This window comes from Schistocerca gregaria, chromosome 5 (genome assembly GCF_023897955.1).
Source record: "Schistocerca gregaria isolate iqSchGreg1 chromosome 5, iqSchGreg1.2, whole genome shotgun sequence".
In the NCBI taxonomy this organism is placed as follows: Eukaryota; Metazoa; Arthropoda; class Insecta; order Orthoptera; family Acrididae; genus Schistocerca; species Schistocerca gregaria.
The window spans coordinates 344,694,678-344,983,035 of record NC_064924.1 but is presented as its reverse complement, the minus strand read 5'-3'; the positions used below and the strand labels follow the sequence as shown (position 1 = coordinate 344,983,035).

The following is a 288,358-nucleotide window of genomic DNA, read 5'->3' as shown; positions in this document are numbered from 1 at the left end:
AGGTTGTATACATGGAAGAATCCTGGAGATACTAAAAGGTATCAGATAGATTATATAATGGTAAGACAGAGATTTAGGAACCAGGTTTTATATTGTAAGACATTTCCAGGGGCAGATGTGGACTCTGACCACAATCTATTAGTTATGAACTGCAGATTAAAATTGAAGAAACTGCAAAAAGGTGGGAATTTAAAGAGATGGGACCTGGATAAACTGACTAAACCAGAGGTTGTGCGGATTTTCAGGAAGTGCATAAGGCAACAATTGACAGGAATGGGGGAAAGAAATACAGTATAAGAAGAATGGGCAGCTTTGAGGAACGAAATAGTGAAGGCAGCAGAGGATCAAGTAGGTAAAAAGACGAGGGCTAGTAGATATCCTTGGGTAACAGAAGAGATACTGTATTTAATTGATGAAAAGGAGAAAATACAAAAATGCAGTAAGTGAAGCAGGCAAGAGGGAATACAAACGTCTCAAAAATAAGATCGACAATAAGTGCAAAATGGCTAAGCAGGGATGGCTAGAGGACAAATGTAAGGATGTAGAGGCTTATCTCACTAGGGGTAAGATAGATACTGCCTACAGGACAATTAAAGAGACCTTTGGGGAAAAGAGAACCACTTGTATGAATATCAAGAGCTCAGATGGAAAACCAGTCCTAACCAAAGAAGTGAAAGCAGAAAGGTGGAAGGAGTATATAGAGGGTCTATACAAGGGCGATGTACTTGAGGACAATATTATAGAAATGGAAGAGAATGTAGATGAAGATGAAATGGGAGATTCGATACTGCGTGAAGAGTTTGACAGAGCACTGAAAGACCTGAGCCGAAACAAGGCCCCGGGAGTAGACAACATTCCATTAAAACTACTGACAGCCTTGGGAGAGCCAGTCCTGACAAAACTGCAGAGCAAGATGTATGAGACAAGCGAAGACTTCAAGAAGGATATAATAATTCCAATCCTAAAGAAAGCAGGTGCTGACAGATGTGAAAATTACCGAACTATCATTTTAATAAGTCACAGCTGCAAAATACTAACGCGAATTATTTAGAGACGAATGGAAAAACTGGTAGAAGCCGACCTTGGGGAAGATCTGTTTGGATTCCGTAGAAATATTGGAACACGTGAATCAATACTGACCTTACGACTTATCTTAGAAGAAAGATTAAGGAAAGGCAAACCTACATTTCTAACATTTGTAGACTTAGAGAAAGCTTTTGACAATTATGACTGGAATACTCTCTTTCAAATTCTAAAGGTGGCAGGGGTAAAATTCTGGGAGCGAAAAGCTATTTACAATTTGTACAGAAACCAGATGGCAGTTATAAGAGTCGAGGGGTATGAAAGGGGAGCAGTGGTTGGGAAGGGAGTGAGACAAGGTTGTAGCCTCTCCCCAATGTTATTCAATCTGTATATTGAGCAAACAGTAAAGGAAACAAAAGAAAATTTCGGAGTAGGTATTAAAATCCATGGAGAAGAAATAAAAACTTTGAGGTTCGCCGATGACATTGTAATTCTGTCAGAGACAGCAAAGGACTTGGAAGAGCAGTTGAATGGAATGGAAAGTGTCTTGTAAGGAGAATATAAGATGAACATTAACGAAAGCAAAACGAGGATAATGGTATGTAGTCGAATTAAGTCGGGTGATATTGAGGGACTTAGATTAGGAACTCACACTTAAAGTAGTAAAGGAGTATTGCTATCTGGGGAGCAAAATAAATGATGATGGTCGAAGTAGAGAAGATATAAAATGTAGACTGGCAATGGCAAGGAAAGAGTTTCTGAAGAAGAGAAATTTGTTAACATCGAGTATAGATTTAAGTATCAGGAAGTCGTTTCTGAAAGTATTTGTATGGTGTGTAGCCATGTATGAAAGTGAAACATGGACAATAAATAGTTTGGACAGGAAGAGAGTAGAAGCTTTCGAAATGTGGTGCTACAGAAGAATGCTGAAGATTAGATGGGTAGATCACATAACTAATGAGGAGGTTTTGAACAGAATTTGGGAGAAGAGGAGTTTGTGGCACAACTTGACGAGAAGAAGGGACTGGTTGGTAGGGCATGTTCTGAGGAATCAAGGGATCACAAATTTAGCATTGGAGGACAGCGTGGAGGGTAAAAATCGTAGAGGGAGACCAAGAGATGAATAGACTAAGCAGATTCAGAAGGATGTAGGTTGCAGTAGGTACTGGGAGATGAAGAAACTTGCACAGGATAGGGTAGCATGGAGAACTGCATCAAACCAGTCTCAGGACTGACGTCCACAAAAACAACATATTGCAGGTTTTGTCGTGAAACATGTGGGAAAGAAATTGAATTGGAGTTCTTGCGTGCATAGTTTATTTAGTGTAGAAGAAGTTCAGTTCTCTGATTTGTTAAGGAGGAAAAACAATGGTGGCTTGATTATTCTATCAGCAGGAGCAATTGCGGTTTGCAGAAAAGCTGAAAAAATAATACGGCTACGGGTTGTGAAATCAACTAATGTAATTCAGAAAAGCAATACACTCATTGAAATAATGTCACATGTTGTGCCAATAATAATGCAGCAGGACTTATTTACTGAACTGAAGGACCATCTGATGGAAAATGTTTTCCCAGAGAATCATTTGTACATTATTGTAAAATCAATTGTAAGGCAGTATATTACTGTTTGTTGTCACCATATTGCAAACACATGCAATGCAAAATTGCACAAAAAAGTTATTAGTCAGACACTGACAAAATCAATTTTATTTCAGAATCAGTGATGGGTGAAATATGATGTTTTTTAATTACTGTTTAAAATTGAAAATAGCGTTGTTGTATCATTTCAACTCTTGCATTTTACCACATGTGTATGAATAATCAAGACAGCTGTAAATATCTTTCTTATGTATGTGTACAAAATTTAATCCTGTGAACGTAATTATGCTAGTTAATGTCTGTAGTGTGGTCGTCCTTCCTCACACCTCTTACCTCCTCGTACTGAACATTGCATCAGTAGTATTCCATGGGGTGCAGAATGAAGTTGATGTACATGTCAGAGTAAGACAGTGAAAAGTCATTGCATCATTGTACTCAAGTGCTAATTCTATAACCAAAATAATAAATTTAAGATTTACTCAATAGATTTCAAGGAGTTGCCACATAGAAAGTTTTAACCTCCATTACATGACATTTAATGTGTTACTGAAAACATGGATAGCTGACTCTTCTTAATACATTTAGGTCTTTGCAGAGGCTCTTTTTGGTCCTAGTATTTTATTTCCAATATTTCACCATTTATTTAAAGTGAGAAATGTTGATAAGGTAGAGGGTATTAATGGATAGTTGTTAAAATACCAATAATAGATTGTTACAGGATGTTCTTGGAGTGACACTACATCTTGGTTGTGATAAACCAATATGTGATGCCTCTGGAGTTGTAGGTTAAATTGGAAAGTAACAATTTGTTTGCAAAGCAAATTAATGCAAATGTTAAATGTAGGTGACAGCAGATTGTTCTACAGCCTAACCTGATGTCTACATTTACACCTTATACTCTATCTAATAAACTTTCTGCTACAAAAATTGCAAGCTACATAGGGAAAAAGTTGCTGTGTTAGATTACAGACTTTGTTGCATGTGAAGTACTTATATTATATTTGCATATAAATTACTAAAAATGCTAACAGGGTTAATGTACTAAGTTGAACTGAAGGAAGAACTAGGCACATGATAGGTATTTAGATTTTTAATCAAATATATATTAAGTATGAATCAGAGGTAGGTCGAATAATTGCGTTTAGATACTTAACATGTATTGTCAGGTGGTGATTATACTTCGTAAATGGTCAAATATTTGATCAAATGTTGCAAACTCTAACCACTTTCAGAGGTGCTATCAGTGTTAAAAACTAATGTGCGAATGAAATTCCTACGGTATTTAAAATGATATGAGTTATTACAATTAATCATACCAAAATTCGGGTCTAGACAATACTGTGTTAAACAAAAGTAAGTGTGCAAAATGTACACAGTAGTCGGCAAACAGCAAACAGGTCCTGACAGGAAAATTACGTGAATTAAATAATAATCGTACTGTCTGCTACTTTAGAAGTTTCATGTAATTATCTAATGCAAATAACTCGATGTAAACTCGCTCCACCCTGTCAGGAAAGAGGCTTACATTCTTAAATTTCGAATCTCTATGCAGACGTATTTCGGAAATTAGGAAACTTCATTCATTTAAGTATACTATTAAAATAGACTCGAATACGCAGTATTTTTTTAACAAAAATATGTTTAATTTGTGCTTCAATTTTCTCTTGTTGCGTCTCATATACTTCAAATGACAACGCCAGTACTAGGATTCATCCCTGCAAATGGCAGCGATCAGCTGCTTCAATTGGGGGACAGTTGCCTCGCTTCTCCGCTACGGAGTACTGCAGGTAGCCTTGCTCGGCACCTTACCGCAGCCACTGGAACAGTTGTCTCCAGACACACAGTCTACAGACGACTGAACAGACATGGTTTATACCCACGGAGACCTCCAAGGTGTATTCCACTGAGCCCTGGTCACAGGAGAGCCGGTAAAACCTGATGTCAAGAACACAGTACAAAGTCATTGGAACAGTGGTCCCAGGTTATGTTCACGGACGAGACCAGGTATAATCTCAACAGTGATTCTAGCCGGGTTTTCATCTGGCATGAACCAGGAACCAGATACCAAAACCTTAATGTTCTAGAAACGGACCTGTATGGAGGTCGTGGTTTGATGCTGTGGGGTGGGATTATGATTGGTGCACGTACACCACCGCATGTATTTGACGTCATTTTACACCAGCATGTCAGCCTTTTCAGGGGTGCAGTGGGTCCCACCTTCCTCCTGATGGATGATAACGCCCGTCCCCACCAAGCTGCCATCGTGGAAGACACCTTGAAACACAAAATATCAGGCGAATGGAGTGGCCTGCATGTTGTCCAGACCTGAACCCCATCGAGCACGTCTTCGATGCTCTCGGTCGACGTATCGCTGCACGTCTTCAAACCCCTACGACACTTCATGAGCTCCGACAGGCGGTGGTGCAAGAATGGGAGGATATACCCCAGCAGCTGCTCGACCACCCGATCCAGAGTATGCCAACCCAATGTGCGGCCTGTGTGTGCATCCTGATCATATCGCATATTGATGTCGGGGTACATGCGCAGGAAACAGTGGCGTCTTGTAGCACATGTGTTTCGGGACGGTTTTCTCAACTTATCTCCAATACCGTGGACTTACAGATCTGTGTCGTGTGTGTTCTCTATGTGCCTGTGCTATTAGAACCAGTTTTGTGTAGTGCCACGTTGTGTGGCACCATATTCTGCAATTATTCTTAATTTATGAGCATGAGTGTAGATACAAAGAAGCTCTATTGTATTATACGATTGCAGGTCACTGGAAGCACTTATTTCCATAAGGTATCTAGGAGCATGCGTCCGCAGCAACATGGAATGGGACGAAAATATAACATTAAATGCGGGTAAAGCAAATGCCAGACAGTTTGTTGGAAGAATGTTCAGGAAAAGTAGTCCTTCAAGGGAAGTAGTTTACAAAATAGTCGTTCAACCAATATTCAAATATTGTTCTTCAGTTTGGGACCCGTACGAGGTAGTATTGCTAGAAGAAATAAAGAAGATTCGAAGCAGTGCAACACGAAACCATATGCGATTGGAACAGAAAAATAGGGAAGTGACAGCGGTACAACAGCACCCTCCGCCGCACACCGTAATATGGCTTGTGGAGTACAGGTGTAGGAGTGTGTAGAGAGGCTCAGCAAATAAATGATTTCATGTGAAACTCGAGCTGCTCATATCATGAAGTCCGCAGAAGAAGAACGCTGAGACATCCAACAACAACGTGGCACGCATTCATTTTCCATTTGGGCGGAAATCGCCTAAACTCGGTACTATATCGAAAACAGTTTCGGCGTCTAATCACAGTGTTCAGCATATTCCACCTATAACTCACTTGTCCCACAGCCAATTCATTAATACCAATCTCCACAACAACAACCATATTCTTATTTAAACTCCTTTACATTATCTCAAGCACTTCATCAACATACACATTCCACAATCACCGTAAGGTGCGTGGCTGAAGGTACCCTGAACCACTACTAGTTGTTTCCTGTCTCGTTCAACAACTGTCTATATCGCTCTGTATGAGCCCTAATTTCTCGAATCTTATCTTCGTGGTCCTTATGAGAAACGTATGTTGGCGGCAGTAGGATCGTTCTGTAGTTAACTTCAAATGCACGTCCTCTATATTTTATCAGTAGTGTTCCCTCTACGGATTCCCATTTGAGTTTCCGAAGCCTCTCCGTACCACCTGCGTGTTTTTCGAACCTAACGGTAAGGAATATAGCTGCCCGCTTCTGAATTGCTTCGATGCCATTCTTTAATATGACCTGCTGCGGATCCCAAACACACAAGCATTATTAAAAAAAGGTTCGCACCAGCGTCCTATATGCGGCTTGTTTGTTTTTTATTAGGACGCAAAAACAACTAGGGCCAGACACGCTCACGTCGGAATCTTAGAACACTAATATGAAAAAGGAGTTAAAAGCGACTACATGTTAAGCCCAGTCGATGGAAAGAAAAAGAGCTAAGAACAAGAACTTCCACTTGGAGAAAGAATCGTAGAGTCAGGGGAGGTCCCGAATTGAAGATTAAATGTCCTTCGCCGACGGATAAAAAGGCAAACGCGGTAGACAGCCCGCGCGTCGTTTGCTAAAATGGCCGATAACTCAGACGGCAAACGAACATTAGAACGTAAGTAGTTAAAAGAGAGCATTTGGTCAGGAACTGGCGAACCATCAAAGATTGACGACAATGAGCACAAAGTGGTGGAGGATAGCCACCAAACAAACGGCGATGGCTAAAACGACAGTCTCCAATACTCAACCCAGCTAAAATGGTCTCCTCACGGCGAGAGGGGCCAGAGGACGTCGGCCAAGTAGCTGGGAGAGGTTTGATTTCCAGGAATTTTTTCCCATGAAGGAAAGAGACCAGTGGTGATGCAAAGTGACACCATCTGCTGACAGACGGCAACACAGAGATCATCGGAAGGGCCGCGCGGGATTAGCCGAGCGGTCTAAGGTGCTGCAGTCATGGACTGTGCGGCTGGTCCCGGCGGAGGTTCGAGTCCTCCCTCGGGCATGGGTGTGTGTGTTTGTCCTTAGGATAATTTAGGTTAAGTAGTGTGTAAGATTAGGGACTGATGACCTTAGCAGTTAAGTCCCATAAGATTTGACACTCATTTGAACATTTCATCTGAAGAATGGAAGAACTAGCGGGCCGAGATAGGAGGACTGCAGCCTTGGCAGCAGCGTCAGCAGTCTCTTTTGCCATCACACCGACGTGACCAGGGACTCACATAGAGACTCTCAAGAGCACAGTGAATTGGAGCAGATGACAACTGAAAAGCTTGTCACGCCGGATGTACTGCGTGGCATGAAACAGGCTGAATAGCTATGTTGTAAATACTGAGCAGTGTTCCGAAGCAGATACAGAAAATCGTCGGTGGCAATGACGAAGGCACACTCGACAGCACGGTCAGTCCGAAAGCCATCAGTGTACACAAAGTTACTATCGCTAAGTTCCGTGCGAAGGTCGAGAAACTTACAGCGATAGATCTGGAGTAGTTTCCTTAAGAAGCGAATGAAATCCAAGGTGAACGCGGACCACCGCACAAAGGGTGGTGAAGGATTCACATCAATTTGACAAGTGACAGGTAGTGGGAAGAAGGAGGCAGAGGATGAGCGGCAGGGCATGGAAAACAAACGAAGTGTATATCCGCTGAGGAGAACATCACGCCGCAATGACAGCAGTAGTTCGGCAGCTTCTGCGTAGAGACTCTCAACCGAGCTAGTGTAAGAAACGCCAGTGACAAAACAGATTCCACGATGAAGTATCGTATTTAGGGGGCATTAGATGGACGGGTATGCAGATGCATGAAGGGAACACTCTTAGTCTAGTTTCGAACGGACAAGGCATCGGCACAAACGGAGGAGGCTGGTCCGATACGCTCCCCAGGAAGTACATCTTAGGACACTAAGGACGCTGAGGAGCCGGGTGTAGCGGGCGGCCAGGTAAGATTTGTGGGAGGACCAAGAAAGTTTTCTGTGAAGCATGAGATCCAGAAATTTCGTAGTTTCAGCGAATGTAAGAGCAACAGGCTCAAGATATAAAGGCTGTGGAGGAAACCCATTCCACCGCCATAAATTCATACAAACGATTTTGTCATAGAAAAACCGAAAGCTATTGTCAATGCTTCAGGAGTAAAGACGATCAAGACATCGCTGAAGACGCCGCTCAAGGAGACAATTCCATGGGGAAATGCAATAGATCGCAAAATTGTCGACGAAAAGGGAGCCAGAGATGTCAGATAGGAGACAAGCCATAATAGGGGTCATGGCTACAGCAAAAACGACGACACTCAGGACGGAGCCCTGTGGCACCCCGTTTTCTTACATGAAGTGTGCGACAATGAAGAATCCACACATATCTTGAAAACGCTGTCTTTTAAAAATTCCTTGAGTAAACGGGGCAGGCGGCCTCGGAAGCGCCCCCTTGTAGAGTGCACAGAGGATGCTACTTCCAAACAAAAAAATCACGCCCACAGCAGGGTATTTCCATACAAAACCTTTCGTGACATGGGTTGACAAAGTGACGAGATGATCAATTGCTCTAAATCCACATTGCGGGACTGGGGCCATCATACCAGCCGCACATGAATCATAAGTTTCATCACCATGCAAACACAGCTAGAAGAAAGATGTGTCCTTACCGGGCTTAGATATGGGTGTGTCAGTGGCTTCATACCAGTATCTGGGAAAGGTGCCATCTGCCCAGATGCGATTGTAATACGAAGAAGGTAATGCTTGCCCTCAAGAGAAAGATGCTGCGACATCTAAATGTGAACCTCGTTCAGTCCTGGGGCGGAAAATTGTGATGGAGGTAGAGCACAATCTAGCTCCTTCATAGCAAAGGAGGCACTGTAGTATTCACGATTATGTGAAGAGAAGGGTATCATCTGAACCTAGTCCACTCGTTTCTGATGGAAGAAGGCAGCAGGTGATAGTCGGTGGAGCTCCAGATCTCCACAAAATAGCGGCCTAAGTTGTTGGAGACAGCAATGGGGTCCACAATCCGTTACGTTCAGGCCAGAAATTAGGAAATGGGCCTTCATTCCTGAGAGCCGTCGGAGGTTGGCCCACGCGATGGAAGAGGGAATGGAACTGTTAAAAGAACTAGTAAATTTTATTTATTTATTTTTAAATTATTTATTTATTGTTCCGTGGGACCAAATCAAGGAGAAGTCTCCATGGTCATGGAACGAGTCAATACATGAAATTATAACACGATATTAGAAACAGATAGAATGAAATATAAAAAAACATATTCAGGTGACAAGTGGTAAGTTTAAATATAGAAAATCAACAATGTAACACTGGAATTTGCTTAATTTTTTAGCTCTTCCAGGAGCTCCTCGACAGAACAGAAGGAGTGAGCCATGAGGAAACTCTTCAGTTTAGACTTAAAAGAGTTTGGGCTACTGCTAAGATTTTTGAGTTCTTGTGGTAGCTTATTGAAAATGGATGCAGCAGAATACTGCACTCCTTTCTGCACAAGAGTCAAGGAAGTGCATTCCACATGTAGATTGGATTTCTGCCTAGTATTAACTGAGTGAAAGCTGCTAAGTCTAGGGAATAGGCTAATATTGCTAACAACAAACGACATTAAAGAAAATATATACTGTGAGGGCAATGTCAGAATTCCCAGACTATTGAATAGGGGTCGACAAGAGGTTCTCGAACTTACACTACATATAGTTCGAACAGCCCGTTTTTGAGCCAAAAATACCATTTTTGAATCAGAAGAATTACCCCAAAAAATAATACCATACGACATAAGCGTATGAAAATATGCGAAGTAGACTACTTTTCGTGTTGAAGTGTCGCTTATTTCAGATACTGTTCTAATGGTAAATAAAGCAGCATTTAGTTTCTGAACAAGATCCTGAACATGGGCTTTCCACAACAGCTTACTATCTATCCGAACGCCTAGGAACTTGAACTGTTCCGTCTCGCTTATAATACGCCCATTCTGTCCGATCAAAATATCGGTTCTTGTTGAAATGTGAGTTAGAAACTGTAAAAACTGAGTCTTACTGTGATTTAGCATCAAATTATTTTCCACATGCCACGAACTTATTTCATGAACTACATTATTTGATACTGTTTCAATATTACACACAAGATCCTTCACTACCAAACTGGTGTCATCAGCAAACAGAAATATTTTTGAATCACCTGTAATACTAGAAGGCATATCATTTATATAAATAAGAAACAACAGTGGACCCAGCACCGACCCTTGGGGAACACCCCACTTAACAGTGCCCCATTGGGACTGAACATCACTACCACTCTCAATATTGCGGAGAATTACCTTCTGCTTTCTGTTCTTAAAGTAAGAAGCGAACCAATTGTAAGCTACTCCCCTTACTCCATAATGTTCCAACTTCTGCAGTAATATTTTGTGGTCAACACAGTCAAAAGCCTTCGTTAAATCAAAGAAAACACCTAGCGTTCGCAACCTTTTATTTAATCCGTCCAAAACCTCACAGAGAAAAGAGAATGTAGCATTTTCAGTTGTTAAATTATTTCTAAAACCAAACTGAACATCTGACAGCAAATTATGTGAATTTAAGTGCTCCAGTAACCTTGTATATACAACCTTCTCGATAATTTTAGCAAACACCGATGGCATAGAAATAGGTCTAAAATTGTCAATATTATGCCTGTCTCCCTTTTTATAAAGTGTCTTCACTACCGAGTACTTTAATCGGTCAGGAAACCGACCACTCCTAAAGGAAAAGTTACAAAAAATGGTGCAAATGGCTCTGAGCACTATGGGACTCAACTGCTGTGGTCATCAGTCCCCTAGAACGTAGAACTACTTAAACCTAACTAACCTAAGGACATCACACACATCCATGCCCAAGGCAGGATTTGAAACTGCGACCGTAGCAGTCGCACAAAAGTTACAGATATGGCTAACATCCATACAACAATACTTCAGTATTCTGCTAGATACCCCTTCATATCCATGAGAGTTCTTGGTCTTTAGTGATTTAATTATTAACTCAATCTCCCTCTTGTCAGTATCATGGAGGAGTATTTCAGGTAACAGTCTCGGAACACTTTTTTCTAAGAGAGCTATATGATTCCCTGTTGGGACTAGGTTTCCATTTAGTTCACCTGCTATATTCAGAAAGTGATAATTAAATACTGTACATATATGCGACTTATCAGTAACACGGACATTCCCACTACGCACTGATTCTATATCGTCGACCTGTCTCTGCAGACCAGCCACTTCCTTTACGACTGACAATATGGTTTTAATTTTATCCTGAGACGTAGCTATTCTATCTGCATACCACATACTTTTTGCCTTCCTAATAACAGTTTTAAGCACCTTACAATACTGTTTGTAATGGGCTGCTGCATTTAGATTCTGACTATTTCTAACGTTTTGATATAATTGCCACTTTGTTCTACAAGATATTCTTATCCCTATAGTCAGCCACCCAGGCTGCCTGTTTGTGCTAGTACCCTGTTTTGAACGTTCTAACGGAAAGCAACTTTCAAAGACCGCGAGAAAAGTCTTGAGAAAAGCATTATATTTATCGTCTACTGTATCAGCGCTGTGAACATCTTGCCACTCTTGTTCCTTGATAAGGTTTACAAAGGCCTCTGCAGCAACTGGATCAGCTTTCCTAAACAGCTGATGACTATATTTAACACTTGTTGCAGCACAAAAATCTTTTAGAGTTAAAATTTGTGCATCATGATCTGAAAGGCCATTCACCTTTTTGCTAACAGAATGCCCTTCTAGTAATGAATAATGAACAAAAATGTTGTCTATGGTTGTTCTACTGTTCCCTTTCACTCTCGTTGGAAAGAATACGGTTTGCATAAGATTATATGAATTAAGGAGGTCTACCAGCATCCTCTTCCTTGCACAATCACTTATACAATTAATACTGAAGTCACCACATATAACTAACTTTTTGTATTTCCTATAAAGTGAACCAAGAACCTCCTCTAGCTTTAGCAAAAATGTTGTGAAATCAGAGTCTGGGGATCTATAAATAACAACAGTTAGAAGTTTAGATCCATTACATTTAACCACACCTGCACAACATTCAAACACCTTCTCAGTGCAGTACTTTGAAACATCAGTTGACTCAAATGGGATGCCGTTTTTCACATACATGGCTACTCCCCCACACCGCAAAGAGTTCCTAGAAAAGCTGCCAGCCAACCTGTATCCTGGTAAAGGAAGCCTCTGAATTATCTCCTTATTTAAGAAGTGTTCAGATATACCAATAATTTCAGAGTCAACATCTATAAGCAATTCACTAACTTTATCTCTAATACCTTGTATATTTTGATGAAATATACAAATTCCCTCATTACTCGGATACCTAAGCTTTGTCAAAAGTGGTTCGTTTGTTAGAGAGACTTCCCTTAAGCAGGAATACCTATCAGCTGACTTCAATCTAAAAAAAGGTGCAGCTCTAACTCCCACTACTGCAGAAATTTTGCCATGAGTGATCCCACCAACCCCACCTATGCTGTCACCTATAAGCTTTGCTAACCTCCCCTTCCCATACCTGTTGAGGTGCAGGCCATGTCTAGTGAAACCCGTCCTGCTGATAGACTCCACCGACTCCACTGAAATGTGACCCATGCTTTCTGTCATCATCGCACCCCCAAGTCTCATGTTATTACGCCTGACGGCTGTATTAAGATTAGGCCGATCGTGACGCTGAAACAGTTCCCATACTGTTGCCAGTCTGAGTGGCTATCTTTTCCAGGTCACCATCTATGTCATACTCCCCATCCCTATCAATACTATTATCAGCCCCACCCACTATCACTACTTGATCCTCTTTAGTAAAATCCCTACATAACCCCCTATTTTAATAGTCACCTGAGCCAACCCTGCATTAGGCTTCACAATGCTGGTGACCTGGTACTCACTCCCCAGCACTTCCTGCAACTGCTGGCCTACACCTCTGCCATGAGAACTACCTACCAGCAGAACCTTCTTCTTCCTCTTCGACTTTGCAACTGTTCTAGCCACTGTAACTACTGAGGTCTGCTGCATACTTCCTACATCTACAGCTACTAGAGATTCCTCTCCACTAGACTCTGACAGTTGGTCATATCTATTGTAAACATCAATAGTAAAACTATCTGAAAATCTTCTTCTCCTAGCAGATCTCTTGCCGACAGCCAGCTCCCATTCCCCAACTCTCTTCTCCCTCCTCATCCTATCTAGCTCCTCCTGTGCGTTTCTAAACTGCACCTGAAGGGCACAGATCTTACGCTCCTGCTCCTCTATTAACTTACTCTTGCTACATAACCTGCAGTTCCAGGAAAGGATCTCACCAGAATGCCCACTGGCTTCCCCACTGCATTCCCCCCAGTGAAAATACTTCGAACAAGTCTCACACCGCAATCCACTACTCACGAACCTACGGCAAAGCCCACACTTCTCACTCATGGTAAAATTTTACTTTTTCTAAGTTCCGCTACTACAATAAGAAGATGTTAAAAAACTGGCTACAATAATCACAAACTTACTCTACAAGGGAAGTAACTACTATTATTAACAGTATTAATAAACAACAAATGTGAATATAACAAAAGACTAATGCAGAAAGAGAATCAAACGTCTAATTCCACAGTAAGGAAGCTGAAAACAGTTCCCAAAAGGTTCTTCTGAAATTATTTCACCAGAAAACACAAAAAACACCGGTTGAAGACTACTAAAGTTCCTAAATAAACCACTATACACAAACAATTAATTAGTACTTAGCTTTCGATGCGCCGCTACAGCTGCAACTGGTCAGCGCGGAATGTAAACACAGGTAAGAGGTTACGTTGCTCGATACGAAACACTCACAAATATCAGGTCACAACACAAGAAAGGCAGAGGTGAATGAAGAATTCACTAATAAATCACTTATATAGTAAATATTATCACAAAAACCGTTAAAATATGTATCTGAAACCTAAAAATATATAAAAAAACTTGGAGAGTGATATCACACGCAGTCACTCGCTTATGACGTCACACCAAAGATCCTTGTCCTATCTTTTTTTTCTATCCAGAAGATTGCGATGACATCGCGCACGTAACTGTTTATAATTAATACAATTCGCCATTATACGATGACTGTTAAAAACGCGGGGTATACCTCTCCAAGCACGAATTGCGTCGTGGCACGCCTCAGGCCACCAAGGAACTGGGTCGTGGAGCGGTAATGATGAAGTTCGAGGAATGGAACATTCTGCGGCGGTAAGGATAACCTTTGTAAAGTATTCTGCTTAGTCATAACAACTGGAGAAATGTTGTTCGTCGAAGGTCGTCAGGAAGGAGTGAAGCCTCCAGTCGGCCTTAGAAAGTTGCCAGTTGGGGTTAAATGCAAATGGGATAGGAGTCAGTAAGTGGATAGCACACAGTAAATGATCGCTCAAGTATACCTCAGAAAGGCCAAACCACTCGAGACGACGGACAAGCTGGGCAGTGCAGAACAAGAGGTCCAAATGGGAATATGTGTGTGTGGAGTTTGAAAGGAACGTGGGTGCTCCAGTGTTAAGGTAGATGCGGTTGAGTTTTTTGAGAAGGTCAGCCAAGAGGGCACCTCTCGGGCAGGTTCTGGAAGAGCCTCAAAGGGGATGGTGAGCATTAAAGTGACCAGGCTGCAAAAACGGGTGAGGGAGTTGACCAATAAACCCTGGTGACACTGAATGACGGAGAGATGTAGCCGTTACAAAGTGAAAAGGTGAAGCGCGGTGCAACACCGAAAATGCAGAAAAATTCCTTCTGCACCATCCAACATTTTTGACGTTTAACATCCGTTGATAACTTGCACTGTGTCCGCCTGCTTAGCTGAGTGGTAACGTGCTTTCCTCCTATGCAGTGGGCCCGGGTTCGATTCCCGGCCGGGTTAAAGATTTTCTCCGCCCATGGACTGGCAGTCTGCTTCCGACCGGTGAGCGGCGAGGACGTCTTGTTTACGTCCCGTCCGCAGAGTCGCGAGCGCGCGTAGTTTGTTTACTTCCTCGCCGCAGCTAATACTCGCGTCCGTTAACACTGAGTCGCCATGGCTCATTCGTACAGAAAAGCTACCATCAAGATCACCTTCCAGCCCGACTACGCACGACCACGAGCCTTTGAAGTCGAACGATTCATCCGTCACGAAGTTCAAATACCAACACAGCACATCATCGGTATCCACCTATCCATCACAAGTAGCGTCGTTTGCGTCAAGATGGTCGATGACGAGTTATGTCACGCAGTTGTGAACAGATGCGCGAATACTCTCAAGTTCAAACACTCCGATGGTCACATCGGAGAGGTTACTGTTGACCATGCTGGACTAGGATTACGCACACTAAGAGTCTTCGAACTCCCTTTCGAAGTACCTCCGGACGTTGTTACCTCAGCTTTCCGCCCTTATGGGACGGTAATTAGTCACGTGGCCGAAAAATGGAACACCTTCGAGACGTACCAGGTCCTCAACGGTGTCCGTCAAGTGAAAATTGAATTAAAGAAACATGTGCCGTCCTACTTAGTCATAGGTGGCTGTCGAGCAGTAGTAATGTACGACGGAAAACCTCGTACTTGTTCTGGTTGCGGCCAGGAGGGTCATGTGCGCTCGGCGTGTATTCAACGTCGGGTTACACAACTTCCATTGCACGGCACGACACCACCTATTACGCTCACGGCCCTCCCCCTCAATTACGCAGAGGTGACACGATCGACTGTCATGACAGACGACAACCCCTAGGAAGACAGGAAGCGTTAGAATGCGCGCCTGTCGCCGGTCCTGGATTGACCAACACCATTACGGTGTCTGCCGAGGTTGCAAAACGCCGCCCATCGACTCCACATGAAGATTCGGACGAGAGAATGGAACTCGACGCTAGGGTTGTACCAACCTCTGCCTTTCTACCTGAGGCGGATGCTATACGGGAACCACAAGCTCTTTCGGACATAGAAACCCACGTCCGCAAACAAAGGTCAGCGAGAAAACATAAAAAGCGACGTCGCACACCCTCAGACGATTGCCTCCAGCGGACGTCTTCTCCAGTTGACGACCGGACGGCCGACGAAACGACGAGGAAAATGGATGACACGAGATCGCCCTCACCGGTCACTTTGTCTGATTTTGACAAACCCGATGCCGCTCTCTCAGGCAAACGGGTCGCCAACACATTACCCGCCGTTGGTACACAACCGGAAACAACTGCGGATTCACCCTTAGTCACTCAGCCCACAAGTGTTCTACCGCAGCCACCGTTAACTTACGGACCTTGGGCGGATGACATTGAAGACGATTCTACGGCCGCTGTGGTGGATGAGGAGAGGGGTCTCTCCTTCCACAACTCGGCCCCTCCCGAGTAGCAACAGATGACAGCGCGGACGCGGCCAGCAGATCACAGGCCCCACCTTTTATGGCGACACTGACGGCGGCCCCCACCGCAGGAGACGATCTACAGACTTATTTCTTAACGACCATCAACATTAACACCATTCGGACACGTACGAAGTTGTCGCTGCTCCAAGACATGCTCAGTGCAGCAGACGTTGACATTGTCTTTCTCCAAGAAGTCTTCGTCGCAGATTTCCCGGGGATGTATGGTTATACGACTCATGTGTTCCACGCCTCGCCAACTAACAGTGGAGTCGCAATTCTCCTCAGAGAGGGCCTCGAGGCGGACGAAGTCCGATATCTCCCCGACGGTAGAGGAATGGCCGTAACGGTGCAAGGCGTCCGCTTTATCAATGTGTACGCCCCTTCCGGAACGAATCGCCGTCGTGACCGATCGCTCTTCTTCGCAGAAGGAATAGCACCCCTTTTTCAGGGCAGGCACGATGACTTCATATTAGGGGGCGATTTCAATTGCACCCAAGCACCTAAAGATCAGCTGCCACGCCACTCACCGTGCCCCGAACTTGGGACACTCATCGACGATCTCCAGCTGGTAGATACATGGGAACATGTTCGAGGAAATGGACCTGGATACACCCATTTCACGAGTCACTCGTCTAGTCGCATCGATAGGATTTACGTCTCCCGTTCTCTCGCGGCAACGGTGAGTGACGCGGAGGTGTGGCCAGTAGCCTTTTCTGATCACGAGGCCTATATATGTGCCGTCACCCTTCGTCGCCAACGGGTGTGACGTAGCCGACATCCCTGGAAATTAAACCTTGCTCATCTCGCTTCTCCGGATTGTCGACGCGCCATCGAAGACACGTGGAGTTTGTGCGTCCGCCGCCTCCCAAAGTATCCTACGTCGATTAGTTGGTGGTTACCCTGCGCCAAGCCGGCCCTACGACGAACCTTTATTACGTATGGTCGTGAGACTGCTGCTTGGAGGCGGCAGACCCTTGATTTTTTTTTCACCGTCCTTCGCGAATGCGCCTCCTTGCCACCCACACCGGAACGACAGTTGACAGTTCAGCGTGCGAAAGCACAGATAGTAGCCCATATGCGCCGCCACCTCGAAGTGCGATCGTCCAAGCGCGAACACAAGACAGACTCGCAACAGAACGACCCACCATGTACCACGTCATCCGAGAACGTACACTGCGAAGACGGGCGCTGATACATGCCGTCACCACTGAGGACGGCCTTCGTCACACCACACAACGCGATATTGCTGCAGCCTTCTTCGACCATTACGCACGACTTTATTCTGCTCAATATTCCGACCCAACGACGGTGACAGCAGTCTCACAACTGGTTTACGGCGTTGTCCCACAGGATTTACAAACTGAATTATTGAACGACATTACGGAAGACGAAGTTATCGACGCCATCGGTAAAGGAGCGGCGAATAAATCTCCTGGCCCGGACGGGCTCCCTGTGGAGTTTTATAGAACTTTCCATTATTTACTGGCTCCCAAGTTAACAGACATCTGTCGGAAACTTATGTCCCCCGCGGTGCCGCTCCCTGCGACCTTCGTAGGAGGAATAATTATACAGGTTCACAAACCTAAAGGTGGGGCTCGAATACAAGATTACCGCCCGCTAACACTCGTCAATTGCGACATGAAGATATTCACCAGACTGTTAGCAAACCGTCTACGACCGACCCTACCTTACGTCATCTCGCCAGATCGGACTTCCCTAGGGGGTATCAACAACATCCACACAGCACTGTGTCGATACCGTGACTTAATAGCCCTAGCCAGGGCACGCCGCATCCCGGGAGCGCTGGCATCACTAGATTTCAGCCAAGCTTTCGATCGAGTGGATCACGCGTACCTAACGTCCGTTCTCCAGGATATGCAGTACCCACAGCAATTCACAGACGTCGTGACGCGCCTCCTCCGAGGGGCGACTTCCAAAGTACTCGTTAACGGGCGTCTCTCGTCGTCCCTCGCGATTTACCGCTCCGTGCGTCAAGGCTGCCCCTTGTCGACGTTACTATATGCTCTGGCACTGGAACCGCTCCTCTGTGGCCTCCGTCAACGCCTCACCGGTCTTACCCTACGTGACGTCACATTTCGCTGTACAGCATATGCAGACGACCTGGTCCTCGTGTTCCGCAATCGCGACGATGTCACCAGAGCAGTAGAATGGATTACCACGTACGGTGTGGCTTTCAGCAGCTGTCTCAACGTCGCCAAATCTGTCGCCATGGCCATAGGAGACGGGTTGAGCCCAGCGTGTGTCGAACCCCTACAGCTTCGTGGCACTATCAAATGTCTCGGAATAGAGTTCCACAACGACACACGGCGCACTGCGCCTCTTAACTACCGCCGCTTATTACAACAAATTCGGGTCCAGATCTTCAACCTTCGTCTGCGGACCCTGGACATTCTCCAAAGGACACACTTCGTCAATGTTTACCTCGCTCGCGCGTGTTCTTCCAGTACTGTTACTGATGGCTCCACGTCTATTAGCGGCATTCGGAGCCTACGTCAGTACAGGCATGCTCTTCAAAGTCAGTTATGAGTCACTGACCCTTCCCCCAGAAAGGGGAGGTCTTGGTCTAGTCCATGTCCACGACAGAGCTGTGGCCCTGTATGTCAGCTCACACATCAAGCTGTGGCGCCACCACCCGGAAAGTTTGACAGATTTGCTGTTGGAGTCCTTAGCTCCGCCCTCCCTTATGCCCCCACTGATGACGCAAGACATACCCCCACCCTTCTATTACTTCGGGAACTTTTACATTGAACACAGCTATGTCCGTATCGCAGTAGCAACGACGAAACAGGCGTCGGCGCGGGATATATATCATGTCCTACAGCAGAGGCGCCCACCAAACATCGTGGAGACCAAAAGCCCTCAGATTAATTGGAAGGTGGTGTGGAAGACGATTCGCGCGGTTACACTGGACACAGCCGTCCGATCCACATGGTATATCATAGTCAATGATAAACAGATCACTCGATCACGCCTCCACAAGATAAACATGGCGGAATCGCCTCTCTGCGTAGACTGCGGGATACCAGACACGGACGAACACCGTCTCACATGTGACGCGGCAGAAGACGTATGGCGCTTGGTGCGACAAATTTTGTCGTATTTTCTACGAGTGACTCCGGAACACACTACACCTCAGTTTCTACTATTTCCGGATCAACAGTATTTCCCGCGTGCCAAGACCAACGCTGTTACGCTGTTACGTGGATCCGTGCGCATGCGGTACACTACTTATTTCACGATGGACCTAAAGATGTATTCGACTTTTGGAACTACCTACAAGAACGTCATTGCAAGATCGTACGGAACCCAAAATACAGACAGTATTTTTCTAATTACTTAGGGAGTGCCCTACGCGACCCTCCACGCAGCTGGATCATCAACAGGTAGGAGAAGACACCCATTGAATGAGCTGACAAGACTAAGTTCGATTCTCGGTGGAATAACATGATATACGTGAAGACGTACCTGGATGATGAAGCGTAAGGAGAGTAGCGACACACCCTTCTACACCCTGTATGAAGCACTCTTTTTTTCGTTTTCCCCATATACATTACCTCGGTGTAGGAACGTGCCGAGATTTTTTTTTTTAACTGAGTGCACGATGCGGTGCTAGATACATTTATTTTTGTTGTGGTATAAAGTAAAACCACATTAACTTTGTATTAAAAAACAGTAAATAAAAATAAATAAATAAATAATGATTCCCACAAAAGATTTCTCCTTCCCATCCCTGAGTCCTTGATTCCTTGACGGACGAGGGGTACACTGTGACCAGGCCTCAGGTTACGACCCCTGATCACTCTGCCTTCCCCGCCTTCCCCCACCTTAAAAAAAAAAGAACAGTTCCCCACAAAAAAGTGAGTAGTTTAATAATAAAAAGAAAAAACCAATAAAAAATCAAAAAAACAAAAAAAGAGCTCGGACTCTTACGCCAGAGGTCTCGGGTTCGATTCCTCCTCTGGCACTTTTTTTCTTTCTTCTGTTTCATTTTCTTTTGTTATTCCACCAGTTATTCAGAAAGTTTCCCAAACCTACATTATCTTTAACAAATTAGTTACAACAAAAAAAGTGGTAACGTGCTTTCCTCCTATGCAGTGGGCCCGGGTTCGATTCCCGGCCGGGTTGAAGATTTTCTCCACCCATGGACTGAGCGTTGTGTTTTCATCGTCATCGACGCTCAAGTCACGCAGTGTGGCGTCACATGAAATAAGACTTGCAACGCGGCGGCCGAACTTCCCCAGACGGGTCTCCCGGTCAACAGTGCCATACGATCATTTCATTTTTTACTTGCACTGTACTTTTGATTCTGAAGCTGTAAGCTGTATTACAGAAACTATATTTAATACGTAATCACTGTACTAGTGTATTTATTTTTGACGGTGTATAATTGATTACAATTATAACGAAAATATTGAAAATTGCTGGGTAATAGCCAAGGGAACTTTATTTAATATATCGATAGCAACGACGAAATGGCAGTAGCTGTGCCGTTGTTTATCTTTGAGTATGGAGAGTCTCTGTCACGAGCAGAGAGGAGCAAAGCAGCTTGTCATGCAACAGTGCGGAAGTGTTTGTTGGGCGCTCCCGCCGCCGCGGTGTGCAGCTATGCTCGCGCCAATGTAGGCGCGCCTGATTTGTTAACCCAGGAGTATTGCCTGTACGGTAGGAGTGGACAGGCGGTGGAAGATGCAATTCTAACTGTTGCCTGTCCCATAATTATTCGTGGCTTTGGAGATGACTCGGGGTTCTTATCGAACAGCAGCAACACCGGCAGCTCAGCATTGTTGTCGGCTGCATTCTTCGACGTCCGTACAGCTGCAACATCGTAAGACTGTTAACTGACAGATACAGAAATGTAGGAGTTTTCCCAATTGACTTTTTTCACTAAATATTAATAACTTGAATAATAACTAGAAATAGTTAAAACTTGTATGGCACCTGTATTGTCATTGTCCTCAGACATTATTACCGAGCAGAAGCCCTTTCCTTTCAATGCAATCATCGAATGTCGTAAGAAGATGAAAATTGATTAAATATTTACTGCCAGTTTTGTGTGTTTGCTAATGACCAGTTTCAGTCCAAGTTTTCTGCCTCAGTCACTGTTCATTCTTGTATTGAAAGACAGAGGCTACTTAAAGTAAAATAAAATTTCACTAGCAAAACTAATAACTAAGGATACACCACAAACTAAGAGTGCACGATTTAGGGAGTGACTTCTGCTGGCTTGGTATGTATTTTATTGTTGTTATTTTAAAAGTAGAATCAGATGCTCATTTGCTTAAAGTAAATTCAATTCAGTCTTCCACCAATCTAACGTAAATTGCTTGTCTTATTCTAAATTTAACATTACGTTACGCTGAGATTACTGAAAGTCATTTTCTTTTACATAATAAAAAATTAAACCAGCCATTTATTTAACCAGTGATTTCATTTAACGTTACTTTCAAAATTTAGTATTCCATAATAAGTAATTGCAATCTCAATGTTTTCTGATTCATTTATATTCGCGTGAATTGTTGTGTTGTGGAAAAGTGTGACAACCTTCTGTTGTCTCGCCAGTGATTATTGCTTAAATTTCTTTGACATTACCTTTCTTAACATTCTGGAGATTCAGTGCCCTAGCAGCCTAGCAACCGTTTTATTATCTCCTTTTTTAGCCAATCAGTGTTTTCTTTGTGTTAGATTTTAAAAGTAAATATTACGTGGTACCCTTTTCCCCCTGTGCGGTTCGTGTGCGATTGCACCATATTTTACCCATTTCAAAATTATCATCTACATTTACCTTCAATTTAGAATAGATTCTTCCTTCAAAAGAGTCTACGTACACTCTCCTGCAACTAATCGGTGTTTTTACTTCGGTAACGATAGCCTCACTCACTATAAAATTTCATTACGCCCATCCGATCACGGTCAGTTATATCGCAACACAGTAGGCCGATTAGAAAGGGGGAGGTTACAGAGGGAGGAAAATGCTGACTGCAACGGCTTGCAGCTTGGTGGTTAAATGAGGCAATGATGTAGGGACAATAAAATTCCTGAAATGGACAGACCTTCCCACATTCCCGACATGAGCTCGATGACGTAGAACGTCGACTTCACTTGCGTCCGCCATCACTACTTTCTCTGGTTTCGGCTCTTGAGAAGGTAGCGGCTGTCATTACTCCAGACATTCAGACACTTTTTTAATGCGTCCCCAGCAGAGTTCAAGGCACTATAAAGGTTAAGGGTGTACACTTCCCTTATTAAACGCCATTACTAAGTGTCCGGATACTTTCGATCAGATAGCTGAAATAAAAACAAATTGTTGTGCGATAAATTAGCTTATTACGGGAAATGAGACTTGATTAGACTTTTTATCCTTCAAATGATAGAGTGTAGGATGTGCTGCTTATCCTTTTGCATTGTCCAGAAGAAGAACGATGTTACGTTTTCTGTTCTTTTTCTTTAATTTATCTATGATTTGCGCAAACACTTTCTTGTATACCATCCAACACTAACTGTTCTTCATTCCTCTGAAGCAGCGGTCCTGAGATGTCCAATGTAACCAAGGAAAGAGGTTATCATTTTCTTGGAAGTACTTCGCGATGAACCACTGTTGTTTGTTTCCGTTCACCTTGGAACACCCAAACAGTCCACTGTTGCTTGATTTTCGACTCGGACGAATGTACAGACATGTTTCGTCTCCAGGTACAATAGTGTACATAGATTTTACATTCTTCAGTCAAATGTTTTTGGTCTGTACTTACCCCAACTGACACGATTTTATCCTTTCTACTGCTGAATGCTCGAGCAAAATCGAATGCCAGTATCTCGCGATAAGTCGCATGCCAGTACCCTTCAGTCAGTTTGTGCCCACAGATTTGACATTTCCTGGAACAACGGTCATCCGAACCTCACGAAATTCCTCGCTGCTGGAAGCACGACCATGGCGAAATTCAGCAAATCTACTGTAAACACTCATTTCTGACTGAGTACCAAAAGATGAACGAACTGAAGAGCAACGTACCCGTTCGTACTCATGTAAGGGGCGATCAAAAAAGATTTCATTCGAAGCCGTACAGTCCAGTATTGGTATGCCAATCAGACAAAATCGCCGTGAGCATTGAGGCAAACATGCCACCGACGCACCAGGTTAAGAAATCCGTTTGGTAAAACTCCACGTCCTGCTGCGTGGACAAGTCCATAAAGGCCTACTGCACATTGTTGTCCGGCAGGAATCGTCGACCCTTCAACGGGTTTTTTAAGGGACCGAAGGCATGATAACCGCTTCGGAGAGAGATCAGGATTATAGAACGCGAGTTGGACTGGCTCGCACTTGAGTTGACGCGACTTCTGCGTTACGGCATTTGCGACGTGGGGATTCGTGTTATCATGAATATGGGCATCATTCCACAACGATGGTTTCCGACAGGCATGCTGTCCCATTCGCTTTCTCGGATGGTCGTCTACCGGTGTTCGCACGGCAGCCAAAAAAAGATGTTCTTCCTGTTTGGTGATAACGTCACCATAGTTCTCGTTTCCGTATCTACCGCACGCACCTCAGAAGGAAACGAATGCCACACTAATCCCATGCATACTGTCAATGCTTACATACCGCCATCGGAGTCGCGCTACGTTGCATATACGCTGCAGCAAGGTCCTCAAATAGAATCTTTTTCATCGCTCCTGATACACTTCCTATCATCAGAAACATAACATTACTGTAGACTCATACACGGTCCAGTCACACTAAAGTGGCCACTGCCTATGTCGATGTCATCATTCAATAACCACACACGGAAGGCAAATGGAACATTGGCATTGGAGAGTACTTAATAAGCATGTCGGGAAAACATGGAAAACAGTGCAGTCGTTGTAATGCAGAAACAGAACGATTTATCTGACGTCCAAACGTGCGTGGTCATTTTCTTTTGGAACAAGGGCGGAAGCATTTCCGAAACGGCTAATTTTGCGAACTGTTAGAGTTCCGCTGTGGTTAAAGTATACGAGGCATGGCAAAATGCCGCTAGCCAATTCCGGCACCGAAGCAACTGTGGCGCACCATGTGCCACAGATGACACAGCTGAACGACAGCTACAGAGATGTGTACAGGCGGATAGGAGTGCAACTGTTGAACATCTGACCGCCCAGTTGAACCAAGGGGTCACCAAGGTGTCTCCTCAACAACTGTTCAGCGAACAGTGCTGTGTATGGTACTCCGTAGCAGGCGCCTGGTTCATGCACCCATGCTCATTTCTGTTTATTGGTGAAGAATGTTAGAATTGGCCATTACCGCAAATGGACGTCCACTGAGAGGTGACAGGTGGTCTTTTCGGATGAATCAGGTTTTTTGCCCCACCAGACAGATGGCCGTTGGCATGTAGGGCATTAAACGTCTGAAAGCAAACTTCCTGTAATCAGGAGGGAACGTTATAGTCTGGGAAATGTTTTTGTGGCATTCCCTGATTCATTTCATCATTCTGGTGGGTACAGTTGATCACAATTACGTATCTGTCCTTGGGGACCATGTTCACCCTTACATGGAGTATGTTTTTTCCTCGGCACGATGGCATCTACCAGCAGGACATTGCAACGTGTCATTACTCCCCTGGCTACCAGACTACCCGGATTTAAACCCAATTGAGAATCTGTGGGACCATCTCGATCGGGTTGTTGGCGCCATGGGTTTTCCATCGAGAAACCAAGCGCAGCTGGCCACGATATTGGAGTCGCCATGGTTCCAAATCCGTGTCGGTATCTTCCCAAACCTCAGTGACCGTCGTCCTGCACGTTTAGCAGCGGTCTACGCTGAAGAAGGTGAGTAGTCAGGCTTTTGACAAGTGCTCACATTAATGTTACTGGACAATTTACTAAAAGTTGATCTACTGTTCCAACAAAACCGCATATAACAGACGATAGATTCTCAAGTCTTTCAAGCAGCACAGCGACAAACAGTAACCGATGGTGAGCAGACGTTATAGGAGGTGATCTGTGTCGTCGTGTCTATCCGTGCAGCCAAAAAAAGATGTGAAAAGATGTGACTGATATCCTCCTGTTCACCACAGTCGCAGAGGGGGGATGCAGCCAGACCAGTATGATGTAGAAGCTTCCCGTAATAGCCGCGTATGTATACCGTTCGTGAGCCTTCTGGACCATCGATTTTCCTCGTGCCAGCAGTCAGGATTTAGCCCCGGGTTCACTTCGTCGCAATCTCTGTCACTGTATTTCGGTGTGTCTTTCCACTTTGTTGTTCACTTCTGTCTGACAGTTGATTTAATAGCGTTTAAGAGATCTGTCACTGGTAATTCCACGTGTCCTCTCGCTCTGTCACAGACGGCTGCTTTGGCTAGCTTGCCAACTGTTTCATTCAGACATTCTTCTGTACATAAGTCTTTACGAAAATATTAATAAATCATTCAACAGAAAACTGTAACTGAAATTTCCTCTTTTCCACGACATAGTTTCTTTAAATGCTCTCTCCAGACAAACTACGCTGCCAGTTTATGAGATTCCCCTGTTTAAATAATAACAAATGAAACAAAAAATTTTAAGACTGTAGCAATTTTCAATCTAAATAGTGACATTTAGCGATCGTTTCTGATAATAATAATAATAAGCAGTTCTTGAAGTGCTTACACACACAGACAGTCAGCTTCTTTTTTATATTTCAAAGCCCAGGGAAGTTGGGTGATGAAGATTCACAGTGGGCTGCTTTCATATAGGACACGTTGGTATTATTGACTGTTTTTCGAATTGATTCGAGTCAACAGCCAGTTCAGAGGCTAAGGAGCCAGACATTACAGATACTAGACGACTTATGAATGTACTGATACAAACTCCTCCTTTGGCCTCCTTGGGTCGCTGTCTGGTGAAGATGAGTTTGCACGTTAGTTTCTTCTCGGGTGTGGGTGAGGCTACACACGTGTTGTAAGAGTGTGTTAGCACTAGAGAAATAAAACTAAACCTCAGAATGAACATCGAGATTCTGAAGATGACGACAAAAGCTAAGCTTCATATCTGATGATTATCAGAATTTACTTATGGTACCATGTATTGATACCACCCCACGAGAGAGTCACAGCAACGGAACAGCAGGTTTCCATGTGACGATGATAGTGATCGCGTGGAATCTGGTGGACTCAATTGCGGGCGTTCTCCGAGCCACACCTCCAACAGCTCCTAGAGAGTCTATATAGAGGGAGAGAGAGGCCAATGGTGATAAGAGTAGCTGGCTGGCTGAGAGCCGAGGACGCCATGTTTTTACCAAAGACGCTGACTTGGTACGAGTATAAATAGATACTGTGTATGATTCTGTACTATTGGTTCTCTTCAACGCTACGAACGTCAATTCCATTGTACAATAATGTACAGGTTGTAATACGGTAGGTATTGAAGGACTTTTGCACGTTCCCTGTCGATTCTATTTACGTAAATTACCTAACAGTCACTCTGTTGCTCGGATCTATGACGATACTTTTAGAACTTCAGAGCAATTTTAGAGGTAAAATTTTTATTTAAAGTGATTTACTGAGCGTCACTGATAATATGAATCACAAAACCATCAATGACAGTCAAGAGGAATGCCTGGCTGCTCCGCTGTTGGGTGCAAAAACCGAAGTGAAGATGGATGTAGGATGCTCGTTGTAATCCGAAAGTCGTGAGTTTGAATCCTGCTCAATCCAGGTTTTCTTTAAACGTCATTTTCTAGACTTTTAATGGTTCTTGAGTGACACGATGTGTTTTAACATGTATACGGAACCATAAGTCTACATACTTCTGACTGGCGACTCGCACTTGGCTCTGTAGTCTTGGCTATTCACATTCCTGTAAATTATAATTACTGTGTGGATATTCAGTTACCTATTTTAAATTAGTTTCTGCTGTTTCAGTAGAGTACCTAAGTATTGATATTTTTCCAATATTCTGTGGTACAGAGTTCCTAAAAGTGTGTACAGAATGCGTGTTTTGCCAGCATAAGAAGATGTTATAAGATCGACACAAACTTAAAATGCATTATGTTGGGGCGGAAAGAGACAAAAGTATACCAATTTCAGCGATGAATACCCGCACGGAAAAAATCTGAAATAGCATCATGTACTCTGAGATATATTAAATGAAACTTCTTTTTCTTATTAATCAGTTGTCAATGTTTATACAGCATCGTAAAATACAGCTGTTGAAATGCCGCAGACATACACACTGCTTCACGATACTTCCATATGCTCACAAATTTATTAGGCCTATATAAACATAGACAAATGGCATTTGTTTTAATCATGTACCGAGTATTAGCTGGAAGATCTGCTTTGGTCTCATGAGTCTTGCACATGCCTTAATTTTCTCTTGAAGTGACTAGCTTTCTGCTTGCGTTGCTAGCTAATTGCGCATCCCGCGCGCAATCTGGTAAAAACATGCCGGCCACTGGCCGATTGGCCACTCTCTCCCTATGTAGGCTCTCTAGCCTCTCAGCCCACTTGTGCTCGGAGCCATTGCGTTTCAGGATGCTTCGCAGACGCTGCCTAGTCGCGGCTCCGTCATAATTTTGGAAATTTTTGGTAAGTTCATATGGGACCAAACTGCAGAGGTCATCGGTCCCTAAGCTTAGACACTACTTAATCTAACTTACGCTAAGGACAACACACACACCCACGCCAGAGAGAGGACTCGAACCTCCAACGTGGGGAACCGCGCGAACCGTGGCAAGGCGTCATAGACCCCGCGACTACCCCGCGTGGCCCCATCATCATCATCATTCATCATTTTTTTCTTTCTGGACGTTGTGCTAGCTGGACTCTGTTTCTTGCTGCATTAATTGTAATGAGTCTTGATTCGTTTTGAGAAATATAAGTTAAGTGAAACTTCTGTTTGCTGTGTTACTTTGTTTGCTAATTATTTCTGCTCCTTTCCACACAGTTGCTACACCACTCCGTAGCCTATCTCTCCTTAGCGTTGTGTACAAAGTCGTACACAATATTATCCACAAAGACAGCCCTGCTTAAATGTTTTCTGAATATCTTCGGGTCAAACAACAAGTAAAAAAGGCATATCCCCTTTCCACTGCCTCTTTGCCAAATAACATTGTCTTTTTTCTTACTTACTACAGCATTTGATTGCCACAGTACATCAGTGGTCAGCATGTGTGACTGCCTTGCTGTAGACTTGGATTCAATTCCTGGTTGGTTGATTTGGGGGAGGGGGACCAAACAGCGACGACATCAGCCTCATCAGTTTAGGGAAGGAAGGCCGCTGTGCCCTTTCAAAAGAACCCCCCCGCCATTTTTGCGAAGCAATTTACGGAAATCATGGAGAAACTAAATCACCATGGCTGGAAGAGGGTTTGAACCGTCGTCCTCCCGAATGCGAATTCGGTGTGCTAACGACTGCGTTTAACTCCTGTTACTGCCAAGGATTGTTCCTTTGTGGAAGGACTCAGACGGGGAGGACTCGGTACCATTGAGGCTACGTGATTGGCAAGTAGCGGCAATAATGTCCTGGAAGCTGATAACGACCAGGAGATCGTTGTGGTGGCCCCACGACTCACATGCTTCGTCCGGAGGACACCATTAGCACATGACGACATGGGGGCCCTTCGGCACTAACTGCTTCTTCGACACCGGGATGCGGATCTGGTACCGTAGCAGCTGTTGCTGTGTTCTAAATTGCCCATATATTTGCGACTTTTGATGAGTTGAGTTAACATACCGTTAAATTGGATCGTACAGACTTCCAATTAGTCGTTACCCACATACTTCATGCGCCCGTAGCAGCAACCGCACATACCCAGTGTTTTAAACAAATGTGTCACATATTCCTGCAGGAGGTACAATTGGTCAACACCACGAAGAAAAGTAGCTGTTATACGTCCCGAAATCAATACCTCTTGAGATATGAGCCCATCTGTCCTGTTATTCCCATATGTCTGTTACGTAAAAGTGGGCACTGTAGGCATCTATATCTGCATTTACATCTACATGATTACTCTGCAGTTCACAGTTAAGTGCGTGTCAGAGGGCTCATCGAACCATCTTTAAGCTACTTCTCTACCGTTCCACTCTCGAATAGCGCACAAGAAATTTGTGGTAAGGTCTTATGGGACCAAACTCCTGAGGTCATCGGTCCCTAAGCTTACACACTACTTAATCTAAATTAAACTAACTTACGCTAACGACAATACGCACACCCATGCCCGAGGGAGGACTCGAACCTCCGGCGGGGGAGCCGCGCGAACCGTGCAAGGCGCCCCGGACCGATCGGCTACCCCGCGCGGACACAAATCTTTCCGTGTGAGCTCTGATTTCTCTTATTTTATTACGGTGATCATTTCTCTCTGTGTAGATGGGCGAAAATTGGTCACTGAAATTTCATCAGAAGGTGCTGTTGCAGCGAAAGAAGCCTTTGCTTTCATGATTGCCACCCCAATTTGCGTATCATGTCCGTGGTACTCTCTCCCAGCCGGCCGCGGTGGTCTAGAGGTTCTAGGCGCGCAGTCCAGAACCGCGCGACAGCTACGATCGCACGTTCGAATCCTGCCTCGGGCATGGATGTTTGTGATGTCCTTAGGTTAGTTAGGTTTAAGTAGTTCTAAGTTATAGGAGACTGATGACCGCACGTGTTAAGTCCCATAGTGCTCAGAGCCATTTGAACCATTTGTGAACTCTCTCCCAAACATCCTTCAACCTTCCTTCACAGTAAATCACGCACTCTTTCAAAGACATCTGGCTCCATGTGGACTCGGTCGCATGTACTGTCACACACTTCCGTAATACCTGCACGTTGTCCAAGTGTTTGGCCACATATTATGCCTTTAAATGTTCCTATAGCCATAAATCCAACGGATTCAAGTGCGGTGAACAGGGAGGCGGCGCTAGCCGACCTCGACAAATCCAGCGCCTATGAAACGTTGCGGTACGGTACTGTCGCAAACAAAATGGGATGGTGTCCTGTCGTGCATAAAACACAGCGGAAATAAATTAGCCTGTGGTTGCAAGGAATGTGGGGTTGGTCGTTCCGAAATCGATAGTACAACAGAAAAATTGAAAGCCATCCTTGCAGCCAGAGGCTAATTTATTTGTGATTTCAACACAGTCGTTGTCTTTCAGCGAGAGTAGCGTTCTCCAATAGCGCTGGTAATTCACCGCATGGAAATCGTTTACGCACAGCCCCTGTTAGTGTGTTTGGTAAAATGTATGGCCCTATGAATGCGCCACCAACTACTTCTGCCCACACACCTGAAGTGAGTCTTATGTCTCACCTCTGTGATTGCTCAAGGATTTGCCCCTTCCCACACTAGTGTACTGGGTGATTTACTACACCGTCAGCCGGCCTCTAGGCGCTTCAGACCAGAACCGCGCTGCTCTTACGGTCGCACTTTCGAATCCTGCCTCGGGCATGGATGTGTGTGATTTCCTTAGGTTAGTTAGGTTTAAGTAGTTCAAAGTTCTAGGGGACTGATGACCTCAGATGTTAAGTCCCATAGTGCTTAGAGCCACTTTTTTACTACACCGTCTGTTGAGAATTCTAACTCATGTGTAAATAAAATGCAGGCTGTCAACTACGAATCTTCAACGGACTCTATCTCAACAGTTAGTGGTTTCCAGTTTTGATCAATACTTCCTGCTGTCAGAATATGTTACACTTTTTTCTAAACAGCCTATACAAACCCTATCTAGTGACGTGAGGCTCACTGAATTTCTGGGAAAGCTTCGTACGCTACAAACAATAGTGTAATAAAAAGCAGAACTGCTGATAGCGAAGGGGGGTATTACAAAAGATTGTTAGCAATAATAAGAAAACCGCTCCAATGAAAGTGATTGATGAGATTAGTGAGTGACAACCGGCACGGTCACAAAAACACTGTTACGGAAATAGCATATAATCTTGGTAAAGTTAATATTGTCAAATCTCTTGGAACAACTGAGCAAAACCAGCTGTGTGCGTAAAATTACTAAAATGAGATAATGTTATCCCAAGTTCCTATACGATACTAACTACCCATTGAGATACGTTTCAGGCTCTTAAAAAAGCTGTAATAGTGTTAAATTTATACGTTATTGAAGTGCCTGTATTGTTCAGAGTTACAATGGAGTCAGCACGGTAGCTCATCGTGTTCGGTCAGAGAGATGGCTAATAATATTTAAAAAATGAGTGATGCAATTACAGTAAAATTCAAGAGGTGTCATATGACGTCCACCCAAAACCAACGACGAGAACAATGTCGAACATAACGAGTGACAAAATAAAAATGGTAAGGTGACTGCTCGCGATAAGCGGGAAATAAAGATTCGAGTCCCGGTCCGGCACAGATTTCCATTGTCCTCATTCCATTAAACAGCTGAAGGTTGTCCATATTCGCAACTGCGAATACGCTTCATGTCTTTCAAATTTAAACTCAAAAACGGCAAATGGTTGCAGAAGCTGTCACATGCATATCACGTACAGATGCAATGCTTGCTAAATTCACAGGCCAATATTTACATTTACAAAACCTGCTGTGAACTAACATTGTTGTTCTATTGGTGGAGCTGCAAAACCTGCTATTATCCTTTCCATAGAAACAGCATTGCACTTCTCTTTGTCAAAGAAAATAATGGTAAAATGCTTATTTCTCTTGTAGATTCTTAAGCTGGCTGTACTGCACAGTGTGGAGATTCAGCTGTGAAATTCTGTTGCAGTTGTTTCACGCGCCAATTTCTCTAAGTTCATTGATATGGATGCAGCCTACAAGGTGAGGTCACGTTCCTATGGAATGACAGTTGTTTAAAATAGATGAAGATAATATATCAAGAGAAAATATGGTTGACAGGAATGCATTATTTATTGCAGAGGCTGAATCACGAAGATTCAAGAAGAAGAAGAGATGTCGAAGGACATGACAAAGAAACGTAGCTAAAATTTCAAGGTATGTTTGTCAGTATTTTATTGTAATTAAATTTCATTCTATTACCTACTACTGTGCAGCCAAACGCGAAAGAGAATACGCATCCAAAAAAATTCAGGTCTATACTTAACTTTCTTGGATGTCAGCTGTCGTACAAGGACGTCAGTTTTTAATGTTTTTGTATGACATGATATTATTAGGAGCAGCAGGTTTACTTTCCTCTAAGTGCAATATTCATTGTAGGGTTAAATTTCGGTTGTTGGCGTCGTTCTCTTATTGTTTGCTAGTTCCTATAATTTCCGACAGCGACAAAAGAGTTTACGGGTATGTCAACTTGTACACATAAGCTGGGTACATTTCAAGGAATTTTCTTTGCAACATGTAAGAACGATTCACCATGCACTCCATCAGCATGCAAACAAAGAATGGCAGAATAATTTCATCTTTCAATGCGTTTCTGTTTCATCTCCAAAGAGACGTTATACACCCCACCTAACTCAAATCGACGTCAAATGAACACAAGTTTTTCTTTGCCCGAAAAACGAGAAAATGTGAAGAATGTAAGAGGCTGTAGGGCAGCATTTCTTGACAACCTAAGAATAAGTACGGATCGGGTGAATAGATTACGTCAAACGTTTCTTGCGCTAGCTAGAAAGCCACCTGAGACTCGAGGCGGTGCCAGAAGATCACAGAAATACGAACAGAAGCGAGAGGCTGTGAAAAATCACTTATGGCCATTCAAAATTCCGAAAAAAACATTATTGTCGCGTTGGCAACGGCCTTGCGGCAGTGGATACACCAGTTTCCGTCAAATGACTGAAGATAAGCACTCTCGGACGTGGACGGCACTTCAACGGGTGACCATCCGGGCCGCCATGCGCTGTTGCCATTTTCTCGAGGTGCACTCAGCCTCTCGATGCCAATCGACCGAATAGTAACGGCTCTGGTCACAGAAAACCATCATAACGACTGGGAGAGTGGTGCGCTGACCACACGTCCCTCCTATCCGCATCCTCAGTTGAGGATGACACGGCGGTCGGATGGTCCCATGGGCCACTTCTGGCCTGGAGACGGAGTGCTATTATTGTCGTGTTAAAGATACGCGTCGACAATACTTAAGTAGTTACAGCAGTAATTTAAAAAATGTGATCTATGTACAATGGGTAATAGCCTGGTGAAGATCTTCATGTAGACTATTACAGAGCCATATTAAATGGGAATTTCAATATAGGATTTGGTATCCCTTGTGTTGACAAAGGCTGGATGTGTTGTCTTCTCGCGAACAGGATATCAGCTGAGAAGAGTAAGCTTGAGCGAAAAAAAGGTAATTCCAGCAGATCTTCATGTAGAATATGACTACTATAGATCCACATTCAATGCAAATTTCAGTATGCTGTTCGGTATCCCCTGTGTTGACAAAGGCTCGACGTGTTGTCTTCTCGAGAACAGGATATCAGCTGAGGAGAGTAAGCGCGAGCGAAAAAATGGAAATTCCACCTTAACACTCACAAGAAACGAGCTGACGTTTTCTATGAAAAGTTATCTCAAGAGAACGACAATGAACTGACTCTCAGTTATGACTGTCAAAGGAACGTTGTGTTACCGAAAATACCTGACAGGTTGCATATTATGCAACACAACTCTATCTTTACAACTTTGCAACGTCTGAAGATTCCTCTAAATCTTCTCAAAGCAAAGCCAACATGTTGTCTCACAAATTGTCTGAAAATGAATTAAGGAAAGGCTCTAAACAGAAGGCATCTGCTCTTCACCACCTCTCGATGACCAAGGATCTGAAAACTGTCACCGCAGTCAGATTATTCTCTGATGGCTGTGGTGGCGAAAATTAGAATACAACAGTGATTGGAACGTTATTATATTGGTTTCTTCTTGAAGGGCATAATGATATTGAAAAATAAATTGAAATAATGTTCCCTACAGTAGATCATTCACTTATCCTGCCACATCATGTTTTTCGACATCTGGAGAGAAAGATGAGCATTCGAAGTGTCATTGCAATACTAGAAGAATGCCTATAAAAGCTATACACGTTTCCAGTTCTGTTATCATATCTTCTCTATTACTTGTAATATAAATTAGTCGATCTTCCTTTTGTAAATTCATCCTGTTTTTCATCACTGTCAGTTATTTTTACGTATGCTGTTATTATTTTTACATACTGCTTAAATGCCGAGCTGAGGGGACATAAAAGTTTTGTAATATTTGTGGTTTCCTTTCTTGAACAAAGATATTAATTCTTCTGTTTTAAAGTTTCGTTCTCTTTCTTGTACTTACGGTTTCTTACCGATAGTTGAATGAAACTTTCTTATTCACATGCTTAGAGTTGGTACTTAGCAATTCGCCATTTTAAGAAGCCGCACTATCTCTATTTATGGGTGGGGCCCGTAAATTACGGGCTTTAACAAACCTTATAGTCCTGAAATCATAGCACTGCACAGCGGAATCTCTTTGTGCACCTCTGTCACATCTCAGAGACTAGTGCTATAGTGACAAACTTACCTGAAATGCTGAAAGAAAGAACAGTTATGTACCTGGTGAGTGTAGCGTGCATGCAACTAGTTCAGTCTGTCACAAAAGGCGAAATTATCACCACGGAAAGGATAGGTCGTGGATTACGGAATTATTAAGCGGAGGGTGTATGAAATGAATAACAACAACTTCTGATAAATCTACACTGTCTTGCAAAAAAAGTAGACCCAGAAGAGACGGTCGAATGTCAATGTAGATTCGTACAGGCACGCACCGACGGCAAGATTGGATTTTAAATGTTGCAGTTGCAGTACTCTGTAGCTGGTAGAACTGCCACCAGGGAGCATTATAACTGTCCCTGTTTAGTGTTGCTGTCAGGCCTGGTAGGATACAAAAAAACCTGATCACTGTCAAGCACATATAGATACTGTGTACTCGTGTGAAACTACATTGTCAGCACCTGGGAAAGTTTGAAAGAGACCTCATTGCTCTTTCTCTTTGACCGCCTGGTTTGCAGAATCCAGATTTTTTGGGCAGTCGGATGCTGCACAGGATGGGCGCGTCAGGGCAGGCATACTAGTCATCAAAATTCCGTTCGAGCACATCTGACCACCACACGAGGGGATCGCCTTGTTGTCTATGAAGCACATCGTAATCCTTTCACATCTGGGCCTGCCATTGGAGGACACATAATGGACTTCCTGTCAGGTGAATGTAGGATTATATTAACGGTACCATAAAACAGTATAAATAAAGTAGTACTCGTTATGAATAGGAAGACAGATCGGATAGTGCTTACTGTGAACAGTTCAGTCATAAGATTTTTGTCGTCAGAATCAAAAGTAAACCAGCCCTAACAACTGTTGCACTGGGGTACCTGCCGACTACACAAGAAGAAGATGAAGAGACAGGGAGAGTGTATGACGGTACTGAACATGTGATTCAGAACGTAAAGGAAGATCATAATCAAATAAACATGGGGAAGGAAACGAAGAGCGAGTTATGAGATAGTATGGCTAGAGGACACATGTATGCTCTACCATCTGTTGAGCAAGATGTATGAGACAGGCGAAACCCCGCCAGACCACCAGAAGAATGTAATAATTCCAATCCCGAAGAAAGCAGGTGTTGACAGATGTGAAAAATACCGAAATATCACTTTAATAAGTCACGGCTGCAACATTCTAACACGAATTCTGTACAGAAGAATAGAAAAACGAGTAGAAGCCGACCTCGGGGAAGATCAGTTTTGATACCGTAGAAATGTAGGAACACGTGAGGCAATACCGACCCTACGACTTATCTTACAACATAGATTAAGGATAGGCAAAACTACGTTTATAGCATTTGAAGACTTAGAGAAAGCGTTTGACAATGTTGACTGAAATACTCTCTCTCAAATTTTAAAGGTGACAGGGCTAAAATACAGGGAGCGAAAGGCTATTTACAATTTGTACAGAAACCAGATGGCAGTTATAAGAGTCGAGGGGCATGAAAGGGAAGCAGTGGTTGAGAAGGGAGTGAGACAGAGTTGTAGCCTATCCCCGATGTTATTCAATCTGTGTATTGAGCAAGCAATAAAGGAAACAAAAGAAAAATATGGTGTAGGAATTAAAATCCATGGAGAAGAAATAAAAGCTGTGACGTTTGCCGATGGCATTGTAATTCTGTCAGAAACAGCGAAGGACCTGGAAGAACAGTTGAACGAAATGGACAGTGTCTTGAAAGGGTGGTATAAGATGAACATTAACAAAAGCAAAGCGAGGATAATGGAACGTAGTCGAATTAAATCAGGTGAGGCTGAGGGAATTAGATTAGGAAATGAGACACTTAAAGTAGTAGATGAGATTTGCTATATGGAGAGCAAAATAATGGATGATGGTCGAAGTAGAGAGGATATGCAATGTAGACAGGCAATGGCAAGGAAAGCGTTCCTGAAGAAGAGAAATTTATTAACATCGAGTATAGATTTAGATGTCAGGAAGTCGTTTCTGAAAGTATTTGTATTAGGACATAGGGAATCACTTCTGTGGTACTAGAAAAGAGCAGTAGAGGATTACAAATGTGAGGGAAGTCATAGATTGGAATACGTCCAACAGGTAAGTGAAGACGTAGGGTGAAAGTGCTACTCTGAGACGAAGAGATTGACAGAGAGGAATTCGTCGCGGGCCGCACGATACCAGACAGGAAACTCAGAAAAAAGAGAGGTGACTTCCAGTTGTAAAATAATGGAAGAAAATGGATAGTGAGGGAAAGTTAAGGAACGGAACATCTCGAGTCACCGTTTCGTCGACTACGCCATCGTTAGAGATGGAGAACAAGATTGGTCTGGAAAAGTATGGGGAAGGGTTTTACTCGTTGCTTTTTAAAAAGAACCATACCACTACTAACTGAAGTACTTTAGAGAATACGTAGCACTTCATGTTCAGACAGGGAATTGAGCCCCTCTCCTCGCGAAAGAAACCCCATTATATTATCCACCGAGCCCCTCGTTTTGTATCTTCTGAGCTGTACTACTCAACTCTCTGTAGTCTGCAACAGACTTACAAATTGCTCTTACAGCATTTCGACTAAAATATATTATTTTATGAAACTATGAAACTCACTGAAGGTGAAGACTTGTATCAAGACAATCTTTTTTCTATGATGAAAAGCTCCAGGGGTTTCATCAGCAGTGTACACCAGGAAAGGCTATGTTTACATAATCCCTCTCCACGTTTCAAGGCTGCTCTCTAATTCTTTCGCCAGCCATAATTTTGATATGACAGACAAGTTGCCGATTTTCATCAAAGTAAAAAAAAAATTGTAAAACCTTAAAGCCTTTCTTGATTTTCAACAAAATTGTGTTACTTATTTGCTACATGGAACCGAAAGAGGTTTTATGTGAACGGAAGATACGACATACAAAATGTTAAGTTATTCTTAAGACAAATTTCACAGTCATAATTAAAGCAATTGCTGAAAGTCTACACTCTCAATTAATTATGTGTTATATAGATTATATTCACGATAAAAGCTCAGATGTAGAACATATGGTTTACTTAAGCGAAATTTAAATAACACACACACACACGTGCGCGCGGATATATCGGTACACCTGCGACAGCATGCGATATCAATACGCTTAAGAAAAAAAATAGCCACGGACTTTTACGGTGCTCATACCTCGTGTTCTATTGATGATAGAAAGCTAGGGCCAAGTGTTTTGGATATCTTGGGCTAGGGACCGTTTGTATACCCAACAGAAGGATCGTCTTCCTGTAAATATCTTACTGTACAGGGTCAGTTTTTTAATATTACATGCTTAGGCAAATAGAGCAAATCGCTTGGTTCTTTTTGCATTAGATTCGGCGTAGGGTACGCCTTACGGTTCGCCTTAAGGGTATTATGGAGGCACCATTTAGTTCATGGACAGTTCCTGAGAAAATCCGAAAAAAGCGGCTCTCACATTTTTTCGCCGTCAGCAGAGTAAATCTAAATAACTAACAGCAACAAATTACTCAGATTTTAGCTGTATATTCTCTAGGCATTTATCCAGAAGTGCCATCTTCCCACTTTCAAAAATCTTTATCCTTTATCGAGCTGTGCACAGCAAATGGCTATAATTTTTACGGTATATTCCTAAGATCCCGATCACAGCCTTGAAAATTTTCTTGAACTCTTTATTCGTTTCCGAGATACAGAGGTTCAAAATTACGCTATTTGTACACGTAAAATACGCACGTGAAATACGGTTTGAAGAGAAAACGTATTTTATAAAGTGACACTGCAAGGAGAAATATGCTGTAAAGTGTCCACTTTATCGTCAGAAGGGTTATGAGAACACCACTATAGTACTGAAGTACATGCAAAGTTTTTGTGCATGTACATAAAATCCGGTCTGAGGCGGAAAAATCTCAGCACAAAAAAGAGAGCGTTTTTCCGCTGGTTCCCTTCTTTCTCCTTCTACAACAGAGCATGTCATTCATATAAAAAGAACTTTATGGGTCGTAAAATTATCATGGTTTACTTAAGCGCGATTGAAATAACGCAAAACTAATATCTCAGCACAAAAAAGTCCGCCTCCAGTAGCTGAGTGGTCAGCGCGACAGAATGTCAATCCTAAGGGCCCGGGTTCGATTCCCAGCTGGGTCGGAGATTTTCTCCGCCCAGGGACTGGGTGCTGTGTTGTCCTAATCATCATCATTTCATCCCCATCGACGCGCAAGTCGCCGAAGTGGCGTCAAATCGAAAAACTTGCACCCGGCGAACGGTCTACCCTACGGGAGGTCCTAGTCACACGACATCTCTCTAGCACAAAAAAGGCGAATATGATTCTGTTTCCCACTTATTCACGCATTTTCATTCTGAGAGTGAAGGAGACAGTAGTAGTGAGAAAGAGACGGAAAAGTAGTAAATACGGGACAATAGTAGACAGTGGTTGTAGGATAGAAAAACGAAGGAGACAATGGCAGTGTGAGAGAAAGAGGTGGACGTAGAGGCAGTGGAACATAGTTGATAATGACGGAACAGTTCTATGAAAAGGGTGAAGGAGACAATGCCATCTAGAAAGGAATAAAGAGAATGTGAAAGTGGAAATGGCTGAGAGCCAGTGGTAATGATAGAGAGAGTCGATTACAATGACAACTAGGAAGAGAGAGACAGCAGCACTGGGAAGGAATGAATGAGACTGAAGCAGTAAGAGAGAGCTATAAGAAGACAATGGCAATGAGGGAAGACAGTATTAGTAGGACTGAACGAAGGAGACTGTGGCTGTGTGACAGGAGACAGCGACAGTTAGAGAGATAGAAAGAGAGAACGACAATCAGTTGGGCTGGATGAGTGAGTGAAAATGGACAAGTGCGAGTGGCCGGGTGTGAACTTCTGGCAGCGATGGACTAGTGGGTGCGAGCAAGTTTCAGTTATCCTAGCTTGTGGGAGTGGGGGGTGAATTGCAAATTAAAAAAGCTCGAATAGGTTCGCATAAAGAAATTTTTGGGATAATTTTCAAAAGTGCTGAGGCAACTGGTAACCCGCTTTTCAGGCAAAGTCTTCTAAATAGGAGCATATTCGCCTTCTTTGTGCTACGATAGGAGCATTTTTTACACTGGTACAGTGGGCGACTTACATTTTTTCTGTATAAATGACTAATCATTGCCGGCCGCTGTGACCGAGCCGTTCTAGCCGCTTCAGTCGGGAACTGCGTTGTTGCTGCGGTCGCAGGTTCGAATACTGCCTCGGGCATGGATGTGTGTGATGTCCTTAGGTTAGTTAGTTTTAAGTAGTTCTACGTCTAGGGGACTGATGACCTCAGATGTTAAGTCCCACAGTGCTTAGAGCCGTTTGAACCATTTTTTGGCTAATCATTTCAGTTCAAGAAGTCCTCTATGGTATAGAAGGAGTTTCTCTGTAGAAACCTTTATGATCTACATTTGAATACCTTTATGCTATCTGTGAGACATTTTATTTCACTGGGTAGATTGTCAAAGTGTTTTATAGCTGTATGTTTCACTCTTTTCAGTGCCACAGTTAGGTTCATTAAAGGGTCATGCAGATCATTTTTCCTTCCTATATTGCACGTGTAAATATCTCAGTTACTCTCACACTCAGACAGATTGTTGATAAGAAATTTAATAAGTGAATAAATCTACTGTAAGGCTGTGGTTAATATTCCCAGCTGCTTGAAGAGAAGCACGTAAGACGTATGTGTGTGAACCCCACGCACAATTCTAATTACTTTCCTTTGTGCAAGGTACGCTTTTTGCCTAAGTGTGGGGTTACTCCACAATATTTTCCCAAATGATATCAGTGTTTAAAAAGATGTTAACTTACTGACTTCTGTATTCTCAAAACTAGGCGCGCAGTCCGGAACCGTGCGACTGCTACGGTCGCAGGTTCGAATCCTGCCTCGGGCATGGATGTGTGTGATGTCCTTAGGTTAGTTAGGTTTAAGTAGTTCTAAGTACTAGGGGACTGATGACCACAGCAGTTGAGTCCCATAGTGCTCAGAGCCATTTTTTTATTCTCAAAAGTGGCAATTATTCATATGGGAAAAGCAGCCCAACAAAACATTTCAATAGGCCTACCGTATGGTATTTCCATTTCGTCATCAGTTCTACACTCACTAACTCAACTTTCTACCTTGCTTCTTATTTCTTGCTGGCATGCTACGTTAATAGGAGTTGGAATATGTCTGACAGTACAGAATTGGATCAGCTGGTTTTTTTTCGATTTAAAGTTAGCCCTTTCGTGCAAATCCGGTGAACAACTTTTCCAAAAACATTATTTACTATTTTCTCTGATTATGCTTATTTGCTTGATTTTGCAGTTCAGTTCACTCGCGATTTTGAGTTCGTAGAATTGTCCACAGTCGGTATCTATACTGAAGTAAGAGTACAGCCTCCAGAGCGTATAACATGCAACGCAACCTGGCAGATGGAAGGCGCTATCGACTGCGAGAATCCGCACGGCGTCCGAGGTGATTCATCAGCACATCCTGTCCAGATAACGACCACCACGCCACCGCCCGCCTCATCTCACTCATTGATCAGCTGCCACTTCCGCTGGCGGAGAGAATCGCTTACTTCATTCGTTCTACACTCGAAACTGTGGCGATTCATGTATTACCTCGACGTACTGTCTAGAGCTGTAAAACTACATATTGCAGAGCTATGGAAGGAAAAATATTTTCATCACGGCATATTAATGTCAATGTACTGCAAGATATTAGTCATACATGCGTTTAAGCAAAAGTTTTGGGTACTTCTAGAAGCGGGAAAACAACGTACTCGACGCACAGATTATCGTTACACGTCATATATTTCACTGTTAACACAATGTTGCAGTATGTTAAAAAAAATGACCGAGCGAGGTGGTGCAATGGACTGGACACACATCCGGAAGTACGACGGGTCAAACCCGCGTGCGTCTATCCTGATTTAGGTTACCCTTGATTTCCCGACATCGCTTCAGGCAAATGCTGGGATGGTTCATTTCAAAGGGAGCGGCCGATCACTTTTCCCAACCTCCTCTAATCCGGGCTTCAGTTCCGTCTCTAATGACCTCGTTGTCGACGGGACGTTAAACACTAATCTCCTCCTTAAAAAATTGCTCGTATCAAAAGTCAGACCGTGCTGCATTGGTTACCTTGTAGAATGGTCGCACCGTGCTCTACTCTTCCACAGTGATAGTCGTCGCCTCATACCTTAGCTTTGAGGGAACTTCAGTCATTATATGCAGTTGTGATATGGACACGGCCAAGATCAACGAATTAGTACATGTTATTTGATTGCTGTTAACCACAGAACTTCAGATCGGACATCATTTAAGTTAACTACTCAAGTGGTTCCTGTAATAAATTGTATTTTTAGCACATGCGTGTTTTGTGTTGTAGTGAGAGGAAACCGGCCACCCACCTATCATACCACCCTCTCCTCATCCAGCCAGGAGTCACAAAACATTACATAACGGCACAGCCACAACAGTATCAACAGTTGGTCTAGTTGTACCCCATCGGGTGGCCTATCTGGTGCGGCACATACAGGCCACAGGCAGGTCGTAGTCATGAACTTTTAATTACCATTTTCAAACAACTTACGGGGATTCAGCCAGGTAATATTTACAGGGACCGCCGATATTTCGGCGGGTGTGCACCCCGCTATTTTCAAGGCACAAACTGCAACGGACAGGTGATTACAGGCAAATTTAAAACCTCGGTTCTTGAAGAAATTCCGAAAAGATTAACACACACACACACACACACACACACACACACACACACACACACACACATTGAACCCTAGGGCCACCAAAGATGACCAAAGTCAAAGGTATCGATAGTGAAAGACTACGAACTAGCAAGTGAGGTAACACTGACTCTGTCTCACTGTTTTTTTTCTGTTTTTTTTTTTTTGACAATGGAGAGAGCAGGATTCCAAGCAGAGTTTAAACAAAAACCTCCGTTCCTGTTTACAAGGTTGTTCGCTAATTTAATTTCAACAGCCTCCATAATAACACTGTCCCAATAGCTGGACGTGCATGTCAATATTTCGGTACTGTTATATAACATGGGCTGACCAGTATCCACACAATGCTCGGCAATAGCAGATCTACTTGGCTGCTGAATCATGTGTGCCGCTTATGCTCAGTTCATCGGTCTCTCACGGTCCTGATAGTCTGACCAATATATGCCATGCCACAGCTACAAGGAATGCGATGTACACCCACCTTACGCAAACCAAGATCATGCTTAAAAGAACCCAAAAGCGCTCTAATTTTAGCTGGAGGTTGGAAAACACATTTCACATCATATTTCCGTAAAATACGACCGATCTTGTTGGAAGTGCTGTCAGGAGAATGTAGGAGGTGAGGCGAAATTGGTAGCACACATAAGTAGTGTGAATGTGTCCTGTGCATGATGAGCCGGAGTGTTGTCGTGGAGCAAAAACACCGCTTCGAACACTTTTCCGTTACCCTTCGTCTTGACAGGCTCCCGTAAACTCGTCAGGAGATTTTGGTAGTTTGCCCCTTATGAGAGCAATCGGTAAGCACCACGCCATGGCAGTCCCAAAAAAAACAGTCAGCATCATCTTCCTCCATGGTGGTTGGGTCTCACCTTTCTCGTTGGTGGCGAATCTTCATATTTCTGTGCTTGTTTTTCTCCTTAGTGTTTGACATAGCTACAACATTTCCGCTGCTTCCTTGGTTTGGCAGGCCTTATGGATGTGTGTGAGCAGTCGCGAAACTCAGAAGGCGGCGACCTTTGTCATGTTCAAAATGCCGTACGAGATATCTCAATTACTTCTGACATTTTCCGCTATCGCTTCGATTGTGATCGCTTCGGTCATCGACCAGGATGGCCTCCACTGCACTAGCGATTGCCGGTCCTTCACAGACAGGTGATCTGCCTCTTCATTCTTCGCCATTCAGACTTGTTTGATCAGACTGGAATCATCTGCCCCACTTAAGCACTGGGTCATACGACTGTGCATTGTTGAGCACAGCTGTATCATTTCAGGATGGATTGTTCAAATTAAAACCGAATTACCAGGCGATACTCCACGTTGACAATGGGCTGCGCCGTTATACTAATGTACCGGCGTGGTGCGGTACTATGGTGTGCTGATTTCAGTGTGTAACAGGACAGCATACAAGTACAAGTACCCACAAGCAAATGTAGACTGAATTACGTAACTATTATTTTTTCGAGATGTTCATTAAAGTCTTATGACAGCCACTCGTACTTTGTGAAATAGCGAGATTGTTGTTGGCACACAGGTGAGAGGTTAGCTAGATTGTCTCGTAAAACTGTGTTCCACCTCAATAATCTAATTTATCTCAAGTGCATATCCCCATACCCTTTCACTTTGCATATATCGATTGATTAATTTTAACGTTTCCTTCTCATTCATGGTTCCTCAGACGTATATTAATTTTACAGGATTGTAATTCAGAAGAGATTATAGGGAACTGAAGATATTCGTCAAGAGTAAAAATAAGTACACCGTTTCCTCGGGATCGAGTGATGTAATCGGAAGCTTATTACACACGCGTATAGCTCTCCATCACCTTCAGTATCAATCAGAATGAATCTGAACTACGATGATTAATGGCTTTGTGGCATATATTATGTAACACAAAAAGTACGCTGAGGCTTTTATTTGACGTGTATAATTCGTCTCCGGGAAGAAAATATATCCCTTTTTGTCACCAGACCTCTAAACTGTGCTCACATAGTCTCATTGTTTAAAGTGTATGTTCCAGAAGTAGAGGAAGTCCAGATTGGGATACCAGGCTGTCAGAAATATCAGTTTTCCATCAAAATTCATTAACATACAGATTCAGCACTTCGGAACAAGTTTATCTCTGTGAAGTTTGGAAAGTAGAAGACGAGGTACCGGCAGAATTGAAGCTGTGAAGAAGCGTCTCTAGACTTGCCCGCGAAAGGCAAAGGTCCCGAGTTCGAATCTCGGTCCGGGACACAATTTTAATCTGCCACAAAGTTTCAGGTTTACTGATATTAATTCATTACTACGATTTCACCTATTGATTTCATTCGTTTCATTTTGGCGAATTTAGCTGTTCTCCATTGGTCAACATTTACGTCGTCCTTGACGGGGAAGGAGACAGTGAAGTGTCATCGCCTTCACATTCCGATTACGAATTGAACACGAGGAATGTTTTTAGTAATAGTGGCAAACACGAACTTGCAGACAAAGGAAGTATAAGTTACTATCGCATGAAATTAATGTGATTAAAGTTATCATTTCAGAAACCAATACCATTAAAGTAGAAACAGTTTAGTATTCAAAAATGGCTCTGAGCACTATGGGACTTAACATCTACGGTCATCAGTCCCCTAGAACTTAGAATTACTTAAATCTAACTAACCTAAGGACATCACACAACACCCAGCCATCACGAGGCAGAGGAAATCCCTGATCCCGCCGGGAAACGAATCCGGGAAACGAGAACGCTACCGCACGACCACGAGGTGCGGGCAGTTTAGTATTATATAAATGCATGGTGTCTGTTTTTCCAGACGTGTACGGGAGACACAACGCATTAATATAATAGATTCGCGTCGAGGGGCAGTGAATGCATAGCCTTCAGTGCGGACGCACTTTTACATTCGACCTCCAGCGGAAATCTAAAATTAGCGAGCATGGAGAACATGGACGAGGACAGCGGATAGGTGTCGTTAAGTGGGAATGTGGGTCAGCCAGGCAACGTGCCGTGAATGTCAGCGCATTTGCGATAAACACTCTGTCTAGGTGGCGCAGTGGTTAACGCAATTGCCTAGTAAGCAGGAGCGGCTTGAATCTCGGTCTGGCAAGCATTTTCACTCCCCGCCGCTGATTCCGCATAAAGTCCCGAATTCCTTTCCTTTCCTTACCTTTCTCCCCCCCCCCCCTCTCCAACTCCAATTTACAAAACAGTTTAGTATTCTGGTTGAGGAGTTAAAAAGTAGAACTACATGCAGATTAACTGTTGTGCTGTGGCCTTCCTCAAGTAAACTGATTAATCACCCATTCGTAATTAGCAGACACCTCTAATGATCTCCAGTTACGTATTTAGCGTAGCTTGTAACAATTTTATGCCAGTTTAACAGAGCGAGAGCTTTGACTGGAGATAGCAGCGACAGTAATCCCGTTTATCTTGATGTATGGTGTGGATTTCGAGTGTAATTTGTGGCAGCGTCCGCGACTGGTGATGAAGCGCGGCCTCGATAATATTATCTTCTGTGCAAACAAACCGCCACAATGACCGGGGCGGTCGAACTCCGCCCGTCGCCGGACGCATAAAACTATGACTGCAGAGCAGGAAGCTTTTTGCGGTTTTGTGATGACCGGATATCGAATAGTGCCAGGTCAAGGAAGACAGTTCGAGGGTAATGTGGCGTTAAAATCGACTACTTCAGTTTACAATATTTCATATTTGTCGATTTCGCTCTTTTTCAGTAAGTCAATGAGAAATAGCAGAACGAATCGAAACATAGTTACTTCCTCACTTGTCACTAAAAAACTACCATTGGTTTGTTTAACTACCCCATCCTCTTACATACATCGACGTGACAAAAGTCATGGGATACCGCTATACAAATATACAGATGGCTGTAATATCGCGTATGCAAGGTATAAAATGGCAATACATTGGCGGAGCTGTCATATGTACTAGGGTGATTGAGTAAGATGGTTTCCAACGTGATTATGGCCCACGACGGGAATTAACAGACTTTGAACGCAGGATGGTAGTTGGAGCTACAAGTATCGGACATTCTGTTTTGGAAATCATTAGGGAGTTCAGTATTCCGAGATGCACAGTGTCAAGAGTGTGCCGAGAATACCAAATTTCAAAGACATTACCTCTCACCAAGGGCAACGCAGTTGCGTCGGCCTTCAATTAACGACCGAGAGCAGCGGCGTTTGTGTAGAGTTGTCAGTGCTAACGGACAAGCAGTACTGCGTGAAATATCAGTAGAAATCGATGTGGAGCGTGCGACGAACGTATCCGTTAGGACAGTGCGGCGAAATTTGGCGTTAATGGGCTGTGGCAGCAGACGACCTACGCGAGTGCCATTGCTAAGGACACGACAGAGCCTACAGCGCCTCGCCTGGGCTCGTGATCATGTCGTTTGACCCCTGGACGACTGGAAAACGTGGCCTCGTCCGATGACTTCCGATTTCAGTTGATAAGGTCAGTGGATTGCGTTCGAGTGTAGCGCAGGCCCTGTTACGCTACGGACCCAGAATGTCAACAAGGCATTGTGCCAGCTGGTGGTGTCTCCATAGTGGTGAGAGCTGTGTTTACACGGAACGGACTGGGTCATCTGGTCTACCTGAACCGATCGTTGACAGGAAATGGTTATGTTCGGTTACATGGAGACCATTTGCGGCCATTAGTGAACTTCACGTTCCCAAACAACGATGACATGTCACTGGGCCACAATTGTTCGCTTTTGATTTGAAGAACGCTGTGGACAATTAGAGTGAATGATCTGGCCACACAGATACCCCGACATGAATCCCATAGAACTTTTACGGTACATAATCGAGAGCTCATTTCGTGCTCAGCACCATGCATCGGCAACACTTTCTCAATATTGGACGGCTATAGAGGCAGCATGACTCAATATTTCTTCAGGGTACTTTCAGCGACTCGTTGAGTCCATGCCACGTCGAGCTGGTGCACTACGTCGGGCAAAAGCAGATTTGTCACCTTAGTGTACAGTGATACGCAAAAGTTAAGGAGTAACCAGAAAGAAACATAACGTATTGGCTACTCGCTCGAAATGAATTACAAAAAAATGGTTGAAATGGCTCTGAGCACTACGGGACTTAACATCTGAGGTCATTAGTCCCCTAGACTTATAACTATTTAAACCTAACTAACCTAAGGACATCACACATCCATGCCCGATAAAGGATTCGAAACAGCGGCCGTAGCAGCAGCGCGGTTCCGGACTAAAGCGCATAGAACTTTTTTTTTTATCGTTGGGTTTGGCCGTTGCGGACGTCACATGACATCCGTTGAAGTTCATTTGTTGATCCTTCCATTAAGTTTTTTATTGCAGAGACCAACCAGCTCTCTGACCGAACACGCTGAGCTACCGTGCCGGCGACGGCGTCATGTCAGCTTGACTACAGCACTAAGAGGAGCTTACCCAGCAAAACAAGGCATCTGAAGGAGCGCGAAAAGACAGCGCGTGCCAATCAGCGAGCACTTACAGTGAACTGTGGTGGTGTTGTTCTTTACAAAAGGGGCCGGAAAAAACATATGGTTGACTTAACAAGGGAAGAACATGGGGAAATTGGCAGAAGGACGAAGTTGAAGAGCGAAGCCCAGGAGTTTGGTACTGCACACGGACTGAATTGCTTCACGTGCATGGAGAGCGTTCCCAACCATGGCGATGCTGCCTGAAGGAGAAGAGTCTGTCAGCCACGGACTACTACAGCAGCAAATGAGTCCTACATTGTGCAGTAGGCTAGAAGGGACCCACGTCAAACAGCCGGTACAAATGCAACACACAGCGGCTTCGTGCGGTTGATCTCTTTGCCCGTCGGGCAGGATGTTGTTTTCCGTTTACACCCACACAGCTGCGGCGCCATGTGGGATGGTGGCGAAAGTATAGGGACTGGACCAGCGGGGAGTAGGAGCATGTGCTCTTCTCGGGCGAGATCACATTCAGAGTAGTGATTGTGAACGTATTCTCTGTGGAGAGAAGTGGGAACACGTAACGCACCCAGGAACATTGTCGAACATGATCTTTCTGGTGGCTCATATGTTGTGGTGTGGAGAGACATAATGTTGCATGGGCGTACTAGCCTTTAAATTTCTGAGTGCGGTACAACAGTGATTCTGTTTCGAATTGATTCGATAAGTCCTTATTAGGTATCCAGGGGTATGTGGCACCAGATCCATAGGCGCAGGTCACGCAGTTCGCATAAATCACGGGCCGGTAGTTTGTTTGCTCAGTGCTGGTGCCCAGTGTGTGCCAGGTGCGTTTCACAGTGTTCGGATCAGGCGAGATTGGTGGTCAACACTTCAACGTGAGTTCACTATCATGTTCCCAAGATCACTGTATCACGAATCTCGCCTTATGACAAAGACAGTTATTCTGTTGGAAGTTGCCTTGGCCATCGAGGAAGACATCAAGTATGAAGGCATGCAGGTATGCAGGTGGTCCGCAGTAATGTTCACGTGGTCCACACCTGTCACGTTGCCTTAGATTACTACCAAAGGTTCCGAGGAAGCCCGTGCGAATACCCCCTCGCCCCACGGCATAAGACTGCCCTCTCCAGCCACTGTCCGTGGCGCGGCGCATGTTTCGAGGAGCCGTTCGCCTGGGTGACGGCGCATATGGTGTTACAAGAAACGTGATCCATCCGATCAGGCGACACCTTGCCATTGATCCACAGTGCAATCTCCATGATCCCGTCCCTACTTCAGTTAGAATGGACATGTCTCTTCGATCAACATAGGAACACGTAGAAATCGTTTGCTACGGACCCTATGTTCAAAATTGTGGGCTGAATGATGTGCTCCCAAACACTTGTGCCTGGGCTGTTATTATACTGTCTCGTCATGGCGAAAAGGACGAGAAAAGGAGGAACAAGTCATTTCGAGGATAACAGACATTGGGAAAGTGGAAGGAACATCAGACGAGATAAAACGAATTGAAATGCTAATAGACAACGCGCGGCTACAAGAAGTAACGGATGCGTTAGGTGAACTCCTAAGACAAGCCGCCAACCCCAGAGCCAAAAGAAGGCCGAAAAAAATGGTTCAATACAGAGTGTTACAGTCCAAGAAACGACGTACTAACAAGCCCACACCAACTAAAACGGTGCGCAGAAAGTCCTACACTCCTCAGGACTTACGCCGACAAACGATATATCTATAAGAAAACTATAAAGGAAAATAAGAGAACATTCTGGGAAAGAGAAGAAAGAATCTGCTGGTGGAAGCCACAAGAGACCCTTGTATTGCACTACGTTCCATAAAACGAGCCGAAACGTGTTACATCAATGTAAAGATTGGGAGATGCACTTCGACGAAATACTGAACAAGGAAGGACTAAAAGGCAGACCTCAGCGCAAGTAGGAGACAAACATCTATGGAATGGGGCCCTTTGGCTACAGAAGTGGTCAAAGATGCAATTAACAGCACAAGAACAAAAAAAGAAGAAGAAGCTGCAGGGCCTGACAGACTGTATAGCAAATATTTAAAAGACACAGCCCAAATACTATCACCAGCGTGGACAAAACTCTACAAGTGCATAGAAACAACCTCAATTCCATAACTGTGGAGACAATCAATAACAAAAATGCTATATAAAGGGAAATAAAACCCCAAGGACCCCAGTAATAGAGAGGTATATCACTTGAAAACTTTCAAAATACAAAAATAATAATGGAAGGACTTAAGGAAACAATCGACGAACACCTTTCCGAAAGCCAAATGGGATTCAAGAAAGGAAGATCAATTCTGACCGCAACAATACTTCTACTAAAGAGCGTATGGGATGCTCTTGAAGAGAGAGAAAAGTTTTAATGAATTAAGGATGTGTCGACCTATTTATAGTGCACAAAATATTGTTTTGTTTTAACAATATTGCTTTGTTTTAACAATATTTTGTGTACTTACAAAAAGGGGGACCCATCGTTAATCCATTATTTTTTTCCGCAAGCTCGAGAATTGAGCTGAGGACTGTAATACGATAGTGAAAAGTTCTGTGTAGTATTTATAGACTTCACAAAAGCCGTTGACTTCATAAAGAGGTAACGAGTGACAAACAAAGTAGAGAAAACACTAAGTGAAAACAACGAATCATAAGCGCAATACTGTGATGGGACGAATTAAAGGATCTCAGACAACTTCTCCCTAACAAAGCCGATACTCCAGTCAAACAGAGTACTTCAGGGAGACCCACTAAGTCCTCCGTCATTTATCCTTGCAGCGAAAGAAATTGTACGAATAACCGAAAGGGCGAGTGTAATCTCATACATATATGCAGATGATATTGTTATAGGCTCAGGGACCTTTAGAAAACTACAAGAAACAACAAATGACATGAAAGATTGGTGCGTCAAATACGGCTTCGAAATAAATGTAGCAACAACAGAAATGATGGCGCTCAGAAATAGAGGAAGAGCACCTGCTTCGGCTGGTATCGTCATACATGACACAAAACTGAAAATCATACCAGACTTCAAATGCCTAGGCGTCACGATGCAAATAAGTGCTAAATGTTTCACAAGCAGTAACGGCTATACATAAAATATAATACATTAGATTCCTCAGCCTATAGACAGCGATGGCACTATTCGGAACCAAAGTTTTGGCAATGCTGACGCACAGCGTAGAAATAATTGGACTACATCTCATCTCACAATGAAAACCTAACGACACTATAAAGCGTAAAGGTGACCTGTATAAAGAAAGCGATAGGAGTGTACAAAACAGCACGATCCAGACTGGAATACCTGCTGGTGAAGGAACCCTTCCTCATTGAAAACCTAGGGGCAAACCTGATGCTACGCAGCACCAGCGCTTCGGAAGGTCTACTAAATACATTGAAGGAAAAAAAGGAGGACATACCTCCAGAGTGTTACAGCACAGGCGCCATGATTGACCATACATGGACAAAGGAAAACTTCGAACGGGTATATGACCACCACCTTATTTGCAACAACACATATCATGAACAAAACGCAACGTGTGAGTGTAAACTGTGTTATCGAATATGCGAACGTTACTATACAGAACTCTGTACCAAAAAGACAAAGTCAATAAGTGACTATGAAACCCATAATATGTAAAATTTCTAATTTCGAGTATTTTTATAATTGTATTTCGAACTCGTATGGCTATATGGATGCAATAAATGTATTATAACCATGTCGTCAGATACACCATATGCCTCCGCCTATCCTGCGTAACAAGAGCACCCTATGACCTCTGCATTTGGTGATGCGACGTGGACGCCCAACAACTTGTCGACTACTTGTCGGTCTACCGCCCTTCAAACACTTCCCATTGATGCTCACAACAGTAGCACATAAAAAGACGACCAGCTTCGCCGCTTCCGAAATGCTTGTATCCAGGCGCCGGGGCATAACAGTCTGCACGTTTGTCAATGTTACTTATGTCAGTGGAAATCATTTGCGGCCAGTAGTCTCGTCAGAACGATTCCCCAAGTAGTCTCTGCTCCTGTCCTATACGTCCTTTGCCGCGACAGGTAATTTAACGCCTCCAGACGGCGCTTAGCCTCGCTGTGGGTTGTGGTCATTATGTTTTGACTCACCAATGTATGACAACAGTAAACATATTTATCTTCAGTTTGCATATAAAATTTGTTTTTGCCAACAGCTAGACTTTTTATGTTATTCCAAGTGATCAAGAAAACGTTTAATGCAATAATTGCGAACATTACTTGTTTTTTCACATTATGCCGGACTTTTTATCGATTTTCGTTAGCGAATATAGGTATATACAAGAAAAACAACAATAGGATACGAGACTGCTCACGCTTCTATGGAAGTATTTGTCTATTGGCTAAATGTACGTATGATTTTTAACTTACTAACAAACGTGATTCAAGGGTAAGCTACAATACAAGTTGTGGTATCGATAGCTACGATGACACGGCGTAGGTACAAGTTCTTAGGTTGGCACTACCACACAGACACCGACGACAGCGCCCTCTAGCCGGCGCTGTGCACCTCTACGAGCTCCGCTCCAGATTATGCCCATTTGATCAAGAGCAGTCGACCAAGCAACTTAGATTCTACTTCATAGGGGGCTAGCCATTACAGACTTTGCTTTCGTTACGTCAGTTATTTCAATGATAGTTTGTCCAACTACTAGTAGCTGTTAGCGTTGATACCTGTACGGCTTCACACCTACGTGCTCATCTCAGCCACAGTTAAGCAACCATTATGGAAACATAATTTTGACTATAGTACACTTGTAAAATCTAGAAGCAGTACCGAAGTACTTCACCTTTCCCTGCTCCTACTCACTTCCTACATTCGGCCTACCGTTCAGTTTATAGGAGCAAACCCACGCGCCGCCTTCCAGGCGGGATACAAAACAAGTACAACCAGAACTTAATGACATCTGAACGTATTATCCCTAATTGTTGTGCCCACTATGCATTTTGAAATGTCATACCGAGCGAACTTCAGCGTTTATTGGGGTTCAACAATTGTTGCGGGTTATGAGTACGGCACTCTTAACAGGAATGGAATCCGACAGAAGTTGCTAAATTATTTTTTCCTTAAATCACTACTACTCATACGATACGCAGCATAAATGCCACGTTTTTTTCTGTCGATTCTTCTGTTATATCTAGTACGTATGCAGAATTACATACTAGAGGAATGTTATTTTTCACAATTTTTTACATTGTTGTTCTTGGTAAATTCTACAGACGTAGATTTGCAGCTTGTTCCCCTCTGCTGCTGAATAAACTGTTTGGCCAGATATTACGATAGCACGCATACCACTGCCGTGTTTCAGCATTGTGAGACAGAAATTGCATCTTAATCCCAGTCAGATAAATATGATCTGGCATCATGTAAGCAGACTATAAGATAGCGGCATTCCTTGAAATAAACAGTAATAAAATAATTTATGAATTGCCCCGGTGATGTCGCAATATCGCATCCGTGTCGCACCCTTAGAAGGGGAAACTGAACTTGCTCAAATCCATTTTCGTCTACGTTAAACATAACAGATGAGTAGAATGTAAAATACTTCTACTCAGTCATGAGAATACAAAGCGTATTATACTCTGGTGTTTTATTTATCATATTGGAGTACCATACTGACCAACAAACTTCGTCATCGTCATAATTAAACATTTCAGAGGACCATAATCTACAAAATTCCAAATAGTTAAGATTATAAACGTTTTAGAAGCATACCTTCAAAGTAACCTCACGATCTTGCATCAGTCTGGGTCAATCACAGTAAATTAGTTTGTTAATTCTCGTACTGAGGACAAGATCACTCGAAATGACAGAGCAGTCAACAGAGGCTATTGCTTAGACCGATCTATGAATATTGTCGTGCAGTAGAGGTGTTTATTTCAAATTCCATAAATTATCGAGTTAGAATTGAATACAAAATTACCAGGCCTTCTGAACTGAGTAAATTTAAAATTTCCCTGTTTCGGTAAGCAGGGAGGTCGTTGACTCCAAGCCTGGGTGCCTCAGATCATGCTTGTGTGGATTCCAAACTGTTTCGTTGCTGACAGGACATTCATGTAAGTCGATTCCATGGCAGCGCTAGCAACGGTAAGTTAGGTTAGCAATTTGGTGCACTGATGACCCGGGAAACTTTACTGCCTGTGGAACGGCAAATGGTGACTCTGTGACTTCCAAGCCTCATTGCAGATTCTGGACACGGCCTGGTCCTGTACTCACCAGGAGGTAGATCAGTTCCCTAACGTTGCGTGGTTTCAATTTTTATTGAAATTACCTAGTCTCGTTGGCATGTACATCGAACTTCCGTAATCTACTCAGGATAGCACAAAAGTCTTATAATAAGGGAGCAGATGCACTTTATCTGCTTCCCAAGATCTGTGACACACACGCCTTCGAAACGCTTACGTGTAGTAACCAAGACAGGTTTTAATCAAATATGAGACGCAGATATTTCATCGAATTTTTAAGGTGGAGAACAGTATTATGTTTTCGCAAGCCAGATAAATTAAAAATTCGACGAGAAAGACTAAAATCAACATCCATCCTCCTACCTGCAGAAAATCTGAAACCAGACTCGTCCAGTCTTCAAACTGTGAGTTGAGACTTGCGAGTTTCTGTTGCAGTACTGGAGGTAGATGTAAAAATTACAAATCGTCTCAGTTATAACAATCACTCCATTAAACTCCTTACCGTGGACGTTATAACACTAGCTGCTGCCTGAAGAAAAAAAAATCATCAGATCTCTTACATAAAAGTAAGACAGACTGATTTGTTAGGTTTGGAGACCGTTCCTTAAGTCATCTGCTTTAAATGATAATAAAAACTGAGTCTTTATAGTCCATGTGGATATCTCCATCTTAAGGAAAACAAACGGTACGCACAGAAATATGCCTTAGACCATGGCCTAATACCCGAAAATCTGAATACCGGTCGTGGAAGTCTCCATTGTACGATTTCCCTTATATGAGTTCCATGGTCCGCCCAGTAGACTGGAAACATCCAGCTGGCTCTTTACAATGTGTCTCACTACACCAGAGAAATCCTCGGAATAACAGATTCAGCGAAGTATAAATCAGAAACACAAACTAAAATCAGACACGTTATTTTCCTTGGAATCAAATCGGTTAATTCCCGCTATAATTAACTTTTCTAGATGTGTTTCTTCGACCTGTACTCCCTACAGTCCAATATTTGCTCTCAGTTTTGAAACAAAATTACTTTCTTCGTTAGTCAGTGTAACTTCGGTACTGAAAGTCGAAGCCCTATTACCACAACAAAAATGTTGTATAAATGGCGCTTGGAGCAAAAAACAGTGCTAACACGTTATGCTAATGGGTCTATTTTCGTTCTGTTTCCTACCAAATAATATGTTTATGCACGGTGAAGACCAGAGGAAAGTTGCAAGTTAATCTTCTAACCATGAAGCATAGTAGAGCTTACTATGAAATTGTTTTAAGCAGCCATATTCGTTCAATGGCGCCAGCAATGTCGACAGTAGCAGCTTCAACGTCCAAGATGATAACCCTCCCCCTGCCCCTTTCACAACAGACAGCTAGAAATTCCCTAAATTGGTCTGATGGGCAAGATGACGAAATAACGCATGTTCCTAACATCCTAAATAGCAGATTTGGAAATTATACAGCTATTGCGATGTGTGTTCGTATTCTTCTCCAGTACCACCCAAGGAAATGGAACAAATTCTTTGCCTAAGATATTTCGAAAATCAAGCTGAGCAATATTCGGAATTTACATGCAGCGATCACCTGGAAGACCCCAGGCAGATTTTGAATAACCTTTATATGCATTTATTGTCCAGCTTGCATTCGTTGTAATCAGCAATGCTGACCATGACTGAATCATCAGACAACTGGAAAAGGAACAAAGCAAGTTGAAGTGGTTTGTGAATTTAAAGTGGATAAAAGCTTCATGTACAGAATGTGGTATCCCTTCCAAAATGGTTTAGTAATCAATAGGCCTAGATCCATTAAAATGGTGAATATACATTATTGATAGTAGTGGAATAAAGGGATATGGGAGCATTTTGTTTGAGCAGGTTGCATACACTCAGGGGCAGGCATACATTCAGAAGCAAACTATCCCCCTCCCTCTTCCACTTAACCTGTTGATATGCTAGTTGATTTATGACCCCCTAGGGATAAATCATCCTTCTGAGAAGCCCTCCTCCACCACTCTCAATGTCCTTCTCCCTCCTTCACCCATCTGGAAAAAGAGGTGCCTGTCCTGGGATGCTGTTTTTTGTCACCCCCTTTCTCAGTTTAGTTTGGAGCCATTTTTCTCCATCTGGGAAATTGCACAGCTTTCATCCCTTACCACTGCTCCTCTCCCTCTGCTCCCATCTCTACCTCCTCCATCTGGAAATTGGTGGTAAACTCTCAGTCTGTGCTGAGCTATTGGGGGGAAGGATCTCATGACATAAAATTCAAATCAATGTCAATTACATTGCAGAGGATATCCTGCTTACTTATAAAATTCTATATGTATATTCTTTATTTAATCACTTTGAGGGAGACAAGGCTCCTCCCCCCCTCCCCCCAGTTATTAAATGGTGAGAAAAAGACTCAGTCTTTGCTGAGCTGCTGGAGAGGAAGGATGTAAGGTGCTGTCTTGGGAACAGTCTTAATTTATTTATATGTGTATTATCCTGCTAAAATTTTCCTAAAGTTTGGTGGGAAACTAAAGTGACAGTTACCCTACAGCCTTCCTGTTTGAAATTCAAATAAACACAACTGCCTGAAACTCACAGGATGACAGATAAAAGCACTCGTGAAAAAACGGGTCTCATGACATGAAATTGGTGGTGAATTTGAGGATGTATTCTTTATTTATTTAATCACTAACTAAATTAGTTAATTAAATTGCTGGGAAACATGTTCAACTGACGAAATGCGGGTGTTGGAAAGAGAAGAGTTTAATAAGTATATTACCTGTAGGCTTATAGCTGAGGGCCTTCTGCTACGGTCGCAGGACTGGATAGCCTAGAACCACTTGGTCACAGCGGCCGGCTATATATTTCATATTCCAATTATCCGTCTGTCTGTCTGAATACCAGAAGTTCTAGGTATTATATTTATGAGATATTCTGTCGGTACTTGCAGGAACATAGTCATACTGAAAACTTGAATATACTATAATACTACACTATAATATACTATACTATAATACTATATTATAGTCAATTACTACGAACTCTAATCTTTCTGACGCCAAATAGTGATTCCAGTCGCAAATTGAGATGATAGTCAACAGGCAAGAAATCTGAGCAGTAGGTGTGTGGAAAATTTTCGTACGAAATTCAGGACATGTATAGGAACAGTCGAAGGTAAAGTTCTTGTATAGAATGAGACCCCGTCATCTGCTGTCTAAGGCAGATCGCGAGTCATATGACTCCTTCGCTTCCTCTCGCCTCTTTCATGGACAGTGTGACGCAGTATAGCCAACGCAGTATAGTCAACACTCTCGCGCCGGTAGCTCAGCGTCAGCATCTGCCCTCTGCCAGTAGGCCAGTAGTCAGCTGCCCAAATAGCAGCCTGCGCTGTTTAACCTACTCTCCCCGATAACGATGCTGTTCTTATCTGCCTGCTTCAGCGCCCGTAGATAATAGCAGCGGTCGGCAGACCGCAGATTACATTTTCCACAGGAAAGAAGATGCAAGGACCTCGTTCCAGTATTCCACAGTCGCAGAGTCTTCTGTTAAACTTTATCTTCAAAACACGAAATAACGCAGTTGTTACAGTAACAGGAATCAATACACACAAATACTAATAACAGTGATCATCCCACTCAGCTTCTGGATGAATCCTTGGTGGGTCACCTCGCCCTGTAACGAAGCTGAATACGTCAGGTGATCGCGCAACCTTCGCGAAATCTTGCTAAGCACTACGTGTTTAACTTTCCGCTGATTGTACGCTATCTGATCAAAACTATCTGGATACCTATTAGTGGACATTAATATGTGATATGTCCACCTTGGCCTTCAGTACAGCTTGAACTCTACCGGTTACACTTTAAGTGTGGTACCTGAATGTATGGCAGCTCATTCTTCCATTGGATTCAGGTCCGGACTCAAGGCTGGACACACCGAGCGAGGTGGCGCAGTGGTTAGCACACTGGACTCGCATTCGGGAGGACGACGGTTCAATCCCGTCTCCGGCCATCCTGGTTTAGGTTTTCCGTGATTGCCCTAAATCGTTTCAGGCAAATGGCGGGATGGTTCCTTTGAAAGGGCACGGCCGATTTCCTTCCCAATCCTTCCCTAACCCGAGCTTGCGCTCCGTCTCTAATGACCTCGTTGTCGACGGGACGTTAAACCCTAACCACCACCACCACCACCACCACCACCACCAATCAAGGCTGGACAGTCCATTTTAGGAATATTATTGTCCACAAATCCTGGCCTCACACACGCTGCTGCATCACAGGCAGCTTGGGGTTATCAGGTTCAGTGAACAGTGCTGTGTTGTATCTGAGTCCAGTCCTTAAAAATAACTTCAATAAAATTGAAATGACACTCACGTCTCCCAAAGAAGTAGCATCCACCATAAAATCCTTAAAGTCAAAGTATTCTAGTGGGTATGATATCATATCATCGAAGTTAATCAAAGAGTGCTCATGCGAGTTGAGTTCTGTCTTAATTTATTTGTGTAATCAATATCTTATCGGCGAAAGATTTCCTGATGGGCTAAATACGCTGAAATTAAGACTCTTTACAAGAACGGGGACTAAGAGATACCATCAAACTATCGACCAATTTCAATTTTGCCGGCTTCATCAAAAATATTTGAAAAGTTTGTGTTCAAGCGTCTTCTTAAGCATCTGACTGCAAATAATATATTGTCCATATCACAGTTTGGGCTTCTTAAGGATTCTGATATAGAGAAAGCTATTTACATGTACACTGAGAATGTACTTAATTCATTAGATAACAAATTAGAGGCCACTGGAGCTCTCTGTGACCTGTCAATGTCTTTGAATGTATGAATCACAACAGTATCTTAAGTAAATTAGAATTTTATGGTGTCAGGTGTCACCGACAGTGCTGCGAAACGGTTTGATTTTATCTAACAGGAAACAAAGGGTGTCTTTGCGAAATACCTGTGCACTAAGCGGTCATTCGTCATCTGATAGGGAATTAATTAGATATGGTGTTCCTCAATGATCCATCTTGGGCCCGTTGCTTTTTCTTATGTACATTAATGAACTGTCGTCTGTTATACTGCCAGATACTAAGCTTGTTTCTTTTGCAAATGATACAAACACTGCAGTAAGCAGCAAGTCAAGTACATATTTAGTAATGGCTGCTAATCAAATTTTCACAAACATTAATAAAGGGTTTAAAGCTAATTCACTGTCATTAAACTTTGAAAAGATCCACTATATGCACTTCAGAACATGTAAGGGATTTCCCTCCAGTATGTGTATAACATATGAATACACGCAGACTGAAGAAGCTCACAGTGTTAATTTCTGGGATTGGAACTGGATAATAAATACTGTTGGGAAGGGCTTACCACAGAACTGCTAAATAAGTCTGTATTTCCAGTGAGAATGATGTCAGATGTAGGAGATAAAAATATAAAAAAGCTTGCTTACATTGCTTACTTTCATTCTGGGATCATATTTGGGGTAACTCATCAAACTGAGCAAAAGTTTTTAGCTTGCAAAACCGTGTAGTGAGGTGCAGTTGTGGTGTAAATTCAAAAACAGCATTTGGTCACAACAGTCAAGATTAGGTGTTTTGAGTATGATAAATTTATTAAAGATGCATAACTATGTTTCATTCTGACTGTGTATTAATTCTGTAAATATTAACAGTTCCAGTTTACTGTAATGTATTCACCTATTTTGACACTCTCCTGGCAAATGATCAGGGTAGTGAGTATTATATTCAAATGTTTTATGTTATACTTCATGACGTGTTCCACACTCACGAGAATCATGTCATTTTTGGGACTAGAACGAAAATTGAATCTAATTTGATCTACAGGGTGCATTTCCACGCTGATACAAACAGTTAACGTCTAAGAACTCTTCTTCTAATGTACAAAGTACAAAATCCCATTAAAAGTGTTCACATCCTTTCGCATTTAGCGTTTTCTTAAGCATAATAAGGTGACCACAACCTAACCACGAGAAACACCGCTATACCAGAACACCTCCTCCGAAATTCGCTGTTGGCACTCCACATGACGACAAGCAACATTCTGAGCGCCAAATTCGAGCCGCACATCACCCTAAATCGCCCTTTTCCAATCATCACTTGTCCAGTGTCGGCGCTCCTTACAACACCCCAAGTCTCGCTTGTCACTGACTACACAACTGTGTGGCTTATGGGGAGCAATTCCACCATTTTATCCAATTCTTTTCAACTCAGCCGCGCGGGATTAGCCGAGCGGTCTAGGGTGCTGCAGTCTTGGACTGTGGGGCTCGTCCCGGCGGAGGTTCGAGTCCTCCCTCGGGCATGGGTACGTGTGCGTGTCCTTAGAATAATTTAGGTTATGTAGTGTATAAGCTTAGGGACTGATGACCTTAGCAGTTAAGTCCCATAAGATTTCACACAGACACACATTTTTCAACTCACAGCGCGTAGTCATTGTACTAAATGGAATGCTGGAAGCACTTCGGAATCGCGATTGATAGTTTTCGCTGATTTCATGTAGTTTTTTACAATCACCATCTGCAATAGTGCTTCACATTTGCTGTGAGTCAGTACACAAGGTCTGTCTAGCGTCGGTTTAGCTGTAGTCGTTCCTTCGTGTTTCCACTTCACAATCACAACACCTATAGTCGACTTGGGCAATTTTACAAGGATTAAAATGTTCCTGATGGACTTGTTAGTCACGTGACATACAGTGACAGGTCCTCGCTCGAGGTCAGTGAGCTCTCCTGACCGAAACATTCTGCTGTCATTGCTTCACTGCTGAGAACCAAATGCACTCATGCTCATAAATTAAGGATAATGCCGATATATGGTGAAAAAACACTCTGGCGGGCGGTTTGCAGGCTTAAATCACCTCGGGGTATGACCATGCGGTGCATTTGACCTGCTGCCGTCGCACGGTGGCGCTGGCAGCAGTCCACATACACAGAGGTGTGTTGGTGCATGTCAGAGTATGGTGCAACGTGTAAGTGTGCAGATGTTTTCAGACGTGCTAATGGTGACTGTGTGTTGAAAATGACTCATAGAACACATATTGATGACGTTATGAGGGTTAGAATACTAGGGCGACTGGAAGCTAGTCAAACACAGCAGGTCGTAGCATGGGCCCTCTGTGTGCCACGAAGTGTCATCTCAAGATTATGGCAATGATTCCAGCAGACAGGAACGTGTTCAGGTGCTACAGTACAGACACACAGTCTACAGACCACTGAAGAGATATGGTTTATTCGCTCGGAGATCTGCAAGGTGCATTCCACTGACCCCTGGTCACAGGATAGCCCGTAAAGCCTAGTGTCAAGAACACAGTACATGGTCATTGTAACAGTGGTCCCAGGTTATGTACACGGGCGAGTCCAGGTATAGTCTGAACTGTGATTCTCGATGGGTTTTCATCTGGTGTGAACCAGGAACCAGATACCAACCCCTTAATGTCCTTGAAAGAGACCTGTATGGAGGTCGTGGTCTGACGGTGTGGGGTGGGATTATGATTGGCGCACATACACCCCTGCATGTCTTTGACAGAGGATCTGTAACAGGTCAGGTGTATCAGGACGTCATTTTGCACCAGTATGTCCGCCTTTTCAGGGGTGCAGTGGGTCCCACCTTCCTCCTGATGGATAATAACGCCCGGCCCCACCGAGCTGCCTTCATGGAGGAGTACCCTGAAACAGAAGATATCAGGCGAAAGGAGTGTCCTGCATGTTGTCCAGACCTGAACCCCATCGAGCACGTCGTCGATGCTCTCGGTCGACGTATCGCTGCACGACTTTAAACCCCTAGGACACTTCAGGCGCTCAGACAGGCACTGGTGCAAGTATGGGAGGCTATAGCCTAGCAGCTACTAGACCATCTGACCCAGAGTATGCCAACCCTATGTGCGGCCTCTGTACGTTTGCGTGGTGATCATATCCCACATTGATGATGGAGTACATGCGCATGAAACAGTAGCGTTTTGTAGCACATGTGTTGCGGGACGGTTTTCTCAACTTATCACCAATACCGTCGACTTACAGATCTGTGTCGTGTGTCTTCCCTATGTGCCTGTACTATTAGCGCCAGTTTTGTGTAGTGCCACGTTGTGTGTCACCACATTCTGCAATTATCTTTAATTTATGAGCATGAGTGTACTTCCCTTCATGTTGTATGCCGGTGAGTCAGTTTCTCTTGACATCCAGGGTCAATTAGGCATTATAGGGGTGATGGGATACTTCTGATCAGATAACGTGTAATGGGGTGGCCACTAATCTTAATTTGGGAGAAGCAAACTTACAGAACTAATTCGTAGGGAGACGCGTCCTTTAAAAGTTAATTGTCAACATTAACTTGGAATCTTTTCTATTTCAATAATGATTTCATTTATTTTTTAAAACTAACATCATTGACAAAAATACATTAAACATAAAGAAATGAGAAGTCACTTTTGTGATGTGACGCTGTGTATTTAAGTTACGCCGCAGAAGAATAAACAATATGCAGGGGTTTCAAAGATTTCAGTAGGTAGTGGATAGCGTGCAACAATAAAACTGAGCCAAGTAGCCAAAACAGATTATTTTCCAATTCAGTACCCACGACTTAGCAAAGAATGCTATTCATAATGTTTCTAACAAAAATGTTGTTGACCAGAAAAGAATCGGCAGCATTAACAAAAGGATAACTGGAGGTTTACTAACAAGTCTCAACCTCTAATTAATACAGTAAAGCGTTCTTGTGAATAACTTATACTAGAAACGTGATTACAATAAACCAGAAATCAGTTTTTACTTGAATGGTGGGAGTAATTTAAATGAAAATTCTAAGTCTAAGTAGACAGTGTTTATTGTTAGTTAAAATAAAAGTTCTGATGTCGTTCATGCAGTTGTTCCTATTCGTAGTTTCTAAGATTCACTCCCAGGCAAGCCACTGTTTTTCTTTGTGAGCCCTTTTCGATATGAGAAACATTAGCGTCGCTGTTGTATCTAGCTAGTTAGATCCGGTTTCAGCAGTTTCCGGCCTGGGCATGATAGTGGTCGACACTGAAAAACGCATCAACCATCTAAGAACATTACGTTCGCGCACATTCGCTCGTGAGATTCTGTGGTAACTTCACTCTTCATATATATATGAGGTCTGACAATAAAGTAATGAGACTGATGTGGAAAAAAAATTGCTTACCGTTTTAGTCAAGTTTAGTGTTGTCTCCTTCAAAGTAGTTCCCTTCTGATTGCACACAATTTTTCCAGCGCTTCTGCCATTGTTGGTAATATTTCTGGAACTCATCTCCTGTAATATCCTCCAACACCCTCGTCACAGCTTTTTGGACATCTTGTGTTGTTTGAAAATCGTGTCCCTTGACCGCCGTTTTGACTCTTGGAAATAGAAGGAAAACGAACGGAGCGATATCTGGTGAATAAGGTGGCTGTGGCAGTATTGAAATTTGTTTTGAGGTTAAAAATTGCTCTACTGACAGAGCAGTACGGGATGGCGCATTATCGTGATGCAGAAACGAATTATCAGCAATGTTGACACGTACACGAAGAACTCTTTTACGAAGTCTTTCTAAAATTGCTTTGTAGTAATATTGGTTAACTGTTTGTCCAGGAGACACCCACTCTTTATGAAGAATTCTCTTGGAATCAAAGAAGCACACAAGCATGCATTTCACTTTTGACTTTGACATGCGAGCTTTTTTTGGTCAGGGTGATCCCTTTGAGCACCATTGCGAACTTTGGCGTTTTGTCTCTGAATCGTACTGAAAAAAAAACTATCATCACCAGTGACAACACGGCTCAACAATTCTGGATTAATTTCCGCTTGCTCTAACAGATCGGCTGCCACATTTTTCCGCGTTTCTCGCTATTGTGGTATAAGATTTTGAGGACCATTTTTGCACAAATCTTTCTCATACCAAGATCTTCAGTTATTATTACACGAACCGTTTCTCGATTGATGTTCAGTTCTTCTGGAATCATTTTCACGGATAATCTTCGATCAGATCATATGGATTCCACGCACCCTGGCCAAGTTGACATCCGTCCGTGAGGTTGATGGTCGTCCACTGCGGTCTTCATCTTCAACATTCGTTCTACCTTCACTAAACATTTTATGCCAACGAAAAACTTGATCACTTGACATAAACTCCTCTCCAAAAGCCCTCTGAAGCTTACCGTAAGTTGTCGTCGCGTTTTCACCCAATTTAAGACAAAAAGAAATGGCATACCACTGCGCAATATTATGCGGTTCCATTTCCGTGATGAGAGACACATACATGTGTCAACGTATTACAGCACAACTCACTACTGAACATTGCATCGATGTGCCACTTGGACTACAAGCAGTTTATAGACCAAGGTCAAAGATATTGTGCCTACACAAGCCAGCAGGGTTGCCACATCTTGCAAAGAAACTTAGTCTCATTACTTTATTGTCGCACCTCGTATATATATATATATATATATATATATATATATATATATATATATATATATATTAAACTTCTGCAGTAACGTCCCTCTTCATAAACCATTCTTCGTATATATATATATATATATATATATATATATATATATATATATATATATATATATATAGCGCGGCGACCTCTGATGCACCACAGACTGCCTGCATAGCGACCACCGTCCCATGACGCGACAGTCAAGAGAGGCTCGGCGGCCGCGATTTGCCCGACAACAACGTTGGACACAGACTGATTCTGCGTACAGCATCATGATGGACGTATTCGTGTGTGTGTAGGTTCCGAAAGTTGCCAGATTACATTCACCTGAATAGGTCAGGCGTGCACTACAAGCCGGAAGCGGCTACAAGGGTAGCGGAGTACGTGTGGAATGCACATGGGTTTTTTTTAGGTTAGAGAATTCCCTCCCTAGGTCCGACAAGACGCCTCCTGAGACGCGGCAAGGTAGGAGTAGGCAAAATGCAACAGGGAACAACAATATTAATGTGCTAATAGTAAACTGCAGGAGCGTCTATAGAAAGGTCCCAGAACTGCTCTCATTAATAAACGGTCACAACGCCCATATGGTACTAGGGACAGAAAGTTGGCTGAAACCAGACGTAAACAGTAATGAAATACTAAACTCAGATTGGAATGTATACCGCAGAGACAGGCTGGACAGTGAAGGGGGAGGCGTGTTTATAGCGATAAGAATTGTAATAGTATCGAAGGAAATTGACGGAGATCCGAAATGTGAAATGATTTGGGTGAAGGTCACGGTGAAAGCAGGTTCAGACATGGTAATTGGAGCCTCTATAGGCCCCCGGGCTCAGCAGCTGTTGTGGCTGAGCACCTGAAGGATAATTTGGAAAATATTTCGAGTAGATTTCCCCACCATGTTATAGTTCTGGGTGGAGATTTTAATTTGCCGGATATAGACTGGGAGACTCAAACGTTCATAACGCGTGGCAGGGACAAAGAATCCAGTGAAATATTTTTAAGTGCTTTATCTGAAAACTACCTTGAGGAGTTAAACAGAAAACCGACTCGTGATAACATATTAGACCTTCTGGTGACAAACAGACCCGAACTATTTGAAACAGTTAATGCAGAACAGGGAATCAGCGATCATAAAGCGGTTACTGCATCGATGATTTCAGCCGTAAACAGAAATATTAAAAAAGGTAGGAAGATTTTTCTGTTTAGCAAAAGTGACAAAAAGCAGATTACAGAGTACCTGACGGCTCAACACAAAAGTTTTGTCTCAAATACAGATAGTGTTGAGGATCAGTGGACAAAATTCAAAACAATATGCGTTAGATGAGTGTGTGCCAAGCAAGATCGTAAGAGATGGAAAAGAGCCACCGTGGTACAACAACCGTGTGTTGAAAACTGCTGCGGAAGCAAAGGGAACTTCACAGCAAACATAAACATAGCCAAAGACTTGCAGACAAACAAAAATTACGCGAAGCGAAATGTAGTGTGAGGAGGGCTATCCGAGAGGCGTTCAATGAATTCCAAAGTAAAGTTCTATGTACTGACTTGGCAGAAAATCCTAAGAAATTTTGGTCTTATGTCAAAGCGGAAGGTGGATCAAAACAAAATGTCCAGACACTCTGTGACCAAAATGGTACTGAATCAGAGGATGGCAAACTAAAGGCCGATATACTAAATGTATTTTTCCAGAGTTGTTTCACAGAGGAAGACTGCACTGTAGTTCCTTCTCTAGATTGTCGCACAGATGACAAAATGGTAGATATCGAAATAGACGACAGAGGGATAGAGAAACAATTACGATCGCTCAAAAGAGGAAAGGCCGCTGGACCTGATGGGATACCAGTTCGATTTTACACAGAGTACGCGAAGGAACTTGCCCCCTTCTTGCAGCGGTGTACCGTAGGTCTCTAGAAGAGAGTAGCGTTCCAAAGGATTGGAAAAGGGCACAGGGCATCCCCGTTTTCAAGAAGGGACGTCGAACGGATGTGCAGAACTATAGACCTATATCTCTAACGTCGATCAGTTGTAGAATTTTGGAACACGTATTATGTTAGAGTATAATGACTTTTCTGGAGACTAGAAATCTACTCTGTAGGAATCAGCATAGGTTTCGAAAAAGACGGTCGTGTGAAACCCAGCTCGCGCTATTCGTCCACGAGACTCAGAGGGCCTTAGACACAGGTTCACAGGTAGATGCCGTGTTTCTTGACTTCCACAAGGCGTTTGACACAGTTCCCCACAGTCGTTTAATGAACAAAGTAAGAGCATACGGACTACCAGATCAATTGTGTGATTGGATTGAGGAGTTCCTAGATAACAGAACGCAGCATGTCATTCTCAATGGAGAGAAGTCTTCCGAAGTAAGAGTGATTTCAGGTGTGCCGCAGGGGAGTGTCATAGGACCGTTGCTATTCACAATATACATAAATGACCTGGTGGATGGCATCGGAAGTTCACTGAGGCTTTTTGCAGATAATGCTGTGGTGTCTCGAGAGGTTGTAACAATGGAAAATTGTACTGAAATGCAGGAGGATCTGCAGCGAATTGACGCATGGTGCAGGGAATGGCAATTGAATCTCAATGTAGGCAAGTGTAATGTGCTGTGAATACATAGAAAGATAGGTACCTTATCATTTAGCTACAAAATAGCAGGTCATATCTGGGAGTACGAATTAGGAGTGATTTAAAATGGAATGATCATATAAAGTTGATCGTCGGTAAAGCAGATACCAGACAGATTCATTGGAAGAATCCTAAGGAAATGCAGTCCGAAAACAAAGGAAGTAGGTTACAGTACGCTTGTTCGCCCACTGCTTGAATACTGCTCAGCAGTGTGGGATCCGTACCAGATAGGGTTGATAGAAGAGATAGAGAAGATCCAATGGAGAGCAGCGCGCTTCGTTACAGGATCATTTAATAATCGCGAAAGCGTTACGGAGATGATAGATAAACTCCAGTGGAAGGCTCTGCAGAAGAGACGCTCGGTAGCTCGGTACGGGCTTTTGTTAAAGTTTCGAGAACATACCTTCACCGAAGAGTCAAGCAGTATATTGCTGCCTCCTAAGTATATATTGCGAAGAGACCATGAGGATAAAATCAGAGAGATTAGAGCCCACAAAGAAGCACACCGACAATCCTTCTTTTACGAACAATACGAGACTGGAATACAAGGGAGAACCGATAGAGGTACTCAGGGTACCCTCCGCCACACACCGTCAGGTGGCTTGCGGAGTATGGATGTAGATGTAGATGTAGATGTCATACGAGTCCAGCACCTGGCGTGGTGTTATGGAGTGTTATTAGTTACAAAACACGAGCACCTCTGATTCACACTGCCGGCAAGTTGAACAGAAGCAGTTACACTTCTGACGTGTGACTTCGCCCTGTCTTCTAGGTCCCCGTAACGTTATTTTCAACGTTCCCCATGTGACGTAACTCCTATGGCGAATAGCCTTCTGCAGTACCAGAGATTCGGTATCATTAGACCGCGTGACAAACGCCGCGTACCGAGCGGTTTACCTCTCACAAGTGAAAGAAGAATGCTTTGCTGCTATCAACTCTGTACGCTGGATCATGTGTAACAAAGCATCTGCAACTAGTAAACAATAGTAACAGTTTGAAAAATTACGTTGTGCCAAGAGCTGGAATTAAATTTCATTCATCTTAAAATAATGACGTCTCTCATTCTGCTCCTGCTCGGAAATGGAGATTGTTCCTCATTTAATTAGTATTTTATTTCTATGATAATTGCGCCGGTCGTTGTGGCCGTGCGGTTCTAGGCGCTTCCGTCCGGAACCACGCGACTCCTACGGTGGCAGGGTCGAGTCCTGCCTCGGGCATGGATATGTGTGATGTTCTTACGTTAGTTAGATTTAAGTAGTTCTAAGTTCCAGGGTACTGATGGCCTCAGATGTTAAGTCCCATAGTGCTCAGAGCCATTTGAACAATTGTGATAATTTACTCAAATGTCAAGCCAGGGGGGGTACATTATACTCCGTACGGCCATTGTATGAGGTACGAGTGAGGACCCGGTTGTACAGTGGTAAGCAACACTAAAGGACAAAAGCAACTTTCGCATGATGAGCCACTGCCAAGTAACATAGCTCTCTGAAACTTGGACCATACGTAGAAACAACTGCTACGGTGTAGTACAGAAGGTAACTGAGAGAATGAGTCGAACAGAAACGACACTTTTATTGAAAGATAAGAATTATACTGAAGTCACCGCGTTTCATTATGGTCCCCCTGGCCTTTACAAAATACTGGATATGGTTCTTAATAGGGTGTGATAACCACGGACGGTAATTCATGCACTGTAACGTGCTCGCATGCTGTCCACAGGGTTGATAAAGAGTTCTTGTGCTAGGGTATTCCGTTCCTCCAGCGGTTGACAACCGCTAAATGGTCGAATGTGCATTTCAGTGGGGTACAATACACCTCCACAACGCATCCTATACCTGCTCGATGCGATTTAAGTCGGAGAAACTGGCAGGCCTGTCCAATCGCCGAATATCCTCGCGTTTCAAGAGCTGTTCTGCTTGGGCATTTCGATGCGCCGGCACATTGTCATCTACAAAATTGATTTGAGGGCCGAATGCACCGGTATGGCGTTCATTGTCACAATAACGTTGATCGATGAGTGTGCCGTGTTCAAAGAGCTCAAGGTCAGTACTCCCATTCAGCGTTATGCCTCTCCACACTATAACACCGGACCACCAAAATGATCACGTTCAACGATGTTCCTGGGTGTTTTACGTGATCCCACCTGCCATAGGAAGATACATAATCCACCTAGAAACACGCCAGTGTATTAGAATTTCTTTCCTGCCGGCAATGGAGCTGTAATGAAGGGTTCTTCGTCACTCTGACCTAACTAACGTCTAGCCTCTGTACCACAGTTTGAACGTACCTAAAGTCGTTTGTTCGGAAGTGTCAGTTAGGTCATAGTGCTTGTTTTCTTTGGGGGGGGGGCGGGGGGGGGGGGGGGGGGGGGACGAATGCTGCTACATTTGCTTGGCGACCCAGCAGATGGTTGGCCTTCCGATATTTGTCATTGTAGCATAGAAGCTAAGGATGTTGCAATGGCACATAGCTCCAAGGCACTGTGTTATTTTTAATTTTAAACGTAAAACCCACTTCGTTAATTTCAGTTTCTGAATTTTTTCGTTAAGGAATATTTGGCAATCGAGGATTCCAGCAGCGTAACCTGCCGAACAGTTTCCGCAAATTGCAGTAACGAATGTATGAACCCTGGTTTGTGAATTGCTTCTCCCACTTGTCTGGGGCTTCTGTAGTTGTTTTAGTATAGCTTCATTGCTCACGTTAGACTTGACATCTAGGGCCGCACTTTGAGCTGCAGAAAGTCTGCCGTAACATAATTCGACAAAACTGGTAAGTCAAACATTATTATAAACGCTACTGTTTTGTCCACCACATCATTCGCTCTTTTTATAATACAGCCCACCTCCGCAACGTTTTCTCCAGGTCATTTCTTCAAAAAAAAAAAAAAAAGTTCAAATGTGTGTGAAATCTTATGGAACTTAACTGCTAAGGTCATCTGTCCCTAAGCTTACACCCTACTTAATCTAAATTATCCTAAGGACAAACACACACACCCATGCCCGCGGGAGGACTCGAACTTCCGCCGGTACCAGCCCCACAGTCCATGACTGCAGCGCCCTTGACCGCTCGGCTAATCCCGCACGGCATCATTTCTTCCACAATTTAGTAACATACGTGGACATAATGTCACGAAGTGACAACACTTTTACCTAGATTAAGCATGTCGTCCGTTGGGAAGATAACTTTAAACTCGTTCAGCTTCTTGAATGTAATATGACAGGATGTAGAGGTTTCGACGAGAGTATCTTTACAGACTATTAAGACACTTCCGCTTTTTGCTACTGCTTCTAACCCTTTTTGAACATTAAAGGAGAACAACTTCTCAAACGTCTCCTCCTCTCATGCCACTACTAAAACTCATTTTGTAACGAATCTTCTCTCTTGATATTAACATCTGTGTCGTTCTTTTGTTTGCCTGCATGACAACTCAGGCGAGCTCTCTTTGTTCGGCGGTTTGAAGTTTTAAATTTATGTTGTTAAGGTCCATACTTTGTTCCTATGGGCAACTTGGAAAGTAAAAGTCGGGCTAGACAGAGCCACACACTACCTGGACTCGCCTAAACCAACCAGGTGTGGCAGGAGTTTGCTTTACCTCAAAAGCCATCCACACCATCAGCGTCCAGTGCATCTTAAGAATGAAGGTTGCTCTCGTCCTCACTACCCACTCGATTAAGCTCTCTTTTTTCACCGAGACATGGTAAGTTTCATCCATCGCTGAAACGTGTAAAGAGTTTATGGTACTGGAGGACTGCTGGTGGTGAGCACGCCCCAGCTCAGGAATCTCTGTCTCCAAACCTGCGTTCAGTCAGGACTGCCAGAGTTCTGTAAGTCCTTGCCGTGTAGAACGACTCAGGGGGTACGTCTCACCATGCCTAGGAGCTTAACGAAATCGAGGTATCCGGGCCATGGCCCCGCGGCACCGCCCTTGGCGGCCGAAGTAAAAGAAAAAAAGCTAGGAATAAATGGAAAGCAAAGAAATGAAAAAATTAGTATATTATTATTGATTTAAGCCCACTATGGAGCGCTTATGACTAATTCTTCCTCGATGCTCTCTTCTGTTTCCTAATACCGCTTGAGCCCTGCTGATAATTTCTCCGCCAGCCGCGTTGGTCTAGCGGTTCTAGGCGCGCAGTCCGGAACCGCGCGACTGCTACGGTCGCAGGTTCGAATCCTGCCTCGGGCATGGATGTGTGTGATGTCCTTAGGTTAGTTAAGTTTAAGTAGTTCTAAGTTCTAGGGGACTGATGATCACAGATGTTAAGTTCCATAGTGCTCAGAGCCATTTGAACCATTTGATAATTTCTCCTTCCTCTCCTGTGAAAGGGGCGTCCGACGTTTAGGGACTCAAGGTGGTGGGGTCAAAGACTCTACCATAGCACAAAACTTGGAACGATCTTCTACCTCAAGGTCATAGATTCCAGCCGAATCCAAGACCTTTGGTACTTCATTAAGCCACAGGCTTCCAGTCTTGTAGCTTTTAACCAATGAGAAGATCTTCTCGGTAAGCCTATTGTTGTTCATTCGTTGTAGGTGACCAGAGAACTTGAGCCTCCTACGTAGCATAATAGTGTTGGCTGATTCTAACTGTTGATACAGCTCAGAATTACACTTCAGTCGGTGGGTTCCATCTGGGAGCAATCTCGGGCCATTAATTTTTCTGAGAATGCGTGTTTCGGCTTTCTCCAGGTCATCCATCGTGTCTTTTCTGTTCATCAAGACGGTCTCTGCGGTATACAGAAACTGTGGTCTGACAGCAGTTCTGCAATGACAGACCTTAGCATTATTCGAAATGCACTTCTTGTTATACAGATTGTGGGACAGATGGTATGCTGCGCTGAGTCTGTTAGGCCTTTCTAAGATGGAGGTGCCATCTCTATCATTGGGGTGGACCCATTCAACAAGATAACGAAAACGATTGACCCTCCCAATCGCTCCATGTGTAGTCGTCAAAGAGGAGTTACTAGAGTGCCGGTTCTTAAAGTATTTTGTCCTATCACACGATATTTGGAACCCTGAATTCACCGCTATCTCATGCAGGGCTTGGACAACAATGAAAGCATCTTTAGAGTTGTGCGTTAAGATTGCAGTGTCATCTGCGAAAGCCAGGGACCTTATCTGTATTCTCCGGGTCCCGGCTCCAATGGTAATTAGTAATTAGTATAATTATGTTTAAAAAGTCAAAGTTGGTTTTGGAAATCCTTCAAAGGAGCAACCCTTTTACCTCCGTTACCCAGGTCAAAGATCAATCTGCACTAGGACTCGGACATCAGCTAATTAGATCCATATATAAAAGGGTCTAGACATAACAAAATATTACGGCCAAGGCTACGACGCAGTGGTCGTCGAACTTTCTTGGTCAAGAGCCAACACTGACATCTCTAGTCGCATAAGAACCGATCTTATTACTGATTGGTAACCAACATAAATTAGTATGCTATGAGCCCCCAACTGACTAGCTTCAGTAAGATCGCCATAAGTTGGCTGCCAGCCCCCATGTCGGCACCGTCTGGAACACTCTGTGGCGACTGTTCTCTGTTTCAGAATGTTATTACACTCAGAGATTCCAAAGTTGTGACACTGCAATTGCCTAACGAATTGTTGTTATGTTTTATGAACAGATGATTGATAGATTAATAACAGTAATTATACTGATATTTAAATGCTTTGTGAAATATGCACATGATCACAAATGTTTACTAAGTGTTTTTAATGTTGCTTTTCTTCTACTCACTGCGTTGTATTACAAAAGCTTTAATTTCATATTCCTTGCTACAAATACCTAGGCCTACCGCTTTTTAAGACGACCATCTCTATAATAATATAGCACTCCGTCGTCAGGCCACAAGTGGCCCATCGGGACCATCCGACCGCCGTGTCATCCACAGATGAGGATGCGGGTAGGACGGGCGTGTGGTCAGCACACTGCTCTCCCGGTCGTTACGATGGTTTTCTTTGACCGGAGCCGCAGCTATTCGGTCGAGTAGCTCCTCAATTGGCATCACGAGGCTGAGTGCACACCGAAAAATGGGAATAGCACATGGCGGCCTGGACAGTCACCCATCCAGGTGCCGGCCACGCCCAACAGCGCTTAACTTCGATGATCTGACGCGAACCGGTGTATCCACTGCGGCCGTTGCCACCACCTCTATAACGTGCATTCACACTTCCATGCTACTTGTGCTCGAAAGGCATACCATAGCAGTTGATCGGTGCGAGGCAAACGGGGTCAAGAGTTATCAGCAAAGGAAGATAAGCAATAAAACGTCCCCACTCCAACAGTGCAGTGGCAGAGCCCCTTATCCTTCTGGCCCTGAGGCAAGGGACCGAATTCACGAACGTCACTTCGAATTAATCACAGCTTAAAATATTACTATCTCTGTAAATATTTTTACTCGTTACCTATTGTCGGCAGGAAAATTACTCTCTTAAACAGCTCTTAATGTCAGCTGACGTTTTTCTGTTCTGCTGTTAGCTGCTAGATGCGTGTTACTAAAAAATACGGCCGAGAACAGCGAGCCGCACGAATACTTTGCAAGTAGGCTGTTTAGTTTTCTATATTGGTAACGCCACGTAGCACTCTGTATAAAAATCACTGGCTGTGCTGTGTGCAGTCTGTGGCTGGTTGTCATTGTTGTAATATATGCTATTGTAGTCTTGGGCAGTTGGCTCTTAACAGCGCGTAACGTTGCGCAGTTGGACGTGAGCCGCCAGCAGTGGAGGATGTGGGGAGAGAGATGGCGGAGTTTTGAGAGCGGATGATCTGGACGTATGTCCATCAGAGACACTAAATTTGTAAGACTGGATGTCATGAACTGATATATATATATAATGACTTTTGAACACTATTTGTTCTTTATCAAAAGCTTCATTTGCTAACTATGCCTATCAGTAGTTAGTGCCTTCAGTAGTTGGAATCTTTTATTTAGCTGGCAGTATTGGCGCCTGCTGTATTGCAGTAGTTTGAGCAACGAAGATTTTTGTGAGGTAAGTGATTCATGAAAGGTATAGGTTATTGTTAGTCAGGGCCATTCTTTTGTAGGGATTATTGAAAGTCAGATTGCGTTGCGCTAAAAATATTGTGTGTCAGTTCGAGCACAGTCATCAATAATTTTTCCAAGGGGACGTTTCAACTTCATAACGGGCCGCATGCGGCCCACAGTCTGGATTTTGTTGACTACTGCTATGAGAGAATTGAGGACTTCGGAACGTATTTGCTAAGTCCAGATACAATAATATTCTGTAGCAAAGGAGTTGTCCTTAAAAATTAACACATGTAGCTTAAATGCTCTTAAATACCAGGCTACATATAGGATTAGCAAATAACGTAGAATAAGCATCGAGGGGCGAGGGAGACGTCATTAGAGATGCAGCATAAGCTCGAGCTGGGGAAATCGACATTCACTTTAAGCGATTTAGAGACTGTCAGTGAATAGTTTACAGTTCCAACCACTACCTTTCCAAAACAAGTTTAATACATTTCAACTCCTGTTTTATGAGTGTTTGTCGACTTACGCATTTTTGTTAAACACGACAATTGAATTTTCGATAGCAGAAAATACTGACTTGGTGGCGTTTGAAATACTGCTTGAAATCCCTTAGCAAATCGCTCGTATGTGACCGACTGCTTGCGATAATTGTTCGCGACATTGCTAGAGATACTGTTCATCGCCCATGTGTTGAATGCTTCATGAGCTCGTCGTCGACGTTAACTCCTTGTTGGGTCATGTCAGGGGATACGCAATGGCCTGAGAGGTCTCGTAGAAATGACTCTCACCTATAAATTATGTATCACTGAAATGAAGCACAGCATGAAGGAATGACGACTATAGCGTCAGGCCTATGGAGCGCAGTGTGAGTTGTCGCCGAAGTTGGCAGAGAGAGGAGCCAACATAGTCGTTGCTCTGATTCCAACAACATCTACCGATTCAGTATTGCGGAGACGAGAAGCCAAAAAAATGTTGGCATGGTCTACTGCATTGATGGTAAACCTATGATTTAGGGGAAAATTTGCTTTCCTGTAAAAATGTTGCTTAGTTCATCAAATACGTCTACAATGTGCTAGACATTCTTATAAAATGTATTTTTTCTTACGATACGTGCGTGGAAATGTTGTTTCGAGACAACATGGTGCTTTACTCAACTAGTCCAACATTACCTACACGAGCGAATACAAAAAGCATTTGGCGCAGCCACTTTGTAGGGTTAAGTGTAGTTCACAGTTTTCCGATTTTCCTATAACTACAAGACTTATCAAATTCTTGTTTCTCTAACACAAAATGCCTCAGTCGAACCACGATAAAACTACTGAGTGAATAGTTTGCAAAAGCGAATTACCTGAATATAACTGCTGTGTCGAAGATCTCCGTATCCAATACACATAAGTGCTTGCTAGAATTTATGTCTGCGTCCGCAGAAAGGTGCAATCGATTTGACACCTGTGTTCAGATTGGCAAGAACAGGCTGGAATCAAATGTTCGTCGATGGTTTACCTTCCAACAGCTATCGATGCTCCGTACTCTTCCTGTACTTCACTGTTTTGGAAGATTTTGCTGAGTGAAGTCAGAAACGTTTATGTTGTCCTCCATTCGACTCGTCTCTGACTGTTGCTAAGCAGTGGCGTGGGTCGGTGGAGATACCCTTTATTGTTGTGAACAGCGTTAGTCACGATTTCTGTTGTTTAAGAAGAGATGCGGAAAACAGAACAGTTAAGGAAAGTATCCAGTGATAATATCAGAGGCCTAATTGGGCACGGTGTTTGCGGCAAGGCCCAGGAGAACGTGGGCTTGGCGGCCAACAGACCAAGAAAAGTATAGTTCTGCTTTCCAAAAATTAGTGAAATTCTGGAAACTGTTTTATCCACTCACTTAGGCGTCTGATATGAATAATCTAAGTTTGCTCCCGATTTCCCAGCGGAAATTCAGCCGTGCTGAAAAGAAACAATCAAAAATTTTTCTGTTTTCTTTTTCAAATGCTTCCGAACCTAAGTGTTTAATTGAAAGAGCCATGGTTATAAAAAATTAGAGCATTAAATTATGCGTGGATTGCGCATCAGAACTTAGCTATACGATTAAATATGTTCATTGAAATCCAAAGAACAAAACGCAAGTGGCCATTTTTAGAGATTTTAAGCACTTGAAAGTGTCTGAACTTACAGCTGACGCCTATGATATCTCTTGGCGGCGAACGGCAGGAAATAACTTTGACTTAAATTATACGGCCATCCTGATTTAGGTTTTCCGTGATTTCCCTAAATCGTTTCAGGCAAATGCCGGGATGGTTCCTTTGAAAGGGCACGGCCGATTTGCTTCCCAATCCTTCCCTAACCCGAGCTTGCGCTCCGTCCCTAATGACCTCGTTGTCGACGGGACGTTAAACACTAACCACCACCACCACTGAAATTATATAAAGTATCAATTTCACTGAGAGATTCAATAATTTATGCGATAAACACGCTCCGATGAAATCTATATTCATATGGAGAAAACTTGCTCCATGGCTCTCCGATCAACCCGAAAATCATATGAGTATCAGAGACGCAGCACATAGGAAATATAGGTGGCAGCCTAACTCCTAGAATCACCTCACTTCCAGGCTACTACGTAACTGTTGTGTACATAGTTCCGCGTAATCAGCGCGTACACAACTTTCCCACTAGAGCACGCCCCGCTAAGCACAACAGCGCAGGCACTGCGCTCGTCCGTCTCCGCACTACGAGATGGCGCTGTCTTAGAGACGGACCAAATTCTGCTTCCGCCGATCCGCGTATTAATATGTTAACGCAGCGAATGAGATTGCTTCTATCGTAGAACCTTTTCTCCTCGCAGATCACACTCGCGCAGTGATACCTGAATGCGCGAGGTATTATAACGAGTGCGCAGACCTCTGATTAGTCAGTCTGTACCAGTCTGTATTAGTCTGCATTTGTCTGCATTAGTCTGTACCAGTCTATAGTCAAGTTTCAGTCTGCGCCTAATAAGATTATCATGTTCCTGTACATAGCCATGAAGATAAATGAATAGACACTTTGTCAAGTATCAGAGATATGTGAGAATAAGATTAACGCACCAAGACCAAAGGAACTTCAGATTGTCGATTGTAAATAGCATCCAGAACCAAGTGAAGTTATTTTATGCTTGTTATTATTTTAATAAATGTGTGTGAAAATTAATCAAGTTCTGTTTAAAGTTGGCCAGCGTCAATCTGCTACTCTAAGCGTGCAAGTGGCATTTCTATCGTCTGACCTAACAGCAAAAGATAAACACGCCACGATAAGACCACAAGACATATTGCTGACACTCGCCTACTTCGTTAAAGCGACAAGTCAAATAATCTGATGGTGTGTGTACCGAAGGTCTTCCGGTACGCACGCCACAGTAACCATGTCAGCCAGTCAGTGAACAAGCAACACTCAGGTACTGAGGACTTTCACAGGCCTTCCGTCTTGCGGGAAAATCTACGATAGAAACAGGCAAATCTCAACGTACAGCTGAACCTCTCGTTCCTAAATGAGTATTTCGCCATCCCTACATCTCTGCTTGACCAACGCACAAACGACGCAAACCATCGAATCCCTTGAAGTATCTGTGGTCGGTACAAACGAAAAATTTTTTTCTGCAGCCGGTAACCATTAACAGAGTCAGGAAGTCAATTACGCGATTTCGTTCTGCTGGTGCGGGAGACCACAAAATTGCAATAAAAGTGATATCTTCCCTCGTTGATTCGTTACTGCCTATAATAACGTATGTTTTTAACTATTCTCTGACCTCCAGCGTCTTCCCAAAGGCCTGGAAGAAAGGGACTCATTAATCCTCTACAAAAAAAAAGGAATCTGCCAGAGAACTTTCTGATTTCACAGGTCCCTTTGCATTCTGCAGCACTATCTAAGGCTTTAGAAAAATGGAAATGAACGTGAGGCGTCAGTGGCCGGAAGTTTCCAGGCTGGAAGTTCGGCTGCCAAGTGCAAGTCTTATTGAGTGCGACGCCACATTGAGCGACTTGTGCGTCGACGATGGGGATAAAATGATGATGAGGACAGCACAAAACCCAGTCCCTGAGGGGAGGAAATTTCCCACCCCAACCAGGAATCGAACCCGGGCCCCCGTGCATGGCATTCCAACGCGCTGAGCAGTCAGCTAATGGGGCGGACTAAGGCTTTAGAATACATAGTTCACGATCAGCTTATTTATTACCAGTACGCCTACTCTTATAAGAGTGACTGATGAACTGAAACGAGCTATGGACAAACAAAAGGCGATTATTATGTGCTTTGGGGTTCCAGCAAAGCTTTCAGCAGTGTTGACTTTGCTAAACTCAAAAGTCAAAACTTTTCTTCAATTGCTGTAAAATGGTTCCACTCATACCTTACATACAGCCAACAGTGTGTAAAGATCGGGTCCGCAGCTTGTGGTCGTGCGGTAGCGTTCTCGCTTCCAACGCCCGAGATCCTGGGTTCGATTCCCGGCGGAGTCAGGGAATCTTCTCTGCCTCGTGATGACTGGGTGTTGTGTGATGTCCTTAGGTTAGTTAGGTTTAAGTAGTTCTAAGTTCTAGGGGACTGATGACCATAGATGTTAAGTCCCATAGTGCTCAAAGCCATTTGAACCCATTTTTTGTAATGATCGGAACAAAGAAATCATAGTGGAATAATGTAGTATCAGGGGCCATGGAGATCAGTATTGGGCCCACTACCTTTGCCATTATATGTTACTGATGTGTCGACTATTATTTCCAAATGGAAATATTATTCATTCGCTGATGACCTTCAGTTATATCTAAGTGCAAGCCCACAAATCCGCACACAGCCATCCAGAACATAAATGCTGACTTACTTGCTTCATCAGAATGGGCGGAGAAACGTAACCCATCTAAAACTCAATCTTAGTTGCTCGCAAAAGACTTATCACTCCTCAGTTCAGAGAATCTCTTCCACCCTTAATCCTAATTAGTACAGTAATCGCCTTTTTCTTCTTCTGCAAAGAATTAGGTGATAATTCTGGACCATCGCCAAGAGTGGACTGAACACACAAGCGCAGTCTGTAAGGAGGCGTCAGCATCACTTCATTCATTACAGAAATATAAAAAAGTATTTCCTCTCGAGGTTAAAAATAAGTTCGCAGAGTCACCTGTACTCCCCATTCTTGATGACGTGGTCCTAGTCTCCAAGGACTCTCGTATGAGAGCTCACGCCGGTTAGAACTAGTAATGAATGTTTATGTGCCGATAAGAGTAGAGATTGTCGTACCCTGTGTTTGTTGTATTGTTTTTTCAATCACTGTATTTCTTCCTAATTTATCTTCAACCCTTAGACTTCTATCCAAACAACACAGCATAAATACTCGTTCCTAACGAAGCAAAACCCTCTCTGTACCACTATACAACACTCACACATTCTCTAAATCATTCTCTGTATCAAGAACCCGACTTCGGAGCAATCTTCCTCAGAATATTAGAGAAATTAAAAAAAAGTATTTCAAACATCAACTGGTTGCTCTTCTTCCAGCTCTCTCTCGTCAACCCTCCATTCCCCTCCACTTATCTACAGAGTTCTGTATTGAAATTCTTTCCTTTGCTAGCAACCATTGTCAAATGGTTCAAATGGCTCTGAGCACTATTGGAATTAAATTCTGAGGTCATCATTTCTCTAGAACTTAGAACTAGTTAAATCTAACTAACCTAAGGACATCACACACATCCATGTGCGAGGCAAGATTCGAACCTGCAACCATAGCGGTTGCGTGGTTCCAGACTGTAGCGCCTAGAACCACTCGGCCATCCCCGCCAGCCAACCATTGTCGCTTTCATTTCAATCCTCTGCTCTTTCATTGTTCCTTCCACTCCTTCTAACACCAAACAAGTCATCATAAGTACTAAATCAATCTATCAATATCATTTTTCATGCTACCATTATTTTATTATTATTATTATTATTATTATTATTATTACGATGTGCATTCAAGTTCTAAGGCCTCCGATTTTTTTTTTCTAATTAACTACTCATCCTAAATCGATGAAACTGGCGTTACTTCTCGACGTAATCGCCCTGCAGACGTACACATTTTTCACAACGCTGACACCATGATTCCATGGCAGCGGCGAAGGCTTCTTTAGGAGTCTGTTTTGACCACTGGAAAATCGCTGAGGCAATTTCAGCACGGCTGGTGAATGTGCGGCCATGGAGAGTGTCATTCATTGTTGGAAAAAGCCAAAAGTCTCTACGAACCAGATCAGGTGAGTAGGGAGCATGAGGAATCACTTCAAAGTTGTTATCACGAAGAAACTGATGCGTAACGTTAGCTCGATGTGCGGGTGCGTTGTCTTGGTGAAACAGCTCACGCGCAGCCCTTCCCGGACGTTTTTGTTGCAGTGCAGGAAGGAATTTGTTCTTCAAAACATTTTCGTAGGGTGCACCTGTTACCGTAGTGCCCTTTGGAACGCAATGGGTAAGGATTACGCCCTCACTGTCCCAGAACATGGACATCATCATTTTTTCAGCACTGGCGGTTACCCGAAATTTTTTTTGTGCCGGTGAATCTGTGTGCTTCCATTGAGCTGACTGGCGCTTTGTTTCTGGAGTGAAAAATGGCATCCACGCCTCATCCATTGTCACAACCGAGGAAAAGAAAGTCCCATGCATGCTGTCGTTGCGCGTCAACATTGCTTGGCAACATGCCACACGGGCAACCATGTGGTCGTCCGTCAGCATTCGTGGCACCCACCTGGATGACACTTTTCGCATTTTCAGGTCGTCATGCAGGATTGTGTGCACAGAACCCACAGAAATGCCAACTCTGGAGGCGATCTGTTCAACAGTCATTCGGTGATCCCCCAAAACAATTCTCTCCACTTTCTCGATCATGTCGTCAGACCGGCTTGTGCGAGCCCGAGGTTGTTTCGGTCTGTTGTCACACGATGTTCTGCCTTCATTAAACTGTCGCACCCACGAACGCACTTTCGACAGATCCATAACTCCATCACCACATGTCTCCTTCAATTGTCGATGAATTTCAATTGGTTTCACACCACGCAAATTCAGAAAACGAATGATTGCACGCTGTTCAAATAAGGAAAACATCGCCATTTTAAGTATTTAAAACAGTTCTCATTCTCGCCGCTGGCGGTAAAATTCCATCTGCCGTGTGGTGCTGCCATCTCTGGGACGTATTGACAATGAACGCGACCTCATTTTAAAACAATGCGCATGTTGCTATCTCTTTTCAGTCCGGAGAAAAAAAATCGGAGGCCTTAGAATTTGAATGCATCTCGTATTGCAAATTATTCCTTTGGTCAATAATGCGAACTATTGTTACTGAGTTTATATAACAAGTAATTAATACCTTTCATAATTCCTCCATTTTCTACAATTATTTATTTATTGCTTACTTAGTCTGACCAGTAATAGAACAAGGGCGAAAACTGGAAGAAACCATTCATGAAAGCAGAAAGCTGGTGTTGGTCATTAACCATGTGATTTACATGTAACTGGATAAATGCGATATTTACTTACAAGCTAGGCTTTTTTGTCACTTACATAGATATTTTCAAAACGCAGATTAACGCTCTACAACTTTTCTACTATCAATTTTTGCGTCAAGTTTGCCAATTCTCAGATGATGTACGTTTTATAGCGACGAAACGAGTGTTTTTCGTACAGTGTGAAAAATTTCCATTTTATGACGTAACTTCTCTGTAGGAAAATTTAATCATACAGAAAGTTTTGAAACTCAGTCGATGCAAAATTCAATCTTCTACATTTTTGGTAACCTTAGGTTTTTCGATTAAATGCTTAGTTTCGGAGGGACTTAAAAAAAAAGAAAAAGTCTGAAATTTTTGTTGTTTTTCTTTCATCAGGGCTGTCGCTGCACTCAGATATCGGGGCAAATACAGATTATTCGTATCAGACGCCTGCTTGAGTGATTAAGACGGTCTCTGGAATTCCATTAATTTTTGGAAGGCAACACCCTTTTTGGAGCTAAGAAAAGATAAGAAATACGATAGCTAAAAGGGGAGAGGGAAAGCGGAAAAATTAGTAAAAAGCATCAGTCAAGCCAAGTCTTTCGCTGTGTTAAGTGGCTCAAAGAGTGTTCTGGGAATCATTCTGAGGTTAAGATCTGAGAATCATTTACCTCTTTTACCCTGGTCAAGCATCAACCTCGAACATCCGTTAACTGAATCTATAGAGGGAAAGTATTTTGGCCGATAGTGTGGAAAAAAGATCTGAGTCATAATTTGTATCTAGTCCTTAAAGTCGTTTCAGAGGCTGAAGGGCTAATCGAAAAGCAGCTCTGCATTTCCAAATAGTTGAGTACATCTACAGATATTACTGTCTTCGGCATGCTTCAGTGGTGAGAAACGATATACAGGCGTCGTTTTGTTGAGGTGAGGGTGGGGAGAGCATGCACGAGGCATGCAAGAGGAAGAAAGGTCTTCAAATTAAAGTTGTCCCGACGTTTTCTGAAACACCGCGAACGAAGTAAGTATTCCTTCTTCAGCGATTTAAAATCTATAAAATACCTGAAGCGGCAAACCAATCAAAGCAAGTACGGTTTTCAATTCGTGTAATTAACTATAGGAAAGCTTTGTGCAAGTGAATGTCGCATTTGGTCAACGTTGACAACAAACCAAATGCCAGAAAGGATTTCTCATCTGTGTTTGGCCCGTTTTGAAACGAACCTAAATAACTTTGTGTACCAGTAATCTAAGTAATGGGATGGCGGCCATACGCCTTGTATTAAAAAAAAAAAAAGTTATGTGTGCGCAATACGGATCTGCTCCGGAAATTTTTCGTGAAATGTCGGAATAAAATAATAACACGTTTTACGCATTAATCTGTGATTTAATTATTGATCTCTTTAATACAGTAGTTACACAGAGTTTTTAAGGGTTACAGGACAAATAAATTACAGATTTTGACTGTCAATGGCCTCAATACGTCCGCGATGCTGCTACCGTAGCAGGTTCGAATCCTGCCTTGGCATGGATGTGTGTGCTGTCCTTAGGTTAGCTAGGTTTAAGTAGTTCTAAGTCTATGGGACTGATGACATCAGATGTTAAGTCCCATAGTGCACAGAGCCATTTGAACCATTATTTGAACGCGACGATTTGTCTTTATATGAGCGTTAAGGAAGCATCCGAAAAATTTTCGGAACGAGGTTAAAAACAATGAATTTCCGACACTACCTCTTGTTTGGCGAAGAGCAATAGCAAACATTTTCTTAACAATTAAGTTCATTTCAGACAAATATTCGTATATTTTTTGCGAGTGTTTAACACTAAGAAACTTTATTATTCCCATAACAGGGCTACCGCATTTGAATAAATTCAAGAAAAGAGTTTTATCTGCGGAATTTGGGGCTAATCTATCCAAAGGTATTCAATTTTCCACAAAGAAAAGTGTAAGTGTCTGTACGTCGCCAAGCTGTTGTAGATGAGTCAGCGAAGTGTAAAACCGTCCGCACACGCAGCGACTGAAAAAAAAAAAAAAAAAAAAAAAACGCAACGGGCAGGCGATCTATATCGGAAACTAGTTGCCAGCTAGCTGATAACACAGTTCCGCACACGGAGCAACTCTGAAACGAGAACCTGCAGTTGCCGTGTGCGAGCATAGAGGAGAACGAGTATTTTTTGTCGCACCCTCTTTTGGTTACACTTTGCATGTCGAGCACAGATTCGAGATCAGAGTGAGATTGGTTCCTACGTAGTAAGAAAACAAAGAAAATTCTGAATTCATCTGTACATTCAAAGAAATACAACCTGCTGGTTGTTCGAAATTCGTAGCCTTTTATAAACCGAATTAACTGCACTATAGTAATTTGGCGCAGTGGATTTCTTCCTCCATAACATATCGTGACCTTTATTTTGAAAACCCAAATATTTTGAGATCAGCTTCTATTTAGATATAACAAGGGTAGTTTTTAACATAGTTTCGATAATGGAGCCGATTTGCGATCGCCGTCTTTTCGAGCGATTTGGACAGAATGGTGACTTTAAAGAGCGACTCGCATAATGTTCTCTTCCAACCTGAGCAGACTATATTTGGTGTGGAACACGAAAGTGACACGTGTCTTGCCCTCGACAGATACAATGGTGAACGTGTGCAAGAATATCGGGCAGCACATTTCCACCTCCATGGTGATTTCGGTGTCGAGGCAAATCTTACCACACATAAAAAAGACAGCATTCTGACAACTAAACTAATTTACGACTGTACAACAACACTTCGTGTGTTTTTATCGTTCCATCCGCATCGGGAATGATCCAGACAAATCAGTTCGTAATCCGCTGCAGGGCCCATCCGGCTGCGTTTCCCGCCCGTAATGCTCACGGTTCATGGGATTTCGTTCGTCAGCGACCTCAGATCAACCGTTCCAGCACATCCCCAACAGGGCATCTGTGGAGCGCATATATGGCCGGATTCTCGTCTTAAACTACCGATTTCACCATAATCGAATTCGTACTACACAGCTCTGGAATCGCTAATGGTACTTCCACGTTTGTGCCCCTGCTAAGCAACGTAGGGGATTGTGTTCACATAATTACTGACGCCATCCAAGCAATCCCAGACGAAGGCAAATTCGACACTGCAAAGGCAGCGCTGCTCCACCGACTCGCCTAGCGCCAGAGCAACAGGTACGACAAGTAATTTATGAGGGAAGATAGTCCCAACTGTCAATCGATCAACCTAATTAACACGCCAGACACCACGCTTTAGACGCTTGATTAGTTAAATTACCGCCTGACATACAATCGGCGACGATTTGGCATGAATACAGTACGAAGGAGAACAGATTATTTCTGACATAAACTTTTCGCAGTCCGTAGCAATGACAACACACAGACATGATGTTCAACAATGGCACGACACGAGGAAACGCCATGAACCGAACAGCCACATACACAGACGAGGGTGACGTTGCGAACGGGCTCCCGGGAGCGGCGGCTTTCGGCCAGCTACGACTGCCACACCCATGACCGGCAATAATATGAGTACCTCGCAGCAGCGATGTGGCGCGGTAGTGGCTGTGATTGTTTCACTTGTGTTTCAGAGAACGGTCAAGGAACTATTTCACGCCGCGCAACCACCAAAAAGATCCGGATAGAAACGCACAGTAGTGCCGCCTACCGTTTCAAACTAGTTCTACTCCTTCTACAAGTGACGGTGGTAGACTGAATGTGTTAGAAAACGCAGCAAACCAAAGCTGCGTGATAGACATTGGCTCAGAAGGGAGTACCGTTCCCGAGGAACAGCTTCAAGCGGAACGTACGATGTCTATCATCCAACTGCGTGCCACAAACGTCACTCAAATCAAACTGTTTGGAACGGTCACACACGCTGGGGGCCTTGGTTTGCACGAGAAATTTACACGACAGTTTGTGGTAGCAGATATTTGCGAACCAATCGTAGGCGCGGATTTTCTCCGCCAATTTCATCTCTTCCCTAATCGAACACAAGGAGTCCGCAGGCAAAGCAGCGGGGGAGAGTCGGTACCTGGCACAACTGGCGGTCCGCCAGCACATTTACATGCAGCGTTGGAGGGGACCATTCAGTACAACACGCATCAAACCTTACGTATGACATCCGCCTACAACTATCTGGCGACCGTCGAAAAAAGGAGAGGCTCAGGCTTCACAAAGAGAGTTTAGAAGTAAAAGAGTGGGAACGTTAGTTACATAGGGAAGTAATCCTGTCTAAGACAGTTGCAGCGGGATTATCATCACCGTCTGCAGATTCCCGGCGCGAACGAGACAGCACCCGCCGGCATAGTGTACAACTCCACGCCAGGCCAACCGCCTCCCCGCATCGTCTCAAATCCATGTGGATTCTACGGGGTACATCTGGCGCAGAAGACGCTAGCGCTGCCCAGACAGAAGACAACATACGGGCGAGGGAGGTGACAGGGCTCCTGCCCCTCCACCTAAGGATTCTAGAAACCCACCGGTTAAAAGCGATAGCGATACCGGCATCTTAGTTCTGAATAATCGGTATTTATTTGTTCTCGATTATAATAGATGTTTTAATTTTTTATCGCTGTGAAATATTGCGTTAGTATATAAAATAGAAAAATCGATAAGTGCTATTTTAATAACTATGCCGACGGAAACGAGCAACAAACACATGGCATAAGAATTGGTACAGCATCGTTGAGTCAATAATGTACTTGTTATGATATGGCGTGGCCTATTAGATGGTACGCGTGCACATGCAGCGTGCAAGACTTGCCCCTCCTCGTGTATACGGTAGCTTCTCACTGTTTGCCGCCAGACATCAGTCGTATTGCAGAGTAGCGCCATTCCTAGTCTGGAAGTATTTTACGAAGTGCGGTATCGATGAAGTATAATGCTCCATTTGCTTTTAAAGTTTAAAAACGGGAGTAGGCACTACAAACTTGCAAAATAATGTAAGGAGAAAAGTTAAAACTTAACAGTTCACTCCTAGTTTACAATAAAAACAGAAAGCAGCTGTTCTGCTGCCTGTGTCTACATAACATACCTTTATCCACTTGTAGCCCTTGAAAATGGACAAATTAACACGAAAAACAGAGTTCTTTAGCCTCGGTTTTCATCTGTTAGAAAATACTATTCGTAATGTTCAAATAGTGGTATGATCCCCTATTTCAACACGATTTTTGAGTAGAGTTCCAAAAATTATAATCAGCAGAATACTGCTGACTTTTTTTTTTTATTGTGGCAGTCAACCACTTATCACTATTTGAAGAAAGAGCGATGTGGATGGACTAAGTTTTCTTTTATTTGCCTGTTTAATATTTTGAGTGTATGTATCTTGAAACTAACGGTGTGATAATTTTTCAATCTTGTTCGACTTCTGCGTTTATTGCAGGAAATAATAGGAATAAAAAACCGAAAATGGGCTATTTTAGAAACCAATAATTGTGACCGTTTTAACAGTCCTGTTAGATTGACGAAAAAAAAGAAAAGCAATATAACGGAAAGCCAGCTGCTTGAGCGATAGAGAGTATACAGTAGCCGCCAATTTCCTTTCGACACAGGTGTAACTCATTCATATGCATTGGGCTCCTTTTTAATCCCTGCAGCTACTTGGCGTGCATTTGTCCCATTTATAAATCTATTAATAATTGAATTGCAATGACAGTAGATGCTTTGCAGGTGCTCTATTTAAAGCAGTGATATTTGTTTTCCTTTACTTCTATTCTTTTTTTGTGACAATGATTACTGTAACTTCCAAGAATTGTTGGCGATTTTTTGCTTCAAATGCACTTACACATTTAGTCACTTATAGTGTGTGTTTCATGATCTCTGCCTTACATTCAAGACTTGAAACAATATCTTGGTAAGTTTCTCTTTTACTTTGGACCATTTGTTCAGAAAATGAGTGCAGTGAATCACTGAAAGTTTTTATTTTTATTCCACGGGACCTAGTCGTCCCAGTGTAGCACAATGGTAGCTTGTGTGCGTTTCAGTTATCTTGTTGTACTGTGAAATCATTAATATGACGTAAACAAACTGTGTGGAATGTATTTTAACTTAAGTTGAAGTGTATTATGTACCTTTTTATTTAAATGAGCGAAAAAACATTTTCTTTTAGGTCATATCCTCCAGAGAAAAAGAATTTTTCATCACTGATAAAAGTGTTATGCAGGTCTTGGAGGCTTGCAGTACAGGTGACAAACATAATCTGTTATTAGATGAGAAGATGAGGAAAATGGGAGTAAGCGTATTATTACAGAAAATCCTGAAAAAGAAGTGTGTAGTTCACCTAGCGCAAGAAGACAGAGAAAGAGTTGAGGTATCGAAATGCCTTCCAGGCTTACCAGAATTTAAGCGGACCTGAACTTTTCAGCAAGGACAGTTCAGTGATGATGCGAATCATGAATTTTGAAAAATGCTTTATCAGTGAAAACTGTTAGATACGAAAGCCATTTGACGATATTTCTTCGATAATGGGCCTAAAATCCTTGTTGTATGATATATTAATTCTTGAAAGCATTCGGTATGCAGAACAAACTTGGGCACAAATGAAGATGAAATGAAGGGATTTCTTGGTATAAAACGATAATGGACTACCATATTTTACATACATTTGGGAGCTGCTGGGCAACTGAACCTGATTTAAGTGTTTCTTATGTAGCTCAGATTATGATACTACAGAAATCTGAAGACATTCGAAACTACTTACATTTCTTTTTAAACAATGCAGATCAAAAAATAGAGAAATACCTTGCATACAAAGTGGTACCTGTTATTAACCATTTGAACAAAACCTTGCAGGATTTCCTGAGTGCAACTAGGGTTCAGTTTATGGATGAGCACATGATCAGGTCCAAAGCTCATGATGTTAAGCGACAGCACATAAAAACAATCTAATGAAATGGTGTGTCAGAACGTGGTGCAGGTGTGATCTATTTGGGTTTGATTTGCACACTGAAGTAGGACTTGTTAAGACAGTAGTTCTTCAACTAACAAAATCTATGTCTGGACTGGGATACGCATAGATAATTTTTTAAACTCTCTAGCTTTGCAGTATTACCTTGGTTCCGAAAATATCACATCCTGTGGAGAAGTCATTCCCTCCAAACAAGGAAATGAAAATATTGGTACATACAGTTTTAGTAGCAATGGACTAACAATCCTCAAATATATGGGTAACAAGCCAGTTTATTGACAGACTAATTTCATTTCCCCCATACTACGTACAAATGTGCAGAGGTGTCAGTCTGATTATTCCGAGGAGATAGTGTCCAGTGTCGCTGTATGATAGTACCCCAGTCGAAGCAAGGGATGGATCTCAAGGATCACAAGAAAGTGAGTTATGAGACTGACAGAAAGGCAAAAGTTAAGTATTATCTTAGTATTGACTTTGATCTTATTGACGTTGGTGTGAGCAATGAGTAAGTAACATATTCAAAACTGGCAGCGGAAGGAATTTATCGACAGCTGTCAAATTTGGAAAAAGGTTACAAATGCGTTATAATCCACAGAGACAGAGCACTGAATGATAAAATCACTGAATGATAAAATCGGATGTGATGAAAAGATTTGTCCGTTGTGCATCAAAGCATGTTGAAAATCACACTTACAGTACCTGTGAGCAGTGTGGTGTTAATTTACGCTTTACTTCAAGCAAAAAACTGTTTTACAGAATTTTACATCAAATAGGCAACAGATACACAGCCTTTGTAGTAAGTACTTCAGTATATAATGTCTCATGTGTTCTACACTTGTCCGTTAAGGTACATAGGGACAAATATATTCCAGTACTTTTTTTAGAAGTACAAACAAAAATGTTTGAAACAGTTAAGTGATTTTGTTTACAAACATTCCAATTAACACAGATGCATTAACTTTCAGTCAATAGCTCTTTAATTCACTTATGTACATGCAAGGGTTAATAGCACAAGCCAATTGGACGCATTGTCACCAAGACGTCGGTCGATGTTATCGGGCGACCTCTGTAGACGGCGTCTGACGACAGTTGTCTGTGCCACTGTGAACGCAGTCTTAGTCCTTTAATAACGTTCTAGATGGGTCGCATGGTTAAAATGACTGTACAGCCGAAACTACGTAGTAGTGAACAATATAAAACAAAAGATTGATGTAATGCGAACAATAACATCCAGTGCGGCAAACTGATACTCAGAAACTTTTTCCGTATACGACAGTGGGTACCCATACGAAATCAAGAACAAAATTCCTGGAAGGTTCATCGCAACAACGAGGTGATGCAGTAAATGTTTCCGTTTTCGCATTGAATCATGCAGTGTGGTCTCAGCGTTTGGCTCCCTGTGCACAACGAAGAGCGAATTCAGCGAAGTACAGCCTTGAATTATGAGCCTATATCTGAATAGTTTGAACAAGAAGAGAATAGAAGCTTTCGAAATGTGGTGTTATAGAAGAATGCTGAAGATTAGATTGGTAGATCACATAACTGATGAGGACGTACTGAATAGAATTAGGGAGAAGAGAAATTTGTGGCACACCTTGACTAGAAGAAGGGATCGGTTGGTAGGACATGTTCTGAGGCATCAAGGGATCACCAATTTAGTATTGGAGGGCAGCGTGGAGGGTCAAAATCGTAGAGGGGGACCAAGAGATGAATACACTAAGCAGATTCAGAAGGATGCAGGTTGCAGTAGGTACTGTGAGATGAAGAAACTTGCACAGGATAGAGTAGCATGGAGAGCTGCATCAAACCAGTCTGGACTGAAAACCACAACAACAACAACATCTGAACAGCCTTGCATACAGCGCTGACTCCTACCGACAAGGGCAACAACTAAAACAAAAAACAAAGTAGAGCAGAAAGTCAAATGACTTAGTCGATAACATAAACAGAGTAAAATGACTGCGGAGTTTCTCAAAGCTCTAGCCAGAGAATACAAAAAAGTGAAACTTCTAAGAATAACACCATGCGTATGGATTGCTGATTATCTCTCTGAGCCATATTCCTGGCTCTTTCATAGTCTATTGTTTTGCTCGGGTTTAACGAAAGTTAACGCGCAGGGCGGGAATCTTCCGTTTCGACAATTCTGCACTGTCTCTAGCTAAAACTGAAAATTTTTTGAACCTCCGGTAGTGTACAAATACATTATAAACAACCTTCGAAACCAAACGAAGGAAACGTAAGTATTTACTCTTCTGGCAAAAAATGGTTTACTGCTTACTTAGCAAACTACATTACTAGTACATAAAAAATACTTCGGTATATTAACAGTCATTTCCTCTGCCGCAGTACAAAATTTTTTACCCTTGACAGCAAAATCTGTAGTCTTTCGAGCCACAGAATTTTGTACCAGCGTAATAACGAATTGTCTGCACAGGGAGGTTAAGTGGAGATTGATCACTCAGATTTGTGTCGTTAAACGAGTAATACGGGGCACAATCATTAGCCTGCCAAAAATAGAATTTGAAACAATAACAGACAATGTATGGTCGTTCCACTACGAAGAAATACTACAAGTTTCAACAGATCGACCACGATCCACAGTTTTGTTGATCGTTGCGTTCTTTTGTTGGTATTCGTTTACTATGTAGCGGCCGCGTACAATTTCCGTTACCACCTGCCAAAACACCCTGTTTTTCTACTAATAGATTGCACACCACGTAAGGCAGAGCGAGTGTTTGTCTTTACGGCGGCACATGCAATATTCTGCCCTTGAATTACAAGAATGTAGGCCCCATTAATAGATTTTTGGCATGCGAGACAGCTAAGTGGTGGAATAGTAAAGGAGAAAAATTGGGAACTGTTCAGTGTGTTCTCTTAATTATTTACGCTGATAGCCTTTAGTAAGTGGCCATACCATTAATGTTCCACAGAAAACAAAATTTAACTGTAGCAAGCCCAGATGCATTCCCTCTACTAAGCAACTTTAGTCGCATATTGACTCCACCAATACTTATCTCTGTACCTGTTCTTTTGGTATCAATTTGGAAATTGTGAAGAGACACTATAGAATGATTATTAGAAAACAGCTTAGAACAGAAATTAGTATTTTGGCTTAAAAGATAAAGCTGTCATCAACCTGAAGTTTGAACAGCACAGTACCTTACTATACATGCTCTTATGGAAGTTCTGTCGTTGCCTTCTGCTACTGATTTGCCCAGCCAGTTATTTTGGGGGGGGGGGGGGCGGTGAATCGGAGGGGTATAGTTTTGTGTATTAGCTGAACCATGATGTGAGTGAGTATTTTTCACAATAACAAACATTGCTAGAGGTGAAAGAAATGATAAGGGAAAGGTACAAATGCTAGTACTGACTGGGTATCAAATCACAGATCTTTGGATCTGCACTCTGTTACTCTCCTACTCTGCTGCACTTTTGGTCTTTATTTTAGCTTGCTCTTTACTTCGGTTGTGTCCCAGAATTATTAATGTGACTGGATAATCTTGATCTACTGATTGATTTATGTTGGGCCATTTTTATAAGCCTGTGACACAGAGTGGTTCCATTGTTACAGATGTAACATTTGTGCAATTGAAAGTGAAGCATTGTTATGTGCGTAACATGTGTAGTTTCCACTGAAGTTTTAACATTAAAATATAAAGCAGATCGACCTGAATAATACACTTTATACAGCAAAGGTTTTATGATGCGAGCTGTACTGATCTGCCAAAAAACAAAGGAACAGGAAGTGTTTCAGATGTAACAACACTTTCACTTTTCATGAAATGACCCAGTATTAACATGTAAACCCAAAAGCTACTTTTTTTATTTTTTTATTGATAGACCACAATTTTTAGTAAGCTAGCTGTGCTTATATGCCATTTAAAAAAAAAAAAAAGAAGTGGTATTACCAATGTACTCTGAAAATCGAAGATAATGCACATGTATTTCAAAGTCTTGTAATATCTGTGAGATTCTTGAAAAGAAAGAGAAATTCGTAATATTTACATATAATATAAGGGACAGCATTTATGAAAATATATCAGACATTAAATACACATTTCCTACTAATATGAAATAAGCAATTAAATGTTACAGATGTAATGTTGTGTGTTACAGGTGTGACACATCCGTTTACCCAAAATTATATGCCTAATAATTTAAAGTCGTGGCGTAGTGACATATTTATGAGTAAACTAAGAACATTCAGATAAAAGAGAACAGATTTAACTTAGAATGTTTGAGTTCAGATCAGTAAAAGTTCACCTTTCCTGAGAATCTAGGGTAGGCTCTTGTAAATTACACACCACTTAAGAAATGCCAAATGCACTAATATCACCCTTTTCTAACCACGCAGTTCTATTCCCTACCCTGTTAAAGAATTTTTTTAAAAAAGTTTCTTCACATTCTTTGTTAGCACCTTGGTCAAAAAATTTATGTGAATGTCCTTGTTCAAATTCTATTGTAGACAGTGAAAAGTTTTCATCATTGGAAATGGCAATGAAAGAATTTGTGGGTGTTTCTTCTTGAACGCTCCTGGTCTGTCATATATTTAAACTGGAACTGGGTACCATATTCTTCAGACAGCACTTCTATTTAAACGTGTATATTTCTCAATGGTGCTGAGATTGTGGGCTTTAGTGTTTGGAAGATATCAGATATGACCCCAAAAAATGCTACTTTAACTGGTCAGCATGGGTTCCCCCCCCCCCCCCCCCCCCCTATTCTACTTGAATTTCTGTTGAATGAAATTTATCATATTTATAACTTTTGCATATAGTACAATATATGTGTAATCAATGAGAAGAGTTTGTCTAGCTTTCATACACTTGTCACACATGATGCTTCAACATTATTCTAACATCATCAACAGCTCTTTAATAAATAAATAAATAAAAAATAAAAAAGTCAATTTAACTCAAGACCACAATCTTATTTGCAGAAAGTTGTATTGGCTAATATGCAGTGCTGTTGGAAATGTTGAGTAGCTCCGCTAGAGAATATTTCTGCTACTTTGAGATCAGAAAATTTAATTTTTAGGTTCTGAAGTATCAACTGATTAAAAACATGAACAGCTAGATTGTCATGTTGCAGATAATCAAATATAATAGCATATTATTATTATTACCATATTCATCAATTACAATACCAAAAATTGTACCACATATTTAACCAAAAATACTGTTGCAATTATTTACACTATATTTATCATTCAGTGGCCCAGACGACAACATGAAAGTCGGAAGACTCAATCCAGTGGCGCACCTAGTCGGATGCTTATTTATACTACCAGGAAAATGTCTTGTAGGACACCCATTTACTGTGTGTCTCAGTGTTTAAATATTGCCATAGCCACCTATACTGTAGGTACAAAAGCTCCACTTCTAAATGTTGTATTTGTAAATACCTTCTCCACTCCTGAATTTATTAAACTGTACCTACAACTCCCTGGGATGATGAAATTCTGGAACTTTAACTGTTGGGTTGTTCACAGTTGTGGGTTTTTGTGGCTTGCCACTCACATTTCCATTCAGTGTCTCAGATGAACCCACACAATGGAGAGTATTTGAACTACTTCATGCAATGGTCTTCTGATTTTGAGGCACTTCCTAGGCAGCAGAAGTAAATCTTCATGAAGTGGAGTTGATTCATGTTTAGAAACTTACTGGCGAAGGTTGTAGAGAGCCACCCTATGATGAAGGTGAGCTGGACAGATAAGTGATAAAGTGGTAGCAGGCATGTCAATATAGATCTGAATGTGACATTAGTGATCCTTGTAGCTCCAATCGAATGAACATCAGCTTCCTTCACATGAGTGTTGCGGACCCAAACTGGTGCATAATATTTCACTGCAGAGTATGCCAATGCAAGAAATACTCCACAGAAGAGTGATGTATTTGCTTCCCAAATGCCACATGTCAGCTTCCTCCCAGTTTCACTCATGTCTGTGCCTTTCTAGCTGTGTTTGAAGTGTGTTTATGGTATGTCACTGATCTCTCTAATGTGACACCAAGGTATTTTGGTCAAAACATGGGCTGGTCTTTGCTGATGCTACAAGGTTAGAAAGGTGGAAGAGTCATACTTCTCTTTTAGTAACATTAGGTCTAAGTTGCCATGTCATAATATGGTAAGGACAGTTCTGACAGAATGGAAATAATTCAGGAGTGAAAGAGACAACTTACCAAATAACAATAGCAGTGAGTCATTGACAGACACACACAACAAAATGAAAACTTTAGTAGCTTTCTGACAAATGTTTTAACAAGCTGGATTATCCATATATACATACACCACCCACCACATACAAGCTACCAAAGTTTTCACGCACCTAATCCAATGACTGAATGCTTCTACTAATTGCCATGTCTTGAAATATTCATGAAATTCAGAGAGGTTGTTTGTCAGGCATTCTTCACATTCAGGAAGAGCTGTTATGAAATTGCAAGGCCATCTGTGTACAGGGATTTCTGCCAGGTCAAGTTTGGCAAGTCTGCTGTGTAGGAAATTAATAATGCTGGAGCTAGAATAGAGCCTTGAGGCAAGCCATCACTGAGTACATGCAGCTGCACTTCTTTTGACTTAGGAGTACTTTTAACTGAAAGCCCATCTGCACCTGTAGATTTTACTTGTTTCATACTTATTAGGGTTGTCGTAGTTGAGATCAGTAAGTGTGTAAGCTACTGCTGTGTAAATGACGATTTGTTCATTACTCTAGTGTGTGCTTTGCACCTCATTCTGATGATCAGTAGTAAAACTCCTCAATCTGGAGAACACGAGTGCTATCTGAAAGATTTTGAGATTTTGTCATTTCAAAGAAAGAACTTTGCTTATTTTGATGTAATTGTGGATAAGAAACTTTGGTGATTTATTTTCCAACATTCTGAAAACACCATCTGTAGCATCTTGGTGTACCACTTTAACTACTCTTCCTGTTTCGTCATTATTCCATTGATACAAGCTTGTAAATTCACCTGAGAAAGGAAGCAGAGAGCAGAGGAATTCTTCATGCTTTTGTAAATTTCCATATTCAAGGTATGCAGCAAATGCACAATGTTTTTCCATGTGTCACATTTAATAGTTTTACAAACTGTCTGTTTTTACTTGGAAAACTCTTGATACTCTCGACTATGCTGAAGCATAGAAGATTGATGTTATGAAGATACATGCAGATACAATCATTTACCAGAATGTTGGCAGAAAGAAGTACATGCACTCTAAGAGCTACAAAGGATGAGATATGTATAATGTCCTCCTGATCATACAAAATTTATGTCAGATATAATAAATGTGTAGTTTTGCACTGCATCACTTCACACACTGTGAATGCCTGCTGGCAACTGCTAGACCAAGAAATGCTGCTATGCCCTTTGCACTAAGTCCGGACTGTTCAGGAAACTAACTCCAGGGCCGTAAAAATGTAAATATGTCTCGTGCGTGTCTTAATGTCCTCCCGTCTGTCCACCTGAAAAGATGAGTCTGCATCCACCCCCCACCACCCCCCCCCCTCCCGTGTTAAGTGAGGTGTTGAACTCAGGGGAATGACGATGACGAGATGTTGCTATTATGCACTGTAGATCTTGATGTATGATATTCTTGTAAAAGCATTACATCATGATCATGTGCTGTAATAGGACAAGGTGTTCAATTTATCCCCTTTCATTATTAACCAATACTCTGAGCCCTCCAAATAATCTTTAGTTGTGTTATGTTTTTCATCTCTTTGGACAATTTATTGTACTGTTTTATTCCCACACAAAAATGCTCTTGCATTTTTTGTTTGCTTTTTCCTAGGTATATAGCACTCTGAACTGACATCTGTTTCCTGATTATGTATATAACTATTAGTCAAATACTTACTAATATTTCCCTCATATCGACAAGAGATTGTCAGATGTACTCACTTGGTGCAGCAGAGAAACAGTTCTTTACAATATGCCCAACTAGTACTTCTAGTTATTATTCATGCAGCCCTTTTCTGCATTCTAAAAATTTTTATTTTTTGTAGCTGCTTGGAACTAGGCCTATAAGAGTGAAACATGTTGATGAAATTCTTTATTCAATATACACTCCTGGAGATTGAAATAAGAACACCGAGAATTCATTGTCCCAGGAAGGGGAAACTTTATTGACACATTCCTGGGGTCAGAGACATCACATGATCACACTGACAGAACCACAGGCACATAGACACAGGCAACAGAGCATGCACAATGTCGGCACTAGTACAGTGTATATCCACATTTCGCAGCAATGCAGGCTGCTATTCTCCCATGGAGATGATCGTAGAGATGCTGGATGTAGTCCTGTGGAACGGCTTGCCATGCCATTTCCACCTGGCGCCTCAGTTGGACCAGCGTTCATGCTGGACATGCAGACCGCGTGAGACGACGCTTCATCCAGTCCCAAACATGCTCAATCGGGGACAGATCCGCAGATCTTGCTGGCCAGGGTAGTTGACTTACACCTTCTAGAGCACGTTGGGTGGCACGGGATACATGCAGACGTGCATTGTCCTGTTGGAACAGCAAGTTCCCTTGCCGGTCTAGGAATGGTAGAATGATGGGTTCGATGATGGTTTGGATGTACCGTGCACTATTCAGTGTCCCCTCGACGATCACCAGAGGTGTACGGCCAGTGTAGGAGATCGCTCTCCACACCATGATGCCGGGTGTTGGCCCCGTGTGCCTCGGTCGTATGCAGTCCTGATTGTGGCACACACCTGCACGGCGCCAAACACGCATACGACCATCATTGTCACCAAGGCAGAAGCGACTCTCATCGCCGAAGACGACACGTCTCCATTCGTCCCTCCATTCACGCCTGGCGCGACACCACTGGAGGCGGGCTGCACGATGTTGGGGCGTGAGCGGAAGACGGCCTAACGGTGTGCGGGACCGTAGCCCAGCTTCATGGAGACGGTTGCGAATGGTCCTCGCCGATACCCCAGGAGCAACAGTGTCCCTAATTTGCTCGGAAGTGGCGGTGCGATCCCCTACGGCACTGCGTAGGATCCTACGGTCTTGGCGTGCATCCATGCGTCGCTGCGGTCCGGTCCCAGTTCGACGGGCACGTGCACCTTCCGCCGGCCACTGGCGACAACATCGATGTACTGTGGAGACCTCACACCCCACGTGTTGAGCAGTTCGGCGGTACGTCCACCTGGCCTCCCGCATGCCCACTATACGCCCTCGCTCAAAGTCCGTCAATTGCACATACAGTTCACGTCCACGCTGTCACGGCATGCTACCAGTGTTAAAGACTGTGATGGAGCTCCATATGCGACGGCAAACTGGCTGACACTGACAGCGGCGGTGCACAAATTCTGTGCAGCTAGCGCCATTCGACTGCCAACACCGCGGTTTCTGGTGTGTCCGCTGTGCCGTGCGTGTGATCATTGCTTGTACAGCCCTCTCGCAGTGTCCGGAGCAAGTATGGTGGGTCTGACACACTGGTGTCAATGTGTTCTTTTTTCCATTTCCAGAAGTGTATCTGTGTTCATTCCATGTTAAGTGACAGTCAGTATTCATCCCCAAAAACTTTAAGTTTGTTAGGAGGGCAACTGGTTTATCATCTATCCTTAATGTGACAGAGTTGTTTCTGCCTTTTTGTGTTGAAGTACCTGCTGTTTGTTTTAATGATGTGCATTGTTAATACATAACATACTGCCCATCTTTAATAGGACTTACGGTTTTATCAGTACTTTAAAGTTGCTCACTTCAGCAAAGAGATCTTTTTCTCCCATGTCCTACGCCATGTAGAAAGTCATTGATGTAAATTAAGAGCAGAATGGACCCAATACGCTATCCTGAGGGACACCTGTGTTGTATGTTTCTTGTCTGATGATTGTTTTCCTAAGTATGTATCACCAGTGAATGTATGAACCATCTTCACCTTTTGCATCCTGTTTTCCAGGTAAGACTGGCACCCCCAGGAGGGTCACCACTCTGGTGAGTTCGAGCTTGGATACTACGTGTTCGCAGCACCTCTTCCCTTTCCATGCTGCATGTCTATCCTTCTGCTACCTTTTTTCCCCTCCTTTGGGTACTTTGTCGGGGATATTCCTTGAGAATGTGTTCTGAGGTTTTAATAGCCTAACATCAGAACAGTCCCTCATCTATCATTTCTTTTCTTCTTTCGTCTCCATCTCATACCCTTGCCATTTGAGGTTCCTCTACATTTCGTCTTACTACCTGTGCACTCCTGAAGGCATAACAGGTGACTGGGTAATGTGTGATTCCCAGACCTGGGTTGACAAATAGGCTCCTCATGTACCCCCTGGTACAGGCCAGGCCCAGAGAGGGGTAACTGTCTGAGCTGTGACCGTCCCAAATTGCTGATTGGCCACTCTGTCAGAAGTTTGGGAGGTGTGAACAGTCACCTAAGGTGGGCGAGCCCCCTCCAAGGGGCCTCCAGTTGGAAGGTGCATGCCATTGGAGACACTGACAATTATGGGGGATTTTTTTCGCAATGAGCCACTCACCTTCATCTCAGTGTCTGTCTACTAAACATAAATGGAATGAGGCTAAGGATTCAAAAAATTTCCTAGTCGCACCTCAGTTCTTCATGGTATCATGTACTGAAGATGGTCAGCCCTTTGCTATGGTTAATCTATTGATTATTCAGAAAGCTGCTGATGCAGTTGCTGGCCCTGTGAAACCTTGTTCTCGTCTATTTAATGGGACTTGCTTTTCAGCCCCAGCAGCTGTATACAGCTTCTGTGCTCCATGGCTATCCTGTTTATGTTAGGCCCATCAAACACTGAATTCTTTGCGTGGTGTTATTTACACTCAGCTGCTTGATGTTTGGACTGAGGGAGAAATCGAAACTTATATCTCTGATCAGGGTGTCACTGCAGTGCATTGGGTAATGAAAAAGATTTGTGCCACTTTAGCTTCTATGTGCACTCTTGTACTCCCTTTTGTTTGAGTAGTGCTTCCATTGAAGATCAAAGCCATCTATGAAGTTATCACAGTCCTATCATACATTGCAAACCCAATGCATTGCTGCCAGTGTCAGCATTACAGCCACACTCACATGTTGTGTAAAAACACCGACAAATGTGCTTGTGGTAGGGATGCTCACAATTGCCTGTCTCCCTCTCCCTGCTGTATCAATTGTAATGGAGACCATGACGCCACATCCCGAGAATGTCCTATGCATCTCAGTGAATGGGGTGTCCAGGAAATCTGAATGAAGGAAAAGTACTGTACCCTGCTGCTCGCAAATTGTTGGACAGTCGAAAGCCCTGTGTTTTACCATCTGGCACTTACAGTACTATCAGTGCTATGCTTCACTCCATGAAGGACATGGTCATGCAGACACGCTACCTCAACTTCAGCACTTCAGTTATCAAATCGCCCAGTATCATGCTAGCATCTCTGTCTCCTCTTATAACTGTGCACCTAGCCACAAAATCTTCACCTCTGGCAGTGAAGTCTCATGCTTCTCAACCGGCAGGTTGTAAAGGACAAAAGGAACACTCACGCAAGACTTCTTACGTCACTCCAGCCAATAAACATCTGAGTCTTCATCTCCCAGTCGCAAAGGTTCTAAAAAGTCAAGCAAAGACCAACAGTCTTCTCCTTCGCCGACTCAAAGATCCTCATTAACGGTGTCACTGCGCAACAGCGTCACCTGGTTAACCTCCATCTCGCGGGTGCGCATCACCAACCATTTTTGTGCTCTGGAGTCTGCAGGCCGACCAGAGAGAATGCTGATGACTCTGTCAGTGTCAAGGAACAGGATCCTCCAGCCTCTGCGCCATGTAGAAGTGAGTCTTTGAAGGCTGGCACTCAGCAGTTGCCGAGGTGTAACCCTTCATTTTGTCTCCTCCTCCTGTTTCCCCCTCCCCCCCCATGACTCTCCTCAAATAGATTGTTCAGGGCCTTGTAACCAACTGCTCTCGAAATCACAGCATCCACTTGTTTTCTGCCTCCAAGAAACAAAATTGCGTCCTCACAACTGCTTTGATCTGTCGCATTTCTTTCCAGTCTGCTTTGACCTTCCCCCTGATATGGCACTCCATCTCATGGGGAGTCATTCTGCTTATCCGGGTGACATTCATAGTCAAACTATCTCACTGAATACCCATCTGCAAACTGTCATAGTCTCCATTTTCCTTCCTCGCTTTACCTTTTCTCTTTGTAATGTCTATTTCCCTACGTAACTTGGCGTCACCATTGGTAGGCTTCCTCTAGAATGTTGGTGAACTCCCTCACCACTTTTTGCTGCCCACTGACTTGAATGTAAGCCATCCCCTTTGGGGCTCTTCCAGAACCTGTCCGAGAGGTGCCCTCATGGCTGACCTTCTCCATCAACTCAACTTCATCTGCTTCAACTCTGATGCCCCCACATTTCCTACAGACTCCATGTGGACATCTCTTTCTGTGCTGCCGAGCTTGCCCGTTGTCTCGAGTGGTCCATTCTCTCTGACATGTACTTGAGCAACCACTTCACGTGTGCTCTCTTTTTGCTGACTCCTACCCCATCTGGCAGCTTTCTTAGGCTGACTGGAGGCTTTTCTCCTCCCTGGCAACCTTCGACAAACATTTCCCCAATTGTGATGAACAGGTAGAATACCTTACACATGTTACTCTTACTGCTGCAGAACATTCCATTCCTTGCACTTCATTTTTACTGCGCTGTGTCCCAGTTCCTTGCTGGATTGAGGTGTGCCGTGACACAATTCACATGCAGAGATGTGCTCTCTGTGTTTTTCAGTATCACCTTGTGATGGTGAACTGAATTCATGAGGCCTATAAACAGTTGCACGGTGTCATTGTATTATTCGGGATAGCAAAAAAGCTAGCTGAATTTCATTCACTAGTTCTTCTAACAGTTCCACTTCCTCTTCTGTTGTGTGGGCCAACCTCTGATAGCTCTCTGGGCCCAAGGTCCATTCTCCAGTTTCCAGCCTGACCATAGCAGATGATGTTACTGTGGACACCATTGCTATCTCCAACACCTTAGGCTGCTATTTTGCAGAGATTTTGAGCTCCATCCACTATAACCCTGCCTTCCTTCATCAAACATGGGTGGAGGAGCCTTGGGTGATACCCTTCTCCTCTCAGAATCATGAGTGATAAAATGCCAATTTTACTCTGAGGGAGTTAGATACTTCATCCTGATCTTCCACCGCAGGGCCAGCCGATGTTCACATTCAGACGCTGCAGCACCTTTCTCTTGTGGGCAAGCACTTTCTCCTTCATAAGTACAATCGCATCTGGCCAGAAGGCACATTTCCCAGACATTGCTGTGAAGCCACTGTCATACCCATACCTAAGCGTGGTAAGGACAAACACCTTCCTTCTAGCTACTGCCCAATTTCTCTCATCAGCTGTGCTTGCAGGGTGATGGAACATACAATTCATGTCAGGCTGGTATGGTGGCTTGAGTCTCGCAATTTACTAACCCTTGCACAATGTGGATTTTGAGCACGCTGTTCTGCAGTTGCCCATCTTGTCACTTTGTCAACCCATGTTGTAAACAGTTTTCTGTGGAAATACCAGACTTTGGTCCTGTTTTTTGATTTGGAGAAAGTATACCACACCTGCTGGTGGGCTGATGTTTTCCATACTCTCTACACATGGAGCTTCCAAGGCTGGCTGCCTCATTTCCTTCAGGAATTTTTAAGACAAAGTTTTCAACATACATGTGGGTTGTGCCTCATCAGACACCTTTATCCAGGGAAACAGGGTGCGTCAGGGCTCCATCCTGAGCATCATTCTCTTTGCTGTAGCATTCAAATGTATTACTTCCTGTCTCCTGCCAGACATCTGTGGCTCTGCTTTTGTAGACAATTTTGTGATCTATTGCAGTTCTCTGTGGACTTGTCTCCTTGAACGGCGTCTTCAGCAATGTCTCGATCATCTTTACTCATGGAGTATCAACAATGGCTTTCACTTTTCCACTGACTAAGCTGTTTTTATGAATTTCTTGTGGTGCAGTGGGTTTCTTCCACCATCCTTGCATCTTGGGCCTCTTTCTCTTCTGTTCACTGAAACTACAAAATTTCTGGGACTCGTGCTTGATAGGAACCTTCCTTGGTTCTCCTATGTCTTACATGGCTGCTCACTATACATAGTCCTTCAGTGTCCTACATGTCATAAGCGTTACTTCCTGGGGAGTGGATTGGACCATCCTCCTCCTCCATTTGTACTGATGCCTTGTCTGTTCGAAAATAGACTATGGGTGTTTTGTTTATGCATCTGTACGCCCATCCACCTTACACTATCTGAATTCAATCCACCATCATGGAATACTTTAGGCCACTGGTGCCCTTTAGACTAGCCTGGTTGAAAGTCTCTATGTAGAAGGTGCCAAGCTACCGCTGACATACCAGCATAATGTTCTACACAGCAGAAACACGTGCTGTTTGTCTGCCACGCCTGGCCACCCATCATATGCTTCCTTCTTCAAAGACTCCTTTGACAACCAGTATGGGGTGTGTCCCTCTTGTCTCTTCCCTTCTGGAGTTCGCTTTCATCTATTGCTTCTGCAGCTTAACTTGATGCTACCTGCCCCTTCCTGATGGGTGTGAACCCTTCACCAGCTTGGCTTTGCTCAGCGACCTGTGTTCATCTTGGACTTCATTTGCCTCCTACTCCAGATTTGATCTATCACCGTAAATTTCTTGAGCTTTGCTCTGAATTTAGCGATAGTACCTTTGTATACAGGGATGGCTTTCAGACTGACCGTTATGCTGGTTGAGCCTTCGTCATTGGCACCAGTGATTTTTGGTATTGGCTTCTGGAACACTGCTCAGTATTTACAGCAGAGCTCTTTGCCCTGTATCAGGCTATGCAGTACATTTGGCGACACAGGCTTTTCAATTGTGTCACTTGCTCCGACTTTCTCAGCGCCCTTCAGAGCCTCTGTGTGCTGTACGCAATCCATCCCTTAGTGCAACAGTCATGAGGAGGTCATTTTAGCTAGGTTGCATATTGGGCACTGTCTTTTTAGCTGTCACCATTTGTTAAGTGGTGATCCCCAACCACTTTGTGCTCATTGTCATCAACTTTTGATGGTTCTCCATTTCCTGACTGAACACCCATTTTTTAACCACTTACATTCTAATGAGTGTCTGCCGGCCAAGTTATCTGCCATTTTAGCAAATGACACACTGGCTGTTAACTGCATTTTACATTTTATCAGTCATAGTAATATGGTGAAAGACATTTTGTTTGGAACATCTCTTGCCTGTATGGTATATTTTGTAGATCTTTCTCCAAGAAGAAACCCTTATTCTTAGCTCTCTTTCCTTCCATCGATTGGGCTTAACATTTAGTTGTTTTTGCATCCTAAAACAAAATAAAACAACAAATAAAACAGGTAAAACTGTACCCACTTGTTTGCTACTTATTGTGGTGCTTCCTGCTTGTTTAGTGGTGTTTTATGGTCAGCAGTGTCAAATGCCTTGTTCAAGTTCGAGAACATGCCTGCAACACAGTCATCTTTGCCAAGAGCTTCAAGAACCACTTTTGTGAACGACCAGTTTTGTATTTCATTCACTTCGGAAACCAAGCTGTGCTTTATTAAAAAGGTGGTATTTATTCCTGTAACTAATTAGTCTGCTTAGTCCTGTAACTCATTAGTCTACCTTTCATGATTGATTCAGTTATTTTTAAGAATGCAAGACAGTAGTACTTTCCACATTAACTTACTTTAGTACAGGGACAGTAGTTGCATGTTTCAGGTACTGTAGATACCTGAACTAAAGGAATTGTTTATTATGTCTGTTGATGGGGTTTAATGGGGTCTGTATGCTCTCTATGTAAAGCATCAGAACAGAGGCTTGAATATCATCTGTGTCTGCTAACTTCTAATTTTTTAATTTCTGTATTGTCTTCCTCACTCCAAGTTCTGTTGTGCGACACATCATTGTACTTGCTGTGTGTCATTGTGGGTGCTGCAAGTGTTTTAGTGAGGTTTTGTTGCAACTTCTTCACAATGTAAGGGGAATAGTTATTTACAAAATTTTTCAGTTACTGAAGATTTCCTGTTAATCCATGTGAACTTTGATTTGTATGGTGTGATAATTATGTCTGCCTCTTTCAGTTTCATGTTTTATGACATCCCATCCTACTTTACTTTTATTTTCAGCATTGTATATTATTTTGTTGTTGAATGAATATTTTGGATCAAGCAGCATACTCCTGTATCTCTTTCTTTATAATCTTGACAGTAATCTAGGAACTGTGGATTAGTGCAGTGTTTTTGTAAAGACTTGAGAAAGTTAAGCATCTATTAAGATTCTTTTTCTCCTTAGCTGCTGCTGCTGTTGAAGTGTCAACTTTTTGAAGTGTCTCCTCAAAAATGAATTTAAACAATTTGCAAGATTTAGAGAACTTAGCATTTACATTGTTTTCCATATACTCTTAACTCCAGGTTTAATTTACCAATACTCTAGAAAAAGTATGTTCTTTATGTTTGGAAATCATCCATTTTTAGGCCTTGTTATTTGGATTGTACCAAGCCTGTCTTTAGCTTTATTATCTGGCAACAATGATCAGAAAAACAGAGATCTATTATAAATGCTTTATAATTTTCCCTGTTGATATCTGTAACTACATGGTTTAAGAATGATGGTGAACATTTTGATTCCCTAGTAACACTGTCTACCATTTACACAACACTAGAAGTGCTCAAAATCTTTAAGACGTTACTGTTGATTTCATCTTCAATACCAGCATTAATTTTCATATTTCCACATACACTCCTGGAAATGGAAAAAAGAACACATTGACACCGGTGTGTCAGACCCACCATACTTGCTCCGGACACTGCGAGAGGTCTGTACAAGCAATGATCACACGCACGGCACAGCGGGCACACCAGGAACCGCGGTGTTGGCAGTCGAATGGCGCTAGCTGCGCAGCATTTGTGCACCGCCGCCGTCAGTGTCAGCCAGTTTGCCGTGGCATACGGAGCTCCATCGCAGTCTTGAACACTGGTAGAATGCCGCGACAGCGTGGACGTGAACCGTATGTGCAGTTGACGGACTTTGAGCGAGGTCGTATAGTGGGCATGCGGGAGGCCGGGTGGACGTACTGCCGAATTGCTCAACACGTGGGGCGTGAGGTCTCCACAGTACATCGATGTTGTCGCCAGTGGTCGGCGGAAGGTGCACGTGCCCATCGACCTGGGACCGGACCGCAGCGACGCACGCCAAGACCGTAGGATCCCATGCAGTGCCGTAGGGGACAGCACCGCCACTTCCGAGCAAATTAGGGACACTGTTGCTCCTGGGGTATCGGCGAGGACCATTCACAACCATCTCCATAAAGCTGGGCTACGGTCCCGCACACCGTTAGGCCGTCTTCCGCTCACGCCCCAACATCGTGCAGCCCGCCTCCAGTGGTGTCGCGACAGGCGTGAATGGAGGGACGAATGGAGACGTGTCGTCTTCAGCGATGAGAGTCGCTTCTGCCTTGGTGCCAATGATGGTCGTATGCGTGTTTGGCGCCGTGCAGATGAGCGCCACAATCAGGACTGCATACGACCGAGGCACACAGGGCCAACACCCGGCATCATGGTGTGGGGAGCGATCTCCTACACTGGCCGTACACCTCTGGTGATCGTCGAGGGGACACTGAATAGTGCACGGTACATCCAAACCATCATCAAACCCATCATTCTACCATTCCTAGACTGGCAAGGGAACTTGCTGTTCCAACAGGACAATGCACGTCCGCATGTATCCCGTGCCACCCAACGTGCTCTAGAAGGTGTAAGTCAACTACCCTGGCCAGCAAGATCTCTGGATCTGTCCCCCATTGAGCAGGTTTGGGACTGGATGAAGCGTCGTCTCACGTGGTCTGCACGTCCAGCACGAACGCTGGTCCAACTGAGGCGCCAGGTGGAAATGGCATGGCAAGCTGTTCCACAGGACTACATCCAACATCTCTACGATCGTCTCCATGGGAGAATAGCAGCCTGCATTGCTGCGAAAGGTGGATATACACTGTACTAGTGCCGACATTGTGGATGCTCTGTTGCCTGTGTCTATGTGCCTGTGGTTCTGTCAGTGTGATCATGTGATGTATCTGACCCCAGGAATGTGTCAATAAAGTTTCCCTTTCCTGGGACAATGAATTCACGGTATTATTATTTCAATTTCCAGGAGTGTATAATTTTGGGGCATGAGATGCTTTCCAAAACTTCAGTTAATTTGTTGATCAAGTGCCCACATTACCACTAGGTGAGTGGTACACATACAGAATGATTAACATCTATGGATGTTTAGATTTGTTAGTTCAACAACTGGCAATTCAAAATGTTTATTTACACTAATCATAATCAAGTCTTCTCTGGCTGTAAAATGTGTGCCACCTCTAATATAACTTTTAAGGTAGTTGCACAGTAGCAGTTTGCATATTTATATGATGATAGAATTGTTGCCACACTTGTGCTCTGTACCACAGTGCTATTCAAAGATTGTAAATTTATTTAAATAGATTTCATATTTTGATGAAGGATAGATAATTCAGAGAAAATTTATGTTATGTTTGTGCACATTATATATTTCATGTATTCATTGAAGAAATCTCTAAACTGGTTGAGATATTTTTAAGGGAGAGTAGTCCCCACCAGTACCAGTGCAGTGTGCACTTGTTTAGTAGTCACCAGTGCCATCTCCAGCTCTGCATCAATTCACCATACAGCACTGCTAAGATACGACGATTCATGATGCTGGAACAACTGAGCCATGCTTACATTGGCGTTATCAGTTAGGGAAGCTGTGTTATGTAGGTCACCAACTGTGCAGTGATGGCTCATTAGACCTCACTGTGACCACAGTGACAGCTTGATGACAATTCAGTGTGTCATTTCCATGACCACAACTTCTGGCCGGCCGGTGTTTCTAGGCGCTTCTAAAGTTTTCTGTTGTTCGCTGAAAAGTAAAGGGTATACACTGCAATATAGCTTGAGACTAAACGAACACGGTTTGTTGCCTTGTTTTATTGTTATTATTATTATTAATGTTTTTGCACCTCCTTTGTAATATACTGCTGTCTGTGTTCTTGTAATCTGTTATCCACTGACGTGCGACCGCTACGGTCGCAGGTTCGAATCCTGCCTCGGGCATGGATGTGTGTGGTGTCCTTAGGTTAGTTAGGTTTAAGTAGTTCTAAGTTCTAGGGGACTGATGACTTCAGCTGTTCAGTCCCATGGTGCTCAGAGCCATTTGGACCATTTTTTGTAACTTTTGTACAAGATACAGTACTTTTAGTTCTGATGATGACTCATTAGAATTAAAATCATTTAACTGCAATGTATCTACCTCATGTGCTCAAGATATCTGCGAATAAAAAAGCTGAGCTGCAGCATTAGCTACCTATCTATCCCTATCTTAAATGGCATGTATACAGCTTGTAGGTACCCTAAAACTCTATGGAGTTTGTGGTGGCATAAATCTTTCCTATTTTTCTTGAGAGTGATGCCTGGTTGGTGCTAGCAGCTCAGGTAGCTAGTAGTCAGTTTCCTGTTGCATTTGAAAAGCAGAAATATTTTCATATCTTTCTTGATATGCCTTTCATCACCAGTGACCAATGATGATTTTGGATTCCTTCCTCTAAATCCATTGTCTCTGTAGCTGAGTGGTCAGCTTGGGTGACTGCCAGGCGAAGGACCCAGTTAGATTTCCGGTAAGGGGAGGGATTTTACTTTGGTGGGAGGGCTTGTACAGGGTGCACTCAGCCCCATGAGGCCAACTGAGGGGCTACTCGACCAACTAGTGGTGGTTCCGAGACCAAGAAACCTGACAGAGACTGAGAGAGTGGTTTGCTGATCACGTGCCCCTTCATACCACATTCAGTGTCGCCATTGGCAGAGGAAGACACAACACAGCGGTCGGTCAGGCCCAGTTTCCCAGTTTAAGGTCAGAACGTGGAACTTTGCTTTGCCTCTAAATCCACATAACAGAAGATCAGGTTTCTTTACTGGATAGAAAATTAAAACATTACCACATTTTTTAAAGAATTTAGTGGATTTTGGAGGCTAGTCACTGTAACAGCTGGCTGCCTGTTACCTGGTCTTCATTCCAAATTTTCCTCGATCTTAACATCTTCCCTTTCAGGAACTAATATTTCCAAAAGCTACAAATAATTTTTTCACATTTAATTCTGTCTGTTAGCAGTATTGGAATTCCACCTCCTGTAGCCCAGCCATTCTGACTCATTGGAACTTTGCAATTTTCTCAAGTAAATTTTCCTTTTTATACAACTATATCAAAATGATGCAGCTATACATTTTGCAAGCTGCCAAACACAGTACATATTTTAGTTTTACTAAAAACATCCTCGCATATTGCCTTCAGTAGTGTAAATTTAAATACTCTGATGTCACCACAGAACACTCTCTGTTCAATAATTTTAATCTTTGGTCCCATTTTCTTTCAGTGTTAAGCTTAAAAGAAGCTGAGCTTCATGCTCTTTGTAGCCTATATTTATTATGTTACAAAGTCTTATAAAAATTTGGTGAAAAACAATTTTGCTTTCAGTAGTAATTCTTGTTGAAGAGAAGAATTTGGTATAAATCCAAAACCATTGACTATACCTCACGCATCAATTCTATGATTTGATAATTTAATGAAATTTGTGTTTTAAACCCACAGTTACCACTATCTTTCGCCTCTCACCTTGCTGCAGATGTGTACGCTGCACCAGCTGCCCATGTAGTCAGGTGCCCATGTAGTCCAGCTGCGCTGGCACACCACAGATGTTACTCGATGCACTGAGCTAAGGCTCACTAGCTGAGGATGCGGGGATTAACACCAGAGTTTCCATCGTTAGACTCCAGCACAAGTCTACAACACCAGCCCCACATGCCAACTCAAAACTAGTGGCAGCAACATCAGTGATGTCCATGCTTGTCTATATCTAGGTCAATGTGAGCCATCCAGCCTCAGTCTATGCTGTATTGTCCATTGTTACTTTCTTGCCTCCCTCAAGATTTCAACGTTGTTACACTACGGACCATATATCGTCTCTGTGGGGCGTGTATCATATCCAGGCAGTTTCATGTAGTTGTACATTGTGCCATTGTGTGTTTTAACCTACCAAATAAACATATTCAGAAACTAGTGTTTGTTTGTGTTCTGTGCCGCAACACAACTGGCGACTGTGGACTGCAATTGTGTGTGTTCCATCGCTTGAACTCTGAGAACTCACATGGAAATTTCAGCACTTGACTGATGCTTTAGGACTGTGAACTTTTCCGTGTACTAAGGACTTTGTGTGCTGAACAGCCTCTGGCGTTTCCTTCTTTCCAGTCACCATGGCTGAACCACCTCTTGCCGCTGTTATGGAACAGCTGATGGCTCACCATGTGGAAAGTCAAAAGTGTATGGAGGACCTCTTGGCTGGAGCACTGCTGCAGCCAATGGTCAATCCTTCACCATTCCCACCTTACAAGGAAATATCGGAAGACTGGGACTCATATGAACAAAGGCTGCCACAGCATCTTTATGTGTTTAAGGTAAATGACGATGGTACCGCTAAATCCATTTTGTTTTCATGGATTCCACCATAAACTTATTGGTTGTTGTGCAAGCTGGCTTCCCTGACGTAACCCAGTAAACTGACTCAATGAAATTTGTTCCTTGTCAAGTGCTCACTGTCAAAGACACTGTCATGTGATTTCTGCTTGCCACAAGTTTTACCAATGTTGTAAGCAACGGAGTCAGTCCTATCAAGCTGAACTCAAAGGGCTCAGTCATCATTGCCATTTTTTACATCCATGATCAGAGAATTATATGCAGAAGATGTGATCAGAGACACGATCATCCATGAAGCATCCGATAAAGAATTTCAGTAAAAAGCTTCACAGTTTAGTGACCCGTAACTAGACTGGTGTTGCGTTTCGCATAGTCTTATGAAGTCACACTAGTTTGAGGACCCTCTGTTAGACTGGGTGTTGCATTTAGCGTAGTCTTATGAAGTCAAACAAATGGCAGGTTGCCACTTTGCTGTAATAAACAGTGAACCTAGGCACGTGGATGACACCATGGCAGCACACAGAAACAGCACATGCAGTCCTCTACAATCTTACTTTTCCTGCTCAGACTATTTTCAGAAGCATGCTAGAGCAAACTGTCTGTTCCAATGAGCAGATTGCACTAATTGGGCAGCCATTCCTGATTACAAGATTCAAAGGATGTTACTTTTATACATTCTGCACTATCCACTCATAGAGGTTCCTCTGATAGTCTGCTCAATTTGCTGTGGGCAGCTGACAAAACATAGAACTTTCAAGTTGATATGAGTGCAGGCGTCAGTCTCCATCAGTTTGATGGTTGGTAACAAGCAATGAATTCCACTGAAAGATCAATTTACTATGGGAGCCATTTTCAAAAATATAACCAAGGACATAACTTTCTAAGTCATAAACAGTGCTCGCTTTTTTGCTTTCCAGGACTAGATCAAGAACAAATTAGACAGGTTGCAGGTATAGGATGTGATAGAACTTACATCATTGTGTCAGTGGGCTACTCCCGTGGTTGTCATCAAGAAACCACCTGACAAACTCAGATTCTGCACAAAGTCACTGTGAATGCTCAAGCTGATGTGGTCACATACCCCATCCCAAAAGCTGAGCAAATTTGTTGGAGTTTTTCCATGAACACACTTTTTCAGCAGTTCAGGTGCTGACAAGTCTCTGAAAATAGGTTTTACCACCTCCATTACTGCATCAGGCAGACCATGTTTATGAGTGTACTCTTCACCAGTTAGCAATCCCTTGTTGTACTTACACCAGTTGTTTTCTCCTTTGGGAAACAAGTGATGATGTAGACTTTCATTGCTGAGCCCAAACAGCCTTCTTCATTTCATCAACACTGTGTGTGTTTAGCCTTATAGCCTTTCCTTGATAATTCTGTATTTTGTCAATTACACTGTCAGTTGGACCTTCCTTTCTCATCCAACCTTTTACCATCACTGAGCTTTTGTCCAATACACTCAAATTTCTGCACTACAATATCATCACCATAGGCCTTCAGTTCTTGAATATGCGTGAAACTTTTAGAATCACCATCACCAAGGTAATTCACACATCCCCCTTTATTACATGCAACAGAACACTGAAATATACTAGCAACACCAGCCACTTCCATTCGTCCACTACTACCACTGTATGCAATTATTTTCATGTGTACCTTTACTTTTTTTATGGACACATACAATATTTAGTTATTACTGCTACATCTAAAACTTTCACTACATACATACTGGTGGCAGATATACACCATGAAGAGATGTGTGACCCCATTTACGCCAGGTACTATCGAATGCTGCAGTCACATCTCTGTTACCACTGTTTTCTGTTACTGCCTCCTCCACAACTTTCTTCATAGATTCTATACAGACATCTACTTTAGACCCTATAAATCTACACTCCTGGAAATTGAAATAAGAACACCGTGAATTCATTGTCCCAGGAAGGGGAAACTTTATTGACACATTCCTGGGGTCAGATACATCACATGATCACACTGACAGAACCACAGGCACATAGACACAGGCAACAGAGCATGCACAATGTCGGCACTAGTACAGTGTATATCCACCTTTCGCAGCAATGCAGGCTGCTATTCTCCCATGGAGATGATCGTAGAGATGCTGGATGTAGTCCTGTGGAACGGCTTGCCATGCCAATTCCACCTGGTGCCTCAGTTGGACCAGCGTTCGTGCTGGACGTGCAGACCGCGTGAGACGACGCTTCATCCAGTCCCAAACATGCTCAATGGGGGACAGATCCAGAGATCTTGCTGGCCAGGGTAGTTGACTTACACCTTCTAGAGCACGTTGGGTGGCACAGGATACATGCGGACGTGCGTTGTCCTGTTGGAACAGCAAGTTCCCTTGCCGGTCTAGGAATGGTAGAACGATGGTTTCGATAACGGTTTGGATGTACCGTGCACTATTCAGTGTCCCCTCGACGATCACCAGAGGTGTACGGCCAGTGTAGGAGATCGCTCCCCACACCATGATGCCGGGTGTTGGCCCTGTTTGCCTCGGTCGTATGCAGTCCTGATTGTGGCACACACCTGCACGGCGCCAAACACGCATACGACCATCATTGGCACCAAGGCAGAAGCGACTCTCATCGCTGAAGACGACACGTCTCCATTCGTCCCTCCATTCACGCCTGTCGCGACACCACTGGAGGCGGGCTGCACGATGTTGGGGCGTGAGCGGAAGACGGCCTAACGGTGTGCGGGACTGTAGCCCAGCTTCATGGAGACGGTTGCGAATGGTCCTCGCCGATACCCCAGGAGCAACAGTGTCCCTAATTTGCTCGGAAGTGGCGGTGCGGTCCCCTACGGCACTGCGTAGGATCCTACGGTCTTGGCGTGCATCCGTGCGTCGCTGCGGTCCGGTCCCAGGTCGACGGGCACGTGCACCTTCCGCCGACCACTGGCGACAACATCGATGTACTGTGGAGACCTCATGCCCCACGTGTTGAGCAATTCGGCGGTACATCCACCCGGCCTCCCGCATGCCCACTATACGCCCTCGCTCAAAGTCCGTCAACTTCACATACGGTTCACGTCCATGCTTTCGCGGCATGCTACCAGTGTTAAAGACTGCGACGGAGTTCCATATGCCAAGGCAAACTGGCTGACACTGACGGCGGCGGTGCACAAATGCTGCGCAGCTAGCGCCATTCGACGGCCAACACCGCGGTTCCTGGTGTGTCCGCTGTGCCGTGCGTGTGATCATTGCTTGTACAGCCCTCTTGCAGTGTCCAGAGCAAGTATGGTGGGTCTGACACACCGGTGTCAATGTGTTCTTTTTTCCATTTCCAGGAGTGTATTATAGTTTGGTTGGGGTTTTTAGAAGATTTATCATGCCACAGAAAACTGCACTTGCAGTAGCACCTTTACCAACTGCACACAATGCATAAACAAATCTTATGTTGTGTCCATAGATTTTGCTGTCATATTCTTCATTTGGAGTTACTCCAACACTATTCCAAAAGGTGATCATGTATGAATGCTTACCACACTTCAGTTCCATTTCACAGATAAGTCCTATGTAATTTTTTATAGATTGTTTCAGATCATCTTCACTACACTCAACACATCTTACACAGTTTTCAAAAATTCCATTGAGAACTGACGTATCGTATATTTCATTCACATCCATTTTGCCCATAAAGTATTCAAATTTTCATTAACTGAACCAGGCTTTCTCTGTGAAGTACTTTCTTTCTCACTTTCACTGCAATGGGCAGGGGTACCAGCAATGTTAGGTTCACATGGTTATCGTCTTTATTGTTTATGGTAATAACACCTATCTTTGGCTTCCCAACAATTCTCCTTTTATTAAATGCCTTAAGAGGATTTCTAGTCACTATAGCAGAGACTTCAATGAACAGAATTCACTAAGAATATTTTCAAGATTACACAGGAGTAAATAAACATGAAACACACAAAAATAGTGTGACCAATATATATCAAACTATCATAAGTTTGCCACAACACTTATTTTGTAATATATATTTTCTCTCACATCACTAAAATGTACAATATGAGTGTGTATATTCATGAGTACAACATTTGACAGTAGTGGGTCACACCCACGCAGAACGTATTTCAAAAATATTTTAAAAATAGTTGCAGGCTTCTGAACCAAATATATTATGTATCAACTGAATGGGGAAAGTCTGTAGATTTTTAGAATGCAAAGAAGTAAAAATAGAATATTTCATTATTTTGAACCTTCCCAGAGCCCCCTTAAAGTTCTACCAGTTTCATACGCATTTGAAGTGTGGGAAGAATGACTGCTTAAATGTCCCTGTGCATGCTGTAATTAGTCTAATGTTCTCTTGTGGGTTTTCTGGCTGTAGTGACTGATCGCGCACAGAAAACTCCAACCAGTTACGATCAAGCACTTTTATTAAGTTCGTGTAATTACACAAAACACAAGTAAAACACTACAGAAATTCACAGCATGCACATTGCAATCAAAGTCCACAAAACTTACCCAAAGAACAATGTCCCCCCAAAGACAATTTACTGTGCACTTCGTAGGTGGCAGTTACTCACAGTATCAGAATGGGCTGAAATGGAACGCCTTTTCTTGCTATTTGACGGGAAGGACAAAGGGACGTTCCGCTCAGTTACATGGGCTCAGGACTACATTCCCGATCTCTGTTTCATTACCACTAACAACAAAGGATTACCCTTGCAGACCTGTACTGGTGAAAATTGGACTCAAAATCCCAGTTGTGAAGTCCATACCAAAGCCACGATGGAACTTCCAAAAAGCCAAATGGGAAAAATTCTCTGAAGAGGTTGATCATATTATTCAGTTTATTCCACCTAAAGTTAGGCACTACAACCGCTTTGTTAGACTAATTCATTCCGTTGCCAGAAAACATATTCCAAGAGGCTACAGAGAGAACTACATTCCTGGCTGGAGCCCCAGATGTCAAGAATTGTATGACAAATTTAAAACGACTTGAGACGCCACGGTAGCAGATGAATTGATTTCGGCCCTAGATTCAGCTAGGCAAAAGAAATGGATGGAACTAACTGAAAACATGTCTTTCCAACACTCGAGTAAGAAAGCTTGGAATTTATTAAGAAAGCTTGGCAGTGTCATAAAAGTTAATATCTTATCAGACAAAATAAATCCTAACAAAATAGCAGCTAGGATTGTTAATATAACAAGAACACCAAGCAACAGCAACAAACAGAAAGCCAAAGAAATAAAACATGAGCTAAAGTCTAAAATGTCTCAAGCACAGCCTTCCGAATTTGCACAGAAAATCTCTGCAGCCAAAGTTGTTTCAGCCCTAGATACTCTGAAATCTGGTAAAGCGGCTGGTTGTGATGGTATATACCCGGAGTTCCTTAAACATGCTGGCCAAGGTGCAGTGCAGTGGCTAATTGCACTGTTTAATGAAATTCTCGCAACAGGAAGACTGCCAAATCTTTTTGAGAAAACTAAAATAATTGCCATCCTGAAACTGTCAAAATCTGGTAACAATCCTAAAGACTATAGACCCATTGCACTTCTAAGTGTCTGCTATAAACTGCTGGAGAGAGTACTCTATAATAGAATTGCACCAACTATCCTGAAACACATTTCTGTAGAACAGGCTGGCTTCAGACGAGACCGCAGTTGTAGTGACCAAGTGCTAGCGTTGGCAGCATACACAGAGAAGGGCTTCGAAGACCTGATGAAAACAATGGCCGTGTTTATTGGCCTAACATCAGCATATGATACATTGTAGCAGAAGGGCACGCTTCTTAAGTTCTTAAGAATAATTCCATGTAAAAGAATTGCACAACTACTCAATAACATGCTGTCCAACAGGAAATTCCCAGTTCACCTAAAAGGTCAAGTAAGCAAGGTATACAATTTAAATGACGGACTACCACAAGGATCAGTACTGCCCCCCCTACTTTTCAATTTATATGTCGCTGATTTTCCAGAAACAAAAGCAAGAACATTTATCTATGCTGATGACGTAGCCTTGGTGACGCATGCTAACGATTTTACAACTTCAGAAATGACTCTCACTCAGGATCTGCAAATTCTAGATGAATTTTTTAATGGATGGTGACTCAAAGTAAACAGAAATAAAACTGAATCCTCCACCTTCCATCTGAGTAATAGGCATGCTCGCTATAAACCGCAAATTTCCTTTAGAAATCAGTTGCTGTTATGTAACCCATTCCCAAAATATCTTGGTGTGACCTTGGATCGTTCGCTAACATATAGAAAACACCTAACTGAAACAGCTTTAAAAATGAGAACCAGAAACAATATATTACACAAACTCTCCGGAACAAGCTGGGGAGCTAAGGCATCAGTACTCAAAACGACTGCCCTCTCACTTGTATACTCTGTTGGGAAATATTGCAGCCCAGTATGGCTGAACAGCGCTCGTACAGCCATGGTAGACACACAGCTGAATGTAGCCATGAGAAGCATATCTGGGACAATAAAATCCACACCCACAGAATGACTACCTGTTCTGTCTAATATTGCACCACCGAAGTTACGACGTAAAGCAGCGTTGAAAAGGGAATTGGAGAAATGCTCCAAGAATCCCGAGTTACCGCTACACCAGGACTGTGATTCCACTCAAAGGCAACGTCTTAAGTCCAGAAAACCCTCCTGGAGACTTGGAAAAAGGCTTACTTCTGAAGGATTACAACCAGAAACAGCATGACGGGAAGAATGGTTCGCAGCCAATCCCGATTCTGCAGATCTCATTGCTGATCCTACACAAGTCCCTCCTGGATTCCACTTACCTAGGAGGTCGTGGACCACCCTAAATCGCATACGCACCAAACATGGAAGATGCCAGGACTTGAAGCATAAGTGGGGAATCGCAGAAAGTGCCAAGTGCGACTGCAGACACCAACGACAAACAATGCACCACATAGTCACAGAGTGTCCCCTACGGAAATATGCTCGAACTCTGACCAGCATACATGAGGTCTCTGAGGAAGCAATCTCCTGGCTGGATACTTTACATATTAACCTATAGTTCTTATTACAACTTGAAGCTCTGTTTGTCAATATTACTGTTTATAAAAACCACATTTTCTCTTTTACATATAACTCATCCTAGTGTTTTTATCCATATGTATATTATTGATTTATTGATCTAATCTAAGACTTTTATTACCATAAATGAATGTAACTATTTTATTTGCAGTATATGCATATTGTATTACCAGTAACATCATTGCTGTTCAATTCAAGTAATGTATCCGTGATGCCAAACAAAATAATAAAAACTCACAGTTGATGGTCGCCACAGAGCCCCCCACTCCCACCCCCGGGAGTGCGGAGCACTACGGAAAGGACATGGGCGTCTTCCTGTGTAGTGGTGTTGTGGGGTGCTCTCTGGTTGATAGAGGCGTGTGCGGAGAGCCTATGCTGTCTGTGCAGGGTGGGTTAGCACTGGTATGGTCCGCCATCCAATGGGGGGCGACGGACTGGTTTACCTGCACACATGAACTACACTGGCACGGATAGATGTCGGTGTTGCAGTACAGGCGGAGAGGGGGATGCGAATATTGAGCATCCCATTGGTGCTGAACGTTGCAGCTATGCCAGCTGTATCCACCCCATTTGGGATGGGGACTGTGTGCAGGATGGTGAGATGTGACTTGGGGGTGGACTCGCGTGAAGTGTCCCCTATGGTTGGGCCTGGGGTTGTGGATTGTCACACACAGTTCCAGAGTGAAACAAGGGTAGAGTATCGTCACATGCAACAACTGAGCTGCCCACAGGTGTAGGCTCTGTGCACATAAAATCATGGTGGAGCACAGGGGAGTGGGTGGTCTATGTGAGATCAGAGTTGTCACCTGACGGAGGAACACTTGACTCGAGGTGGTGTGGTACAGATTCCTCGATTACCCAGGCTGGTTTCATGCGCTGAAGGTAAACTGTCTGCCAATCAAGAATTGTCCATGTGAGCCACTACTCGATGCGGACCAGAGTAAGGTAGCTGTAATGCCAGTTTGACTGTGTCATCCCGTAACATAACAAACTCTCAAAACTCCAGTGTCAAATGCAGAAAGACCCGAGGATGGGTGTGTGATCATGGAGGGGGTGTGCGGATCGTAGCTGTGTGTCCGGACATGCTCAACTATAGTGGCAAGGTTGGACAGGTCGACAATTGCTTCATCGTTGACGAACTCTGCGGGGAGAACTAGGGTCTCGCCATACAGGATCTCCGCAAGTGAAGCCTGGAGGTCTGTCTTGTAAGCCATGCATATTCCTATAACCCAGGGAAGGGCGTCAGACCACTCACCACCATGGCACATGAGGGCCACTTTCAGAGTCCTGTGCCACTGCTAGACCACTCCGTTGCCTTGTGGGTGGTAAGCCGTAGTGCGGAATCTATTCAGCCCACAAAGTACAGAGAGTTTGTTAAACAGCAGGGATTCAAACTGCCTCCCCTGGTTGGTGGCGATGGAAGTAGGGCAGCCAAATCAAGATATCCATGAGGATACAAATACGCGTGCTACGGAGTCTGCTGTGATGTCCTGGATGGGTATTGCCACCACCCAACGTGTAATGCAGTCAATGAGAGACAAGATATACCTGAAATCATCTGATATTGGTAACGGTCCAATGAGGTCGAGGTGAACATGTTGGAAGTGGCTTTTCGGAATGTCGAATTTACCTAGACAGGGTTGTGTGTGCCTGCCGACTTTGCTGCACTGGCACTGTAAACAAGCACGAGCCCAAGTACGACAATCCCTCTTCACACCTGGCCACACAAAGCATTCTGTAACAAGGCACATAGTAGCCTTAGCACCAGGATGTGAAAGATTATGTAATACTTGGTGATGCAGCGCAGGGGAAGCAATAGGCCGGGCAGTGCCCATGGATGTATCGCCCCACAGTGGCCACACCGAGCCCGGTAGGTTGCGGGAAACCATCTGGAGGGAAGTATCTGGGTCCTGTCGGAGGTTGTGCAATTCTGTATCATTGTCCTGTAAGCGGACCAATTCATCAAAATTAATGGGGGATGAAATTGCAGTGATACATGGCAGGTAATCGGCCACCACATTTTCTGAACTTTGGATGTAATGGATGTCTGTTGTGTATTGGCATATTAAGTCCATCTGCCGAAACATACGTGGGAGAAGGTCAACAACGGGGTTATGGATAGCCTCTGTTGAGGGGGCGATGGTCTGTGAAAATTTTTATGTTCCTTCCTTTGATGTCTGTGCAGAAATATTTCACAGCTTCATAAACCGGAAGCAATTCTTTGTCAAATGCTGACCATTTACGTTGAGCTGTAGGTAGTTTTTTGGAAAAGAAATGGAGTGGTTGTGTCATGTCATCTACATGCTGTTGGAGGACTGCACTGATTGCAAAATCACTTGCATCTGCTGTAATAGAGATGCAGGCATCTGTTAAAGGGTGGGCGAGAGTAACACCACATGCTAATGTTCACTTAAGGTCTTCAAAAGCTCTCACCATGTTGCCAGACCATTGTACTTGGCGATTACCCGAAGTTTGTTTCCCGGCCAATGCGTCAGTCGACGGGGCTTGAATTGCTGCCGCCATAGGCAGATTACAATGGCAGAAATTGATAGTTCCTAAAAACTTGCATAAAGACACTGGGAGAGGTAGATCGCGAATGCAGTCAACTCGCTCCTGAGGGGGACGTATACCTTCTGAGGAGACAGTGTATCCCAGAAAAGTGACAGCGGTGCAGCGGAGTGACGACTTGTCATTACTTATCTCGACGCTGTTATGTGTCAATAAGTTCTGTATCATGGCCAGGTGGAGTTCGTGTTCTCCGTCAGAGGAAGAAAAAATGAGTATGTTGTCGAGGTATGCATAACAATATGTGCTGTTAAACAAAAATGAGGCTATAAAACGTTGCCAAGTTTGGACCGTGTTTTTGAGGCCATAAGGCTTGTAACAAAATTTGTAGAGGCCAAAAGGTGTGGTCAAAGCTGTCTTTGGTATGTCACTCAGTTTCATGAGTATCGTTCAATTTGCCAAGCTGTAGTTCAAAACACTGAAGACGTGTGCTCCGCTAAGTACTTGCTCGAAGTCTTGTATATGAGGTATCGGATAATTGTGTAATACGGTCCGCGTGTTGAGGCACAATAGTCGCCACAGGGGCACACTGTGCCGTCCTTTTTGGGAATTAAATGTATGAGCAAAGACCAGTTACTGTCCGACAGACAAACAATACCTACCCGCAGAAGTTGTTCTACTGTGGCCTTAGCGAGGCATAGTTTATGTGGCCGCAGTAGGTGCGCTTTATGACACACTGGTGGCCTGTCTATTGTGACAATTTTGTGTGTCATTCCATTCGTGATAGCATTTATCTAGTCTGGTGAACTCGCTTGGAACCATCACGAATGGGAATCGGTAGCACGTGAGAGTCATTAATCTGATGTGCCAGGGAAGCTGTCCGTGTTGGCAGTGACAAAGTTCCATGAGGTGCGTCTCCAGTGTCGGGGGGCATTGTATGAGGCATTGTGCTTTGACGAGGGCTTGCGTAGTCAACAATATTGTGTGGTTCAGTTCGGCATTGCGAGTGCGGAGATCGTTGACTGCAGAGGAGAGCTGTGTCGAAAAATGGTACAAATGGCTCTGAGCATATGGGATTCAACTTCTGAGGTCATCAGTCCCCTAGAATTTAGAACTACTTAAACCTAACTAACCTAAGGACATCACGCATGTCCATGCCCGAGGCAGGATTCGAACCTGCGAATGTAGCAGCAGCGTGGTTCCAGACTGTAGCGCCTAGAACCGCTCGGCCACCACGCCCGGCAGAGCTGTGTCGAAATCGACAGTAAGCTGATGGGGAGGGGGGGGTCCGAGGCGGTCACTGAACACACAATATGAGTGGATGAGGTGTGCAGCTGACAGGAGGTCTGTAGACAGTCCAAAATGGAAAAGGATTTCAGTGCCTAAAACTGAGTCTTCTATGTCAGCCATGTAGAAGGACCAAATGAACTGTTTGCCAGGTATGTGTTCATTAGGTAACTCAGCCAAATCATTGACATGAAGTAGCGATTTATTTGTTGCTCGAAGGAATAATTTGGCTGGTGTTGTGTCCTTTACGGTAAATGTGGGAGGTATGACACTAATGTCTGTTCCGGCATTGAAGAGAAAATACCGGTGCGATCGATGAGAAAATACCAGTGCAAACCTAAATCCAAGGCTTACAGACATCCTCGTGAGGTGGGGGATCTGCAGAATGCAACGTCTGTGGGCGCCCTTGCATGCATCCACGAGTCGTGGTGCCTACTGCAGCTTGCATGCGACATTTGGAAATGCGTAGGGTGGGCGGCAGTTGCGAGCGGCATCCCTGTAAGTGGAGTAGAACCAGCATCTGTGTGGGTCAGCTGTACTTGTCCTGCCAGCCAAAGCATCAGGTGGGGGGAAGGCTAGCCCGGTGGGCAGATGCTAGCCCGGTTGGGGTGGGGAGAGGCTGCTGCCGGCACGCTTGCGATTCCTGGTCTTGGCAACTAAATGGATACTGTTCCGTGTGCTGTCCGCAATACACACGTGCCCAGCCTCTACCACCTGATGGTGGAAGTATACTCACAGAATTACCAATCTCAGCAGTATTAGGCACTGTGCTGCACGGAGGGAGGTGGCGGTGCCGAATAATGGCGTATGCCTGGTCTGCCAGCTGTAGTTTATCCTCGAATGATGCAAATGTAATTGTTGTTCTTGTGGCAGTTTCACCAACCACAATGCCCAGTTTGGCAAGCTCTAGGTACTGACCTGTGCATGCAAGCATCGCCACAGCTGCAAGGGGCTTCTGTCACCTAAAGTCTGATCATAAGTAATGTTGTGAATCATGTCGGCTGGCGTCCGATGAGTAGTGCACGGGCAGAGGGATATTAGCTGCTCTCAGGTGGATTCAGCAACAAGTCACGGATGAAATCAGGGTAGTCTTGCAGGTGGTTCGCTAAACACACAAAATGAGTGCTGTTGTCCACAATACAGTGTATGTCCAACATGTTGTCCACCAAGGTTGTCCACTGGGTTGTCCGGTTGCAATGGAAGCAGCTTCGGAAAATGACCAGGGACCAGTGCTTGTGGGGGTGTAGGAAAGGCACGAATCGTACAGGGATTCTGCACAGTGTACGCTGATGTGAACTGTGCCTCAGTGATGGGCGATGTGTTTTGCTGGACATCTGTAAGCTGTGCAGGTGAGACGTGATATCTAGTCTTTGTAGGCAGGAAATCTATACTGCCACACAAAGAGCATGGCACGGCAGGCGCAGAAGGATCAACGGCCGATGCAGATGAAATCTTGAGCAGAGACGCAAAATCGTGATTGAGTGCTGAGTGATAAGGCGGAACCATGGAAGGTGTGTCACCTGAGGTGTGCGTGGGGCAGTAGGATGGGTAGGCATATACATGGCCTGGCGCAGTTGACGCGAGTGTCCCTTCGACAAGCACAGAGGGGGACACATTAAATGGCGGACCGCTCTGAGGAGGAGGCGGCCGTACGTGTGGACCCAAAACTGGACAGCCACGTGGTCCATGTCGTGCAGTATAAACTTGGGCAACGGGTTTCTGAGATCTTGTGCTGTAGGAGCCTTCTGTCGAGCATAGAATGCCGCAGAAGGTGTCTGCGCTGATGTATACAGCGCCCAGTGTGGTGTGCCGGTGGGTCGTCTGGCCAGTCGAAGCAAACAACGGAGATATGAAAATTCCCAGTGTATTAGTAGCACAACAGTCGAATGTCCATTCTGCAGTTGCAGCATCCTGCACTGCCGGAAAAACTGGAGGATGTGACATTGTCTATAGGCGCAAAACCAGTGGTACACACCGAGTGGATGCAACATATTTTTGCGACTCAGGGTCACCAATTGGATTTTCTGGCTGTAGCAACTGACCACGCACAGAAAACTCCAACCAATTATGATCAGGCACTTTTATTAAGTTCTTGTAATTACACAAAACACAAGAAAAACACTACAGAAATTCACAGCACGCACATTGCAACCAAAGTCCACAAGACCAACCCAAAGAATAACGAGTCCCCAAAGACCGTTTACTCTGCACTTCGTAGGTGGCAGTTACTCATGGCCAATGCTCACCACTCTCTTCATGGTCCCTGTGGGAGAAATACATAGGGTGATGAAGGATATCTCTATATTCTTCCATTAATACCAGTTTTTGAAATTTTGTACATATCTTCAAGAGAGTCCCAATTCAGGGTTTTCAACATTTTGATGGTGCTCTGCGAGTCAAACAAACTTGTGACAATTCATGCCACCCTTCTTTGTTTATGTTTAATATGCCCTCTTAGTCCTATGTAGTATGGGTCACAAACTCTTGAACAGTATCCTAAGAGAGGATGCACAAGTGATTTGTAAGCAATCTCCTTCGTAGATGGAGTGCATTTTCCCAACATCTTGCCAGTGAACCAAAATCGTGTCATTTGTCTCACCTACCACTGAGCCAATGTTATCATTCCATTTTGTATCCCTATGAATTTTTATGCAGTTATCTGTATGAACTGACTGACTCTTATAGTGAATAATTGATATTGTGGTCACAGGATACTGCATTTTTTCATTTTGTGAAGTGCATAATTTTATGTTTCTGTTCATTTAATGCAAGTTAACATTCTGTGCACCACTTTGACATCTTATCAAGATCTGATTGATTATTTCTGCAGCTTTTTCAGGCAGTACTTCATTGCAAATAACTGAATCATCTGCAAAAGTCTGATATTATTCTTAATTTCATCTGAAAAGTGATTAGTACACAAGATGAGCAACAGGGGTTCAAACACACTTCCGTGGGGTGCACTGTAAATTACTTCTTTTTCTGTCGATGATTCTTTGCCTGAGATAACATGCAGAGTCCTGTTTATCAAGAAATCCTCAACAGAGTCACAAATTTTATTTAATACCCCATATAATTATACTTTGGTTAATAAATGCTGGTGTGGTACTGTATCAAATACTTTTTGGAAGTAAAGAAATATTGCATCTACCCGATTTCCTTGATCCATGGCTTTCAGGTGGAAAGTACAAGCTAGGTTTCACATGATAAGTGTTTTCAGAATCCATGCTGGTTGCCATGGAGCAGGTAATTTTGTTCTAGATACACCTTTATGTTTGAGCTCAGGATATGTTCTAGGATTCTACAACAGATGGACATCAGTGAGACTGGACAGTGGTTTTGTGGATCACGTACATTGCCCTTGTTGTAAACAGGTGTGACCTACACTTTTTCCCACCACTTTGCACAGTTTTTTGTTCAAGAGGGATATTGAATATTATTGTTAAACTGGGAGCTAACTCAGCTGAAAATTCTGTACATAATCTGACGAGGATCCCATCATGAACTGGAGCTTTGATTGATTTCAGCAATTTTAGCTTTTTCTCAACACGATTGACTCATCTTTGTAGTGTGGCCACATGTAAACTAGGGCAGTAAATTTGAAATTTCCTTTGCGAAGCATTTCTGCTTTTGCTTTTCCAACTTTAATTTCAGCTCGTGTCTCATCCACAAGTGTCTGGACATTGGCTTTGGTACCACAGAGAGCCGTTACATATGAACATAATTTGTTTGGATAAGTTTCTTTCAGCAAGTTTCTGCTAGGGTAGCAGTTGAAGCCTTCACGCACTGACAGCCAAATATATTCCGTTCAGTATCTCACTGTTTCATACCTATTATGCAAAAATAGCTGTTTCTTCACACTTTCTTTACACTGATTGTTCTGCCATTATGAACTGTACATATGTCTTCAGAGTATGATCACCTGTTCTTTTAAATTTGAGCTTCAGTTCTCCTAGATACTTTTTTGCTGATGTAAATACTTTGTGTTTCTCTGGGAGATGTGAGACAATGAACTATCTAGGTAACTTGTGACTTGTTTTAGCTGTACTTTGTATTTTTGTAATCAACTGCCTCATGTAACTGAAACCAGTTTGAATATGGACATTTTCTTTAAGAGGTTAGGTCAAATATATTTCCATCATTAGTGGGCTTCTACACTCTGTGAAGTATCTTGTCAGTAGAATCAGTGAAAGAAGGTCTCTGATAAACACAGTGTCGTGGCGTGTTTGCTTTATGCGTCTATCTCAACGAACCGCGTAACATGGTTTTGTATAAATATCTATGACAATGCCTCAGCATTTTTGCAGCTCTGTAGATGACTATTGTTTTCATTTGCAGCTATTTGCATTTCACAGATGAAGGCTGGCAATAATGTTACCATCTGAAATCTTATTTCACCAACTTTGCTATAACTAGGTTTTAGAGAAGGCATCTAGTAGCATTTCACAGGATGTCTTGTCACACTCACCACCTACAAGAGTGTAATTATCACAGTTGATTGTTTCTAATAGTGTCCATATGATTGGGAAACATTCATACTAGTGAACTGAGATTGTCTTTGAGGTTTTTAGTTACATCTGATGTAGACATAGAACTGTGTTTTAGTTAGGGACAGGGAGCTATTGTGAATTGTTCTTAATGTATATCAATAACTTTCCATGTCAAAGTAAAAGATGTCAAAAGATTCTCTTTGCTGATGAAGCAACATTACAGTCTCTGGTACAACACCAGAACTCCTGCTTGAGAAGGCAAATAAAACCATCACGGATTTTTACTATTGGCTGATGTCTACTAAAATAACGCTGAAAATAAAGAAAACTAATAGCATAAATTTCATCTTCAACAGGGAAAACAATTCACGTTAAACATAAATAATAAAGCTGCAGACTGTTTAGCAAATGCAAAGTTTTCAAGGAAGAGTAGTGACTGTCAGTCATCAAGGAATAAGCACATGTAGATACTAGCAGAGAGTATGTCATCAGTGTACTATGCCGTCAGAGTCTTCCCATCAGCATGTCACAGGCAGTGCCTGTGGTGACATACTGATCCTGTGTGTACACACACTTCTTAGCTGTGAGATTCTTTTCTGGCGATCAAATGCACATAACATACACTCAATTTTCAAACTGCAGAAAAGGGCGATAAGAATAGTAACTAAAAGGAGTAGTGAGGCTCATTGTAAGGAGATAGTTTAAAAATTGGGTACACTTACTCCATTAAGTGTCATCATCTGCCAACAGCTTTTAAATAAGATGGCAGACATTGTGAAACCATCATGGCAGACATTTCACAGTTGTATAGAATATAATAGTAGCTAGATGAATCATGATACCTCAAAAAGAAACATGTACATTACTATTATTTGCACGACAATTCTGATGTTGTAATGAGATTTTCAATACCTTTATTAGTTTAGAGTTAAATATCTGATGGTAAACTATACAAGTAACACCCAAAAACGAATTTCCAAAATCTAAACAGTTTTTCCGATTTCATCGATCTACATGTCTTTAGAAAGCTATAAGTGTAAGCCTAAATTTGTATGAGTTACAGGCTTGTAACTTGAATAGTACATGAGTTATTGGAGGACAAAGTGGCCGATTACTGTCGATTGCGTGAGACCATAAGTACTTCACAGTTACACGAAAAAAATTGTAGCATCATGCTTATAAATATATTTATTCATCTCTGCCTTTGTTTATATCTGATATATACTATTCATGAATAAATTGGTTAAATATTTACTGTGTTTTAGAAAGCACAGAGACATTAGACTACTATCCTATCTTTTGTTCTATTCCTTTGATATATGTTTATTTAATTTGTTTATGTATCTAATAATGTGTGTTAGAACGTGTTTATGGTCCAGTCATAGGAATATTTATTTAATTTCAAGTATTTAAATGTAAATCCAGTATTTTGTATATATGTTTTATTATGTTGTCAGTGTGCATTGGCTTGAAGACAGGGTGGGAGCGCTCTAGCCAATCACAGCGATCGTTGCAAAAATGACATGTAGAGAGACTGTATGGAAGTGGGGAGGAGCATTGTTTCCAGAGAGGACGAGGCAGTTTGGGGGCAGTATGGGAGTACGGCACAGGACACGGGTCTGCTGGATGTATCGGCGCGACAGACACTCGGTTGCGGCAGAGCCTTGGAGAGTGTGGAGCAGTTTGTGCCCAGCCACAGCAGATAGAAATACTTTGGAGTGCTGACTTGTGAGATTTCCGTGGCTTCTACAGTGAAGACATAATGTGCATTTAGAAGTGAATATCTTGTGAGCTGTGTTGTTGTTCAGAACTACTTATGTGCTGTAGGAATCTATTGTTTCCCTGTTATTCAACTTATATTTTGTTTAACTGTTGGACCGTCAACACCAAGAAGTGTTTTGCAGAAGTATACCGCATTCTCAAAAGTACTTCTACTATTGTACTCATCATTCCAAGTTGTTAACATAGTACCTGCAGATTTTATTTAATTGCAGTCTTTCATTGATAAATTTATATGTTACTTTCATAGTTTGCAATTGCCGAGTTATAGAAACCATCGACCATTTAATTCATGTGTGTGTATTCTTATTGTATACTGTAGACTCAGCAGTATTTGGCCTGCAATGCAGCAACTACGTATCCCTGCACCTAGACAACGAAACCAGCCAAAACTTTTAAAATTTCAACTCTGAGTCAGAGGGTACGTAGTTGGGGGCCTCACCATCATTTCATTTCACATTTAATTATTTGATAGCCCGCAACTGTGTGCATGCTACCATTGTTAACATTTATAGAAAATGTTTGAAGGATGGTGACAAGGTGTGGACATCTACACCTTATTAAAGAATGTTGATGTCATAATCTTGCCCACTCTGTAAAGCAGAAAGACTAACAGATCTGATAACAGACTATAATGCTGGTGCACACACAAGTGTTTCCAGGCACATTACTGACCATGGGATTCCACAGCAGGCTGTCAAGCAATGGGAACAACTGCTCAAAACATGCAATGCGCTACAGTCACAAGTCATGGTGGCGATATTATGTCATGGCAGACATACACATTGGCATTCATAGGAAACTCTTGGTATCACAAAGTATGGATGGGATGGGAAAAGTGAATCTCTTGTAGACTATTTTGATTGAGAAACAACTGCAAAATAGATTACTGGATATTAAACTAATGCACAGTGTTTCCATGGAAAATTAGTAGGGTTCCAAAACAGTACTTCTGAGGGCAGATACATAAATGGTTGAGGAGGAATGGAAACACCTGAGAGAAAATCATGTTACCTGCTTTCAGTAGGACAGGCTGTCCAGGGTTGTTGGCCTTTTGAGTATTGGGGAGTGTATGAAACTGGCTCGCTGGGACATGCAAAACTGTATGCTTGCACAATGTGGTGCATGTGTGCGATCTGAGGCTTGGTCTGTCTCGACACTACTAGTATATTTTGCGTTTCAGTGCTTCCCAGGGAGGTACTGCATATTTTCTGTGGAACAACATTACAACACAATGCAGAAAGAATTTAAAGATTTAGTTGACAATTAAAGAGCAGAAAATTACAACGATTGACATATGATTTGTATGAGATTCCAAATGAAATAGCAAGATTACTGTTACCAATCACTGTTTATTTATATCTACTGTGCCTTTCAAAGTGACGGGATTTGTTGTTACATACATCAAGAAGCACTTTGTGCTAAATTTGCAGGCATGGAGCATGTGACAAAATTGGTGGTACAAACTGTCCACAGTAAGTCGTCGATGATGAAGTCCCATACTCCTTGACAGAGCATAGGGGACGATGCCGGAGTCCCGCACTGCTGTACTGGGCAAGGTCCTAGTGGAGGTGGTTTGCCATTGCCTTCCTCTGACCATAACGGGGATGATTGATTATGATGGAGATAACACCCAGTCATCTTGAGGCAGGTGAAAATCCCTGACCCCGCCGGGAACATGGGATCCTGTAGTCGGGAAGCGAGAATGCTGCTGCGAGACCACGAGCTGTGCACAAAGACCACGAGCTGCAGACAGTAAGATGTTGGAAGTTGAGAAATGACTTATTTCTCTTTTGATGGGGTTGCATTTATAAATGAATCACTTTGTGGAAGGGCAGATTCTGATTACAAAAAATAAAAATAAAAACTGTCCATCTCCTTAAGCTCACTGGAATTAAAGGATGCATATATTTTGAAGAATTCATTGTGGCATTGAAAGAATTAGAAGAATAGTTCTTCAAACGTTTTGAAGAGATGTTACACATCTGTTTTTGAGCTCTTTTGACACTGTCTGCTGATTCAGTTGAAATCTTCCCTATGTATGTGTACATGGAACTAATTGATCTGCTGTGTAATTGCTGATTGACAGACAAATTCTTTTAGATTAAAACTCTCTAGGAGTTTTATGTCTTTTTTCCCCTCAGGAAGAGTTTCCTCATCTCCATAGTGAGATTGCAAACATAATACAATATTTTGATCAATGTATATGCAAGGAAAGCTTTTTTTTTAACTTATGAAACAAAATAAGTCACAATTACATCACAACCTGAGTGATGAAAATTTGCAAAGTTGTCTGCATCTGTTGTCTACTGACTGTTTGTACTACATAAAAATTTTATTATACATTCATTGTGTCAGAAACAAATAAACAATACTGAAAACTTGTTTTGTTTGTAATTTATGTTGTTGAGAATTATGAAGCCAAGCTGCATGCAAGCCATTCCTTGTGCAACTGCGTTTCCGTCCAAACACAGCTTGTTCGCACTTTCCTTCTCTTCTCCCTTCTGCTGTTTAGACAGCCCCTTCCACTGTTCAGACAGTGTTGTGTGGTAGTGGGAAACTAGATGACAGGCCTACAAGCGCTTGCAAGAGCTCTGCTTGCAAGCAGAATTCTTGACTGTCCATGATGTAGAGGGTATGTGTGTTGGGTGTTGTTGGGGTGAGGAGGGAGATGGGCTCAGAGGAGAGGTTGTGGGATGGGCCTAATGATTTCAGTAGGGTTTGGAGGCTATAAACTTGACCATGTTTAGAAACACAGCTTAATTAACCTTAACTGTTATGATTAATAAAAACAAACTCAGCTGTGTTATTACACATTTATTGTCTTATGGCCAGTTTTGTTCTTAAAACATCTTCAGTTTGCTGACTTATGCACAACTCTGCACCTTGAAGATGTTCTAGCAAGGGAATGGTCCCGGCTGACATGTTGAAACATACCCTGAAATTTTTCATCCAGGAAGAATACATAGAAAGAATTGCACTGTCAAAATTTTAGCTGCTAAGGCACACTGAAAGTATTAAAAACCTTTAAATGTTAATCATTTTTGCCACATGAAGAACCGTATAACAGCATTTTGTATAGTGCTTCCTGCATGGTGCACGAGTGGGTGAATAAGGAGATGCAGCTATGACATGAGCATGTAGTGCCACCTAGTGTGAAGTCCAAAGTGTACACCCATGAATTTTAAACACCTAAACCATGTCAAAAACGTCTCAAATAATTCATTTTATGAATAACTCACAGTTCATATCGACAACTAAACTCTTGCATATGTAACTGTTACACAGGCCACTCACAGATGATTTGTTGACATTAAATATTTTATAACAACTTCTGTAGCATAGTTCCTATAGTAATTTTTTAATAACGTATATTTTGTTAACAATGAAACAGCTCCTTGTTTATTCCCTATAGTCGTCACAAAAATACGGAGTTTATGTTGGATGACAAAAGCAAACGTTTTCCTTACTTCAGGCACAACTGATAAAAGAAAAAAAAAATAGTGCAGTTAGGCACTTCACAGGAATTACTAATTTTATTTAGACAGAACTGGAATGGAATAAGAAATAGCCATTGCCATTGTACTGCACATTTTGCTGTGTACCAGGTATACTTTGTCAAATTCATAAAATGTGGTGATGCAAACTGACAATGCAAAAATGACAATACTGCTCTGCTGATAAACCTGAACTAACAAAGAGCTATCAAATATTATGTTGTCCAATAATTTCCTGGGGGGAAAAAAAGAGAGAGAGAGAGAGAGAGAGAGAGAGAGAGAGAGAAGGCTTTACTAAATCACAGTATTAGTTTCTGATGGAATCTGCATTACATTAAAAGTCCTTTCTTCACCCTCCTAAAGACAGAGGTGGTGTTATATCTTAGCTAAGAGTTCAACAGAAGCAGTGAGTAATTTTCTGCAAATGGTAAGAAGACGTTTCGGATGTAACAGTGAAAATTTTTCAGATTTTGCTATGTAAATTACACAACTTTCGCAAATAAACTCCTTTTTTTAAAATTTTGGTCCTTATTTGCCTTTGATGTTCTTGAAAGCAGAGATTAAGTTGCAAAACAGTAACCCACAGGCATTGTTATATATGAATATGCTATTGCATTCATCGACTGCACAAACGACTGTCTTTTTTCTTTCCCCTCAAATTGATAAAGTGTGGGTTGTACAGAACCTCACTGGACAGCTGTATATGCAGCTTTAAGGGGATAACAAGAAGCTTTGTCTTCAAGTCACCTATGAATTGCTCTATAGTACTACTTATTAATGACATCTCATCTACATGTTTACTTGATATAAACTTTGTAATTTTGTGACTTTGTTTTATGTATATAATTTCCTGAATCTGTTTAAACAGGGAAGAAGCCTCGAAACCTATAATGTTCAACTCACTTGCAATTGAGTATGTCCAGTCTCATAGGTCTCCCTTGGTAAGGGTGTACTGACTCTCATGTGCAGTTCTAAATCTTCCGAATAGTTTTTCATCCAAATTTTTGTGACTTTCATTTTGGCACATATTTCGTACTTTGTGTAATTCTTTCTTCTGTTAATACAATTCAGATTTTACAAAATGAACGCACACAGCTTAAGTGATTACTCTTCTCCTTCCTTTAACAAAAAAATTTACAGCCATTCATTTCTCACTGCAAGCTATTACTGTACTTGTTTTCTTTGGGCTTGGAATGTAGCGGTACTCTGTTTTTGTTGTGGACTTTGATTAGCACAAGAATCATCATTTGAATCACAGTTCATGGAATTATTTGAGTTGCTTCCTGTTGCTTCTAATTTTGCCATAATTTCTAATGAAATGTCAATATCATTGTGATGAATGTCCAAGAAATCCATACATATTAGGTGTGTGATAAAAGTAATGAGATTGATTTTTTCATCTACCAAAGTTTTTATAGTGTCTTTTCCCACTTTTGGAAGCAGTGCTGAAAGGCTTCAACTGGAAGGGTCTTTAGCATGTTGGTCACATTCTTTTGAATGTTCTCCAGAGTCCCAAAATGACACCCTTTTAATAATTGTTCCATTTCGGGAAAAGAAAAAAGTCATGAGGTCTCAGATCAGGTGAATAGGGGGATGGTGGAACAACAGGAATGCCTATTGTGATAAAAAATTCCATGATGGAAATGGTAGTGAGACAAGCGGCACTTTGTTCATCCTTTTCCTGAAACTTTCATGGACATATTTGTAAAACACTTTACTGACAATTTGTTCTTGAGGAACAAATTCTTTATGCATGATATATGTACTGTCAAAAAAGTAAATCAGCACCGTTTGCAACTTTTGATTTGCTCTTGCAAGCATTTTTCAATCGAGGAGATGTCTCAGTGTGCCACTCCTCACTTTGATGCTTTGTCCCAAGATCATACTAAAAAATTCATGATTCATCACCTGTGATCATATGACTGAACCATTCATGATCATTGGAAATTCTTTCAAGAAGCTCAACACACTTTTTTTATTGTCCTTCTCCTCAGTTGAGTTGTGAGGTTTTTCAGCACCATTTTGGCACAAACCTTTCGCATGTGCAAGTCTTTGGTCAAAATTTGATGTACAGATCTCCCATCATCCTTACTGCTAGATGTCGATGTGATCTCACAAGAGAGCACGCACACTTTTGATGTTTTTGTTGGTTTTTTGAAGTTGAAAGTCTCCCTGAGTGAGGTTCATCTTCAACAGGGTCTTGGCCTGTGCCATGGATGTGTGTTTTTGCAGTGCCAGGTTTGAGAGGATGAAGGTCGTTATGAAAAGAGGTGTGGGATCCAAAAAAGGGAATCTGTGTAGTTAGGCCATTAGGCAGCATTTAAGGGCCAGTATGTGGAGTTGTGTTTTTTGCTAATAAAATAAATACTTTTCTGAACTGATTGTGGTAGAGGGAGCGGGGCTTCATTTGAGCTGGACTGGTGCTAGGAAAATCTGAAACAATGCAGGAAAGGGATGAATTGGATGACTTAGTAGGCTGTAAAGAGAAGTGGATAACAAACCATGACTTTGGGAGGTGAAAAGATCAGGAAAGTTGTGGTGAGAGCAAGGGGACATTTTTGTGATGTGACGATATTTGCTGCGTAAGTTATCATCACAAGTGGAAAGGAAAAAGGAAAGAAGCTACAAAAAATCCATAACCCCAAAAAATCCAAAACATTTAATTAATCTTACTGCTAAAAATTGTTAAGCTTGCAGCCAAACACTTCACTCAATCCTACAAAAGTTTCAGTCCTATTCAAAGGGCTCACTTCAGCCCCACACCCTAGTTTAACCTTGTTAAAGACCTGCTCCCCTTTTCATAATCCTTACAGCAGAAAAACTTCTTTGCTACCAATCCCTCCAACCAAAGCCATTTAATGCCAACATTATACCTTGCCTTTCCCAGTTGATACCACCATCTAACAGATCCTGATCTTATCAACCTCCCTGCAGACAAAGACTCTACCACAATCGTGATAAATTGCAGTGACTACCTGTCTGAGTCTTTCACCTACATGCTCTGTCATAATAATCCCAGCCCAGAATTCCAACATAACCTCCAAGAATGTAATGATTAATGAAAACCACCACAGCTGTATTATTACAACTTTATTATGTACAACTGGTTTTGTACTTAGCGTGGGACTGGTTGTAATGCAATAAATGTGTAATAATGTAGCTGAAGTGGTTTTCATTAATCATTACAATCAGTGTCAATTCACTGAGAGTGCTCAGTGATCAAGATTCTAATCTGCAATCACTGCTGAAATCCTTAGGCTGTCCCCAAACCTCCACTGAGTCAATATGCCTCCTCACCCCAATGACACCCCGCACTCTGCCCCATTGTAACTAGTTATTGTGATCATACTTGAAAGAATTTTCACAGTTGCTTACCAACACCTTCAACTAACTGCCTGAAGCCTAGCCTTTCACATCACTTTCTTCAGCAATTCTTCCACCATCCTCACTCCTTTACCACCTGTATCCCTGTTCATCACTGTTGATGCCACGTACCTACCCATACATCACTCCTCATGCCAATGCCCTTTGTGCTTCGAAAATTACCTCTTTTAACATCCTTCAGAGTTCAAACTCACTACCTCACTCCACATCCAACTTGCCACTACATCTCTACACACCGCTGTTTCACCATTGAGGGAAGGTATATAAACAAATCTGTGGCACAGGCACCCACGTGGCACTTTTTTATGCCAACATTTTTATGAGCCATCTAGAGGAAACCATACTTGCAACCAAAACCCCTTGTATGGTTCAAGTTCATTGATGGTATATTCATGATCTGGACTTGGGGCCTATCCTCACTCCTACAAAATTTCAAAACCTTCTCTCCAATCTGCTTTGCCTGGTCCTCCTGAACACAATGTGCCATCTTTCTGGATGTTGACCTCCACCACTCTCGTGGCTCCATCCAACATATGTCCATACTAAGTCCAGTAACCACCGACAAGACCTGCATTTCGAAAGTCGTCACTACTTCTGCACCAAAATAGCACTCCCATACAGCCTGCCCACTTGCAGATGGTGTATCTACGGTGACTAATAGTGTGCACAGAAGCTTATGTAGGTCAGAGATAATGTCAGTTAAAATTTTTATGAAGAATTTATGGTGTTCAGAAACAATAGATTAAATGCAGTTGATAATGGTGTTTTAGTTACTTTGTAAAAGTAATTTTACAAAGTCCTTTTTTCAGATGAAACAGTTGCTGAAAGGTCAAAAAAAACATATCATTTCAAATAGATACACCAATCATACAAGCAAGGAAAGTCAAGTTTGGAATATCAACAATATTATATGCTTATACAACCATACGTTTATGCTTATGTAATCTTATAGTAACAGTATTTTCTTTGTGGCTGTCTGCAACTCAACATATAATCTTTAAGGTGAGTAGTAATGTACCTTTTTCGTAATATTGTTGATCTCCCATTCAATCTACCCTCAATATGTTGGGGAAAATACGTATTCAGTGCTGGTGGTAGGCACGAAACATCATACAAAATTGTACTAAAAGCTTTCTCTGAAAATTATTTTAAGTGATTAGTTCAGGAGCCCACTCAAAGTGTAAAAGGTTGCAAAATGTACTTGATCCCTTAGCAACAAATAATCCTGAGACAGTTGGGAGCGTCCTAATCAATACAGGGTTTAGTGTTCACAAAGTCATTGTAGTAAGACTGAATACCATAACACCCAAACCCACCAATAATAAGTGTAAAATATATCAATTTAAAAAAATCACATAAAAATTCCCTTGACATCTTCCTAAGAGACATTTTCCATTCCTTCTCAACAGATGTGGCTTAAATTCAGAGAAACAGTATTGACAGCAACTGAGAGATTTATACCGCATAAATTAATAACAGACATAACTGAGCACCATGTAATGCAAAATGAGTCAGAACACTGTTGCTGAAGTAATGAAAAAAGCACGCCAAATGTAAAGAATGCAACATCCCAGGATTGGTGAAGTTTTGCAGAAGCTTGAAATTTAGCATAGATTTCAGTGCAACATGTATTTAATAGTTTCCACAATGGAACTCTGTGGCAGAAAATCCAGAGATTCTACCTTTGGTAAAGTACATCCAGCAAGGCACAATCAACACCTCCACTGTGTGCTAGTGATGGTAATGTTACTGATGATTGTGCCACTTAAGTAGAGTTACTAAATACTATTTTCCAAATTTACTTCCCCAAAGAAGATGAAGTGAATATTCCACAATTCAAATCAATATCTGCTGCCAACAAGAGTAACTTAGAAGTAGATATCCCCACAGGGGAATGGTCCAACAAGAAATGTCAAAACCTACCTCGAAATTTTTTACACAGGAAGAAGACAACAAAAGAAATGTGCTGCCAAAATTTTAGCTGCTGAGAGGTTCTGCAAGTATTTTGTAAAAAAATGGTGAAGTTACACACTTTTGATGCATGAAGAACAGCTTACAACAGCAGTCTGTACAGCCCATAACAGCAGTCTGTACAGCCCTGCTCGCCTAGCACGTGACTTGGCGAATAACTCACGCAGCGCCGCATAGTGGAATTATCCAGAGTTCACAGACATCAATTCTAAGCACCTACAACCTGGTTTACAATGGAGGGAATATGTGCAAATGAGCATTGCAGAACATTCACTACCATTAACTTGTATATGGGTAGAACCGTTTATACTAGAGGCAACAGAAGAGAACACGAGGTAGCGACCATTGCCTATGAACGCTGTGTTATTAGTTTTTGGAGCTAATATTTGGCATACAGAATACAGCTCTATCTTGTTAGAGCCACAGTTTGAAACTTTGCTATTCAGTGAGGATATTTTGCATGGCGAGCACATTGTTCTTGACAGAGTATGCAAAATGGTGCAGGGAAGGAAGAATTGAAGTGTATCAATTTGTACAGAAGCATGACATGCGTGGAGATCATGCACTTTACATAGAATTGCATCTCCACCTCTCCTTAGCACTGGTCCAAAATTTTCCTTGTATGTCAGCTGCCATTTTTCCCTGGCTTCTCACCACCATTGACGGAAAATTTATAAGCAGAACACTAATTACCGACATCGAGCATCATCTCAAGGGGGGACACAGCTAGCATTATTTCCACTGTGTGTGCAAGGTCAAATGGTCATATTCTTTTTTTTTTTTCTGTAAAACAAAAATGGTCTAGTGGCAAAGCATGTGCTTCATGATACAGAGAGCATGGGATCAAATCCCATTCAGACCCAAACTTTTTCACTATGATTTTTAACCGAGCATTAACTTCTCACATTGTTGGAAAAATGTGGTTCGGATTCCATGTTAAACTGCAGGTCTCCATTTTCCAATTAGGCAACTGGGGAAGGTTAGGGACATGTAAATAGCTGCAGTGGCGTCCAGATGAAAGACCTGCAAGAGGCCTACCCATGCAAGATGCCTACTGGGTACACCAGACAGAATTCTCTTTTGCTCGTACTTTATTGTTCTGGTGAAAACCTGGCTTAAACTATACAAACAGTTTTTTGAGTATTTTGAATAACTTCATATTGACAGTTCAGTTCTTGCACATGTAATTCTGATAAAAGTGGCTAGCAGAGAAAATAAAATCATGGCAGTGTTTGATGTCACAGATGACTTCCATCAATGAAGACTTCTAATTTGTTGAAATAAAATGTGTCTTGCAGTACTACATTTTATGACAATTCCTGCAGGCCATTCCATATAATAATGTTTGAATGTTATACATTTGACTATCAGTGAAACAATTCTTTGTTTATTCCCTGTAGTCATCACAAAAAATGCTAAGCGTCTATTGAATGACAAAAACATTCTTCTTGCATGAGGGAAAGGAAAAATTGATGCAGTCAGGCACTTCGCAGTAACCATTAGTTTTATTTAGACTGAACTGTGATGGAGACAGAAATTGTCCCAGCCGTTGGTCAGCATACCAGGCGTACTTGATCAAATTCGTAAAGCGTGGTGAAACAAACTAGTAATGCACAAATGACCAGAGCTTAAGAATACTGTCCTGCTGATAAAACTGAAATGAGAGAGAAGTATCACAAATTTTGTTGTCTGATAATTTCCTGAAAAATGCTTTCCATTGTTGAAAAAGTTCTTTATCAAGAGGTTGAATCGCACTAGTAGAATACTTACAGGTGAAATCCACAATACCTCTACAGATTTTTCATCATCCTCCACAAAAACAGAGCAGTCATTATGTTCAGACCATGAATCCGACAAAAGCAGCAATGAATTCGTTTCTGCAGCTGGTAGGAATATGTTTCGAACGAGTTGTTGAAAATTATTCTTTCCCATTTTTCCAGAGTTTGATACGTCGATTTTATCATATATGAATGTGTCATTGCATTCATTGATTGGGCTACAGACACAGTCTCTCTCTCTCTTTTTTTCCCCCCACCCCATATTGAGTGCGGTGTGCACGCAGTTCTTTCACGAAACCTGACTGATCAGCATTATAAACAGCAGTTGCAGGTAACAGCAAGTTTCATCTTTACGTCAGCTATGAATTTCTCTATAGAATTGTCTATCACTGGCAACTGCTCTACACATTTCCGTGACAAACTTGGTAATTTTGTGACTTCCTATTCTGTACGATTTCTTGAACCTATGTAGTCAGGTTGACAAAGCCTGGAAAGTATCAATGTTCATGTTAGATGCAATTCAGAGGGCCCAGACACGTAGATCTCCATCGGTAACAGTGAATAGCCCCTCACAAGCAGTTCTAAATCTTTCAAACAATTTTTCATTCAGATGGTTTCGGGTTTCCATTTGGCGCACATTTTTTAATTCACGTAATTCATTCTTCCATTTGTACAGTTCAAACTCCGATTTTTTGAAACGAAAATGCCTTTGCACACTGTGTAACTGCAAGTGTTTTTCTCTCTTCTTCGTTTAACCAACATTTCACTACCTTTTCTTTGTCACTGAAAGCTATTGCAGTACATGTTTTTTTGGAAGGTTCTTCAGAACTGGTACTGGCACAAATGACATGGCCTGAACCACGATTCATGGAATCGTCACAGTTACTTCCTATTTCTTCTAACGTATCCACAATTCCAAATGAAATGTCGATATTATTCAAATGAATGTCAAGGAAATCAACTAACAAAAGACACATATGTGTGTCCTCAGGAGAAGTAGGTTATTTCACTGGAAACCACATTCTTCATATTTCATCAGTGCTAAATTGAGAATGTAAATTGGATTTCACATTACTGTGAAACTGGAAGAAAGAAAAGGTACTATTACAAGGCATGCCTTATGAAAGTACAATAAATATTAATTCCGCATCATATGTATTGTCAATACTTACAATACTGCAAAAAGCAACTGATGATTTGTTATAGATGTTACTTGAGTGGCTAATTCATGAGAATAACAACTGTGTACTGTAGTGTCAGAGAAACTACCTACGAATGGTAACCCAAAATGTCCTTCACAAATTACAATCAGACTGTGTTGTGTTTCCTGTTTACAAATGTACCGCCGACCTTGGCTTTGTGTGAGCTTAGCTGTGCATGTGCAGTTGCTATACTGCCAGTAGGGGTGTATGTTTCTACCTATTGCCAGTTTTCAGCATTTTTAAAAAATACTTGCTGTGCCTTTTAGCAGCTAAAATTTTGACAGTGCATTTCTTTCGTTGTCTTTTTCCTCTGTAAAAAATTTCAGGGTAGGTTTCGATATGCCTTATTGGACCATTCCCTTGTCAGTGTAGCTAAGCAACTAAAACGCTTGATAAAGGCAAATATTCTTGACAAGATTGTGTACCAATTCAATTCCTATCAGAGTATGCTGATAACTCCATACTTTGCAATCAAATACAACTGCTCACTTGCCGAAAGATCTGTACTTCAAGACTTGAAAGTTGAACAGATCACTTTAATACTCAGAAAGGAACTGGAGGTAATCATCTGAATTACAGGCTGTAAGATTTGCTGTAAGTATTTAAAACATATAATATGTATGAACATTATGAATTACCTTGATAAAAATGACTTATTGACACATTGTCAGTACAGATTCAGAAAATATTGCTCTTTCCAAAACAACTAACTTTTTATTCTCATGCAGTAATGAGTGATATTGACAGAGGATGTCCAGAACATTTTGGTACTATTCCTCGAAAGCAGCTTCTAATCAAATTGCATACCTGTGGAGTATCATCTTAGTGTGTGGCATTACTAACCTGTAATCCTGTTTGTCCACCTCATCCTCCCACCTCCTATTTCTTCTAGCCCCACTCTATGCAAATATCTTCCTCCCCCTTCCTCGACAACATCCCATTCAACCTGGTTGCCCATGGATGGCATATCTGCTGTGATAGGAGTTTACATGCATAGCATACTGAAGGGCTCACAAAGGTTTCTGACATGAAAGGCACTGTCCCTAAAAATCTAGTCTACAAATGGATTTCCTTTGCCATATCCTCTTACACTCCTGATCCTCACACAAACTGAAAGAATTAGCTGGAGTGCCCCAATCGGCCTAGTTGGAGCCACTGTATGATGTCTTTGTCTACCTGTCATCTTGCCTGGAAGTGGGGACATCCAACTCATGATCTGTTCCACCACACCTAAAGTGGTATTCTGTTGTCCACCCAATTTACACAAAATCCTTACCAATCCCTGTGCCATTCTCAATCTTAACCTCTTGCCTTATGGAAAACCCAGGTGCAAGACCTGCCCGATTCACCCATCCAGCATATCCTGCTATGGGCCAGTCAAAGGATTATCCTACACCATCAGTTCCCAGCACTGTGCAAGCAACAATGCCATATACAAACTCTGCTGAAATTTCTGCACACCATTTTATGTGGGCATGACCATCAACCAGCTGTCCTCATGGAAGAATGGCCACCACCAACCCACGACCAAGAACAGAATTGATCACCCAGTGGCAGAGTATGCTACTGAGCACAACAAGCTTTACTTTAATGGCTGCTTCACAATCCAAGGCAGCCCTCCCTTCGGCACCAGCTTTCCTCAACTACACAAATGTGAGTTATCCTTGCAACTCATCCCTTGCGCCTGTAATCCTCCTGGCCTCAGTCTCTGCTAACCATTGCATCACAACCTCTATCCGACAGTCTTCCTCCCAATCCACTCTTCCATGTCATAGTCTAGTCACCCTGTGCCTTACACCCTCACTGGCTCAGGTGTTGCATTCCTGTCTGCACACTTGTTGCCTGCCTCCGAGCCACCAGCTACGTACCCCCCCCCCCCCCCCCCCACCCCCGCCCTCTCTCCCCACCTTTATTTCTATCTACCCCCTGCTGAATCCCAGCATTGTGTGTTCAGCCAGCACAAAGTAACAGCCGTGCGCACTCAAGCTCATTGAAGGATTCACCAGAAACCTAGCAAGTTTTCAATTTTTTTGTATGCCTGTTGACAACTCGATACTTTTACTATTCATTGAGTGGCTTCCTTTACTCTTAAAGTATTAACATTCTGCCAGAATATTCCTCACAATATTTGTAAAGTTCATTTTGCAGTTCTTGTAACTCTTGATACTTATTTAGCCTATGTTACAGATGAAGAACCATCTGGCAAAGGATCTAAAAGTTACATACAACGTAAAAATTATAGCAAGTAAATACTGGACCTTTCAAGCCAAGTGCTCCATATCTAGTGGCATAAGGTGGTAAAGACTTGCAATTTGTATGTACTTTTATATTTTGGCAGGAACTTTTTTCAAGATTTTGTTAATGTTAGATACAAATTTATTCACATATCAGTATTAGTCTTTTAATACTTCACAAGCTTGGTGAATACGGTGCACAATGCAGGTTACATGGTGTAAGGTACACAACACAGCCCTGGGACTGAAAAATGTAAGATACTTGATCTGTAATCACTAGCCATAGTCGATCAGTTTTAACCCATCAGACAACAATACATAACACACATTGTTGAAACTTTTCATTGTGATGGCAATATCCATCTTCTTCAGGAAACAAGTTAACAAAAGCATGGTTTAACTTGTTCGCCATTTGCAGGTGCCACTAAACTCTTCAATATGTACCTGTCCTGCCTGCCTGTGGTTTCCTATAGAATAAAATAACATTCAATACGTTTACATGCGACATATCTTCCGAAACACAAAAACTGAATTTCAGACACCATATTTCGTTGTTGTATTTACATGCTAAGGTCGAAGTGGATTTGCTAGCCCAGTTAAATGTGACGCCTGGAAAACAATTGTTAGTTTGTGAACACAATTGCTATTTCTCTTCCATTATCCAGTGTGTAAACGGCTCCAGTCTAATATTCCTCACTTATCCTTCATTGTACAAAAAGCCAGTCCATCCATATTAACCAAAAATGTTTAAAAACAAGACAAAACCAAAAAGCCTAAGCATGTTTCAAAACCGGGTGATTCATTGTGGAATTGGAAAACTGGCAACCAAAAGCAGATTTCCTGAATCAATTATGAAGTGTTTACATGACCACCCAGAAGCAGTATTGGAAAATTGGTTTACAAAATCCAGTTTTGGGAGCCCCATGTAAATGGGTTGACTGAATCATTAGCTGTTACTTTTCAAACAATGGAAATCCAGAATTGAATAACAACGATATGAAAAGGATAGAGGAGGTGTTGAGTTGCAGACAGAATAAAAAGATGGATTAACTTTTAGGTTGGTTTCAGACAAAAAAAGTCCTTTTTCAGAAAACACACACACACACACACACACACACACACACACACACACACACACACACACACAGAGAGAGAGAGAGAGAGAGAGAGAGAGAGAGAGAGGGGGGGGGGGGGGGGGGGGGGGAGACAGCAGAGGCACATGGTTACTGCCTGTAGCTACTCGGGGCCAAGAAGCTGTAGAAAGTAGCTGGCGTGTGTGTTTTCTGCTTCTGAAAAAGGACCTTTTTTGTATGAAACCTAAAAGTTTAGCAGTCTTTTCATTGTGTGTTTCTGTGAATAATAATAGTAATAACAAATAAATAAATAATAATTTCTACTTTTTTAACTTGCCAAAAATCTGCAGTCTCACTTTACTGTACCCATACTGCAGTTCCTCACACTTTCCACAGGCTGCGGAATGTAGTTTCATTGATTGTGACAAATGTTAAAAATGCTGCATTTTACAATGTATCTGTTACTCGAAATACTGTCAGCACTAAACTGTTTAACAATGTCATAAACCCTTCCAGTACTCACTTTAGATTTCAAGTGGTTATGAGACAATCACTTTTTATTACTGCAGAAGCACCCTTTATTCCTGCAGCGACCACTGTTAGAACTGACATAGTTAAGCAGTTTGCCTTGTCAGGGATTTTTGTAATTCTCTCAAATAATAGAGAAGAGCGTATTTTGTTATTTCATTTCCCTTTCTTTTGTGACTGAAATACAGCCAATTTTATTAGTGTTCCATCAATTTTTCTTGCATACCATATCCTTTTTTAATTACACTGCCTTACAAGAAAAAAATGAAGCACCCAGAAGGGGAGGGGGAAACAGAATGAAACTGAACAGGTTGAAAGGATATGTAATGTTATGTCAGATATCACAAAATCGGTCAAATTTACAAAGAACTTGGCAGTATGAGTCCACTTATCAGTATAACATTGCACCCTCTGCAGCCTAGAGACATGCACTGATTTGCTTGCTCTCTCGAGTAAGCTATCAAACGGCAATTCTAACTGACCTCAAATTTTAATTGACCCCCAATATCATGGATACTGGCACTGGGATGGAGTCGATGTCTAAGTGGGTCCCACATGTTTTATTGGCAACAGATCTGGGGATCTAGATGACCATGGGAGTACCTCAACACCACGTAGAAGTTCACAGAGATATGTGCCATGTGTGATTGAGCACTGTCCTGTAGAAAAATGGCATTGAGATACTGTCACATGAGAGGTAACAAATGAGGATGCAGGATGTCTGTGACATACTGGTGTGCTGTCAGAGTCCCTTCAGTCACTACCATCTGACACACAAAGTTATACATAGGTCTGGTCTGCGCCGTACTCACAACTTATTGTCATCCAGGTTAGTGCAAAGTCATAATCCACTGCTGAACACAATGCATTATCATTCATCAGTTTCCTGGTCATGACACTGGGGAATCTGGCTGCTGCTAGTCTCTCAACAATGGTGCATGATGACACAGAATGTTGCAGTCAGTCCTTACTTGTTCATGATGGCAAGCACACACGTGATGGGGTTATGATGTGCTTGGTGCACAGTAAGGCACTCCTCCCTTGTGTGTTCAGATGTTGTCAATTGGAACCTGAATATACCTGCCCTCACATTTACATGCGTTCCTACATGGGGTCGCTGTCACATTCAAATGCCCCACACATCTTAATACTGCACGATTTGACAAGCCAATCATATGGAGACACACCGCGAGACCCCTTTCAAACTGTGTCAGGTGCTCGTAGTACTGTCTCATACGAGTACACTGCATCTTCACGATATTCACAGTGATCACTCAATGTCTGATACAGTTCACAATCCTTATAAACTCTACGAGGCATAGTAACAAAACTAAACACAGAGAACACTAATGTACTTTGGTGGCCATTCTATCTGTCATAGAGAGCAGTAATTCTAATCAATTACAGACCCGCCGATGGTGTGTGTGTTAAAAGTTAGATTGACATCCAACCATGCCTTCTGGGAGCTTCACTTTTGTGCAATGCTACACTGCATCTGTATTATACAGGGGTTGGACAAAAATATGGAAACACCAAAAACACAACATATTGGCATGACTAATATGGTGTAGGAAACCTGTTGGCATTCCAAACAACTCAGCCACACCGGCGGCACGAACAGCGCCAGATGTTGAGCGATCAAGGACACGGACATGCCTCATATTTAAACAGGGGAAAGTTCACTCTCCCAAAGTGGGATTTCACAGCCCACTGAAACTATGCAATATCCTTGTCCATGTAGAGAGTACTTGCCTGCGAAAGACAAAGGTCCCGAGTTTGAGTCTCGGTCCGGCACACAGTTTTAATCGGCCACGAAGTTTCATATCAGCGCACACTCCGCTGCAGAGTGAAATTCTCATTCTCGTTTTAAATATACTGCCTGACAAAAAAGTCTAGGTCCTGGAAGATATGGCCAGAAGTCAGTGTAACTCAGTACACGTACGCACTGTTGGTTGGTATGTTAATGATGAGAGATGCAATTCTCTGTGACAGGTAGAACGGACACCAGAGTGTCAGTGCTTAATGTTGTTACACGGTCTCGTAGGGTGATGAGGAGCACGAACAGCTCAAATGGTTCAAATAGTTCTGAGCACTATGGGACTAATGTCTGAGGTCATCAGTACCTTAGAACTCAGAACTACTTAAACCTAACTAACCTAAGGACATCACACACATCCATGCCCAAGGCACGATTCCTGCGACCGTAGCGGTCGCGCCGTTCCAGGCTGAAGCGCCTAGAATCACTCAGCCACACTTTTATTTTAAGAAAAGGTAAAATTAGCAGTTGTAGATTATGTGTATAAGAGTATTACTGCCTGCCTGGAAATGAATGGGTGAATGAACTTTTATGAAATCAGTTCCTCAGTTTTAATCACAGTCTTTGGTGATGTTTTAGTATTAATGCTGAAAACTGCCCTAAATTATCATTATCATAATTGTTGTCACCATCACCATTGGTCTTCTACCAAACTGTCTCGCCAATAAAACTTATTTCTACAATCCTCCTTTCATATTGCTGTTGACAAAAAGCGCTGTCAATACCTATGCCGAGTATGACTACTTTATCATCATCAGTTTGTAACATTTTTTGTAGTTGCCAAAACAAAATTCACTATTCTCTTCCATTCAGCATTTCTTGCATTACAACCCCAACCATCAAGCACTCTTTTCAATAGTCCATTTTCAGCTTTACTGATATGCCCCATCGGGTTATCTTCCAGAACTGCTCTTTCCTCGTCTGGTATACTGAAGAATTCCTGCTAAAGGTTGTTTAGACACACTGTACAAATGTCAAAATTAAAGAGATCTACCTCTACATCTACATCCATACTCTGCAAGCCACATGACGGTGTATGGCGCAGGGTACTTTGAGTACCTCTATACTACTAACATTAACAATGTGTGTTATCTTATAGAACATAAGCCCTAAGACCTACATAAGTAACATTTCAGAATAGTAAATTATGCTCTCTACAGGTTGAAACTAGCATTAACAGTGTTTATACAGTTAGAAAGCATATAAAACATAGTACCAAGAACTGTATATGAATTTCAGTTGATTTTAGGCAGTCAATTTTAATTTATGTGTTTTCCTTTTTACTACAAAATTTTGATTTAACTTTTTTTAAAATTTCAGCTTTGAATTTCCTGCATAAAATGAAAATCACGGCATGCAGAATACACATACAACAGGAAAAGTGAATGCAAATGGCAAGCTGGGATATATAGTTGCACGTTCACAGTCTTCTCCAGAAGTGACAACTTTAAATGGATTAAAAAACTTTGTGACTGAAAGACACTCATTCACTGGAGCTCTAGAAGAGCTACGAATAAGTAATACAATGAAAGAACAGCCAGAAAGCAGGGAAATGCCAGCTGTAAGCCCTATTACAACTCAAGTGCGGTGTCCATGTGGCTGCTACCTGAAGCCAGCTGTTGGTGTAAATATACGAACACGAGAGAAGAGCACAATGCAGCTGCATGTTGTGGGATCAGAAATTCTCAACTATCAGGGTCGTATCTACTCACCTGAAGACATAGCACCAATCTGGAAAAAAGATTGTCGTACTTGGCTTTGGAAGTCATCAACAAAAGTTGAGAGATAGCATTCCAAAAGTTCTTCAGTATGCCTCAGTCCTGGAAGCAAGACTTTTATCCCATATGTAATTAATCAACACCTTTGTACAAAGTGGCTAAAAAATTTAACAGTATATAACTTTTCATGAGTATTATAAAACAACACATACTTCTTTTCAATGTATACTATATGAAGCAAATATACACTTTCTTAAATAACTTATCTACGTGAAATAAGTACAACAGTTAAATATGTTATATGACTTTCTTCATTTAATGAAAACATCAACAATGCAACACTTTTTTAACTTCTTTGAGGCAATTTTAAACAGTGCAGAAGAAATGGCTCCATAAAAAGATTATAAACATGGAAATATATCTGTCGATATCAGCCACCAATTTCTACTGCCTCTTCTTTTTCTTGTGGAATGACTCCAGTTGAGGATTCACCACACTCAAATCGTGTGAAATCTAACAATGATATTCCACTATCTCCAAGGACTTGGTTGACAGTTACTGATGGGTCCAAGAGGTATTCTTGGAATATCATGCAGTGCTCATCATCAGGATTATCAGCTGGTGTATCCTCACCAACTTCACCAATTTTTTCAGGATTCATGCCTGAAAAGAAGATATATGTATGTATAGAACTTCTGTTGTTGTGCCTATATTCAGAATACTTTACAGTAAACAGGAAAAGCAACAACCATGTAATTCTGACATGTGACAAAGGAATTTCTGACAGTTCACAGAATTTAACATCTTCATTACTGCAATCTATTTGGCTGCTTTAGACACATCCATCATTATTCGTATTTGTGTTTAATGTTACATAGATACAAAAATAGCAAGCGGCACCATGATTCAAGAGTTTGTGTTAAATTGTATGCCCACTTATAACTGTCTGGAGAAATTGGTGTAAGTGTTGGAGGAAGGCAAACGCATTTACATAACAGTCGGTGAGAACAGGTGGTGAGCTACCTTTTACCTGACTACACCACCAATTATCTGACAAGACTAGCTATGTATTTAAATGCATGCACTGCATGTGAAAAAAGCCATCGGAACGATAAACTGCTTCCCACTGTGTGCTGTTGTAATATTATTTTATTGTAGATTACTTCACCTCAAAATATTTTATCTGAAATTACCTACAGAGTGTATTTTTTCTCGAAACTGTGGAAATATATCATAAAAATTATTTAATTCTCACATTGGAGGTTGAACAAAATTACTAGACTGTAATTCAGCTTTCACTGTCACTTCCACACACTCATACATCCACTCCATATCACCAAGCCTATCTTTGCACTCTTTTTCATACTACACAGTTGTTTTCCACTATTGCTGTTGCTCAACATATCCTTTTACTCCAGTTTTTATTATTTTTTCTCACCACTAGATGCATCCCATTTACTCTGCTTACTGCGGTTTATTAGTATTATCCCATTCTGTTACTCCAAATCTATTATCATTATCATTAATGAATGTACTACTATTACTCCCTTCTGAAGGTGGGTGCCTTTTAGCCTGAGCTCTGAGTGCATATCCCCCTCCCCCCTACTTCTAATCTTTCCAGTAATTTCATACTATTATTTACATTATATTATCAATAAGTGCTAGCTAATTGTATGATATATAACGAACTAAAATTATAGCTCTAGATTCTGCAAATACTTAATCACATACCTGGGGTGACAGGTTGTGTCCACGAGGGACAGAAGTCAAAGTTTGTCAGATAGTTTTATTAACTTTACTTAAGATTAGTGTTAAGAGGGTGTGCTGTATTCAGGGGCAAGTTTTTCTAAATAAATATTTTGTTTCAAGGCATTCAAATTAACATGCCATCTAAGTTTGATCAACATGTATGGGAAATAATGACAAATCACTTGCTGTCTATACCACACAAAAAGGTTTTACAGCCAAAGTAAATCTAACTATATATTCGAACATGTGGTTTTGCAGCGAGGTGTACTGATAAAATTTCCTTGAGCTTCCAGCCCTGTCAAGTTATTTAAAATCCACGAGGAATGCTTTATTAAAAAGGTTCCATCAATGAGTGTCCTGGAATGTTACATTATGTTGGTTTACATACATTGACTATAGATTTAAACCAGTACATGCATAAATTTCAATGTAAAATAAAAGTGGAATTACAGTTCAAAGCATGGCTCAGCTTACAATGTGAATAAAAGCAGTACAGTTAAGATAGTCATTCATGTTGCCTTGTTAATAAAAGGTAAAATGAATCTGACTGATCAAATACATTCATTTGCAGCACACAAAAGGCAATTTAATTATACAAATCAATTATCAGTACTAAGCATATTTTGCAATCGGCCTCTTCTCACAACGTTTTTCATCCAGTTTGCCCAGAAAATTTCCTTAGCATTTGCCAATTATTTATCTAATCAAGAATAGTAATGCCTACCCTATATGCCAATGAGAATTGACTTTGCTGTTTTAGTGTGAAGCCACCATCTTCTATCAACTACTTTACTTGCTATTTCTTTCACGGTGTAAAGTGGTGATCCCATAATCTCACCCATAGTAACAAACTGACATACATAAACTGTAATATCTTTTTTAAATGGTCAAATGTTGTTCAAAAATTCATTTACTCATTTGCTTTTGGTCATCATTCAACAAAGGGGCAGAAATCCCTCTTGCACATAGTTAATTCTTTGTGTAAAATGTACTGCATTATTCAAATAAGTTACAGGAATGCAGAAAGGTGATGTCATTGACTATTGCCACTATTTCGACAGAAACATACCCTGCCATTTTCAAGGCATAACAACAGCAGTTAAGAACTGTGCAACGGAATTTAAAATCTCAGTTTGCAGAGAAACTCTAGAAGGATATCTCTCTCTCTCTCTCTCTCTCTCTCTCTCTCTCTCTCTCTCTCTCTCTCTCTCTCTCTAACACACACACACACACACGCACGCACACACACACACACACACACACACACACACACACACACACACACACACACAGAGTAAACACTAGTGCCATCACAAACCAAAAACGATTGACACCAGAAGTTACCAATAGTGAATTTAATAATCAATGGATGAGGTAGCATTAATTCTGTTCCTCCGTTTTTTGACAAGGGAGGGAGGGAGAGGGGGAGGGGAAGAGACAAGACACACACACACACACACACACACACACACACACACACACACACACACACACACACACACACACACAGAGACAGAGAGAGAGAGAGAGAGAGAGAGAGAGAGAGAGAGAGAGAGAGAGAGAGAACATAGGATTCCATGCAGAATTTAAACAAAAACCACCATCTCTATTTATAAGGTTACTTGTTAATTTAATTTCAACTGCTTCCTTAATAACAGTATACCAATAGCCAGAAGTGCATGCCACAATCTCCTCCGTGTTTTTATCTTCCATACGAAGACCAGTACAGAGACAATGAGTTTTTAATATGATGCTCGCACTAACCTACTAAAGGGATCAACAGAGTAGCACGATATGTCAGAGTACCAATGTTATTCACAATCAAACGGAGAGAAACCTCTTCCTTGTGGACTTTCGAAAGTTCATATAACTTAGGAGGAACAGCACAATAAGAATTAAAACTCTTGATAGTCTCCTACAACATAGAGGTTGTATCTTTCTTTCTTCCCCCCCCCCCCCCCCCCCCAGGATGATTAATCTTTTTCTCAACATTTTTTGGGGGGTTAGCACCAACACTGTGATGTGCTGAATCAGACTAAACAATGCATTTTTTGAATGCAATCCTGCTCGTCTAAAACAATGGTAGCACTGTCCTTGCACACAGGTAAAGTAACAATATTCATATCAACTCCAACTCCAGCTGCTGTGATACTACTTTTTGGTGGACGTGCCCCAGTCAACATACGACATGCCTCCCTCCTAGCCTCCTCTACAAGACCAGGAGGTGACAAATGCTGTGGCATCAGTGCAAAATTTAAACCTTTGCCTAGAATGGGTAAAGCTGTGTTGTGAAATCTTTCTCAGTGAGATTTATCACAGAACATGTGTTGACTTCCACTTACTTTTTATTCAGGGACCAGAACTATGAGCACACAGACGGAGTTGCGATGGGAAGCCTGTTATCACCTATTATTGCCAATTTGTTTATGGAAGACTTTGAGGAACATACCTTGGAGTCAGCAGCTTTGAAACCTGCATGTTTTTTCAGATATGTAGATGATACTTTTGTTGTTTGGCCTCATGGCAGTGAGAATATAAATGATGATTAAGAATACCTGAAATCAATCCACCCGAATATTTGTCTCATGATGGAGCTGGAAAAGGATGACTGTTTTCCCTTCCTTGATGCGTTGGTGAGGAGGAAGGTTGACAGTATGTTGGGATACACCATTTATAGGTAGCCTGCTCACAGTGACTTGCATCTGCAGGCTGATATTTGTTACTGTTCAGCTCAAAGTGAATACGGTATTTTGTATCTTTGTTCACAGGGCTCATGTCATCTTGGACCCTGAGAGCTTGTCACGTAAGTTAGCCCATTTCGAAATCACCTTTCATCAGGTCAGACGTGTGCTGCACTAATGATCAACTGGGCACCAGGTGAGTGATGAAATGCCAAGGTGGCACCAAAGTCTATGGCATTTTTGCTTTAGGCATGGAGCATTTCAATCAGGATTAGTTGTATTTTGTAAAAATATTATGGGAAATGTGTTTTTAGACCATCAACTAGTATCAGTGTCCTTTTAGGTTCAGTAAAGGGTGATCTTTGTTTGCACAAGGGTGTTGTCTACCATATTCCTTGCAGTTGTGTCACATCGTATATTTGTGAGAGCATCAGGCCTGGCCAACTGGTGTAATGAGTATAAACATCACACACATTTACAACAGCTGAACAAATCAACCATTGCAGAACACTGTCTTGACACAAGTCATCCTATGGAATATAACAATACAGAGATTATGGTATGCATCTCTAGCTATTGGGGAGCTATTGGGATAGTGTTGTTATGTAAGCATTTGAAATGAAATTGGCAAGTAGTTGTCAATGACAATGTCACCCGGCAGCACTTGTAAGTTATTACATCAATACACCAGGAGAAACTCACGTCTAACATGTACTGCATTCAAACAATGGAAAATCCAGGATGGAATGTAACAATATTAGAGAAGGAAAGTTGCTACTCACCATACAGCGGAGATGCTGAGTCGCGATAGGCACAACAATAGCCAAAAGCTATAATTGTGTGAATCTTTTTGCTGTGCCTATAACGACTCAGCATCTCCACTATATGTACTGCATTCTTTCTTTTTTCATATACCTATGGCATCAGCTGTTTTATATATTTCTATAACTGATAATTGTTCAGTACTGTATTATGTTCTTTCTTGAGGTTTTCATCTGTGATTATACTTCTGGGATGTCTTTCATAAGGATTCTGTTCAAGAGAAATATGACCATTATCAATTTACATGAAATGTATTTGCAGCTGCAAATATGGACAACCATCAGCTGAACAACATAGGCACTACAATATGGTATGATGAATTATATGCTCATTTATTAACTACTGAAAATACGGTAGTGGAATCCTTATAAATATTCACCAATTTGGATGAAAGTTAACGATAAATTGCTCAAATAAAGAATTTTGTGTGACATGGCATTCTAGCTGCGCTATTTGAATAAAATAAACACAACTACTTCAAAAAGTCACACAAACAAAACTATTTTTCTGTAGTTCAAGTTGACACAGTAAACTATGTTGCTGCACAAAATGTAACAAAACAAAAAATAATTTGCTAATATTAATAGAAACTATATGCCAGGGTAATAAATTCTCTCATTGTTCTCTTATTAAAAATAAAAAGTTTCTGGCCTTACCAACTATATGCTGACATAATTGCCTCCCAATATGCTCTTTGGGTAGCCCCTCCAATGAAGGTGGTGAATTTTGTTTGAATGCTAAGATAGCACCATATCTGCCTAAGAGAATTCTTGTATCCAGTGGTGGAGCTGGGTGTGCATATCCTGCCAGTTTCACATCTGTCCCGACATGGAAACAAACAGCTCTACGAAGAGCCAAGTTTTCTCCAACAGTGCCAATCAAAAGAGCTAAGTGATCTGCTAAGGTCTTGCCATCATTTACTGGTAAAGTTTTTAGTCGCTCATTGTCCAGACACATCTAAAAGCCAAAATACAAAATGATTAATTATTTACCATTTCTGACTGAAATACAAACTACAAAAAATGTTACACACTGATGATGATAAAGTAGTCATAGCATAGGTATTGACAGTGCTTTTTGTCAACAGCAATATGAAAGGAGGATTGTAGAAATAAAAGTTTTATTGGCGACACAGTTTGGTAGAAGACCAATGGTGGTGGTACAACAATTATGATAATGATAATTTAGGGTAGTTTTCAGCATTAATACTAAAACATCCCCAAAGACTGTGATTAAAACTGAGGAACTGATTTCATAAAAGTTCATTCATCCATTCATTCCCAGGCAGGCAGTAATAATCTTATACACATAATCTACAACTGCTAATTTTACCTTTTCTTAAAATAAACTATTGAAAACGCCAATGCAGTAATTGAAGAAGCTAAACTGAAAAGTCAGAATATTGTTGGCAGGCTACTTGTATAAAAAATTACTTGTACAAAAAATGGTTGAACGAAACCACCCTGCAAAAACACTAAAATCTTCAACCTAGAAATACAGGTAGAAGGTCAGATGGAACACATGTATCATGTGGGCATGTCAGATCACATGGTTTACTGGATTCCTGTCTCTTGCAATAATCTGACACGTACTCAGATAAAATATTACTAACTGCGTTATAATTGTTCCAATTCCGAACCACAATATTACACATATGGTAACTAATTTTTACTTGCGATGATCATCTTCAAGACCTAAAACATGATGATGACAGAGGCATCTTTGCACACAACAGAGTGCGCCAAACTTATAAAGTAAGGCCACCAGAAAACAATTCATTCATAAACGACACATTATCATACCTCAGTACAACCAATTTTTCAATTACAACATACCAATACATGTAAATAGGGTACAGTAAGAAAATGATAAGGAAAAAAAGCTTCGTATTTTATATAAACAGTCATTCTGACTCTGTGCAACAGATGTTGTACACTGAGTTGTAGCAATGACTTGACATACCTACATTAAGGTGTCACAGGTGTTGCTACTGCATACCCAGTTGATGTATATGAATTGTGCAGTTACAAAACAGATTGTAAAACCATAACATTAAATTACTGCCTCCATAGCGCAGCAGTAGCATTACCACCTACCACGCACGGGGGCCCGGTTTCGATACTTGGCAGGGGACTGGGTGTTGTGTGTCATTCATCATCATTTTCATCATTCACATGCAAGTCGCATCAACTAAAAAGACTTGCAATACATCGGCCAAACCCCGATGGGGATATCCCTGCCAATAAATGCCATGTGATCATTTCATTACATTATTTAAAACAGTTAGTGAAATAAAACCAGGTTCAAGAAACAGTTTTGACACAATATGAAAATAATATTAAAGAAAGACCTATCTAGTGCCTCATAGAGGTAAATATGAAAAGTGAAGCTAATGCCACTTCTTTAGACACATGTATACACATAAAGTTAATACCTGTCATTATAAACCTGTGACATGAATAGTAGGTTAAGTCCCACATTATGGCCTCCTTACATGGGCCAACCTGGCATCATTGTATTCAGTGTGGAGGGACATGTGGTCATAACACTGCTCTCTCAGTCTTTGTTGACCTTTGACCCCCAACCAATCAGTTGAATAGGCCCTCAGTTGGCCTCACAAGGCTGAGTGCATCCCATACCACCACAAAAAAATCTCTGGCAGTAGCGGTAATTGAAACTTGGTTTCCTGCATGGAAGTCAACTGCACTGACCATTCAGCTGTAGAGACTGACTGTGACATAAATATTTTTTTTATAATTTTTGAAAACTTTTTAAATACATTTTGAGTCATAAGTATGAAAAGTGTATAATAAAGATGTCAAAGTTATACGAAAAACATTCCTAGACTTGAAACTTCCTGGCAGATTAAAACTGTGTGCCGGACCGAGACTCGAACTCGGGACCTTTGCCTTTCGTGGGCAAGTGCTCTACCATGTGAGCAAAGGTCCCGAGTTCGAGTCTCGGTCCAGCACACAGTTTTAATCTGCCAGGAAGTTTCATATCACCACACACTCTGTGCAAAGTGAAAATCTCATTCTGGAAACATCTCCCACGCTGTGGTTACGCCATGTCTCTGCAATATCTTTTCTTTCAGGAGTGCTAGTTCTGCAAGGTTCGCAGGAGAGTTTCTGTTAAGTTTGGAAGGTAAGAGACAAGATACTGGCAGAAGTAAGGCTGTGAGGGCGGGGTGTGAGTCATGCTTGGGTAGAGCACTTGCCCTCGAAAGGCAAGGGTCCCGAGTCGAGTCTCGGTCCGGCACACAATTATAATCTGCCAGGAAGTTTCAAGTCTAGGAATGTTTTTCATATAGCTTTAACATCTTTATTATACAGTGGAAACCCCCAATCAGCAATTGTGGCAATAGAATTTTCTAATATAGATTTTTCTTCTACCATTAGTACATTTTTATTTCCTACCATAATTGATTCATTTTCCTTTACGTTGATTTCACTTTAATATACCTAGTCTCTTGATGGCACCTGTATCACCTTTATTATCTCTTGACAATTTTTAATTAACTAGACCACTTATTCCAGTGTTTCTTTATCCACATCTAGGTACCATGGAGGCCTTTGGTAAGTTCTAACTATTGAAGTTCAGTTTTTAATTTAGTTACGGCTTTGCTTTGTCTATTCAAACTGACAGTTTATTCTTCAACTAAAGCAATAGCTTATTGTGTGCATTCTTCACAATTAAAACAAAACACCAATCTCAACTTAAAACTTATGCAATGTACAGAAGAAGACTTGGAACAACAGAGACGGTCCAAGACTAACTATGAATTTAAATTCATTGTTGTCCCAGTCTTAATTTCTAAACAATGATTACAAATTAAACTTTCGTTTCCCAAATATTTGGGCAAGTACATGTGGATTAATGGAAATTCTGTGATAATATTTGAATGGGTGGGTGGGTTGGGGTCAATGTAATCCATGAGGGGAAAAAGTCAGGGGTCAATGTTATCCCTTTTTAAAGAAATGTAAATTTTTAATTGTTAACATTGTTTGTACTGTTAACAAGGTAAGACAACTTCATCAAAATGTGTGAGCAACCTGATGATGATAGCATTAACGACTTCTTCTGGGCCAAAAAAGTTTTTTTTTCTTTTTCAGTTCAATTCAATTTTATAAGCACGTATGTAGGGCTCGCTAACAAAAAGTTTTTGAACTACAATATTTTTAAATTTTATTTTAAAGTGTGTGAACTCAAATCAAAAACTTTCATAATATGATAATTTTTATTTTCAAGCATATTTATATAAATGTATCTAGAAATGAAAAGAAAAGGGTGAAACTGCCCCTGGGATCAATGTTGCCCCTGGGTGTCAGAATTATCCTAGTTGACAGTACTATTTTGCACATACACAGTTGGCACTGTTAGCTAAAATTATTGCATCAAGCGTTTAAATTTGTGATTATGAAGTATAACTAAATGTGGATTTAATGACGTAAAAACATTAATGAATGTCTTTCTTTCATCCTGTTTGTTGTGTTCCATGCAATGAAATCTTCCATATTGTGTGGAATGTGGCAGAACAAATTGGCATTTCCAGAACCATCACACTCAGTGACTAACATTTTGTCTTATGTTCTCTACAAAAGTGCTACAGCATTTTTTCAGTTTCCCAATATGTTGTTAATTATTATGATGGGGTTATTTTTGTGTGATTATTGAATATTATTATCAATCTCATCATTATAATTTAGTGTGCAATAACCAGTCAGTAAGGTGACAATCAGTCCCAATTACAGTTAATTATGAATAGCAGACAAATTATTGGAAGAAATCAGGATTTAATATATGCTGCTCCTCTGGAGTATATTACAATTCTGATGCAGAAGTAGTGACAACACTTTCAAAATTTCTATCTTAGGACTGTTTATCATGACATTAATAAGGGAACTGTTTTTTATAACATAAACTTTACATACATATTAAGTAATTTTTAGCAAAGATCAGGTACTGAGTTCTATCTGTTAGAAGGGCTTGAATCCAGTCTGATACTCTGTAAGCCCATATTTTGCTTACCAAATGACAGTTCAGAACTTTTAACAGTTTGGAACTGTACCAATGTCATTTGGAACTCAGCTAACACAATATCAAACAGGTCGCCTCTGTCTGTGAGATTTCACGCACAAACAGATGAGCTAATTTTATGGAATCCATGTGGATTTTTATAAAGGAGGTTTGTATTCTGCACACTTTTATCCAACTACTTGGTTCTTGCTTCTATGGAGAGCCAGGAAGCACAAAAGAATGCAAAGAGCCACTCGATATGACCATGAGAGTCTGACTGAAGATAATATAAGAAGAACTTTCAAGATCGCACTAACAAACCATTTTGAGGCTTTGAATGATGAGGAAGGAGATACTGTGGTAGATCAGAACTGGAAGGCGATTGCAGAGAACATTAAAGAAACAGCCCAAGAAGTAATCCCAAAGTGAACTAGGGGAAAAAGAGTGTGGTTCAATGAGGAGTGTGAGGGAGCTATCAGGGAGAGACAACGGGCCAAACTACTGTGGATACAAAGCAATAGGCAAGAAGAAGAAAAATCGAAGTTTCAAGAAACACGACGGCAGACCCAAGCCACATTGAGGAAAGCAAAGAGAAAATATGTAAAAAGTATCATGGAGGAAGCTGAACAAGACTTTCATGGAAATAGGTATAAAGAACTTTATAGAAAAGTGAAAAGTTTTAAAGGAGGGGCATACCATCAACACAGATTCATAAAAGATGCCAATGGAAGAATGTTAACAGAAGATTAAAAAATTGGAAGATGGATGTAATACTTCAGAGAATTATTAAACTCTGATGAACCATCCAAACTACTTGAGTTTGATGAACCAGTAACAGTAGACCCAGAATATCCTCCACCCACCATTGAAGAGATAAGGAACCAGATTAAAAACATTAAGAATGGTAAAAGTCCAGGTGAGGACGGTATTCCTGCTGAACTTCTCAAGGCTGGAGACGAAATCCTCTGTTTCAAAATCCACAAGCTAATCGAGCAAATTTGGGTAAAACATGAATACCAGAGGAATGGAAGGTAGCTGTGATATGCCCCATATATAAAAAAAAAGACAAATCCGTATGTGACAACTACAGGGGCATAGCACTACTCAACACCTGTTATAAGATCTTCTCCAACTGCCTATTAGAATGAATAAAACCTCTAGCAACAGACATAATTGGAGAATACCAAGGAGGTTTCCAGGCAGGGCGATCAACCACGGACCAGATTTTTGTCCTAAAACAGGTCTGTGAAAAAATGTACGAATACGGACGAGAGATACATCTCCTGTTTGTAGACTCCAAGAAGGCTTACGACAGTATAAATAGACCTAGCCTGATTAGAACTATGACAGAATTTGGTATACCAAAGAAGTTGGTCAAACTGGTAGAGGTATGCCTAAATGACACAAAACTTAAGGTTAAGTTAGGCAATCAAATGACAGAAAGCTTCCAAGTTGTAACAGGATTACGCCAATGAGATGGGCTATCACCTGTCCTCTCCAACCTGGCACTTGAGAAGGTAATGCGGGATTTCAATAAAGAAAACATCAAGGGCATTCAAATTGGTAATGAACACATTACATATCTGGCCTATGCAGACGACATTGCACTATAAGCATGCACACAAGAGGATCTGAAGAGAAGTATCCAGACCTTGGAGTTATTGGCAGCTAGGATCGGTCTACAAATTAGCTCTGAAAAGACAGAGTATATGACCATAGGAAGAAAGATCCAGAACTCTCAAGTTTTAATTGTGAAAAACACCAGGTATAAACATGTGAAAGAGTTCAAATACCTTGGATCATTTTTTACAGAAGTAACATCAACTGAAGCAGAGATAAAAGCACGACCGCAGGTGGGAAACAGATACTATCACTCTCCAGACCCTATATTAAAATGTAGAAGTGTCTCTCAACAGCTAAAGCTACGGTTGTATAAGACATTAATAATGCCAGTAGTACTTTATGGTTCTCAAACCTGGAGCACTCGAAAACAAGACCTTAAGCGACTGCTAACATTTGAAAGGAAAGTCCTCAGGAAAATATTTGGACCAGTCAGGGATCAGACTACTGGAGAATGGAGAAGACGCCATAACACTGAATTAGAAGAGCTGTACAAGGAGCCTAACATCTTGGGAGTGATGAGAAGCAAAAGACTGCAAATGGGCTGGACATGTTGTTAGAATGGAGGCAACAAGATGGCCCAAAATCACAATGGACTGGATCCCGTCAGGCAGCAGACCAGTGGGAAGACCTAGAAAGAGGTGGATCCATGGAGTGAGAGAAGACCTGTTGCAGCTGGGAGTCACGGAAAACTGGAGATAGATAGCAGAAGACAGAGACGGATGGAGAGCTCTAACTGTGGTGGCGCGCGGTCCTCTGGGCCTGATCGTCGTGAATGAATGAATGAAAGACTTGGTTCTTGCTTAAGTGACCTACAATAAACTGCCACTACCAGGAGAGCAAGGTCTTTTGCATAATCTGTACTCTCACTCAGGTGCTTTATCTGGTCAATGTTGAATGACTTTAGTCTATTTTCTACCCTAAAATCCAACCACTTACATCAATACTTAGACATGTGTGCAAGGATTGAAAGGAAGAACCACACAGAATTCCAATTTATGGAATCTTCCACATTATGGAAGACCAAATTCAATATTTCTGCTCTCCCAGTGCCATATTCCATTTCTGTGCCAATAGGATCACTAAGCAGATAATTTCAATCTGTTAATAATTTATGAACCAATGGGCCCGCAGAGTCAAAGATATCTCAGAGACATTATGTAATAAAATCCAGATTGCTAGTAGTTGAATGTTTTGATTGTGATGGATCCATTTCAGCTATATTATCTTCTTCAGACTATTACATGATATTTTTTGTTTTATCATAATGTTGGTTAATCACATTTTCTGATATACAAATTTGGTACTTACATCCATATATCATCAGTGGTCACCGTCACTTTGTATTGTAATATAAATGTAGATTTAGGAGTCTTATACTACAAGCTGTTTTGTAGTTTGCTGCAGTTGTTGATCGACCTTTCTTGTATTTTTATAATTTTACATTTTATTGTTAGATTTGACAGATTGACAGTTCACCAAAGATGCTACATTGTTACAGTTTCTATGGTGTATTGAATTATCATTTCGTGCTGTACGTATGATCTTTCATACAAAATTTTATTGAATTCCTTACCAAAGATAATGGATAAACACGAACAACTACTCACAGACACATCAATTACAACTGTTATGGATACAGCCCACAATGGTAATGTCAATACACTGAACCATATAGCGTCTTCGACAACTATGATACAAATTAGAAGAATGGATGAACAAAAACAGTATCAAACCACAAACCAGCTTACAGCATAACAGTCTTCAATCTACATTATGTTGTAATACAATACAGAGTGACAGTGAACTCTAACGGTATATGGACACAAGTAAGAAATTTGTGTATCTGAAAATGTGATTAACCAACATTATGATAAAATAAAAAACTGATTCATAGCTTTCACAGATGGTCTGAAGTTGGCAAACTAGCCAAAATGGATCCATCACAATAAAGACATTAAAATACTATATCAACAATCCAAATTCTATCACATAATTTCAATCTGCTTACTGACTTTACATAGGACCAAAATTTCTTGGGATTCTTAGTCACATTTCTGAGAAAAAATTTAGTATCTAATTCTCTGTGCATGTCTCACATTGTTCTCCTTATGATCATTTTGACTTCATGCAGTATGTGTTAGTCAATTAGACTTTGACTTCACTTGAATCCATGAAGAAGTTTGTTTTCTAAATTTCTAATATGACAATAATTGTGGGTCTTTCCCATCCCTCATAACCTCACTTAGCACATTTTGGTCTACGGCATATTGCACACTTAACAGCAGAAAAAAAAAGAGGCTGAAAACTGGACCATTTGGCAACAGCAGCAGAAAAAAACAGACCACTGCATGACATCAGACTGAGGAAGTGGATCACTGATCCAAGAAATGAAAGATACTTGATGCACTCTTTGTATTCACCTACACTCCTTTCACTAAGGATGGCTTACTTGACTGGCTGGCAGAGGGTGTTCCAGATCTTGTGTCGGCTGCAACACAGATTTTGGAGCCAATTTAATTTTCAAATCCCAGTGACAGCACCAAGATACCAACATATATGAGACACAGAGGGTATAAAACTTTTAGTGCACTTACAAGGCCTCAGTATCTGCCATTCAAGCTTCACTATTCAGAAATAGTGAAAATAAAAGACCAATTTTACCTGCTTCTTTCTTTTGTTCTAAAATCTTGCTGCTTGAAATAACAACTCCCCCCCCCCCCCCCCCCCTCCTTTTTTTTAATGCTGTAAAATATTTTCCATTAGTGCAATGACTAGTTGTGGTGAAGGGGACTATTCTTAACATCAGTTTCTCATGGTGTAATGGTTGGAAATGTGGGCTGGTAACCTGAAGGTGCACAGTTCAAATCTAAATGCTTCCATTTATTTTTTATAGTTTCAAAGAGCAAATTTACTAGAAAGAAAAGGATGGCAAAATTTCATACATTGTTTACCCAAATTACTGAGTGAGAGTAACAAAACTGGCATCCTTGCATATCGGCTATGGTGTAATTCAAATAGTTTTCCTCAAGTACTTAAATTTGCAAAAGATATGGTGTCTTACGTAACAAAACATAACTGGATCACCTACTCACTAGAATATATTAACTGTAATCTATGAAGTCGGTTACAACTTTCTTGAAGTAAATTATGGCCACAAATCAAAGATTTATAGGGGAGTTTGAACGCAGACGTTTACATCTGGAGTTATGAAATAAGCACAATTAATGGGATTTTAGTTCACTGTAGTATGTTAAATACTAACCAAACATCATGGAAAAAGGATAAAAGCAGGAAAAATGGTGATTTGCTGTATCTTCCTGTCACTAGTCTAATTAAGCAAAATGCTGCATTACAATGTACTATTTTACATCTATAAATGTTATTCGTCACATGTGCCCAACTATTTCCATTCCAGTATCTAAAATGCTTCTGCAGAACCCAGTGCAATGTTGACACTGTAAGGTAGTGGTGATGTTTTGGTTTGTGGGGCGCTCAACTGCACGGTTATCAGTGCCCATACAAATTCCCAACCTATGATCAGTCCAAACTCGCTAGTTTCATGAATGATGATGGAATGATGAGGACAACACAAACACCCAGTCATCTCAAGGCAGGTGGAGATCCCTGACTCCACTGGGAATACCCACCCGCACTATAAGGTGCAGTTCCACAAAGCCTTCTATGGCAAAAAAGACTCCAATTTCTTCATAGGTTTTACAATACTGTTAAAGTTTTTGCCAAACACGGTTTGTCTCTCAGGATGTTTTATGTTGTGCTGATGCACCTGCAATTATTCACAAACAAATTAACATCAGCCTATCAGGCCCTGAAGGGAAAAACAAGAAGGTGAAGACGAGGGTGGAGATGGCAAGATGAGATGTATTATGTGGTGAATCATTATGGCAACAACAACACAGGCATGAAACATTGAAAGAAATTAGAAGAGGCTTCTGGACTGTAGCAGAACACTAGTTGCTTGTAATAAACAAAACAAATAAACAGACATCCAAATAAATACACCAATGGATATCATTAACCGTGTCTGGTTCAGCCTGGACCATTGCCCTCTGGTTAACTATAATATGCTCATGATGCTGATTTTGGATAGACATAGCTTTCTGATCTGATGTTGCCTTCTCTCTCATTGCGTTGATGATATCAAAGGTATTTAAAGCAACTTTAATCAAGCACCAGCCTGCCTTCAAAGTGAGCCTAGCTGCAGCTGCACGGGATTCAGTAAACACTTGCAGTATGCAAATAAAGTGATGTGCCATCCACGGCATATCACATATCTTGCAGTTTTTAGGTATCCTGCACCTACACAACAGTGATTGCGTGGCAGTAACATTTATGATCAAAAACTATACAAATTCATCTTAAGGGTGACTATGGGAATGGAAATTTCCTGTATACAGGAAATTGTGGATTAGATGTCATCCTGTGCGATGTGTGGAACCTTTCAAGGGTCTGATCCTGGAATTGAGCTCGGACCACAATAAATACATGCTATCCAGGACCAACCAACAACAGAATGACACACACTCATTTCTGCAGTAACTGTCTTCACTACATTATTCTTTTTCCTTTTGTTGAAAAATAAAATGTTGGGACACAATTGTACAATGATTCATATTGTCAAAACTAGCATTCGACAATTAGTCCAAACAGCCATTTACTATATTTTATAGTCATCAATATCACTCACTACATATGTAGAAAAACAGTGCTGTATGGGAATCACTGTGCCTTGGATCAAATTTGAACTGGTGACTTCTGTCTTACCGCCTGCAAAAGGAGATCGGCCAGAGAGACTTTTTCAGTTTTGCAGATATCACATCATGGACAGTCAACTGCAATGGCTCACTTGGGGAGGGGGGGGGGGGGGGCATTCTGTCAAAGACAGAGTTGTTGCCCTGACCCCTGACTGAAGAAGGCAGGTTTTAAGAGGCACTGCCTGCAGAGTTCCTGCAAGGAAAGGCAATCAAAGAGTAGTTTCAGACTGGGAGGGGCAAGACATATGTAGTAATGTAGTAATGACATGAAGTGGATTGCTATTGGTTTCATGCTGGGGGTCTGGATTTCTGTGAGAGGAACAATGGTACTTCGCAGAATTGAGGGAACTCTTGATAGTAGGCAGTATGTCCACATAATGAAGAATGTGATGCTGCCTTAATTGCAAGTGATGTACAGTGAAGGAGAGTTCACATAACATGAAGATCATTCTCCTGTGGGTAAATCCACATTTCTTTAGCAGCAGCTGTCCAACTGGACATCAATGTCATGGACTGGCTACCAAGGACTGTTGACATGAATCCAATGGAGAATGTGGGCTGAGGTAGCAGAAACACTGTCAGATAATTGAATAACTGGCCATGACATCAACTGGTTACAGTTGAAACCTTTGGAGACTGCATTCTTGATGCTTTGAAGAAGGTTGCTTCTTCTAGCAATTATGTTCAACGTCTCATAGATTCAATGCCAAAATGCAGGACTAAAATTAGAAATAATTGGGGATTTTGGACTTGATATCAGAGCACTGAAAACATTTTGTTTTCTTGATCTTTTGCTCAGTTTTCTGTCAGTGACAGCCAATGGAAGATCACTAAGCGAGGGGAAAGTATCAAACCCGATATGATAAAATATGAGATGGTTTGCCTTTAATTGCCTTGTCAATTAAAATAATTGTCTATTAAATATTTTAAAATATACATTTCTCTTTAATTTCCTCTTTCCCTACATACTTAAAAAGTAATAAATTAAGAGTGTTTTTAAGACTTTTAAAAAAAATCATCTCTGTCTTCCTTAATGCCTGCAACCTCCCAGAAAATTTATTCACCTTTCAACCCCCTCTCTCTCTCATATCACTGGCCTTTCACTACATCTTTCCAAAAATTAGAAGTTTTTATTGAAATTACGCTCTTTCTTTTCATGTCTCTTTCTACCTACCCTTTTTTTACCTTCCTCTTTTATCATTCCTCACAAAACCTTTGAAACATTTTCTTTTAAATCCTCCATTTCACTACACATTTTTGTTTTGAAAATACTACTGCCTTATCCCTTTTCCCTCCCCTAAGATAAAAGGAACTACAGTATGATATACATTATAGAAAGTTGCTTTTCAATCTTTTACTCTGCACTCCTGCCCTCATCTAAGTCCATGCCCCCCTGTCCCCTGTGTGTGTGTGTGTGTGTGGGGGGGGGGGGGGGGGGGGGGAGGAGGAGAGTGCTTATTCAATTGGGGGAGGCAGTGCTTATTCAATCAATCAATCAATCAATCAATCAATCTCTCTCTCTCTCTCTCTCTCTCTCTCTCTCTCTCTCTCTCTCTCTCTCTCACTCTCATACACACACTGCGCGAGCCATGCGGTCGCATGGGTGTCAGCATCCAAAGAGCCAGTGGACACAGTGACTAATTTCAGGTAGCTTATCCATTCCCACTGACTAATTTCAGGTAGCTTATCCATTCCCGCAAACAGCTATTTTGGGATTTATGGAGATTGAACAAGATAAGTTTCAAGTATGGAAGAACTCTAAGTTATGTCCTTGTGCCTGGGAAGGAGGTTCAGTAACAGTAGCTGACATTTGAAGGCATGTTGTGATTAAGTGTAGGGCCACGGCATATTATAGTGAGGGCTTCCAGAAGCGATGGCTGGTTAGCAGTTTTGTAGTTGAAATAAGAAACGTGGAAAGTGTAAATGCAGACACTGGTGGCACTAATTGAAAGCCACACACAGTTAGCAGTCAGAGGCATCTTAGAAGGGAAATGAACTATATTGTTTCTGTGGGGACTGACGAGCTTGATATCCTCTGACTATTGGATCTTTCTTGCTTTCAACATTGATCTTGTGAATTTTTCTTTGCTCAAATTTCGAAAAACTTTGCAAGGTTCTAGTTGGGAGTTAAGTGGAGACCCGTAGCAATGTATGTTTCTGGTTGAATGGTAAGAATTTGGAGGTTAAGGTAATGTAATCAGCTTGCTACAGAGCTGACAATAGTATATATAAGTGGCTTTTAGTCTTGTCTTGTTGATAAGGCAAGTGTGGTGACTCTTGTGTAAACTGTTTCAGTAATTTCGTTGGGGGCGTATCCGAGTCCACTAATAAATTTTTCCCGTAACGGCATAATTGGCTCGTGTAGGTAACTGCACACCTGGTTGCTCTGGGACTGCACTGATGCTGGTCACCACGACCACGAGCTGCGAAAGTAAGGAAACGTCTGTAACTTGTATTAGGTGTTTGTTCACCACTTAGGAACAAATAAGGGTACAAAAAGTAAATTGTTTAATGTGTTACAGTCTTCATATCATTTAAAATCACTGCTTTAGCATTTCTGACATCTTATGACTTTGTCACAATCTTCAATGACTATTCCAACTACAGGGTTGCTAGTCTCAATATCTATTTGTGAGTCCTGATGTGATATTTATGCAACTCACAGTTTTACAGTTAAGCTAGAGCTGAGTAAATAGTTTGAGGAGGCAAGTTGATGTTCCCAGGCCCTATCTCAAAGGCATTATTCTACCTTCACAATAGCCTCCAAGAGTTTTGACTGTTTTACGATAGGGAGAACACTATATGCATTGAAATAAAGTGACTTCATTTCAGCTGCATCTATCCACCAGAAAGTATGGCTGAAACATAGACTGATATTCATATAACCCAATATCATATTATGTCCAGGAACATAATTTATGTTCCATCCACATGCTGGGGGTTCACGTTGGGATGATAGTCTGAGACTATTGTTTATTGCTTCCATAAGTCTTAGTCTGCAAAAGAAAAAATTACGTTGGCTACCTATTTAACAAATTGTTCAATGCATAGAATATTTAGTTAAATTACATATTCTCAAATATATTTAAATTTTATTGGCTGAAGCAGAAAAATGCTGGTATTAACAAGTGTATACAGTAATTAGGAGTTTCATAAGTTTTTTACCTTCAGATCTAAAAGGCACTGAGACAAGGCAATGAGAGCACTTATGATGCAGAGGTTGCCTCAGGATGTCCTTGCCCATTTTTAACCTGGCAATTTCAAGAGCAAAAATACAGACGCAATATAGTAATCCCTCAGTCAGCTTCGAACCCACATCTAAAATAGCCATTGCTTTATACAATGCTCACATTACCTTTGTGGGTAGGAGCCAAGGCTTTGTTCAGTGCTCTGTCATTGCCACAGTGATGGCTAATATAGGTAATTTGTGATGTAACGCTTCATATTTTAATTTTTCAAGGTTGTCCGTGGTGATGTCACTTGGGAGAGTGCTTGTTTTCAAGCCTATTGGTCATTCTGGTTTTGCAACACTTGGCTTCCCAATTTCTTTCACTTAATATGGAGCTAATGAGCAATAATACCTGCAGACAAGTAACTTTGCTCATGAGCTATCTTGAAGGCTATATCAAACATATACAGTAGTCTACTGTCATTACGACTGTTTTGGGACATGTTGAGTGCTTCAAGGGTTGAGATCAAACCATGACTGCTACAATTTCACAATTTTCCACATAACATAGGAGCCTCTACGCAATAACTCCTTGATGATTCTTATACAAATATTGTGGTAGCCTAGAGATGATGTTAATATGAAACCATCAAGGGGGTTGGCTTGTGAGGCACTGCTTTGAAAATGTGCCCCACACTCAACTAGGTGATCTCTTATTGTTATTTCCATCTCTCTCCACTATAAGCCTACTGCAAATTGAACAGCTTATTAATAGATTGACCAGACATCCTGGTTTTGCTGGGAGTCTCAATTTTAATATAAACGTCCTGAGTAAATCATTTGAGAGACACAACTATCAGAGTTTTAAATTGAGAAACAAAATTCTTGCAATAAAATTTTCATTGAATTAAATATTTGTGAAAAACAAATTTCCTCAGAACCTTATAGACATACATATTTTCACAGCATATAGGCCTAATGCATTTGGCTTAACTCATCTTATGCCTAAATAAAAAGACATATGTTGAAAAGAAAAGCAGGTATTACCTACCCCTGCCTGGCTTGCCGACCTTCCACTTTACGGCCTTCAAGACAAGTAAAAACATAATCAAACCAAAGTTGGTATGCATCACTCAACCTAAACCATTTCTTGTAATGGGAGTGCAGCCATATGAAAGTTAATTTTGTGAAGAATGTGAGTGATGTGGCATGTTTTAGCAGTGGTTATTGAATATTGTTTGTCATGTAGGCACGCTGCCCCTTAACAGTCTCAAAACTTAAATTTTAATATGAAATGTATAATTTTTATCTGATTACTGATTTGTAATATTACATAGTTTTTAGGATTAACAAGTTCAAGGTTGCCATAATTTTCCCCATGTGAAATTCCATCGTTTCCAGTCAAGTTGTAGCATTTTTACCTGGGGAATTTTGAGATCTCAAGGGTAAGTTAAGATGTAAGTTGACAATCTGTCTTTGCAGGTATGGAACAAGAAATAAAAGAGCAAATAAGGAAACATCTAAAAAAAAAACTTGCTAGCTGATGGCTTTTGATGTGAACAAAAATTGTAACAAGTAACATCAACATCTTTTGTAATGAACTGTTTCTAGATGGAGAAAGGAAGCCAAATGGTATGTGTGTTTCATTAAGACCACTGGTAATATTTTTTTCAATAAAAAGAAACACATTCGATAACAAAACTACGCATTTCCTGGAGTTGCAAGATGGATTTAATATACCTTCACTGCACTCTCACAACTAAATTTTCAGCCATAGCTTTTGTCCGAAATCGAGAGCACACACACAGTCACTCAGACACAACTCATGCACACATGACCGTCACCTCCAGCTGCTGTGTGTACAGTCTCTGAGAAAAAGATCCAAACAAACCACTCCTCATGTCTACCTGCCCCCCGTTGGCAGCTGCTAGGCTGCGGCAAGGAATGGTGGCAGCTCTGACCACGAGTGGGAGTAGTACAAAGGGGAGAAGCGTTAGGAATGAGGGAGTAGGGAAGCAGTGCACATATGCATTTACACCCAGCCAGAGACAATGTATGGCACCTCAGTAAACAAGCAATTTCATCTACTGAGACAAAAATGAGATTTTCCCTTTTTTTTCTTTCCAAATTTCCCTGACATGTTCGAAATTCCCTGATTTCCGGAACCTGTGGCAATCCTGAAATTGTACCCAAGTATCTAGTAAGTGATTGAACATTGCAAAAAATACATCCAGGTATTACAGTAAAAAGTTTGTATCAGCTTTTTTATTTATAAAAAAAAGTATTTTATTTACATGTAATTTACCTACGTTTTCCTTTCCAATTCACAAAATGAAGACAAATTCTTGGTATGGGTTTTTCAGCTGGTGCATCATCACAGGTTCATCATCAATTTGAAAATATCACAATAACTGAGAAGAAAGATGAGTGTAAGTGTAGTAATGAAGTTAGGTATAAAATATAAACACAAGTGTCCCAGCTTTTTCCTCTCTGAAAACTGGTTAGTCAACTTATCCATCAGAAGATTTTCAGTTTTATGAGCAAAGTACACTAAAGTGCCAAAGAACTGGTATAGTGCATACTCAAATACAAAGATATGTAAATACACAGAATATGGCACTGCGGTCAGCAACATCTATACGAGACAACGAGTGTCTGGTGCAGTTGTTAGATCAGTTATTGCTGCTTCGATGACTGAAGAGAATCATTCAATGTGACAGAAGTGAAACACTTCCACAAATTGCTGCAGGTTTGCGCGCACTCTTGTACCCATGATGACTGCACAACAAAGAGCTTTACACCTCTCCTGGGCCCGTCAACACCAATATTCGGCTGTTGATGACTGGAAATATGTTGTCGGTCGGACAAATCTCATTGCAAATGTATTGAGCAGATGGACATGTACGGACATGGAGACAACCTCATGAATCCATGGACCCAGTATGTCAGCAGGGGACTGTTCAAGCTGGTAGAAGCTCCATAATGGAAGCATCCTGTCTGATCACCAGCATCCATTCATGTCCATAGTGCCTTCCAATGGACTTGGGCAATTCCAGCAGGGCAATGCAACACCTCACAAATCCAGAATTGCTACAGAGTGGCTCCACAAACACTTACGGATTTATGGACAGCCCTGCAGGATTCATGGTGTCAGTTCCCTCCAGCACTACTTCAGACATTAGTTGAGTCCATGCCAGGTCGTGTCGCAGTACTTCTGCGTACTGCGGGGACCCTGCACAATATTAGGCAGATGTACAGTTTCTTTGGCTCTTCAGTGTATCAGCAATAATTATTTTAGTACTCATTATGGATGGATGTTACTTTTTCGTTCTTCTGATTATTATAGACTAAATGACAGTTTTACTTTAGAATGACATATCAAAGGCTTCCTGTTTATTGCATTCCATTTTACATTCCCTTCTTTCATTTCTTTATGCCTTTGCAGTGCACTTTTTTTGGTAATGGCGTATTGTTTCTTGGCATAGTTCATTTCAATAATGTGTGGCTTTATATTACTTGTAAGTTATGAAATTTCTCTGTGGATGTTTGCATTTAGCAGTCAGTGCTCTGTTGCTGTCGTCTTCTCATTTCCATTCATCTGGTTTTGGTTGAAGTGCCAATAACAGTTTTCTCATCAACTGATCCACCACTACTGCTCCTGAGGTATGGGCTCTATAGAAGTGTCCAATGACTATGTTTGATCTACATTTAACACTTGTCTTACATGCAGTCACCATAGACAGTCCAAAAAAGTGAATCACATCTGGTGAATGAATGTTTCAGTTTGCAGTATCCTTAAGAGAGAAATACAATAATAATTGTGGCAGTCATTGATTTATGATTTCAGCTTGCAGTTGGTGCATCTGAGTGTTGTTAGTACACACTACCTACTTCCTAAGTCTAATTACAGAAATGAGAGTAAAAGTCACTGGCTTGTACTTTTGACATTTTGCCCCTAGGTCAACTCGGGGAAAAATCTTAGAGATGCAAGTTACCCTCTTAACTTCCAAGCCTGCTCATCGAAACCATCAGAGCTATGCAAACATATTATTTCTGGTGCTAGTATAACAATCAACATTGCATAATGTGATTCACAACACCGTGATGGTCAGTTTACTTCCTGGAATAGTATAAAGTTAAGTTGCTAAATTCACTTGATATTTCCTCATCATTCCCTTTAAATAATTTGAGCGACTTTCACATAAAATGTGATAGTGGGTTATCTAATTTATGGAATTGAGTCCATGAAGTTCATTCAGTGGACAAAATACAACTAATCTCATATTTTAAGTCGTCACAGATTCAAATTATCTATATTATCAATCACTGTAGCAATGACAAAGCAGCAGCTCTCTAACACAGAGATAATGTGATCGTCGTCTGAAGTGATGGCTGTATTAGCTCATTGGCAGACTACTACGCTGCATCTGTGTTTTCCCTCTTCTTTAACCATCTGACAGGACTTAAAAGACACATCCACTTTATAGAGCCACAATATAGCATGGAGCTGATTCATGTACTGGTATCCTGTCAGGACACCTGTATACTTCTGCTGTAGCACAGGAAACTCTGTGATGGTTCAGTAGAAAACAGGAAACAATGACAGCCTGTCATATCACTGAATTGTTCATTTCATCGCAAGAGTTTATAGGCCCTGCTGACATGAAAGGACATTATTATGAGTACTTTGATGTTTAAAATTTGGTTTCATGTTGTTTTAGTTCATGTAAACTGATACTTATTACTGATGCAGTAAATAAAGAGCCCGACCAGATAGGGTGAATATCTCCTGATGGGATTCAGACATTCCACTTGTGTTTTGTTCAGAAACTGAAACAGAGTCCACCAGAAACATGTATACATTCTTTGTCAGGCTCTATCAAGATATCGATATAATCGTTATTTGAGTTACAAGAGTATTGTACAGTCTTTGGCTCAACAGATGTTAGTACTTTCATCTCCATATTGAGAAAACAAGGTGGCTGGTGCACGCTTGACATTCGAGCACTGAAAATGTATTGTGAAGTGGCTTTTCAATTTTGATAATGCTGTTGAAATGTAACGTCAGTGGAGGCAGGAGTTTGAAACAGAACCGCCAACCCGCCTAAAAATTAAACATGAATCGTATGGAATGATTTGTGACCTTCATAAAGGAAGATCAGGAAGGCAGCATACAGCTACAATTACTGCTTAGTTGACTCTCGTGTTGGAGACATTTGTTAATTCTCCACTGAAGTCTGCTACACAACATGCACGTGAAGTGGGGGTTAGCAGTACAAGTGTACAAAGAATTCTGAAAGCTGCAAAGTGGAAAGTTTACATTCCATAATTACTACACACAATTAATGATGATGATCCTGATCGCCAAATGCAATTTTGCAAATGGTATTACCAAATGGTAACTGATGACGAACAATTTGCGACATAGGTAGTGTGGAGAGACGAGGCACAATTTAAACTTAAGGGAACCATGAATCGGCATAACAGTGTGTACTGGGCACTGGAAAATCTGCCTATTTATGTGGATAAAGCGATTGCTTTATCAGGAGTTCATGTGTGGTGTGGACTATCGTCTAGAGGCTAAGTAGGACCCTTTTCCTTTGGTGCTACTGTCACTGGAGAATTGTACCTGGAAATGTTACACACATCAATTTTTCCAGGCATACGGAGCTGATGAAGAGGTCTTCTATCAACAGGACGGGGCACCACCACACTACCACCTATCAATATTAGTTTTCCTGGATGACAATTTTCCAGAGCATTGGATTGGACAAGAGGGACCATTGAGTTCCCTCCATGGTCACCAGATCTATTTGTAGGAAACTGTGAAAGATAACGTCTGTTGACATAAACCATGCACGCTGGAGGAACTTCGCCAGGAGGTTACAGTGACATGCGCAGAGATCTCCATTGTAACATTGACCGACATAGTTGCGGCGACCGCTCATCATTTTGTTACATGTATAGCCACCAATGGTGCACATTTTGAACATTTAAAGTAACCATGTGCTAAACTAAAGGTTGTACAACATGTGTGATCAATTATTAAATGTAAAATAAACACATAAGTAAAATTTTTTGTTCCTTAAAGTGTGTATATATTTTTGGCGGACTTTGTATCTGAACTATCGTGCTTTAATTGCACTGATAATACTCTACCCAAATGTTAAATCCTTTGATGCAGTTTTTAATAGTTTGGGCAGGAAAGGTATTAAACTGTCTGAATGAAAATTGGCAAGGAAATCTGAAGAAAACCTCTGCATCATGAGCCTTGCCTTAACATTGTTCTAGTACCTTCTAGATCTGAAGATGAAAATTTATGAAATTCCTGAATTAAACACTTTGATTACATATAGAATGACACTGAATAATTTTTTTTTTAAATAGGGGGAAACTTTATTTTGTTTGTAACAGACTGAGACCTTGTTATGGAAGCGAAAAACTACAGTTTCAGATAATCAATGCAGCTTGAAATGTTTCAGCTAAACCTTTTGATGGAAAGCTCCAGCTAAGATGCTTAACAGTAGATAACGAAATTGTCTGAGTTCAACCCATAAGGCATTTGGCATGTCTTAAATCAGTCAAAATTCTTTGAAGCTATTGTAGCGGATGAATAATGCTCTGAGATATGTCCCAGGAACATCAACAGGGCTCCTCAGATTATTGCTCATCAGTCCTAGCTTAATTGAAAAATTGTGGGTCGCATAAATATCAAATAAGGAATGACATTTCGAGACTGGCAACTCCACAGTTGCAACTGCTATGAAAGAACTTGACAAAGTCATTAAGATGTTGAAAAATGCTAAACCAATCACTATAGATGACATGAGAGTGGAACAGATTAAACATTCAGGCACATCTTGTGGTCACAGTGACAAGCGTCAATGCAGTCCCGGTGTGATGAGAAGTGCAATCACATTACATGAGGCAGTTATGTCATTATGGCACGAATTTATCTGTCGGCCCGTATCAGCTCCCAACACTTGACTATTATTGAAATAATATAGACAAAAGTCACAAGATGATTGTAAGACAAGGCTAAAAATGTTACCACCTATATACTGTTATCAACTCTGTAGCAACCTGTAAGCATATTACTAACTTCCAAATTCCTACCACTGAAACACACATTGCCAAGTCTCCACTTAACTCCCGATTAGAACATTACAATGCCATCACAAACCTGAGCAAAGAAAAATTATCAAGACTGATATTCAAAGCAAGAAAGATCTAACAGTTGTAGGAAATCAAGCACATTAATTCTCACAGAAACAATAAACTTCAGTCTCCTTTTAAGAAGCCTCTAATCACTAGTTGTTTTCACAATGTGCTGCCTTTCATTAACAATGCCAGCTTCTCCTACATCTCCACTTTCCACTTATCTATTCTGAACTACAAAAGATGCTGACCAGCCATTATTACTGGGAGCTACCCCCATAATGTGTCACACATCTGCACTGAACTAAGCTCGAGGCCTATAAATGCAAAATAAAAAGGTTGTAAAGCATGAACAGCAGACCTTACAGAAAAGTAGGTTTCTTTTATCTTAGGGAAAATGAGTATTGCAAGAACATTTCCAGAAAGAATAATGGGTCAGGAAAGACAGGATTTAAAAGGAAAATGTTTCATAAGATCTGGGAGGAATGATGGAGGGGGAAAGGGGAGAGGAAGACTGAGACATTAAAAGAAAAAAAAATGTAATTTCAACAAAGCAGGTTTGATTTATTATTTTTGGCTAGATGGAGTAAAAGGCCAAAGAGATGAGTGTTAGAGAGCAATAAGGGGAGATGGGAGGGGATATGAAAGGCAAATAAATATTTTTTAGAGAATGTGGGGGGTAGCAACAGAGGTGAAGAGAGACGTGATTTGTAATAACCAAAAATAGACTTAAAAAAGTTACTCTTAATTTATTACTTTTTTAAAAGTATGTAGCAGAGTGCAAATGAAACAAATGTATTATCAAAAATATATTTATAAGAAACTTATTTTAACTGAAAAGATAAAGGAGAACCAAATCTTTTTTTTTTATCATCTTAGGTTCAATACTTTTCAATCACCAAACGATCTTCCACTGACAGAAAAATGAGCAGAACAAGTAAAGAAAACAAAATGTCTCCAGAGCTCTTAATATCTTGTCAAGAATCCCCCATTATTTCAACCAGTCCATGACACTGAAGTGCATGTTGGATAGCTCCTGATGAATGAATGAGGACTTGCATACAGGAGAATGATCTTTCTGCTACATGACCTCTCCTTTACTGTATAGGATTCACACTGAATTCAACATCATGTTCTTCACTATGTGAGGTTACTGTCTGCTATCAGTAATTCCCTGAAATATGTGAAGCACTCCACCTCTGCTCACAAAAATTCAAACTCAGCAGAGAACCAATAGCCATCCACTTCTCATCATCACTATGTATTCTTTACAATGCCTTGTCCCTCACGGGCATGCAAACTACTTCTGGACTGTCACTGCTCATGGTTTCCATCCTCTCATCAGTGAGGATTATGTTTTTACCACACTGTGTTGAAATAGAGCTCCACAAATACGTCCTGGTATATAAGAGCGAATGGCTGTTTGGTCTAATTGTCAAGCGCCAATTTTGAGTACATGAACTATTGTAAAGTGTGTGTACAATGTTATATTCTTAAACAAAAGGAATGAGAATCATGTGTAGTGGAAACAGTTACAGCAGATATATGCAGTTTCTGTCAGGCTGTTGTTGGTTTGTCCTGAATACTATGCATTATTGGGCCCAGAGTTCAAGTCTAGGCATAGACCCTTGACATTCCACAGTTCTGACCACTGCACTGGGTGGCAGTTAATCCAGAGTTCCCAATACGCAGGTACCTTCCATTCCCATAGTTCTCCTCGAGGTGAACTTGTATAGCCTTTGATAATAAATGTTACTACCATTTAATCACTGCCATGTAGATGCAGGATATCTAAAAACTCAAAATAAGCAAGATACTTGACATGTGGTTGGAAAGTCATTTTATCTGCATACGTAGGTGTTTGCTGAATCCTGTGGAGCTGCAGCTTGGTGTGTGACCAACAGAAATTGCTTTATACACCTTCAACATCATCAACACGATGAGAGACGAAACATCAGACCAATATGCTGTTTTAAGCTCTTTTGACATCACCTCAGTTCAATTATCCATCCACAATCAGCACTACAAGAATATTACAGTTAGCAAGACGTCAACAATTTGAGCTGAAGCCAGGGCATGAAAAATGGCATCCATTGGAGTATTTATTTGTCTGTTTATTTGTTGTGTTTATTACTAACAATCAGTGTTCCGTTATTGTTCAAAGGCCTCTGCCGATATCTTCCAATGCTCTCCTCTTGCAGCCTTATCCCTCATCTTCCCCTTCTCATTTTTCCTTTCATGGCCCATTAGTCTGTTGTTAATATGTTTGTAAATAATAACAGGTGCAGCCACATGATATATAGTGCCAAAGAATTCATGTACAAGACATAAACCATATATGACAAGAACGTTCATAATATTATAAACCCTGAGAAGAAATAGGAGTCTTTTTAGCCACAGAGGGGTTTGTGTAACTGCATCTTATAATGTCAACATTGCACTGGATTCTGCACAAGCGTTTTAGTTATGGTAATAGAAAGTAGTTGGGCACATGTGATGAATGACATTTACATATGTAAAATAGTGCAGCGTAAAGCAACATTGTGCTTTGTTAGACTAGTATCAGGAAGATATAGCAAATCACCATATTTTCTGTTTTCATCCTTTTATCATGATGTTTGGCTAGCATTTAATGAACTACAATGAACTAAAATCCCATTAACTGCACTTACCTCATTACTCAAGATGTGAACATCTGAGTTCAAACTATTCTATAAATCTTTGACTTGTGGCCAAAATTTACTTCGAGAAGATTGTAACGGACTTCATATATTACAGTTCTGGTGATTAGATGAACCAGTAATGTTGTGCTACATAAGATGCTACACCTTTTGCAAATTTAGCTACTTGAGGAACAATATTTGAATTACAGCATAGCCAATATGCAGGAAGACCAGTCACTTGGTTACTCTCACTAAGTTTCATAATACAGGGCAACAATGTATGAAATTTTTGCCATCATTTTCTTTCTAGTGAATTTCTCCACTGAAATTATAAAAAATAAAGGGAAGTGTTTAGATTTGAATACTGCACCTTCAAGTTACAAAACCACACTTCTAACCATTACACCACGAGAAACAGACATAACAATAGCCACCTGCAACACAAGCCCTGATGCTAGAAAGTAAATTTGTGGCTTTAAAAAATTGCTAAGTTATCTTTTCAAGCTGCGAGGTATTAGAACAAAAAAATTGTAAGTAAAATTGGTCTTTCATTTTTTGTTGTCTCCCAATAGTCAGAATAATAGATAGTGAGCCCTTGTAAGAAAATTATTGAAAGTTTTACACCCTCTGAGCCTCACAGTTTAATCTATGTTGTGTGTGAATTTTATCATGATATCAGCTTGGCTGACATCTATATCTCTGGCTGACATCTATATTTTTGCCTGAAAACTTTCCTGCGCGTGGTTTATTTATGTTTTGACGATATTAACACATATTAATTGTTGGAAGGTTGAATTTACAGACCTGTATGTGGAAGTCAAGATGTATGCATAATGGGTGGTGGAAAACCTGTGTTTAGGAAACAGGTTTCATGGAAATTGATTTACCAGCAAAAAAAGAGGAAGCAGCTCGAAATGAAGAACATAAGCTCTTAGCTTCAGCATCGAAACTTGGGACAGGAGAATTGTAAAAGTGTGTGAATGATGTTGAGATAGATTCCACTGGATTCAGACTTCTTGATTTAGAGCTTCTCTGCCAGGTTATAAAGTTTTTATGTTCATGTGTTACATGTAAAAATGTGGGATGCCTGATTGTTGTTGAAGAAAGAAGAGTGGGAATAGCTTGTGATTTTAAATTTATTTGTAATTTGTGCAGCTATGAATTTTCATTTTCCTTTGCCAAAAAAATCGACACTAGTACCTATGAATGCAATTTTAGGTTAGCATATGATCTGAAATGCCTTTGACAGGGCTGGGAAGGGAGTAATTTATTATGTGGTTTTTTCAACATGCCTCTACCTTGTGCAAGGTTTGAAAAAACCAAGAAATTTCTGATGATGTATGTGATACTGTAAGTTTCTATGAAGAAAGCAGTGGAGGAATTGGTGGAAATAAACCAAAAAGAAATAGATCCTGGGGTAGATATTCGTGACAGTGAATCTCCTACAAATGTTACCGACCTGTGTGTGTCTGTAGATGGGACCTGGATGAAATGGGTCACACATATCTATATGGAGTTGCATCTGTTATTGGTATTGACTCCGGTAAAGTTTTAGATGTAGAAATTATGTCTAAATACTGCCACCAGTGTGCAACAAGGAAAATGTCCAACAATGAAGATGGTGAGGAACTGTGGCAAGAAAAGCATGCAGTGGCATGCTCTACAATTATAGTGGCTCAAGTAGGGGCATGGAGGCTGCTGCAGTTGAGAGGTTGTTCTCCAGATCTGAGGAATAGTATAGTGTTAGATATACTAAATATCTTTGTTCAAAGCTGTAACAGATACAAATCTGTACAGTACAACAATAGAAAAGTTGGAATGTGTTGACCACATCCAAAAGAGCCTTGGTGGTAGGCTTCATCGCTGGAAAAGGCAGGCTTACTCTGAAAGAAATTGATTCTCTTCAGTTATTTTATGGGAGAGCTATCAGGAAAAACACACACAATTTAGACTCAATGAGGCGTGCTGTGTGGACAATTTTTTTCCACAAACTATCCATTAACCATACACCAATGCACAATCTGTGTCTGAAAGATAACTGGTGTAAGTTCAACAACAGAAAGGAGACATATTCACATAAACACTCATTACCAGAACTTGTTATGAATGCAGTTAAGCCCACATTCAGGTTTCTTGCAAACCCTGATTTATTGAGGAAGACACAAAATGCAAATGAAAGCCTCAATAATTTAATTTGGATTAGATGCTCAAAAAGGAAATTCTGTGGACTTGAAGTACTCAAAATAGGTGTCTATGATGCAGTTTCATGTTACAAAAATGGAAATAATGGCAGAATTGAAGTGTTGAAGATAGTTGGTATAGATCCTGGTGTGTTTGCAATGAAAGCACTTTACACCATCGCAAAGAGCAGAGTTAAGAAAGCTAACAGATAAGTGTCTTACCTGCAAATACATGCCAGGCAGATTAGAAGAGGAGAGAAGAGAAATCTGCAGGGTGAGTATCAGTATGGAGTATTTTAAAATTGAGGTAAGCTTATTACATGTAGAAGTACGAGAAGAAAATCTTTGAACTTCATTTTCTCTCTTTAACATTTTTTATGTTATTAGAAGCCTTTTCTCAAAAAGTATATGAACTAATGCTATGAAATTTTCAGGAACTATTTGCAGCGTGTTGCTGTCTCCCTGGAACTAAAAAGTACAAGATCCTGCAATTACATTCTGATTTTTGATGACTGTTTGTAGAAAGGAAGTTAATTTTGTATGTGCAAAACTCTGTTAATGATACAGTTAGTACCATAAATTAATAACTATAGCTCAGTGGTCTTATAACCTTCTCAGGACACTACAATAAAATTTTCACATTAATTGCATGATTAGAATTTGAGTTACAGTTTTTTATAAAAAAGACAATAAAAAAAATCAAAAATTTAAATTTCTGGCAAAATATTAATCCTGCATGTTTTATTATATTTTCCCATTAAAATACAACTCTTTTGCTTTACACATGCAAAATTTTAGATTTGTACATTAATAAACATGGCTGTAATGATTTTTTAAATAAATGTTTACATTTTCTGTTACAGCCTCCCTCAACACAAGGGGCATACGTGAATACAGAGTGAATGACAGATATATCTCATTTCTTGAATCAATGATCCAATTCCTCTCTCTGATATTTTGCCCTAGGCCAGTTTTTCTCCTGTACTGCCAAATGACCTATTTTTATACCTTTCTTTGTTTTCTTTTCTGCTGAGTATACAATTCTTGTGAATTTTAACCATTTGTGCTTCATCTCTTCATCCCTGGAGATGCATACTTGATGTTGACTGCTTAGCGCAATTTGCTTCCTGTCACTTTTGCTAAGCAAAAATTTTTTCCTACCTTTAACATTCCTTGTATTGCATGCAGTAATTTGTCCAATAGTAGCCTTATAAACACTGATTCAGCCTTACACATTGACTGATTTAAAAAAAAATTTGGATCTATTAGTTACCAGTAGATCTAAGATTTTGCCCTCATCAGTTGGTTATTTATCTATCTATTGGCTAGAAGTAATTTTCAGACAAAACAAACAGAACAATTTCAGACCATTGTCCCCGCCATCAGTTTTAATTGCCTGACTCACCCATTCTATAGATGGCAGAAAACTCACCACAATATTTTTCCTGGAGTGTTTCGCCACTTATGCTTCTGAGGCAAGTTTTTTATGAAATAACCACAGTAACAGATTATTTCACATTCAACTTTCATAACAACTTCACTACGTATTGTTAAATTCTTTATAGTAATAAATACCTTGCCACAATTAGTGTTTGTCCTATCCTTGCAATATAGCTGTAGACAAATTTGAATTTACAACTTTGCTGCTGTTGATATCTGGTTTCACAACCAGCTCCCCCCCATATGCACATTACCTTTAATAAGAAAGACTAATTCTAGAACTTTATCATGGATACACCTGCAGTTTGCACATACATAATTATTATACTCTTTTTTTTTCTTTATTTCTGATCTGAAAGGATGTAAGTTCTCTTCTGAGTAAAGTGGATGATCTTTCGCCAATTAGGAGGGCAATTCCACAGTGACCTATGCAGGACTTCTAAACCTTTTTTATAAAAACATGTGCTACATTTACTGTGCTACCACTTCTTTTGGATAGTGCACCCATGATCTACTGATGGGTGGCCCTACAATTCAGCACATAACTGAGGTCAAGAAATTAACATCTAAGAGTGATGCAGTATCATATTGGAAAACTGTAACAAGGTTGACTGATGAGGTAAGATATTTGGCATTAATGAATACTTCAACTCTCTCACCATCGTGTGTGTTCTCTTTGTAGGGTCTGCACTGAGTCTCTAGGAGAATAGTTGTAGAGGCAATTTTAACCAGTTGTAAAGGCAGTTTCTTGACAACTGAGGTGAACAATTACAAGAAAGTTTGTGGCTGCTGTGCCTTTGAAATTTTCTTCACCTGTGTGTATGGTACTCATTTCACTACTTTGATTTCCCATCTGTTCTGTCACTTTACGTATACCGGACAGTTGCATTCCACACTGAATTGTTATGTGAACAGTTTTCACAACAGGCAGAGCAGTTATTACATTCTGTTACAGCTTCATGTACAAGTTTACCACATCTCTCTTGTCCGATACATGTCAAAGTGGTATGGCCAAATTGGAAACACTCTAAGAAGAAATCTTGCCTTTATACACTTTGGTAATACTGGCACACTGAATGACAGATTAACTAGTTCCCACCACTCACTCACTTCATTAAATTTCTTACTGACACTACCGCCATCATTTCCCTACTCCTCTTTAAGCTAATTAACACCAATTGACATTTTATATCATGAACCATGGACCTTGCCGTTGGTGGGGAGGCTTGCGAGCCTCAGCGATACAGGTAGCCGTACCGTAGGAGCAACCACAACGGAGAGGTATCTGTTGAGAGACCAGACAAACGTGTGGTTCCTGAAGAGAGGCAGCAGCCTTTTCAGTAGTTGCAGGGGCAACAGTCTGGATGATTGACTGATCTGGCCTTGTAACAATAAGCAAAATGGCCTTGCTGTGCTGGTACTGCGAATGGCTGAAAGCAAGGGAAAACTACGGCCGTAATTTTTCCCGAGGGCATGCAGCTTTACTGTATGATTAAATGATGATGGCGTCCTCTTGGGTAAAATATTCCGGAGGTAAAATAGTCCCCCATTCGGATCTCCGGGCGGGGACTACTCAAGAGGATGTCGTTATCAGGAGTAAGAAAACTGGTGTTCTACGAATCAGAGCGTGGAATGTCAGATCCCTTAATCGGGCAGGTAGGTTAGAAAATTTAAAAAGGGAAATGGATAGGTTAAAGTTAGACATAGTGGGAATTAATGAAGTTCGGTGGCAGGAGGAACAAGACTTCTGGTCAGGTGACTACAGGGTTATAAACACAAAATCAAATAGGGGTAATGCAGGAGTAGGTTTAACAATGAATAAGAAAATAGGAATGTGGGTAAGCTACTACAAACAGCATAGTGAACGCATTATTGTGGCCAAGATAGATGCGAAGCCCACACCTACTACAGTAATACAAGTTTATATGCCAACTAGCTCTGCAGATGACGAAGAAATTGAAGAAATGTATGATCAAATAAAAGAACATATTCAGATAGTGAAGGGAGACGAAAATTTAATAGTCATGGGTGACTGGAATTCGATAGTAGGAAAAGAGAGAGAAGGAAATGTAGTAGGTGAATATGGACTGGGGCAAAGCAATGAAAGAGGAAGCCGCCTGGTAGAATTTTGCACAGAGCACAACTTAATCATAGCTAACACTTGGTTTAAGAATCGTAAAAGAAGGCTGTATACATGGAAGAAGCCTGGAGATACTGACAGGTTTCATATACATTATATAATGGTAAGACGGAGATTTAGGAACCAGGTTTTAAATTGTAAGACATTTCCAGGGGCAGATGTGGACTCTGACCACAATCTATTGGTTATGACCTGTAGATTAAAACTAAAGAAACTGGAAAAAGGTGGGAATTTAAGGAGATGGGACCTGGATAAACTAAAAGAACCAGAGGTTGTACAGAGTTTCAGGGAGAGCATAAGGGAGCAATTGACAGGAATGGGGGAAAGAAATACAGTGGAAGAAGAATGGGTAGCTCTGAGGGATGAAGCAGTGAAGGAAGCAGAGGATCAGGTAGGTAAAAAGACGAGGGTTAGTAGAAATCCTTGAGTAACAGAAGAAATATTGAATTTAATTGATGAAAGGAGAAAATATAAAAATGCAGTAAATGAAGCAGGCAAAAAGGAATACAGACGTCTCAAAAATTAGATCGACAGGAAGTGCAAAATGGCTAAGCAGGGATGGCTAGAGGACAAATGTAAGGCTGTAGAGGCTTATCTCACTAGGGGTAAGGTAGATACTGCCTACAGGAAAATTAACGAGATCTTTGGAGATAAGAGAACCACTTGTATGAACATCAAGGGCTCAGATGGAAACCCAGTTCTAAGCAAAGAAGGGAAAGCAGAAAGGTGGAAGGAGTATATAGAGGGTCTATACAAGGCCGATGTACTTCAGGACAATATTATAGAAATGGAAGATAATGTAGATGAAGATAAAATGGGAGATATAATACTGCGTGAAGAGTTTGACAGAGCACTGAAGGACCTGAGTCGAAACAAGGCCCCCGGAGTAGACAACATTCCATTAGAACTACTGACGGCCTTGGGAGAGCCAGTCCTGACAAAACTCTACCATCTGGTGAGCAAGATGTATGAGACAGGCGAAATACCCTCAGACTTCAAGAAGAATATAATAATTCCAATCCCAAAGAAAGCAGGTGTTGACAGATGTGAAAATTACCGAACTATCAGTTTAATAAGTCACAGCTGCAAAATACTAACGCGAATTCTTTACAGACGAATGGAAAAACTAGTAGAATCCGACCTCGGGGAAGATCAGTTTGGATTCCGTAGAAATGTTGGAACACGTGAGGCAATGCTGACCCTACGACTTATCTTAGAAGCTAGATTAAGGAAGGGCAAACCTACGTTTCTAGCATTTGTAGACTTAGGGAAAGCTTTTGACAACGTTGACTGGAATACTCTCTTTTAAATTCTGAAGGTGGCAGGGGTAAAATACATGGAGCGAAGGGCTATTTACAATTTGTACAGAAACCAGATGGCAGTTATAAGAGTCGAGGGACATGAAAGGGAAGCAGTGGTTGGGAAGGGAGTGAAACAGGGTTGTAGTCTTTCCTCGATGTTATTCAATCTGTATATTGAGCAAGCAATAAAGGAAATAAAAGAAAAGTTCGGAGTAGGAACTAAAATCCATGGAGAAGAAATAAAAACTTTGAGGTTCGCTGATGACATTGTAATTCTGTCAGAGACAGCAAAGAACTTGGAAAGGCAGTTCAACGAAATGGACAGTGTCTTGAAAGGAGAGTATAAGATGAACATCAACAAAAGCAAAACTAGGATAATGGAATGTAGTCAAATTAAGTCGGGTGATGCTGAGGGAATTAGATTAGGAAATGAGACATTTGAAATAGTAAAGGAGTTCTGCTATTTGGAAAGCAAAATAACATGATGGCATATGATACCTCTTACCATGTTGTTGTTGTGGTCTTCAGTCCTGAGAATGGTTTGATGCAGCTCTCCATGCTGCTCTATCCTGTGCAAGCTTCATCTCCCAGTACCTACTGCAGCCTACATCCTTCTGAATCTGCTTAATGTATTCATCTCTTGGTCTCCCTCTACGATTTTTACCCTTCACGCCGCCCTCCAATACTAAATCGGTGATCCCTTGATGTCTCAGAACATGTCCTGCTTTCCTTAATCTTTCTTCTAGGATAAGTCGTAGGGTCAGTATTGCCTCATGTGTTCCAACATTTCTACGGAATCCAAACTGATCTTCCCAGAGGTCAGCTTCTATCAGTTTTTCCATTTGTCTGTAAAGAATTCGTGTTAGTATTTTGCAGCTGTGACTGATTAAACTGATAGTTCGGTAATTTTCACATCTGTCAACACCTGCTTTCTTTGGAATTGGAATTATTATATTCTTCTTGAAGTCTGAGGGTATTTCACCTGCCTCATACATCTTGCTCACCAGATGGTAGAGTTTTGTCAGGACTGGCTCTCCGAAGGCCATCAGTAGTTCTAATGGAATGTTGTCTACCCCGGGGGCCTTGTTTTGACTCAGGTCTTTCAGTGCTCTGTCAAACTCTTCACGCAGCATCATATCTCCCATTTCATCTTCATCTACATCCTCTTTCATTTCCATAATATTGTCTTCAAGTATATCGCCCTTGCATAGACCCTCTATATACTACTTCCACCTTTCTGCTTTCCCTTCTTTGCTTAGAACTGGGTTTCCATCAAAGCTCTTGATATTCATGCAAGTGGTTCTCCTTTCTCCAAAGGTCTCTCTAATTTTCCTATACACAGTATATTTCTTACCACTAGTGAGATAAGCCTCTATATCCTTATATTTGTCCTCTAGCCATCCCTGCTTAGCCATTTTGCACTCCCTGTTGATCTCATTTTTGAGACGTTTGTATTCCTTTTTGCTGCTTCATTTACTGCATTTTTATATTTTCTCCTTTCATCAATTAAATTCAATATTTCTTCTGTTACCCAAGGGTTTCTACTAACCCTTGTCTTTTTACCAATTCGATCCTCTGCTGCCTTTACTATTTCATCCCTCAAAGTTACCCATTCTTCTTCTACTGTATTTTTTCCCCCATTCCTGTCAGTTGTTCCCTAATGCTCTCCCTGAAACACTGTACAACCTCTGGTTCTTTCAGTTTATCCAGGTCCCATCTCCTTAAATTCCAACCTTTTTGCAGTTTCTTCAGTTTTAATCTACAGTTCATAACCAATAGATTGTGGTCAGAGTCCACATCTGCCCCTGGAAATGTCTGACAATTTAAAATCTGGTTCCTAAATCTCTGTGTTACCATTATGTAGTCTATCTGATACCTTTTATTATCTCCAGGGTTCTTCCATGTATACAACCTTCTTTCATGGTTCTTAAACCAAGTGTTACCTATGATTACGTTTTGCTCTGCACAGAATTCTACCAGACGGCTTCCTCTTTCATTTCTTAGCCCCAATCCATATTCACCTACTATGTTTCCTTCTCTCCCTTTTCCTACGCTTGAATTCCGGTCACCCATGACTATTATTTTTTCATCTCCCTTCACTATTAGAATAATGTCTTTTATCTCCTCATACATTTCATCAATTTCTTCGTCATCTGCAGAGCTAGTTGGCATATAAACTTGTACTACTGTAGTAGGCGTGGGCTTCCTGTCTATCTTGGCCACAATAATACGTTCACTATGCTGTTTGTAGTAGCTTACCCGCACTCCTATTTTCCTATTCATTATTAAACCTACTCCTGCATTACCCCTACTTGATTTTGTATTTATAACCCTGTATTCACCTGACCAAAAGTCTCATTCCTCCTGCCACCGAACTTCACTAATTCCCACTATATCTAACTTTAACCTATCCACTTCCCTTTTTAAATTTTCTAACCTACCTGCCTGATTAAGGGATCTGACATTCCATGCTCCGATCCGTAGAATCCCAGTTTTCTTTCTCCTGATAACAACGTCCTCCTGAGTAGTCCCCACCAGGAGATCCGAATGGGGTCAATTTTACCTCCGGAATATTTTACCCAAGAGGACGCCATCATCATTTAATCATACAGTAAAGCTGCATGCCCTCGGGAAAAATTACGGCTGTAGTTTCCCCTTGCTTTCAGCCGTTCGCAGTACCAGAAGAGCAAGGCTATTTTGGTTAGTGTTACAAGGCCAGATCAGTCAATCATCCAGACTGCTGCCCCTGCAACTACTGAAAAGGCTGCTGCCCCTCATCAGGAACCATACGTTTGTCTGGCCTCTTAACAGATACCCATCCGTTGTGGTTGCACCTACGGTACGGCTATCTGTATCATTGAGGCACGCAAGCCTCCCCACAAAGCCAAGGTCCATGGTTCAAGGGGGGGCCTCTTACCATAATTACATTTAATATTAAAAGACAGTCCTAGGTTGCACAGTGCTCTTTATTGGTTCAGAAACAATGCATTTCACCTCGCTAGAGCATCATCAAGTCAACTGGAAAAACAATGAAAAATGGAAGTAATAAATAATTAGACATTATCCTATCATGAACTACTATGCTCAAAAGTGAAAACCAAAAATATAAATATATAAGACATAAAGGATAGGAAAGCACGTATAAAATATTTTGCACTTATTTCCAAAAAAGCATTTGTCCAATACATGATGTTATGGGAACCACCAAGTATCACCATTGGTTTACCTTGCTTGATATGGGCCATCAATTGTAGCAATGTAAAGTAGGACCACACACGTAAACTGTAAACCTGCCCTATACAAAAAATCCGAGCGCCATGGCACTTTGGTCATGTTTACAGTTTATGAGCATGGTCTTATTCTACGCTGGTACAAATGTTAACCCACATTGCACGACGTAAACTGACAGTAACATTTGTTACATATTCTTTGTATGTTTATTCTTGGTGGTTTCCAGATAATCATCCATGGTGTTCTTCAAGTACATTTACTGGGTATTTTAGGCAAATTTGATGAATGATTTTTGGCAGTAATTATAAAATATTTTATACTTGCTTTCCTATCCTTTGCATCTTATATACTTACATTTTTGGTTTCCACTTTTTAGTATAGTAGCACAAGGTAGGACCATGCCCAGTTATTTATTATGTCCATTTTCACTGTACTTTCAAGACAACCTGATGATGCCCTACCTGGGTGAAATGCATCATTTTTGAACCAACAAAGAGCAATGTGCAACCTAGGACTGTTTATTAACATTGATTACAATACAGGTTGCTGTATCACTGTACACAATTGACTGGAATAAATTTTATAATTACATTTGTTATGTATCTTAAAATTAAATGGGATGCTCTCCATGTCTACTTGGAGTCAGAACCTGTGATATCTGACAAGTTGTTGCCACTTCAATAAGTGGAGTCCTATAACACAGCCTTTAATTGATTCTAATATAAGCCTCACCAGACGCTATGTACAAAGCATACAATGCAAGTTCACTGTTGAAAGCATCCCACACCTGAAGCAGAGTTTAATTTACCTGTTCCCACAATAGCAAATCAGTTCCTAACATCTATCAACAAGGATATCAGTGTTTGTCATAAGCGTTCTTCTCAACTGTGATATCATTGTAACACACTAAAATTTAAGTACTACAACATGAACAAATGATATCTTATCACAAAATACTGCATTGACAGGTGCTTGTTTAAATATTACTCTGGTGTGTCCAAAACCTTCTTGTATCATTATATCAGAACTTGGGAAAAGCCAATTCTCAAAACAGTCTCTCCCTGACAGTCTTGGCAAGCCCATTCCCATTCTTCAAGGCAGTAAAAGACTTGGTTGTTATGCAAATAAAAGTGAAGTTGCATGAAGAATTCAACACACACACACACACACACACACACACACACACACACACACACACACACACACACACACAGAGAGAGAGAGAGAGAGAGAGAGAGAGAGAGAGAGAGAGAGAGAGAACACTCTGTGGCACTGTCTGTGTGCTCACTGTCTCTGTTCCACACTACATATTCCACCAGTACTACATAATCCACTTATTACCTCATCTTGCAACTGAAAATGCTGGGGTATGCTCCCCACGAGTACATAATTTATTAAATTATATTTTGACTCTCTCTCAGATATTTATAAAGTCAGAATATTGTCAGTATTACTAATCACCATAACACTTTTGATTACTTTATGACACCCACAATTTACACGACAATTGCAAAACATTTGTTATTGAACATGAAACATACTATACATGAAACTCAACACTAAATACTTCACATGCACCCTACAGACAGGCAGAACATTGCTATTGGATTGTGTCACAGGGTACACACAGTGTTCCACAGAGTGGGATTTTTGTCAACAACAAACACTGTTTGCCAGATCAGGTGACTGGCATGGCATAACATTTGTTAGTAATTACTCTACAGATCTGAGTACATATTGCCTAGTACAGAAAGATCCCATCCTAAAGTACAGTGGGTTTGTGCTCTATTTTTACAGGCATATTAACAATTTGCATTTGGAGTCTGAGATTAACTTCGATCAAAGCTTTTAAGAGAAATACTGATCAGCCAGAACATTATGACCACCTACCTAATAGCAGGTATGTTCACCTTTGGCACAGACAACAGCAGTAACGCATCGTGGAATGGAAGAAATGAGGCCTTGAGAGGTCACTGGAGAGAGCTGGCATCACATCTGCACTCACAAGTCATCTAAATCGCATATATTCTGAGGAAGGGGAGAGATAAGCTCTGACGTCATATTCAATCACATCCCAGATGTGTTCAATCAGGTTCAGATCTGACGATTTGGCGGTCAGCAGATCAATTGGAACTTCTCACTGTATGCACTGTCTTGTTGAAAAATGCTACTGCCATCGGCAAACATAATGGTCGTGAAGTGGTACACTGAACTGCAAACCGTGTATGATACTCCTTGGCCACCATGGTGTCTTGCAAAAGATCAACTGCACCCATGGATGCCCATGTGAATGTTCCCCTGAGTATAATGAAGCTGCTGCCAGCCTGTCTCCATCTTTACAGGTGTCAAGGAACTGTTCCTCTGCATGATGAGGGATTTGTAACGCATCGTTGCATGATGAAGAAGATATTGGAATTAATCCGATCGTGCAATTCTTTGCCACTGTGCCAATGTCCAGTGCTGATGGTCACACGCTTATTTCAGTCATAGCTGTTGATGTAGTGGCGTTAGCATTCACACATGCATGGGTCATCGGCTGCAGAGGTCCATCATTAGGAGTGTTCACTGCACTGTGTGTTCAGACATGCTTGTGCTCTGCCCAACTTTAAAGTCCGATGTTAGTTTCACCACACTTAGCTGCCTGTCCTGTTTTACCAGTCCGACATCTGTAATGAGAGGTGGCCACCCAACCCCCATGATGTCTGGACAAGGTTTCACCTTGGTTTTGCCACATGTTGAAGACATGCACCACAGCACTCCTCAAACACCTGACAAGTCAAGCAATTTCCCAATTGCTCCTGGAGATACTCTGGGCCATCACAACCTCCCCTCTGTCAAGTTCAAGATAGATCACGTGCCTTCCCCATTCTACACACGGACAGCATTGTCACTGATACTACTACAAGCACCGTGCACCTGTCTGACTAGCAGTCATTCCTCACCAGCTGACACTGCTATAGCCTGAACAAGTATATATCAATAGTAGGTCAGTGGTCATAATTTTCTGGTCAATCAGTGTAAATGCAAGGGTTATTTCACTTGTTTGCAGCAGGGTAATGCAGTCAGCCAATAGCAAAATCACTGTTAAGTAGCGAGAACACACAAATAGGAAACATTCATAGTTTTACTTAATATAATTATAATATAGCTACAAGAAAAGCTAGGCTGACACATATAACATTGATCTCTTTTTGTGTGTGTTACTGTTTAAGATATATCCAAACACATATGTGTCCGTAAAATTCTGCTGAATGACATATATGTATGGTCTTCCAGGCCTGAAATTTTTTTAAGTGGCTGGTCCTCTAAGTGTTAAGTTTTGAATGACAATCAAACACTCTGTGACTTAAGAAAGTCATTGCACATTCTCAGATGTAACATAAATCATCTTGCATAAAAGGAAATTTACTTTGAAAATAATGCTTCTCCAAACACCACTTGCAATATTTTACCATGGTCTATCAGAAATAAGTTCGTTCAAGCAGTCACCACAAAGCGCCAGAAGACAGGCATTACTGCGCATGTGCAGCTACAATGACATAGGAAGCCCGTACTTAGTGTCTGCTCTGCTCATACACCTTTTATCACTTTTCTGTTTGGAATTTCATGTGTAGTGGGGAATCATGTGACCATATGCCACAGTGCAGCATGTTGTTCGGAGTGGACATACGGAGTTATCGTACTTACTGTATTTGTTTTATTATATCGTACAACAATAAGGAAAGCAAAATTAGCAGTCTTTGGCACAATATGCATTTCAAAATTAGACTCTACAGCTCTAAGTACTCTAATATTTCGCTATGTGGAGGCTAAAATAGATTTTTTTCTGTTATGTAGCGTTTCCAATCAAGTTTACTTACACACAGCACTGTAAAAAGCTAGAATGAATTTCTTGCAACAACAAGGAAGAACTGTTGTTAGTATACAACAGAACTGAATACAGTAAGCTCTTCACGACCTTTTCAAACTGTATAAGAGTTCACAAGGTTACTTGTGAAGTCAAGAAACTATATTTGGCAGTTTATGTTCTTTTCCAGGAGTAAATAAAAGCCTTGTAACTTCCCACAATGATAAAACATATCTATAATTTACTGAAGAATGGTGTTCTGTAAATTTGAGCTGTAAACAATGCAGATTAAGAAATAATGTAAGGCTAGAGGAGGTACCAGACGAGTGTTTACACATGTCTTGTGATCGAAAAACACTGTCTTTCATGGAAGGCAGGTATGTAAAATTCTGCTAAAGCTTTTCAGTGCAGTTTTTGGGAAGCCAATTTCTTGGAGTAGCATTATTGTGTTATCTCATGTTTGGTTCTTTATTATGGATCATCGTTGAAGTGTTGACCACCAAGGACAGATTATAGGTGTAAGATCAAATGAAAGTTGATAGGAGCGAGGTCCGGGCTGAACGGAGGATGATCAAATGCATCCCAGTGAAATTCCCATAAGAGTTGTTTGGACACATTCAACGTGTGAGGTCAGGCACTATTGTGGAAAAAAAAAACACCACCTTTTGACAGAAATCATGGGCACTTGTTCTTTATTGTGTGGCACAATTTCTTAATGGTCTTGCAGTAACCATGTGCATTGACTGATTGGCCTCATGGTAAGAAATCAATCAGCAAAATGCCTTTCTGTCCCACAATATGGTGCACATGACTTTTCGAGGTGTCATGATTTGCTTAAGCTTAACCTTCATTGAGGATGAAGTGTGCCTCCATTCCACTGATTGCCATTTTGTTTCAGGGGTGTGGTACGATGCCCGAGTTTCATCCTCCATTACTATACGAGAAAGAAAACCATCACCTTATCATTTTAGAGTGCCAGAATCTGAAGTGCACTGCCCATCTGTTTTTTTTTTTTTTGTTCAGTAAGAATTTTGGGCACCCAATGTGAGCAAAGTTTTCGAAATTTCAGTTTTTCAGTAACAGCTTCATGAATTAGTGAGCGTGAGATTTGAGAAACTTCCACAGCAAGGGCATTAAGTATAAACTTATGGTTGTGCTTAATCTTCCCTTCAATTGTGTGAACCAGTTCATCACTAACCACAGACGGGCATCCACTTCGTTCATCATCATGCACTTGATCACATCTTTTATTGAACAGTCTGACCCATCTTACAACCATTGGATCACTCATAACATTTTGTCCGTAAACCTCGCAGATTTGCCGATGAATTTCCTTTGATTTAACTTTCTTTGCATTTAGGAAATGAATCACAGATCTGATTTCACATGCGGTAGCATTTTCAATTACAGCTGACATTATAAAGCAGCACTAAAAAGCACACGTCAGCAGCAGCGATCTGAAAATGGCGTACATGTCGTCTCTTTGAGTCAGAGTAACTGCCGCACATGCTCAGAACTGCGATTGTAGTGCACCCGCATATAGAAATAGAAACAGAACTTACTTTGTGGACGACTCTTGTATAAAACTGCTTCCTAATGTATCATCTCCAACTGCAGGAGACATTTTACGGCAAACTTTTAGAATAACTGACAGTTGCCCTCTTGCTAGCAAATAAAACACATTAGTTGACTTGTAGTATGTAGATAGGATTAAATTTCAAGCACTGCATTGTTACTGGTCAGTCGTCTTGTCTGGAAAGGTGTGGGGCAAACTATTCTGCATCTTGTGATGACCACTTCCATCCATCTCTATCGTTTGGGGAGACATGCTGCATGCTAGGCTTTTTGGTGACATACTGTTGTTCAGTACTTGCATCCACTTTTCTTTCCGCTGACTCATAATTTTTATTCCCATTTATGACAATGGAATATGATCATCCTGCATGATACTAGACCTACAGACATCTTTGGTTCCTGTACCCACTGTACCACTGTCCCTTAATTCTCACATGGCCAGGACTCAACACTGATACTCTGTTTCCTTGGTTCTGAATCTTCAGGATGGTGCCTTACATCTTCTGAATCATTCTCTCTGTTGAATACATTTTCAGTATAGACTGAACGGCAGAGGTGAAACTCTTCATCCCTGCCTTACACCCTTTTTAATCCAAGAAATTTGTTCTTGGTCTTCCATTCTTATTCTTCCTTCTTGGTTTTTATATGTATCACCCGCCTTCATTACAGCTCAGATCTATTTTCCTAAGAATTTCAAAGATCTTTCACCATTTTACACTGTAGAACGGTGTTCTAGGTCAACAAATCCTATACAGATTACATCATTTAAGAGGAAACTGCTATACATAATCTTATATCTTAATAAGGGTGTAACTGGATCATGTTTTTCTTGTTGAGGATTAGCAGCCAGTTTCTCAAATAATGCACTGATAAATAGCAATAGCTATGCTAATGTTTAATTAAAACTACACATTAATACAAATGTAATTAAAATAAAGGTACAATTAAGTAAACTATTTGTATCTTTATTGAACACTTTTTATTATGGTGCACATTAGAATACGTCCACAGTGAACAGTGAAGGCCCAAATCTGTATTTAAATTTAAATGTTAAAAATTGATCATCAACAAGCAAAAAGTAACAATGATTTTGCAGCATTGTTTAGTGTTTGACATTTAAGGTTCCCTTAACAATTTACTATATTACAAAGTCAAAACCCCAACATACTTCGCACTGTATGCTACACATACCAGTAAAATAAAATTTATTTTAATATGATCCTACTGGAATACCACAACAAAATTTGACACAGGCATTAACAAATAGTGTTTGCCACATGTATATGTTTTGTAAACCAAATCTTCTGGTTTCTAACTTTAAAAACAGAAGAAAAGTGGTTTGGGAAAATTAAGTAGTTTCATGAATATAATCAAGTAACACCTTTTCTGCTAAGTCAAACAGTTTTTGATTTACGGATATTTCAAGATTTCCAAATGTGATAAATATCATTCAATTTTGGAAACTTAAAAATTAATTACTCAAACATGAAAGATTCATTTTTGGGTTGGGATTTTTCATGCAAACAACCACTACTATTAATGTACAAAACAAACAAAAGAAAAAATTGATATGTCAGAAATCAGACCATTCGACTGACCAGTTAATTAAATGTGCTAATGTTATACAAAGGAAACACCATTTATACAAGAAACCTGACAAATAGTGGGTCTAGTATTGAAGGCAGGAGAGCACTACTGTAGTTCGGAATCGGACAAAAAGTCAAGGCGAGAGAGCAAATAGTGCAACATTTGTGACTGTGGCTCAATGACATATAGAAACTGATAAAAATTAATTTTGCTAACCTAAGATGATCTGAAACTCAAAGAATATTCAACCATAAAGAAAAAGGAAACACAACCACATGGAACATGATTAAAAAGTCAATACCACATTCTCATAAACCTACAAAAAAATCAAATGTCAATAAAATTAATGTAATTTACCTTGGTCACTTGTTGGATAGTAGATTGTTTATTTGTAAAATCTAGACACGTTCTCACAGCTAACTCGGCCAAAGACACAAAATTTTTGTTTCTTGCTACGAAATCTGTCTCACAATTAAGTTCCACCATAGCAGCATTTCTTCCATCAACAGTAAGGGCAACAAGCCCTTGTAAAGTTGGTCTTCCTTCCAGTTTTGTTGCTTTTGACCAACCTAATGCTTGAGCTTGGGCTTTCAGCCACTTTTCTGCCTGAAAAATGCATCAATATATGAGACTTATGAAGAAAATTCTTCCAAATCGGTCAGTGGACAACTATGTACAAAATATGAAGTGAGTGGGATTTATCTGACTGACTGTAATATATTTAAACAAACTCTGTCATGAGAGGCATATGAGAAACTCTTCACACGGAATAGGAAAAACTTCAAAGTGTGTATTTCTTTTTGAACCACAGTTGTTAGAATAATATTTTTAAGCTTTTACTCCTCTCTTTCACCTCCCGACAAAAAAGCTTTTGACTCAAGAAGCACAAAATCTGCTTTAGCTGTGCGTTCAAGCTGGACATGTTCAGTAATTACAGTTCCACCAAATAAGAAGAAGATTCTTTATCTTTGGGAATGTAACTGTCCCACTGACACATTTGTAATTGTTTATTGTTCAAAATGTCATAAACTGAAATGTAATAAACACTTAATTGCATGATTCTTGTTGTGAAACAATATTCACTAGAGGGAATCATGCAATCAGGCTACAAAATTTGACATATGCAAAAGTAACTGCAACAAGTGGCGAGAGTATACCTCTAAAACAGACAAAGTGCGTAGACTTAATAAGAAAAATAACCCTATCCACATGATAGTGACTTAATTTGGAAGTTGGATAGTACTTCATCTTCAGGAGCCAGATTTTCGGCACTGCTGATATGCACACATAAAAATCCAAGTTGCTATTCTAGCTTTAGGAAGTAATAGTAGTAGTGGGAGGGTGCGTAGCATATATTTTACAGCAGAAACAGGAACTTGGGAGTAGGGGTACTTGTTTGAGAATGTCATATGTTTTGACTAAGATGTTATGAAGATTAGCTGGGCAACGGAAGGCGACAGTCAGAGTTGTGAGGAGAATATCAAGGAGGGAAGTTCTCATTTCAGGGCTCGGCAAGAGAATGTCACAGCCTAGGTGAAGGAATTGGTGGTGTAGTAGTACATTTGATGTGGATGCATATGGTGTAGTGAAAGCAGCATTTGATGTGGAAGGGATGCCAGGTATCGAAATGCTGGTTGGTTTTATGTGCACAGAGGTTTACATGTGGGGCTTCAGTGAGGGAGACTAATTTTTTTGTAGGTCGGGCCATCAACGATGAAGCAGTTATGGGTCAGAATGACGATGCCTAACGTGAAAAGAATCAAAAGTTGTAGGAAGACTTTCAGGTGGCTGTTAGGGGAGACAGTGTTCTAGATCTGAGAGGCCTTGCATATGTGAGATATTGGTATAAAGTGAGATTGCATCAATAACGAGGAGGGAGGTTCCATGTGGAAGAGGTGAGAGAATGAATTTGACGTTCCAGGAATTGGTTGGTATATTTTATGTAGAATGGGAGGTTCTGTTTGCTGGTCAACCAGCACTGAGGAGGTGCCCTAGAAATATCACTTCACCATCCAGTCCAAACTCACATTCAACAGAGTGAGCACTGAATCCTGCCTCCTGAAGGTAAGTGATATGCAGCAAATTTCTCTGTTATTATTTTAGTTTTCCCAATTTTCATATTGAAACAATAATATGGAAGTTAAAAGGCAAATGAAAAATTTACATACTGTGATACCTTTGAACAGTGGGATGCAAATGGTCATTAATCTGTGCTATGGTATCTACTAATGCACGGACACATCATCTTTTAAAGTGCAAATAAGACTTTTCTGTACAGCAGTTGCCTCAGAATGCACACTGACTGTTGGAATACAGCAGAAGATTCTATGGGAGAAAATGCAAAGAACGTTCATAAGGATGATTGCAGCATGCAATAAAATGTCAACAAGAATTTACCTCCCACTCTGAAAAAACAATGGTATGATAACAGTACAGAAAGGATAGATTGCTACTCACCAACTAGAGGAGAGCAATATGGAAAGTATGGACAGCTTCTCACCAAACAGAAGAGATGTTGAACTGCAGAGAGGCACAATGAAAATGAGTACAGTATAATTTCACTTTCACATTCCTGGAATTAACATTTTCTCACCATATACTTCATTTTTTATCACTGCCGTCAAATTTACTAGGTTCACAATCTTAATTTGCACCTATTTTAGTGTTAACACATCTATAATTTTCCCATGATTTACACTTTATGAATCATTGTTCATAGACAAAAAACTGGCATAAATAACATAAAATGATGCATGCACTGCATCAGTCTTAAAGTATTTACAAATGTTACATGTTAACTTTCTTGACACCAGTGTGCACTACTCAGCAGATCTGAATCAGTAAAAGTTGGAACAATTCACGATTTGTCTCCTGGCACTGCTAACCTCAACTCGGCATGGTGGCTGATGGGAGTAGCTGTATTGATAGAAGTCGGAAGAAGATGAGACTTCAGAGGAACATTCACCTGTTCCATGTCGCTACCAACTTCATTTTTTAGTTCTGTGTGCTACATAATAAGTGGTATCCTTATGTCATTGTAGCCATATTGTTTCAGCATTAACTTTGACCTGTGATTATGATCGTATGCAAGGACATCCATTTTCCAGTATTTGTAATTTGATAATGTATGGTAGTTTCCTTTATGATTTGTATACGAACTGAACATACTGTCATTTGCTAGACAAGGCTGAAAACATTGGCAGTGCTGACAAAACTGTTCCTATAACAGATGTCAGGCAATCTCAATCAACGTAGCGGCTCTCATCAACTACTGCACTAAGAGTTTATTGTGAATAGCATGTTCATAGCCTTGTGTTAAGTGACTGAAGTGTTAGGTTAGTTGTTCCTTTCAAATTGTTTTTTCTTTCTGTCATAGTTTTAAAATGAAAAATACAAATGTTACCAAAAGAGATAGAAAAACCCTTTCTAAGGAAGACAAGGTAAAAATTCTCAAAGAGCTGAAGCTCATTGTGGAACACGTGTTGCATTAGTACAAAGTATAGGAATACCTGTCTTTCTGCTGAGCACCGTTTTGAAAAACAGAGATTCTATTTTGGAAAGTGCAAGCAACAGTGGGCCAAATTCCAAAAACCAGAAATACTCCAGTTGTTTAAAATATATGGAGCCAGAAGAAGTTACAAAGAACTGGTTTCAGGCAGCACCTACTTCAAACACTCCAGTGAATGGTGTGATATTGCACAAAAGATGCTAAAAATTGCCAATGTGCTTGGGATCAAGGACAGGTGGCCTGATAGATTTAAGAAATAATACATGGTTGCATACTTAAATGTATGCATCAAAAAACTGTTAGTCAAGAGCAATGTGGTAGGTTATAGGACCTTATGAAGAAACATAAAACAAAGAATATTTTCAACATTGAGGAAACAGGTCCCTTTTTCAGCATCCTGCCAAACAAAACACTTTCCTTCAATGGTGAAAATTGTGAAGGAAGCAAACACAGTAAAGTTCACCTGGCTGTCATTTAGGCACAAACGTAGAAGGTTCCGAAAAAATTTAAACGTTCGTGACTAGCAAATAAAAAAACCATGCTGATTTAAAAATATAGATACTCTGCAAACAATCTACAGTGCCAACAATAAAGTGTGGATGACATCAGAAATATCTGAAAAGCAATTATGTTGCCCTGATGCAAGAATGGGAACCGACAACAGGAAAATTCTCTTGTTGGTGGATTATTTCTCTGCACATCCCAAAAATATAAGGTTACGTAATGTGCAATTAGATTTTCTGCCGCCAAACTGTCAAGCAAATTACAGCTCTTGGATTCTGGTATTTTCCATGGCTTCAAAATATACTATAAAAAGGCGATTGTGCAGAAGGCATTAACTGTGATAGAGGTACCCAGCCTGCTTTATAAAGTATCAATTTTAGATGTTTTGCATTACATTGCCAAGGCATGGACAGAGATTAAGGAGGCCACAAAATATCCAACTGCTTTCAAAAAGTGGGATTCATTTAAGCCGATGAACGAAACGGAGCTTACAAAACAGACCTTAGTATCTATGATGACACTGAAAAACTAGTTACTTCAACATGGGGATAGCTGCATGGAAAGTGTGTCTGTTGATGATGAGATTGACTTTCATACAGAAGAAAACACTGACAGTGCAGAAAGTGACAGTGATAAAACAAGCTACATTTTTTGGATTTTTCTATTAAAAAGTAGTAACTACTGTACGCATTTGTTCACATCATATTCATGTAAGACCATCCAAATTAAACATCAGTATAATAAATAAAAATAGCTTAATAATGTTTCATAAAATGTTTGCTTAAAAAGCTGAAGTGTAGTATGGTATCCTCCCTGTCATCTTAGCTGTGGATACAGACAGATCTGCATTGTAGCCCCGGCAACTAGGTTGATTGGAAGGTGACAGTTTGGTTGCCAGTTGACCACACCAGTGAGTGTGTAATAAGGGCTGCAGTGACAGATTGATCTGTAGTGCCATTTTTAATGCACTTTACAATATTTGAGACACTTTTCTTTACAAAATCTAAAACAGCTAGATGTACTTCTGGACATCTGCTGACATCACATTTGCAGGAAAGTTACAGCAAAAATTATGCACTTTAGAGAGATCTTTAACACAGTGTACACTTGAACTGCACTTTTTGTAGCCTGCAAGTATAAATAGAGAACTGCCAAATACGCCACCTTAGCTTTGCAAACAAGTAAATCAACATGGCGGCTGCTTTGTTTGCGTTATTTTTAGTGCAATTTGCTGTGCTAATTTATCGGTAAATGTGATGTCAACTGCTAAACATAGGACGCAATTAAGATAACCTTTGTTATATAGTAAAAATATGTATGTATATCATACAAATCTATGAAAATGCAAGGGGGTAGTACATGTAATCTTTACAGCTTAAAAAGTTATTTCCCACATTTTACATTTTCCCACATTTTATACCATTTTTTCCAAGTCTCTTGAAAGGTGTGAAGCAGAGTTTCACCATACTAGAAATATTTTAAGCTATCTGGACATAGTCTTCTTTCAGAAATAGAAGTCTCACAACGTCACACAGCAACAACTGACACATACATAGCCACTGTCTCCAGGTGCTAAGCCCCAACTGCCTTAGCAACTGGAAACATTGGCCATGTGTTTGTGAGTTGTTGTTCTGTGAATGTGGGGCAGTTCTACTTCTCATGAATGATTTTATCTGAAAGTTGATATGTTTCTAGTATTGTTTTTCACTGTGCTTGTCTATGACCCCACCTCTTCTGTGAGGTGGATAGCAATCTATCCTTTCCACATTATTGTTATTTCATTCCTGTTTGAATTGTATGATAATACTGACAAAGTCACAATGACAATGAAAAAATGGATACTATACAATTATTGAACAGAATTGTTGGTCAGTCAGTACTTGCGTGATGTGAACATGCAGCACTGCCGAGAGAGAGAGAGACATAACATTACACACAATATATTCGGGCAGCTCACTCAGACCTTTTCATCCTGGGGTCTGTGTGACCTGCTCTTATTTTTTGACTTTCCAAACTTATCTGTCTCTCCTCCTTGAGGAAGGAACCATTAGTTCCAAAAGATAGGACCGAGTGTATTCTTTTACATGTGACTATCAGCAGCTCATCTCCTGAAAGTAAGCTCTGGTCAGCAATTGCTTGTCTCATAATTTTATAGTTTTCTTGTATGAATTTTCCTTTTGATAAAAACAACCCTAGACACAGGTGTATTATGGGCACTTGAATAGAATGATTTTACAGAGACTTTTACACAAAAGTTCTCATTTATTATGGTCAGAAAAAATATAGACAAGGGATAAAAAAACAGTTGTGATTGTCATGTTACTCTTTGATACAGTATGGTATGAAAAGCCTTTGATGGCACACTTTTTGGAATGTGATGTTTTCTATACTGTCCACATTTCTGTGGTCAGCATTAGTTGCAGTTTTGCCCAGATTATATTTAACATTTTGCTTTAAATTTGCATGTCACCACAAATATATTTGGCAGTCATGTTTACTACTGTGAACTACACTACAGATCTGTTTCTAACTGCAATCAAAATTTTCTGTTTCAGATGAAATTTCAATTCAATGAGTGAAAAGTGAAGCAAAATATATAGACACACTTTCCCATGTTGCCTGATGCACAACTTCTCTTAACTGCCTTGACCTCATTGCTTTTACGTTGCCTCCTTTCCAAGTTTTCCTTGGCCTTTCATGTTTCCTGTGGTTTGAAGGTATCCATAGCGTCATGTTCTTAGGTAACCTGGATTCATCCATCTTTTGGACGTGATATAGCACATTAATTGTTTCTGTTCAATGTCAATTGTTACTTATACTTCTACCACCCTTTGTAACTGAACCTCTGCATTATACATCTTCTCTTATCAAATGACTATCCATATCAGAGGCCATCAACTTCCTCCTCTTATTGTCTGAAGCTCTCCCATGTCTGCTACTCCAAAGGATTCCATTTAAACAAGAGGTCAATTTTATAGCCTGAGTTATTCATACTATAATTTCTTGGTCATCTTTACCTGTATTACCTAGTAATGTGTAAGTACAGCAAGCTGTAGTTTTCTCTGTCTTTAGTTTGTAATGGGACACCCTTCTCTTGCATTACTTTTCCTCAACAGTAGTTGTTGATGCCAGTACTATTCTTCTAATTTTGGACAGGTCAATAGTATCTCAGCTGCTTTTCTGAAAACTTCTATATAATTTTATGCACAGTATGTTATACTTCAAGCTAAAATTTATGAAAAGGAATTACTTTATTTTGGATGTTATAATCGATCGGTACTCGTTCTGAATGTACAGTTAATTTTTTTTTTTTTTTTGGAAACATCTGAAATTATGAATTATTTGGCACACTTAAAATTTCTATTACCAATTACACAATCTAGTACTGTTTATTATGTTCATTTTTGGGTTCTTTTATGAAGTAATATTCGAAACTAATAGAAATTCATTTGTCAAGAAAACTTGTAAACCCTTTGGAATATTGTTACTTCCGATAAGTGAGACAGTGATAAGCATGCCTATGATGTGATCAGAAGTATTTTTGTATTTTGTGTAAACAATGTAAATTGGCTTTCTTAATGTGAAAAATCAAGAGACTGTATTATGTACTAAAATGTGACAAAATATATTAATGTAACAACAAAAATTCTGCAACAACAATCTTCAAATTTATTTAGATCAATTCAAGCATGAGGACCTAAAACATGCGAATTTCAGCTTCAAGAATCAGACCTCTATACAAGAAGAACTGGAGTGATCTCTACATGAAACGGATGAAAGGATAAGTAAACTAGAAAGTTTACTGTAATCTTTGCTACTCTCAAATCTTCACAAAAGACTGGTGTGGACAACTGCTGCAACTAGAAAGGAGGGTGGTAGATTGCAAGTTGGATGATGCACCATCTGGAAGATATTTTGTTTTCTGGGTGTTATTTTCTAAGCCCCATATTTTATACTACTACTTCAGTTTTTATGCCATATATTCTAATTCATCTTTTGCTTTGGAAATCATGGTTGCCTGCAAATTGCAGTGTATACAACAAGTTTCACTCATATCTATCCCTTTTTTGCTGTACTTCCTTTTCAGTGAGCTTTTGATACTATATTTTCAACATGGTAAGAGATGCACACGAGCCTTGATGCAAACCCCTGTTGACAGGAAACCTTTTATTACCAAGTTTTATTCTTGATCTTGAACCATTATACAAACTTTGGAAAGCCCTTATTAGAGTGTAACTTATATTTGCAATCTGTAGTATTTTCCAGAGCCTTTGTATAGGTACAGTATCACACGTCTTATGGAAGTCTACAAACATAAGATGGGGTTCTTTTGCTGGTGCTTAATTTTTTCTCTATTACCTGCTTCAAACAAAACACATAGTTGGTGAAGGCCAACCAACTCTGAATCCTGGTTGCTCTTCTTTATCCTATCTTTGTATTCTGACTCCACTAGATCTCTGAGAATCCTTTCATATAAATGGCTCATTGTACTTATCACTGAAATGCATTTACATTTGTGTGCAAAACTTTAAAGACAAACATAACTTTCACGTGATGTGTCACTGCCAGATAATACAGTTCGATGAAACTGGGACCATACATAGAAAAAATGGCTTACTAAACAAACAGAAATGAAACTTTTATTCAAAGACAAATTACAATGACAATATAGTGGAGACATTGAGTTGCAGATACACACAACAAAAAGACTCTCTTGATTAAAGCTTTGGACCATTGGCCTTTGTTAATAATACACACACACACAAACTTGTGTGTGTGTGTGTGTGTGGGGGGGGGGGGGGGGGGGGGCATGTATGCGTATCTATTGTTCACAAAGGCCAACGGCCAAAAGGTTTGATTGTGAGAGTTGTGCCTATCTGCAACTCAGAATCTCCACCATATGGCGTGTAGCAACTTTCCTTCTCATAATACTGTTACATTTCACCCTGGATTTTCCATTGTTTGACAAATTACATTGAAGTCATTGTGATTTATGATGGTCCCCAGGACATTAAAAAAGGTACGACACAGTTCTTAATAGGATGTGTGATCACCAAAGATGGCAATGCATGCTCTGCAACATGCTTCCATACTAGCCTCAAGGCAGGAGAGGAGTTCTTGTGATACAGTGTTCCATTCCTCTACCAATGCAGTTGACAACTGCTCAATGGTCGTAGGTGCATGTGGACATGCTGCAATACGTCTTCCCAACACATCCCATACAGGCTTGATGGCATTTAAGTCAGGGGAATGGGTGGGCCAGACCATTTACTGAACAACTTCTTGTTCCAAGAGCTCTTCCACCTGTTCTGTTTGATGTGGCCACACACTGTAATCCATGAAAATTATGTTAGAGGCAAATGTATCACTGGAAAGGCACGCATAGGGAAGGAGTACAATGTTACAATAATGCTGATTGGTAATGTTCAAAGATTTCGAGGTTTGTAAGCCCACGCATTTCTATGCCTCCCTTCTAGAATGATCGAGTTTGACAATGTTTCTGCCACTTGCTGTATGAAGCAGTGCATTTTATATTCCTTATTTGTCTTTTAGCACCTGATTGCTTGTCTCCTCATTCTCTTTGATTGCATATAGTTTCTTTTATCCTCTAGAGCCCTAAAGGTAGGTCTGAAGTCTGATTTGGTTGAAACCCAGTGCACAAATGATACGGACAAAATTAAGTAAAAAATACAGAAAAAAAATTCCTTTCATTTTCATACACAGTTTACAGTGGTATCATATGCGATACCTGCTGTCTATGTTGAAACAAAGTGATACATATAACCTTCACAACAAAATTGTTCTTAACACATAAGATAATGCTGTTTTAGTGACAGAAACTCAACACAAGTTCAAATTAACTTCTTGTGAAAAAGAGAAAAACAATATCTCTCAGTTGTGAAGCATAAGAAAACTTTACATGTGCTGCACTGCCCCTACAAATCCCTAATCTGCATTTAGACATATTTTTCTGTTCATTATCTGAGGCGGGTGCTTAGCATTTAACACCCTGAATTCAGCAGATGGTAAGGTCCTTGGTGGACCACCACCACCACCACCACCAGTGCTTGAGATTGAGTTTTGCACATATTCTGGAACTCCATAGAAAATTAGACTTTGGTGTACATCAAACTTTAAAGGTTGATACTGCATTATGTTCTGCCACCTTATAAATTTATTATTTTACATTGCTTGCCTTCATTCTAGCCAAGCTGCTGCAACAGGAAAATCTGTGAAATAATGGTTCACCTGAACCATCCACTAATTGTATATTCCTTTCATTGAGTATTTTTCCACTACCATCGATCTGGGATATCTACACCACCTATATATGTCAAACAATGGGACATCCAGGATGGAATGTAACAATATTCTGAGAAGGAAAGTTGCTACTCACCATATAGTGGAGATGCTGAGTCACAGATAGGCACAACAAAAAAATTTTCGCACTTAAAGCTTTCACCTAATGGCCTTTGTCAACAATAGATACACACACTCATGCAAACGCAACTCACACACGACTGCAGTCTCAGACAACTGAAACCACACTGCCATGTGGTGTGGCATTGCAGTGCGGCTTCAGTTTCCTGAGACTGCAGTAGTGTGTGTGAGTTGCATTTGCATGAGTGTGTGTATCTGCGACTCAGCGTCTCCACCTATATATGTGTTATATGTAACTGCATTTGATCTAGAAGTCTGTACATAAATCTTACCTTTCTTTGACCAATAGTGAATTTGGACACTAGGATGAACAACAAAAGCACAAGAAGCAACATAAATCGGTTTATTATCAAAGCATTTGATTACATTTTCATTAGCCCTCACAATATGATCACAAGAATCTCAACCCTCCATTTTCAAATCTAAATCTCCCCTTAAGCTCACAGATTTTAAAAGATGACTAGCCACAATATCCCCACTGCTAAGATTGACCCCTGAGTTAGAACAGTGTTCCTCAACCACGTCATTACACAATGCTGTGTTGCACACATATATTAGGTGTGTTGTAAGGTTTTTAATGTCTTCTCATCTTCCACAGATAAAATATTTAGAACATAAGATAAAAAATGTATTGTATGTACTTCATGTGCATGCTTTTTTTGCATCTACGAAAAACATAACATGTGGGGGTTTTGGGGTGTCACGAAAGTTTGAAACATACTTTAGCGCGCCTCAAAGGAAAAAATAGTTGAAAACTGCTGAGTTACGATACTGTCTAGTGTGGGAATATATGTGAAGTACCTGCCAATGCTCATAAGTGATCTAGTGGCAAGGAACCTGAAAGTTTCAGTACAACATGCCCACCAATATCTACGTTGTGTACATCATAAAGTCAAGAGGTCTACTGTTGGATGTAGTTTTTCAAGCCAACTCAGTGAGGTCTGTCCCTGACAAACTACCTCATTCTTACTGGCTTGTAGAAGATATCATCTTCTCATCTGTACATACATGAGTTGGTTAGGGTCGATTCTAACATGCAATTCTTAGTCTGTCAAGGAGTTTCATACCTTTCAATAACTTTCACTTCATTTGGTTTTCTCTAACACAGTAATGTCATCAACCAATTTCAGGTTATTTCTTTACAGGTACAGCCAATCCCTGCTAACTGCATCTGCTATCAATGGATAATATGTTCATCTTTTCCAACAGTCTCAATTTCGGGAATCTCAGTAATGCAATTAACATAATGACTCCCCCCCCCCCACAAATTTTCTTAATTCTGCTCCATTACAATCCATTGATTTCCCTGTTAGCTTAACATGCTTTACATTCATAAAATAAGTCATATCATCAAACAATGTCTGGTCAATATATTGCATGAAAAATATAAATTGTGACTTCACAGATGGAATGTCAGATGATTTAGTTCCTTGTGCTTCAGCATTAAGCCTGGAAAGAAAAGTAAAATATAACAAAGCTTTGACAATTATATCTTAAATATAAAACAGAAGTCTGCTTCTAGAAACTGCTTACTCTGTCTTGTGTATATATTTTGCACACCTGTCTTGGATTTCACTCAAAAGCACCTGGCCAGCCTCTGAATCAAGACGACATTTGGAAACTACTGACACAATTCTGCAGAGTACAGACCAAGAAGACATTTTTGCCACCAGGTGGATTTACAAAATGTACAGTGGCGCGAAGGTGCATCAACCACTGCACATTTATTATACCTTGATATCTGATGGCTGTGAACAAACATTTTTTAAAACATATATTTTTATACTAATGGTCATGATATTACAGTGATAAAAAGGTTATAAAAAATATTTGTTAAATTTGGGAGCTTTTCGTGGCACCACACACTGTCAAAAGCTACAATCACAACAACTGTGCGATATAACAAGTAACATAAAATTAAAATATACAGTAGCAATACAAGCATATGCCATCAATTTAAATACAGGCAGTAAGACAGGGGAAGGAGAATACAAAATTTTCGTTAAAATTAGGGCAGTCGGTCTGTCACACCCAAATCTGGTATCGGAAAGTATGCAATATGCAGTACTGCGCTTACCTGAATTAGAACAACAATTTTCTCCTAACCAGTTTTTTAACGTACCATAGGAAGTATTTTAATATACACGAAAATGAGACACTGGGGATTTCACATCATGTCCATATAACCAAGAAATATTATTTGGTACCACCTACTGCCAAATGTTGAAATCATGGCGTGTTGTGACACTTCACAAAAGTTATAATCTCAATGCAAAAAATACATAGTTCAATTGTACATATAAAACTATACATTAAAAAATTGGGGGAGGGGAGGGGGGTGGGGGGAGGAGGAGACCAATATTTTATAAAACCACAGACAAAATCAGTCTTGAGAAATTACACATAATTCTTAGAACACTAAGACATGTTACTTGGTGCTACCTCCCCCCCCCCCCCCCCCCCCCTCCCCAAATTACTATTGTCTATGTCTTACATTATATGGTTTTATACTTTGAGTTTAAGTTCTGTGAAACAGCACAAGATGCTATGATTTTAATGTTTGACAGTACATGGAACCAAATAATATTTCTTAGTTATATGGACATGACAAGTGATCCCCCACAACTGATTTTTGTTTAGACTAAAATACTTCACGTTTCATTAAAATAATAATAATAATAATAATAATAATAATAATAATAATAATAGATGTGCTATTTGATGTAAGTGCAGTAGCACACACTGGATACTTAATGGTACCGAATTTGAGTCTGACAGACAAACTGTCCTAGTTTTAATGAAATTATCTTGTTTTTCTGCCTCTGTCTCGCACCTGTATAGTGGAATATATTTGTACTACTATCTTACACTATAATTTTATGTTGCTTGCACAGCAGTTGTGATTGTAGCTTTTGACGATGTATGGTGCCACAAAAAGCTCCGAAATTTAACAAATATTTTGTGTGACCTTTTATCACTGTAATATCATTACCACTTTTATAAATAAAATATTTCTCTTAAAAAATTAAGTAAGCTCACAGCCCTCAGACACATGGTATAATAAATGCATGGTTCTTGATGCGCCTTCACGCCACCAAACATTCTGTAATGCCATCTGGTGGCAAAGATGTCTTCTTGGTCTGCACTCTGCAGAATAATTTCAGTAGTCTGCGAAAGTCAGTAGTCTGGAAATACTGTATCTACGTATAGAAATCATTAATGGGTAGAAGTATTACAGTTTGTGCTCAGTGTTTTTAATCGTAGTGGAACGCTATTGCCATGTATTGCTATTATTCTTCTTTTTGTAGATATTTGATGATGGATAAATTCCAACATGCATCATATGAGCAATACGTCATTCCTTGCTTGATGTTTGACTTTTAACTTGCCAATCTCCTGCATGACTTTATGTCACATTTATATCTTTTTTTGACAGACTTGTGTTTCCACTGCATTAATCCACCACAGTTTCTTACTTTGACTTCTACTATCTGTGCTAACATCTTCCTTTGCCACATTTTGAATACTACTTGTCATGTTTTGATGCACTGCATATGCAGATTTATCTGTTCCATCATGCTTCAGATTGTATCTCTGCCGATAGGAGTTGTTGTTGTTGTGGTCTGCAGTCCGGAGGAGTATTCATATGCTTTCAGGCCCCAGACTGTCTACATTGCAATGCTGATTCGTAATTTCTTCAATTTCTTTCTGTGTTTTATGCCTCCCTGCTTCTGATTATTGTAATGAAATGCTATTTTAGCTACTGGTAATTAATCAGTTTCATATTCCATGAGTCATTTTGTGTGATAAATCGCAATATCACACAACTAGTCTTTTATATTCACATCACAAATTAATCTGTAAATACTGCCAAAAGGTGAGCATTTTTAATAGACCTACAGATGTGAGTTAGTAATTCCAACCCACAGCCTTTTACACATTACTATAATAGAATTCTAATACGGAATACGAGGAGGATAAGATCAGAAATGTTAGTTGAAGCATTCTGCACTGACATGAGGAGGCTGTAAATGGGTAATGGTCTGAGCCACTTGTAACACCTCTATACACTAAAATATCATTATCCTGCATGCTAATGATCTGTTTTGTTACTATGCAGTTAACGACAGATTTAAGACTGTTTAAATATACCTAAACCAAAAATGATAAACATGTGACAAATGCAGTCAGTCAAGAAAATACCACTCATGCAAGGTAAGTGCGTCATATTTTCAGCACATACATGTACAGAGGTTACGAGCTTGTCCTTCCATTGATCGATTCCTACCTTGACACAATGATGTATTGCTGATATCTGCCTTATACTGTGATCAGCAGAGCAGCATGTGGCCAGTTTTGTTACATTAATCAGAGAAAACAAATTAATACTCTAGCAGGATATGTAGGTGAATGATACCAGCTGACGTGCTCATAGAAAAAAGTTGAAGTGTCTAGGTTAGTTAAACACTGGCATGAAGCAAACATAGACAACTATAAACAAACTGTCATAACTTTTCTTACAATAACCATGAAAGGTTAAGCAATATCAAGAAGATTTATGTGCAAAAAATACTATTGGGAAAAAAAATCATATGCATTACTTGATGTCTCGGCAATGATAAAACTTGGCTTTGACATCAGACAACTGCACACACTTTTGAATCAAGAAATTACCTAAAAACAGAAGGTTGATGAATAATTTTGTAATGTGTGTGATACAGACAGATGACTCAGTGCACCTTAGATGCAACCTGTTTTTCTGAGCTGTTTTTCTGAGGAATACTGCATGTGTATTTAAGGGTGTCAGAACTATCATCAGTCTTTTCAAATTTCCATATCATTCACACAGACATAAATGTGGTACAAAAACTGAGTAAAATCTGAGTTTCTTTGTGAAATGTGAGGGACGGACCCACTTACACCAAAAGTTCGTTAAAATTTACATGTCTGGTAATATCAGTCAAAGCACTGGTGTTCTGTGGTACATAGGACAGCAATGCATCTCTTTTGCAGAGGCCATGGGAGGACAGCTTCAGGTAAACAATGAGAGGTGAAAAAGAAGCAATATTATTTCCAGCAGCAAAACTGAACCTATTCAATATTCTTTACAGGTTATATTGAATCAAGACAGAGTTCCCTAAGTTGCTGCACTCACTATCACAGCCGCTTATCTTTTTCTTTTTTGAAATGAAGGTTGTGGCAACACTGCTCTGCCCAAGGTCTGTATTTGGAAGTTGTCAATACTAGTTGTGACTTGGCAAAATTACAGTTATTATTTTGTGTAGTTTAGTTTTTTGCAGGTCCTTTGGATCATATTTGTGACAGTTCACTAATGTGTCAATAGGTTTACAAATAATACATTTTCTTAAAGAAAACACTGATACATGTTGTCCATTTACATAACTGGATTTATACTTAAAAAAAAAAAGTTATCGGCAACATTTCATAGATGTAATCCAACCACATGCATACTATCTACCCAGAAATTCATCAAAAGAGTAAGGAGAACTCTCAAACACAAATGACTATAAATGGTTTTTAAAACTTTCATTATCTGCCATCACCTCTAATTTACAAGGGAGGTGGTGAAATACTTTTATGGTTGCATATTTTCCTCCTTTCTGTGCAAAAGTAAGCAAGCAATGCTGTTTCTCTAAGTCATCAGTCTTCTGACTGGTTTGACACAACCCACCATGAATTTCTCTCCTGTGCCAGCCTTTTCACCTTGGAGTAGCACTTGCAAACTACATCCTCATTTATCTGCTGGATGTATTTCGGTCTCTGTCTTCTCCCACAGTTTTTTCTATATACAACCCTTTTTGGTACCATGGAAGTTATTCCCCGATGTCTTAACACATGTCCTATCAGCCTGTCCCTTTTTCTTGTCCATTTCTTCCCTATATTCCTTTCCTCACTATGCAGAGAACCTCTTCATTCCTTAACTAATCAGTACAGCTAATTTTTAACATTCTTCTGGAGCACCACATCTCAAATGCTTTAATTTTATCCTGTTCCAGTTTTCTAACAGCCCATGTTTCACTGCCATACTATGTTGTGCTCCAAATATACATTTTCAGAGATTTCTTTTTCAAATTAGGACCTTTGTTTGATACTAGTAGACTTCTCTTGGTCAGAAATGCCCTTTTTGCCTGTAATATTTGCTTTTTATGTCACCCTTGCTCTTTCCATCATGCGATATTTTGCTGCCTAGATAGCAGGATTTGTTGACGTCGTCTTGCAGTTCTCATTTCTGCTACTTCTCATTACTTACATCTTTCTTCAGTCTCCTCTCAATTCATTTTCTGTATCCATTAGAATGTTCATTCCCTTCAACAGACTAATTCTTCTTCACTTTCACAGATGATAGCAATGTCATAAGTGAACCTTATCATTGGTATATTTTTCGCCCTGAATTTTAATCTTGCACTTCTATTTTCCTTTTATTTCCATCACTGTTTCTTCGATGTATGGAATCAACAATAGGGGCGAAAGATTATTTCCCTGTCTTACACCCTTTTTAATCAGTACCCTTCATTCTTGGTTTCCCACTCTTATTGTTCCCTCTTGCTCCTTGTACATATTATATGTTACCTGTCCTTCCCTATAGCTTACTCCTACTTTATGTCTAAAAACAGAGATGATGTGACTTACCAAACAAAAGCTCTGGCAGGTCGATAGACACACAAACATACACACAAAATTCAAGCTTTCGCAACCAGCGGTTGCTTCTTCAGGAAAGAGGGAAGGAGAGGGAAAGACGAAAGGATGTGGGTTTTAAGGGAGAGTGTAAGGAGTCATTCCAATCCCGGGAGCGGAAAGACTTACCTTAGGTGGAAAAAAGGACTGTCTGCTTGTGTTTGTGTTTGTGCGGATGGATATGTGTGTGTGTGTGTGTGCGCGCGCGATTGTATACCTGTCCTTATATTTTTCCCATGTGGAATGTTTCCCTCTATTTTACTCCTACTTTATTTAGATTTTAAACATCTTGCACCACTTTACACTGTCAGTCAATTTTCCTGGTTGACTAATGCTATGATCACGTCATGATTTTTCATCAGTCTTGCTTCTGTTATAAAGTGCAAAGCCAGAATTGCCAGCCTGATGCCTTTATTTTTCCTAAGTATAGCTGACTGTCATGTAACTGACCCTGAATTTTCTTTTCTGTTCTGCTGTTTATTATTCTTATCAGCAACTTGGATGCATAAGCTGTTAAGCTGATTGTGCGATAGTTCTTGCACTTGTCAGCTCTTGCAATCTTCAAAAGATTGTGGTGATACTTTTCTGAAAGTCTGAAGGGGGGTATCACCAGTGTCATACATTCTACACCCCAACATGAATAGTTGTTTTGTTGCCACTTCCCCCCCCCCCCCCCCCAATGATTTTAGAATTCCAATGAAATGTTAACTATCCCTTTTGCCTAGTTTGATCTTAAGCCCTCCAAAGTTCTTTTATGTTCTGACCCTAATACTGTATCCCCTACCCATTCTCTATGGACTCTTCTTTCTTTGCCTGCCACACCATCAGACAATTCCTCCCCATCATAGAGGCATTCAACGTACTCTTTTCATCTATCCGCTCTCTCCTCTGCATTTAAAAGTGGAATTTCCACTGCACTCTTAATGTTACCACCCTGGCTTTTAATTTCACTGATTTTGTCTTTCCTCTATGCTGAGTCAGTCCTTCTGACAACAAATTCTTTTTCGATTTCTTCACATTTTTCATGCAGTTATTTCACCTTAACTTCCCTGAACTTCCTAATTATTTCATTGCTCAACTGAAGTATTTATTCTGTTACCCATGGTTCCCTCACAGTTATCTCCCTTGTACCTATACTTTTCTTTCCAACTTCTGTGATTGTCCTTTTTAGAGATATCCATTCCTCTGCAACTGAACTGCAAACTGAGATATTCATTACCATAGTATCGACAGACTCAAAGAACTTCCAGCATCTCTCTTCATTCCTTAGTATTTCCATATTCCACTTCTTTGCTCTTTGTTCCTTCCTGAGACTAGTCTCTTACACTGTAGCCTACTCTTCATCATTACCAAGTTGTGGGCTAAGTTTACACATCTGTTCTTGGGTATGCTTCACAATCCAATATCTGATTTTGGAATCTCTACCTGACCATGATGTATGTAATCTAACTGAAATCTTCAAGTATCTCCACCTTTTCCAAGTATAACCCCTCCTCTTGTGGTTCTTGAACAGAGTAGGTCCTATACACTATTACTAGCTGAAACTTATTGCAGAACTCAATTAGCCTGCCTCCTCTCTCATTCCTACTACCAAACTCATATTCTCCCACAATTCTTTCTTCTATACCTTCCCCTACAACTGCATTCCAATCCCCCCACGACTATTAGGTTTCCATCTCCCTCTGTGTACTAAATTACCCATTCAGAAGCCTTGTATACTTTCTCTCTCTCTCTCTTCATCTTCTGCTTATGATGTCTGCACACTACTGCTGATGGTGTAGTGTCTGCTGTCAATTCTGATGAGACAACCCTATCCCTGAACTGTTCACTGCAACTCACTCTCTGATAATACCCTCCTATTCATAACAAATCCTACTCCTGTACACATGTTTCTGCTGCTGCTGATATTACTCTATACTCATCTGAGCAGAAATCCTTGTCCTCTTTCCATTTCACGTCACTGACTTCCACTATATCTAGATTGAACTCTTGCATTTTCCTTGTCAGATTTTCTTGCTTCCCTACCATATTTAAACTTCAGACATTCCACTCCCTGAGTCATAGAATGTTATCCTTTCATTGGTTATTTGATCCTTTTTTCATGGTCACCTCTTCTTTGGCAGTCCCCTCTAATAACAGCTGAACAGTTCAAAGAAAACTTGAATCTCATTACAAATAAGTACCCCACTCATACAGTTATAATTGGTGGAAACTTCAATCAACCCTCGATTTGTTGGCGAACATACATGTTCAAAGCTGGTGGTAGACAGAAACATCTTCCGAAATGGTACTAAATGCTTTCTCTAAGAATTACTTTGAACAATTAGTTCATGAGCCCGCACGAACTGTAAGTGGTTGCAAAAACACACTTCACCTCTTAGCCACAAATAACCCTGAACTAATAGAGAGTGTTATGATGGATACATGGATTAGTGAACAGAAGGTCATTGCAGCGAGGCTCAAAACCATATCAACCAAAACTACTAAAAGTAAACACAAAATATATCTATTTAAAATAGCAGATAAAAATTCGATTGATGCCTTCCTGAGAGAGAGTCTCCATTCCTTCCAAGCTAATTTGGCCTATGTAAGTGTAGACCAGATACGGCTCAAATTCACAGATACAGTATCAACAGCAATAGACAGATTCATACTGTGTAAGTTAATAAGAGACGGGACTGATCCACCATGGTACAGAAAATACGCCAGAACACTGATGCAGAAGCTACGAAAAAGCATGCCAAATTCAGAAGAACGCAAAACCCCCAAGACTGGTTGAGTTTTACAGAAAATTGAAGTTCAGTGCGGACGTCAATGCGAGATGCTTTTAATAGTTTCCACAATGATACATTGCCTCAAAATATGGTAGAAAACCCAAAGAGATTCTGGTCATATGTATAGTACACCAGTGGCAAAAAACAGTCAATACCGCCAATGCGCGACTGCAATGGAAATGTTACTGATGATGGTGCCACTAAAGTGGAGTAACTAAATACAGTTTTCTGTAATTCCTTCACGAAAGAAGACAAAGTAAATATTCCAGAATTTGAAACCAGAACAGCTGTTAGCAAGAGTGACATAAAAGTGGATATATTAGGTGTTGCGAAACAATTCAAATCACTTAAGAAAGTCAAGTCTCTCAGTCCAGATGGTATACCAATCAGGTTCCTTTCAGAGTACGCAGACACAAATGCGCCTTTCTTAGAAATCATATACAACCACTCCCTTGAGTAAAGGTCTGTTCCTAAAGACTGGAAAGTAGCACAGGTCACACCAATATTCAAGAAAGGAAATAGAAGTAACCCATTGAATTACAGACCCATATCACTGACCTCAATTTGAAGTAGATTTTGGAGCACATACTATACTCGAACATTATGAATCACCCTGAAGAAAATGACTTATTGATACATAACCAACACGGAATCAGAAAATATCATTCTTGTGCAACAATGCTAGCTCTTTATTCTTATGAAGTAATGAGTGCTATCGACAAGGGATCTCAGATTGATTCCATATTCCTAGATTTCCAGAAGGCTTTTGCTACCATTCCTGACAAGCGACTATTAATCAAATTGTGTTCATATGTTGTATTGTCTGTTGTGTGACTGGATTCATGATTACCTCTCAGAGAGGTCATAGTTCGGAGTGATAGATGGTAAATCATCGAGTAGAACAGAAGAAATATCGGGCATTCCGCAAGGTAGTGTCATAGGCCCTCTGCTGTTCCTGATTTACACAGATGATCTCGATGATAATCTGAATAGATGACCTCTGTGATAGTCTGAGCAGCCCCCTTAGATTGTTTGCAGATGATGCTGTAATTTAGTGTCTAGTAAAATCATCAGATGATCAATTCCAATTACAAAATGATATAGAGAGAATTTCTATATGGTGTGAAAAGTGGCAAATGGCACTAAACAAAGAAAAGTGCAAGGTCATCCACATGGGTACTAAAAGAAATCCGATAAATTTTGGGCATATGATAAATCGCACAAATCTAAGGGATTACAATTACGAGCAACTTAATTTGACCACATAGACAATATTGTGGGGAAAGTGAAACAAAGACTGCGCTTTGTTGGCAGAACACTCAGAAGATGCGACAAACCCACAAAAGAGACAGCCTACATTACACTTGTCTGTCCTCTACTGGAGTATTGCTGCGTGGTGTGGGGTCCTTGCCAGGTGGGATTGGAGGAGGACATCGAAAAAGTGCAAAGAAGGGCAGCCCGTTTCGTGTTATCGCGCAATAGGGGCGAGTGTGTCACTGATATGATACGCGAGTTGGGGTGGCTGTCACTGAAACAAATGCTGTCACTGAAACAAATGCGTTTTTTTTTTTTTTTTCCCCACAGCGAGATCTATTTACAAAATTTCAATCACCAACTTTCTCCTCCAAGTGTGAAAATATTTTGTTGACACCCATCATAATAAAATATGAGAAATCAGAGCTCAAATGGAAAGATTTAGGTGTTGCTTTTTCCCACACGCCATTCGAGAGTGGAATGGTATAGAGAAGTAGTATGAAAGTGGTTCGATGAACCCTCTCCCACACACTTAAGTGTGAATTGCAGAGTAACCATGTAGATTTAGATGGGGGAATAGTCTGGAATCTTTTGCCAATGGAGAGATTGTCATGACACTTTTCAATTACAGATAACATATCCTGTGGATACGCATTATGTGTCTTTAATGCATTAATTTCAATTGTCTTCTGCATCCTTATATCACTGATCACTGCCAATTTTTCTGCCGTTTTAGGGGCAGTTTCCCACCCCAAGGGCTAGAGAGTGCCCTGAGCCTCTGTCAGCTCTTCCGCCCCCTTTGACAAGGTCGTTGGCAGAATGAAGTTGACTTGTTACGCCCAAAAGTATTCAGTTGATGTCACTAATTTTTATTCAAAATTTATGCAAACTGCAGAGTTTGCAAATGGTACAGAGGAATTTTGATTACTAGTCAAAGATGGGTGCAACCCAAGCACTGGAAAGTGATGGGTATTTTTGTTCCTAATGATATATTTAGGTATGATACTATTGTTTTGATTGTTATTGCAAACATCTTGCAAACTTTTGGACCTGATTTTTCCCTCTACATTATAGATTCCTAGGTCACAATGCAGTGAATCACATAGTCAGTCTGTGGCTCTCTTGTTTTGCACTTACTATTATCTGTTGACATGCCTACTTGTGTTCCTGCTGTTTTTCAAAAAGAATTGCGCAGTGCATATTTATATTTACATGAGCATTTGGCACAATAACTTCCACTCATTGGTGTGAAAAATGTACTCTACCCATTCCCTGATTTGGTAATTAAATCAGCTGTTGACATGCTCTTCTGCATTCCCATGACACTTCACACCAAGTGCTACCAACACTAACTACACAAAGGACATAACTTCAACACTGCCTCTATCCTAGACTGTTTTCTAAAAGTACAGGCCTACCACATAACACAAATGTTTGGTGAAGTCAGTATTGAGATGAGAGAAATATCTATCAATACTGTGACCACAGAAAAAGATATAATGTTGTCGATTGAGACTAGTGGAGAAACTGGCCATGGTTGATATAAAGCTAATGACATTAATTAGATCATAAATTTCAATGCCATACCTGTATTCACTCTAGAGAGGTGCCACCACTCTCGTTTATTGATTAAATAAACAAGCAAAACAATAGCTCAAGACTGTCCCTATAGTTCTGTTATCTGATTTCCAAGAAGACTGTCATATGCATCTACAAAATGTATTACTTAATTTTATGGTTAAAAAGGACTGTTCATTATAAGTTGTCGGCTGGCAGTCGCATAGCAAATATGCCTAAAATGCCGTAAACAAGGCGACTGTAAAGTGACATCAGTGGTAATTTTTACAAACAGGCTAACTTACAGGTCAGTCTGTCATCACAACCAGGTGACTTCACAGGCAATATAATTGAACATTCAAACGCAATCTAACGGCTTGTATCACCGGCTACTGAGTAATAATGAGACGAAATATTTTCCATCATTCTGCAAGTCAGAAAATCAAGAAGTTCTGATCTTTTCTGCAAACGACTCCAAGCAATTTGGGAAAAACAGCATGACAACACAGACAGTAAATGACACAGGGGCAGTCAAATTATTAAACTCAAACGACTTTATTGAAAATGTTAAACCAAGTTACCTGATTTTGATTGCGACTTAGACAATATAGGAAGACGGAATGAAATTACAACTCAGCATTGATATTTGGTTTCACTTATATACCAGGTCTTATTATTCATGTACTACGTTACAAACCTGCGAAGAAGCTACAGACGCAACGCCTACGTTAATATTTACAAACTCCGACAACGACCGAATGACGTCAACCCCACAATTACACTCTATAGAGCTTACATTTTAACCTACGTGTGGGCCGTAATCATGTGGTGCTGCTCAGTAGTTACTAATATACTTACTTCTTCGATGTTGTTGCTATGGAGTTCCAGGGCCTTTTTACAATTGGTGAACGTATAACCTGTTTTTTTCCTCAATTTAGCTAATAAAGTTTTGTTTGTCGAGCTCCAACATGAGTTGCCGGTACTTAACGATCGAGTCATAATATTAAACATCATTTTTAAATCTTTTATTTGCATTGCTCGACAAACCGTCTCATTAAAATGGGCTGAAGAACAATGAGTGCTTAACACACTGTTAAGACTGCAGACGTAAACATTAAATAAACATAAACATGCTCATTGCTCATACTGCCCATACATCCAAAGGTATTATTTTTACGAGCGGGTACATGTAATCTTTGAGAAAATTGTACCCGCGACAAATTGAAAATGTACGCATCACCGACGTAGGGAAGATGCGCTATGTAGTTCAAAAAAGAAGAAGATGTCAACGTAGGTACGATTCTAAGTTTCATTTAGTATATTATGTGTAATTTTTACCTCTTCTTTCCCAGATATTGCTCGATTTCTGATGCTAGTTTGGAAAATAATTAGTCTAATAGACCATATTTATAGCGGTCCTTCGAAAATATCTTTTTTCCTTTAAAAGTGTTAAATACAGACGGAAATATCGTAGATGATCAAAACGTGTTTTTTTATATACAAGGAACAGCGGAAAATTACTGTAACTGTGGCCAACAATATGCATCATTAGAGAAAATATGTAGAATATTTCAAATATGTTACGGTATTTTAGAATAGAAGTCTTGAACACTTGGTTCAAGTATACTCACGTCCTAAACACATTACAGTAACTATTTAAGAAAATTAATTCAATTGAAGTCCATCTCCAGAAATAATACTCTTGCCTGCCAAAAGTTTTGGTAACAGTTATAGGCCTATCATGCTCCCACTTTTTTTGGTATTTTCTTGCTACTAGACAGTTTGTCACTACAACCAAGAATTCTGGCGGGGCCGAGGCACACTCTCACACTTGAGCCAAACTATTTGGTATGATGAATGACAGCTTGCTCTAAACATGACCAGAATCCTACGAACCATGGATGAAGGGAAACACTCAGATTGCATATTAGCAAATTTATGGAAAGCATTTGACATAGTGTCACACAACAGGCATTTAACGAATGTCTGAGCTTACAGAATAGGATCTCAGATAGATGAGTGGATCGATGACTTTTTAGTTAACAGAACCCAGTTCCTTGATGGCGATTCTTCATTAGAGAGAGAGATATCATTTATATAAATAAATAATCTGTTTGAGAGGGTGAGTAGCAACTTGCGACTATTTGCTGATAATGATGTAGCATACGGGAAAATGTCTTGTGACTGTAGAAGGACACTGGACGGCTTCAATAAAATTTCTATTTGTTATGATGAATGACAAATTGCTCTAAATGCGAAAAAAATGTACATTAAAGCTGATGAGTATGGAAAACAGCCCTTAATGTTTGGTTATAGCATTACCAGTGCACTTCTTGATACAGGTTCATCAGTTAAGTATCTAGGCAAAATGTTGCAAAGTGGCATGAAATGGAATGAACACATATGGTTGATTAATGGAATCGAAATGATTGACTGTGGTTTACAGGAAGAATTCTAGGAAATGTAGTTCATCTATAAAGGACTTCTGTGACCCATTTTTGAGTACTGTTCGACTGTTTAGGAAACTCACTAGATTGAATTATGAAGACACTGAAGCAATTCAGAGGCATGATGATAGATTTATTACTGATAGTTTGATGAACGATTTGTTATTACATAAATAAAATGTGAATTCAAATGAGAATCCTTGGATGTGTAACACTATTGAGAAGGTATAGAAAAATGGGACTTACAACAGACTGCAGAACAATACTAATGTCACCAACATGCATCTCAGGGCTCCAAAGACAACATGAAGGAAGTCAGTGCATGTACAGAGGCATATAGTTACTTAGTTAGCTGTTACGTAGTTATGTATTCCATTGATCAATCTCATGGTAACTGTTAAGTGTTATGACGTGGAAAGTGTCAGGTGCATCAGAAATGCACACATGAATCAAGGTTTTCATATTATCATTTAAAATTTTTTTTAAGCTATAATTTTTTATTACCTACCCCATTCCCTTAAGTGCCACAAAATGCATATATTATACAATAGATTTATGTATTCATTTTCAAGGATTTATTTATGGCATAGAAGGAGTTGTCAAGGAAATATGATTTCAATTTATTTGGAAACTATTACTGCTATCAGACATTTTAGTTCATTTGGTAATTTATCGAAAAGCTTGACATCAGTATATTTTACCCCTTTCTTTGCCAAAGATAGGTTAAGCAGGGGATAGTGTAGGTCTTTCTTTCTTCCTGCAAGGCTGTTGAAGGAATTCATAACCTTTAAAACAGATGCCTACAAGATGTACGACTATGAGCCCCACACATTATTCTAACCACTTTGTTTTGAGTTGTGAATGCTTTTTGCCTAAGTGTTGAGTTACCGCAAAATTTTATTCCGTATGACATCAGAGAGCAAAAGTATGCAAAGTATGTTACCTTACTAATTTCTGTATCCTCAAAATTGGCAATTATTCTGATTGCAAATGTTGCTGAAACTAGTCGGTATAGGAGTTCCAAAATATGAATTTTCCAATTAAGATTCTCATCTATATGTACACTCAGGAACTTAGTATGCTCTACCCTGGCTACTGAATTCTGTTCATGTTTTATATTTATTGATGGAGCTGTACTCAGTGCTACGAAAAATGGGGTGTACTATGTTTTTTTCAAAGTTCAGAACAAGCCCATTTGCAGAAAACCAATTAATAACTTTTTCAAAGACAGTATTTGTATCATTTCATCTTGGGGTTTCTTTTGTTGGATTAATAATGATGCTTGTATCATCAGCAAATAGTGCCAGTTTAGGGTCTTGCTTCAGATAAGAAGCGAGGTCATTCACATATATAAAGAACAGAAGGAGACCAATGATTGAACCCTGTGGAACACCTTATGTAATTTCACCCCAGTTAGGTGAAGTGGCAAACTTCCTTAAATCACTTAAACCATATAAAGAAACGTTTTGCTTCCTGTTTTGTATATATGACTTAAATCACTCATATGCTATTCCATTTATACCATGTAGTATTGTAATTTCTGTAACATAATGTCATGGTACACACAATGAAATGCTTTGGACAAGTCACAGAAAATTCTTGTTGGTGACATTTTACTATTTAAAGACTCTAATATGGGAGCAATGAAATGTACACTACTGGCCAATAAAATTGCTACACTACGAAGATGACGTACTGCAGACGCGAAATTTAATCGACAGGAAGAAGACGCTGTGATATGCAAAAGATTAGCTTTTCAGAGCATTCACACAAAGTTGGCGCTGGTGGCGACATCTACAATGTGCTGACATGAGGAAAGTTTCCATCCAATTTCTCTTACACAAACAGCAGTTGACTGGCGTTGTCTGGTGAAACATTGTTGTGATGCCTCTTGTAAGGAGAAGAAATGCGTACCATCACGTTTCCGACTTTTATAAAGGTTGGATTGTAGCCTATCGCGATTGCGGTTTATCGTATTGCAACATTGCTGCTCACGTTGGTCAAGGTCCAATGACTGTTAGCAGAATACGGAATTGGTGGGTTCAGGAGGATAATACGGAACGCTGTGCTGGATCCCAATGGCCTCGTATTACTAGCAGTCGAGATGACAGGCATCTTATCCGCATGGCTGTAACAGATCGTGCAGCCACGTCTCGATCCCTGAGTCAACAGATGGGGACATTTGCAAGACAACAGCCATATGCACGAACAGTTCAACAACGTTTGGAGCAGCATGGACTATCAGCTTGGAGATCATGGCTGCGGTTACCCTTGATGCTGCATCACAGACAGGAGCGCCTGCGATGGTGTACTCAACGATGAGCCTGGATGCACGAATGGCATAACGTCATTTTTTCGGATGAATCCAGGTTCTGTTTACAGCATCATGATGGTCGCATCCGTGGTTGGTGACATCATGGTGAATGCACATTGGAAGCAAGTATTTGTCTTCGCCATACTGGTGTATCACCTGGCGTGGTGGTATGGGGTGCCATTGGTTACAAGTCTTGGTCATCTCTTGTTGGCATTGACGGCACTTTGCACAGTGGACGTTACATTTCAGATGTGTTACAACCCGTCACTCTACCCTTCATTCCATCTCTGTGAAACCCTACATTTCAGCAGGATAACACACGACCGCATGTTGCAGGTCCTGTACGGGCCTTTCTGGATACAGAAAATGTTCAACTGCTGTTCTGGACAGCACATTCTCCAGATCTCTCACCAATTGAAAACACCTTGTCAATGGTGGCCGAGCAACTGGCTCGTCACAATATGCCAGTCACTACTCTTAATGAACTGTGGTATCGTGTTGAAGCTGCATGGGCATCTGTACCTGTACAAGCCATCCAAGCTCTGTTTGACTCAATGTCCAGGCGTATCACTGCCGTTATTATGGTCAGAGGTGGTTGCCCTGGATACTGATTTCTCAGGATCTATGCATCCAAACTGCGTGAAAATGTAATCACATGTCAGTTCTAGTATAATATATTTGTCCAATGAATACCTGTTTATCATTTGCATTTCTTCTTGGTGAAGCAATTTTAATGGCCAGTAGTGTATATTGCTGTCTCAGTGGATAGCATTTTTGAAATCCAAACTGTGATTTACTAAGTATCCCATTACTGTTGGATATGAGTAGTATGAGGCGCTCTTGAGTAAATTACTTTCTTGACAATTTTTGAAAATGCTGTAAGCAGGGATACTGGGCAGTAATTATTGACGTCTGTTTTGTCCCCTTTTTTGTAGAGAGGCTTTACAATGGCATATTTTAACCTGCCTGGGAAAATACTTTGATTAGTGAAGTATTGTAGATGTGACTCAGAACATCAACTGTGACTGCTCCACATTGTTTTAATATCTTGTTAGAGATGTCATCTACTCCAACACAACATTTATTTTTCAAAGATTTAATAATGTTCCTTATTTCACAAGAGGTTGTTAGGTGAAAATTAATCTGACTAAGATTTGGAAAAACTGACTTCTCCATGTACTGCTGGATTATTTCTTTTGAATTATTCTCACCGATTTTTTCACCTACACTTATGAAACGGTTGTTAAAAAAATTAGATACTTGTGTACTGTTGGGTAATATGGTCTCATTCTCTTTAAAAGTAATACTACCTGCCCCAGTGATTACTTTTCCTGTCACCCTTCTAACAACATTCCATAGTGATTTGATTTTATTGCCTGAGTTGTTAATTTCACCTCTAACATACATATTTCTTGATTTTCTGACAACTTTTCTCAGTATGTTACAATAATTTTTATAGTATAAAACTACTTCTGGATCTTTACTAATTCTTGCTGTCTCATACAGTTTCGTTTTCTTTCTGAAAACACTTTATTACCTGTAGTAATTCAAGTGTCTTTGAAAACTGTTTGGTGTTATTTCTAGTAATTTTTTCTGGCAACAATGTTCAAAAGGAGATATTAATTTATCAAAAAATATGTTGCATTTATCATTAGTATTTGGCTCAGTATATACATCTCCCCAATTAACATTCCTTAAACTTTCTCTGGACTGCTCTATAAATACTCAGTGAGCAGCCTTACACTTTTACTTAGTGGTTTCTGAACTATACACCCTGCTAGGTTTTGTAAGTTGATCAATTGTGCATCACGCTATGATAATCCATTTAACACATAGGGAAAGCATGTGTTAGTTTTACACCCTCTTACTGTACAAATACATTATCTATTAGAGTGCTACTGTCTTGAGATATATGTGTAGGGAAATTGATCACTGAGTATAAGTTATATGTCAGTAATGTTCACTTTTCGTATCAGAAGCGCAGAGAAAGTTCACACTGAAATCATCTCAGATTAATAACTTCTTCTTTTTGTCTGGCAGACAGCATAACAGGTAATCAAACTTTTTTATGAATAGTACCCAATCTCCTAAAGGGGACCTGTACAATGTTGCTAATATCAAGGATAACATTATGTAGTTGTAGTTCACAAACATAAACTTCAAAATGCTGATCAACACAAAATTTGCTTACTTCTACAATTTTGTATTTATACCCTTTATCCATGCTGGGTCTGGAAGTGTAAGGTGCTAAATTATACCCATTTATACTGACACTTTCCATCCCCACTGTTACTTGGTGTACAGTCAGACAAATTATATCAATCTCATACTTATTTTTGAGATAATCTAAACACACTAACAGCTCGTCTACTTTATTTTTTATTCCCCTGATATTTTGATGAACTAATGGAATGGAGAAGTAATGGAATGGGGGTAAGGAATGGAAGGGAAGCCACCTGGTAGAATTTTGCACAGAGCATAACTTAATCTTAGCTAACGCTTGGTTTAAAAATCATGAAAGAAGGTTGTATACTTGGAAGAGATCTGGAGACACTGGGTTTCATATAGATTATATAATGGTAAGACAGAGATTTAGGAACCAGGTTTTAAATTGTAAGACATTTCCAGCAGCAGATGTGTACTCTGAACACAATCTATTGGTTATGAAATGTAGATTACAACTGCAGAAACTGTGAAAAGGTGGGAATTTAAGGAGATGGGATCTGTATAAACTGAAAGAACCAGAGGTTGTAGAGAGTTTGAGAGAGAGCATTACGGAATGATTGACAAGAACAGGGGAAAGGAATACAGTAGAAGAAGAATGGGTAGCTTTGAGGGATGAAATAGTAAAGGCAGCAGAGGATCAAGTAGGTAAAAAGCCAGGGGTTAGTAGAAATCCTTGGATAACAGAAGAGATATTGAACTTAATTGATGAAAGGAGAAAATATAGAAATGCAATAAATGAAGTAGGCAAAAAGGAATACAAAAGTTTCAAAAATGAGATCAACAGGAGGTGCAAAATGGGTGAGCAAGAATGGCGGGAGGACAAGTGTAAGGATGTACACTAGGCATATATCACTAGGGATAAGATAGATACTGCCTACAGGAAAATTAAAGAGAACTTTGGAGAAATGAGAACCACTTGCATGAATATCAAGAGCTCAGATGGAAAACCAGTTCTAAACAAAGAAGGGAAAACAGAAAGGTGGTGTACTTGACGCCGATATTATGAAAATGAAAGTGAACATAGAGGAAGATAAAATGGGAGAAATGGTACTGTGTGACAGAGCACTGAAAGACATAAGTCAAAACAAGGCCCCAGGAGTAGACAACATTCCATTAGATCTACTGATAGCCTTGGGAGAGCCAGCCCTGACAAAACTCTACCATCTGGTGATCAAGATGTATGAGACAGAAGAAATGTCATCAAACTTCAAGAATAATATAATAATTCTGATCTCAAAGAAAGCAGGTGTTGACAGGTGTGAAAATCAATGAACTATCAGTTTAATAAGTCATGGCTGCAAAATACTAACACGAAATCTTTTTAGACAAATGGAAAAACTGGTAGAAACTGACCTTGGGGAGGATCAGATTGGGTTTCATAGAAATGTTGGAACACGTGAGGTAATACTGACCCTACAACTTATCTTAGAAGATAGATTAGGAAAGGCAAACCTACATTTCTAGCATTTGTAGTCTTAGAGAAGGCTTTTGAGAATGTTGGCTGGAATATGCTCTTTCACATTCTAAAGTTGGCAGATGTAAAATACAGGGAGCGAAAGGCTATTTACAATTTGTACAGAAACCAAATGGCAATTATGTGGGTTGAGTGGCATGAAAGGGAAGCAGTGGTTGGGAAGGGAGGCCGACAGGGTTTTAGCCTATCCCTAACATTATTCAATCTCTATATTGAGCAAGCAGTAAAGGAAACAAAAGAAAAATTTGGAGTCGGAATTAAAATCCATCGAAAGAAAATAAAAACTTTGCAGTTTGCCAATGACATTGTAATTCTGTCAGAGACAGCAAAGGACCTGGAAGACTAGTCGAACAGAACGGACAGTGTCTTGAAAGGAGGGTATAAGATGAAAATCAACAAAAGCAAAACAAGGATAATGGAATGAACTCAGATTAAATCAGGTGACGCTGACAGAATTGGATGAGGAAATGAGACATTTAAAGTCATAGATGAGTTTTGCTATTTTGAGAGCAAAATAACTGATAATGGTCGAAGTAGAGATGATATAAAATGTTAACTGGCAATACCAAGGAAATCTTTTCTGATGAAGAGAAATTTGTTAAAATTGAGTATAGATTTAAGTGTCAGATAGTCTTTTCTTAAAGTATTTGTATGGAGTGTAGCCATGTATGGAAGTGAAATGTGGACAATAAATAGTTTAGACAAGAAGAGAATATAAGCTTACGAATTGTGGTGTTACTGAAGAATGCTGAAGATTAGATAGGTTGATCATATAACTAATGAGGAGCTACTGAATAGAATTGGGGAGAAGAAGGATTTGTGGCAAAACTTGACTTGAAGAAGGTATAGGTTGGTAGGGCACGTTGTAAGGCATCAAAGGATCACCAATTTAGTGTTGGAGGGCAGCATGAAGGTTAAAAGCCACACAGGAGGACCAAGAGATGAATACACTAAGCAGATTCAGAAGGATGTAGGTTGCAGTTGGAGATGAAGAAGCTTGCACAGGATAGAGTAGCCTGGTGAGCAGCGTCAAACCAATCTCTGGACTGAAGACCACAACAACAATAACAAGTTGATACTACCCTTAGCTTTATCCCTATTTACTGTACATGAAGCTTCTTTTATTATATTTTTCTTGATTGTTGTCTGTCAGGGCTTTGGCTTTAACCTAAAAAACCAGTCTGCCTGGTCCCATTAACCACAGTGACCATTCCTTGTGTTGAAACTTCCTGGCAGATTAAAACTGTGTGCCGGACCAAGACTCAAACTAAGGACCTTCACCTTTCGTGGGCAAGTGCTTTACCAACTGAGCTACCCAAGTACGACTCACGCCCCATCCTCACAGCTTCACTTCTGCCACTACCTTGTCTCCTACCTTCCAAATTTAACAGAAGCTCTCCTGCGAACCTTACAGAACTAGCACTCCTGAAAGAAGGGATATTGCACAGACATGGCTCAGCCACAGTCTGGGGGATGTTTCCATAATGAGATTTTCACTCTGCAGCGGAGTGTGAGCTGATATGAAACTTCCTGGCAGATTAAAACCATGTGCCGGACCGAGACTCGAACTCTGGACCTTCGCCTTTTGCGGGCAGGTGCTCTACCAACTGAGCACAGATATTGAGGAGACATGTGGTGACATGGCTTAGCCATGTCTCTGCAATGTCCTTTCTTTCAGGAGTGCTAGTTCTGCAAGGTTTGCAGGAGAGGTTCTGTTAAGTTTGAAACACAGTAGACAAGATACTGGCAGAAGTAAAGCTGTGAGAACGGGGCATGAGTTGTGCTTCGGTAGTTCAGTTGGTAGAGCACTTGCCCGTGAAAGGTGAAGGTCCCGAGTTCGAGTCTCGGTCCAGCACCCAGTTTTAAAACTGCCAGGAAGTTTCATATCGGTGCACACTACACCACAGAGTGAAAATCTCATTCTGGAAACTTCCCCCTGGCTGTGGTTAAGCCATGTCTCCGCAATATCCTTTCTTTCAGGAGTGCTAGTTACGCAAGGTTCGCAGGAGAGCTTCTGTTAAGTTTGGAAGGTAGGAGACGAGGTAGTGGCAGAAGTAAAGCTGTGAGGACAGGGCGTGAGTCGTGCTTGTGTAGCTCAGTTGGTAGAGCAGTTGCCTGCGAAAGGCGAAGGTCCCGAGTTCGAGTCTCGGTCTGGCACACAGTTTTAATCTGCCAGGAAGTTTCATATCAGTGTACACTCCACTGCAGAGTGAAAATCTAATTCTGGATTCCTTGTGTTTTTTGTGTGACTCTTGTCCCTCTTACAGTATCTGCTAATAGAGAAGTTAACTTATCTTTCCCCTTCCTATTTAAGTGCAGGCCATGTTCAGTGTCTCACCTGGTGTTGCCAGTTTCTGCTTCTATTTTATCCAGGTCATTCCTAATCTTATATCTTGCATTCATAACCCCCAACTATAATTACCTGATATTTCTTCTCAAAGTCCCTGCAGAGCTGACTAAGTTTTCTGTCATCTGGCTAAGCCTAGCACTTGGTTTCACAGAACTTGTGACCTAGTACCCTGCATCTAATTTCTCCTCAGGCTGCTGGCCTACTGGTCTACACCCCTCCCATGCCTGGTACCTAGAAGCAGAAAGACAGAAAGTTGCCTTTCCCTCTTTCCATTTGCAAGTGGAACAGAAAAGGGAATTACTAGCACAGTACATGGTGCTCTCTGCCATATACCATGTGGTGACTTGTGGAGTAAATATGTAGATGTTATTGTAAATCTCAAAACTTATTTGTCACTGAAAGAATATCGAACTGCAAAACAGAAACAAAATGAAGCTGTCAGTTATGACAGAAGTAACAGAAAATAACTAGGTGTTACAAATAAAATCTTCGCTGTAGTTCAGTGACATTACAAATTTCTCAGTAGTGTATGAAGTATTCTACACTATTTTTCTTTCAGTCTTAGAGATGATCTGTTTGACATTTTTTTTACTGGTTGTGCACATGGGAACCCTTATTAAGTAGTTTCTCGGACAATAATTTGACATATAACAGGGTCAAATACATTACAAGCTTACATAATTAAATATCAAGTCACTGAAGAGAAGAATGAAGAAGGTTTCACTTTGTCATTCAATTAATTTGCAGGTCATTAGAGGTGGAATGCTAGCTGGGTATTGCCTTGAATTTTGGGAAAGCATAAATAAAAAACAATAGCTAGCAATTTGGACTCTTCATTTCCAAAATTTATTTAATTAATTAATTTTTTTATCTATCAGGTTCTGTGGGACCATGAAAGCCAGAGCTACTTGGTCATGGAAAAAAGTGGTATATAGTTTATGATACTGACTGGATGACTGTAAACAAAAGACTTAATAAAATGCATACTGTTAGCAGGAAGAACGACTGCTGGAAAGCCTCTGTGCACACTCTAATCTCTCTAATTTTACATTCATGATCCCCTTTGGAGATATAAGGAGGGGGAAGCAATATATTCGATACCTCATCTAGAAACGCACCCTCTCAAAACCTGGACAGCAAGCTACACCGCAATGCACAGCACCTCTCTTGCAGAGTTCGGCACTTGAAAACATAGCCCTGTGACAAAACGCGCCGCTCTTCTTTGGACCTTCTCTATCTCCTCTGTCAACCCGACCTGGTATGGATCCCACACTGATGAGCAAAACTCAAGTATAGGTTGATGGACTACATTTTCTAAGGACTCTCCCAATGAATCTCAACCTGGCACCCGCCTTACCAACAATTATTTTTATATGATCATTCCGCTTCAAATCATTCCGTACGCATACTCCCAGGTATTTTACAGAAGTAACTGCTACCAGTGTTTGTTCTGCTATCATATAATCATACAATAAAGGATCCTTCTTTCTGTGTATTCGCAATACATTACATTTGTCTATGGTAAGGGTCAGTTGCCACTCCCTGCACCAAGTGCCTATCAGCTGCAGATCTTCCTGCATTTCACTGCAATTTTCTAATGCTGCAACTTCTCTGTATACTACAGCATCATCCGCGAAAAGCCGCATGGAACTTCTGACACTATCTACTAGGTTATTTATATATATTGTGAAAAGCAATGGTCCCATAACACTTCCCTGTGCCAGAGGTTACTTTAACGTCTGTAGATGTCTCTCCATTGAGAACAACATGCTGTGTTCTGTTTGCTAAAAACTCTTCAATCCAGCCACACAGCTGGTCTGATATTCTGTAGGCTCTTACTTTGTTTATCAGGCGACAGTGTGGAACTGTATCGAACGCCTTCTGGAAGTCAAGAAAAATGGCATCTACCTGGGAGCCTGTATCTAATATTTTCTGGGTCTCATGAACAAATAAAGCGAGTTGGGTCTCACATGATCGCAGTTCCTGGAATCCATGTTGATTCCTACAGAGTAGATTCTGGGTTTCCAGAAATGACATGATACGCAAGCAAAAAACATGAGATGGGTGCAGAAGGAGCATAGGCCGTGAAGAATGTGAGGATGACAAAAGGCTGTTCTAGGTCTTGTGGGCAAAAATCTCAGACATAATGGATCTCATTTCAGGGCATATTTTAGGAAGTCATGGCCTTGTCAAAGTAGCTGATTAATACGTTCCAGACCAGGATACTACTGAGTGACCAGTGGTGTTCTCAAAAGTTGTTTTCATCAGGAATCAGCAGTGCCGGGACTGGATGTAATGGTCCTAGAAATCTGCTTTGAATGAGGCTGGCAGGGTCATTATGTCCAGTGAAGGCTGAGGTGAGAATGGTGGTGTATTGCTGTAAGGAGTCTGCATCTGAACAAATGTAGGTACTGTTGTTTCTTATTAGGTTTAATATGGATGGAATTGCGTAGCTGGCATTCTGTGAGGATGTGATCAACATCAAAGAAAATGGCACAGGAATCGGAATAGAACCATGTGAAATTTAATTGGGAGAAGGTATCCCAGGAATTTTAACAGGTCAGCCTCAGCATGAGTCCATATGGTAAAGATGTCATCAATGTATCCAAACCAAACAACAGCTGAAGACTTATGGATCCAAGGAAAACCTGCTCTAAGTGACCCATGAAAAGTTTGGCATAGGAAGGAGCCATCCTGGTTCCCAGAGCTGTACCCCTGATCTGTTTGTCTGTCTGCTCCTCAAAGGTGAAGTAGTTGTTGGTAAGTATAAAGTTGATTAAGGCAAGTAGGAAGGATGTCTTAGGTCAGGAATCAGGTGGTTGCTGACTGAGGAAAAGTTGAGCAGCAGACAGACCGTGTATGTGGGGGATGTTGGTACTACACTGTCCTCAACCTCTTGTCTAAAGTACTCTCCCCTCCTGAATTATCTTTGTTGCCCAAGGGTCTCACTTTCAGCCTTAAACCCACTTTCCTTCACACATAATGTTAACTGGAAATATCACTTTGCAACCCAATTCCAAAAACTTTCTGTCAGCAAATCAGACATTGAACCCTACCTTGAACAGTTACAAACATGATTCCAACTTGATCCACCACCACTACCTCAAAATCATTCCTTACAAGCCAGGCCAACAACGTGGAATTTTATACACCCCTTGTGTTTCTAGAGGATGCTGTACATTTATGGCTATTCTCAAATATTATTTTATCTTTTCATCAAAATAAAAATCATCCATCATCTGCACAAAATTTTTTAATTTAAACTTTATTGGTTGCAACAGATTAATCTGTCATCTTCAGAAGTCTGATGCAGGCTTAAAGCACGTGTAACCCAACACCAAATAAGGATTAGACAATAAGAACACCCTTCAACTGGCAATTGATTTTTATCTTGATGAAGAAAATACATACCACAACTGGTGATCAACAGCTATGAACAAAATCATTCTTTTACTTTTGTGGTTAGTCTAAATACCATTTAAACCCCATACTTATCCAAGGCTTCCTAGTGTGGTCTTTAATTTTGTTAATGAACAGGAGTAAAAGTTTTCCAGTTGGTGGCCATCATTATTCTCCAGAAGTTTTAGCTTTCCTACCTCTTGGATGGAGTACCCCACTCCAACCACCTCCCTGCTAGAGTAACCTTTTTCTTGAAAGCCAACTATAGGTGACTCAGATCATTTTATAAATAAACTTGCTCACAAATTTTATCTCTTTCCACTGAGATTTTAAAGTTATTTGAATATGTCCCTCACAGTTGGAGTTAAAACCTCAGGAAATAATTTTATATGTTGACCACAGTCTCTCAGCCTGGAAGTTTTAACTGAAATCTTAAGTCTTCTGTCACCTTACTAAGCACAACACTTGAGTTAAAAATGTTGATGACCTGTTACTAAGCTCCTGCAACTTTGGACTTACACTGCATCTGTGAAAGCTACCTATCAGCAGAATTCCCTTCGTTTTAATTTTTCTATCTAACTTAGGCATCCTAACAATGCTGAATCTCTGCACATCTTACCTGCTCCTACAACTACTAGAGCCACCTCTCCATGTGGCCCTGACAACTGGCTAAATCTGTTCTCAAAATTCAAAGTGAAACTATCTGAGTGCATTTCCTTCCTAATGGCCTTACTAACAACTGCTAGTTCTCATCTCTCCACTTTCTCCCTCCATAGCCTTTCCAGTTCTTGCCTAACATCCTCCAATTGTCATTGAAGGGCATATAATCTCACTTCCTACTCACTATTAATCTATTCCTACTATGTTCAATCCCAAACATTGCTTAAACTTTGAATAAAAATCAACAACAATGGCAGCCAAAGACTTTTGGTGTAAGGAGTCACCTTTGTTCCACCATGGCCTCGTCAAAATGGCAGAGGAGCAGACGGAGGTTTTTTCACCCTTTTGCCCTTGGAATAAGAAGCTACCATAAATTGTGGAAAAATCAGCAATGCTCATTGTTATTAGGTTGCAGAGGACAATGGAAACCACTGCATTAAAGATTCACACTTTATATCAACAGGACATGTGTTCTGTAATTGATAAGGTATGATGATCTCTCCATTGTCCAGATCTTTAGGAGGAGCACACCAAGGGAAGCTGGTTATGAGAAAGAGATTGAAAAACCAACAAAAGGATAACATTCTGTGAATCAGACCACAGAATGTAAGAAGTGGCTGGGAAACAGGAAAATCTGGAAAGAGAACTGCAAGGTTCACACTAAATATTATGGGGGTTGGTGAAGTAAAATCGAAAGAAGATAAGAATTTCTGATCAGATGAGTATAGAGTAATATCAACAGGAGCAGAAAATGGTATACTGGTGGTGGGATTCATTATGAATAGGATGACAGGGCGAGTTACTGTGAACAGTTCAGTAATAGAGTTGTTCTCATCAGATTCAACTGCATACAGTTTCCAATAACAATAGTTCAGGTGTACATGTCACCATCCCAAGCAGTAGATGAAGACACAGAGAAGATGCATGAGTATATTGAAAATGTAATTCAGTTGTAAAGGGAGATGAAAATCTGATAATCATGGGATACTGGAATGTGATAGTAGAGGAAGGAACAGAAGAAAAAGTCATGGGAGAATGTGGACTTGATAGTAGGAATGAGACAAAAGAGAAAGATTAATTGATTTCTGCAATAAGTTTGTGCAATCATAGCAAATACAGTATTCAAAAGGAGGTATAACTGGAAAAGACCCAGAGACGAGGGAAGATTCCAGCAGGATTTATTATGTCATGGTCAGACAGAAATTCTGGAATCATATATAGGATTCTAAGGTATATCCAGGAGCAGATACAGATTCAGATCACAATTTAGTAATTGTGAGGAGTAGACTGAAGTTCAAGAGAATTGTCTGGAACAATGAATGTAGAAAGAAGTGTGTTACTGATGTATCGAGGAATGACGAGTTGGGTTTGAAATTCTCTGAGACTGCAGATCATGCAACAATGAATGCCACATTAAGCAGTTCAGCTGAAGAGGTATGGACGTCTCAAAAAAGGAAATCACAGATGTTGGACAAACAAACATTGATACAAGGAAGGTAACTGCGAAGAAATCTTGAGTAACAGAAGATATCCTTCAATTGACCAATGAAAGAAGAAAGTACAAAAAAGAAAGAAAGAAATATCAAATGCGATGAAGCCAAGGGAAGGTGACTGCAGGAAAAATGTGAAGAAATTAAAAAAGAAATGGTCATTGTAAGGACTGATTCACCACACAGAAAAACAAAATAATCTCTATGAAATTAAAATCAAGGGCAGCAGCAGTAAGAGTGCAATTGGGATTCCATTCAAATGCTAAGAAGAGAGTACACTGAAAGCCACAACCAGGGGTATGACTGGTCTGATGTGATAGAAGAAATGTCAGTTGATATGAAAGAATGAGGAATCCAGTATTAGAGTCAAAGCTTAACAGAGCTTTGGAGGATTTGTGATCAAATGAGATGGTAGGGATAGATAACTCATTTGGAAATTCTAAAATCATTGTTGGAAGTTGAACCTAAACAGCATATGAAGTGGGTGTGTACAACATATGACTGGAGACATACCATCAAACATTTGGAAAAATATCATCTATGCGACATTGAAGATAGTGAGGGGAGAAAGTGTGAGAAGTATCATACAATCAGCTTCACAGCTGTTGCATCCAAGCCACTGACAAGAATAATATATGTTAAGAATGGAAAAGAAAATTGATAATCTGTTAGGTGAAGATTAGTTTGGCTTTAGCAAAGGTAAATGCACCAGGGATACAGTCTTGATGTTGTACTTGATAATGGAAGAAAGACTTTTTAAAAAAATCAAGGTATGTTCATAGGATTTATCTGTCAAGAAAAACTGTTCAGCAATGTAAAATGGAGCAAGATGTTTGAAATTCTGAAAAAAATAGCAATAATCCATGAGGAAAGATGGGTAATATACAATATATACAAGAGCCAAGAGGGAATAGTAAGACTGGGAGGCTAAAATGAAGTGCCATGATTTAAAAGGACATATGCTGGGATGCATTATGTACATCAAACAAAGAGTGATGGATAAAAAGAAAAGTTTTGTGATAGAATTGAAATTCATGGTGAAAGGATGTCAGTGATAAGATACACTGATGACATTGTTATCCTCAGTGAAAGTAAGAAAGAATTGACAGATCTGCTGAATTGAGTGATCAATCCAGTGAACACCCACTATGGTATGAGAATAAATACAAGAAAGACCAAAGTAAAGATGAGTACCTGAAGTGAGGTTAGCAATGAATGCAAAATCAGAATTGGTGACCATAAGGTAGACAAAGAAATTAAGAAAAAAAAAGGGGGAGACATAAAAAGTAGACTAGCAGATGCAAAGAGGGCATTTTCGTAGGTTTGGAGCAAAGCACTGTATAGTAGTGAATCATGGACTGTGAGGAAACTGGAAAAGAAGACAATCAAAGTGTTTGAGAGTGCTCTATAGATGGAAGTTAAAAATTATGTGGATTAGTAAGATAAAGAAAGAGGATGTTCTCAACAGAGTCAATGAAGCAAGGAATGTATGGAAAACACTGGTAAGAAGAAGGCACAGGATCATAGTACTTTTGCTAAGAAACCAGGAAATAATATCCATGGTACTAGAGGGAGCTGTAGATGGGAAAAACTGTTGGGGGAGACAGACACTGGAATACACCCAAGAATACATTGAGAATGTATCGTATGAATGCTACGCTGAAATGAAGATTTTGTCAGAAGAGAGGAATTAGTTGTCAGCTGCATCAGGCCAGTCAGAAGAATGTCAAATGACAAAAAAGAAGAAAAAAAGCTACACATCCTGCAGCTCTATGAGAGTGCCACACTAGATTCCCCACAAGCTTTCCTGCTACATTGACACTATTGAAACTACAAGTACTTGCTGCACTATTCATGAATAACCCCACAACTTATTTATCTATGTTAGTTCATGCACTTCTCTCTTCCTGCCTAACTGTACAATATGTTTAGACAAATACATTTCACTATCATAAACTGACTCAGACAAAAACCAGGCAATAAACTACCAGTAAAATATATTCCTCGTCTTAGAAAAAACAAAAAAAACTTTACGAGATATGTAGCTGAGTCTACCTCATATGCAGCTCAACAAATGCAAACTATGTGAGCACTAGCTACCCCAGTTATTTACAAATGAAACACTAACTCACAAACTATATTTGTATACACAATAAAGACAGATTTTCAAAAAAATGGTTCAAATGGCTCTGAGCACTATGGGACTTAGCTGCTGAGGTCATCAGTCCCCTAGAACTTAGAACTACTTAAACCTATCTAACCTAAGGACATCATGCACTTCCATGCTTGAGGCAGGATTCTAACCTGCGCTCTGCCACTCCGGCCAGCAAAGACAGATTTTCTTCATGTTCATCATGCCAAGCAACAAAATCAAATGGATGGTCATCTGGGATTGTGCTGTACTTAATTAATCTATGTAACACTTGAAGCAATACTTAGCTATTGGAAATATGCATACACAGGTGGAAATAAATATGCAGGAGTAAAACCATGTAATTTCTGCCTCATAGAAGTTGCATAGGTTCATGTACCATGAATCGTTTTACATGATAAATTGTAATGATGTGGAATGGGTCATTTTAAATTCACATCACATATTAATTCATAAATATGGCTACATAGTGAACATTTACAAGTTTCTTTTTTTTTTAGATATACAGCTGTGAGGTAGAATTTGTACCCAACACCATTTACATATTACAGTAAAAGAAATTCTTCTGCAGAATAGAAGGAGTTGACAAGGAGAGAATTTATCAATTTTTTTTCAAATTTTACATTGCTGTCTGTGAGACATTTTATATCACTGGGCAAGTGGACAAATAGTTTAGTTGCAGTGTTGCACATTCATTTTTGTCCTAAAGACAATGTCAATGAGGTGTAATGAACGTCATTTTTGCTTCTGTGTTGTAATTATGTACATCATTATTCATTCTGAAGCGCAGTGGATTAGTCACAGCATTCATCATGAGGGAATAAATTTACTGTGAAGCAGTAGTCAGAATGCCCAACTCCTTAAATAGATGTCTATAAGATGACTGTGGGTGAGCACTACATATTATTCTTACAGTATGAAGACTTTCTTTTTTAAACATGAATCTCCCCAGAACATTATTCCAATGGCATTATTGAATGAAAGTACACGAAGGATGCCTTCCCAAGATATGAATTGTTTTAAAGTGCAAATGTGACCAAAGTAAATTGTTTCAGGGGTTTGAAAGTATGTTTTTTTCAGTTTAAATACTCATAAATATGGACCCCTAAAAATTTTGAAGTTTCATCCTGCAGATCTGTATATGTTAATCATCTCTGAAATTGAGAGTGAGACCAGTCACTCAATAATATTTTAAAGAACATTATTTATTATTTGTTCTGCTGCTGTAGTGTGCTTGTATTGATTACATTCATCTGCAGAAAGAAGAAATTTTGATTTTTGTATATAAGATGGAAGATCATTTGTGAGGAACAGTAGTGGGCCTAAGATTGAGCCTTAGGGAACCCCATACATGATGTCTCCTCAGCCAGAATAATGTTCCCAGACTAAACTGGTTGAATTATTATGAACAACTTTCTCCTTTCTACTGGTTATAAATGACATTATTCACTGGTTAGCTTGAATCTCTATAAGAGATTATTGTGATTGACACAGTCAAATGCCTTAGATAAGTTGCAGAAAATACCAACAAGCACTGTTTTATTATTTAATGCTTCTAAAATTTTGTGAATGCTCATGTAAGTGGCATTCTTAGTAGAGCAACTCTTTTGAAATCCAAACTGTGATTTGCTGAGGATATAATTGTTGCTCAGGTGTAATATTATTCTAGAATACACCACCTCCTCAAAAATTTTGGAAAATGATGTCAGAAGTAATTATTGATATCTGTCATATCATCTTTCTTAAATAGGTATTTGACAATGGCATATTTCAATCTCTCTTAAAAGTTGCATTGAGTTACATATTTTGGATACAACCAGGCTTATTTTATGGGAACAAACATTTAGCACTCTATTGGAAACACCATCAAAACCAGAAGAGCTGTTATTTTGAAGAGAATGTATTTAAAAAAAATGGTTCAAATGGCTCTGAGCACTATGGGACTTAACTTCTGAGGTCATCAGTCCCCTAGAACTTAGAGCTACTTAAACCTAACTAACCTAAGGACATCACACACATCCATGCCCGAGGCAGGATTCGAATCTGCGACCGTAGCGGTTGCACGGTTCCAGACTGTAGCGCCTAGAACCGCTCAGTCACTCTGGCTGGCGAGAATGTATAATTTTCTTAATTTCAGAGACAATCATATGATTGAATTTCTTGACAGTTGCTTTTTCAGCATACTGCTGTGATTTTTCTCTTGAAATATTTTTTTCTTCTATATTTAAGAAATTATTATTAAATACATTTGCCACCTGTGAGTCATCTTTTGTAGTCCTTCATTCAGTTTAATAGTGATGTTATCCTACGTTCCTAGTTGCCCTGTCTCTGCATTCCATATAGGCTTACGTCTGTTGTCAGAATTAATGATATCTGATAGTATGTGCATATTAAAACCAATTACTACAATACTCTGAATTATAATATTAAACAGAAACGTTTTGAAAAAGACATGCAAAATATCACAAATGGAAGAGAAATGCCTTAAAAAGCATTCCATATTGCTTCCCATAATAATAATGAGGTGTCAAGGTAGATTCGAAAAATTTCTGTACTGAACATTGCATTGTCTTGAGCCACTCGTGTAAGGTATTTTTTGGGCACCATAATTTCTCAGAGAGATGGAGGCAATCTATGAAGACTCGACAACATCAAAATGGCAAAATAAACAGTTAGAAACATTATAATATGTTACAGTTTTTGAGACTTAAAAAAAATTTTCATTTATTAACACTAATAAGTGTAGTCAATGTCATGCACTGTAAACTCTTAACACCCAGAATTATTGGGAATGAATTTTATTCCAGCTGCCACTGTAATTACTTCAGTTTAACCGGATACCTTAAATACAACATCATTATGTTCTTTGTTGACATCTTCCAGTACTTGCTACGCAATGACTGGATTAAACGCAATGTTAACCATACAGCTTTCCTCATTACTTTCGATTGCTGAAATACGGGTCTCTAGATTTTCAACAACATTCTCATTTTCCTTCATAATTTCGTATTGACACAGGTTTATTGTGTCTAAATCCAATTTAACACTATGCACTTCCTCCAGAAGGTTTTCGTTTATACCTTCACTTTGGGATATAAATGCACCTAACATCTGGTTATAGTATTTCCTGGAACTTCTATTTTCTTGGAACTTTTGTCTATTTTTGGGAAGTATCTTCTCTTTGCGCTTTTATATCCCACTTTAAGACTGGCACACTACTTTGATCAAAGACAGGTGCTGGAATCTGTGCCATGTCTGGCCTTTCCTCTTCCACTGTTGGTTTTTGGAATGGGGGTGTAAGCTGCTCCCAGGCTGTGTATGGTAAACAACACTTCAGGCCCTTGTTCCTTGCATCTGTCTTTTGTGTAACAGCTCGTCCAGATACTCAGCCATCCTAGCTACTTGCTTGCACCAAATCTGCCAGACCAGCTTTTGCAATGCCTGCATCCAATGTGCATCAGTCTCACCAGAAAATGAGCCCGCAGATTGCATGGCAGTGTTCATTGTTAATCTTTATTGTTTAACTCCAAAGGTGATGGTTATTTTTTTAATTTATTTACTTCATCTTCCATTAATCTGTATTGTGTTAAATCACAAGGATGTGGAATGAGTCATACATGTATATAAAATGACAAAAATGCACCATAAAATGATGCATAAGCTTGATGGTTAAAATCAAATCAATGGTATAGCTCAAGTAACATAAAACAATTACTGAAAAAGAAAATATAGTAAATTGTCCAACTTAAATAGTTAAGCAAAACAAATTAACACAAAGTTTTAAGAATATAAATACCAATGGCATTACAATTTACAAAAAAACAGTCATTGCTTTATCTGCAGGTATTCATCAAGAGAGTAGAAGGAATTTCCCACTAGGTATGGTCTTAATTTACTTTTAAAAGTAGGTAAGACATTTGTGTGAACTTTAATATCTGAAGGAAGAAGGTTGAAAATTTTTGTGGCAGAATAGTGAACACCTTTTTGCACAAGGCTTAAATGTTTCAGATCCCTATATAAATCATTTATTGACCTAATAGCATGATCATGACATTCACTATTAGTTTTAAAAAGAGACTGATTATTAGAAACAAAAATCATCAAAGAAAATATGTTGTAGTGGCACCACAGTTTAAGGTAGGAAAGTTAGACTTGGTGCAACATTTCTGAGTGCACAAGTTACAGCCAGGTGCAGGCCGGTTGACAGTAAGTTACGCTGACCAGCGTTTGCGATGTAGAATGGAGGCCACAGGGCCGTTGAACCACTGAAAAGTGTAAATGCAGCAGTTTGCATGGCGTAAGTTACAGGCTGAAGAGGCCCACTGGCGCAACCTAGGTGTTGTGAGTACGTGACTTGGAGCAGTGCGTTAGCAAAACAGGGGCACACAGCCAAGTATAAATAGATGCCATTTTCTAATGAGAGTCATTAAAGTGTGGCAGCTCTCCTGGACGGCGGGGCATGTCACACCACCAGTTACATGTAGCAGCAGATGGGGCGCCAGCGTTCCAGTCCACGGTGGGTTGCTGGTTCGACACTCTGAGGCCGATGAGGGCTCTGTAGCCAGCCAGTGGTGGGCCACACTACGGCTCGCTACTGCAGGCATTCGTCCTGGCTTCCAACGCATGCCGGAGGCATCCCGAGGCGAGGGCCGCAGATTCAGACGCTAGATCGCGGTCACTTGTGGTCGTCGCGATCTCAGCTGTGCCAGAGAGGAAGGATGCAGCGGGCTACTCGGTGACTCCCAGCAGAGCAGTGCTGAGTCAATGGGGAAGAAGACCGCTGAGCCGGCTGCCAACGCAGCCCTGATGATACGGCCCTACAAGGCCGACACACAGCAGCGTGCTGCACTAAGTCACTGGGGCGGTGGCCTCAGCATCACGGGACCCTGAGACATGGACCGAGATCAACGGGGCACTGAAGTTGGAAACAGTAAATCACTTGGAAAGCTCGGATGAGTCTTAATACAGTGCCTTCTACCTCTTCCCGCTACATTTGGTCATTCTGATACATTCGGTGGTAGATGTCAGCACTACATTTGGTGTCAGAATAGCGGACATTGTGTGTCCAGTACGACGTTCAAACCCACCACCTGCATTACGATCACATGATCTGGTGGGTTTTGACCAGTTTTCTTTTGAGTATTGAACGTCTTCTTGCCTTTTTTTGTTTTTTCGTGTTTAGCTCCCGGCAAGCCACATTGTAGATGTTTTCCGTGGACATAGTATTTTTTGTTGTCAGAGTAAGTGTTAGTGTACTTGGAGCAGTAAGATTTATAATTTTTATCGTGGCATTTAATTACTTTTGTATTGGTTTATGATGATACTGAGTGTGATGATACGGAGCTGTAGGAAGTCAGGTTGTTCTTGTATTTAAATGTTTTGTTTCGAGACTAACTGGGAACGTAAGCAGCACAGTGGCACAGTCAAGAATACAAGAAGGTGTGTCGGAACCAGAAGCGGTGCGGATTTTGATGGTAAAGATAGCACAATTGACAGTGGACAATACGCAGTTGAGAAGTGACTTAACATCTAGAAGTGAGCGGGAAACCGCCTCGGATCAATCGTTGTTGCCTGGATGCCACAGCAGGAGATTGATCCAGCTGCTACGAGTTTGATTATTCCATTTTTGGGCAAGGCATCTGAGGATGTGCGTTTGTTTGTTGAGGACTTGGAAATTTCAGCTGTGATGAAGGGTTGGTCTGATGAACAGTTGTTACATGTAGCGAAGATTAGATTAACAGGATATGTGAAGACATATGTAAGGCCTACTGAGGCCTTAAGGAAGGTAGGACAGTTTAAGCAGTTGAAGGAGCGGCTTTTACAAAGGTACAAGAAACAGAATAGCGCTCGGTACTTTAGGGTCAGGTTGAGTACAATTACGAAGAGACAGGGAGAGACAGTAGAGAAATTCGCGGGCAGAATAAGAGAAATTAATGAATATACTTACGAGTTGGGTCAGAGCGATGAAACGAATAGTGTTATGTTGCAGGAGGCCGAGCAAAGTGTACTACATGTATTTTTAAGGAGGTTACCGGCGCATATATCGCGGAAAGTGCGTGAAGGGAAGGCCGAAAGATTTGTATTCGGCCATTCAGCTGGCAATCAAAAATGGCTCTGAGCACTGTGCGACTTAACTTCTGAGGTCATCAGTCGCCTAGAACTTAGAACTAATTAAACCTAACTAACCTAAGGACATCACACACATCCATGGCCGAGGCAGGATTCGAAACTGCGACCGTAGCGGTCACGCGGCTCCAAACTGAAGCGCTTAGAACCGCACGGCCACTCCGGCGGGCCAGCTGGCAATCCAATGTGAGGAAATAGACATGGCAACGGGGGTACGTAATAGTCAAACAGTGTTTACAGCAGGTATAAAATGTTATAAGTGTGGTCGTACGGGATATGTGCAGAGGCAATGTACCCAGTTACCGAGGAATAGGGGTAGGGGTGGAAATGTGGAAAAGTGTAGATAGGATAGGTGGACAATCGTTAAACGGCAGAGGGGCCAAGACCCACCTACGGGAGTTCCCGATTAATTTCAATGCAACGAATACATGCCGGCCGCTGTGTCCGAGCGGTTGTAGGCGCTTCAGTCCGGAACCGCGCTGCTGTTACGGTCTCAGGTTCGAATCCTGCCTCGGACATGGATGTGTGTGATGCCTTACGTTAGTTAGGTTTAAGTAGTTCTAAGTCTAGGGGACTGATGACCTCAGATGTTAAGTCCCATAGTGTTTAGAGCCATTTGAATTAATACATATGCAGAGGTGGAATGTTCAGTGGTAGGATCCGTAGAAACTAACAAGTTTAAGATTTTGGTGGACACAGGAGCGCAAGTGTCGAGGGCTACTAGTAGTATAATGGGACGAAGGAAGCTAGACCCATCACGTTATAGGTATCGTGGAGTTGGGGATAAGGAGATCACACCTTTGGGGTCGGTGACAGTTGTCCGATTTAATACATGCATGGAGGTAGTACCATCGGCAAGCACGGGCTACGACATGATCCTGGGAGTAGATTTCTTACATCAACATCATGCCTAAACTGACCTTGGGCAACGAACTGTGGAACTTGGTGGAAGGTTATTTCAGCTAGGGGAAACTGCTGTCAATGCTGAGCTGTCGCTAGAAGCATTCAAGGAGGAAAGGAGTTTTAGTAACAAATTTGGATGTGCCAGATGACGAAAACTGGTGTTCGAGAGGGAGGCGAAGCGATCAACCACTAACTGCCGATAGAACTGCATTGCGTGACAAAATAAAGCATTTGAAAGGAGGAGAAAGAGAGCATATGGAAGAATAATTGAGGGAATTTAAGGATTTGTTTTTTCCACAAGTGCCGTTACCAGCAACTCCAATAATTCAACATAGGATACCAACAGGGAATGAAGCACCTGTTTACCATAAACCATACGGAATACCGAGGTATTTGCAGCCAATTATGGAGGAATTCATTGATCAGCTTGCAGACGGTATTATAGAGCATAATAATAGTTGCTGGGGAGCGGACATTGTCGTTGTACCTAAAAAATCTATGGATGGAACTAAGAAATACAGGTTCTGTTGTGACTACCGATACCTCAATAATAAGAAAGTAACGGACGCATTCCCCATTCCAAACATATTGGAGACTCTGGATCACTTAGGTTACTGCCAGTACTTTTCTACGATGGATTTGACAAGTGGTTATCGTCAGGTAGAGGTGGCTCCAGAGGATTGTCGAAAAACTGCTTTCTCTACTCCTGGAGGCCATTACCAGTACGTTAGAATGCCATTCGATTTGAGAAACGCTCCGGCAACGTTTCAGAGGTTGGTAGACAGTGTCTTGAGGGGTTTGAAACCACGGCAGTTTCCGGTCTATTTGGATGATATTATAGTGTTTTCAGGTGGTACGGAGCAACATAGACAGCGGTTAAGGGAAGTCTTTATGAGGTTAAGAGCCGCTCGTTTGACGTTGAGCCTGGAGAAGTATCATTTTGCATTAGAAGAAATAAAATATTTGGGTCATATTATCAGTAAGGACGGAGTGCGAACAGATCTGAGGTTGGTACAGGCTGTAAGGGCCGGCCGCGGTGGTCTTGCGGTTCTAGGCGCTCAGTCCGGAACCGCGCGACTGCTACGGTCGTAGGTTCGAATCCTGCATCGGGCATGGATGTGTGTGATGTCCTTAGGTTAGTTAGGTTTAAGTAGTTTTAAGTTCTAGGGGACTAATGACCAAAGATGTTAAGTCCCATAGTGTTCAGAGCCATTTCAGCCAGGCTGTAAAGGAGTTTGGGGAACGGAAAACAGTTAAGGAAGCGCAGTCATTCATCGGAATCTGCAATTTCTATTGAAAGTTCGTGAAGGGTTTTGCAAATTTAGCATAGCCGTTGTCGCGATTGTTACGGAAGGGTGTGAAATTTGAGTGGACAGAAGAGTGTCAGAAAGCGTTTGGCAAACTGAAAGAAGCGTTAACATCAGGTCCGGTACTTGTGTTTCCAAATTTTTAAAATGAGTTTATACTAGCATGCGATGCATTGAATCAAGCATTAGGGAGTCAGAAAATGGATGGGAAAGAACATCCTGTAGCCTATGCGTCTAGGTATTTGAAAGCAGTAGAGAGGAATTACTCAACAACAGGACGGGAGATGCTCAGTAAAGTGGAAAGGAAGTTTACCGCAGTATAGAGTAGAGCAATGGGTAACGCTGTCCAGCCTCTATACGCAAAAAGGGAATACGAAGTAGTTCCTCACGAGGTATCGAGGGCCATACCAAGTTATTGAAACCACATCTCCCGTTAATGTTAAGCTTTAGCTGCAAACTAGAACAACGGCAGTACACATTGGGCGGTTACGGCCATGTAAGGGTTGCCCGGATGTGATTCCAGGTGTTTCACAGGAAGGAAAGAGGAAGAAAGAGATAGTGAGGAGAGGTGCTAAGCACAGAGAAAACCAGGAAGATAGAATACAGCATAAAGTACCGTATGCTTTGCAATCCAGAAAGTAGTAGAATATTTGTAGTTTTTTTGTTTTCTGGTCATGTATCATTGGGTTTGCGTAGATTACTTAGGCATTGTATTTTATAAGTGTTTTCGAGTACTGTGAGCCTGCTAGGGGTAACAGTCTTTTTGAAGAGGGAGGAAGGGTGACGGTGATCCCTGTCGTCAGTTCACTGGAAAGGGAAGTGTAGTGTGTGTCGTATGTGGAGTGTTGCTGGAGGAAAAATCAAACGCGGTTCTGGAGAAATAACTGCGTCGGAGTAAAATTTGCGGCAAAGTCGTAATAAACATGTGTTGAACGATGTCAGAGTCATGCGATTTCCTGTTTAAATTTTTTGATATCGACAGTGCTGGTCTGGAAAGTCGTGTTTATTGCACCAGTTCATATGGTGTAATTTAAGGATGAAAGTAGTCACACAATCGATGTTGAGTTTGAATAAAAAATAGTGAATGTTAAAGGAAAATCTGTGAAGCTACAAATATGGGACACATGCACGCTGCAGTTATTTTGTAGCCAGGGGAAAAGGCATAGACTGTCCAAGGGACATCGTGGAGCCAAATTTGAGCTTGTAACAGGTCGGGATGCATTGGATCTTTTCCACCTAGGGGAATTTGGCAGTAGTAGCAACTTGTTTCTTTGCAGAAGCGAAACGTATAGAGCTCGAGGGGAGCGGAAGTTTAATCAATGGAACTAAGTGTAACATAATAGGACCAACCTTCCACCCGCCAGCGTCAATTTCAGGAGACATCCAATTGAATGTTACAAAGCCACAGCTGTACTGACCAGAAGCAACTACAGAATTTTTTACAAGGCAGAATCTGTCCTTGTTAAATCAAATTCTGGGGTTTGGTCTGTTGAGATCTGTAAACCAGTTCATTTTAGAGCAAGAGGGGCGCACATCAGCTGAACAGCTTGTGCAACATGTCACTCAGTATAAGGAAAGGCAACGGCAAGAAATGATCATTTTGAGCACCTCTGTGCCAAGCGTCATCGCAGTCTTAACTTTGTTATGTGTTGTTTTCTTTCTGATCAGGTGGAGAGCTAATTCCAAGAGGGAACCAAGGGTAGTCCAAGTCCCAGTGGATTGGATACCGAGGGCTCGAGACGAGTAGGTAAGGAAGTTTTACATTTTGTTTCATGTCATAGTTTAAGGGGCACTAGACCACATTTAAGTCTTCTCATAGTAAGGAAATATGCCATAGGTGCCAACCCAAACAAGTTAAGAGCTAGTTAAGGGTCGACCTCGGGACCACAGTTTAAGATAGGAAAGTTAGATTCGGTGCAACATTTCTGAGCACACAAGTTACAGCCAGTGTGGGCCCGTTGACAGTAAGTTATGCTGGCCAGCGGTTGTACAGTAGAATGGAGGCCACAGGGCCGTCGAACTACTGAAAAGTGTAAATGTAGCAGTTTGCATGGCACAAGATACAGGCACAACCTAGGTGTTGTGAGTACATGACTTGGAGTGGCGCGTTAGCAAAACAGGGGTGCACAGCTGAGTATAAATAGGTGCCGTTTTGTAATGAGAGTCATTCAAGTGTGGCAGCTCTCTTGGATGGTGGGGCATGTCACACCACCAGCTACACGCAGTAGCAGATGGGGCGCCAGCATTCCAGTCCACAGCAAGTCGCTGGTTCGACCCTCTGAGGCCAACGCGGGGTCCGTAACCAGCCAGCGGCGGGCCACTCCACGGCCCGCTACCAAGGGCAGTCGTCCTGGCTTCCAACACACGCCGGAGGCATCCTGAGGCAAGGGCCGCAGATTCGGACGCCAGATCTCGGGTGCTTGTGGTCGGCGCAATCTCACCTACGCCAGTGAGGAAGGACGCAGCAAGCTGCTCGGCGGCTCCCAGTGGAGCAGTGCTGGCGCAGCCTTGACGTCATGGCCCTACAAGGCCGACACACAGCAGTGTGTTGCACTGGGTCGTTGGGATGGTGGCCTCAACATTGCAGGAACCTGTGACGTGGACTGAGGTGAACGGGCCTTCTACCTCTTCCCGCCACATTTGGTCATCCTGATACATTCGGTGGCAGAAGTCACCAGTACATTGCATTGAGAGGTGATTGTTAATATTTGTAACTTACAGAACAGATTTCTGCAAGAATATCTTGGATGAACACCACTCATGTTTCTCTCAGCTCTCTACTGTGCAGTTAATATTTTTTTTGGCTAAAGGCTGGTTACCCCAAAATGTCATACCATATGACATGATAGAATGAAAATAACCAAAGAGGGCAGCTTTGATAGCGTCCACATTACCAATGCGGGTGATTACATGCGGAGCATAAGTTTCCACACTGTGCCTTCTATGTAGGTCTAGGATACGCACAGATCAGTTTAACTTTCCATCAGTTAGAATGCCCAAGAACTTAGATGATTCACAGTGTATACTTACTTTACCTCAGTTTAAGTGGCATTCTTCATTTTCTTGCTGAGATGTATAAAACCAGTGTAGGATGTCAACAAGTGCAGCATTATATTTATTTTCTAGGTAATTGTTAGTTCAACTTTCAAGGAGAATAATGGTATCACCAGCAAGAAGAGTAAATTTACACTTCTGTACAAAATGGGAGATCATTGACGAAGATAAGAAAAAGCAGAGGTCCCAAAATGGACCCTTGAGACACTCTACACTTTAATATGCCCCAACCAGGTGAGATGGGACTATCATCAGCACCATTAATTATCATCTTCTGTTTTGTAGATATGATCCAGTCTACCTACCAATGCTACCTCTCAAGCCATAAGAATTAATCTTCTGTAAGAGAATGTTGTGGTGTACACAGCCAGAGGCCTTTGACAAGTCACAGAAGATCGCAATGGGCGACATTTTATTATTTACTGATTCTAAAATTTCATTTGTGAGAGAAAAAATTAGAATGCTCAGCTGATATACCTTTTTGGAAACCAAATTGGTTTCTGTTGAATATGCTGTGGTTGTTAAGATGTTCTACAGTTTGTTTATGCATTAGTTTCTCCAGTAGTTTTGAGAAACTTGCATAGTAGTGATACTAGATGGTAACTAGATAAATTGGTTGTGTCACCCTTCTTCAAAAGTGGTTTGACAACAGCAAGCCTTAATCTCTCACCTTGCTACATATACTCATTAAAAATGTGACAGGACTTGATGATATATGTGGTCACTACAATACTTTAGGATTTTAGGTGATAAGTTGTCAAAACCTGTGGAATTTTTATTTTTTAAGGCCGTGATGATAGTTTTAACTTCAGTAATACTGACTGGGGCAATACCAACTGAGTCATATCTGTTGGAATTACTTTTTTTTGTAATAAACGCATAGCAGCACTTAAAGAAACCCTACAACCTACATGTCCTGCTGCAGTTGAGAAGTGATTGTCGAATATGTTGGATACTGTTATAGGATATTGTATAACCTCATCATTACAGCTTATGTCTATCGTATTACATTCTTGTTACTCTTGCCACACTCTCTCCTTATAACTATACAAACTGTTTCTACTTTGTTCTTGGATTTACCAATTTCAGACTTAATATACAATCTCCTGGATTTGTTTATCACCCATTTAAAAATTTTACAATATAGTTTATAATGAGGCCTTTCAAGGGGATCATTTGATACTCTTAGTGAGGCATGTAGCTCCCTCTTAGTCTTACAAGAAATTGTAATACCTCCATTAATTCAAGGTTTACTAGAAGAATCCTCATTGTTCTTTCTGACAGTGTTTTTGGGAAGGCCATTTCAAATATAGCTAAAAGGTTAAATTTAACATTAACTTCTGATGTACTATACACGGGAACCCAATCTATCTGTGCCAGGTGGTAGTTAAAGGCAGACATAGTTTCAGTGTTTAAAGGTCTACAGAACCTATAGACGTGAGAAACTTTGTTGCGCTAACTAATGTTATTGACTTTAAGAAGTTGTCCATCATGGATGGACAGGCCATAAATTACTTTGCTTACACTAGCACGGTTGATTCTACTCTTGTCAGTGACAATATTATCTAAAAGGCTCTCACAATTTTGGACCAGTTAACCATAGCAGCCAAGTTGTAAGAATTCATTAAATGGTCCAGCTCAGTCTTAAGGTGCTTATCAGTTAATACGTTGACATTAAAGTCACCTGCAACTATTAAATTTCTGGTTTTGGGGAAGAGTTTGGCCAAAAGAAATTCTAACTTATTAATAAAGACGTAAAACTTCCCTGCTGGAGCTCTGTAAATTGCAAGCACAGTAAGTAACATGTCCTTTGTAGTAATTTCAGTTCCATAAACTTCAAAATCTATACAATACATAGTTAAATACAAAGGTTTATAAATGATTTTACTGTCTATATAAATTACAGCAGCACCTTTCTCTTTACTTGTTCTGCAATAATGAGTAGCTACGTCATACCCATCAAGCTGCAGCCCAACAGTTCCTACTGTCATGTGATGCTCAGTAAGACATAAAACATGTGGATGAGGATGGTCAAAACTGTTAATGTCCCCTAGATTTACAGATAAAAAAATCTAATTTACTTTTGAGACTTCTGATATTTTGATGAAAAATAATAAGATTCTTACAGCTACCTTTACTTATGAGGTTGCTGCAGTTATGGAGAAGAAAGCAGGGAATCTGATCTTGTCCTGCAGAGGATTTTTTTCTTGATTTTTTGTGAATATTTTTTTCTATTTCTGCCTCTGTTATTTTGTTCTAAGTTTGGGAGGTGCTTATTTTTAAGGTGATTTGTGAAACTTTCAACATTTTTAGTAAAATATGAGTTAAAATCATCTGCTATTTCTTTTTCGTTTCTGATTGATTTCCCTTTATTTTTAGGTTCATGTTACTTGTCATCTGTTGATTTCTGCCGCTGTGTGTATTAATGATTTTCCACATGCATTTACTTTTGTTAGCTGATAGTTTGAGCAAGTTATCATTTTGCAGTTTTTTGGCTGCATTAAGTACATTTACAAAGATTATTTTATATTTGGTAAAGTAATCCTTAAATTCTTCAGTATTGCCAAATTCGGTCTTGCTGAGGTCGAAGAGTTCTCTTTTTGTTTTTGCTGAGGCGATAATACCTGGTGTTATCCACTTGGTGGATTTACAGTTATTGGAAGTATTTTTGGTTTTTAAGGGGAAGTGGTAGTTGAAATAATAAATAAAAGTATTTAGAAAAGTCTTAAATGTGTTACCTACATGTTGAGACTGATATATATCGTGCCAGTTTTCTGTTTACATGGGGGACAGAAAGGTGTGGATACTGCTCCGACAGAAATTTCTAGTTTGTGTTGTAAACTTTTTTGAGGGGGTTTGCTTACTGGAATCTCCCTCTTTATGAGGGAGGACAGGGACGTTCCGTTAGATTCCGCGGCAGAATAACGCAATGGAGACGCTAAAAGAACTGTGGAAGCACCCAACGGCACATTCTTGTGAGGCCTGAGTGAGTCGTAGGTCGTGCGCCGATAGAGAAACAGATCTTCCCTCCAAATTGTAGGAGAGGCGTTTCATTGGCTCGTCAGTTTCCTCGGGAGATGCTTCCTGAAGCTTCTGGTTGCTTTCTCTTGGCAGAAGGGCACCGGATAAGGTATATACCGACGCGCTCTTCCCGGAGTCTGGTCTGTAACGTCACGCAAAAAAGCGTGACAGAGGACTGGTCATTGTGGACTGCGGAACAACGCGAGCAATGTGCCGTCTTGATCGCCGGAGTATAGGCAGATAGCTTTGGGGCGTTAGAATTTGAATGTTGAGGTTTTGAAAAAAAAAAAAATGGTTCAAATGGCTCTGAGCACTATGGGACTCAACTGCTGTGGTCATCAGTCCCCTAGAACTTAGAACTACTTAAACCTAACTAACCTAAGGACATCACACACATCCATGCCCGAGGCAGGATTCGAACCTGCGACCGTAGCAGCCGCACGGTTCCGGACTGCGCGCCTAGAACCGCGAGACCACCGCGGCCGGCTGAGGTTTTGACATAAACATTGTATGTTGCACAGGTCAGATTCTTGTCGGATGAAGTAAATGAGTGATGGAAAACCTCAGAACTGCTGCCGTACGAAGCTGTTCCAGCCTGTACGCTGAAATGGTGAGAAACGTGCAGTGGTGAGGGTGGTTAGCGAAGAGTTGTGGTCCACGGAGTAATTGATAGCTTCATCAGTAGTTTCTCTTTTCTCTTTTTGGAGAATAGTTAAATTAATAGACAATTTGTAATCATTGTTTCAGTTCACGTGAGTGCCCTGTTTCTTCTTTCACAAAGACTGGGTTTCGACATAATCCATCCTGTTATTAACTAACGAAGGTTTAAGAAGTGAAGAAGTGGAGCTCTGTGCTCTCTTTTAATCCCCCCCCCCCCCCCGCCCCCACGTTTGCCTCGTACATGCATCCCTTTTTACTGCGAATGCCTTTTGAGTTTAAAGGGCTCTTATTCCCATAATATTGTTGATTAATACCATCCCTGTTGTTATTCTCATACTACTGCTAACTTTTAATACTGCCCATATTGTTCAATAGCATGCTGCACTGACTCTGCACATGTCCCGTACACGCACAATTGAAACATTTTACATTCGCTCCATAAACACTTCATCTGTCTCTTATCCCTATTGCAGCATCATGTTCTTCAGATTCCATTGTTAACCTTACTGCGGCATGGACATCCGTAAATTCGCCGAGCATCGAGTTGCCCTTTGCGCATCTGCTGTAACAACACTTTGTTGGCTACATCATTATGCGTCAATTCGTGCGTACGCACATTAATTTTTCTAATTATGTCTCAAAAATCTTCTATGGCTTAATTAGACCTTTTGGCAACCTCACTTAACAGCTCACAGAAAAACGACGCCCCATGCTACTTCTTACACCTTTGCAGTAATACCTGTTTCAGTTGCTCAAAAGTCTCTGTGCCTTCGTTAGTGTCTCCGTGCATTGTACGAAAGACATTACTTCTCCTGAAACGCGCAATCTTGCTATTTGCAATAAATCTTTGTCCGATTAACCCCTTATCTCAGTAGTTGACAAGAAATCATCCACAAATGACAACACATCTTCAGACGACCTACTGTAAAAAGGAGTAAGAAGGTTCGGAACGGCTGGAGCTATTTCTAGACTCTGTGATTTTATTGGTCCCAACTCCTCAATCCTGGCTGTCGACTTATTATTTGCAAATATATTTCCTGCTCTTAACCTTGCTACTTCATTAATTAACGATTGCACAGCTTCCGGACTTGTGACACCTTGTGTCTCTGCTTCCGTCATTGCAGTGCCGTTACTCATAGTTTACGGGTTCCAGCCACTGATCCTTAAAATTATCCCTAAACTGGGAGACATCCACCGGTTCTTCCATCATCAGAAAAGTAACTTTGCAGTTACGACGACCCTTAATTTTCGAACACTTCGTGTCACAAAACAAAAACAACAGTTTTACTCATCCCACAATGAAACAACTGTAGGCTGCGGCTCGGATGCCACACTGTGAAGGATGGCACAGCTTCCGCTGTCCACTGTCTGCGACGTCTGCACTCTTGACATCCCTCTGCTCCGAGTGGTGCGCTGCCTTGCACCACTTTCTTCTTGCACGTGGGGGAACTTTGTTGAGGTGACCGGCAGGAGAGCGTAGAGATAGACTGGTGATCGAGAAAAACACTTTATTACTTTTCAATTACATATTTTCCATCATCAATGTGAAACAGACATGGCCCACTTTGGTGCGGCGAGCAGGCGATGGGCAGCTGGCAGCTGGCCTCCCCCCAGCGGTATGGTACCCGCGTCGACACCATGCGATTCTGTCAGTAGGGCAAGGCCCTTTCGCCAGCTGCGCGCCTCTTCTTGCTGCGTTGGCTTTCTGCTGCTCAGTCACTGTGGCCAGACGACTCAGGCGCAGCTCATGTCTTCTACAGTGATTAGGGAATCCTGCCGTGCGGGACATGACCTGCTGCCTCTTGGTAGGAGTCTGATGTCGACAGGTGCGGATGACAGGTCTATTGCACTATGGCACCAAGTCTCACAGGGTGGACTTAGTCCGAGAGGTGGCTGGACCGAACCGCAGGTGGCAACGCCCAGCCGTCTTGTTGTGTGGCATAGCCCTGGTGATGTGGTAATACTGTTGGGCTCCAGCTGAATCTGTTTCAAAACTGACATTTATTTATACTGCTCGGGGGGCATTTGTTGCACATTTGCCCAATACCCGCTTACATAGCTCATGACATGGTTCTAGCTCTGATGTGGTGACACCTTCCTGCCTGCTCCAGCTGTTACCTCTGCACGGTGCATCTTTCGCAGAGCATGGCTGGTCTGTCTCATAATCCTTTTATGTACATGTTGCTATAACCTACGTGTCGCCACACTGCGCTTACCAGCCAGCGGCAGCTAACGCAATGCTCCACGGAGGTTTCTTACAAATTCTTACCAGTGTCACTGAGGATTAGGTAGAGACACTACAAGATATGAACTGGAACGGATTGGAATGTACATGTGGCAGTGTGCAATAACGAGCAGTAACAAATCTGCATGATTGTCACTTTCTTGTTAGATTATTTACATATATTTAGAAGAGAAACTAGAATGAAGAAGAACATGCAAATAACAGTTGTATCGATGTTTTATATGTAAAATCTATTTAAACAGAGAAGAATTACGCACAGGTATGGCACGGAAAAATGCATTGTTCAATCATTCGACATAATTGTTTTCCACTGATCTATTATTTCCAGCGTATTTTTAAAATTTTTTAAACACACAGATACACCGTTGCTGAACAGTATTATTATTTTGAGTGCAAAACTGTTGCTAAAGCTTAGCCTCCCCCCACCCTCACCCCCTAAAAGTTGTGGTGCAAGGCATGTAGCATGTGCTGTATTGTTAAACAGCTTCTGAAATTATGTAATCTCCCACATCTTATTCTTACTCTCTTGTTTCTGAAGTTTCGTTTGGAGTCTAGATATCTTCGAGCAAAACAGCATTCACTTCTGCAGTTTCCAGTAACTCCTGCAATAGTTCAACACCATATCAAAACCAGTATCGGCCTGCAATTGCAACATTTACGTACTTGCGATCATTCCTAACTCTAGAAGCGCGACTTAGCTGTATGTTAAAAGACCAGGTATACTGGATCACTTTACTTAACACTACAAAATGCATTTTAATGATGTGGTCTCGATTTTGTTGCACATGCCATGGATTGCATCAAATGAGCAATAAAAATAAAGTTTCTCGTCCCATTGTTGATTCTGTCGGAACATTTTTGTTATTGAAGTGTATTCTATAGTTTCATATTACCCCTGAGTTCTTCCTGAAGTGCTCTAAGTATTCAAAATACACTATTCATTGCTTTAATTAACACACATTCACTGTTTATTCGTGAATACTGACGATGTTCGCCGGCCAGAGTGGCCGTGCGGTTCTAGGCGCTTCAGTCTGGGACCGCGTGATCACTACGGTCGCAGGTTCGAATCCTGCCTCGGGCATGGATGTGTGTGATGTCCTTAGGTTAGTTAGGTTTAAGTCGTTCTAAGTTCTAGGCAACTGATGACCACAGATGTTAAGTCCCATAGTGCTCAGAGCCATTTGAACCATTTGAACTGACAATGTTCAGACTGCCGACTCACTGTCACCGTTTCATCTCACAGACCGTCTTAGACCCTAATTACAGTCTGACTTAGTTACAAACCGCTTGTGCTTTGGCATTTATACAGCTACATCCATACTCTAAAGACAGCTTTGAAGTGCATGACAGAGGGTACTTTTCATTTCCCCATATATCAGGGCTTCTTCCAGTTCCTTTAAAGTATACTGCGTGGGAAGAATAACTGTTTCAATACGTCTCTGCTTGTTGTAATTTCGCTAAGCTTGTGTTCACGGACGCTTCTAGACTATAGTATATTTCCAGGTTTTCGCTTAATACTGGTTCCTGTTACTTCTTAAGTAGGCTTCTGCGTAATAATTGAGGTCTGTCTTCAGACGTTTTCCAGTTTAGATTTCTCATTATTTTCGTGATGCTCTCCATTGAGTCAGACTAGCCTGTTACCATTCGCGCTATCTGTCTTCGTATACATTCAATATTCTCAGTTAGTTCTATTTCTTGTGCGTCCCACCGATTTGGGGTTGTGAACGATTTCCTTTGTAGACTCACTGAATTTTCCGAGTATGCTACCAATGTTTGGACAAGTCTGCCACCTTCTTTATCTACGACCGAACCTATGAGGTCAATCCATTTCATATCCCACAATTTTTTACACCCAGGTATGTGTATGATTCGACTCGTTCTAATTGTGATTTGCTGATTTTGTGTCTGCAAACAAACAAAACATCAGTTAAGTAACTTTATTTTTTTCGAGCTTTTGATTTAAACTTTGACTGCCTCTCGTACAGAAAGAGCATGTGTTTGCCACTCTGCTATCCCCGCTGCTAATGTCAGCTTTTGAGAACAGAGTCGCTACTTTTCCATCAAATCGTAAATTGTTATTCAACTGTCCTCTGGAGGCTGAGCAGATCCCCCAGAAAAGTGTTGGTAGGAGATCAAACCCGAGTACTTTGTCTGGCAAACAGAGATGGAGCGCATCCATTTCACTTTCCTATCATTGAAAGAAGTACAGTTAGCGCAAATTCAGAGGGTTAAAACAAACTGATGTAATGCGGTCATTTACTAATAAATAACAAAAATTGTAGCTTTCTTGTATGAATGTAACTACGTTACTTAAGCAAAATGATACTATTCCGTATTAACTGAATTTCATACTGTATAACGTCCACAAATTCCTTACCTTTTAACTGCCTGAGATAAACATGCTTTTCTTTATTACTAAAATTATTGAACAAACTACGAGGGCTATTCAGAAAGTAAGGTCCTGTTGCTCGCGAAATAGAAACCACAGCGAAAATCAAAAAAATATTTTATTTGCAACAGTTTGCTATATCTTCCAGTTACTTCTCTACACAGTCGTCGTCCCGACTTAGAAATTTGTCGTAGCGTTGTACCAACTTTCCAATAGCCTCATTATAGAAGGCAGCCGCCTGTGCTTTTCGCCACTTCTCTGAGGTGGTCTGCTGTTCGTTGTCTGTGCCAAAATCTTGTCTTCACAGCTATCAATTCATGTGAGCAGAGATGGAACTCAGAGGGAGCCAATTCCGAACTGTATTGTGGGTGATTAATACTTCCCATCAAAAACGCTGCAGAGGCGTCCTCATTGGACGCGAATTGTCATGAAGAAGGAAATGCTTGACATGTACATTATGTAAGGTTGCACGGAATCAGGCGAAACATCGCAGCGGGCACCCATACCTGGCGGGGGCCACTATTGTTCTATGTATCTGTACGTGCTCACTGTGTGCTCAGAACGGAAAAGAGCAACGTCACGCGATCGACAGGCATACTAGACACAATGCACAACACACCTGTGCAAAGTTTCATCGGATTTTCACTATGGTTTCATTTCGTGACCTATCGAACCTTAGTTTCCGAATAGCCCTCGTATTTATAAGCTAATACTGCGTTTTCGTTTCTTTTATTGGGCCATTATTAGTCATTTTTCATCTGATCTTACAGTTATTTTTTATGCGAAGAGATACTACGCCCATACTGTAAAATCTTCTTTGATGCTCCTGCCAAATCAGCTCTGGAACATTGGCCCTCTTTTTTCCCTTCCTGTGTGCCCATAACGCTACACAAAGCGTCTACGAAGTGGTGTACTGCATAGCTGACGGGGAGCCGATGAGCTGCGTCGGGGCGGGGGTGCGGTGGTGGTGTATGGCGCTTTCCGCACGGCAGGTACTGTATTTAGCGCGCGAGCGGAACACCGACGGGACGTGGGGCGGGGCTGCCGTTGCCATGACGACGCCAGCCACATCCGTGCCTCGCCAAGCCTCATCGATCGGCCTGGTAGCCCGGCGGTCCTGCGGTTATTTTCTAATCCCCTCGCCTCGGTTCCCCTCTCGCGCAGCCCGGTTCCAATTTATCCGCCTCCCCCGCCCGCCCCCTCCCAATAGCGCGTGGTGTGGCGGGGACCTGCCGCTCTGCTCGTTGCCAGGCGACCGCGAAATAACGAGCGGGCGTTAATTAGATGCCGCTGCTGGGTTCCGTTTGCACGTCCTGTCGGAGATCGGACTGCGGCTGGTCGGGCCACTTGCGAGGGAATTACATCTCCTTGCTCTGGAAGTTGCAGAAAATATTACAGTCGAAGTACCAGTAAACCTGTGGCCGCACCTGTAGCTCCCTCATGGCAATGGCTAAGAAACGACAGCAAGACGCTGACAGTGAATTTACCATCTGCATGTATATTGTTATTATTTAGTACTACAGAGTAAAACACAGTCACCCACTGATTACTGTCTTACATAAAATCTGTTTGTGATCATATTTTGACGTCGAATAGTATACAAAGGCCAAAAACATGACTGCGGTACCCGAATTAACAACAAAAAGTTAGATTTTTTTGTATTACGAACTACCTTAGATCTACCAAATACATCGAATATGTTGTAAAACTATCGTAGGCTGCCATAGACTGTCATAAGTAAGCGCAGACTACGGTAGTTATCCTAGTAGCTTTGGCCAGTTAAGGTCGTACCCGCGTTACATGTACGTGTTGCATACCTATCGCGTGTTACCTCATAACTTTCGCTTCCTTTACATATGCAATGAGTGTCTTACTAGATTTCCCTAAAAACCGTCTAAGACTGAGAGAGGATATGTAAAAAGCAGCGTTACCAATACAATATTTTTGTTCTACATAGTTATCCTCATACCTGTTACTTAAAAATAAACAGCATTTATAACAATATTGAAATTGTCAATACTTAATTTAGCTTTCATTCGAAAACTGTTGATTTGTATCGTGAAACAGAGGTATGTTGTAGTAAAAATAAAGAAAATCGGAATTTCCTCATGAAAAGCTAAAATAAAAAAAGACTGCAAAACAAAAATATATCAAACCTCGCTTCAGTACTTCGTCGAATTTATCAAAAACATGTTTCTGTTACTCATAAATAACTTTCACATTTACCAACAATAACTGGAAACTCTTGCCTTTGATTATGTTCAAGAACGTTCTATAGAGTACAAAATATATATATATATATATATGCAAAACACAGAAAGAAACAAGAAATGTCGGTTCCTAGTTTCTCTCTTATATATTATTTTATGTTTCATTCCCTACCAATACTGCCGGTAATCCTACCATTTACTACGTCATTTATGTACAGTACCAAAATTACGAAATCATAGTTTTTGTAGAACGCTACTATAATGAATAACAATAATCTTGACAGAGATATATCCCGCAGAACAGCAAGCAGCTAGCTTTTCTAGCGGGAACTCCTGTCTGGCAATGCGTAGTTTGGGTTCCGTGAGGCGTCAAAGTTCAAGAAGTCTACTATTAAACGTTTTTTGGATCGTGTTTGGTATCCTTGTTAGTAACAATTGTTGTGACGTGGATGCATGAACTGCGCCTAATAGTTTTCCTCGTCATTTATGGCATCTATTCCTAGCCCACGGAGAAACGGAGGGCAGTGTATAGATGTTTTATTTTGTATTTCAACCCTAACTCCTGCGCAATACAACTTTCCATTTGTCGTCATTCACAAATAACCAGGATTTTAATAATAATAATAAGAAGAAGAAGAAGAAGAAGAAGAAGGAGAAAGTAAAAAAATAAAATGTTTTAATATAATCACATAATTTGTTTATATCAGTAATAATGGTTCAATGACAACCCCCCTTCTCTCCCGGGACCCACCCTTGCTTGTGTTGTGTACTAGGTCAGTAACATCGTTAAGAGCATGATGACATGTACCAACATACGAGTGTGAAAATGAACAACATGCTGCTCGCACACAGAAAAATGGAACTCAACGCAGCCCTGCTGCACATGTGTATGCGGGGAACTTTCTCCAGCAGGAATGCTGTGCTCAATTTGACGTACAGAACAACTGTATGTAGACTAAGGGAGAGCGAGAAGTTGTAAATGATGCTGTATTTTCTGCCTGGAGAGTTTTCAAAATTGGAATGTGATCATAAAGCAAAATATACCTTCTGTGCTTGTTCCTTTTTCTGTTTTTGCATTAGTAGTGTGTGTGTGTTGAGAAATTTTCTGTGTCTGTGGTAGGTCTTCTGAATATTGTATTAATTATTACACATTTCTGTCTGCTGTTAGATGTTAAAAAAACGATTCTTGTCTCCAAGCTCGATTTGAGCGGTTGCCGTTGAGTAGTCTTTTTGATACTCTTCGGAGAGGAATCATCCACCAACATTCGCCAAATGGCACAAACGTTGGCCACCTGCAATCCTTGCGTGTGGACTGTTGTCTATGAACAAGAGGTACATCCCTACCAACTGTAAATAGTCCTGACAGTAGTGGTTCAGTATTATCCATGCCGGGTACAATTTGCGCAATGATATTTACTGCGCTGTGTACTGCAGCCACAAAGTCTGATACAGTTAATCACTATATAGAAATCTGCCATACTTTCATATTAACGAAAATTATTGCTTCAGAAATTTGATTGCAGGACTGGTTTGTTTCTTTTCCTTTTCTTTTGGTGCCGCGGAATCTCATTTGTTTGCTGGTGCAGCAATCATTACCAGTAGCATGATTACGTCTAACTCCGTATGCACGTTATCAGATAAAACCCTTGACAATGAAGCATGCCCGATTCAAATAACCATCTTATGGAATTTCTTGGCATGAATATCTGTAGTGGGAGAGTAACAAGTGCATTCCGCATGACAAGCATAGCCAAGTTAGGTATGAATATCGAATATTTATTATTATTATTAATATTATTATGCTCTTTCTATGAAAACTTCAGTGTCTGAATAGCCAGTTACAGTGCGTAACAAAACTAAAGGATTGCTTTCTCGAAACGCCATATTTGTCTACCACTCCAACACGCAAGTTTGTAATTTGACTCCAAGGTGCCCACAACCTTCCTCTGTAATGGTGCAAAAGTGTGGTGCTCTGCACGTCACCCTCGGGCTTGGCGATGCTTCAGACGGTAAGGTGTCGATACATTAAATAAAAAACACAGCTCGGAAGTTCATGTGAGCTGTAATGTAATTTAATGATGTTACATTGGCACCAAATTTCACCACAATTCTGCCCTTGGCCACCATGGACATGTCGCATTCCCTCGTACCCACATTTAATCCTGTCCTTTGCGCTTCTACGATCGACAGCCAGCATTGAAATGACGTGGTTTTCTTACATGTGGCCGAAGACAATATTTCAGACACACTGACCCTAAGACCCGACACGAAAAGGCCTCGGGAGATGGCATACAGGGCATCAATGAAAGCACCGCTTCCCTTGGGGAATTGATTCCCACACATAAACGACAGCTAAAAGTGTGATGAACAACAGGAAGACGTTCCTGACAACATTCAACACTGCTGCCATACCCTGAGCGTTTCAACCTCGCTCTTGGACATCATGGGTCTGCGATCCGGTTGAACGTGATCTGTTCCCTTTGGCGTGTAACGCGACCGCAATTTTTGCTTCCTGTTCAGCTTGGAATCACTAGAGACAATTAAAAATCATTCGACCATATCTGAACGTGATCCGAAGCAGCAAAGGGTTCATGTTCTTTTTCATCTCTTCTTTCCCACTCCTTCTTGTGACGTGATCACGGGTGGTGGAGGATGCAGCACTAAGATGTGCGTGAATAAAATGGCAAACCGTCCTTTTACAACCCCACAGTTCAGGAACACCTTCATGCCACCCACGCATCTCAGCAGAGCACATTACAAATGTACCTGTCAGTAACGTCGACGCACATTAAACCTCGCGGTTTTTCTAGCGCCTGCGGGTTAGGCAACATTTTCGACACTTCTTAGGTGGTGTTTGCCTGCCTTTGGGCGCTAGAACAGCGACAAGGCAGAATGTGTGTCGATGTTTCTGACAGGTACATATGTAATACGCGCGACTAAAGTGCGTGGATGACAACGAGGTGTTACCGAACTCGAAGATCTTAAATGGGACCTTTACCATTTAATTCACTTACATCTTAATGATGGCCGTCCTGTGATCACGCCATAGGAGGGCGCATTCGGATGTCATCGAATGGTCTCCAATGGTCTCTGTTGGTTCCACCACCTATACAGAGGCAAAAATTTGATTCACGCTACACTCTAAACGGTCGTGTAACTGCCTGATTTCAACGCTGGCGTTTGCGTTTTGACCTCCATCGCAGAGGCGTCAAAGGAAGGGATGCAATGTGAGCAAGAGGGAATGTGATTACTGTATCATCATGTGAAACTGTCGTGGTAGCGTGGAATTTGGTGCCAATGTGACATCACTAACTCACGTTACAGCTCACGTGGACTTCTGAGCTGTAGCCTATTTTGCATATATCGGCGTGGAGAGCGGTACGCTTTTGCGGAGGAAGGTTGTAAATAACTTGATCCAGATTTCAAACTTGTGCATGAGAATGAAAGAGAAGTATGGCGTTTCGAAAAAGTTATCCTTTAACTTTGTTGTGCAGTGTATATTACTAAACAGATGACCCGGGGCACAGTCACCCAGCTGCAGTTGCACATTGGCTGTCGAACAGTTTCCAGGAGCAAAAAAATCTGAGTTTCAATATTTCATTTATCAACCGAATTTAAGAATTGAAAATGCTGTCATAATGTACTCTTTAAAAGGGGTAATCTTGCATTAAAGGATTAACCACCACATTTTCTCTATGCATACAGTAGAACTTCAGCATCAGGGATGCCAAATTAATTTATTAGCTCTTGACCACTAACGCTAATCACAATACATTCTCTAAACAGTATCCACATATACTGCTAAATGTATCTGCAAAATTATATAACAGTACGATATATAGTTCAGGAGATATGACGTCGTAAACATTGAGATGTGTGAAGAACTAGCTTTTGCTTGAAACGAACCGCAAATAACTCACACTGTACTCACCCAGTGTCTGATAATGGGAGTATTAACGTCTCCCAACGAATTATTGACGTAATTTCAAACATTTTCTAAACTTTTTGTCGCTTATGTCTGCAACGTCAAATATTAACTAATTTTTAAAGTAACCAGGTGTTTGGAAGGGTTTTATACACCCATGCTAGTTCTATTCTTTAATGAATCGGGGTTGTGACGGTATTTTTTAAGGAATATTGCTGCCACTTGATTCTATTCGTCAGTGCTTCATAAGTATTCACGAAAATATGCGTAATTATCAACGTCTTTGAAATTATGTTCGCACACAACTTGCATTTAGTTTTCTATCAACGATACATGACACATTTCGTTCATAGGCGATACTTCTCAGTTCATTGCTTCACCTGCAAGAAGAATTACAGAGAATGTGGATATGCGAATTCAATGAGTACTTGAACGACCACTGGATCGACGAAAATTTAGAATATAGCTTTGTTTTAGGATGTTAGTGTGAAAAGAATTAGTACTCTAAAAAAGGAACTGCTGTGTCTGCTTATGGAGGAGGTTACCAATGGATGATTTCACTTTTATTCGAGTAAAAAATACAATAACTTTATTTATTTAAAGCGAGATTTCAACAACACGCTCTATTATGACTGTCATTTTGCTTGAGATCGATGTAAAATATTTCTAAAAGCGCAAATGTTAGTTACGTGCAAAGATAATACGGCAATACATAGGTTTACCTTTTTTGTGGACATAATTAAAATCGAGGAACACCAAAGAATGTACTCTGGAATATAATTATCTTTTCCAAAGTGATATAACAATTTTCTCTTTGTTTCAGTTTATGTTATTGCTATCAGAAAAATAGATAGAGATGTAAAATAAAAAGGGAATACATTAATGATAGGAATACTTTTCTGCAGCATGATTCATCCACTTGCTCATCATATTTGGAGGAAGACTATGAAGATTTTTATAATAAAATAAAAACCAAAAGTAAAACTACACAACTGAAACAGAATACCATACAGTAACGGAAATCTGTTGTTTTGGAGTCTCAACTCCTTGCTAACAGACTGAGTAGTGATTAATTATGCTAGTTTAGGAAGACGAATACAAAGAATATGTTCCAAATGTATTTAACAGCTCTGTTGGAGACAGAATAGTGAATATCTGCCAACATCTGAATCATCTTATCGTATTGTAAATCTGCTTGCCTCAGCATTTGTGTTGGCATAGTGTACGAGTCTGTAAAGTACTCGCCGGCCGAAGTGGCCGTGCGTTTCTAGGAGCTACAGTCTGGAACTGCGAGACCGCTACGGTCGCAGGTTCGAATCCTGCCTCGGGCATGGATGTGTGTGATGTCCTTAGGTTAGTTAGGTTTAAGTAGTTCTAAGTTCTAGGGGACTGATGACCTCAGAAGTTGAGTCCCATAGTGCTCAGAGCCATTTTGTAAAGTACTCGATGCTCAATTTGGAGAACTGAAGATTTGCCAAAGGGTAACGTGACGGAGAAGAGTGTTGTTACGGATTATCACCAAAAGGATCTGACAAAGTTTTTTATAACAGCCAAATAATCAGGAAAAGTAGGCCTACATTGTCTCTACAGTGTTAATTGTAAGTATATTTTGTTCTAAAATAAGAAAATGTTTGACATCTTCGAAACGTTTTTGATCCACCGTTCTGTCTATTACTTTCTCAGAAAATGAAATGTAAGAGTAATGTTAGCACAGTTCAGCAACAAGAATCATTCCCAAAAGATTCTTTTTTGGAAGTATTATTTCTGTATTGGAAAAGAACTAACTCATCTTTTAACCATATATTTTTACATTCGTAAATGTTTGTACGTGTGTCGATAAGCCTAAATTTTTGTGTTTGTGGCCTTCATTGTTGCACCGGTTTGTTCAGACTTTCAAGATTATGGTATAACACATTTATAAGGGTGTCCGAAGAGCAGTTGTTAGGGATCTGACGGGAGCGATCATTCGCACCAAAAATGTCTAGTGGACATGATCTCTAAAACGCCTAAGTTAGGAGATTTTAGCAATTGTCAGTGGAAGAGTTGTGCTTCATCGCAGCGAAGATGAACAAGTGCCCATAGATTTTAAGGTATGCACTTTAAGGCCTATGTTTACTGGACAGTTTCTCCTTGTTTTTTGGTCCATATCAGCGCTTCTCAAAATATGGAAAGCAGAGAGCTTGCAATAGAAGAAATTTGTTTTACAGTATCGAAGACGAAGAGGTGTTCACAGCTCTTAAGGTGTGCATTTTACAACCCATCTTGTCAAGGCTTGTTTGCTTCGAATGATCGTTCTTGTCATATTCCTGAATATTGACCATTCCCCCTGAGACACTCAGCATTGCATATAACAGTAAAAGGGTTGTCAGTATGGTCTACAACAGTGTTTCTCAACCTTTCTGAGACCGTTACCCATGGGTGCAATTGAATATTTGTTAGTAACACCCTCCCTCCACCACTACCATGAACATTAGTGCCTAATTAAACTTTAGAATGAAAAATAATTTTCTTTGAACACTTTGTCTTTTAAAATTACAAAGGATGAATGTTATTTAATTTTTGTACATATTTTGTTAAACCACGAACTAATGAATGAACTAGGCGGTTTACTTCCAACATTTTTTATAGAATGATGGAACAATTCTCAGTGCATCGCGAGCGACATCTACAATAAATTGCATCTATGAAAGTAAAGCTAAATATCCCATTTGAGATGAGACACGTGTTATAAAACTGCTTCGTGTTCTCAACTCCTCTCTATAGCGACAATTTCTTCACCCACCCCGTGCACGCCCATTTATCATCAATCAAATCAATACTTAGGCCTACTGTCTATAAATCACTTGATTCATGTGCTCCTTATTTCTGATCTGGCAGGAATTGTTAAGACTTCAGACTGCCAGTGTTTTGTGCCTGCCACCGCCACAAATAATAATAATAATAATAATAATAATAATAATAATAATAATAATAATGCAGGCCATACAACAGTGTAACAGCCATTACGTGGTTACTGTTGCATTGTGTTTATAGGTGTACGCAAGGGGGGCAGGAGAGGGCACTCCCCCCACCCCCTCTCCAATTGGAATACAGAATCTTTATTCGTGTATTGGGTGGATAGCCTTAAATTCAATGGGATATAATAATTTTTGTGCCATCTATGAAATTTAGTTATTGTGGCGTGGCAGGCCTCGAAAATAACCAACTCATTTATACAACAAATGGCAACTTGAGAGTCTTGCACCTCACGGCGCTGGAAAAATTTCTGCGCTCATGGCTGTGCTGTCAGTTACTTCGTTTATTGTTGCAAAGTAAATAATGAAGCTATTTTTGGTCTATTGTGCAACAACCTACAACTCGAAGAAGGGATTTTCATGAATAAGAATAAGTAATGTATGTGTCTCATTTTTACTGTTATAGATGCATAGTAGAAAGTATATGTGTATTGGGTGGACTGACTGAGGACGGTGGTGTTCATACATTCATTTCACAAGCTGTAACTTATACCACATTGTGTTATGCGTTATTCTAGTACTTGAAAAAAAACTACTTATTGGTAACAATGTACTTAGTTCGATGAAAATAATGATGGCAGTAATAATATTTTAAAAATAATTTAGTTTTATCACCGAAGCACAATTGAATTCTTATGTTTAGACTCCTCAGAAAATTACATTTTATCTTTCAGTGGATAATTATTTCCAGGTTGGGAAGCACTGAACTAGAATTTGCCTTTTGTAGTGACTAAACAATGACTTGACGCATCTTGCAAGGACTTTGTGTAGTTCCTGACGCATGTATCGATATTCATCTTGAGACCGAAGGTCAATTGTATTTTTTAAAATAGCCATATTCTTTACATTATTTTACACGTAGTTCATTTGTAAAGGGTTGGGTTTATTTAACGATTCAGTCAAGAGCTTTGTAGAAGAAGAAATGCAACTAAGACTGGATACTTTCAGTAGCTGTGTAGTAAAACATTTTAGCACAACTTTACAGAAAACCAAAAATGCGTTTTGTTTCATATGCTTACTAACGCTTCATCCTGATAAATTATGAAACATTCAAACTAACAAAGAAATATCATACTGATAGGATATTCAATTCAGTCGATGCCTATAAATGACAGTCTATGTTTGAGAGTATTTATATGAAAATCCTGGCAGATTAAGCTTTGTGCCAGACGGAGACTCGAACGTCGGACGTTTGCCTTTAGCGGGCAAGTGATCTATCCCCTGAGCTATCCAAGTATGACTCACGAGTCGCCCCAAAAGCTGTACTTCCGCCAATACCTCATCTCCTACCTTCTCAAATTTCACAGAAGTTCTCCTATATACCTCGCGGGAGTGTCACTCCTGCACTCCTGAAGAAAGGATATAGCGGAGACATGGCTTAGCCACAGCCTAGAGGATTATGAATGAAAATTCATTCTCGATTAATTTCTATATCTCTGGACAACCTTACATGGTAGTTTTTATAAATACAATTCTTTCTTAATATTTAGTTATTTTGTACCAGGAACATTCCAGCGTCAATCTCCTGTGGCCAAGAAAGACTGTTTTCCGGGGTACATTTGTCGTCCTGTCCATTACGTTTGGGCGATATACAGTTTCAATGAGAACTAATTCTCTAATGGAATCACTCGTAGCTTTCTATCCACACGAGGCAGTCTGAACGATCTAACTCTGCGCAACATAAGGTTTCGTCTCAGTTCGTACTTTGTGTTTGTATGTGGCGCCACACGGATTTTCCATGGTATTAACAGGGACTTCCTGCGATTTCTTCTTCCAAGGGTAGACGTAAGAGGAGCTTTATAATTCTATACATATCATTCTCGATATGCCATATTAGACAAGCGAATTCGCCAGTTCTTCAGACAAATGCCTTTAGAGTACTTACAGAAGACCCGCACAATCTCCTCCAACCGTTTATGAGAACTAGTGCACTACGACAATCAGGATTTTTAAAAATGAATAACAAGCACATAATATTATAGACCAAAATATTTTTTACTTGAATTTTATTGACGTATTCGCGTCACATGCAATTTTCGGTAGGCAGATAAATCTCATACGACGCTCAACTTGCATTTATATCACATGACATTCTAAAAGCTGTGGATCAACGGAACCAAGTAGATGCACTACTTCTTGACCTTTGAAAAGCATTTGTCTCGGTATCGCAAGGACAGTTATAAGCGAAAGTACGATCATATCAAAGGAAATTAGTGACTAGACTGAAGATTTCTTGGTAAGGAGGATACAGATTGTTATCTTGGATAGAGAGTAATCAACCAATGTAAAAGGAACTTCAGGCCTGGCTTTTCTCTTCATGATGGATGTTAATGACCTGGCTGATAATAGTAGCCTCTGACTTTTTGCAGATGGTATAGTTATCTGCAATGAGATAGTCTCTGAAGAAAGACTGTACAAATATTCAGTCAGATTTATATAACATTTCTGAAAATGGGAAACTTATTTTACAAATTCAGAAATGGTAATTTTTTTAAAAAACACTCAAACGTTGAATCCTATGACTACAATATCAGCGAGTCACAGTCGTATTCGGTCAACTCATACAATTATCTGGATGTAAAAATATGTATGAATATGAAATTTAATGATTATATAGGCTCAGTATCAGATAATGGAGGTAGCGGACTTAGTTTCAGCCATAAGATACTGGGAAACTGCAGTTAGTCTTTAAAGGAGATTTCTTACAAAACGGCAGTCGTTCTTCTCCCGCTCCACACACGAATTGTATAAGAACAGAACATAATATGTAGGATGGCGGGAAGTACTCTGTACCATGCACTTCATAGTGTCTTGCACGCTATAGATACAGAGGTTGATCCTAGGACATTGTCAACAGATCGTCATTAACGCGCAGATATTGTCGTGGCGTTTGTATTGATACCCATGCGAAAGTTCCAGTCCGATTTCTAGTGGAGGCATCAATCTAAATTGTTGGAACCGTGCAATACCTTTGACGTGGGCTTCTTAAGAAAACAGTATGGATTCTCCGACCTGCCTTAAGAGTACTGGGAATGAGACTTAGCAATAACCCACTCCATTAGCATGATTCAGTACGCATTGCTATTTTAGACAACATAGTTTCTGTTTCTACTTTGTTATTACGATTCTGCTATTTCATTTATTTAAATTCTTGGAATCTCTGTTTCCACGAATTTCACATTTCATGTTTCTGACTTTATCGTTATCTTCCATATGACAACAGAGCTTGAGAGTGTCTTGCGTTTTTTTGTATTTATTTTATCGTTGTAAAAATTAATGGGAACAAGTTCTATAAAATATATTTGTGCTTTGTTACAGATTCCATCAGCTCGTCTCACTTTGAAGTAAGTACTATCCTTCCATTTTACGTATTCATTTTTGGTTCTTAAGGAAACGTGGTAGGTAGAGTTCATGTTATCCATGAACGAATACGGAGTGGTGTCGCAGTTCCGACCAAATAGCAATTAGCGTCTAAAACTATGAATCAGTTATGAGAAATTTCTCCTGATTAATGTGGAATATCGATGTAATTGATAATACTTCCGGATTTCTCATAGGTTAAAACTATGGCGTTTCTTTTCTCTTGGAGCGAGGAACGAATTTTAAAACTGTCTGTCTGCTGTCCGTTCCCACTCTCTCGAACCTTGAGTGCTCGAAGAGTTATCTACTCCGACTCAAGTGAAAGTTCGCAACAGGGTCCTAATATTCAGATCCCCAGAATATGCGCAATGGTCTGTTAAACTCAATTTATCGCTGATTGGAGCGATTGTTTTCATCTGATGGGAATTTAACATTCAACTTCCTGAGATATTTATGATTTCCGAAGAATAAAAGTTCTTCACTATTCCGCGAAATTAATTTCAAAATACAATTGAAAGTCTCGTAGATTAATAATCATACTTCAAGTCCATAACCTGTTCCATTTGATCACACTGCTATATTCATACTACGCAACACAACAAATAATCTGCTGTAACGCACATTAAACATATTCTCGGGAAAATATGACAAGTGCTGCGCCTCATATTTCCCTGCTTATGTGTTAAATATTTCAGTTCAATTCAAGATTAAATGCAATATAAAATCGGGCCTGGACGACATAGAGCATTACGCCAGTCCTAAACTCATACGAGGGCAATGACTAACAGATTTTTTACAATTTCGTGCTGTATTTAATAGCAACAGTGACGTCCTGACGTTACATGGCGGCCGGTGTACTGCATTGTCGTCCTGCTGTCACCTCACTCGCAGTCCTGGCCTCTAGCACTTCCGGATACTGCAAGGTTCCGTAACAGTTCTTTTCTAATACATATTTCAAAACAAGTTAGCTCATGGTTAGTTCCCCCCAACTGCGATTTCGTCCGGTTGCTCAGAAATGTTTCTTGTCACATTTTCCTAGTTTTGTTATTTATCAGGGGAGTAAAACTGGCTTATGAAAGGCCGACATGGACGAACCGTTACGAAGCACCAAGAATATAAAACTCTTTAGAGATAATGTTAGAATCGGAGAAAGCAACGAGAAGATTATTGACACTGTGTTTCAACGAAGTGCATAAATCTTGTTGGTAACTGTTGCCTAACGGAAGGGACTTGCCTCGAATGAAAGCTTGATTTTATGTCTGTGTAATGTTATTTATTTCTGCTTATAACCAGTTTGAAAAATGCTCAGAATTGTTTTAAGGGCTCTCCCCTGATCCTGTGTTCTACTTTTAACATTATCTTACGTTACATTTTTTTTTGAATGGACTTTTCTACACATTCACAAATAGTGAAAACTATAATGTAAAACGAATATATCTTTTTGAATTTAGTTCAATGTAAACTTTTCTACTGCTTCATCTTACGGGTAGGAAAATGAAAATTAATGGTCAACAGTTACGCTCAATGCGATAGTCTTCGTATTATATTTGCGCCATTGAACTTAATTTTAATTTTTTTGTGTTAGGTGTTGCATGTAATCGTACACAGTGCCACTCGAGTTTATCAAACCTGTCAATAAAACTACGTTATACGATGAAGAGGTGCCCGCCTTGGTACAACCATGATTCCGTAGGCAACCGCAAATATCTTTCCATGAAGGCAACGACCGTCTTGTCTGGCAATAGGATGAATGTATTAACAGTTATGGCGATTAATCTGGAAATAATAAACAGTTTACTTATTTTTTGCATCTGTGTCGTTTCATTTGAATGCCGCATATAGTTCTGCCCCATCAAAACTTCGACAGTTTACAACTACGATATGGATTAGTGGTGCAGTCGCTTTAAACACTACCAGCAAGGAAGTTACTGGTTATCCATTTCCCCTCACATGCTTTACATACTACCAGAATTTATTTGATTTTTCTGTTCGAGTTCCATTAAGAACTATACTGATGTTTTCGTGGTCTATCCTTGTTTGCGGTTAGCCTACTCCTTTTCGGAGTGTACTCATGCTTTAATTCTTTCAACATCCTTTAACCTAAAAAAACTGTCCAGTCCACTCCCTACAGCTTCCACTACACGTGTAGCTGCCTCTCTTGTGTAGTGAATTCTTCATCTCTTTAGCGAGACCCGAGGTATTTCCACCTTGTAACACAAGTTTTTTACCAACTCTGGTAGCTTTTAGAAAGCAGAAAGAATCTCTTCCGATCCGAAACGATACACAATGTTAATATTGGTGTCAGCTATGACTCTTCGCGGCATCCAGAAGGAGGCGTTCCACAATCAGGATGATTCCTCTTGATGTGCACAAGGACACACTGAATTGCTTCCCGTCCTTGGTTGTTACATCCTTCAGTTATTCCACCACGAGGATAACATTGGAGCTCCCAGCTACCAACATTCTCACTTTCTAGGAATGCCTGAAACTTACAGGCTGGGAGGCGACATCCATTGTAGAGCATATGAGAACAGATGACGCAGGATCATTCGCAGCCACATACAGCGTCTGAAATCTGTTTTTTAGGCAAATCGGAGAGCCACTTTGATCAGTTCCGGCTGAAGACCTTTCGCTGCGGTTGGCAACACTTTGAATCGACTTTCCATTCAATTACAGGTGAAAGGTCATCCAGCTCACAGTCTGACTTTAGCAGCGCGTTAATCTGGGAACGATTTGTGCCCAGTGGGCGTCCCTTGGATCACAACGTCCGGCCCCATTCACTAAATAAAGTATCGAGCTACCTAATCGAAACTAGTGCAGCCTTAAACTGCGAACAGAGAGAAACCAGCTCAGCTCCCATCGGAACGCAGCATTCATATTTCTTATCCGTACTGTTGCTTTGCAGTAGAACACAAAGCGAATTTAAAGTATGATGTACTCTGGAAAGCTCATCAAATAACTTCTACCAACGCTGTCAGTAATGAAATACTCAAAAAGCAAATGCCCCTAATTTGTATTTCTCCGTGCACTGTTCGGGGCAGTTTTTGCTACTAAGCTGACTACGTTTGCGCTCAAAGAACTTAATTGTGTAAAACTACAATACTAATAGTACGGCACGGCCAGATAACAAATTAGGCATTTACTACATTTCCGTACAGCTTCCGGCGTTGAAACTTTCAAATTTACGACAGTATCAGTTCCAAGCAGCTTCACGAAATTCCCGACACTAACCTTCAGCCCATTTATATATATTAAGGACGCAAAATAATTTCCTGTATCACCTTCGAATAATACGAGAATGGTCTCTTCAGAAAGTCAACGTCTGCTTTATGTTACCGTCCTCGTTCGGCTGAGCTGGTGTTCCTGTTCTGATGATACCGTTGTTGTTTACAAATGAAAATATGAAGAATTATGCTCACCTCGAAATAGAATTGTTGTTGTTGTTGTTGTCTTCAGTCCTGAGACTGGTTTGATGCAGCTCTCCATGCTACTCTATCCTGTGCAAGCTGCTTCATCTCCCAGTACCTACTGCAACCTACATCCTTCTGAATCTGCTTAGTGTACTCATCTCTCGGTCTCCCTCTACGATTTTTACCCTCCACGCTGCCCTCCAATGCTAAATTTGTGATCCCTTGATGCCTCAAAACATGTCCTACCAACCGATCCCTTCTTCTAGTCAAGTTGTGCCACAAACTTCTCTTCTCCCCAATCCTATTCAATACCTCCTCATTAGTTACGTGATCTATCCACCTTATCTTCAGTATTCTTCTGTAGCACCACATTTCAAAAGCTTCTATTCTCTTCTTGTCCAAACTAGTTATCGTCCATGTTTCACTTCCATACATGGCTACACTCCAAACAAATACTTTCAGAAACGACTTCCTGATACATAAATCTATATTCGATGTTAACAAATTTCTCTTCTTCAGGAACGCTTTCCTTGCCATTGCCAGTCTACATTTTATATCCTCTCTACTTCGACCATCATCAGTTATTTTGCTCCTCAAATAGCAAAACTCCTTTACTACTTTAAGTGTCTCACCTAAAAGCAGTGGTTACTGTCTGCCTATCATAACTGGAAAATGTGCAAGACAACGAATTCAATAGTGAATAGTTAGTAGGTTGCTATATTTGTAGTATCCGTATCAGTTGTCTCTCTTAGATGCGATCGATATTCATAAATTTTTGATATTATAATTATTAGACTGAACAGCAGATCAATAAACAAGTATCCAAAAGAAAATAAGTTTATCATTTGTCTGGTTTTTTGTTTTTCTCTAAGAATACCTTACACTCCTGACGTGGCGGACGTAGCGCGTCTGTATAAGCTATATCCACATTATGTTGTTATAAATAATGGAACTTTCTCGTGCGAAGATATTTTGTCAATGTAGTCACCAAAAGATATTTAAAAATATATTTGTCTTTTATTTGTTTAAAATGACTTATCTGTATCTGAAGGTAATTTCAGTTCCACTTATTCTACATTGGTTTTGATGTTGTAATTTCGTGTACGAACCTCTTTCCACATAATCACAGAAAAAATTAATTTTTTACTGTGTGAAACAAAAGTTGCCTGATATAAATTTACCGCCTTGTTTCGTAGGATACGCACTGAAAACGGTAGTACATTTGCCACATGATCGTGTCGATAACAAGTAAGTGATTCTAAATTCCTCTCTGTGATCCTAAACCTGTGAAAAGTTTGAGGGAAGCAAGTATGGAAGGAAGACAGATATTTACATCCCATCGATATCAAGATCATCAGAGGAGGAGCACAAGCTAGGTACGTTTCAAGAATGGGAAAGTAAAACGGCCGTGCTTTTTCAAAGGAGGCGTCCCAGTATTCGTCTGGAGCGAAAATCAGGAAAAAAATTGGAAAATCACGGAAAGCCCAAATCTGGATGACCGGACGCGGATTTCAACTATCGTCCTCCCGGATATGAATTGAGTGTGTTAACCACTGCGCTACCCCTCACTCTGTGTAACGTTTGAAATGAACCACCTGTGGTCCACAGACAAGAATTTGAAGCTTAAGACACTTCAGCCAACTGCTTGGCAAAAACTCTGCTTATTAACGGACAACTTCGACTTCGGTCTAACGAGCCTGAACTGGCGCCTTTCGCATCCTACTAAGTCCGGAGCATGCTGTAAGGATAGCTACTAAGTCACGATGAATGTAAAATGATTTAGTAAATTTCTCTCATAACAAAAAATCCTCTCAAGGTACTAATAATGAGCTCTGTTGCATGGTAAAGGCTAATAAACTAATTTTATATGGAAGAGTTTGATGAAAAAAGGTCGCCTATAAGAAGTTCGGAGCGTGAAAGTTCTCATGAATTGTCGGAGAAGAATAATTTCTCATCTGAAGCGACAGTCTGTCGATTGTAAATATGTTTTAGTTTTTATTATCTATAAATGACAATAACATGCTGGAGTCGTGTAGGGAACATAAAAATATAGGAACTGCGTAAGGTATTTGAAGTGTGTCTTTGTAACTGCTAAAAATTTCGTATTTCCTTTACCATACGAGTTTCGTTTTATTCGTCAATTTCGTCTTATTTCTGGTTGCATCTGTCACGTGAATGCATATTTTCCACACTATGCTGCGTGTGCTAGTGATGTTTTTGTCTTAAATTCACTTTCGCTTGGACTGAAGTATATTTCTTGACATAAAATATGACAAAGTATTTCACTATGTCTGCGGTAAAATAAATACGAAATTTATAGTAGTGGCGTAGACGGATTTGTAACGAAAGAAAAATCTCAGAATTACGACATCTCAGAACTTAGCTTGCCGAATGTTATAAACAGTGACAAAATTACACGCTTTTTAGAACGACAATAGGAGTTTTCGTTAACTACTGACCTGTCCTGTGAATTGTTTTTACATTTTTCAGTTGCTGGTTTAATAATAGATTATTTCAGGCTGTTGTAATTTCAGCAGCATTAGAATATTAATGATTGAATCTTTGTAAACTTTGCTGTGTTTTGACAAATCAAGCAAATCTTAACTTGGTAACAAGAGAAGTTAAGATTAGCATACTCGTCACTGATAAAGTTACTCTGAAGTTTCACGGATAAAGTTTCTCTGAAGGTAAAACAGGAATAAGAAGTCTGGGGAAAATAAATCGCTACTTCTGTTGAAATTTCGGCGAAATCCTTTACTCTAGTGTATTTTTACTAATGAATTACTGGGACTGAAACTGGCTGAAAGATTTTATTTCTGTATCTCCGTGTTCTGAGAACCGTTATCCATCAAGATGTGAAGTGATTTTCAATATCTTTGACGAACAAAAATATATTTGAGATGAAAATGTACGATACTTCACTATGTATATGGGTGGGAACTAAAAGATGGTGTACTATGTTCTGTGAATTGTTTTCATATTTTTCAGATAACGTATTCGTCTCACTAATATTGTAATGTTGTTGAAATTGTGACAGATCCTGAAACAGAATATTAATAAAGTAGCAACTAAGGGCAACACAGGTCAATAGTTAGTAAATAAGCCCTTTTCAGTATACAAATAAACGTGTAATTTAGTCGCTTATATTGTAGCAAAAGTCATAGAAGTTCTCATGTTAGCAGTTGTCGATGGTCCTTAAAAATTATATTATTTCATTTTAAATACTCTGTAGTTACTTAAATATCGTGGTGGATAAGAAACTTCCGCTTTGTAAGCATATAGCATACTCACGAAATATCACAATAACTATGATCATCATCTTATGTCAGGCTGTTTATCAGAAAGCTGATGAATGAAGCTATGAAATATAGGAGAATCAAATTTACTGTATCTGCTGAACGGTTTCTTTAATGTTGTTTGAGAAGGACTGCAGGTTGGTTGGCGAGCATGTGACATTTTGTTTTGTCTCACGCAGTTAAGCGGGAATCTCTGTGAGTTCCTGCCTTGTAGGCTGTGACGGCAGAGGTCAAACAGGATTGGGTGGCAGAGGTATCATTCAGGGAATCTCTCAAACAGAACTGCATCGGAAGTATCACAGAAAACATGCGAAATTCTCTGCAGGAAAGTCAGCTAGCAGACAATGGGCCCTGCTAAGAAGGTGCTACACGAGCCAGTAAGTAAGCACATGGCGCATCTCACACTTTGTGAGATAGGCTTCAGACAGGCGGTCCTGCAGGACGGTGAAAGGAGTTGGTTGCTTCAGCATACAGCAGGTGATCGACGATGCCTTCTCAGCCTCACGGTGGTAGCCCACTCCACAGCGGTCAGCGATTCTTGCTTCTTGCCAGCTGGACTACCATATATATATGCACCAGAGTCGAGCGTTTAGGAGAGTAGACATCCTCCAAGCTGGCACATAAATCGACTGCCGCAACACTACCGTCCCGGAGTTTGGTAATGCTGTTGGTCATTGACACAGTAGTTGTGTTAGTGTACTGAGGTGGGCGTATGGCGAAATGCTGTGTTACCTGATTTCTGCAAGCAGTTGATTAGGGGTACGAGCACTTACACCAGCCAGATTTGCTTCATTCTTCTCCTCTGTGATTAATTCGGCTGTCTGAATTCCAGGCTGTGGTTCCACTTATATCATATTGGACACAGTTTTCTTCAAATCTTTGGGTCTGTATTTAAATTGGTCATGCTATTAAATGTTATATGGGCACATTAGAATTTTCCAGTTGCTATGCCATTTCTATGTGAGTGCCGACATTGTTAATAGGCAATCAGGTTGAAGGATGATGGGTATAGAAATCGGGTGACTCTACGCTTGCGATAGTAATAGGTAGTGACCATGAAGATTAGGTCTAAGATTGTGGCTGACGTAGACGATCCTACTGTACTCAGTCAATGCTGATGTTCTCTTATATATCACAATAGCTGTTCCCTCGAAATTCGATTATGCTGGGCTGCTACTATTCGATCCAGGGTGGCGAGCAGCATTGAGTCCAAGGAGAGACATAGGTAGGTAAGATTTTTCTCTAGGCAGGATCTCAAAAAGAAAGTCGTGCAAGTATAGCAGTAAATAGATGGTGTTTAGCATTGCGCTTCCTGCTGTGCCCAAAATTTGAAGTCCGGTCTGCTATGGTCTGTTTTGCAACTTCCTAGCATATAAAAGGGAATGTGGAGCAACAGGTGGAATTTTATTGCTTTGCTTGGTCTTGCTGGTACTCTTTATCTCCTACCAATTCCTTTCCCTGTTGTGAGAAAGTTGCCAGTAGTTGTGACGCCTGCGGTGACCTTAAATGGACAAACTCGCTCCACAGGCACCACAGTCGTATGTGTTGGAAGCCGTAAGTTTCCTTTGACCAGGGATGTCATCTTAATCATGTGGTAGGGCCGTAATACTTTATCGCAGATTTCTTTGTTTCACCCATATGAACGTAAGGTTTGGTTAACACCACCCATTGTCTGATGTGGAACTTAGGCAGCTTGGCTTTACCCTTCTGTGCATCTTCTTGCCACTCATGGCTTTGGTACATATCTTCCATTCCTGAAGCCATATTTCCTTAAATCTTTTTGCGAAATAACAGACAACAGGTATGTACTCTTGGGGGGGGGGGGGGGGGGGGAAGGGTTGCATAACTCATAACTCAAAAGGCTAAGGCTTCTTCCTGCCCATAAACAGCCTCATAGAGTGACAAACTTGTACTCTGATGCACCTTTGAGTTATAAGAGATTACCACATATGGCAGTCGTGTATTTGAAATCCTGCTGTTTTTTTTGTGTGGTATTCTTTGTCGTGTGTATTACGTGTAGAAATTTCGTTCATTTTATGTGGATGGTGTAAAAATGATTATGTTTTAAACATTTCCTTAGAGGTTATCATTATTGTAATTACTTTCCATCATATTAATGAGTTACTTATTATTTTAAACTAACAATATAGACGTATGTGATATGGTAAACTAAAAAGAAAAAAAAGAAAAACTTGAATTTAAAACGTAAAATAACACTTTAAAACATAAAGCAAACGTAAGTAAAGGAAATAATTAGGATAGTAACGGATGTTTAGATATTTTAGTGAGGCATATTGAAAATACTGCTCCATACATTGTGCATAGCTTATTATCCAAAAGCGGTGACTTGAAACCAGTTTTATTAGACAGAGATGTATGTGGCTTGAAAGCTTCTTTAATTTATGTTGTAACAAAAGTTTTCATTTTTCAAAATTAATTAATAGTGATGGGGTATTTTACAAAATTCCAAATTACTACAAATGTTGATTAAACAGATTTTAAGAACATTAAGTACATATCACCTGTTGTATGAAAATATCCTCTCTGAACCTAACGTACCAAATTATTTTGAGGAGTGTGTTTTACCCCTTAAAAGTGAAATTGGGCACAAACAAAGAGAATGTGGCATGCAAATAGAATAGCTAATGTACGGGATAAAATTTAAACCATATGTTCAGTTGTGAAGGTAGTGTCTGGTCAGCAGCACAAGGTCGACAATATAAAGACAGTTCGTAGTAAACTATTTCTGTTACTGATAAATCAGATATATGTACAAGTATTTAACAATCATTTTCTAAGCATATCATATAACTCTCTTGACGAATGGCTTTCCGAAATTGGTGTCTGCGATACTCCTCTGTGATAGAGACAAGGGAGAGATTGAGTCAGTAATTCAATCACTGAAGACTAAGGACTCTCATGGATGTGATGGAATGCCTAGCCATATTTGTAATTATTCCTTTAGGAATGGTCAGTTTCCTGAACGATTAAAGTACTCAGTAGTAAAGGCGCTTTATAAAAAGGGAGAAAGGGATAATGTAAACAATTTTAGACCTATTTCTATGCCATCAGTATTTGCTAAAGTTATTGACAAGGCTTTGTGTGTAAGGATGATTAATCATTTTATGTCACACGATTTCCTATCAAATGTACCGTTCAGCTTTAGAAGTCGTATAACAACTGAAAATGCTATATTCTCTTTTCTCTGTGAGGAACTGGATGGGTTAAACAAAAAGTTTCGAACGCTAAGCATATTTTTTGATTAAACTAAGGCGTTTGATTGTGTTGATCACAAAATATTGCTCCAGAAGTTGGAACATTCAGAATACTGGGAGTAGCTCACAATTGGTTCACCTCTTACTTTTGCAGCAGATAGCTAAAGGTCGTTACTCACAGTATTGAGAATGGCTGTGATGTGGGGTCTGAGTGGTGTACGGTCAAGTGGGGGATGTCCAGCGATCAGTGTCGGACCACTCCTGTTCCTTATTTATATAAATGATATACTCTCTATTAATATGGCTAACTCTAAAATATTTCTGTTTGCTGATGACACTAGCTTGGTAGTAAAGGATGTAGTGTGCAACATTGCCTCGGTTTCTAATATGCAGTTAATGACATAAGTTCATGGCTTGTATATAATAAACTAAAGCTAAACCACAGTAAGACTCAGTTTTTACAATTTCTAACACACAATTCAACAAAACCTGACATTTTAATTTCACGGAATGGGCATATGATTAGTGAAACTGAACAGTTCAAATTTCTAGGTGTTCAGATAGATAGTAAACTGTCGTGGAAAGCCCATGTTCAGGATCTTGTTCAAAGACTTAATGCTGCCATTTTTACTATTCGAAAAGTATCTGGTTATTTTCATTCGCTTATGTCGTATGGTATTATATTTTGTAGTAAGTCTTCCCATTGCAAAAGGATATTTTTGCCTCAGAAACGAGCGGTTCGGGCAATAAGTGGTGTCAGTTCACGAACCTCTTGTCGAACCCTGTTTACAGGTCTGGGTATATAGACATTGGGCTCTCAATATATATATATATATATTCCTTACTGTCATTTATTGTTAACAATATTAGATTATTCCAAAGGATAAGCAGCTTTAACTCAGTTAATACTGAATTTATATCGGGCTTCCTTAACTCTTGAGCAGAAAGCTGTGCAGTATTCTGCTGCATCCATTTTCAATAAGCTACCATTGGAATTCAAAAATCTTATCAGTAATCAACGCGCTTTCAAATCGAAACTGAAGAGTTTCCTCATGGGTCACTCCTTCTATTCTGTCGAGGAGTTGCTTGAAAAATTAAGCTGATTCTTGTTGTATTGTTGATTGCGTTTACTTAAGCTTATGGCTTGACTTTTTTCGGGTTCATAAACATTTTATTTTTATCCTTTATTACTTTTATGTTGTAATTTCGTATACAGACACGTTCCATGACCATGGAGATTTGCTCCTCAATTTGGTTCTACGGAACTTGAAGTGTAAATAAATAAATAAAACAATAAAAAATACGCATTGCACTATTTTGACCCCTCTACATTGCTGCCAAGTTTCGTCAAGCCCATTTATTAATACTTGGGAATACTCCCCTGTTTGTTGTCGTATCGTACTTTGACGAATACAGCCTGTGCCAATACCACAAAAAGATGATGCTCATATCCATGTCCTGGATCGTCCGTCGTTCGCCTTCGTGGGGTCTCTGTACATATCTGTAGGAGACAGTTCTTCAGTTTTGTCAACAATACTGCTTTCTAAATGTGGGAGCTATGTCACAGAGGGAACAGTTAAAGAAATACCTGTCGTGGAACAAATAAATATTGGTGCTTATGCGTTAATAATAATAATAATAATAATAATAATAATAAACCACAAAGCTAGACAAGGTTCATAAGGAGCGCGTAGAGTCTGCTTGGTACACGACCTCAAAATTTATTTCGTTAAAAAACTACGGAACATGAATCACTGTTCAGAGATCAAATTAAGCTGCTGAAGTCACATATAAATATAATTTCTCCGTAGATTTTCTTTCAATCTGTTATTATCTATTCAACTCAAACAATTTCCTGTGTTGGCGAAAGCAACCTATTCGTGAAACGTATCTATGCCATAACTCAGTCTTTGTTTGAGGTTACACAGTAGGCCTATAAGAGGTAAGACAGTAGCCCCATACTCAGGAGGATGTCGTTTCAGATCTCTGTCTGAGTATCCAAATTTAGACTTTCTCTGATTTCCCTAAATCACCGAAGGAAAATTCAAACATTAATCCTTCGCCATCGTTCTCAGACCCAAACTCGTGCACCATCTATCGTCGTCGACAGGATGTTAAACCCTTATTTTCCTTCTGTCCTCACTAAACCGTTCCGCCTGTAACATCCTACGAAACCGCTGCCACTCTCCTATCAGACAGCTTGCTCTATACGCAGAAAATTGTAATTAAATGCAACCATCAAATGTTGAAGACAGTATTATAGATATGCTGCTTAAAACAATCAAGTCGATCACGTCGCAAAGCGATATGAAATGTAGCGAGCACGTACTGTTGGTAGCAGGGAAGTCGAATGATCGACTTCGGTTTATTGGGAGAAAGTGTAGCTCATCTAACTACAAAGAAAACTATTGTGATCCATCCTCGTACACTGTTGTAGTGTTTGGAATCCCACCAGCTCGGATCAAAGGAAGACATAGAAGCAACCCAGAGATGTGCCGCTATATCTGTCACTGGCAGGTTCGATCAATACACGAGAATTACGGAGAGACGTTGCAAGATGAAACGGGAATTTCTGGAGGGAAGACAACGATCTTTCCGCGAAAAACTATTTAAAAAATTTAGAGAACAGGTATTCTGGCCGACTAAAGAACGATTTTATTGCTGCAGACGTACGTTTCGTCTAAAAACTGCGAAGACAAGCTAAGAGAAATTAGTACCCGTAGGGGGCATATAGATAGTCGTTTTACTCTTGCTGTGTTTGCAAGTGGAACAGGAAATGGTTGTTGTTGTAGTTTATGGGGTGTATCAGCGCTCGAAGAGGAGATTATGAGCCCGTTTACAAATATTAAAGCAAACGAATATGGGTAAAAGAACTATAAATGTTGGCACACTCACTCATTCATTGACTCAATCACTCACTCATTCACTCACTCAGTCACTAACTCCTACTCACACTCACACAGTCACTCCATATACTCGCTGTTAAACAAAGATGTTGGAGATGTAGTGAAGGATGTTACACCTGGAATGAAAACAGGAGCAAAGCGACAGAAGAGCTAAAACAACGTCACAAGGATATGTGAGTGGCTGACCATTTACAAACAAAAAAACAAAACAAAAACTCGTGAGTGAGCCAGTCACCCAGCTGATACGTTAGGAACATCACCTTAAAATTTTCGGAAGCATGTTGGACAGATCACAAAACCTTAAGAATTTAACAACATATGTCTCAACGTCTCTTAAGATAGAGGGCAGATCTGCGGGCAAGTCTGCCGCTAACCTCTGGTCCGAAAATGAAACAAAGTCCAGTAAAATGTGCCGCACAGTGTTCGATACGCGACAAGCACCACACATTGGAGGTTACTCTCGCCGGAGCAAGAAGTCATGCGTCAGAAGTGCGTGGCCAATTCAAAGACTACTGAGGACGACCTAAACCTTGCAGCTACATCTGCCCTTTCTTTCCTTGGGACAGGAAAGGGATTGATTTGTAGTGCACAAGGTGCCTTCCACCATGCGCCATTTGGACGATTGTAGAAGGTGGGGAGACGTGCAGTATCTACACAAGTTGTACAGGTAGAAGCGGTCAACCGTATAGCCTGCTCGATCTATTGGACTGCCCCGAGTAGATCAAAACTAGTCGGTGCCAAACACAATGTATGAGCGCCGAAGTGGAAACACTGCCAAGCCCGGATCAATGCAGAGGCGTGTTGCTTTGATCAAATGTCTTTGGATTCAGCATGACATATTAACAGGCTAGGTCACCACCAGTGAGCGCTGTATATGTGCGCCATTCAGGTAGCCTTTCTACTTACGACAGTAATTCAGTGGAGCGAGGACAACTGGTACGCTGCATGGCCGCCTAGTGGATAAAGTGCTGTTTAGAGAACGGCAGCCAAACAACACCGGCCTCCGCGGATTTGCTGTTTAGTGTCTCCCAGCGGGGGAGTGAGTGCTACAGCTGGGAGAGCGAGCCAACGCCACGGGGTTGATTTTTTGCCGGCTTTGAGCTAACTGATTGAACTGACAGGCTATTAGGCGAGAAGTGCGGCGCCTTTGTCTGGAGCAGGGCGCGCGCTGCCTGGGGTGGGGCGGGGCGGGGCGCGGCCGCGCAGCATCCCGCGACCCGGCGCGGCCCAGCTCCGCGCGCTGCCGGATCGATAGGGCGGCCCAGCCCGGCTGCGCACCCCACGCACAGCCGCGGAAATGAACGGGAAACGGGCTGCGACGGCCGCAGCCTCGCCGCAAATAGGCCCTGGGGCTACGCTAATAGCCACTGCCGCTCATCACCTCCTCGCAGACCTTCGCCATTTTACTGTGTCTTACCTTCCTCTGCACCAGCCTTCTGAGCGTTTTATGCGCCCCACACACGAGCGGTGGATCACTGGCGACATCATCTGTGATCGGTCTCTTGCTTTGACCACGTCACCCGTGGGCGATTTATCTGGGAATTAAAGCCCATCTTAGAAACACAAGTGTGTTATGAATTTCTCCTATGGAAAATGAACTACTGTGTTTAGCAGCAGTAGCAGTTGAGAAAGGAAGTGGTAGTTGACTTTTGAAACGATTTTCTTGCAAAATGTAGGCTATGTTACAGAATAAATTACATTTTTCATTTAACGACAGATTGGCTCTGTACATTGTTCCAGTTTACTAATACTTCTCACAGTCCTCAACTCCGTTTGTCTTGTACTTTACTTGCAACTATATATACAATGTTTTTGCAGTCTTCAAGTGTCTACAGAAATGTTGTCAATAACAGCATTGCTGGTCCCCGTAACTTTTGTTGTAAATTATATGAGATGAATTGGTTTGTAAGAACATGCAAGCATGTCCGAAGTAATTCGGAAAAATACAGGCACTGCATTTTAACGCCCCCCCCCCCCCCCCCCCGCCCCGATACCGGGCAAGCGACTTCCAGGTAAAATTTCTTCATCGTACGGGAACATACATAGTGGATGTACGAGGAAAGTTTGTGGACGGTTTGCCCTGGCCTGGAATCGTCCTCGGATAGCCTAAAAGTAAAGCGACCGCTCGTGATAAGCGGGAAATCCGGGTTTGGTCCAGGTCCGGCACAAATTTTCAATGTTATAATTCCATTATATAGATAATGGTTATCCGTACTCGCAACTGCGAATGCATTTCATGTAGAACCTGAGTACAGCTGTAGAAGATGAATAACCAGAACATTTAAATCAGAATGTCCGCTTAATATTACCTAATTTTGTTTAGAAATTAAAACATTAACAATGCATTCAATTATTTCATGAATACCTCAAAATAACCAACTGTAGCCCTGTATACCGAAACTGTTACAGGGAACATCACATGAATTGGTACCTTTAAATCAGAGTTTTCAAAATGCTAAGAAGTGCGAAATCTGAGGCTGTTAAATGTTTTTATATTCCTATCAGTTTTTAATATAACTGACAACTCCAGCTTGAGCTTCACTTTTCAGAGTGGTTTATACTCGCTGAGTAGCTGAAAATTCTAATGTAAAGATTTTACTACCCACGGGCATAGCGAAACGAAACCAACCTACACAGTATGAAGACTACACATAATCCAGGTAATGTTCGGTAGTAACCGAAAGATTTTATTCAAATTGACACCAGCTGTAGAATAATAATAATAATATTTAGTTCACGTAATCGCATACGACGGGAGGCACAAACGATTATCACCACATTTCAATTATGAGCTAGTGGAGAGGAACAGTTAGTACTCATGAAGGAAAAACAGGACTTAACGTTTCGTCCACGGCAAAGTCAGACGATAAACAAGCTGGAACAGGACAAGACTATGGATAAAGGGAACTATTGCCTTTTCAAAGGAAAGATCCCAACACTCGCTTTAAGCGATTTATAGACATCACGGGAAACCTAAACCTGGAGGATCAGAGGGAGATTTGAACCCTGCTCCTCCCGAATGCGAGTCAAGTGCCCTTACTACTGCGCCATCACTCTCGGTAGGAGTTTTCTGAAGCACCTGTGCATCTGCATATGTACTCGGGAAGTCTCTGTAAGTGCATAACGGTGGGTACTTCGTACGTATATTAGCGACTTTCTGACCTCTTCCATTCGCGTATTGAGCGATAGAAAAATGACATTCTATATGCCTCTGTGCGATCCCTATTCTCTCTTACTTGATTTTCATGGTAAGAGATTGTGTATTGGAATTTTGAAGTCAATGTTAAATACGTCGAAAGTTAACAGATACGTATTGTTTATAAGTATTATTATACTATGTAGAATCTTGAATGCTATAATACCCTTATATTAAACAAGTTGTAGATGGCTGAGACGGTAAAGAGATCGATAAACAACTATGAACGTCGTGTCTAATTAGACCGAAGAGATTCTAACGCTTTGATCGTGTCATGTCTGGTAAAATGTACAGAGTAAGTCACGTAGGATGTAACACTCCTTTTGTTTTGGGATCGGTCAAGATATCGAAACGAAGTATTTAGCAAATGGACAGGGGACGCATTTTTTTTTGTATGGATAATAATCTTTTAACGCCTGTGGCAATAGGTATGATTTTGTACATGGAACTATTCACTTTTTCCAATGGCATTCTGTAACACAACGGGTGTAATCGATCTAAATTTAAATAGTGTAAATGACCGTGCAATCGAATAATGACCTATTCTTGTTACGGTACACAGAATGAACTTATGTGTTTCAATGGGGAGTGACTGATTCCACGAGTGAGATTCTGAGGTGAAAGAATGAAATTTAATTTACCGTGAAACTCAAAAGCATTAAAACTGTAGTCATATAATCGCCTTGTACCTTTTCTCAAACATCTAGAAACAAAGATCAAGAAAATTAAATATACGTCATTTTCTGGCATTAAATAAAATTACTACAAGTATACTGCACAGATGTTGTTGAATAATAAGCAATTTTACAACATTTTTAAAAGCATATTGTTATGTGCTCCTAACGGTCAATATTTATCAAAAATGGTTCAAATGGCTCTGAACACAATGGCACTCAACTGCTGTGGTCATCAGTCCCTAGAACTTAGAACTACTTAAACCTAACTAACCTAAGGACATCACACACATCCATGCCCGAGGCAGGATTCGAACCTGCGACCGTAGCAGTCGGACGGTTCCGGACTGCGCGCCTAGAACCGCGAGACCACCGCGGCCGGCCAATATTTATCAACCACAGGTAGCTCGCTGTCCTCCTGTATTGGGATGTTCATTTTTACTATGGATTGGAGAATTGGAGATCTGAGTAGCCACGTTGTTCGGTGTTCTTGGGAGACCCGAAGCGGTCGGTACTTTCCATCTTCCATTTCTACCTCGGATGCTGTTGAAAACTGGACTACTTCACCTCGAATCTGTCAAAAAAAACTATGGGTACCGTTAAACTGTTGGCAGCTCTTTGAACAAATAGAGATGTTCACTGCGGTGCGTTCAGGAACATATGAAAAATATGAAGATGTGAGACATTCCCGTGAAAACAGGGATGACCTTTATCTATAAGTGGAGTGTTTTCATGTAAACGAAACATCCCCTGTTCATTGAGACTAGGTAGATAATGTCTTCATAGCAACAGTTGGTCACGAAGAACTGTTATTTATCTCGGGGAATTGGCATCCTGTGCATGGAGAAACTAGTGGGAGAAAATTTGGAATATGTGAAGTTAAAACGAAAGAGTAAGACTGTTACTCTAGTCTCAGTTTCATGTGCCCTGAACTTTGCAGGGGAAGAAGGTTGCAGTCGACCCCCTTACTCTCTTCCAGCAAGTTTTCATTCCCAAGCAGTCTGATGATGACCTGACAGAATTGTTCAAATTTGAGTTTGCACACTTTTCCGTACGTCTCTTCACCAAAGACGGTATCTGCTAGGGACCAAAGCCAGTGTTGTGTACGGTGTTCTCTCGATACAGGAAGAAGTGGATCATGGTTCAAAATGGTTTAAATGGCTTTGAGCACTATGGGACTTAACAGCTATGGTCATCAGTCCCCTAGAACTTAGAACTACTTAAACCTAACTAACCTAAGGACATCACACAACACCCAGTCATCACGAGGCAGAGAAAATCCCTGACCCCGCCGGGAATCGAACGCGGGAACCCGGGCGCGGGAAGCGAGAACGCTAACACACGACCACGAGCTGCGGACAAGTGGATCATGACTTGTGCAGATGTGCAGTAATTGACGGCGGGTGCCATTATGTACGGTCGACTCTACCAAACGTTCCCTAAATCTTTGGCGAACCCAAATTACAACTTGTGAGATCACTGCTTACTCGAGATGCCGCTCAGTATTGTTCTTTTTGTGCCTACCTGCAAGTAAAGACATGGCTGGGTAACGAAAAGAATACATCAGCTAGGGCTGAATGCTGTCAAGGGGAGGGGTAATGCTCATAATCACTACAAAAAATGCATCTCCAGAATTCTTACTAAAAATTGTTTCTTCCAAATGTAAGAAAGGATGTAGAACAGGGCCCTGTATCTGCAAAATAGCAGTCTGTCGTTTGTAAACAATAATTCTTTGTATTGTTAAACGTTGACCAATAGAGACGCGTACCAATATACCTTTAAAAATGTTGTAAAGTTAAAATTATAATGCTAAAATCTGCCCAGTTCACAGTTTTTTAATTATTGGTGAAATTTTCCGCTCCTTTGATGCGCTGTATCTTGGTAAGCACGTATTGTAAAAATACATTTAACCAGCGTAGCTTGTAAAAAATTCAACTCTTTACAAGAAAGATGAAATTGCTCTGTCGCACTGTGCAAGGGAAAAAGTTTGTGGACAAAAAACTGAAAAAATTGCCAAAATGACGCGATTTTGCAGTTCCCCCGAGTTACCACATGGATCTCTATTTCGAAAACTTGGATGCTACATTACTCACAAATTACAAACAACACACTACAAGAAAGTCCAGTGCGCCTGCCGATCGGACAACACACCTCACGTGACACTACTAGCGAAAAGAAGGATACTAAGAGTACACCTCAGCGAAATTTTTCCATTAGTTACGACATCCATTTTCACCTGGGTTTCGCCTATGGAAGCGTGAAGCCTTATAGTCAGTCACCTTGGGGAGCAGACACATTTGTTCCGCGTAGCAGGTACAATACTTCACTCGCTGCAATAAAGAGCTCGTCACGAAAATGACCTCTTCATCCAAGAAAGATTTGCGAATTAGGCTGGATACTTGGAGATAGAAAATCACCTGAGCGGTGTCTGGTATGGTAAAGTCATTCCTGGACACGTGGAAAGGGTCCTCACTATTTCAGAATGCTGTGAGATGACGTATTCAGCCGAAAATTTGCGTAGTTTTACTTGTAACATGAATACTGATGGCTTGACGATGGGCACTTTTAGACTGGGAAAAGATGTACAACCTTTGGAACTCCTTTCAATGATATCCTATTCTTTCGTAAGGGCAGAAACATTATATCAGAAGTTAAATGCTATTTATCTCGCTACGGGTATCTCGTTGTCTGCGATGTCGCTTCCTGTTTATGCTTTCCAATTAATAGGTCCAAGGTTTTTTCTTTCAGTAAAAGTCAGTGGAATACTGTTGCTTTTGGACGTAAGCAGTATTTATTTATGATTTCTTGACACTGTCTGCAACACGACTTGTTAAGTAAATGCGTTGTGCAACATTTCAGCACAACACAAAGTACTTGACAGTTACAGTGACCAATCTCGACAACTGAGACTATTTGGCTCGTTTGGCGCCTAAAGTTTCTGTAAATATTACGTAGGTAGCTTTCAGATCCTTCTAGAAATGGGTGTAGATCAAATGAATTTTATTATCACTGTCTTAACTGAAATTACTTTTCAGCAATAATTTACATAATGTTTTCTGGAAAGAATTACTTATTTATAGATTAACTAATAATGAAGGTTTCAAATTTTGATAATATAAAAACTGCCAGTTTCCTGCCTTTGTGTAATTATTGACTGAATTATAGATAGTAAAGTTAGAAAAATTAGAAATGGGAACTGAAATTTTGTCTACATGAAAACAAAAGCACAATAATATTAGTTTAAATGTAAAGTGATTTTTGACTCATTTAGGTTAATAATCGTGATTACTAATTTTTATGGTTTAAAGTCGATGTTGCTAAATGGATCTATATGAAAAATAAAAATGTATTGTCAGAAAAATAGTGTTTTGGTGATCAAATATATGCAAAATAATCTTTAGTTGTGAAACGAATAATTCAAGCATAAAAATTAACACAAGTCAGGCTGAAATTTACACGGAATTGAACATTTCATGTCAAGTACGAAAGTTCTGGGACGGCAAGATTCATTACAACTCTAAGAAATCTTTGGTCTCTATCCCTCAAGATAAGACGCAGTTTAGGAATTCATTCACAGGATTACCGTCGACAACGCATCTTGTGATGTAGATGAAGGTAACTGAGTAATGCAACCACGCAATACGTCAAATACTATTCGTAACTATGTAACAAGCAATTTTCATTACAATAAAATACTTTTACACGTACAGTTCTATTTTGAAACAAGTAACTTAATCCTAAAATTAATTTGAAAATCGACTGTAAATCAGAAAGGGAATATATCCAATAGCAACAAAGTCGTCCCTATCTTTCCCCTTACGTCATACTTGACTTTTACGTTTATATAATAAGCAGGTGTACCTATAAGCAATAAATCAGAAATACATGTCGGGAGATAAATTACATTAAACCAGTTTCATTCAGGTCATGTCTCTACTGCAAAAGTATGAAATTTGGACTTCTGCCGTTCTGCAGTAAGCGGTTCTTATATGCCCAGGTGAATTTTGACAACCTGAAGACGCAAAAGAGACAACGATAAATTCGAGGAAAAGAGGAAAGCAAAACGTTAAGCAACAGTATCGGCTGTTGATGGACGGACGGAATATGTTCAATTATTTGTACAAGAACGAAGGTGTCGTAGACACTGCAGAAGAGCGGAAATCAAAGACTAAACTCCTTAAACAGTGAACGTCTTAGTCGATTATTCGATAGATATGACTATGATGTGATATATGATTTGTTGATGCCTAATTCGCCTGAAAATTATACGCCAACAGATGGGAGTTGTGAGCGGAGTCGAACACTATTGATTTCATATCGTTGGATGCCAAGAACACAGATACATTGAAGCTAGCCAGCGCTTGTGCATTTTTAACATATTGTGTTGTCACTTCTCTCACCGCTACAGACGAGTCGCGCCAAACGCCGGCAAAGCCTTCGAGAATCGCCAGTGGGAGGAATACTGACGCCGTGCGGGAAATTAAGTCACGGTATCCTGAGTGCGGGAGCTGACAGTGGCTCTGCGAATCGGAGAAGTGAGGCCTACTTTCCACTGCCTTTCCCGCGGCGGTAGTAGGTACGTGCATCCTATTAATCCTGTGCAAGAGGCATTCTACTGTACACACAGTTGCCTTCAGAGAAATTTACGGAACAAGTGACAGTCAAGTAACCTTCCATCTATTCCAAACTTTATGCAATATACCTGGCAATAATTATTTGTTATTTACCTATCTTTTGCAATTTAAAGATATGCATGTGTATTGAAAAGCGTGAGTAGTTCTGAGTCAGCGTCTTTGATCTTGTCCTATTCGTCT

At 40.8% G+C, this 288,358-nt stretch overlaps 1 protein-coding gene and 1 long non-coding RNA gene across 2 annotated transcripts; one reads left to right on the top strand and one right to left on the bottom strand.

The window, feature by feature from the left end:
• The first annotated feature begins 90,597 nt into the window (after positions 1-90,597).
• Positions 90,598-146,698, top strand: LOC126272740 (uncharacterized). The gene is made up of 2 exons (XR_007549257.1): positions 90,598-90,884; positions 146,036-146,698. It is a non-coding gene; the product is annotated as an uncharacterized LOC126272740 (long non-coding RNA).
• Positions 146,699-146,726: 28 nt separating this feature from the next.
• LOC126272739 (elongation factor Ts, mitochondrial) lies at positions 146,727-217,290 on the bottom strand. The gene is made up of 4 exons (XM_049975797.1): positions 216,980-217,290; positions 193,745-193,993; positions 152,342-152,642; positions 146,727-147,096 (listed from the first exon to the last, which is right to left on the bottom strand). Exons 1-4 carry the CDS (start codon positions 217,154-217,156, stop codon positions 146,864-146,866), a joined length of 960 nt encoding a protein of 319 aa, XP_049831754.1. The 5' UTR covers positions 217,157-217,290; the 3' UTR covers positions 146,727-146,863.
• Positions 217,291-288,358: the final 71,068 nt, after the last annotated feature.

What these genes read in the sequence shown, in the direction of transcription:
- LOC126272739 (XM_049975797.1), bottom strand. Translation starts at nt 217,156, where the DNA reads ATGCAAATAAAAGATTTAAAAATGATGTTTAATATTATGACTCGATCG. An exon ending in CTATCCAACAAGTGACCAAG is followed by an intron (nt 152,643 to 193,744) that starts GTAAATTACATT and finishes TTTGGCTTTTAG; the next exon opens with ATGTGTCTGGACAATGAGCG. An exon ending in ATTATGTCAGCATATAGTTG is followed by an intron (nt 147,097 to 152,341) that starts GTAAGGCCAGAA and finishes TCTTCTTTTCAG; the next exon opens with GCATGAATCCTGAAAAAATT.